Source organism: Bos indicus x Bos taurus, chromosome 16 (genome assembly GCF_003369695.1).
Source record: "Bos indicus x Bos taurus breed Angus x Brahman F1 hybrid chromosome 16, Bos_hybrid_MaternalHap_v2.0, whole genome shotgun sequence".
Taxonomy (NCBI): domain Eukaryota; kingdom Metazoa; phylum Chordata; class Mammalia; order Artiodactyla; family Bovidae; genus Bos; species Bos indicus x Bos taurus.
Genome location: NC_040091.1, coordinates 70,284,601 through 70,570,878, shown reverse-complemented (window position 1 = coordinate 70,570,878; position 286,278 = coordinate 70,284,601). Strand labels below are relative to the sequence as shown.

Here is a 286,278-nt window from a genome sequence, read left to right as displayed (position 1 = left end):
GGCTCCGGAACAGTGGCTTTGCCATGTGCATGGGCTGGTTAGTCAGGAGATAGGAGCAGAGGGCGAGTAAGTTGAGGTCGGGGTTGAAATTCCTATAGAGGCCATTGGCCGGGCACACCCTGCCCTTAGCACGCTCTGGCCCGGGTCACCAAGGGTAACAGGGTAGGGAATGGCAGCCCAGCCCCGCTCTCATAAATCGTATTGCATGTCCTGAATGGTGGGTCAGTGCCTAGGAATTTCAGGCATAATGAGACCTTGATTAAGAAGGCCTGTGGGAAGAAGACACCATGATAGGTCTCAGCTGTGATTTGTTCCCCCCCAGCTTTCATTAGTGATGTGAAGCAGTGTTGATTGTAGCAAATTCTCTACTAAACAGAAAATACCTTGCTGCTCCAAAGAGAAATACCTGCCTTAGAGCATCAATTTGTCCCCAAATCGTTGTCGTACACAAGGTAAGGCCACGTTTCCTTCCCAGCTTCTTCCTTCTCCGTCCTTCCCCGCTCACTGGTGGCCTCTCCTCCCCTGCAGCCCCTGGAGGCCTTTCTTCTCCTTACTAAAGCAGAACAGGCTCTTGTTTGGGTTCGCAGGCTGACAGATTGGCCTTCTTGGAAATGATTTCTGTCACCCTCTCTTCAACTAAATGTTGCATTTCAAAGTGTTTCCTGGGGATTGTGGCTAAGAGCTCATGGCCTAGAACCAGATCAAAGCCAGGCTGGGATCTGGTCCTGAGGGTTACCAGTGGTGGGAGGTGGGCTGAGGGCTTCTCCTGGCCGAGCCTCAGTTTCCCCTCTCTGTGAAGGAAAGCCCACACTGATGCAGGGCTGTTTTGAGGACTGAAGGAGAGAACGCATGCTGGCTCTCAGAATTTCCCGGCACCTGGCAAGTCTCAGCTATGATTACTGGTTGGTGAACTGCTCCGTAAATGGCCTTTTTCTACTGGGAACTTAGTGTAACAGCTAGCAAGGGGAGAGAATGTTTTCAACTGATTGTATTAGGAAAAGTTTCAAATGGGTGGAAAAGGTGAAGGAATAGTACAATTGACACTGGAGCCCCTCTCCTTGATTCTACAATTGCTTACATTTTGCTGTATATACACATTTTTTTTTCTGAACCATTTCAAAGTAAAATATAGACGTGACCCTAAACACTTAAACACACACCTCTTGAGCAATAAGGACATTTTCCTACATATTCACAATAATCTTTATTACATTTAAGAACATTAATAATGATTACCCGAATTACTTAATTCCTAATCTATATAAAGGGGGCTTCCCTTGTGGCTCAGCTGATAAACAATCCGCCTGCAATGTGGGAGACCTGGGTTCAACCCCTGGATTGGGAAGGTCCCCTGGAGAAGGGAAAGGCTACCCACTCCAGTATTCTGGCCTGGAGATTCCATGGATTGTATAGTCCATGGGGTCACAAAGAGTCAGACATGACTGAGCTACTTTCACTTTCAATCTATATAAAGAGTTTCAAAATGTCCCCCATTAAGCCTTCTAACAGATTTAAAAAATTTTTTCTCAAGGCCTTGCAGAGTTTAACCTTTATTATTTATTAATGGCTATGTGGTATGCAGGATCTTTAGTGCCCTAACCAGGGATCAGATCCTTTCTCCCTTCAGTGGAAGCTCCGAATCTTAAACAATGGACCTCTAGGAAAGTTCTAATCATTTGAGTCGCTCAGTCGTGTCCAGCTCTTTGAGACCCCATGAGTTGCAGCACGCCAAGCCTCCCTGTCCATCACCAATTCCCGGAGTTTACCCAAACTCAAGTCCATCGAGTCAGTGATGCCATCCAGCCATCTCATCCTTTGTTGTCCCCTTCTCCTCCTACCCCAATCCCTCCCAGCATCAGGGTCTTTTCCTATGAGTCAACTCTGCGCATGAGATGGCCAAATTATTGGAGTTTCAGCTTCAGCATCAGTCCTTCTAATGAACAGCCAGGACTGATCTCCTTTAGAATGGACTGGTTGGATCTCCTTGCAGTCCAAGGGACTCTCAAAAGTCTTCTCCAACACCACAGTTCAAAAGCATCAATTCTTCAGCGCTCAGCTTTCTTCACAGTCCAACTCTCACATCCATACATGACCACTGGAAAAACCATAGCCTTGACTAGACGGACCTTTGTTGGCAAAGTAATGTCTCTGCTTTTGAATATCCTGTCTAGGTTGGTCATAACTTTCCTTCCAAAGAGTAAGCATCTTTTAATTTCATGGCTGCAATCACCATCTGCAGTGATTTTTGAGCCCCCCAAAAATTAAGTCTGACACTGCTTCCACTGTTTCCCCACCTATTTCCCACTAAGTGATGGGACCAGATGCCATGATCTTTTCTGAATGTTGAGCTTTAAGCCAACTTTTTCACTCTCCTCTTTCACTTTCATCAAGAGGCTTTTGAGTACCTCTTCAATTTCTGCCATAAGGGTGGTGTCATCTGCATATCTGAGGTTATTGATATTTCTCTCAGCAATCTTGATTCCAGCTTGTGCTTCTTCCAGCCCAGCGTTTCTCATGATGTACTCTGCATAGGTGTTAAATAAGCGGGGTGACAGTATACAGCCTTGATGTACTCCTTTTCGTATTTGGAACCAGTTTGTTGTTCCATGTCCAGTTCTAACTGTTGCTTCCTGACCTGCATATAGGTTTCTCAAGAGGCAGGTCAGGTGGTCTGGTATTCCCATCTCTTTCAGAATTTTCCACGGTTTGTTGTGATCCACACAGTCGAAGGCTTTGGCATAGTCAATAAAGCAGAAATAGATGTTTTTCTGGAACTCTCTTGCTTTTTCCGTGATCCAGTGGATATTGGCAATTTGATCTCTGTTTCCTCTGCCTTTTCTAAAACCATCTTGCACATCTGAAAGTTCGCGGTTCACGTATTGCTGAAGCCTGGCTTGGAGAATTTTAAGCATTACTTTACTAGTGTGTGAGATGGGTGCAATTGTGCAGTAGTTTGAGCATTCTTTGGCATTGCCAAAGTTCTAATAGATTTTTTATTTTTTCCAAACAAAATCCAGTCAGGAGTCTGACATTGAATTTTTTGTCTAGGCTCTTTGTTCTTTTATATTTGGAGCAGTGGAGAAACACCGAGACCGACCTTGCTCCTGAAAGGCTGCAGGTAAAAACGGCCACGGTTCCCACTGAGGTCCCCTGGGGCTGGCACCTTTCCTCACACGGGCCCTGCGATGTACCTGCGTTGTTTGCTTTGTGGAACACGTTCACTACTGGTTTTACTGCTTGATAACGTGAGGTTAGGAACTCTTTTATTGTCTTCATATTCCCACCACCCACATGGGACCGACACACAAATGGTCAACAGAAACCAATGGAAGGAAAAGCAACGGGGAGGGAAGGGGGAAGCAGAGGAGGGGACTGGGAAGGAGGCCGGCCTGGCCCTGAACCTGCTTCTCAGGCGGTAGGTGCCTTGGGGGACGGGGGACCTTCTGCTGTCCTGGAGGCGCTGCGCTCCTTGGATTTGGGGAGGACAACTCCCCTCTGTGGCCTGCGCCTTCTTCCTTCTCAGGCTCCTTTCCCCACTTCCGCCTCCCTTGCCTGAGCACTAGCTGGGCTCCCCTTGGACCCTTTGTTAACTTTCATCTCTTCCTCTCAGGAGACGCAATAAACATTTGACAGTATTTTTAGAAAGTAGTCTATCATAGATTATCTCTCCCTACCACCACATTCATTTATCCAGTACCCTGGGGGGTAACTGCCACGTGATTTCCACCTTCAGGAAGGAAATTCCTGACACAAAGGGAATCCTGGCGTGCATGCACTCTTTGTCAGGAAGGTGTCAGGATACCTCTGAGAGCAGGATCTGCTGAAGGGAAAGGACACGTCAGGGTGGATGAGCCCCCGAGGCCAAGAGGAGCTGTCTCCAAACCCAACTGACACAGCTGGGCTCAGGCTTCAGGGTCAAAGTGTTAGTCCTATTCAGTGTAGAGAGAACAAAGACTGAATTGGCTGGAACAGACCAAAGTTTGTAGACCGAACTTTCTCATGCATGCATGCATGCTAAGTCTCTTCAGTAGTGTCCGACTCTGTGCGACCCCATGGACTGTAGCCCACCAGGTTCCTCTGTTCATGGGTTTCTGCAGGCAAGAATACTAGAGTGGGTCGCCATGCCCTCCTCCAGGGGATCTTTATACCTAATCCCTCTGTAAAATGCTGAGCTGAACAAAGGCAGAGAAGATACAGGGGATGAAGGTTGGAAACTAGATTATCTGCATGGTGGGTTGGCTAATTTCCATTCCAGGCTCACCTCATGGATATGGTTCTCCATCACCTCTCCTTGCTGAGAAGTTGGCTTCCAGTCAAAGTACATAGGCCATTTAATTATTAATCTGAGCAAAACATTGTTAGGAAAGTTAAACTGTTGAGTGTGTGTGTCTGTGTGTACACACGCGGATGCTTTCTGGGTTATCTGGCTGTTTTGTTTTTTCTGTTTACTTTTCTGGGCCCCTGCTCCTCACCATTGGTGGAGACGCCTATAAGGTGATCATGACCAACAGTGAATCCCTATGAGCTGTTCGGTCCCCGGCTCCTTGGATGTGTGTGGAAATGTTTGTCAGCTGTAGAGGGCTCAGTACACCAAAAGTGGCTGACCTTGACCTTCGATTGGACAGTGTATCTGTGACCAGGAAAAAGTTCAGTGTTCATGTTTGATGATGGTTTTATGCCCTCCTGTCAGTAGAAAGTATTTTATAGAGCTTGCTGATGGCCCAGGGCTCCAGGAACTATCATCATTATTTAGCCAATGATTTTAATGAGTCTATATAAACTCATTCTATTTTTACATTACTAACAGGGAGGGAGAAGTTGGAAGATTAAACAGAGGGGAGGATGGGTTTTAGCTTCACTGCTCAGGGCTACTGGGAAGACTTTTACAGAATTGCTGCTGCTGCTGCTGCTAAGTCGCTTCAGTTGTGTCCAACTCTGTGCGACCCCATAGACGGCAGCCCACTAGGCTCCTCTGTCCCTGGGATTCTCCAGGCAAGAATGCTGGAGTGGGTTGCCATTTCCTTCTCCAATGCACGAAAGTGAAAAGTGAAAGTGAAGTCACTCAGTTGTGCCTGACTCTTAGCGACCCCATGGACTGCAGCCTACCAGGCTCCTCCGTCCATGGGATTTTCCAGGCAAGAGTACTGGAGTGGGGTGCCAAGGCTATGGTTTTTCCTGTGGTCATATATGGATGTGAGAGTTGGACTGTGAAGAAGGCTGAGCGCCGAAGAATTGATGCTTTTGAACTGTGGTGTTGGAGAAGACTCTTGAGAGTCCCTTGGACTGCAAGGAGATCCAACCAGTCCATTCTGAAGGAGGTCAGCCCTGGGATTTCTTTGGAAGGAATGATGCTAAAGCTGAAACTCCAGTACTTTGGCCACCTCATGCGAAGCGTTGACTCATTGCAAAAGACTCATGCTGGGAGGGACTGGGGGCAGGAGGAGAAGGGACGACAGAGGATGAGATGGCTGGATGGCATCACTGACTCGATGGACGTGAGTCTGAGTGAACTCTGGGAGTTGGTGATGGACAGGGAGGCCTGGCGTGCTGCGATTCATGGGGTCGGACATGACTGAGCTACTGATCTGATCTGATCTGATCTGATTCTCATTATTTCCTTCTTCCTATGGCTGTTCTTCTTTATTTTTCTTTCTTCCTTTCTCCTTCCCTTCTTTCTTTTCCTCTTTCTTTCTTTCTTCAATATTTACTGCATGCTTACAACGTATTACACACAGTGATAAGTGCTGGGTATACAGAGATGAACAACACATGGCCCCAGCCCTCCAGGAACGTAATTTAGTGGGGAGGCGGAGACACAGTTCATTCCAACACAGTGGGAAAGGGTGGAGGTAAGCTTGGTGGAGAGGCCCTAAATCCAGCTTGGCTTGAGAGAGAGGCAGAAAGCTTCCTAGAAGAGATAACTGGATGATTGATTAGGAGTGGGCATTGGGGGACAAGTAGGGCCCAGAGCCTTTACCTGGGAAATCAAGTCATTCATGTGGTTCAGGAGCGCTGGACAAAGGAATTGGGATGAACTCTGGGGCTGTGGGTTTTCCATGGATGAATGACCACAGACTTTAATGTCACTTGGTGTAGTTAGGACCACATGGACAGGTAGAAATGAGGCCTCCTTCTACTCTGGGAAAGTACAGGTGACCTACCCAGGAAGTACTGAAAGTGATCCAAGGTGCCTGCTCAGATAGCTGACCCCAGGGAATCCTGGCAGACATGGGAGAGAAAGTGAGGGGAAGCTCACCATTGAAAACCAGTGCTCAGGGCTGAAGAGTTATGTTAAGGGTAAGCAGGCAAGGTAATGAGGTATGGATAAAGATCAGTGCGTACCAGGGTGGGGCAATGTGGGTTGGAGAGTCAGAGAACTCCTGGCCTCCTACCAAACAAGGTCTAACTTGCACTGCAAGTTTTATTGGGACCTCAAGAACTCAGGAGTTCTTTGGTCAGTAGTCAGGCAAGTGGCCACAGTAGTTCTGTTCCCCAAGAACAGAGCCCTCCATGAGCTGCCTCATGAGCTACAGGAAGCAGGAGAGCTCAGATAATCTCAGGAACATGAGAAGGAGTCAATTAAGGGAAATTTGATTCCTGCTTCTTGGAGGTCTCAGTCTGAGTAGAAAATGCATATGAGCCCGAAAGATATAAGTATCATGTCCAGTAATATCAACTGCAGCAATATTAATACCACTGTAGTCAATGTCTCCTCTGTGGCAGAGTGTTTCATGTATATTTCATTTAACCTTCACACAACAATAGAATGATATATAATGGTAGAAGTCATTATGACTCACTCATTTCATAGGTGGGGAAATTAACGTTTAGATGGGTCATAGGTGTGGAATCATAGAATCACTTATTAACCCAGAACATTCTAATTCTTAAGCCTCTGATCTCCTTACTGTGAATACTCAGTGCCACCCATCTTTGAGGACAACAGTCCAACAGAAGTGGAGGAGTGGAGAGCCCCTAGACACGGGTGAACTGCTTTTCTGTAGCACAACTGGCTGTTATGAAGATGTATAATTTTTAAATTTCCATTGCTTTAACTACTATAGCCTTAGTACAATAAGAATATTAGCATTAGCCACAAATATATGATTTATTGAGAAAAATATGGATCAGAGAATGGGCTCTCTGAAGTCGATTACCTTGATAATTATATTGTGTCCCCACAGAATTCATCTCTTGAGGTCCGATCCCGGTGTGATTGTATTTGAAGGCGGGCCCTTGGGGAGATAATTAGATTTAGAGGAGGTCATGAGGGCGGGGCTTCCACAATGGGATTATCACCCTTAAAAGAAGAGTAAAGAGATGCCAGAGTGCTTTCTTTGCCTTCTCTCTTTCCTACCCCCTACCTCTGCACACCATGTGCAGACACAGTGAGAAGGCGGCCGGCTATATCTAAGCTAGGAAGACTCATCGAGAACGGAATATACCTACACCTTGATCTTGAACTTTACTCCCTCCAGAACTTTGAGAGAATAAACCTCTCTTAAATCACCCAATCTATAGTATTTTGCTAGAGCAGCCCCTAAAGACCAAATTAGTAGTTGACACCAGCAGCTGGGTAGACACATGTGTGTGTGTCTGTGAACTAGACCCCCTTGGTCAGAGGGTTGTTGCCCGTATCTTGAGACTCTCTCACTCTCCACATGACTTTTGGATGTTCTTGTCTCATTGATATTTATGAATAATTCTTAGCGCAATAGGCAGTGTGTCAGTCTCATAATCTGAAGGTCCTGAGTTCGGGCCTCAGAAAGGACAGCTTGTTTGGCTTCCCTGATAGCTCACTTAGTAGAGAATCTTCCTGCAATGTGGGAGACCTGGGTTTGATCCCTGGGTTGGGAAGATCCCCTGGAGAAAGGAAAGATTACCCATTCCAGTATTCTGGCCTGGAGAATTCCATGGACTATATAGTTCATGGGGTCGCAAAGAATCGGACACGACTGATCGACTTTCACTTTCGTGCAACAATGACTTTTACAAAGCTTTCTAGGGAAAGTATGTGAGCTGCCTTGTGAGTCTTCAGCAGATGAGATGTTGACCGCTGCCCGCCATCTGTGGGGCCCAACGAATGAATGGTAGTTCACGCAGCAGTTCTCACCACTGAGGGGAGAGCCAGGGTCTGCACAAATTGCTGGACTGCCTGCCTGGCTCCTCGCTCTGGGTGTCCGCGAGCCTGAGGGAGGCACACGTCAAGTGTATTGCAGCTGCAGTCCTCTTGAACACCCACTGGACTCCCAAGCTATGTGGTCTCCCAGGAATTTGCCACAGGGAGTCTGGTGTGTGTTCAGAGGGACTGCAGCTGCGGTCCCGTGAGGAGAAACGTGTCCTCTAAAAGCAGATGAGCAGAGAGCTGTGGCTTGGGACAGGGACAACAGCATGCCTCAGGCTTCCTTAGCAGCCTGGTACCCCTCGCAGAGGGACCACATTGCTTTTCAACATGGGCGGCCCATCAACTCCCTGACTAGGAGGAACCTGCAAAGGTCATTCAGTCCAGTGCTTCTCAGTCTCTTAGGTACGAGAGTTTCATCTGGGAATTTTGTCAAAGGGGAGATCCTTACTCAGTAGGTGGCAAGTGGGGCCTCGGTGTCCTGTATCCTTAACAATTTCCCAGGTGAGGCTGACGCTGCTGGTTTGCGGACCACCCATGGAATAGGGAGAATCTACTCTTTTCCTCTATGTCAATGTAGGCTGAACTTCAGCCACCATCTCAGTCCAATAAGAATCTGTCCTGCTATAAAGAAGGAAGTTCTCTTGTTCAGTTTTCTTACCTTCTGGGAGTTCTGCTTAGGAAGACCAAATCCCTTTAGTCAAGTCCACTGAGGCCCTTTGGCCAAGTTTTCCTCTCAGTGGAGATGGAACTCTAAAGTAGCCCTCTCTCATATCATAATACTTGATTATTTAGAGGCTACTTAGTCAGATCTATTTTTTAATATAATTTTATTTATTTATTTGGTAGTACTGGGTCCTCATTCCTGTGCAGGCTTTCTCTAGTTGCAGCAAGCAAGGGCTACTCTCTAGATGCGGTGCACGGGCTTCTCGTGGCAGCTTCTCTGGTTCAGATACAGTCTCTAGGGTGCATGCACTCAGTAGTTGTGGGTCCCAGGATCTAGGTTCAATAGTTGTAGTACACGGGCTTAGTTGCCCCTCGGCATGTGGGATCTTCCCGGACCAGGGATAGAACCTGAGTCTCCTGCATTGGCAGGCAGATTCTTTACCACTGAGCTACCAGAGAAGCCTGACCTATTTTATTTTATTTTTTTAATATTTATTTATTTGGCTGCGTCAGGATCTTCATTGCAGCGCTCAGGATCTTTAGTTATGACATGCAGGATCTATTAATGTTCCCTGATCAGGGATTGAACCTCACCCCCCTGCCTTGGGAGTGTGGAGTTTTAGCCACTGGACCAGCAGGGCCCAGACCTATGTTTAAAAGCACTGCTTCTCTTTATGTTCTTACCCCTGCATTATCCAGTTTGGTCAGGAGGAATGAAATTATCGGGATGCTTTTGGTGGAGGAATTAGCATTTAGAACATTCATGTAGCGGCTCATCCAACTGGAACATCCTCACACACTATCTGCTCTGTTTTCTCTAATAAACGGGGTGGCAGATGTTATAAAAGTCAAAACCTGAAGGGAGAAGGAAAATCTCCACTGAACCTTCAGCATCATCACTGTACTTATCAGAACCTGATCATAGCATTGATCTCAGGTGACAAGGACCTACTTTAGGTTTTCTCTTTTCTCCCTGACTGTATATTTCTCCCAGTTGAGAGACTTGGAAACAAGGATTCGGTCATCTACCCTGGCTGAGCAAAGGAATGTGAATTACCCACAACGTGAACCAAAGTCAGTAAATTGTATTTTAAGTACCCAATCATCTGTGACAGGTGCCTCGTCACTTTCATCTCTGCTGTAAACTGTTTTCTTTCCACCCCAGAAAGTCTGGCATCTACTTTTTGCACCTTTGTGTGTTAGTCCCTCAGTCGTGTCTGACTCTTTGGAACCCCAAGGACTGTAGCCCACCAGGCTCCTCTGTCTATGGAATTCTCCAGGCAAGAATCCTGGAGTGGGTAGCCATTCCCTTGTCCAGGGAATCTTCCCGACCAGGGATCTAAACCCTGGTCTCCCACTTTGCAGGCAGATTCTTTACTGTTTGAACCAACAGGGAAGCCCAAGTTATATACAGCACTCTAAAGAGTGCCTGACACTTAACAGGCATTTAACTAATGTAAACTGTTAGCTTCTGCCAAGAAACAACTGGTGTGGGACTAAGATTACTGATATGCTGATATGCCTGTTGTTGCCACAGTCAAATCTTCCCCTGTCCCTGGGGGTGTTAGGACCTCAGCAATGCCACAGCTGGGAACTTGGCCCCAGCGGGGATGGGAGCCACAGATGCTGAGCTCGGCATAAGCCTCCACCCCACTGGACAAACCTCATCCTCACTCATTTGATCTAAATGGAGCTAGGTAATCAGTTAGCGCTTGATGGTCAAGATAACAATGATGATGATAAAGAATCTGTGTAAAGTATAACTTAGATATATAGCCATTCATTTTATGAACTCAATTTTATAGTCATCATTCATTCCCACTTTAGTATGGGGAGTCACACAGTCAGACAGCTGCACAATGAAATAAAGCCTGGGAATGCCAAGGTATGTCATTTGTCATAGTCCCATGCTGGAAAGGGGAAAGTCAAATTGGAAAGTCAGTGATGCCTGCCTTCAGTTGATAAACTCTGCTGCCTCTAGGCCTGCAGTTTCCCTGGGCCTCAGATTCTTCTGTGGGTCTCTTCCTTAGTGAAGCTCGTGGACACCTGCAGGTACTGGTAGTTTATGGTTGGAGAGCTCACATAAAACTCCTTACAGACATCTGTTAAGACACTCTCACAGTGTTATCATTATATGTAGGTGAGTTTCTCAGTGGATCCTATTTCTTTCTATATTCCTAGTGACCCTTCTAAGGGGTCCTTCTGTTTAGAAAAAGGCAGAGTAGGCCCCCTGCCTTCCCCAGTGAGGGCCTGGCTGCTGGTGGTATTAGGACATTGGCAGGCAAAGCCATTTTGAAAAGACAGTGCCAGCATCAGCCTCCATTGTATGATTCCAAGTAAGTCCCTGAAATAGCTCCACCACTAGTCAGTCACTGAGCCCCATTAATAAGGGGCAAGTCTTCTTCCTCAGGTCAAGGGGAAAAGGTTTAAACATACAATGAGAGGTAGAAGTTGCTTTAATTAGCCTTGAAAAGGGATATTAGATCATGTCTAAGGTTCATTCCAGTTCTGGGATTCTAGAACTGGAACAATCTTGAGCTGAAGATAGTTTGAAGCTGGGCTGGAAAAATCCCAGTGGAAAGAAGAGAGAAGAAAAACTCCAAGATGGTTTAGAAAGAGAGTGAGAAATGCTTTGCGATTTTTCCATTTGGTGACCTGGCTGCATTTAGAGTCATTTTTTCAGCTCTACTGGGTTCACCTTTCTAAAAGGCTTGCCTCTCTGAGATTTAAATCAGCTCACCCGTGTTGCTAATTGGTGCAGCTTGAAAGTAGCAAAAGAGCAGGTAATTCAAGGTCTGGCTCCTTTGCTGTGCTTGTGCAACCTCCAGCACACCCAGTTTGCACATCCCCGATCCTTGTGGTCCTGCAGTGGCCTCCTTCCACTTACAAGGTCTTCTCTCTGTATCAAGATGTCATGGAGTCAGATAGGCCTGGCATGAATCCCACTGATGGCTATGCAACTTGAACATATTTAAGCTCTCTAAGCTTCAGTTTTCTTACCCATAAGATGGGATCACACTAACCTATAAGCTATTATAGAGTCACGATGAGAATCAAAAGTGGACATTCATACATGATCATACTTAGACATTAACTGAAAAGCTTTGGAGACTTCCCTGGTGGGTCACTGCCACCAAGTTAAGTATCTGCCTTCCAGTGTAGGGGTGGATTCAATCCCTGGTCCGGGAACTAAGATTCCAAGTGCCAGGGTGGGGGGCGGGCAACTAAGCCTGCATGCTGCAATCAGAGAGCCCACAAAAAGCTCGCACTCTACAACGAAGACCCAGTGCAATCAAAAAAGGGAAAGCTTTTGATATATGTCCAAGTGTGCCATTTAGTAGCTGTGGGACCTTAAGTGAGTTGCTCAATGTCTCTGTGGCTCGGTTTCCTCATTTGTAAGATGGATATAATAAGAGTACCTACTCCATCGGTTTGGGGTAGTGATTAAGTGAATTGATATGTATAAAATGCCTTGAATAGTCATTTGCATGGCAAGTGCTATGTGATGTTAATATTATTGCTATTATTATGCAGCATACCCAGCATAATATCTGGCACAGGGTAACACTAAAAAAGTAATTCCCTGTTCCCCAATAGCTTTAGTACTAAACCTGCTGCCAGGCCTCTGGGATACCTTCCTCTCTGGTTGCCCTGCTCAGCCAAGCTTCTCTCCAGCTAACAGGAAGCTGGGGCTCAGGAGCCGCTTAGCAATCAGGCATTTGAGGCATGTGTTTGGTTGCGCAGATAAGTCAGCAGGTGTGTCCAGATGAGACCAAAGGGGTGGTGTTGTTCAGTTGCTCAGTCGTGTCTGACGCTTTGCAACCTCCACGGGCTGCAGCACGCCAGGCTTCCCTATCCATCATCAACTCCCAGACTTACTCAAACTCATGTCCATCAAGTCAATGATGCCATCCAACCATCTCATCCTCTCTCATCCCCTTCTCCTCCTGCCCTCAATCTTTCCCAGCAAGGGGTGAGAAGGGCCAACAAATTTCACTGTCTTTATTCCATTATTTGTCTGAGGCTCTAGCCTCAGTGGGGTTCGATCCTTAGGTTGGGAAGATCCCCTGGAGGAGGGCATGGCAACTCATTCCAGTATTCTTGACTGGAGAATCCCATGGACAGAGGAGCCTGGCAGGCTACAGTTCACGGGGTCACAAAGAGTCGGACATGACTGAAGCAACTTAGCACGCACTCTAACCTCAGGGACTGAGGTTTTCCCCAGAAAGGGAAACCAGAGTGTGTGACTTGGAGCATCTTTCAGGAAGCAGGCAGATGTACTGTCTTCCTGGGGGGAGGAGTCCCCAAAACAGATTGTACCCCTACAATTTGATGGCCCTTGGCACAAGCCAAAGGAGGATCTTGGTGAGCCTTGGTGGGGATGTTTTCCTAAGCCTGCAGACTAGGATACAAGATTCTAGTCCCAAAATTTCGGCTCTGCACGCAGCACTAGGCTTCCACACGCCGGGGAAGGTTCCTGGCGCTGGGCCATCCAGGGAGAACAGCTTCAGGAAGGCTGTGGTGGGGGAGGGGAGCAGACCGCCGTCCACTGCACTGGTCCAAACTGGCTGTGCTGAGGCTGCGCAGAAAGTACTCTCTCACCGGAGAGCAGACTCAGTCGTGAAATCAGACACTTACCTGGCAGGCCTAACCCATGCCCTCAAGGAGGTCACAAATCCCGTGGAAGAAACAGAAGGACTTAAAAAGTAAACGAGTAATAACAAGATGTCTGAAGTCATCTGCTTGTCCTTGCAGATATCAGTGACCTGTAGGGCTCTTTAAATTCCTGAGATTCTAGGTAGTGCAAACCCTACTAGCGCAGACAGAATAATAATATCTGCTAGATACTGGCTACTCTTCCAAAGGCTTTTCTGTGTTACTTCTTTTAGTTTTCACAGTAGCCTTTTGTTGGAGGCCTTGTTGTCCTTATATTCACACGAGGAAACTCAGGAACAGGGAGGCTAAAAGACCAGCCTAAAGTTACACAGGAAGGAGCCAGGATCCAAACCCAGGCTCTCTGGCTCCAGAAAACACACTTTCACCCTCCCAGTTAAACTACCTGGAGCTAGGCAGGGTGAACCCAGGGCCTCACACAGGAAGGGATCCTTTTCTCTGTCAGGTCGTAGGGAACCCTCTGGTTACAGTTAATGGGGTTTAACTCGGAGTTAACACCCTGCCTGCCCCTTGTACAGAAGCTGCTTTCTCACTAAGTCCCTCAGTCGTGTCCAGCTCTTTGTAACCCCGTGGTCTGTAGCCCGCCAGGCTTCTTTGTCCATGGGATTCTCCAGGCAAGAATACTAGAGCAGTTGCCATTTCCTTCTCCAGGGGATCTTCCTGACCCAGAGATCAAACTTGAGTCTCCTGCCTTGGCAGGTGGGTTCTTTACCATTGTGCCACCTGGCAACAGAGGTCACTAATTCAGTCACCATCCAGGAAAGGAATCCCTCTAAGGGCAGAGGTCTCCTGCAGGCCCCACACAGCCCTTTGGCCAGCCTCCAGATGACTGCCTTTGTGGGGGAAAGGATACCAGTCCAACCAGCTGTGACCAGGATGGTGGGAGGTCATGTGATACAGAGGAATCAGATGGTTCCCTGCAGCCTCAAAAAGCCTGACTCACACGTGTGGATGGGCTGCATCCCTAACCTCACTGAATTGTTACTGGCTGCTCGGCAATGGCACCCCACTCCAGTACCCTCGCCTGGAAAATCCCATGGACAGAGGAGCCTGGTGCACTGCAGTCCATGGGGTCGATAAGAGTCGGACACAACTGAGCAACTTCACTTTCACTTTTCACTTTCATGCATTGGAGAAGGAAATGGCAACCCACTCCAGTATTCTTGCCTGGAGAATCCCAGGGACGGGAGAGCCTGGTGGGGTTGCACAGAGTCGGACATGATTGAAGCGACTTGGCAGCAGCAACAGCAGCTCACTTACAAGTCTTAAAATATATGTATGTATGGGCTTCCCTGGTGGCTCAGACGGTAAAGAATCTGCCTGCAATGTGGGAGACTGGGTTCGATCCCTGGGTCAGGAAGATAGCCTGCAGGAATGCATGACAACATACTCCAGAATTCTTGCCTGGAGAATCTGATGGACAGAGGAGCATGGCAGGCTACTATATATACATATAGAATGTATATATATATGTGTGTATATATATATATATTTATGCTCTGTGTGTGGGCTTAGTCGCTCAGTTGTGTCCGACTCTTTGCAACCCCATGGACTGTAGCCCACCAGTCCCCACTGTCATGGAATTCTCCAGGCAAGAATACTGGAGTGGAGTCCAGAGGATCTTCCTGACCCAGGAAGTATATTTACAAGATTGTTTATAATATTGAAAAATAATACTATCCAGCTATCCAGCCATTGGAGATTGATTAAATAAATTAAGGTGCACACAAACAACTGCTTCTTGCCTGGAGAATCCCCATGGACAGAGGAGCCTGGCAGGTTACAGTCCATAGTGATGCAAAGAGTCGGACATGACTGAGTGACTAAGGAGAGAGAAACAAGAGATTAACATGTAGCTGTTAAAATCAATGCTATACAAACATATTCATTAACATAGATGGTTTTAGCATGCTGCTAAATGTGACAACCCACCTGAGAAACAAAATGGATATTCTGATCCAGTTTTCATAGGAAAAAAAAGTACATATGTGTATACAAAAATATCTCATTTGTGTACACAAAATATTAATAGATGCTATCTTTGATAGGAAGGATGACAGATTGTTTCATTTCTTTCTTGTTTGCTTATTTATATTTATGTTTTTATAGTGGAAATTTATTTTTTTCACTAATAATTTCCATTTCTGAGAATTTATTCTGTGCCAGGCAGCACCAAGCTAAGTTATTGACCCTATTTCACAGATAAAGAGATAGCCTGGGAGACTGGGAAGAATTTGTCCAAGATTAAGAGCTAGCAACGTGGGGAGCTGGGGTTTGAACTCAGGCAGACTTCGGAGCTAATAGATTCACATGACAGACCACCAGAAAAGGTACACAAGAGTATTCAATGGAAATCCACCCTTTTGCCCAAGTTCCCCAACCTCACATTTCCCTCATCAGAGACATCCGCTTTCGCCATGCTGCGGATCCCTCCAGAGAAACATTTATACCCCAACATGTATGTATCACAATTTATTGACTAATCTGTCCCACTGATTTGAAATATAACTTTTATGGTATTAGTATAATAGATTCTTATATGTATTTATATTACTCCTTTCTGAGCAGATAGTAGACATTTTAAAATATATCTTGATTTATTTAGGCTACCCAGGTCTTAGCTGAGGCACGCGGGATCGTTCATCTCTGTTGCAGCGCATGGGGTCTCTTTAGTTGCAGCATACAAACTCTTAGTCGTGGTTTGTAAAATCTCGTTCCCTGACCAGGGATCAATCCCGGGGCCCCTGCATTGGGAGTACACTGCCTGAGCCACAGGACCACCAGGAAAGCCCCCAGACATTTATTTTTATGCAGTAAACTTATTTTTTAAATCTAATAGTATATTACAAATAACCCTAATTTTATAAAAAGAATCATCTCACCTTAAATATGAGAAAGCAAAATGTTTAAACGTCTTCTCTCTTCCATTTTTGGTGGAAAGCAAATAGTATTCACTGTGGAGAATGATACTAGGCCAGTAACTTACCTTTGAATTACAGAATATAAGAGCTAGAAGGGATCTTAGAGGTTGTCTAGCCCAAACAGAGGAGCCTGGCGTGCAGTCCGTGGGGTCACAGAGTCAGACATGACTTAGCGACTGAACAACAACAACTAGCCCAATTCCTTGTTCAGCAGATGAGGACACTGGTCTTCTAAGTGCTTGGTAGCAAAACCTTGACTGAAATCCCAGTCCAGGGCATTTTCTGCACCATCATGCCATGCCAGTCCACTTGCCCCACTGACACACAAAGAGGACTGGAGTCATCTAGTGTGGAGGTGACAACTCTAAGCAGAGGACAGGCTTTCTTCTGATGATGGTCTGTTGCATTTTTCAGGTCTACTGAGAAGCAGACATGGAAATTGGGTTTCATTTACTGTAGATCTGATAGTGAGAGTTGATATCTTAATGGGAATCTCCTATCTGGAAAACTGCTACGTGATTCCATGTGAAGGCAGGGGCCAGACCACAGGTCTTCTCCCCGTATTCTTTCGTCTTCTACAGTAGTTGAGTCGTATCTGCTGCTTGGGGTATTTTCAGTCGTCTTCCCACCATTTATCTTTCTGGGAAGTAGGGTAGTGACAGCAATTCAGTCAGCATACTCTAAATATTGCTCTTAACCCTTTGTGAAACTAACTTAGAGAAGCTGCACTGATAACTTTTCTTTGTCAACTTCCCTAGAGAATTCTTGGCATCTAGCCATATTAGTCAAGGCTTTTCAGTTGCACACACCAGAAACCCCACAGGAACAAGTTTAGACAAAAAAGGGAATATATTAGTTCATGGGATTCAAGGGAAGTTGAGTATCTAAACTAAGCAAAGCTTCAGTCAGTTCAGTTGCTCAGTTGTGTCCAACTCTTTGCAGCACACCAGGCTTCCCTGTCCATCACCAACTCCTGGAGCTTGCTCAAACTCATGTCTATCAAGATGGTGATGCCATCCAACCATCTCATTCTCGTCAAAGCTTAGGGATACATGGATTCAAGAACCACTGGAACTAAGGACTTCAGGGCCAGGCCTTTGTCTCTGCCTCTTGTCTCTGGTTCTCTCTCATGGTTGCTTCGTTCTCTTTCATGGCACAGGCTGGCTCCACTTTCCATGTCCATATTTCCTTGTGATAGCCTTTTTCACCAGAGATGAACTTTCCTGATAATTTTTCCTTGTCCCAGGTTAAGAAATCCCGTAGGAGGGCCCGTGTGGGTGAGCCATGACCAGGTGCTGGGTCATGTAAGAACATGATAGTGTCGGCAGGAACACATTGTTTGTCTAGAAGGAAAAGCAGACTTCCCTGGTGGTCCAATAGTTAAGACTCCCCTCTTCCCTTGCAAGAGGGCACGGGTTCGATTCCTGGTCAGGGAACTAAAATCCTACTTGCTGCATGATGGGGCCAAAAAGTAAAAACAAAAAAAATAAAAGGAAAAGCAGGTCCCAGAAGACTGGGAGGTATTTAATGAGACAAGGATAACCTCCACCCTCTCCTTTGAGATAATGAGTTTGAGAAGAGACTGAAAAACTAGAAGGTGAGTGAGAATCTTAAAAACATAAATATAAAAATCTGGAAAATGGGATGTGCCTCACCAGGGACATTCCTTTTTATAATGACTGACATCCAGTGGAAAAAAAGACCATGGTGAATCTTCCTTGACAAGGCCCCCAAAGAGACACACCTGGGTATTGTAGGACTTAAGTTTCAAGAGATGTGCCCTCTCGCTCTTCCCAACCTGCCTTTCAGAGACCTAAACCGTGGGGGTAACAATCCTGTAATTTTAACTGTATTTATAAATCCCTGATCCTTTGTGTAGTGCCTTTTTCTACTCGGTGCTTAGTCTGAATGTTGCTATTTTCACAGAGGAAATCAGAGGAAAGAGGCTGTAATTACAGGTCCAATAACAGCTCCGGAAGCAGCGAAGGCAACAGAGAGCCGGTGGCTCCGTGCCCTCTTCCGGGTTGCAGCCTGGACGTCCCCCCCTCTTTTCCTTGGGCCTCGGTCAGCTCCTCACGGCTTTATGTCATATCTTTCTCCCTTTTGTTTGCCAGTCCAGCGTGTCACGAGACAAAAAGAGAAAGTTAGAACTGAAAGTCAAGGAATAAAACTGCATGATGTTGGGGCAGACCTGTCTCTTGGAGATAATTCAAATGGAAAAGAAAAGGGGGGAAGAAAAACAACCAAAAAACCACCATTTCAGGTCATTGGCCTTTTTAAACAGACCGCCGGCAATATTTACTCCTCCTGAAATAGCACAGTCACATGAAATAAAACCGTGTTCTGCAATGCCTGCAAAACAAAAGGACAATTTACAGGCTGGCATGCTCACTGAGGGCCCTCTGTTTGCCGGCGGATCTGGGCCTTTGCTTCCTGACTCTCCTGGTTACCTTCTGCCCAAGGTCTGCAGCAGGTCTGTGGGGGGTCAAGGTCAGATTGCCTTGGAGACCCTCCCAGACATTTTTTCCTCCTCAAAAAATTTGGAAAGGTAGCCAGAGAGTTGAGAGAAGGGTTGGGCGTGGCAAATGGGGCCTCCACCGCAGCCCGAGTGCCTGGGGAGCCCATGACGTGGGATGCGCTAGTAACAGGAGCAGCTGCCAATGGGGCCCGTCACCCTCCTGCACAATCCGCTCTGTTCCCTCTCTTTCCTTTATCCCTACTTCTTCATCTGTTCCCTACCCACCTGTCCTCCCATCCACTTTCCCCCATTTTCCCCTCGCCCTTTTTACTATTCCTCTTTTGCCTTCTCTCCCTATTCTTAATTCTGCTGGGGCTCCTCATGGACCGTTATATTTTTTCTTTCTTTTTTATTTTTTTAAATTATTAAAGAATGATAGCACATTTACAGGAGGCTTGGGAAATACAGAACAAAGTTACGTATAGTTCCACTACATATTACAAATTATTTTTGAAGTAGATAAACTAAGATTTTTAGTTGGAGTTTCAATATCAAACTCTCAAAAACTAATAGAATGAATAGACAGAAAAGTAGAAGGCTATAGTAGACGTGAAAAACACCATGAACCAAGTCAACATAATTAAGATTTATACAATTTTTACCCAGTGGCAGGATATAAATTCTACTCAAGTTCCCATGGACTATAAACCAGGAGACACTAGAACATATCCAGGGACATAAAACAAGGTGCAAAAGTGTCATGGTCTAAATGTATTGAAATCACACAATCTGTTCTCTTACCACTGTGGAATTATGTTAGAAATCAATATCAAAAGATATTTGAAAATAACCCACATATTTCCAAGTATAATTGGACATTTATTAAGAGAGATCTTTGACATGGCCATTGAAAGCCTCAATAAAGTTAAAAGACTGATTGTAGAGAAGAAAGCATTTAAATGAGAAATTAATATCAATATGATAAATTAATACTAAAGGTACTTTAAAAACCCTATGTATTTGAAAATTAAATGTCAACTTTTAAATGACGGGTATATCTAAGAAACCATAATAAGGAAAATTAGAAAATATTTGTAAGAATAAAAATTAAAAGAGAATTTATCAGAATTGTTGCAGTTAGCTGAAGCTGCTCAATACAACTAAATGCAAAGGGGAATCGTGTAAGGAATGAAAACAAATAATGGACATTAGCATAAAATTTTGTGAAATTTGAACAAAGTCTATACTTTAGTTAATAATACTGTGACACATGTTAATTTCTCATGGACATTTATGGATTAGCCCTGCTGGAAGGTATAAACAGGCTTCTGGTGGTGGGTTAATGAATGCGTGGTCACATGCCAGGTCTGGGGTCATGGTAAGACTCAGACCCCACTGAGGACTCAAGGGGACATTCTTGGCCTCATTCTTTGAGACATCCCCCCTTAGTTGCCCAAGATTCCCTTTTTAAAAAAAATCAAAAGCTATTTTTTAAAATAATTTTTTATATTTGTGAATATGTTTCTTCAAAACCTTCTACATCCATTGATTTAGTCTTTATACCTTGGAAAAAAGGTAAGTGTTAGCTGCTCAGTTGTGTCTGACTCTCTGCAGCCCCATGACCTATAGCCCTCCAGGCTCCTCTATCCATGGGATTCTCCAGACAAGAATACTAGAGGGGGTTGCCATTCCTTCTTCCAGGGGATCCTCGGGATGTGAGCAAAGTAGCTTAGAAAATGGAAAAATAAAGATGTCTGGACTTGACATACCCAAGTCAGTCAGAGAACTCAGTCTCTGTGGCCCAGCCCTGTCAGTCCCTGGTTGAGGACCGCCCCCCAGGTGTGTAGACTGCAGGCCCTTCAGCCTGCAGAGACCCCAGGCCAAGGCCACCCTGAGGCCTGAGAGCAGCCCTTTGACATAGCAACGCAGGTGCTGACTCCTGGGAGTGAAAAAACACACAGGTTCTGCTATCTTCTCTTCTTTTTTATCCTCTTTTTCCACAAACATATGTGTGTTCATGCTCAGTCACTTCAGTTGTATCTGACTCTTTGCAACCCCATGAACTGTAGCCCACCAGGCTACTTTGTCAATGGGATTCTCCAGGCAAGAATATTGGAATGGGTTGCCATGCCCTCCTCCAGGGGATCTTCCTGACCCAAAGATTGAACCTGTGTCTCTTGCATTGCAAGTGGATTCTTTATCACTGAGCTACCGGGAAAGCTCTTTCACAGATGTATCAGAACCTAGTACATATTATCATGTAGCATGGTGCTAAGACCCAGTATTTGTTGATAGAGAAATCACATATTGACTGACTGATCAATCGATCAACAGACAGACTTCACTAGAGTCCTAAAAGTAATTGTCTTTACAGCTACTCAGTCCCTGTTTCTTTGGCTTCTGTGCTTCAAAAAAGACAAAAGGAGACCCATTGCAGATGCCAGAGAGAGGCTCTTCCAGAATCCAGGGTGAGAAATACATTAGCCTGAATCCCTGGCTTATCAAACTTGGACACTGTGTTGATCCTCAACTTTGTCACCTGGAACTTAATGAAATCAGTTTCCCTAAGTGTATACATTTCTTTCCTTCACACCAACAATCCAGCAGGTACCGCCTTCATTTTCTTTTGTACGTACAGTAAGTGGGAAAGAGCCAGAGACGTGTATACAGTGTTCCATTTCCCCACGTCTGAATGGGATATGGCTCCAGTTCTAAGAAGGCAGGACTGACGGGAACTGAATGCTATTTGATGCTTTAGGGGTTTCCAGTTCAAAGAACTGGAAGACAGAACTGAGGCATGGAAAACAGCATCCACACAGAGGGCAGAGGTCAGGCTACAGTCCTCAGGGTCGCAAAGAGTCAGACATGACTGCCATGGCTCAACATGTGCTTACTGGGTATAGGGTTTTGCAAAGAGTCAGACACAACTAAGCGACTGAACTGAACTGAACTGAACTGATGCTTGCAAAACCTTGTGAGTGTATTAAAAACCACTGAATTGTGTACTTTAAAGTGGCAGATTTTTGTGGTATGTAAATTATATCTCAATTTTTTAAAACAGAAGGAAACAATTGGGAAACTTTGGGGGTGATGATGGATGGCCCAAGATCCTAATCCACCAGAGTTACAAACTAATAAAATTTTGGTTATTTACGTTAATGCACCTTCTTCTGTTATCGGAATTGTTCCTCATTAGGCTGGTGATGATTGGGATCATGGCTTTCCATAAGTATTGAAGGAGGTGTGGTCTTGCAAATTGTACAGAGGTTATGACCTCTCTGGTTGTCCATGGTGACCCCATATCTCTGTGAACCTCTTCAACACTTACGATCTCCACTGCCCACCACGGAGGGATGGAGATTTTTTTCTAATTGTTTCCTGAGTGTCCATTTTATTTTCTTAGCTGCAATGTAAACTTTTTGAGGGTAGAAACTGTGTCTTTTTAGAAAATTAGGAATTCTCTCTTCTTCTCTGCCTTAAGCAGAGCACCCAAAGGTGGTCCTCCATCATGTGACCTTCTCATGCTGACTCTAAACTGGATCTAGATCTGGAGTCTGGCAGCAGGACCTACGCTGTGTGAGCCTTCGACTCTGGACAGGGCTATATTCTATTTGCTGCTAATCTCTTAAGATTCTTCTCTGAAGGTCGGGGATGGTTCATGGAACCAGAGATTTTTCCTCATTTCTGTCCTAATGCTTGGCATCCTTTGTTCCCTTCAACAGGAAAGCTAGAATGACCTCCGCAGGTCATGTGTCACCTGCTTCTTCTGGGTCACAATATACTCCAACATGGAGAAGGCTGATTATAATAATAGATTTGATATTATTAATAAACTCCATCAAAACTGAGGCCTAACCAACAAAGCCAGTTCAAAAGTCACTACAAGTTTTCTCTTTTTTATTATCGGTATTTTTTCACTGAAATATAGTGGATCATAAAATGTTGTGCTAATTTCTGCTGTGCAGCAAAGTGATTCAGTTATATATACATATATTCTTTGTTTAATATTATTTTCCATTATGGTTTATCATAGGCTATTGGATACAGTTCTCTGTGCTATACAGTACGGCCTTTTTGTTTATCCATTCTACATATAAAAGCATACATCTGTGCATGCCCCTTTCCCACTCCATCAAGTTTTCTCTTCCAGTGGAAGAAAAAGGAACTTCCAATTAACATGTTAGTGTTTATCTCCCTCTATCCAGTTCCTCCTACGTTTCCTAAACTTTCAGGAATAAAAACAAATCATTTCTCTCAGTGGTGAGTTCCTCTCTGCTCCGGGAAGCCCAGTCGGGAAGGTTGTCACATCCCAGCCGTCCTTTGAGTGCTGTGCAGCCCCCTGCCTCTCACCCCTCCAGCAGAGAAACAGACCAGCACAGCCGGGCCTCCCCTTCAGGGCCTGCGCTTCAGAGTCTCCAGACACCCAGGTTGGATGTTGACTGGAAGGCTTGGATGAATAGGAATGTCACTTCCTTGTTGCAGAGCTGGCAGACTGCCCTCTGTTCCTGCTGGCTGAGAGCCAGAGATGGCCCGAGGTCTACACGTCCTCTCTGCAGCCACATTCTCAGCCTCCCTGTGGCTGGGGCACGTCTGGACTCAGCATTTCTGCCTCCCAAGGGGATACGCGTGCTTGTGTGTGTTATGTGGATGTTTGTGGAGTTTGTATATATTATGGGCTGGAGAGTTTGTGTGCATGTATGGGTGTGTATATTTTGGGAGGTGAAGTTCTACGTATATGTAAAACTCAGTATTTATTGTAGAACAGTCTAATAATAAAGAAAAATATAAGTGAAAAACTACTCATTATCACCTTAGTGAACATTCTCCCTTCTCTCTCTCTCTCACTCTCTCTCTCTCTCATATATATATGTTCTTCAGTTGCTCCATTGTGTTCAACCCTTTGTGACCCCATGGACTACAGCACACCAGGCTTCCCTATCCCTTCACAATCTCCTGGAGTTTGCTCAGACTCATGTCCATTGAGTCGGTGATGCCATCCAACCATTTCATCCTCTGTCATCCCCTTCTCCTCCTGCCTTCAATCTTTCCCAGCATCAGGGTCTTTTCAAATGAGTCATTTTTGGCATCAGGTGGCAACCCACTCCAGTGTTCTTGCCTGGAGAATCCCAGGGACGGGGGAGCCTGGTGGGCTGTCGTCTCTGGGGTCACACAGAGTCGGACACGACTGAAGCGACTTAGCAGCAGCAGCAGCAGCAGCCAAAGTATTGGAGCTTCAGCTTCAACATCAGTCCTTCCAATGAATATTCAGGGTTGATTTCCTTTAGGATGGACTAGTTGGATCTTCTTGCAGTCCAAAGGACTCTCAAGAGTCTTCTCCAGCACCACAGTTTGAAAGCATCAATTCTTTGGTTTATATATATATATATAAACCATTTATATATATATATATATATATATATATATATATATATATATATATATATATATATAAAACCATTCTCTGAGGTAGGTACTATCAGTACCCCTCTTCTACAGATGAGGAGACTAAGTCATAGAGATCAGCAATGTTAGCCTCCAGTCAATGGCCTCACAGCCAGTAAGGGTGCAGAACCTGGATTTGGACTCAACTGATTCAGGAACTCTGTTCTTCACCATAGGGCTCAGCAAGGGAGTTCATTCATTCATTCAACATTTACTGAGTGCCTAACATGGGCTATGTCATGAAGGTAAAAATATGAACAAGACCCAGATCTTTTTGAGACTCAAAGTCTTTTGAGGGAGGAAGATACGTAAATAAATCATTGCAACTCAGAGTAATAAGGCAAATTACAGAGAGAACAAAGGGGAAGCCATTAATACTAGCTGGAGAATTTATGGAGGTGACATTTTAATTGTGTCTCAAAAGAAAGAACAAAGAGAAACTATTTACAAGAGAGTTAGGCTGGGGGACCTTAAAGGATAAGGCCATTTCAGGCTGGGCAAATAGCATGTGCAAAGGTACTGAAATCTCAAGTCCGTGGTGTGACTGCAGGGAGAGTAGGCAAGCCAGAGCAGGTGTGTGTGTAGGGGGCAGCTTACAGATGGGAATACAAGACTGTTGAGGGTCTGGATGCTCCACTGAGGAGTTTGGCCTTCATTATATAGGCAGGGAGTAGCTACAAGGGTGTTTGATCATGGTGATGCTTTAAAAGAACAGCTAGGCGGTGGCTCAGATGGTAAAGTGTCTGCCTGCAATGCACAATACTTGCAGTAGTTGTGGGTTCAATCCCTGGGTCGGGAAGATCCCCTGGAGAAGGAAATGGCAACCCACTCCAGTATTTTTGCCTGGAGAATCCCATGGACGGAGGAGCCTGGTGGGTTACAGTCCGTGGGGTCGCAAAAAGCTGGACACGACTGAGTGACTAATACTTAGACAGCGTCCTGCATGAAGGTTCAGGGTGGAGCGGGATAGCGAGCCGAGATGGTATTAATAGTTACGTGTGAGGCAGAAAAACAATGGTTCTCAGTCCTGACTGTCCAGGAACACACCTGAGGAAGGAGCCTAAAACTCAAAAGAAAGATCTGGGCTGGAAAGATTTTAGGGAGCTATGAACATATGGGTGGAAAGTTGGAAGTTGTAGAAATAGATAATGAGGTGAACTCAGGTGAGTGAAGTTGTTCAGTGGTGTCTGACTGTTTGCAATCCCACAGACTGTAGCCCGCCAGGCTCCTCTATCCATGGAATTCTCCAGGCAAGAATACTGGAGTGGGTTGTGATTCCCTTCTCCAGGGGATCTTCCCGACCTAGGAATCGAACCCAGGTCTCCTGTGTTGCAGGTGGATTCTTTACCTCTGAGCCACCAGGGAAGTAGACAATGTTTTGATACAATTCGCCTAGGGTGGTACTGAAAGGTGGTATTGGCTTTAAAAACTTCCCAAATGATTCTACTATGCCAACAAGGTTGGAAGTATGTTAGCACAGGGTACTGGTTATGGCTACAGGCTCTTAGCTCCAAGGCTTACCAGCAAGCAGGGGACCTTGCACAAATTACTTAATATCTTTAAGCTTTCAGAAGTCTTCTCATCTGTAAAATGGAGATGGTAATAGCTACCTCATTAGCTTAAAATTGAATCAGGTAAGGTATCTAGGAATTTGAGCACTGTTCCTGGCACATAGTAAGCATTCAATACCTAGTCATTATTTTTATATTTCTGTGATTCTTACAATTACAAGAGGATTGAAACTAAATCAAAGGCAGGGAAGATAGCAAGAAGAATACGAATTATAAAGACATTTCAGGGGTGGAAAGATGGGGCTCAATGAGCAGTTAGATGGACGATGGGTGAGGAAAAGAGAGGTGAAGAGAATGCCCTGATTTCAAGCTTGAACAACTTGAGTGGAGCTGATGCTATCACTGAGTCTGGCAATGCAGGAGGAATAGGGTACAAGGCAAGAGAAAAGAGAAGAGAAGTGTTGGGATGGAGGAAACAGTCGGACTAGAGATATTGAGCAGGGTACTTGAGGACCACGCAGTAAAGGCATCTAGCAGGAAGTGGAGTTATGGTCTGGAGTCAAAAGAGAGGTCTAGGCTAGGTTTTTTGGGGAGCCATGAACATATAGGTGGAAAGTTGAAACTAAATAAGTAGATGGATCTCTCGGGGCAAGTATACATAGTGAGAAGTGATGAGAAGCCAAATCTAGAAATTCAAATGCCCACAGGTGAGGGGCAGGGGGCAGGGAGTCTATCCTCCAAGAATGAGGTACAGAGTAGAAAGAATAAAGTAACAGGAATTAACATAAGGAAAACACTCAGAAATAACTGGCTGCAGGGAAAGAAACAAGCCCAAGATGGAAAGCGGTCTGGTTAAGAGTGTTGAGCAAAATAACAGATTTTTTAAATTTGGTCCCTTTGATTCAAGAGTGCTCTTAAAAGATTTTCCAGTTCCCTCATTTTGCCCACTCCTTTCAAAGGGCATCTTTTCCTTCCAAATCTGGATGGCAGACCTGGGGGCAGGAGCCGTGGCACAAAGCCTCAGCCACACCCAGCCCAGCTGCCGTGAATCATGGTACAGGGCATCACTGCGGGCAGCCGTGTATGCGGAGAAACTTGCCTGAAGCTCGCAGGAACCAGCCTGGGGAAGTCCCTGCCGCCCAGCATTCCTCTCCAGCTCTGTGTGATTCACAGAACCTACCTGACCCCTTCCTCCTCATCTCTACCCTCCAGTCAGGCATCCTCGCCTCCCCATTCTCCATCTGGGGGAGTGTTTTCAAAGTAGCTCCTTCCCAGGAAAGATTTAGAGGAACCAGCTCGCTCACTGAGCCCAGAGAGAGACCTCAGAAGTGGGCAGTGTTGGGAACCGGGTCTGTGCAAAGAGCCTGGCTGCTGAGGACTGGTGGAAAACTTTCTGAAGCTCATGTTTGATTGTAGTGGTTCTCAAAGTTTGGACCAGCAGCATCACCTAGGGGCTTGTTAAAACTGCAGATTCTCGAGGCGGGTCCCAGACCTACAGCTTCAGGAGCTCTGGACGTGGAATCCTGCAAGCCCCTCTGGGTGGTTCTGACCCATGTTCAAGTTCCAGAGCTGCTGTCCTGCATCTTTAACAGAACTGGAAACACCAAGGTTGAGAATCTTTTCTGTCTCTCTCACCCTAGTACACAATTCTGCAGACAGAAGAGCATAATAGATCCTAATCAGCAAGTATTTACTGGGGACCTGGTATGTGAAAAATTCTTCACAACACTGAAGTAAACACACACACATTCACACACAGACTTTATCTTTGAGAGCTCACGGCACATGCAAAAATTAGGTTGAAGACTGGGTAACGCAAGGTGTAATTGTTGAAATGAGTGGATTTAGACACTACTACAAGGAAACGTTGGCCAAATCCAGAATGCAGGACACTACAGGACCTTGTTTGATTTATTTACTGAGGTGATGGCATGGGGAGGGGAGGAAAATTGGACTACTCTAGTTTAGTCATATCTGACTCTTGGTGACCCCATGGACTGTGTAGCCCACCAGGCTCCTCTGTCCATGGGATTATCCAGGCAAGAATACTGGAGTGAGTTGCCATGCCCTCCTCCAGGGGATCTTCCCAACCCAGGGATCAAACCCAGGTCTCCTGCATTGCAGGCAGATTCTTTACCATCTGAGCCACCAGGGAAAGATATTCTGCTTTAAAAGGAGTTAAAAGAGATCTCACAGACAAAACCAATTATGATAAATAAGCGTGACATTGTTTGGATCCTGATTAAAAAAAACAGCCAACTCTAAAAATGATTTTTTTAAGAACAACTTTGGAAACTTGAATATAGACTGAATAATAGGTGTTAAGAAGAAATTATGATCAGTTTTATTAGGTGGGATCATGGCTTTGTGGCTATGTATAACAACGTCCTTTGGGGGGACACATGCTGAGGTGTTTGTGTATAAATTTGTCTACATTGTCTACAATTTGATTTAAAGTGTTCTACCTTCCCCCTAACACACCCCCAAAAAATGTGGAGACAGGATAGATGAAATAAATACGGCAAAATTTGATGGCTGTTAAAGGTGGCTGGTGAGCTCATGAGGGTTTTATATCAGTTTGGAAATCTTTATACTCCAAGTTTTTGCTTGTATGTTGGTAAGTGATGTAGACCTGAATGGTGGAGCAGTTCCGAGCTGGGTGCTAGAGGAAGGACTGGAGCCCTCAGAGAAAGATTTGTGAAGGGGATGTTGCCAAGTACTTTCTTCCTCCTTGCCTGCCTCTCTCCCTCCCTAGGAGTTAGCACCTCCCACATACCAAGTGGGGTACAGTATAGTAAAAGCAGCCCAATGGGAGCAGTGGGTGTCCTCTGCGGAGAGGGGAGGTGGTTGCAGAAGTCAGCTGCCAGACTGCAGAGGAGTGTGGGAAACGCCAGGCTGCCTGTCTGGCTGGACTTTGTGTTGTAGGCAGTGATGAGGCTTCTGTGCAGAAAATGCAGTGATGAGATCTGTGTTCTGAGTGGATTCATTTTGACATACTAGGCAGGATGGAGAGATCTGGAAGGGGGCTGTTACCAAGGTACAGGCTTGAAAACGTGATAAGGGCTTGGGCTTTACAGAGTGGCAATGACGAAGGGCCAGTCGGGTGACATTTTAAGATGAACCAAGAAGCAGCCAGAGCTGCCGGTGATGATTTAGGAAGGTGGCAGGTGAGAGTCAAAGATTCACTTGAAGGACTGGGTACATGGATGTACTGCTTAATAGAAATGACGAAACTGGGCTGATTTGGGAGATGAGGATGAAGAGTTGATTTCGAAGGTGCAAAATCTAAGGTGAGAATAGAACTGAGCTGAGTTATATCAAACAATGCTTAGTCGCTCAGTCGTGCCCAACTCTGGGACTCCACAGACTGTAGCCCTCCAGGCTCCTCTGTCCACAGGATTTTTCAGGCAAGAATACTGGAGTGGGTTGCATTTCCTTCTTTGGGGTATCTTCCCACTCTAGGGATCGAATCCGCATCTCCTGTGTCTCCTGCGTTGCAGGCAGATTTACCCGCTGAGCCATCGGGGAATAGACTGTTCCAAATAATAGGCTGATTTGAGGGGAAGTGAGGAAACTCAGAGTCAAATAAATCGACTGGTTACATAAATAAAGCCTGATGAAAGTTGGAGACTAGAGTCTGAAAAAGAATATGGAAAAGCGAGTGGCTCAGCAGAGATAAGAAGTGAAACTCTGGGGACAGTGGGGGAGGCAAGTGGGTGTTTCTAAGATGGTGAAGAAACCCTGCTTTTGAAACCCTGCTCTCTTGTGGTGTTTGCTTCCCGTTTGAGATAGGAGAAACTTCCTAAGCTTCCATCCATTGGGCATGGCTTGGTGGCTCAGAGGGTAAAGCGTCTGCCTGCAATGCGGGAGACTTGGGTTCAACCCCTGGGTCAGGAAGATCCCTTGGAGAAGGAAATGGCAACCCACTCCACTATTCTTGCCTGGGGAAGCCCATAGACGGAGGAGCCTGGTAGGCTACATTCCACGGGGTCGCAAAGAGTCGGACACGACTGAGGGACTTCACTCACTCACTCACTCTAGGGGGCATCAGTGTGCACCACGCTGCATCTCAGTTGGATACTGATAGCTGAAGGACACGCGGCACCAGGCTAGAAGCTCCAGAGGGTGGGGATCACTCATTACTCCAGAATGCAACGTGCTTTCTGGAGATGCCCTGGTAGCTGCTGCTGAGCTCCCAGCTTTGAGCCTCGCAGAACTAGGGGACTAGTTCTTGCCCTGAGAACCCCATGAACTATATGAAAAGGCAGAAAGATAGGACACTGAAAGATGAACTCCCCAGGTTGGTAGGGGCCCAATATGCTACTGGAGATCAGTGGAGAAATAACTCCAGAAAGAATGAAGAGACGGAGCCAAAGCAAAAACAATACCCAGTTGTGGATGTGACTGGTGATGGAAGCTAAGTCCGATGCTGTAAAGAGCGATACTGAATAGGAATCTGGAATGTTAGGTCCATGAATCAAGGCAAATTGGAAGTGGTCAAACAGGAGATGGCAAGAGTGAACGTCGACATTCTAGGAATCAGCAAACTAAAATGGACTGGAACGGGTGAATTTAAGTCAGATGACCATTATATCTACTACTGTGGGCAAGAATCCCTTAGAAGAAATAGAAGAAATGGAGTAGCCATCATAGTCAACAAGAGTCCAAAATGCAGTACTTGGATGCAATCTCAAAAACAACAGAATGATTTCTGTTTGTTTCCAAAGCAAACCATTCAATATCACAGTAATCCAAGTCTATGCCCTGACCAGGAATGCTTAAGAAGGTGAAGCTGAATGGTTCTGTGAAGACCTACAAGACCGTCTAGAACTAACACCCAAAAAAGATGTCTTTTTCATTATAGGGGACTGGAATGCAAACAAGAAATACCTGGAGTAGCAGGCAAATTTGGCCTTGGAGTACAGAGTGAGGCAGGGCAAAAGCTAACAGAGTTTTCCCAAGAGAACACACTGGTCATAGCAAACACCCTCTTCCAACAACACAAGAGAAGACTCTACACATGGACATCACCAGATGGTCAATACCAAAATCAGATTGATTATAATCTTTGCAGAAAAAGATGGATAAGTTCTATACAGTCAGCAAAAACAAGACCAGGAGCTGACTGTGGCTCAGATCATGAACTCCTTATTGCTAAATTCAGACTTAAATTGAAGAAAGAAGGGAAAACTATTAGACCATTCAGGTATGACCTAAATCAAATCCCTTATGATTATACGTGGACTTCCCTGGTGGCTCAGACGGTAAAGCATCTGTCTACAAGGCGGGAGACCTGGGTTCGATCCCTGGGTTGGGAAGATCCCCTGGAGAAGGAAATGGCAATCCACTCCAGTACTATTGCCTAAAAAATCCCATGGACAGAGGAGCCTGGTAGGCTACAGTCCACGGGGTCGCAAAGAGTCGGACACGACTGAACAACTTCACTTTCACTTTATGATTATACAGTGGAAGTGACAAATAGATTCAAGGGATTAGGTCTGATAGACAGAGTGCCTGAAGAACTACAGATGGAGGTTCATGACATTGTACTGGAGGCAGCAAAGACCAAGGAAAAGAAATGCAAAAAGGCAAAATGGTTGTCTGAGGAGGCCATACAAATAGCTGTGAAAAGAAGAGAAGCAAAAGGCACAGGAGAAAAGGAAAGATATACCCATTTGAATGCAGAGTTCCAAAGAATAGCAAGGAGAATTAAGATAAGAAAGCCTTCCTCCATGATCAATGCAGGGAAATAGAGGAAAACAATAGAATGGGAAAGACTAGAGATCTCTTCAAGAAAATAAGAGATACCAAGGGAACACTTCATGCAAAATGGGCACAATAAAGGACAGATATGGTATGGACCTAACAGAAGCAGAAGATATTAAGAGGTGGCAAAAATACACAGAAGAACGATACAAAAAAGATCTTCACGACCCAGATAATCACGATGGTGTGATCACTCACCTAGAGCCAGACATCCTGGAATTCAAAGTCAAGTGGGCCTTAGGAAGCATCACTACAAACAAAGCTAGTGGAGGTGAGGGAATTCCAGTTGAGCTATTTCAAATCCTGAAAGATGATGCTGTGAAAGTGCTGCACTCAATATGCCAGCAAATTTGGAAAACTCAGCAGTGGCCACAGGACTGGAAAAGATCAGTTTTCATTCCACTCCCAAAAAAAGTCAATGCCAAAGAATGCTCAAACTACCACACAGTTGCACTCATCTCACACAGTAGCAAAATAATGCTCAAAATTCTCCAAGCCAGGCTTCAACAGTACGTGAACTGTGAACTTCCAGATGTTCAAGCTGGATTTAGAAAGGCAGAGGAACCAAAGATCAAATTTCCATCATCCGTCGGATCATCGAAAAAGCAAGAGAATTTCAGAAAAACATCTACTTCTGCTTTACTGACTATACCAAAGCCTCTTACTGTGTGGATCACAACAAACTGGAAAATTCTGAACGAGATGGGAATACCAGACCACCTGACCTGCCTCCTGAGAAACCTGTATGCAGGTTAGGAAGCAACAGTTAGAACTGGACATGGATCAACAGACTGGTTCCAAATAAGGAGAGGAGTACATCAAGGATGTATATTGTCACCCTGCTTATTTAACTTATATGCAGAGTCATCATGAGAAATGCTGGACTGGATGAAGCACAAGCTGGAATCAAGATTGCTGGGAGAAATATCAATAACCTTAGATATGCAGATGACACCACCCTTATGGCAGAAAGGGAAGAAGAACTAAACAGCCTCTTAATGAAAGTGAAAGAGGAGAGTGGAAAAGTTGGCTTAGACCTCAACATTCAGAAAACTAACATCATGGCATCTGGTCCCATCACGTCATGGCAAATAGATGGGGAAGCAATGGAAACAGTGACAGACTTTATTTTTTTTGGCTCCAAAATCACTGCAGATGGTGACTGCAGCCATGAAATTAAAAGACACTTGCTCCTTGGAAGTAAAGTTATGACCAACCTAGACAGCATATTAAAAAACAGAGACATTACTTTACCAACAAAGGCCCGTCTAGTCAAAGCTATGGTTTTTCCAGTGGTCATGTATGAATGTGAGAGTTGGACTGTGAAGAAAGCTGAGCACCGAAGAATTGATGCTTTTGAACTGTGGTGTTGGAGAAAACTCTTGAGAGTCCCTTGGACTGCAAGGAGATCCAACCAGTCCACCCTAAAGGAAATCAGTCCTGAATATTCATTGGAAGGACTGATGCTGAAGCTGAAACTCCAATACTTTGGCCTCCTGATGCGAAGAGCTGACTCACTGGAAAAGACCCTGATGCTGGGAAAGATTGAAGACAGGAGGAGAAGGGGATGACAGAGGATGAGATGGTTGGATGGCATCACCAACTCGATGGACATGAGTTTGAGTAGACTCCGGCAGTTCGGATGGACAGGGAGGCCTGGCGTGCTGCAGTCCATGGGGTTCCAAAGAGTCGGACATGACTGAGCGACTGAACTGAGCTGAACTAGGGGACTGTTTGTCAATAATTACTGGGCTAACAAACAAGGGAAAAAAAATGTCACACGGGGCAAGATTTCAAGAGCAGAATTACTTCAGCTGCCTGTGGAAATAACACCAAGTTGTGCAACAAGGCTTTTGGGGTGAAAAGCACACATTCGATCTTGGTCGGACAGTCTAACCATTTGTAAAGCACAGCCCATTTTCCCTTTTTTGGAGCTGCAGACAGGACAGTGGTGAGTTGCCCACCCTCCACAAAATAAAAAAAAATAAATAAAAGAGAGAAAGGCCTGATACTTAGTAACACTCTAGAAGCTTTGTGTTGGGTTCTCTGATTCTTTGTTTCCGGAAAAGGACATCAAGAAGCCAATAAGACACAAGATGGGTTATTTTTTTTCTCAACTGCTTTCCTTCCTGTGGAAAACCTCTCTAGCTCTGCCCATCCCCTCTTCTTTACCCCACCCTCACCCCACGGCAAAGCCACTTCCTCCCCAGAGTCTTGCCTCTCCACTGACACCCCATTTCTCCTCTGCTCCACACTCCTCCTTTCACAGCTGCCAGCCCAGTGCTCACACCCAGGCAGCTCGATCCTGGCCGAGATTCCACCCTCACTCAGCAGCCTGGACAGAGCTGGCATGGCCAAGCGGGGTCACCTTGGGAGAAGGCAGGAAGCGGTGACTGGGGTGGTGACTTGAGAGCACAGCCCATCTGGGCCCTGTCTTGCTGGAGTCATTTTAAATATGACTTCCTATTATTACCACTCGTAATATTCTTAATATATGAAGAGAAGCTACCATTGAGTGAGTACCTGATTACATGCCAAGCGCCTTGCAAGACTTCTCATTTAATCTTCTTGGAAACACATAAAGTAGGTGCTGTCACTGTCCCCTTTGTATCCATTCATCCATTAATGGACACTTAGGTCCAGTATTCTTGCCTAGAAAATCCCATGGATGGAGGAGCCTGGTAGGCTACATACAGTCCATGGGGTCACAAAGAGTTGGACATGACTGAATGACTTCACTTTCACTAGGTCTCTTCCATGTCTTGACTTTGGTAAACAGTGCTGCTGTGAACACAGAGGTGCATGTATTGGTTGACCAAAGAGTTTGTTCCAGTTTTTCCATAACATCTTATGGAAAAACCCAAACAGACATTTTGGCCAACCCAATATCTTTTCGAATGAGAGTTTTTGTCTTTTCTGGATATATGCCCAGAAGTGGGATTACTGGATCATATGCTATCTCTAATACCATCCCCTTCTAAAACATAAGGAGATAAGGGTCAGAGAGGTCAAGCAACCTGCCCAAGAGCAGACAGCAGCAAGTGGCCATGCTGGGGTACAGACTCAAATATGCCTCATTCCTGATCCCCTGCTCTTAACCACCATGTTACACTGCTTAAAAGGCATTTAGTTCAACTTATTCCCACCCACTGAAGTAGGGAAGACCATTTCAAACAAGAAGCTCTTTGGAAAATGAAGCTGGTCACCAGACGTCTGGGGTTATACTTAGCCTCAGAATCCACAGGGACCTGTAACTGGTCATCTGCAGGGAACCCTGCTCTTTCTCAAGCTTGCAGTCACCAAGCTCCCGCTTTGCCAAGCCTCTCGGACCACATCCTACTTGGGCAAGTGGTAATAGGGCCAAGGTCACAAATCTGATTCCTTTCGTGGTTCTGCTCACATCCATCTAACCTGTGGTCACAGATGGTACTCCTAACTTGGGCCAGCATTTCTCAAGTGTAGACCCCTGGATGGCAATGAAAGTGGCTTAATATGATCCTCTATTTTTAAAAAATAGACAATAAACTATGAAACTAGATCAATTGTCAAAAGTTACAACTTTATATAAAGATAGTTATCTATTTGCAGTAGAGACCTGGCATCTCACTGAATCCTAATCCCTGGGATTAGGAAAGGCCAAGCTCCCAAATTTACTCCTTTTTCCTTAAAAGTATACTGAGAAATTGTAGAGGTGTTCTAACAGAGGCGAGGCATCAAATTTTAATTGTTCTGAGCTTGTTGAGGTCATGACATACCACCTCCTGACATCCCTGAGACAGCAGTGAAGAATCTAGTGTTCAGTAATTGGCACAGATCTGGTCTTGGGCCAGGTGTACGGCAGAAATGAACAGCTCCAGAGAAAACCATACAGGTTGGCCTCTTGCAACCATGGCTGAAGACTGTGGGGATTGCGAATTGTACAAAACAGGCTCAAGGCCAATGAGGGAGGCGAGCTCCTCTGTGTACACAGCACTGCAGAGGGCCTGGTGGAGAGCCAGGGCCATGTGCAGAACTTCGACCTGAGTGGAGGTGGCAGGGAACACACTCATGCAGGTGAAAATAGGCGTGGAGACATGCACCCACAAGGACAGTACACACAGCGATGAGGGGGCAGAGACACGAAGGGAAAAGAACCCCGTGGGTTTAGAAAGGGAATAGATGTCCAAAAGAGGGAGAGCATGGAGCTCAGAGGTGAACAGTTTAAGCCTAGATGGGGAGAATAATGTGTCCCTGTGTGTGGACATGGGGCCCAGGTCAGAGAGGGCTTGTGGAGCTCAAGGCTTATGCCCAGGAGAACACTGGAGATGAAATCAGCTGTTTTCTGTGGCACCATGCCCATGCCAGATGGTTTGGATGGTTTTACCCCCAATCTATAGCCTAACTGATTAATTCATCAACATTTATTGAGCTTCAGTAAAGTGACTAGCATTGCGCAAGACAGCAGAAATATGATTATGGTTAAAAGATGGTCTTACCTTCCAAGAGCTTATGGTCCATAAGTCTAGTTAGGGAAATATTAAAGCAAAAAGATGATCACAGCATATGGTAATAGAGACAATGATAGAGACACGCTATCAGGAGCTCAGAGATAACCTAGGGGGGAGACCAAGCTCCGGCAGGGGGTGTCAGGGATGGTGGCACCCGAGGCATCTTAAAGAACAAATAGAAAATGGAAGTGGTTTAGGTGCGAAAATGCATTCTCAGAGTTCAACATGGGCAATGCTATTGAAAGGAGAGAGCATATGGGGAATTAGAAGTATTTAGGTGTGGCAGGGTGTGTTAAGGAAGAAGAGACAGGCAGGACTAAATGGCAAACCAAGGTTGCAATGGCAAGCATCTTGGGATTAAAGATCTTAAGTGAACGTGAACATGAAGTCGCTCAGTCGTGTCTGACTCTTTGCGACCCCATGGGCAGTAGCCTGCACCAGGCTCCTCCGTCCACGGGATTTTCTAGGCAAGAGTACTGGAGTGGGTTGCCATTTCCTTCTCCAGGGAGTCTTCCCGACCCAGGGATCGAACCCAGGTCTCCCACGTTGTAGACAGACGCTTTACCCTCTGAGCCACCAGGGAAGTCCTAAAGATCTTAAGGAGGGAAATAATGGTGTTAGATTTAATCCTTCAGCGGTTGATAGTCATGGGTCTGGAGTGAGAAGAGAGAATAGTTTTATGGAGAATAACCACAGCGCCTCTCCTGAATGCCCATCATCTCTCCCTTAACACTTCTGTTTTCTTTTTTCGCCCTGTACTATTCAGTGCCCACACCAAGAACGTTGTGAGGATATCTTGATTCTACCCCACTAAAGAACATGAGCAGGCCTGGGGTTAAGTTCAGAGGCCTCCATGTGAATTTCTAGATTTCATTCCAAGGTACCCTTCGAAAGTACCCAGGAGACTGAAAAGTAGTTTGGTAGGAAGATGCCTTGCAAAGTCTAGCAGATATCTCCTACCTCTGCTCCAAAATCCCAGGGTAAAGGCAGATGTGAACATGAACACATGTTCATGATATTTCTGATGTTAGTTCAGAACAATCTGAGAATAGATAGGGTAGATAGATGAATAGATAGATACACAGATGGGCAAATACTGGTATTGGTATCACAATCATATTCTGCTACTCAAGTTTCTCTTTTCGATAGCTACCTTCTCTATTGTAAGAACTTTAACCTATTTACATATAATTATTTTCCCTCTAAAATGGTTTAAAATGCCCATTTGATTTCTAAGACACAGTGGGTATTGGGGGCACGGACTACCTTTTTAAATGGGCTGGTTTCTTTCAAAACAGGAAGCAGTACCAGCCAAGTTCATTAAAAATCAGCATCAGAGAATACTTACTAAGTACTTAATTATGTAATCAGATTTTGGCTTGGGGGCTGGGTACAAAGTTAGAAAGAACGAGAAAGAGACTGGTTGTACCTGGCTGGGTGAAAAGAGAGCAAGGGACTGAGCCAACTGGGTCCCTCTCCACGCATGCTGGCCTCTGGTGGCCCACGTCTTTGAGCCTGGGGGCCAAAGCCCCAGACCTGAGATGTCCTACTTCTCCAAGTCCAGTGATTAGGGACCCTTTTCCCTGGGGAGGATCCACCCCCTTCTGGGAATGATTGTCATCCGTGCACGGTGCCTAATGACACAGTCTAACTTTAGAATAGCAGAATGTTTTTAAAGATGTAGATGTACATTTAACTGGGAAGATGTTCCAGGGGTTAAACCTGCCTTTTCCCTGCCCTTGCTTTGTACTCCTTTGGACCGCCTTTGTAGGTTGATCTACCTCTCTGTCTCAACGTAGCAGTCAGCCTTTTAGAAAACATCTTCGCTATATTTTTCAGATTTCATAGCATTATATCATTATACAGAATCATAGAACTTTGAGGAGGGAAGGCACCTCCTCAAACCCACATGAGTCACTACCCAAACTCACACTGAAACTAGTGATAAAGCCTGAATCCTGTCTCTCTTATCCCTACCATGTTGCCTCCCTTTCTCCTTGCCAATTCACCATCATCTTAAAGCCACAAAAATGCAAAACAAACTTGAACTTTGTGTTGAGACCTAAGCCTATGAGTCATGGTTGAACAACAGCTTCTTTCTCTCCACATTAGCTGTGTTTCCTCCACTGCAGTCCAAACAAGAATCAACCATGCTACCATGAACGTCATTAAAACGACGTTGGTTCACTCAGTGGCAACGGAGTGGCAGTCAGGGGCTCCTGTCGTGGAACAGGCACTATTTGGATCCTGCAGAATCCAGGTGGTAAGTTGTCTTATCCTGATAGAGTGAGCAGGGGGATTTCTGAGTGTAGACAGCACCTGACCTCATTCACTTTCAGATGGTCAGCAAAGCCTCTGGTGGAGAGGAGGATTTCCAAACATCTGAAATACCTGAGGGCAGGGAAGGCTCCCAGGGCAAGAGGAAGGAATTTCTGGGAATAAGCTGTCTGAAATCAGCAAAAGAACTGATTGGAATGAGACCTTGTGTCGCTTTCTAAAATTGGACGTGGCTGAAAATAGCTATTGGAGGGACTTGGGAAAGAAGGAGCTTTGCCTTGAGTTCTAGGAATGTCCTGCAGGGTGGGTGTCCACTTTGCTTCCTGACCTCTGCTCTGTCCTTCGATACCACCTCTGCCCCTCTCACTTCCCACATCAGCTCTGTTCTGCCTGTTCATGCTTATCTCAAACTTCTGCTAAAAACTTCCTCTTTCCAGTGATGCTCTTTGTTCTTTGTAGAGGATACTTGATTCTCCCGAGTCCAAACTCAAAAAAAGACCTTCCCTCTAATGTTTTCAAATGTTCCCCGCTTGTGGACCAAATATTTTTTGAGCAATTATCATGTACTGTTGGAAAATTCACAATTTATAAAACATTCACCCTACATGATTACTTTAAAACAATATGAAGTAATATATGGTTAAATGTCAAGGAAATGGCAACCCATTCCAGTATCCTTGCCTGGAAAATCCCATGAACAGAGGAGCCTGGTGGGCTACAGTCCATGGGGTCACCAAGGAGTTGGACACGACTTAGGGATGACAACAACAACATACGTAATGGGTAGGAGGTGTTTAAGGAATTTAGAAGAGACAGAGAGATCATGTTGGGGCTGGAGTCCATACTGAAGGCTCCACAGAAAAGCAAACCTTCAGACTAGATGGTAAAAAGGTGGAACTGGGGAGATTTGAAATAAAGCCAAGCTTAGCAAACAAATACTTGCAGGAGGAATTTCATGGTAGAGAATAATAAAAATAATGTTTAACAACTAAAGAGGATCTTATGGTTTGCAACTGCTTTCACACATACACACACACTATTTGAGGGGTACCTCACCATGCAGCTTGTGGGATCTCAGTTCCCTGACCGGGGTTCAAACCTGGGCAGTGAAAGAGCTAAGTTCTAACCACTGGACTGTCAGAGAAGTACTTCCCCCACCTCTACTATCCCTACACTATTGAATTTAAGAGCAGTGAGCTGAAACAAGGTCCTGCTGTATAGAGGGGGAACAATATCCAATCTCCTTAGGATAAACCATAATGGAAAGGAATTAAAAAAAAAAAAAGAATGTATGCTGCTGCTGCTGCTAAGTCGCTTCAGTCGTGTCCGACTCTATGTGACCCCATAGACGGCAGCCCACCAGGCTCCTCTGTCCATGGGATTCTCCAGGCAAGAACACTGGAGTGGGTTGCCATTTCCTCCTCCAATGCATGAAAGTGAAAAGTCAAAGTGAAGTTGCTCAGTCGTGTCCGACTCTTAGCGACCCCATGGACAGGCTCCTCCGTCCATGGGACTTTCCAGGCAAGAGTACTGGAGTGGGGTGCCATTGCCTTCTCCCATATATGTGTTAAAAAAAGAATCTTAAAGAGTGGATATGTATGTATGTTGTATATGTGTAACCAATTCACTTTGCTATATACCTGAAACGAATGCAACATTGTAAACCAACTATATTCCCTTAAACAAACAAACAAAACAGTCATGAGCTGAGCCAGATTACAGACACTTCTGAACACCAGCTAATACATGGAAGATTCAGCAAGTTTGTGGTGTGCACCTACCTCCTATCAAACAATTCTGCATCCCTTAGCTCATTTAATTCAATAACTAAACTTGTGAGAAACATGTTGTTATCGCTATTTTACAAATGAGTAAATTAATGGTTAAGAAATTTCTCAAGGACACCTAGTTAATAATAATAATAAAACAACAGCAATGGCTATTACACATAGTAAGTCCAATGTGTTAGATACTATTTAAGAATTCTTATAACAACTCTTACAGTGAGGTAGGAACTATTGTTATTCCCCATGTTTTAGATGGGGAAAACTGAAGCATGGAGATGTTTAGCAACTTGCCCAAGATATACAATTAAGAAGTATCAGAGTCTAGACTTGAATTTATGCTATTTGAAGTCTCTACCCTAGAGTGGCCAATAGAAATACAGTGCAAGATACAGATGTGAGTCACATATGTAAGTTTAAATGTTCTGGTGAAAGTGAAAGTTGCTCAGTTGTGTCCGAGTCTTTGGGACCCCACTGACTATACAGTCCATGGAATTCTCCAGACCAGAATTCTGGAGTGGGTAACCTTTCCCTTCTCCAAGGGATCTTCCCAACCCAGGGATCAAACCCAGGTCTCCCACATTGCGGGGAGATTCTTTACCAGCTGAGCCACAAGGGAAGCCCAAGAATCCTGGAGTGGGTAGCCTATCCTTTCTCCAGTGGATCATCCCAACCCAGGAATTGAACCAGGGTCTCCTGCATTAAAGATAGATTCTTTACCAACTGAGCTATCAGGGAAAATAAAAAGAGGGGAATTCCCTGGTTGTCCAGTGGTTAAAATTCCATCCTTCCACTGAAGGGGACACAGGCTCAAACCCTGGCCAGGAAACTTCCTGGAACCCATGTGGTACAAGCAAAAAAATTTTTTTAATAAATAAAAAGTAAAAAAGGTAAAATTAATTTTAATAACATATTTAATACCAAATACCTTTAAAATGTTATCATTTCAATATGTAATTATTATATTTTATATTATTTATATTTTTGTATATTCAGTTCAGTTCAGTCGCTCAGTTGTGTCCAACTCTTTGTGACCCCATGCACTGCAGCATGCCAGGCTTCCCTGTCCTCCACTGTCTCCCAGAGTTTACTCAAACTCATGTTCTTTGAGTCAGTGATGCCATCCAACAATCTCATCCTCTGTTGTCCCCTTTTCCTGCCTTCAATCTTTCCCAGCATCAGCGTCTTTTCCAGTGAGTCAGTTCTTCACATCAGGTGGCCAAAGTTTTGGATGTCACATTTTTATTCTAAGTCCAATGTGTACTTTTAAACTTAGACCACATTTCAATGCAAATGCTAAAATTTTCATCAGAAATATTTATCTTCTATTTCATACAATTTATAGTTTAAAAGAGTAAAGTTTTTTCAAATTATTTCAAGCATACTGAAAAGTTTTCCAATGACTGAGTTGAGTTCTAAATATCACTCTTTCAATGTGGGCATCTGTATTGTCAAACTTGGTTTTCTTATTTTAGAAGAAGTGACCTGACTTTGAAGCAAATTGAAATCAGTTTCAATTCTATCTAAGTTAAGTAATTCACTAACTTTTCTGTAAACCCAGTATTATTAACGTTCAATTCAAAGAAGTATTGCCCAAATTGAAAAGCAACTATGAATTCATCGATATTCATATTCATATAAAATATTCATATTTTTATTTCAGTTTTTGCAGCTGACTTACATAATGCTCTTGGTTACAATGAAAATCTTCTGTATATTAATTCATGTTTGAAAATATGAAAATAAATTATTGTTAATGTTATTATTGTGAAAAATTTCAATTTCAGTATAAATTCTTATACCTTCTTGATAGTACTGGTGCCTGTTGGGGATCCCTGCTGTAGAGTCTCTTCTAAAAGCCACAGGAGTTCAACAAGGTCTCTCCATTCTGCCTGGTTGGAACTTGAGTGTTTCCCAGCTCTGCTAAGGAGCTCAGTTCACTTTTAGCAATCTGAGTTCTCTTTCCTGAGTCCCATAGAGTTAGTTGTACGTTATGAGTTTAGCATTCAGCTTAAGATTCAGGGGGACTCAGGATTTCTTTCTCCATATACCTCCCTGTTCTCTGCTATTCTGCCTCAAAAAATACAGCTACCTCATCCTGCCCAAACTCTGATCTTTTTGCCCTCGTTTTAGCAAGACTGTTTTGTCTGCTTGGATCCCTCTTCTTGTGACCTGGAAAGTGCCTCCAGGCAGAAAGCTAGGCATATTGTCCAGATACCTACTTCCTTTGTTTCTCTCCTCCCAGAATCACAGTCCTGCACTGTCTGTTGTACAATGAAAACAGTTATTTCATGCATTTTTGCCCCAATTTCTTGTGTCCTGTGAGAGGGTTAATCCAGTTTCTGTTAATATTCATGTCTGGAAGTGCAAGTTTTTTCATCGTGATTTCTTTTTGCACTACTAAAATAGCTCTTGCTTAAGTCAATAAAAATATTTTTCTGTACACGTCAAACTGTCTTCTAACTTTCCTCCTTGATGTCACTGACAGGCTATTACTTCCTTTCTCCCCAGGAATCTAAATCAATGCATTTCCTTTGTTTTTGTTTTTGCAACCCATCTGTTCTGGCTTTTACTCTGCTGGTGCTACTTCAGTGTCACTTTTCCTGTGGGTGGACATTCTCTGAAGTGGTGCTCAAGCCTCTCTTTCTTCCTTTATCTAGCTCACTTTAGGGAATCCTTACTCTGCTACCTGAAAGTTGGCAGTCTGTCTGCTGGCTGGATCTAACACGCATTGCAGAGAATTCTCTCCGTGTCTGGGTTTCCCCTTTCATAAATGCCCAAGTATCAGCAGGAGGAGAAGGGGACGACAGAGGATGGGATGGTTGGATGGCATCGCCGACTCGATGGACATGAGTTTGAGCAAACTCCGGGAGTTGGTGATGGACAGGGAAGCCTGGCGTGCTGCAGTCCATGGGGTTACAGAGTCGGACATGACTGAGCGGCTGGACTAAACTGATCAGCTCAATTTTACCATTTTTAAAATACAGTGACCCCGACCAGGGAGTTAGCTGGTGCCACCCTGCATTGGAAGCGCAGAGTCTTAACCACTGGACCACCTGGAAAGTCCCCGCTGAGCCCTATTTGTGAGAGCAGCGAGGGCCGCTTTGTTCTTCATCCCTCACCCCACAGCGGCTGAGCCCTGCTTCTCCTCCTGCAGCCCTTCTTCACGTTTAGCCTTGGAGATCCCCGAGGCACACGGCAGGCTGCACATCTTTTGCCCATTTGTTTCTGTCGTTCTTTTTTTTTTTCCTTGAAGAAGAAAGAGAGGTTTGTGTTGTTTGTGTAATTTCCCTCTTTGCTCTGGCCTACTCCAGGCGGCCAGCCCAGTCTAGTCTTCATCTTTCCCTCTGTTAATATCTAGCATGTCATCACCTCTTTTTAAAAATAAAGATCCAGCTCTCCGCCTCAATGACCTTAAGAAACTCTGTTAGCTCGACGTGCCTAGCCTCAAATTCATCTTTGTGTCCCCTTTCCTTCCTTCCTCTGACACTCCTTTCGTTCCCCTGCCACAAGAGAAAACTAAAGGCCTCCAGTTCACATGGCCCACCAATTCAAATTCTTGGCACCATTTGTAATTCTTCCCTTTCAGTTGCCACCCTCACATCCATCCAGTCTCTGGTATTTCCTTGTAATGTCTTTCATACCTGTTCTCAGGGCCATTTTTAGTTAAAGCCTATGGTCATCAAGGAAGGGGGAATGAGGCCAGGCGGGGTGCGGTGAGTCAGGATTGTCATTTGGGAATTTTTTCAAAATACTGTAGAGGCTAAAAAATCTCCACTAGGGGCTGATACACTCTGCTTAGCACCACTCAGTCAAGTCCTTATCCTGGACACCTATCCTCACTTTCACCTAATCTCGTTGGCTTCCACTTTTCCCACCCACTGCTCTTAAAACACCTTCAGTTCAATTCAGTTCAGTTCAGTTGCTCAGTCGTGTCCGACTCTTTGCAACCCCATGAATCTCAGCATGCCAGGCCTCCCTGTCCATCACCAACTCCCGGAGTTTACTCAGACTCACGTCCATCGAGTTGGTGATGCCATCCAGCCATCTCATCCTCTGTCGTCCCCTTTTCCTCCTGCCTTCAATCTCTCCCAGCTTCAGGGTCTTTTCCAATGAGTCAGCTCTTCGCATGAGGTGGCCAAAGTATTGGAGTTTCAGCTTTAGCATCAGTCCTTCCAATGAATACCCAGGACTGATCTCCTTTAGAAAGGACTGGTTGGATCTCCTTGCAGTCCAAGGGATTCTCAAGAGTCTTCTCCAACACCACAGTTCAAAAGCATTGGCTCTCATCAAATACTGTCCTGAGAGAGAAGTCATTAATATCTTTTCCTGGGCTTATGCCTCATCTCTTCCCCTCGAGTTGGTGCTCCCTTAGGGTTGGGACCACAATATTTACCCATAGGCTGTGTTCATAACAGGCCTCATAAATCGGTGATGGTGCTTGTGTGGTCCATAGGATGACCAGCCCTCCTGGTTTGCCCATCTGTGTGTGCAATTATACCGTATTTCCTTTGCTGCATAATCCCTGCTTTGTTCTCTTAGTTGAATTTTTTTTAATATTTATTCATTTATTTATTTATTTGGCTGTGCTAAGTCTTAGTTGCAGCATGCAGGACCTTCCATCTTTTTGGAGCGTGTGGGATCTAGCTCCTTGACCAGAGATCGAACCCCGGCTCCCTGCAATGCGAACTTGGAATCAGCCACTGGACTACCAGGGAAGTCCTCATAATTGATGTGAGCTCTCCCCACTGATGGTGAACTCCATGAAGTCAGTCTTGTGTCACTCATAGCTACCCTCTGAGCACCTGGAATAAACCAGGGACGTTATAGATTAATGGATATTTTTTGAGTGAATGAGTAGGAGACATTGGACACCATTATATCTCTTGATAAGCTCATTTTCCCTCTAGGTAACAGTACTTCAGAGCGCCAAATTTACAAATTTTTTACAGTGCTGGGCATCTTATAGCAGTGAGATTTCAATCCAGTCAATTAAATTTCTTTGTGAATGTCTCTATACAGACTGAATAAACAGAACTTGAATTTCCACTGATTTCTTTTTTTTTTTTTTTAACTTTTGGATGTCACTGTGTACAAGTTTTGAAGCTTGAAATTCTTTAGATCATCTTACAAGCGCAAGTAGGTAAGTGTTAGTCACTCCGTTTTGTCTGACTTTGTGTGACCCCACGGACTGTAGCCTGCCAGGCTCTCTAGACAAGAATACTGGAGTGGGTTTGCCATTCCCTTCTCCAGGCTCCACTGATTTCTACAAGAGAAGAAAAGAGAACCCCAGAGATGCTATATATAAAAAAATTGTTCCTGGACATGACAGAAGTCACTGGAAACAAGGAGAATAGGGGAATCCTAGGACAATAGAGATGAGTATCACACAGATGAGAGAGACCTTAATAATCTTGTTTGATCTCTTTCTGCCAGATTCATTGTATGAATAATGCCTGGTATATGGTAGGTGTTAAATTTATAAAGGTGATTATATATACCTACCCAGAGACACACACAGTTTAAAAAGAAAAAAAACAACTGTGTCCTTTGGCACAGACGTCAAATCTTAGGATCTGGAAACACTGGAGAATTTCCGGTTCAATAATTCCTGAAAATCCTGTAATATTACTAGTACTGCTTCTTCAAAGCATAGACATCACCTGATACTGAGGATATAAGGTTAATTTCTTAGACTTTCAGACTGACTATTTTCTGGAAGTTTGAGCCAAAGTAGCAAGCCAGTAGAGAGAACACATTGCCGGCATGCAGCCACTAAGGTATTTTAAGACAGGCACTGCTTCAAAACTTACTCTATGCTTCCTCCAGGCAGATGGAAGAAGACCAGTTACAGGTTTGTATAAAATCCACGTGTAAGTGGAACAGTAAGTAGCATATAGTGTTTGTTTATGGGCTTCCCAGATAGTGCAGTGGTAAAAAAAAAAAAAAAAAAAAAATCCACCTGCCAACGCAGGAGATGCTGGAGATAGAGACATGAGTTTCATCCCTGGGTCAGGAAGATCCCCTAGAGAAGGAAGTTGCTACCCACTCCAGTATCCTTGCCTGGAAAATTCCATGGACAGAGGAGCCTGGAGGGCTACAGTCCATGGGGTCACAAAGAGTCGGACAGGACTGAGCAAGAATAACAACAGTATTTTTATAATTACTGTGCTGCGAAATACAGCCAGAGAGCAGTCCTGTTTTGAATTTAATCTGCTTTTTTTTTTTTTTTTCTTTTTGCCCATTCACCTCCAGGTCAAATTCTGATTCAAGGTGTGGTATAATATATTCTTCTGCTGAAATGGATTTTTTTTTTTTTTTTTTTGGTAACATGTTGTATGAAATAAGTAAATTCATTGACTGAGATATTGAAATCTTTTTTCTCAGTTCCCTCACCAGGAATTGAACCCAGGCCCGTGGCAGTGAAAACCCAGAATCCTAACAACTAAGCCACCAGGGAACTCCCTGGAAATCTTTTTAGTAATGAAGAAAGGTGGGTAAATTAGTTTCTTTAATGGCAAGTATTCTTCTCTGTTGTTTTTGTCCTTATCCACATAAAATTTCTGTTTTGTTTCAAGAATCACTTCAAACATTACTCTTTCTATTACATTTTCTCTGACCCTCTTTGCAAACCAAATTTGCTCTTCTTTCCACTGTGTTTACACAGTGCTGTAAGGAACACTTAAGTTATACTCTTTGATCATTTGTTTGTGCTATCCCTCCTCACTAAATTGAAAGGTCCATGCTTCATTTATCTTTCATTCCTAGCATCTGGCATATTGCCTGCCACATGGATGGCACTTGAAAAATACTTGCAGGGTTGATTTAAAGAGTGGAGAGTTCACCAAAATAAGTCTTTTAAACCCCACTCTGCAAGGACGAAAGGATATGGCATGAGCTGAGTTCCTTCAAACTATTCTAGTTCCTCATCTAGTATACAGGTAAAGCATTGCCCACATCAGGGGTTATCCAATATTTTCGACTCAGCCCATTTAGATGGGGCAAAAGACCTCACAGCTATGGGAAAAGGATTCAGAGATCATCATAAAGTCTAAGTGTACCAGCAAATGTTTTGGGGGAATTAGTAATACTTCTGCTGTACCAACAGTTCACATTCACTCCTTCTGCAAGTCCTATGTAATCCTCCGCTAAGATAAATCTCCAATCTAACCATCTCTACAGCCACTGACCTTGTCTGAGTTCTTGGTTGACCAACACATCAGCCTGTACAATAGCCCACAACAAACTTATTTAATAATGACAAGCTTAACTGAAAGCAATTTATAATTGAAAGCAAAAATGGCATCAACTGAAAACCATGACCACCGATCTTGCCCTGTTGACAAGGGATCCTTCCTGAAAATTGCCGAAATTCCAATTGTCTCAATGTGCACTTGTGTTTGAACAGTGGCCAGAAAGACAACACAAAATCAGAGTTCTTGGAAAAAGCCTAAAAAGTGCTGAATTTAGTTTATGAAAACCAAGTGCCAAAAATCTTTGACCACTTGGAGAGTAAGTTATTAGTCAGAAGATCTCATTGTATACAGAACAAAAGTCTCCTGTAAGTCCTGAAAAAAAAAAAAAGGACTTTCCAGTTTGGATCAGTTTGAGGTCTGTGAAGAGGACCTTCTTGGTCTACCTGGGGTCAGGTAACAACTTGATTTGATTAGCATCTAAGGGCCCTTCAAATTTCATATTTTATTGATTCATAGCATGCATATATAATATCTGTAACATGAGTGAATTAATAAAATAATGAAAGAATGAATGCATGCTACTGGTACTGCTAAGTCGCTTCAGTCGTGTCCGACTCTGTGCGACCCCATAGACGGCAGCCCACCAGGCTCTGCGGTCCCTGGGACTCTCCAGGCAAGAACACTGGAGTAGGTTGCCATTTCCTTCTCCAATGCATGAAAGGGAAAAGTGAAAGTGAAGTCGCTCAGTCGTGTCTGACTCTTAGCGACCCCATGGACTGCAGCCTACCAGGCTCCTCTGTCCATGGGATTTTCCAGGCAAGAGTACTGGAGTGGGTTGCCATTGCCTTCTCCGAATGAATGCATAGATATGAATAAATCTGTATGAACTTTGGAAGCTTCACTGATGTATAGAGCAGTGGTTTTCAAACTTCTTCAGTGATGTGTGCTCAGTTGCTCAGTCGTGTCCAACTCTGCAATTCCATGAACTGTAGCCCGCCAGGCTCCGCTGTCCATGGAATTTTCCTGGCAAGAATATTGGAGCAGATTGTCATTTCCTACTCCATCTTCAGTGTTGAAATACCTATAACTCATGTAGCTTTTGGTAGAGCCTCTAAAAATGTTAATTTATTAAATCTTAAGAGAGTAAACTGATTCTATCTCTAGAAGCACATAAAAGAATCTGATAGCATTGATCGCCTCCCAGGAAGAGAATTTTACATAATTTAAATGTACTTAAATAAGAAGGAATGGCATATTAAAATTAATGTTTTATGATGTTATCTTGACTTAGATTCAAGTACAGTAGTGCAGTTGTAAGAATCAAAATTCTAAGAAAGATACAAGGGAAAAATCTTAATTTATTTTGTTTCTGTAAATTGGGAAAAGATCACTACTATTTGATTTTCAGATAAAGCATATTTGTTTGGTGTTCTATAGGAGTACCATTTGGGAATCATGGTTCTTAAGGAAAGAGAAATGTTGGCAGCCAAAACTTTGCTTGGACATGCTGTAGAGAATTTCACAGTGATGTGAACATAATACTGTCTCTGATGCACTCTTTAAAAAAATTTCTTCTAGTATTCTTGAAATTTAAAGCATAAATAATATGCTTAGCCATCAGAGTTGCTGGAATGTTTTTTCCTCTGATGCACACTTTAAACCATTAAAAGACCATGATTTTGCTATTGTAGGTATTGTCATCTTACTCAGTTCAGTCACTCAGTCATGTCCGACTGTTTGCAACCCCATGGACTGCAGCACAGCAAGTTTTCCTGTCCATCACCAACTCCCAGAGCTTGCTCAAACTCATGTCCATCGAGTCAGTGCTGCCATCCAACCATCTCATCCTCTGTCATCCCCTTCTCCTCCTGCCTTCAATCTTCCATCATCAAGGTCTTTTCCAGTGAGTCAGTTCTTTGCATCAGGTAACCAAAGTATTGGAGCTTCAGCTTCAGCCTCAGTCCTTCCAATGAATATTCAGGACTGATTTCCTTTAGGATTGACTGGTTTGATCTCCTTGCTAATTTTCCCCAGCAAGCTAGTCATTGTGAATAAAATAATGAAATCAGTAAAGAAATCAAGTCATGTGAGGATAAAGTAAAGCGAAGAATTTGACAGGGATGAAGTCTTGGCCTCTGACTTTTATATGGGTCTTCACATCTGGGAAAAAACAGGAGTTCTACAGCATGGAATCATCACTGACACTCATCCTTCTCAGGGGTACAAACAGTTCAGCACTGAGATTGTGGTTTTCTGTTAGATGATTCTTAGTGATCAAATCTGTTTATGACTCAGATACCTTATTCACTTAAAACAGTGCATGGAAAAGAAATGATTAATATCATGCACGTGATAATTTTTTGGACATACATATATTCATAAAATTATCAAGTGCATGATATTCACTTTTCCAAGTGTTTGTTTTATGTATCATATTTAAAACTCATGCCAATATTGTAAAGAAGTCTGGTTACTTTTTTTTTTTTTCTGATATACAAATGTGGAAACCAAGCCTCTGAGAGGGTAAGTGACTTGATGGGACCTACTATAATTAATAAAGTCAGGCCTTTTGAGTCTTTGGCTATAGCCCTTTCCATCCCCCCAAAATGTTTGGTAACTTGAATCTAGAATGCCATCTTGCTCTCTTCTTCGATTTTGACTCACACTTTCTTTAAAATATTTCTCAAAATTCTTCTCCAAGAGGCTGTTTCAGAAAACCCAGACAGTTTTGCTGGTTCCAAGCCTCCCAAGAATTTGTTTCCAGTATCTATTTTCTATCTGTTCTATTCAGCCTCTATTTTCCATTATTTATTACGTCATATTCCAGTATGAATTTTACCTTTGTTGGTGTGCTTTCTGCTATTTATTTCCCCTTCTTAGCCTATGCAAATTCTCTTTATTACAAACTCTGGACATTTAAGATCTATTTTAAATAACATCCAGGTGACTGGAGAATAAAGTTTCAAATATTAATGTGCATAAGAATGACCTAGGGAACTTATTAAAAAATATATTTCTCAGGGGACTTCCTTGGCAGTCCAGTAGTTAAGACTCTGTGCTTCCAATGCAGGGCGCGCAGGTTCAATCTCTGCTTGGGGAACTAAGATCCCACATGCTATGCCATGTGGCAAAAAAAGATATTTTAGTGCTTTTGCCATTGGTTCTGATTCTGTGTGTCTGGGAGAATTCTGTGTGTCAGGCCCAGCAATCTGCATTTTACACAAACACCCCAGAGGATTCTTACGCAGGTAATCCAATGACTATACTTTTAGAAACCCTGTTCTTGAGAATTAAAAATTAGATTGGTACATACTGCATATTTATACTTTGTTCAGTAAGAGATACAAAGGTATAACTGAGTCCTTACTCTTTTTTTATTAATTTCTTTTTGGCTGTGCTGGGTCTTCATTTCTGCACGCAGGCTTCCGCTAGCTGCAGAAGGTGGGGCTACTCTCTAGTTGCAGTGCTTGGGCTTCTTACTGAGGTGGCTTCTCTTGTGGCAGAGCATAGGCTCTAGGCTCATGGGCTCAGTTATAGTGGTATCCAGGCTTAGTTGCTGTAGGATCTTCCTGGACCAGGGGTCGAACCTATGTCCCCTGCACTGGCAGGCAGATTGTTTACCAGTGGACCACCAGGAGGTCCCTTACTCTTTCGATGTTTACAAACAGCCGGAGAAGAAAGAGCATAGCACCTGCAATCTCTGACCTTATATGAGGGCAGACTCTGTGAGTGGTGTAGGTGATAAATGCTCTGTGCTTAGTTGCTCAGTCACGTCCGACTCTTTGCGACCCCATGGACTGTAGCCCACCAGGCTCCTCTGTTCATGGGGATTCTCCAAGCATGACTACTGGAGTGGGTGGCCATGTTCTCCTCCAGGGCATCTTCCTAACCCAGGGATCGAACCCAGGTCCATCGAAGGCTGTTCTTTACCATCTGAGTCACCAGGGAAGCCCCAATAAATGCTTTACGAATTCAAAGAAGAAAGGCATCACTTTGAGCCAGATTATCATGAAAGGCTTCAGGAAAGATAGGGGTTGAGCTGATTTGAAGAAAAGATGGGCCTAAAAAATATGGGAGGTGGGGAGGGGATTATTTCAAGATGTTAGAGCTAGTGATGGTCAAGGAAGCTGCTTCTAGGATATCAGTATGTGGAATGAGGCGTCTAAATTGAAAAAAGAATTTGTGTAGAGACATGGCACAATTTATGCCTGGAAAGACATCCACGAGTTAGAATGAGAACCTAGAATTGGGACTTTATTCCATAGGTACTGAATGCTTCTTCACACATGCCAATAAATTAAATGCGGCATTTAAAAAGACTTATCTGGCAGTGAGTTTGAAAGCCCTGAACTACATTTGGGGATCAGTTAAGCAAATTGTAAGGAAAGCTTGGTTTGAACGTTTGTTAATGTAGATTCAACACAGTCTGGAGATTGATTGGATGAGAAAGAGAAAGATGTCTAAGATACTGCTGAAGTTTGAACCTCCTTGACTAGGACGCTTGTGTACAATTTCACTACTCAGTGAATATAAGGAGGGAAATATTTTAAGGTAGCATTTGATTCTAGATCTAGAATTCAACTTCCTACCACCTTCTTTACCTGTGGATCAGGTAATGTTGCTTAAATATATGGCAGCTATTTTTAGCATGTCAAAAAGAAAAGATCTGGGGCTCGTCGAAGAGAAATAGAGATTGGGGTCCACTAGGCCAAAGACGGTTACTCTTTGGAAGAAAAGTTATGACCAACCTAGATAGTATATTGAAAAGCAGAGACATTTCTTTGCCAACAAAGGTCCGCCTAGTCAAGGCTATGGTTTTTCCAGTGACGTATGGATGTGAGAGTTGGACTGTGAAGAAAGCTGAGTGCTGAAGAATTGATGCTTTTGAACTGTGGTGTTGGAGAAGACTCTTGAGAGTCCCTTGGACTGCAAGGAGATCCAACCAGTCCATTCTGAAGGAGATCAGTCCTGGGATTTCTTTGGAAGGAATGATGCTAAAGCTGAAACTCCAGTACTTTGGCCACCTCATGCGAAGAGCTGACTCATTGGAAAAGACTCTGATGCTGGGAGGGATTGGGGGCAGGAAGAGAAGGGGACGACAGAGGATGAGATGGCTGGATGGCATCACTGACTGGATGGACGTGAGTTTGAGTGAACTCTGGGAGTTGGTGATGAACAGGGAGGCCTGGCATGCTGCGATTCATGGGGTCGCAAAGAGTCGGACACGACTGAGCGACCGAACTGACTGACTGACTGAAGCCAAAGACAAGACAAGCTGTGCAGTTTACTTATTTTTATTAGGCATCATTATACAGAAAGCACCAGACAAAAAACTAAGATGACCAGCATTTCCGGTCTTTAAGAAGTTTAAAATCTGAATGGAACCTGTAAGAGATTCTAGTAAGAGTAAACGGCCAGTCCTCAAATCTACAAACTTCTGATCAGCGAATTCATACTCGTCCTGTGGAAGCAGTTCAAGGTCTCCAGCTGAAAAAGGGAAAATTAATAGGATGTTAAATTGGGAATGAGAAACCTCTTCTTGGAGGATGTGGATTTGGGAAAGGCTTTCAAGTAGTAGGCACCAGACAGTCCGAACTCGCGGTAAAACAGCTCTCAGGAACGCGTTGCCAGAACCTTCAGAGAACTGTAAATTTATCCGGTAACTTCCAGTTCAGTTCAGTTCAGTCGCTCAGTCGTGTCCAAGTCCTTGCGACCCCATAAATCGCAGCACGCCAGGCCTCCCTGTCCATCACCAACTCCCGGAGTAACTTCCAAGTGCGCGGCTTAGGGCCAGAGAGGCTCCAAAGCCCGCCCAAGAGTCCAGCATCTCGCTCCCATTGGACAAGCTCATTTCCTCGCCTTCCTCCGCGGGGCGACTTCAGCCATCAATCACACGGCTTGTTGCTCCACCCCTTTCCAGTGACGTAACACTTGGCACGCCTTCTCGCTCCAGCCCTCCAGTTGCTGAAGCGACTCCCCACCAGTCGCTTCAGCTCCTTATTGGCTAGCTGAGAGAGGAGGAAAGGGTACGGGTCTTCTCTTTTGCTCTCTAAACTCCCTCGTCTAGTTTCCCGGTCTCCTCATAGGCTGTCCACGAACCCATAGTCTTGAGCTGTCGCGCAGGCGTGCACATACGCTCACTGCCCCTCAAGCCTTCGAGTTACGCGGTTGTGACGTGAGAGGGGCACTCCGTTAAAGACTTACGATTGGCTGTGGCCGAGGTCCGTCACGTAACCACGCCCCCTCCCTCCGCCCAACCTCCCAATTTGATAAGACCTTGCAGGAGGCCACGCCTCAGCCCGTTGGACCGCTTCGCCCTGCGATTGGCTGAGGGAGCTGGCATGCTTTCCCACCCCCCACCCCGCAACTCCTTACCGAGCTTCCGAGAGGCTGGCCGGACCCCGCGGAAGTTGTCAGTCAATCTCCTCCCTCCCCATCCCCCGCGAGGCCCCGCCCCCGGGCCGCGCGCCCCCAACGCGCGCGCGCACACGCACTTGGACTCCCCCTCCCGCTGCCCGCCCCTCGCCTCTCCCAGCACCTTCTCAAGTTGTAGCGGCCGCTCGCCAGGGGTTCTCTGTGGGCGGCGGAAGGGCGCGTGGGGGAGGGGGTCCGGACCGCTGGGCGCTTCGAGGAGCGAGTTTGTGTGTGTGTGTGTATGCGCGCGCGCGCGCGCGTGCCCAGGGCCGGGGCGGCGGGTCACCGCCCCGGGAGATGAGGGGTCGGCGCTGACAGGGAAGAGCGCCGGCGGTGGAGACAGCGGCTCGGAGGGGCCCAGCGATGGCAGCGCCTCGGGAGGAGGCTCGAGACAGGGCGGGCTGCCCTGGCAGTGGCCACTGAGGTGCTGGCGGGCCGGCCGCCCGGGGACCCGGGCCGTCAGGGACGAGAGGCGCGTTCGACGTCCGCACCATCGCGCCCTCGCCTCAGTTGTCTGAACTTCGGGCTCCTGTCCACCCGCCCTCGGAACTCGGGAGTCAACAACTTCTTCACACACCACCCCCTCTCCGCCCCCGCCAGCTCCGGGGAGCTCGCCGAGCGGCGGGGACCGGGAACCTCCGGCCCTGAGATGTGGCCGTGAGGCGTCGGCGGGCGGCGAGAAGAGAGCTCGGCGGGCGCCCGGGAGCAGGAGGGCGGTGCGGCTGGGGGCACGGGGCGGAGGGGCGCGAGCTCCTCGGCGCCTCTCCCCCGCCTCCTCCTCCTGGCGCTGCCCGTTCCGTGCAAGCCGCAGCGGGAGCTGCCAAGCGCCAGGGCCGCGGAGATGTCGTCGTCGTCGCCGCCGCCGCCGCCGGCGGGGGCTGCCAGCGCCGCCATCTCGGCCGCCGAGAAAGTGGACGGCTTCACCCGGAAATCGGTGCGCAAGGCGCAGAGGCAGAAGCGCTCGCAGGGCTCGTCGCAGTTCCGCAGCCAGTGCAGCCAGCCAGAGCTGCACCCCTTGCCCCAACTCAAAGGTAGGTAACCTCCGAGGGCGCAGCCCGGGGAAGAACGCGCGGGTTCTCCTCGGCGTCGCCGGAGCCTTTGCTTTCTCGGGCGCGGGGGTGGGGGGTTCCTTCTGCCCACCTGGGGCTCGCGTTCCCCAACTTTCCTTGGCGTCCTCCCACCGTCTTTATGATTCAGACAGGTTTGATGTTAAAAGAGTCTTGCTTTTTCTCCCCCTTCACTTATCTGGGTTCACTTTAACTCTTCCCTTCTTGGAGGAGGCCAGCACCCCTCCCTCCCCACCTGCGCGCTCGGGTTCCTGCCCTTGGGATTGCAACTCTCCTCCTGAGTCTGGAGGGGTAGACTTTTTCTTATTTCAGTCTTCTTCTTCGAGTCTTGCCCTTCCCCATCTTGTTGTAACAACCTGTCTTACGTTCCGACCTTCACTTTTCTGAGACCTGCCTCCTCTTTTCGGCCTCTCTTAGTTAATCTTTTGCTTTTCCAATTATAAAGCGTCTTTGCGCACATTATAACTTTTACTTCCCTTTGATCTTTCCAAAGAGTCTTAGGACCAGAAATCCTAATGCGTACACCGGTTAAGAGTTACCTGCCTTTAGATTGATTTATAAAGAAAAAGCCTAAAAATCTGACCAGGGTAGTGTCTTACTTACTGGGTCATTAGATTTAAATGTTACTCTTTAGCCCAAAGAATGGAAAGATTTAAAATATTGTCTGAATATTTGCAATGAAACGGGAACTTAGTTCGCCAAGCAGTGATTCCAGGGACTCTGTAGGTTTGTACAGTAATTCAAATTGGTGTCCGTGCCTAACGCCTTACAAGAGAACTTGGCACTCCTTCTGGCTCACTTACTTTTCCCACTAGGTTTAGAGGATTGAAAAAAAAAAAAAAAAAGAAATTGGTTCCTGACGTTCTAGTTTATTTTTTGTGTGTGGATTACTACCTTTTAATTTTATAATTTTAACGTCTTTGCTTTTTATGAGATAAGCATTGTCATGGAACAAGATGATAATGGTCCTAAACATTTGATTTTTTTTTTTTCCTACAAAAGAAACCTGATAGAAATCTAGATCATCTGTTTTGCAAGATCAGGAAATGAAAGTTCTGTACCGAAATAGATAATGTTCAGGAGGTTTTTCGATCAATTTCAAAGAGCTCCAGCATCCGGTTCAAGGCCAGCCTGGTTCTGATTTGTCTTTAGGCCTAGGAATCCAGTCTTAGTTTGGCCAGGAGTCTAAAGAAAACCCCAGATCAAATCACAGTTGACCTGCAGTAACTTTGGAGCCCCATTCACATCCTACACTACTATCCTGCTTCTTGGGGTTCTTCTAAGCATCCCACCACCAGAATCACACTGGCTTTTGAAAGAAAGTTTTATTTAAGATGAGTAGCCTGTAGTACTGCGTTTTTCATTTGCTCTTTAGTATACAAAAATTGTTCAGACATAGGCATCATAGCCTACAGTAGACCACGAATGGTAGATGTTGCCAAGACTTTAATTCTTGAGTGATGTCATAGCTATAAAACAATATTATCTTACTTGTTAGGACATTGAACTGCTATTCATGAATTTAAAATTTTAAACTTAACTAAAACATTGTAGTTATTTTTACATTATTGGGTTTTTTCCCCATTAAATTGGCAAATTATTTTTGCAGTTTGAAGGTTTGGTGCTAGTGTTAGTGTCTTTCTTTCATATGTCTTTGCTTTTCAATGAGATATTGTGGTTCTTTATATTGTCTTTTTCATTTTTTATCACTTTTTATTAGAGTATAGTTGCTTTACAATATTGTGTTAGTTTCTACTGTACAATAAAGTGAATCAGTTCTACATATATCGTCTGTTTTTTAGATTTCCTTCCCATTTAGATCACCACAAAGTACTAAGTAGAATTCCCTGTGGGTTCTCATTATCTATTTATTTTATACATAGTAGTGCACATATGTCATTCCCAATCTCCCAGTTCATCCCACCACCCTCTTCCCTGCTTGGTGTCCATACGTTTGTTCTCTACATCTGTATCTCTATTTCTGCTTTGCACATAAGTTTATCTTATATTGTCCTTTTATATATAATATTTATTTATATTTAATAAAAGTAATTGAATATTAAACATACATTGATAGTTACTTCAAGCCAGGAGATGCAACTTTAATGTATTTTGCTTTTAAAAGCCTAGCAAAAATATACAGTCAGTAATCATCTAAGTTGTATGGTGTATATAGTTCGACAAGTTGAAGGTGCCATTAAATGTTTTATTTATAATATTTTGCTCACTAGTAGAGAAAAAAAATCTAAATTTTAGATTTAATCTATGTTTTTCACATGAAAATATAGTACTCTTTATAAGGAAGTTTATGTATTCAGGATAAATTTATGTAAATTTAATTGAGGAATAAGATTCTTACTTAGATTACCCACTATTAGGAAAAATGACTTTTACTCCCGATGCCAAAATGCTTGAAAAGTGGCTTTTTAAAAATTCAGTTGCTTCACTTAGAACTTTGGCAGTGTCCTTGATACCACATGTTGTGTGCTTTTTCTGTCAGTAGTAGTTTTTTCCATTTGTGGCCTTAACAAAAACCAGTGGAAAGCCCTGTAATATGTGTATGAAAGAGAATTTTTCTTCCTGCTCTGAAATGCCATCTTACAGTGGAGTGATTCAGATATCTGTGGGCATCCAAGATCTTTTCAGTGTTTATACCAACCTGCTTATGTTACACTTTGTCCACATGGATCTGAGCTGGAAAGGTGCCAGCTGTTTTCCTCAAAGCATACTGTGGGTAAAGATTAACAAAATAATCCCACTTTTTCATCTAAAGAAGTTTATTTGTGCAGAATAAGTAAGTGGGTTGCAGAATTTTAATGGTAAAAATGTTCAGAGAAAATAATGTTTTATTGGAGAAAGTATTTTAAAAACAAGCCTTGTTAAAATGAGTTTTTAAAAATGAGAAACTGTTATATAGGCCCTCAATCTGCCTTGTATAGCTTAAAAACAATTTTTTTTCCAAAACGCTTGAAATTTGTTACGTTAGTTCTGTACGGTCTTCTGACTAAGTATGAGAAAATAAAAGTAGGGACAGTCTATCAATCATTTCTCTGTATTTATATTTACATTAGTATTGTACTTAATTTTTCTACTTTAAACTTTTCTTCTAGTAACCAACAGTTAGGAAACTTATAACTTAAAAAAAAAAATAACCTGTTAATGGGAAGTTTTTCTGTCTGTTTGACCTGTTTTGTGTCTCTGAAAGAATTGGTTTGGTAGAATAATAGATGTTATACAGTTATATAACGGCATTTATAAATTATTTTATACATTTCTTTACATTTTAAAATTATAAGAACAATATCGATCATAATTGAAATAAGTGAAACAGCTCAGAAAGTTGTGTAATACCTAATCCCGGGTATCTGTTTCTTTTTCGCACCTACTGAGGTAATGTTGTGTGAGAATCCACTACCCTGTATTTTTACAAAAATTGCATATCATTGTGTCATCCCAGCAACTCTGTGCAAGACCAATATTATTCCCAGATGTGACGTTGAGACTTAGAGAGCTTAGTTTCAGGCCTGTGATTATTTCTCTGGGTGGCAGTTGACACTGGTACCCAGGTTAAATGATTAGAGTATATTTGCTGTTAACCTGCTTTATGAACATTTGAGCAGGATGATAATCGAGTTGGGTCATTGGGGTCAGCCCTGGGTCAAAGGTAAAAGTTTAATCTTTCTGAGTTACTATCCTTATCTGTAAAATGGGGATAAAACCTTCTATCTCCCTAGGACTGTGGGGCTTATGTGAAATAATGTAATTGGTGCCTAAAAATAGACAAAGAATATTAGTTCCCATTCTCTTTGATATTTGAAAATCCAAATTAAAAGTATTTTTTAAATGAAGGGTTCACATAAATAGTAAAACTTTGCTAGTGTAGAGTATAAATTATTTATAATCAGATCTCAGATATGATCTATGTGCACTGAGGTGAAACATCAGCATAAGTGTGGATATGGAAATAGGGTAGAGTGACTTTTTAAATGTTGAATGCTATAGTTAGAAGTTTTTTTTATCAAGCAAAGAAATTGAATTAACTAGTAGAATTATATAGGTGTGCGTCTCTCATAGGAGACAGACCGTAAATGGCAAAGAACAGAATGAAACTGGCGTTGAGATTAAAGTCCCCTTAAGATGAGGTAAAGAATTTCCCAAATTTCCTCAGTTTCTTGGTTGTTATATTCTTAGAAGTTGGGTCCTCCTGGAGGTATTGAGGCTTGTAATAGTGGTGTTCATTTGAAGTGTTCCCTTGTCTTTAGGGAACACTTTTTTTTTGTTTGTTTTTCGTGATATATGTAGTCACAAAGAGTCGGACATGACTGAGCAACTGAACTGATGTGGTCTTTTGGGTATCTGGTACAAGAATACTGACGTGATTTGAAATTTCCTTAACCAGTGACTTTTTTTGTGCTGGTGAGGAACACTACTCACTCAACTTTTAAGGTTTATAGATTTTTTCCCCCAAAGTTAATTTCATTCATCTAAACCCAAAACCCATTTTAGTAATTGGGATAGCATTAAAGGAGAGTTGAAATTCCCCTGAATATGTTAAAAGTGTGTTTACAAAGGAATATATAACGTTTTAGTCATTTTACAGCTATCTTCTGGCAGTATTAATAATACCATATTTCTTCTAGTCAACTTATATTTTAATTTTTAAAAACTTTCAGGATATACCTCTAGAGAAATTAATATAGTGTCATTGTTGGCCTTCACATGAAGGAAAAACTTTTCCATTTAAGTCTTAATTTAACATTTTCAGAATTCCTGTTTAGGGTCAGACTTCTTTTTCCCCCAGTTTTATTACCTCCTCTGATTCTTAATTGAACTTTGGATCCTTTTATGAAGTGCCTGTAAAGTAAGACTCAAGTTAAATGTGTTTCAGTAAAATAGTATGATCACTGGGACAGAGTACTGTCCTGTAAATAGACTGAAATTGTCTTCCTGCATTATTGATGAGTCACAATCACTTTGGGCTAGTTGGTTAACCCTTCTAAACTTCAGTTAATCATTTTTACTTGTAAGAATAGTATTTTCCCTTGATACAGTCTTAAAGATGAATTAGTCTTTAGTGAGTTAAAGACTTTGGATGACAAAGACAGGTTTATCAACAAAAATGATACATTTGGAAAATAATAGATTTTTGAATATTCTTTGAATTTTAACTTTTTAAAAATTGTAAAAAGTCGGGGATGGAGACTAGCTTATTTTTATTTGTATGTGTTTAGCAGGGTTGTCAACCCTGGCTGTGCCCTTAGTTTTAAAAAACATCAGTGCCTGGGTCTTACCCTCAAGTGACTCTAAATAAATTGGTCTAATGTAGGTTGCAGGCATTTGTATTTTTGAAAGCTCCCAGAATGATTCTAATGTGCAGCCAGGGTTGAGAATCACTGGTTTGACATTATCTATTGATTTAATTCATTAATTGAGACTTTGTCCTTTTCTCTAGATTCTCATGGCTCATTACCCAGCCTGTTAACATTTCCTGCCCTTACTTCACCTGCTGCTATTTACTTTTCACTCTTAACTTTGCTGCCCCCTATGGCTAATCAGGTACTTTCCTGAAGAGCGAGAATGCTGTTGGATTCTGGAGTTTTAGACGTGATCTTTTGTATTTTGTTGTAGTTCGCGTAATTAAAACTCCACTGTTATCCTTTGATACAAGGTGATCAGGTTTGTTTTTTTTCTGTAATTTTTGGAGCTGTGGCTGAGCTGTCAAGCAGAAGTGAGAACATAAGAAAGCAGTTTGCCTAGTTTTAATCCCATTATCCAGGGTAACATAATCCCAACCAATCTGGAATGTAAAACTATTTGCTGTATGTTCACAGCATTGTTCCACCTCTTGAAGACTTAGAACTAATATAACTACTGTATAAATTGACTATTAGGTGTTGAACAAATGAGATATTGTTGATCATAACTGTGTTTTTGGTAACGCCTTATATTTATTTAGCATCAAGTAATGTTTTTCTTGTGGTTGCCTTGGCAGCACATATACTAAAATTGGAACTATAGAAGATTAGCATGGCTTCTGCACAAGGATGACACATATTTGTGAAGCATTTCAGAATTTTGCAGAATAAACAGAGCATTTGGGGCTGGGGGAGAGAGAAAGAAATTTTTTCTTCAGAGGGTTTTCACATCTATCCTCTAAATCTTGACCATAGTCTTTAACTGAAGGTAGGGCAGCAATGACCTGGGGCCATTTACATTTTATAACCGTCTCTTGTCGTTGGCCTTTCTGCCAGCCAGTTTGAACAACACCCGTATTTGTTGATTTGTTGTTTTGAGTCAGTTTCAGTCGTTATGTACTCCTCTTTGCAGAATGAGATGGTAAGATTTTTGTGAAAGCAGAAGTCACCTGTGTTTTCATATCCTGTTATAGGACCAAAATACAATGTTATGTGCATAACAAGTGTGATCATGTAGACAGTCACTGTTTTGATTAAGAAATTACCTGTTAGCCCTCCCTTTACACCTTTATTCAGGGTTTTTTAAAGTAAATTAATTTTGGGTTTTTAATACCATGGTAAATAGGAGATATAGTTTTGAGACAGATGATTGCTTGCTCCTGTATTTGGGGCTTTGCCAGTGACTGGTGTGACATGTAACATTATTGCTAGGGAAGGTATTGTGTAAGATCTGTGTGGAAAAGTAATACTGTGTTGACGTCCAGATGTGGACAGCTGTATTTCAGATAAACTGAAATAACTAATTTCCAGTAATTTCTAAATTTAAGGTTCAGTCTTTATTTATAAGGACCTTGAAGGAGATGAAAGGAACAGATTTTAAATATATAATTACTTGTAGTGCATTATTATGTAACAGGTAACCCACGTGATGTACCAAAAGAATTTTACACGACAGGCTACGTTTACGTGAAATAAGCTGTACTTGTCTGAGCAGGATATTCACTAATAAGCAGTTTCAGACCACTTTTTATGTATATGTTTTTCAACTCTTCCCTGAAGAAATTTATTCATGTGGGTTTTTGTGTGAGTAATCGTGGATTTTAGAAATCCTGCAGTTTTGATCCATATTTCTTAAAGAAACCTATTAGGATTTTCTGGTAGTTTGCTGCGTATCATAGGTTCACATTATAAAATCCAAAGAACCTATTTCTAACTTGGATACTGAAGGCAAGGGATTCCTTGGGAACTCACTCCTCCTACTGGAATGCTGATGCTAATTGCATTTATAGTTCCCTTACTGCGCTGTTGTATCTAGTTGAGCCTTCCAGTGCTGAATGGGACCTCAGGAGTCATTCTGGTTTACCTTTCATTGGGAAAGAGTTTCACTGTTCTTAAAAAAAAAAAACAAAACCTATGCAGGAGACCTGGGTTCGATCCCTGGGTTGGGAAGATCTCCTGGAGGAGGGCATGTCAACCCCCTCCAATATTCTTGCCTGGAGAATTCCCCATGGACAGAGGAGCCTGGCGAGCGACAGTGCATGGGGGTCACAAGACTTGGACACGACTGAGTGACTAAAAACACACGCACACACACAAAATAAATATCTTATTTTCTCACCAGAAAAGCCTTCTTTAAGGTAGGGAGAAAAAGTATAGGGTTTTTAAGCTCTTAGATGCTCCCTCAGAATCTGCTTAGTTAGTGAGTAAACTGCACAGACAATAACTAAAAAAATGTTAGCTGTATGAAACCAGAATTTTTTAAAGACTGGACTTAACTTGTAGTAAAGGAGTATAAAATATTAACTCTAGCTTCAGAAATGATACATTTTCTCTGTTTGATTGGTCTTTGCCTTTGATTCACACTCACTGATAAAGGATGTTCTAGAATTATAATTATTATCAGGAGATGATTGTTTGAACTCATGGTTAATCCAGTGCCTTTACATTTATAAAGTAAAAATGATGAGACAGTTTTTGTCATAAGCTCTGAATTTTGATTTAGCAAAGAGGGGTGTCTTGAAAACAATTTTCCAAACAGACTTTTCTAAAGATAAACATTTGTTGAAGTCATGCTGCTGCTGTTGCTAAGTCACTTCAGTCGTGTCCGACTCTGTGTGACCCCATAGATGGCAGCCACCAGGCTACCCCATCCCTAGGATTCTCCAGGCAAAAACACTGGAGTGGGTTGCCATTTCCTTCTCCAATGCATGAAAGTGAAAAGTGAAAGTGAAGTCGCTCAGTCGTGTCTCTTCAAGACCCCGTGGACTGCAGCCAACCAGGCCCCTCCGTCCGTGGGATTTTCCAGGCAAAGTACTGGAGTGGGGTGCCATTGCCTTCTCTGGTTGAAGTCATGAGTAAAATAAAATATAACTTCTATAGGAATATATGCTTTTTTTTTTCACTTGTAGTACCATTCTTTTAATTAGCCAGAGGAAAAATATTTTGTTTGCCTGCTGTGAAACTGGAAATATGCTTTGCTTTCAAAATCTAGTACAGAAATATTTTTGTCTTTGATGTTCATAGTGCTTAAATTTTAGGTGAACCATTGTAGAGGTTAAAATTTTACTCAGTAAAGGTAATAAAATGATAAATGCTTTTTCTTTTGAAATGTCTTTAGGAGCTTGTGGTCTGGTGGGGTACATCTAGACATGTAAACTGGTGGTTTCAATTAGCGACAAGTGTTGTGATAAGAGTAAGCAGTAAAAGCCTAGGGGAGTGTGTGAGGGACCCAACTCAACTTTGTGTGTGAGGAGAAAGATCAGGGAAATCTCCCTGGAGAAAGTGACAGGTAAGCTGAGACCTGCAAGGCTAGACATGTTAGACCAAGACAGGTGAGTTCTAAGAGGCCTGCCAAGGACAACGTGGCCATCGTTAGGGTAAATAAGTGGCTGTCATTTGCTTCATCTCTTTGCATGCCCATGGGCTGTAGCCATGGGATTCTCCAGGCAAGAATACTGAAGGGGGTTGCCATGCCCTCCTCCAGGGGATCTTCCCCACCCAGGGATTGAACCCTGGTCTCCTGCATTGCAGGTGGGTTCTTTACCATCTGAGCCACCAGGGAAGCCTGTGACTGTGATAAAGAATATTACAATAGGGAACTGGCTAGAGAAGAGATTGGAGCAACATTTAGGGTCTAGGTAACAGCTTTGATGCTATGTCCTGCAGTTATTCCTGACAGTAGTGTGAAGAATGTTTTGGGAGATGAGAATGAAAAATCCTGGTTAATGCTGGCACAGTAATACAAACAAGAGGTAATGGTCTCCTTGTCTAAGTGGGAGTGAGTGATATCACAGCAGGGACTTGGAAAGAAGGAAAAATCAATGATGATACATTGCTGACTTGGGCAACTAGATGTATGATAGCAGTTTACTGAAAGGGAAAAAGAGTAGATCAGATGTGGGAGAAGATAGTGGTTCTACACGTGGGATGGGTTGAACTACCTGTGGAAATAGAAGTGAAGAGTCAAGTAGGACATTAGATATTTGGGTCTGGAGCTAAGTAGAAAGAGCTGCGCTAGGAATCAGCATTTAGAAACTTTAAAGATGATTCTTGAAGAGATGCAAATAGAAGCAACTGCCTACTGGAAATGTATAGAACAAGAAAAGGGCAAAGAATATCATCATTTAGATGATGATCAGAGGAAAAGGAGCAACAGCTTGAGTGGAAGATAGGAGAGAGTAGGGACAGGAGAGAGTAGGGACAAGGTGGTCAAAGGAAGAAAATGTGTTTTTAAGTAGGGGTGAGGTGGGGCTAGTAGCAGTCAGAAGAGCTGCTGACAGGTCCAATATTTAAGAACTGAGAAGCTTCAGTTTTGGTAGTCTTCAGGCAACACTGGTGACTTCGAGATGTATTTCAGAGGGTTGATGATCTTGAAACCAGAGTTCTCTAAGGTGGGGAGTGAATGGAAATGGAGAGCCAAGTCAGTAAGTATGGACATCTCTTTCAAGAAGCTTGACAATTAAAAAAAGTATCACTCGAGCTGCTGGGTGGAGAATGGATTGTAGCAGAACTAGATTTTTAGGAGGAGGACCAGTCAAGAGTTTGTTTTAAAAGGCTAGATGGGAAATGATATGGCTAGGTCTGGATGGTAGCAATAAAGATGGAGAAAAAGAGATGTGTTCAAAGTACAGCTAAGCTGGGACCTGTTGATGAATTGTATGGAGGAGATGGACAGACAAAGGTGTAGGAGTCAGAGATATTTCCCAGGTGTTTTAGCTTGGATCGCTAGCTGAGTGCATAGGTCTACCACCACTGAGAAGGAATACGTTAGAAAAAGAACCAATAAAGAGGGAAAATTCAGGGTTATAATTGAGACATTCTAAGTTTGAGATGTCTTTCGGAAACCTGGGTATAAATATCAAATAGACTTTTGGATGTGTGAATCACAGAGTGCCCATTGGTAATTTCTGTAACTTCTAAACATGAATTAAAAGATGTTGAGATTGTTTATTAGAAAATGTTGGTAGTTTGAGATGCTGACCACTATATCTTTTGGCCAAAATGGGATTATCTAGCCCCATTGAGTGCAGTGTCTGTATAAGACATCATATAGTGGTAAGATATCCTTGATATATGTGTGAGGTGATCACAAAATATGTTGGGACAGGTGCATGAATAGGGTAAGCCACTTAATTGACTGTTTTCTGCCTTTAGACTAGAAGTTAAATACTTTAGGACTTAAGATCCATAACTTCCTTCCCAGTATTCAGGCATTCAGTGCTTGGTTTTAATATTTATTAAGTAAAGTAATGAAGCAAATGCTATTAAATTGATTTAAAGAAAAACACCATTTTGTGCCATGCAATAATTTACAATTTTATAATGATTTATAATTGAGTGATAGTTTACATACAGCTCCAAATTGAGCATTTTGTTGATGAAGAAACCAAAACATATAGGTTATATTCTTGTGCAAGTCATTTATAACTTCATCTTCTCAGTTAATTCCTCCTCTTTAATATGAAACTGAAGATATGTATTATCTGCAGTAAAGCAAAATTAGCACTTTATTTTTTATTTTTAGCACTTTGTGTTCTAACAGTGCAAAGGAGAAATAGTTGAGAGCCTTACAAGAAAGATACTGATTTGTTATAGGACCTGGGCAGGTAGGCCAGTATTGAACATAGGTTTTTCCAAGACCCTGTAAAGCAAAAGATCTTTATGTCTTAAAACTAATACAATTATGTAAAGTTTAAAAATAAAATAAAATTTAAAAAAAAAGAAGAAGAAAAGAAATATTTTAATGACCAAAAAAAAAAAAAAAAGATCTTTATGTCTTAAATTCTCCTGGTATAAAAATGCTTTGTTGATCTTCTTTGCAGGTCTTCCTTTTGGCACAGTTCTTCCATTTTTTAAGTAACATAAAATTTTCCTGTAGAAGAAATTGAAGAAGAGTATCTGTTTTATGAATGAGTACTGAGAAGCAAGATGCAGTGAACTTTTAAATCAGTTAGCACATTTGTGTCAGCTAGATTTATAATTTGGTATCTCTACTCAGTTAAAAGTTATAATCTGTAATTAGCAGCTTTGAGGAATTATGGAATTGTTATGGGATATCACAAACTGATTAAATTCGGTCCACTTATTTTTTCCTCTCTGTTCCCCGCTACACGTGCTATGTACAAATAGTTTTTGAAAAAAAAATTTTTAACTGTGGCCACGTTACATTGTACTTTCTAATCATTATTTCCCAATTCAAGGAAGGAAAATAAATTGGAGCCAGATAACTGAGGCTTAAGTATAGTAAAAGTCAACTGGGCCAATTCATCTTATGACTTGACTGTTACTATTCTCCTGCTAAATTCCCCCCCAAAACTGAAATTAGACAATATGTCATCTCCTTAAGTAGTTATCTACATACATTTGTGCTCCCAGACTAAATTTGAATCAGAAGTGGAAATAAAGTAGCAAATGTAACAATGAAATATTTTTAAGGTGCATTTAATTTTCACAGTTGTATTTTCTTCATAGGAAATTTCTATGATTCATGTAAGAGAGGTTAAAAAAATAACCCAGCTTTTACATACCTACCAGATACCTAGGCACTGATTTTGGTACTTCATATAGTTTGATAATTCTGTTTTTAATTTGTACCACCTGGGTAAGCTTACACATGACGTATTTTAATATTTTGAGAACTGCTTTAAAAAAAAATCTAGAAAAGTAGTTTCTTCTGTGGAATAAGAATGACTATTTTAGGATACAATACTTGCAATGAGTCATAAGTAATCTCAGTTTTCATGGTTTTCTAAAATAAACTCATTTAAAGACCATGCAGTAAGAAATGTCATATTCTTAACTTCCCTATTTCTTGTATAATGGCTTTATTATTTTTGTATAAACTTACAGACTCACTCTTAAAAAACAAGCCAAAAGAGAATCTTAAAAGATAGAAAGTAAAAATCCCCAGCCAGAAGAAACTTCTAAAATTTTGAGCATCTTCTTAGATTTTCCCATTAGTGAGATCATATAATAATGTATGCTGTTCTATAATTCATTACTTTGACTTTAATAAAATATTATAAATAGCGCATTTCTTAAACAAAAAATGAAATCAATTTAGAATTGTTTCTGACTATATTATTTTTGGAAATGGTGAGTCAAATAATTTTAAACCTTGATTTTGAAAGTTCATTATGTTATCCATAAAAGGAGAGAAAATAATTTCTAAGAGTAGTGGTACTTTATTTTAGGGAGATTATACATGGATCTCTTAGAAAATCTAAAGGAATCCATCATCATCTCAGAAAATACATACAGTATTTTATATATAATTTCAAGGTCCTTGAATTGCACCACCACCACCCTGAAGCCCATCTCTGGTCAGATAGAGGAGAGGAGTGGGTAGGGTATTTTGTGGACTATCATAGGCCTTGCTCTAGAAATCTCAACAACCTTGTTAAAGTAGGTAATCCTTTTTCTTAACACAATAGCAGGTGTTTCTTAGGGGGTGCAGGTAGGGTTAGCTAAAAGACAAAACTCATCACAGCTATCAGAACCATCTATAAAAACGCTTAATACTTCTTGTTCCCCAAAGGCCCCAAATGAAACAGTTCAGTTCAGTCACTCAGTCGTGTCCGACTCTTTGCCACCCCATGAACCACAGCATGCCAGGCCTCCCGGTCCATCACCAACTCCTGGAGTCCACCCAAACCCATGCCAATTGAGTTGGTGATGCCATCTAACCATCTCATCCTCTGTCGTCCCCTTTTCCTCCTGCCCTCAATCTTTCCCAGCATCAGGGTCTTTTCCAATGAGTCAGCTCTTTGCATCAGGTGGCCAAAGTATTGGAGTTTCAGCTTCAATATCAGTCCTTCCAATGAACATCCAGGACTGATCTCCTTTAGGATGGACTGGTTGAATCTCCTTGCAGTCCAAGGTACTCTTCAACTTCAATTCTTCGGTGCTCAGCTTTCTTTATTTCTTTATAGTCCAACTCTCACATCCATACATGACCATTGGAAAAACCATAGTCTTGACCAGATGGACCTTTGTTGACAAAGTAATGTCTCTGCTTTTTAATACGATGTCTAGGTTGGTCATAACTTTCCTTCCAAGGAGTAAGCGTCTTTTAATTTCACAGCTGCAGTCACCATCTGCAGTGATTTTGGAGCCCCCAAAAATAAAGTCAGCCACTGTTGCCACTGTTACCCCATCTATTTGCCATGAAGTGATGGGACTGGATACCATAATCTTAGTTTTCTGAATGTTGAGCTTTAAGCCAACTTTTTCACTCTCCTCTTTCACTTTCATCAACAAGAGTGCTTCTAAAAACCTTTACTGTATTTAATGAACAGTAGGCTTTATAATCAAATTAAGCAGATTGATAGAGATATTCCATTTATTCTCCTGGGAGCCTGTTTTTCAGTATTATGCTTCTCAAGGTTCTACATTCCAAGAAATCCACGTAACATGCCCCACTAGCTTATCTTCATTTCTTGTTCTTATCTACTTTAAAGTGGTTTTTTAATTAAAAAAAAACAAAACATAGTGAATTTTTTGAGATAAAGATTGAGCAGTTACTTTAACCCTTCTTTAGTAGTTCTGGACATACTCATATTTGAACAGTAGTTGAGTAAGACATGTTAATATTTATGTTCTTTAAAGTTTAAGATAGTGTTCTAGGGGTTTTCTTAAAATGGTATATACAGTTGTATATTAGAATGCATTATCAGACTGGTAGGGTGCATATATTCAGATTCCTAAAATGTGATATCTACAGTTTTCCCAGCATTTTCAATTTTAAGGAAATCATAGATCCTTAAGTCATATTTAGTTACAGTGCTATGAATCATTTGTTAATAAACATTTCCGTTGTTACTTTGTAATAGCTTGATCCTCTAAAGTTTCAAATAAAAGCTGATTTTAGACTCCTAGTTATTAATGTTCTAGGGGTATTGCCAAAAAAAGCTACATGTCCTATATTCTGTGCCAGTTTCTTAAATTAGAATCTTGGATTGCATCCTCAGCGTGTCACTGTAGTGGTATTGCTGGGTTGCTATGATACGGTGCTTGTTCTATAATTTGTAGCATGAAGCTTATATGAGCGCCTACTTTAGATTTCAAATATGTGAGCAGCAGTAATTGGGAATATGTTACCTTTTTTCTTTTAAGAAAAATTATACCTATAAAACTGTTACTTCTATTATGACTTCTGATACCTAGACCTTCAAACTGTTCTTAGATGTAAAATAATGAACAACTTGAAATAATTTAGTTATCGCTATGAAGTTTATCACATTAACTTTTATGAAAATGAACAAGAAGAGGAAGATTTTATGATAATGAATATTTTAAGATTTCAATGTTCTCAGTATTTGAGGTCTTGAAAGAAATGAATGTAGACTAGATTTTCTGATAATATTCATTTAAGACAGTACCAATAAAACCATATGACAAGGGAAAACTCCAAGTTATATTACTGTTCTGAATGTAATTATTTTATTCAGTGTACTGTTCTTAAAACCAGCCTTATTAAAACATGGCCATATTAATAAACTATTATTATCATTTCTTTTTAAAAAATGTTACTGAAGTATAGTTTATTTGTAATGTGTTAATTTCTGCTGCGTGGCAAAGTGATTTAGTTATGTATATGTATATATTAACTTTAATATTATGGTTTAATATTATGGATAATATTATATATTATCATTAATATTATGGGCTGTGGTCAACCTAGACAGCATATTAAAAAGCAGAGATATTGCTTTGCCAAAAGAGGTCCGTCTAGTCAAGGCTATGGTTTTTCCAGTAGTCATGTATAGATGTGAGAGTTGGACTATAAAGAAAGCTGAGTGTTGAAGAATTGATGCTTTTGAACTGTGGTGTTGGAGAAGACTCTTGAGAATCCCTTGGACTGCAAGGAGATCCAACCAGTCTATCCTAAAGGAAATCAATCCTGAATATTCATTGGAAGGACTGATGCTGAAGCTGAAACTGCAATACTTTGGCCACCTGATGCAAAGAACTGACTCACTAGGAAAGACCCTGATGCTGGGAAAGATTGAAGACGGGAGAAGAAGGGAATGACTGAGGATGAGATGGTTGGATGGCATCACTGACTCGATGGACATGAGTTTGAGTAAACTCCGGGAGTTGGTGAAGGACAGGGAAGCCTGGCGTGCTGCATTCCATGGGGTCGCAAAGAGTCAGACTCAGCTGAGCGGCTGAACTGAAACTGATTATGGTTTATCAGAATATTGATTATAGTTCTCTGTGCTATAAAATATGACCTTGTAGTTTATCCATCCTATATATAATAGTTTGCATCTGCTAATATCAAACTCCCAATCCTTCCCCTCCACACTCTCCTCTTCCCCTTGGCAACTGCAAGTCTGTTCTCTATATCTGTAGCCTGTTGCATTTAATATGTCATTTGTGTCATATTCTAGATTCCACATGTGAGTGGTATCATATGATACTTGTCTTTCTCTTTCTAATGTATTTCATTTATTATAATAATCTCTAGGTGCATGTTGCTTCAAATGACATTATTTCATTCTTTTTTATGGCTGAATAATAGTCCATTGTTTGTGTGTTGGTGTGTGCGTGCATGTGTGTGTATATGTAAAATACTACAGTTTCTTTACCCATTCATCTGTTGATGGGCATTTTGATTGTTTCTATGTCTTGGCTATTGTAAATAATGCTGCTATGAACATAGGTGTGCACGTATCTTTTCAAATTATAGTTTTGTCTGGGTATGTACCCAACAGGGAGATTGCTGGATCATATGGCAGTTCTAGTTTTTTGAGGAAACTCCATACTGTTTTCCATAGCAGCTGCACAACTTACATTCCCATCAACAATGTAAAAGTGAAAAGTGAAGTCGCTTAGTCGTGTCCGACTCTTTGCGACCCCATAGACTGTAGCCTACCAGGCTCCTCTGTCCATGGGATTTTCCAGGCACTAGTACTGGAGTGTATTACCATTTCCTTCTCCAGGGGATCGTCCCAACCCAGGGCTCGAACCCGGGTCTCTCGTATTGTAGACAGATGCTTTACCATCTGAGCCACCAGGGAAGTACTTGTAGACTTTTTGATAATGGCCATTCTGGCCTGTGTGAGGTGGTACCTCATTGTAGTTTTGATTTGCATTTCTCTAATAACTAGTGATGAGGAGCTTCTTTTCATGCGCCTTTAGGCCATCCGTATGTCTTTGGGGAAAAGTCTGTTTAGGTCTTCTGCCCATTTTCCAATTGGGTTGTTTGTTTGTTACTGAATTGTAGAAGCTGTTGGTTTAATATTTGTTTATTTTGGAAATTAAGCCTTTGTTGGTTGCATCATTTGCAAATATTTTCTCCCACTCCATGGGCAGTCTTTTCATTTTGTTTATGGTTTCCTTTGCTGTGCAAAAGCTTATAAGCTTGATTAGGTCCTGTTTGTTTTTGCTTTTATTTCGGTTGCTTTGGGAGACTGACCAATCGCTGATATTTTTTCTGTCAGAAAAGAAAAGAAAATTAGTCGCTCAGTTGTGTCTGACTCTTTGCGATCCTGTAGACTGTAGCCTGCTAGGCTCCTTTGTCCATGGAATTCTCCAGGCAAGAATACTGGAGTGGATTGCCATTTCTTTCTCCAGGGGATCTTCCCAACCCAGGGATCAAACCCCAGTCTCCTGCATTACAGGTAGATTCTTTACAGTTTGAGCCACCAGGGAAGCCCCAGTAAAATTTCTGTCAGAGAATTTTTTTAAAACTTTTTATTTTGTATTGTGGTATGTAGCTGGTTAACAAAGAGTGCTGTGATAGTTGCAAGTGAACAAGGAAGGAACTCAGCCATACTTAGTATGTATCCATTTTCCCCCAAACTCCCCTCCCATCCAGGCTGCCGCATAATGTTGAGCAGAGTTCCATGTACTATACATAATGTAGGTCTTTGCTGATTATACATTTTAAATGTAGCAGTGTGTACTTGTCCTTCCCAAACTCCCTTACTATCCCATCCCTCCAGCAACCATAAGTTCATTCTCCAAGTCTATAGTCTCTCTCTGTTCTATAAGTTCAACTGTATCATTTCTTTTTAGATTCTACGTATAAGGAATGTCATACAGTATTTCTCTTTATCTATGTCAGAGAATGTTTTGCCTGTGTTCTTATTATTAACTGTTACATGATGGTTTTTAATTTTCATTTACATGTTCCATGAAAATTTCTAATTTAGTATGCTAGATTAGTATAGGCAACATAAAGACAAAACAGGAATATTCTAAGCATCTGTTGTAAACATATACATTTATGGTGGAATGAAGTTTATGTGATTATTATGTGTATATGATCTTTAAACTGTAATTTATCTTTAAACTTTTACTATCTTTGAATAATATCTTAGGTATTTGACATAAAAGTATTTTAGAGATCAGGACTGGATTAAATTTTTTAAACATCTTTATTTAGATATGATTTATGTACCATAAAGTTAATCTTTTAAAGTATATAATTCAGCGGCTTTTGGTATATTCACAGATAAGTGCTACTATCACTATAGTCAATTTAGAACGTTTTCATTATCTCAAGAAGAAATGTTATACTCTTTATTACCTCCATTATCCCTTCATCCCTGCCATCCCTACACTAAGCAATCACTTATCTATGTTCTGTTTCTACAGATTTCCCTATTCTAAACATTTTGCATGAATGGAAGCATACAATTATGGCCCCCCCTTTTTTTGGCATGCTCAGTCGTGTCCGACTCTTTGTGACCCCATGGACCGTAGTCTGCCAGGCTCCTCTGTTCATGAAATTTCCCAAGCAAGAATACTGGCGTGGGTTGCCATTTCCTTCTCCAGGGAAATGGCAGTAGTTGTGACAGGAAAAGAAAGTGAAAGTGAAAGTTGCTCAGTCTGTTGGACTGTTTGCAACTCCGGACTATACACGAATTCTCCAGGCCAGAATACTGGAGTAGGGAACCTTTCCTTTCTCCAGGTGATCTTCCCAACCCAGGGATCCAACCCAGGTCTCCCACATTGCAGGCAGATTCTTTGCCAGCTGAGCCACAAGGGAAGCCCAATAATACTGGAGTAGGTAGTCTATCCCCCAGCAGATCTTCCTGCATTGCAGGTGGATTCTTGACCAACTGAGCGAGGACTTTTTGTCTTTTCCTGACCACAGCCTAACTTTAAATTCCAGTGACTTTCAGCTAACTGCTGTCTTGTTTTCAACAATGCAGTGGAGCATCATTGTTCAGCAATCCAATCAAATTCAGGCTCCTTTGAAGGAATAGTTCTTGATGTTAATGTTGGGTATTTGTTCTGACACCAGGAGGGCTCCTCTAAGCTGCTCCTTTATCTGGTATTGTCTTGGAAACTCTCCAGCATAGAGTTTAGCCTTATATCCTCATTGAATCTACAGATCTCTCTATTACCTTTTACCACAACTGCCACTGTCTTGAGAGATTCAGCTTAAATTTTAGCTTGAACTTTTCATGCTCTGTTGAAAATGAAGCCAGTTCCTTTGGGAAGAGACAAAACAGCCGATTTATGGCTTGTTTCTCCCCCTTCCCCAGGCAAAATCTTGTGAGCCAGAGCTCTGGAGCTGGGAGTGGGGAAAATGGCATGCTTCTCTCTGAGGAACAACCCATTTTAGGAGCTGAATATGAGGTGGAGAGGGGGCAGGCGTCTGAGATTTTCTTGGCTTTCATCTTCCAGTATGGAACCACAACCTTACAGTCCAGGACTAAGGTAATTGGAGCCCCAGTGTTTTCAGTGGTTCTGCACCAAGAGTAGAGTCTTTGTCCCATGGATCGAGGTTGGGTAGAAGATCGGACTTCTACTCAGGTAGGAGAAGGACTTCTACCCTTCTTGACAACACTGGCCTGGGAGTTGACCTCAGCAACAGGTAGCTGTGGGCAGAATGAGAACTGCCAGCATTCTGCTCCACACCTGAAGAAAGCTGTCTGACTGGGAGCTGGAGGTAGAGGGATCCTTGGGTGTACCTCCCTGGAGTGGAATTTCTGCCTAGCTGAGCTGATAGGAGAAAGGGAGAAAGCTGTCTTGGTTCAGATACTAAGACTGGCTTTTCACTTCAGATATTCATAGATGCTCTTGGATAGATGATTCCTTATTTACTTTTCGCCTTAGGATCATTTCCAGAGGCTTTAAAAAGTTATTTTTAAAATGATTTTCATCAGTTTCACTGGAGAGCAGGTCTGTGGAGCTTTTAAGCTTGTCTTGCTAAAAGTTGATCTCCCTGTGGACTAAAAGATTTAGCTTCTTTTATAGTAATAATTTGTACCTTACAATTATCTAGAAATTCATAGCTTGCAGGTATATAATAATGCCAATAAATTTGAAAACTTAGAGGAGAGGAGTTGGGAAAACCCCTTGAAATAAACAAACAGCTTTCTCAAACTGACACAAGAAGAAACAAAAGTCTGAGTAAGTCTTACATCTATTTAACTGAGTTCTAATTAAAAACCCTGGCAAGGACAGTTCAAGAAAAGGTGATTACAGACCAATATCCCTTATGAACATAGATGGAAAAATCTTATACAGAAGATAAGTAAATTGAATTTAGCAGCATATAGATAATACATCATGATTATGTGGGATTTATGCCAGGAAGCTAAGGTTGGTTTACATTCAAAATGATTTGCTGAATAAATATTGATAGAATAAAAATGTCCTATTATTACTTCAGTACAAATAGAAAAGTAGAAAATTCCTTTTCTGTATAGTTAGCTTCTCTCTAGTACTTTTCCATGCAAATTCCAGCCATTCAAGAGGCTTGATCTGCAGTGTCTATTTAGCTCAGTCTATTTGGCTTTTGCTCTTTTGAACCTGTATTGTTTCTTCCTATACTGCAGTTACAGATAGAGCTGTTACAGTTGTGGAACTCACTCTCTTTTCCTTCTCTCAGGAATAGCAGTCCTGTACTACCTGTTTTCCAGCATCTGAAGACAGTTACCTCATGTATTTTGTCCAGTTTTTAGTAGTTTACTATAGGAAGATTGGTCTGCCAGAAACACAAGTCTTGCCCACACTTTTTGTCAACCTTATGCAATAAGTATGAAATGATATATGGCATTTCATACATAAACTCATATATATAGTTTATATATATTTACATTTTTCTCCTTAGCTAGTGTGGTTAAAAATCTTTTCTTCTTTATTGGTGCTTTGTGTTTCACATGCCTTTCTATAGGTTTATTTTCTTTATCTTACTGATTTATAGATTTTTTGTGTTTGTGCGTGCTGGATGCCATTCAGAGTTGGTTAGAAAACTCTAAATACTTTATAATTTTCCTATTCACATTTAGTTTTTTAGTTCTCTTGGAATTAAATGTATAAATAAGTGAGGGAATCTAACTTTTTAATATGAATAGCAAGTTGTCCTTGCATAATTTTGAAATTCCCCACTGACTTTTTAAAAAAAAAAAAACAACACCAATTTTATTGTAGATTAATCTTCTGTGTATGTGCACATGTTTGTAGGTGCCTTATTTCCCTGGCCAGTGGTCTTTTTGTCTATTCCTGCACAGTACCATTTAGTTTTAATTACCTTGTGTGATAAGATCACTGTTCCTTTCTTTGTCTTGAAAATCATCTTGGCTATTCTTGGTTGTTTATTTTTCCAGATGAATTGTGAGAGCAACTCTTCAAGTTCTAGCAAAACACCCTGTTGTAATCCAAAATGTATCTCTGTTATTTATGTCTTTGATATATTTCTTCAGAGTTTTATAATTTTTCTCATAAAAGTCATGTTTTGTTCTTTGTTAGATCTCTCAAATCACTTGCCCCTGGAACCAAGTCACCATATGATGAGGAAGTTTAAGCCGTATGGAGAGGTCACGTATGGGAGTTCTGGCACTAGCCCTAACTAGTCGTTCAGCCAGAGGCCAGAATCAACTATAAGACATATGAGTGATTGAGCCTGCATATGATCGCAGTCCCTAGTTTTCTAGTTTTTTTAGCTTGAGGTCTTAGATATCATGAACCAAAGATAAGTTGTCTGAATCTCTGACCCAGTGAAATTGTGAGAGATAATAATTATTATTGTTTTAAGCCTCTAAAGTTTGGGATAATTTGTTTATTAAGCAGTAGAAAATTGGGCTTCCCTGGTGGCTTAGAGGTAAAACGTCTGCCTGCAATGCGGGAGACCTGGGTTCAATCCCTGGTCGGGAAGATCCCCTGAAGAAGGAAATGACAGTCCACTCCAGTATTCTTGCCTGGAGAATCCCATGGATGGAGGAGCCTGGTGGGCTACAGTCCCTGGGGTTGCAAAGAGTCAGACACGACTAAGCGACTTCACTTCTTTCACTTTCAGTAGAAAATTAATACACTGGATACCATTCTGGTTATGATTTGGCTTCTCCTATAAGCAAGAGAGTTCCAGAAAAACATCTACTTCTGCTTTGTTGACTATGCCAAAGCCTTTGACTGTGTGGCTCACAACACTGGAAAATTCTTCAAGAGATGGGAATACCAGACCACCTGACCCACCTCCTGAGAAATCTATGTGCAGGTCAAGAAGCAACAGTTAGAACTGGACATAGAACAACAGACTGGTTCAAAATTGGGAAAGAAGTCCGTCAAAGCTGTATATTGTCACCCTGCTTATTTAACTTACATGCAGAGTACATCATGTGAAATGCTGGGCTGGATGAAGCACAGGCTGGAATCAAGATGGCCAGGAGAAATATCAATAACCTCAGATATGCAGATGACACCACCCTTATGGCAGAAAGCGAAGAGGAACTAAAGAGCCTCTTGATGAAAGTGAAAGAGGAAAGTGAAAAAGCTGGCTTAAAACTCATTCAAAAAACTAAGATTATGGCATCCAGTCCCATCACTTCATGGCAAATAGATGGGGAAACAATGGAAACAGTGACAGACTTTATTTTTTGGGGCTCCAAAATCACTGCAGACGATGACTGCAGCCATGAAATTAAAAGATGCTTGCTTCTCAGAAGAAAAGTTATGACTAACCTAGACAGCATATTCAAAAGAAGAGACATTACTTTGTCAACAAAGGTCTGCATAGTCAAAGCTATTGTTTTTCCAGTAGTCATGTATGGATGTGAGAGTTGGACCGTAAAGAAAGCTGAGCACTGAAGAATTGATGATTTTGAAGTGTGGTCTTGAAGAAGACTCTTGAGAGTCCCTTGGACTGCAAGGAGATCCAACCAGTCAATTCTAAAGGAAATCAGTCCTGAATATTCATTGGAAGGACTGATGCTGAAGCTGAAACTGCAGTACTTTAGCCACTTGATGTGAAGAACTGACTCATTAGGAAAAACCCTCATGCTGGGAAAGATTGAAGGCAGGAGGAGAAGGGGATGACAGAGGATGAGATGGTTGTATGGCATCCCTGACTCTATGGACATGAGTTTGAGCAAGCTCCAGGAGTTGGTGATAGACAGGGAAGCCTGGCGTGCTGCAGTCCATGGGTTCGCAAAGAGTCAGACATGACTGAATAACTGAACTGAACTGAACCTGATAGGTCTGCTTAAGGTTTAACTGGGCTTCCCTGGTGCCTCAGTGGTAAAGAATCTGCCTGCCAATGCAGGAGACGTGAGTTCAATCCCTGAATTGGGAAGATCCCCTGGAGGAAGAAACTGCCACCCACTCCAGTATTCTTGGCTGGGAAATCCCATGGACAGATACAGTACTTGGAATAATTTCTCATCCTAAGTTAATAAATTAGCATTTGTTACTATGTCATGAGCTTGGCTCATTTGTATTTTATGTGATAAGAAACCATGTATCTGCATGTATAAGGCCGAGGAATAAACTCATTGAAAATTCATCATGAACACCATGTTTCTTGAGAAACTGACCTTCTTCTCTTGAGAATGAATTAACATACCAATGTGGTTGAGATTGGAAGTTTTCATGTATTCCATGATACTTATATAGTCAGATACAACTTGTACTATGTTAAAAAACCTGAACTTGTCTTAAATACCTGTAAATTTGGTGGTACGGTCTTTATAGGTTTCATAAACTGACACCAAAGAATACAGTGTAAAACTTCCTTACATTTTTCTAAAGACTGTAATTTACTTCAAAAACTCCTTAAAAGTTCACTAATATCAAATGAGTCAGGTGATCAGCTAGGTTCTGTACTTAACTACATAGGTGTTACTTTTTTCTCAAATAGTTTATTCTGTGAACCTTGAGATATCTTGTGACTCCAGCAAGAATCCACCTTGGAAGTCATGTTGCATCACTTCCGCAGTATTCACTCTGTTCCCTGGAAGCAAGTCTCTTTAGTCCAGCCCACATTGACGGCAAGAGAAGTAGACTCCACCTTCTGAAGAAAGGAGTATCAAATAATTTGTGGACAAATTTTAGAACTACTGCGCTTGATAGTTTGCAGTAGTTCTAGGCTTCCCTGGTGGCTCAGACGGTAAAGAATCTGCCTGCATTGCAGGAGACTTGAATTCTATCCTGGGTCAGGAAGATCCCCTGGAGAAGGAAATGGCATCCCACTCCAGTATTCTTGCCTGGAGAATCCCATAGACAGAGAAGCCTGGTGGGCTATAGTCTGTGGGGTTGTAAGAGTCCAACACAACTGAGAGACTTAACGCTTAACAGTCCACTTGATAAGCTTGAAATTAGTACAAAGGAAGTTTTATAAATTAATGATATTACGCTTAACGTATCCTGATTCTCTGTCTCACAGTACAGGGTATAGTTGTGTTTAATGGTCCTGGTAGACTTAAAATCCTTTGACTAAAGTTTTTTACTGCAAGAGGAGAGAGTAGGATGAATTGAGAAAGCAGCATGGACATATATACAGTAACATGTTTAAAATAGGTAAATAGTAGGAAGCTACTGTATAGCACAGGGAGCTCAGCTCAGTGCTTTTTGATGACCTAGAGGGGTGGGAGAGAGGCTCAAGAGGAAGGGGATATATGTATACTTGGAGATGATTCATGCTGTTTGTACAGCAGAAACTAACACAGCCTTGTAAAGCAGTTATCCTCCCAATTAAAAATTTTACAAATAAAGTTTTTTACTCATTGAGTAGTGTTTGCATGGGCACTGTCTTTACTTGCTTCTAAAGAAAATGAAGAAATAATGATGGGAAAGTGCATTCCAGCCAGTACATGTGCAGACGGGCCACCTGGGGAACTTGGAACTGTCAGCATGAATGGAACTTAGGATGTAAAGGGGGAATGATGGTAAGTGAAGTTGGAAAGGTAGTGCCCCTCAGTTTCTCCTTCTCTCCTTTCACCCTCAGCTTTTGTCATCTTTACATTTTTAAGGTTAATATTTTCTATGGCCATAATTTCTTTTGCATTTCTTTTCCGTGGGGATGGTCTTGATCCCTGTCTCCTGTACAGTGTCATGAACCTCATTCCATAGCTCATCAGGCACTCTATCTATCAGATCTAGGCCCTTAAATCTATTTCTCACTTCCACTGTATAATCATAAGGGATTTGATTTAGGTCATAACCTGAATGGTCTACTGGTTTTCCCTACTTTCTTCAATTTAAGTCTGAATTTGGCAATAAGGAGTTCATGGTCTGAGCCACAGTCAGCTCCTGGTCTTGTTTTTGCTGACTGTATAGAGCTTCTCCATCTTTGGCTGCAAAGAATATAATCAATCTGATTTCGGTGTTGACCATCTGGTGATGTCCATGTATAGAGTCTTCTCTTGTGTTGTTGGAAGAGGGTGTTTGTTATGACCAGTGCATTTTCCTGGCAAAACTCTATTAGTCTTTGCCCTGCTTGATTCCGTATTCCAAGGCCAAATTTACCTGTTACTCCAGGTGTTTCTTGACTTCCTACTTTTGCATTCCAGTCCCCTATAATGAAAAGGACATCTTTTTTGGGTGTTAGTTCTAAAAGGTCTTGTAGGTCTTCATAGAACCGTTCAACTTCAGCTTCTTCAGCGTTAGTGGTTGGGGCATAGACTTGGATTACTGTGATATTGAATGGTTTGCCTTGGAAACGAACAGAGATCATTCTGTCTTTGAGATTGCATCCAAGTACTGCATTTCGGACTCTTTTGTTGACCATGATGGCTACTCCATTTCTTCTGAGGGATTCCTGCCCGCAGTAGTAGATATAATGGTCATCTGAGTTAAATTCACCCATTCCAGTCCATTTTAGTTCGCTGATTCCTAGAATGTCGACATTCACTCTTGCCATCTCTTGTTTGACCGCTTCCAATTTGCCTTGATTCATTGACCTGACATTCCAGGTTCCTATGCAATATTGCTCTTTACAGCATCGGACCTTGCTTCTATCACCAGTCACATCCACAACTGGGTATTGTTTTTGCTTTGGCTCCATCCCTTCATTCTTTCTGGAGTTATTTCTCCACTGATCTCCAGTAGCATATTGGGCACCTACTGACCTGGGGAGTTTCTCTTTCAGTATCTTATCATTTTGCCTTTTCATACTGTTCATGGGGTTCTCAAGGCAAGAATACTGAAGTGGTTTGCCATTCCCTTCTCCAGTGGACCACATTCTGTCAGATCTCTCCACCATGACCCGCCCGTCTTGGGTTGCCCCACGGGCATGGCTTAATTTCACTGAGTTAGACAAGGCTGTGGTCCTAGTGTGATTAGATTGACTAGTTTTCTGTGAGTATGGTTTCAGTGTGTGTGCCCTCTGATGCCCTCTTGCAACACCTACCATCTTTCTTGGGTTTCTCTTACCCTGGGCGTGGGGTATCTCTTCACGGCTGGTCCAGCAAAGCGCAGCCATTGCTCCTTATCTTGGACGAAGGGTATCTCCTCACCGATGGACAGGGAGGCCGGCGTGCTGCGATTCATGGGGTCTCAAAGAGTCGGACATGACTGAGCGACTGATCTGATCTGATCTGATGGCCATAATTAAGTTTTATGTGAATTGTTAATTATAAAAGTTGAAAGCCAGTGGGCAGGGTTTACGTGTGACTGCATAGGCTCCAGAGCTGCATAATATATTTCCTTTCTTGTTTAGTTTTTTTAAGTATTTCCTGGAATTTCTAATTGTCTATTTTTTTCCCACCTTTAACATACTCTCAGTTTTTTCCTCCAAATCTCCATGTGATAAGATACCCTAATTATTCTGCTTTAGAGACCAGTTTCTTAGGGCCTTCTTTCCTCCTGCTCTAAACTGATCCAGTTTTTCTCTAGGTCTGCTTTTCTTGAATTTCCATAATTCCTGGATTCCATTCCTTTCCCTTTCTCCCTATTGCTCCGTCATGTCCTCAGAATTTCCTATAAAAGGTTGTTTGAGGGTGCTAAGTTTTCCAAGTAGTTGCATGTCTGAAAGCACCATTTTTGAACCTGTATCCTATTTCTGCTTTGTTGACTATGCTAAAGCCTTTGACTGTGTGGATCACAATAAACTGGAAAATTCTGAAAGAGATGGGAATACCAGACCACCTGATCTGCCTCTTGAGAAACCCATATGCAGGTCAGGAAGCAACAGTTAGAACTGGTCATGGGACAACAGACTGGTTCCAAATAGGAAAAGGAGTACATCAAGACTGTGTATTGTCACCCTGCTTATTTAACTTATGTGCAGAGTACATCATGAGAAACACTGGGCTGGAAGAAGCACAAGCTGGAATCAAGACTGCCGGGAGAAATATCAATAACCTCAGATATGCAGACGACACCACCCTTATGGCAGAAAGTGAAGAAGAACTAAAAAGCCTCTTGATGAAAGTGAAAGAGGAGAGTGAAAAAGTTAGCCTCAAGCTCAACATTCAGAAAACGAAGATCATGGCATCTGGTCCCATCCCTTCATGGGAAATAGATGGGGAAACAGTGTCAGACTTTATTTTTGGGGGCTCCAAAATCACTGCACATTTTGGAGCAGTGATTGCATCCATGGAATTAAAAGACGCTTACTCCTTGGAAGGAAAGTTATGACCGACCTAGATAGCATATTGAAAAGCAGAGACATTACTTTGCCAACAAAGGTCCGTCTAGTCATATGGTTTTTCCAGTGGTCATGTATGGATGTGAGAGTTGGACTGTGAAGAAAGCTGAGCGCCGAAGAATTGATGCTTTTGAACTGTGGTGTTGGAGAAGACCCTTGAGAGTCCCTTGGACTGCAAGATCCAACCAGTCCATCCTAAAGGAGATTGGTCCTGGGTATTCATTGGAAGGACTGATGCTGAAGCTGAAACTCCAGTACTTTGGCCACCTCATGCGAAGAGTTGACTCATTGGAAAAGACCCTGATGCTGGGAGGGATTGGGGGCAGGAGGAGAAGGAGATGACAGAGGATGAGATGGTTGGATGGCATCACTGACTTGATAGACATGAGTTTGAGTGAAGTCCAGGAGTTGGTGATGGACAGAGAGGCCTGGTGTGCTGCAATTCGTGGGGTCACAAAGAGACGGACACGACTGAGAGACTGAACTGACTGAACCTTGTTATCAATATCAGAGGTATTTTGAAGCGATGATGATAAGTATGAATATATTGGTATTTCAAGTCTGTTACATTGGCCTAGTAAAAATAGCCAAGGAAAAACAATATGTGACCTTACCACCTGAAAGTACTACATTGCCATATTGAAACACCACTGAGTATGCTTCATTTGCAAGCATGCTTGTAATGGGGAAACTGAAGTATAAAGTCGTCAGTGTAGACACTGTCAGTACTTTTTACATTTAGTGAACAAAATTATTATACATTCTTTTTCTCACAAATTACTTTTTATTCATATTTATGAAATATAGCCAAGCTATAGTCTTATTTTTTCAGCTTATTGAAATACATTTTTTGTCTCCTTTTCTTATGAGAATATTCTGAAAATTGATGTTTCAGAAAGATCCCTAAGAGTTAGGCTATATTAAACATCTATTTTATAATTTTTTAATGATGAAACCATTGATCTTTTCTTACTAGGATAACCATTATAAAAACTTGACCGATATAAAAATGTTATGTGTCTTGAACCTAGAAGTAGGCCAACCAATAGTAGATGACAGGAGCATCCTCTCTTCTCTCACTTAACCTTTTACAATCTGATCAACTCCTCCACCATTGTTTTACCTTAGCTTCTAAGAGACTCAACGCAGAGTGCTTAAATACAACAGTCAGATACCTTGTATAGCTTTCCTGCTTTTAATTAATCCTGATTTTATTTTTAATTGTTCTGTTCATATTTAATCTTGTAAGCACTCTCAAATTCTTTTTGACCCCAGGTTATATTTTTTAAGGTTTTGTATCTTGCCTTCTTCAGCGATCAATGCAAAGAAATAGAGGAAAACAACAGAATGGGAAAGACTAGAGATCTCTTCAAGAAAATCAGAGATACCAAAGGAACATTTCATGCAAAGATGGGCTCGATAAAGGACAGAAATGGTATGGACCTAACAGAAGCAGAAGATATTAAGAAGAGATGGCAAGACTACACAGAAGAACTGTACAAAAAAGATCTTCATGACCCAGATAATCACGATGGTGTGATCACTCACCTAGAGCCAGACATCCTGGAATGTGAAGTCAAGTGGGCCTTAGAAAGCATCACTACAAACAAAGCTAGTGGAGGTGATAGAATTCCAGTTGAGCTATTCCAAATCCTGAAAGACGATGGTGTGAAAGTGCTGTGCTCAATATGCCAGCAAATTTGGAAAACTCAGCAGTGGCCACAGGACTGGAAAAGGTCAGTTTTCATTCCAATCCCAAAGAAAGGCAATGCCAAAGAATGCTCAAACTACCGTACAATTGCAGTCATCTCACACGCTAGTAAAGTAATGCTCAAAATTCTCCAAGCCAGGCTTCAGCAATATGCGAACCGTGAACTTCCTGACATTCAAGCTGGTTTTAGAAAAGGCAGAGGAACCAGAGATCAAATTCCCAACATCTGCTGGATCATGGAAAAAGCAAGAGAGTTCCAGAAAAACATCTATTTCTGCTTTATTGACTATGCCAAAGCCTTTGACTGTGTGGATCACAGTAAACTGTGGAAAATTCTGAAAGAGATGGGAATACCAGACCACCTGATCTGCCTCTTGAGAAATTTGTATGCAGGTCAGGAAGCAACAGTTAGAACTGGACATGGAACAACAGACTGGTTCCAAATAGGAAAAGGAGTACGTCAAGGCTGTATATTGTAACCCTGCTTATTTAACTTCTATGCAGAGTACATCATGAGAAACGCTGGGCTGGAAGAAGCACAAGCTGGAATCAAGACTGCCGGGAGAAAAATCAACAACCTCAGATATGCAGATGATGCCACCCTTATGGCAGAAAGTGAAGAGGAACTCAAAAGCCTCTTGATGAAAGTGAAAGAGGAGAGTGAAAAAGTTGGCTTAAAGCTCAACATTCAGAAAACAAAGATCATGGCATCTGGTCCCATCCCTTCATGGGAAATAGATGGGGAAACAGTGGAAACAGTGTCAGACTTTATTTTTGGGGGCTCCAAAATCACTGCAGATGGTGATTGCAGCCATGAAATTAAAAGACGCTTACTCCTTGGAAGGAAAGTTATGACCGACCTAGATAGCATATTGAAAAGCAGAGACATTACTTTGCCAGCAAAGGTTCGTCTAGTCAAGGCTATGGTTTTTCCAGTGGTCATGTATGGATGTGAGAGTTGGACTGTGAAGAAGGCTGAGGGCCAAAGAATTGATGCTTTTGAACTGTGGTGTTGGAGAAGACTCTTGAGAGTCCCTTGGACTGCAAGGAGATCCAACCAGTCCATCCTAAAGGAGATCAGCCCTAGGATTTCTTTGGAAGGAATGATGCTAAAGCTGAAACTCCAGTACTTTGGCCACCTCATGCGAAGAGTTGACTCATTGGAAAAGACCCTGATGCTGGGAAAGATTGAGGGCAGGAGGAGAAGGGGATGACAGAGGATGAGATGGTTGGATGGGATCACTGACTCGATGGATGTGAGTCTCAGTGAACTCTAGGAGTTGGTGATGGACAGGGAGGCCTGGCGTGCTCGATTCATGGGGTCGCAAAGAGTCGGACATGACTGAGCGACTGATCTGATCTGATCTGATCTTGCCTTTTCAACTTGCTTCTAAGCTCTTGAAGACAGGAAATCATCTCTAACTTTCAAAAGTAGCTTCAATGGACTGTTTTGAAGTTAAATAAATAGACATAGGAAACACTTAGAATTGTATTTGGCATGAAGGAAATGCTAATGTTAGCAGCATTATGTTTTATTATGTTCAGACTACTTTATAGAACATGTACTTATAGGAGGTATTTAGGTAAGAAAAGATTTTTCTGTTCCTCAATACTTAACAAAAATTTGAGGACTGGACATTTGTGTTTTAACTCAGTGCCAAATGAGTTGAAATGTTAACTGCTTTCTAAATATATCTAATGTTTGGTAAAATCCAAAGGTGACCTCTTCCATCCAAATATTAGGTAATGCTGGGACATAATTCTGGAGGAGAAAGCAACTTGAAAGAAGTCTTTAGGCTAAGTAGCACATTACGGAATTGAGAAGCTATGAAAAACATTAATTTATTCTCAGAGGAGGCTGAAGAGATAGGTGCCCAGAAAAAGAAACTTACTTTTTATATGTAACATGTTCCTGAATCTACTATTTGCTAGTCTTGAAGATCATATTGTGTCTTTGAACATGTTAGCTGTAGGCTACTAGCCTGTCATGTAAGAGAACCCCATGGACTTTAGCCCACTAGGCTCCTCTGTCCATGGAATTTCCCAGGCAGGAATACTGGAGTGTGTTGCCATTTCCTTCTACAGGGGATCTTCCTGACCCAGGGATTCAACTCGCGACTCCTGCATTGGCCAGTGGATTCTTTAGCACTGGGGGAAAAAACCTGGGAAACCCCCTATATATCCCATGTTAGTAGTAAAAGAGATGAAAAGGAAAGCCTGCTCAGTGAATGATCCTTGCCCTTGAGGAACCGTCTCTGAGTTGGGAAGATCCCTTGGAGGAGGGCACTGGTAGGTGGTGGTGGTTGTTTAGTCTCTAAGTCATGTCTGACTCTCTTGCGACCCCATGGACTGTAGCCCGCCAGGCTCTTCTGTCCATGAAATTTTCCAGGCAAGAATACTGGAGTGGGTTGCCATTTCCTACTCCAGGAAATCTTCCCAACCAGGAATTGAACCCATGTCTCTTGAGTCTCCTGTGTTAGCTGGCGGATTCTTTACCACCACATCATGTGGGGAGCCCTAGGATGTCACGGCTGTAGTCTAAATGATCAATGTGTGAGTCATTAAAGTGGCAGAGGGAGTGACAAGAAGAGGATAGATTCCAGATAAAAAATGGAATCAATAATACTTAATGATTGATTATGGTAGTGAGATAGGAGGAAGGTAAAATTTCATTCCTGGCATGAATAATGGGATTATATGGTAAATTTCTCACTAGGCTTTTGAGAGAAATTTTACTTTATGTATGTGAATAGCTTCTGCAAAATAGTAAACATATGAAGGTAACTTCTGAGTAGGTCATTTCTAAGTTTCTCTCTATTTTTATTTATAGATGCCACCTCAAATGAACAGCAAGAGCTTTTCTGTCAGAAGTTGCAGCAGTGTTGCATACTGTTTGATTTCATGGACTCTGTTTCAGACTTGAAGAGCAAAGAAATTAAAAGAGCAACATTGAATGAACTGGTTGAGTATGTTTCAACTAATCGTGGTGTAATTGTTGAATCAGCGTATTCTGATATAGTAAAAATGGTAAGCTTCTAGACTTAAGTTCCTCAGATTTATATAAATTCAAGTAAGATCTGAGGTGTAATTACAATTTAATGAGATTGATTTTAGTAAATGTACAGTAGTTGATGTACTCAAAAGAATGTTTTTTAAAATAGTCCGTTTGAAAGATTATCCATTCCAGTGATGCTGTCATTGCTTTATGATAGTTTGGGAATTCAGTAGCCACAATGACTGGTGGCTACCACATTGGAGAGTGTGGATCTAGAACTTAGGAGAAAGATGTAAGCTCAAGATTATATGGGTTGGTAGGTAATTAATGTCATGCAGCTGAATAGAGAAAGAATAGCTAAAGGGCGAAGAAAAGACTAATGAAAAAATACGGGGCTCTCCACATCTCAGAAATGGATCAGGGAGTCAAATATAGACCATTCTTATTTAGGACATTTTGATATCATATATGTAGCTTCTATAGCACTGAATTTTAATCAAAACTCAGGACCTTTAAATGATATAAACAAACATTTGAAATATCTGATGCGAAAAAAAAAAAAACTATTGAAGAAAGATTGTTCAGGGTACTGTTTATTAATTATTTAACCATATTCTTCAAACTGTAGAAATTTGTTTAGGACGTATGATTTTTGTATTTTAGTGCATAACAAAATATAGAAAAATTCATTTGGAATAATTAGAGTCACCAGGCACACAGTTTAAACTTGTGTTGGTTGTGGAAGGTTCCACAGAGTCAGACATGACTGAGCTACTAACACACAGAAAGTTATAGCAAGTATGATCTAAACTAAGTCATACTCTTTGCATTGGTCACTTAAGGCTTTCTTATCTCGCCTTGCTATTCTCTGGAACTCTGCATTCAGTTGGGTATATCTTTCCCTTTCTCCTTTGCCTTTTGCTTCTCTTTTCTCAGCTATTTATTAGGCCTCCTCAGACAGCCACTTTGTCTTCTGGCATTTCTTTTTCTTGGGGATGGTTTGGTCATCACCTCCTGTACAGTGTTATGAACTTTCATCCATAGTTCTTTGTGCAGTCTGTCTACCAGATCTAGTCCCTTGCATCTATTCGTTACCTCCACTGTATAATCACAAGGGATTTGATTTAGGTCATACCTGAATGGCCTAGTGGTTTTCCTTACTTTCTTCAATTTAAGCCTAAATTTTGCAATAAGGAGCTGAAGATCTGAGCCACAGTCAGCTCCAAGTCTTGTTTTTGCTGACCATATAGAACTTTTCTGTCTTTGTCTGCAAAGAATATAATCAGTCTGATTTCGATACTGGCTATCTGGTGATGTCCATGTGTAGAGTCATCTCTTATGTTGTTGCAAGAGGGTGTTTTGCCAACATATGCTGGGTCATAGAAAAAGTAAGGGAATTCCAAAGAAAAGTCTACTTCTGCTTCATTGACTATGCTGAAGCCTTTGACTATGTGGATCACAACAAACTGTGGAATATTCTTAATGACATGGGAATCCCAGACCATATTACCTGCTTCCAGAGAAACCTGTATGCAGGTCAAGAAGCAGCAGTTAGAACTGGACATGGAACAACGAACTGGTTCAAAATCGGGAAAGGCTGTATGTTGTCACCCTGCTTATTTAACTTACATGCAAAGTATTTCATGTGAAATGCTGGGCTGGATGAATCACAAGCTGGAATCAAGATTGCAGAGATAAATATATCAACAGCTTCAGATATGCAGATAATACCACTTTAATGGCAGAAAGTGAAGAGCAACTAATGAGCCTCCTGATGAAGGTGAAAGAGGAAAGTGAAAAGGCTGGCTTAAAACTCAACATTCTGAAAACTAAGATTATGGCATCTGCTCCTATCACTTCATGGCAAATAGATGGGGAAACAATGCAAACAGTGACAGACTTTATTTTCTTGGGTTCCAAAATCACTGCAGATGGTGACTGCAGCCTGAAATTAAAGGATGCTTGCTCCTTAGAAGAAAAACTATGACCAACCTAGACAGCATATTGAAAAGCAGAGACATTACTTTGCCAACAAAGGTCCATCTAGTCAAAGCTATGGTTTTTCCAGTAGTCATGTACCGAGGTGAGAGTTGGACCATAAAGAAGGCTGAGTGTCGAAGAATTGACAGTTTTGAACTATGGTGTTGGAGGATCAAACCAGTCAATGCTATAGGAAATCAGCCCTGAATCTTCATTGGAAGGACTGATGCTGAAGTTCCAATACTTTAGCCACCTGATGCGAAGAGCTGACTCGTTGGAAAGGACCCTGATCCTGGGAAAGATTAAGGACAAGAGAAGAAGGGGGTGACAGAGGATGAGATGGTTAGAATGCATCACTAATAGCCATGAGTTTGAGCAAGCTCCAGGAGATGCTGAAGGACAGAGAAGCCTGGTGTGCTGCAGTCTATGGGGTTGCAAAGAGTCAGACATGACTTAGCTACTGGGCAACAACAAAATAAGCTATATGTATATATTTGAGTCAAATTATTCTGTAATTTGCCATATGTTAATAAATTCTGGGATTTAATTCATTTTCCCAAGCAAAAGGTATGTTTTTTGTCTTAAAAAAACTTTTTTTTTTAACTTCTGGGTACTTCATTTCTAGTTAAGAAGCCTACTCACTTAGTTCTTTAAAGCTTTTTGGTGTATTTGGGATACACAGTTAATTTTACTGGTGGCTACAAGTATACTTTTTCTTTTACTACCAACAATAATAAGTATGATTTCAAAGGCAAATTATGCCCTTCTATGGGATATATTCCCTTTTTGAGTTCTAGCTATGACTTTCGGCCACTTGTTGTGAAATTGATATCTATTAAACTATCTATTGGCTCTTCCCCATATATAGGTTTTGAGTTTTAGCAAATCAAATTTTAGATTTTTACTTTCTAAGTCTTATGGGTTGTGCGTGTGTGCATGCTAAGTCAGTTTAGTTGTGTCCAACTCTTTGCAACCTTGTGGACTGTAGCCTGCCAAGCTCCTCTATCCAAGGGATTCTCCAGGCAAGAATACTGGAATGGTTTCCATGCCCCCTCCAAGGGTATCTTCCCAACCCAGAGATAGAACCCACATCCCCTGTGTCTACTGCATTGCAGGCATATTCTTTGCTGCCGAGCTACTGGGGAAGCCCCTTATAGTAATTGACAGTTAACAGTTATTTGGCATACCATAAATGCCACTTCATAAGAATGGTTGCGAATTTGCTTATACCACCAAACAACCATAGTTCATCAGATCGAGTTCCTTAAATCAAGACAATCCCCATGGAAAAGAAATGCAAAAAAGCAAAATGGCTGTCTGAGGAGGCCTTACAAATAGCTGTGAAAAGAAGAGAAGCGAAAAGCAAAGGAGAAAAGGAAAGATAAAAGCATCTGAATGCAGAGTTCCAAAGAATAGCAAAGAGAGATAAGAAAGCCTTCCTCAGCGATCAATGCAAAGAAATAGAGGAAAACAACAGAATGGGAAAGACTAAAGATCTCTTCAAGAAAATTAGAGATACCAAGGGAACATTTCATGCAAAGATGGGCACGATGACGACAGAAATGGTATGGACCTAACAGCAGCAGAAGATATTAAGAAGAGGTGGCAAGAATACACAGAAGAACTGTACAAAAAAGGTCTTCATGACCCAGATAATCACGATGGTGTGATCACTCACCTAGAGCCAGACATCCTGGAATGTGAAGTCAAGTGGGCCTGAGAAAGCATCACTACAAACAAAGCTAGTGGAGGTGATGGAATTCCAGTTGAGCTATTTCAAATCCTGAAAGATGATGCTGTGAAAGTGCTGCACTCAATATGCCAGCAAATTTGGAAAACTCAGCAGTGGCCACAGGACTGGAAAAGGTCAGTTTTCATTCCAATCCCAAAGAAAGTCAATGCCAAAGAATGCTCAAACTACCACACAGTTGTACTCATCTCACACGTGAGTAAAGTAATGTTCAAAATTCTCCAAGCCAGGCTTCAGCAATACGTGAACTGTGAACTTCTGATGTTCAAGCTGGTTTTAGAAAAGGCAGAGGAACCAGAGATCAAATTCCCAACATCCGCTGGATCATGGAAAAAGCAAGAGAGTTCCAGAAAAACATCTATATCTGCTTTATTGACTATGCCAAAGCCTTTGACTCTGTGGATCACAGTAAACTGTGGAAAATTCTGAAAGAGATGGGAATACCAGACCACCTGACCTGCCTCTTGAGAAATTTGTATGCAGGTCAGGAAGCAACAGTTAGAACTGGTCATGGGACAACAGACTGGTTCCATATAGGAAAAGGAGTACATCAAGGCTGTATATTGTCACTCTGCTTATTTAACTTATATGCAGAGTACATCATGAGAAACGCTGGACTGGAAGAAGCACAAGCTGGAATCAAGATTGCCGGGAGAAATATCAATAACCTCAGATACGCAGATGACACCACCCTTATGGCAGAAAGTGAAGAGGAACTCAAAAGCCTCTTGATGAAAGTGAAAGAGGAGAGTGAAAAAGTTGGCTTAAAGCTCAACATTCAGAAAACAAAGATCATGGCATCTGGTCCCATCCCTTCATGGGAAATAGATGGGGAAACAGTGGAAACAGTGTCAGACTTTATTTTTGGGGGCTCCAAAATCACTGCAGATGGTGATTGTAGCCATGAAATTAAAAGACACTTACTCCTTGGAAGGAAAGTTATGACCGACCTAGATAGCATATTGAAAAGCAGAGACATTACTTTGCCAACAAAGGCAAAGTCATATGGTTTTTCCAGTGGTCATGTATGGATGTGAGAGTTGGACTGCGAAGAAAGCTGAGCGCTGAAGAAGTGATGCTTTTGAACTATGGTGCTGGAGAAGACTCTTGAGAGTCCCTTGGACTGCAAGGAGATCCAACCAGTCCATCTTAAAGGAGATCAGTCCTGGGTGTTCACTGGAAGGACTGATGCTAAAGCTCCAATAGTTTGGCCACCTCATGCGAAGAGTTGACTCATAGGAAAAGACCCTGATGCTGGGAGGGATTGGGGGCAGGAGGAGAAGGGGACGACAGAGGATGAGATGGCTGGATAGCACCACCGACTCAATGGACATGAGTTTGAGTGAAGTCTGGGAGTTGGTGATGGACAGGGAGGCCTGGCGTGCTGCGGTTCATGGGATTGCAAAGAGTCGGACATGACTGAACCACTAAACTGAACTGAACTGAACCAAACAACATTTGTCTCATCCTCTATTCCCCAAGTAATTTATCTTAAATGACCAGTGCCTCAAGTGTTAGGGCCTTACGTTACTGAACCATTTGGTCTGTCAGTCTGTTGATCATTCTTCAAACACTTTTGAGTTGGGCTCATAATCTATTCTTTGCTAAAGAAGGACTGTAGTGTACTTTGGTACTAAGACAGTATGAAAGATGAGTTAGAATCTAAAATGAAGAGTCTCAAAGCATACCTTTATTTCAGAGAGATTAGTATTTTTTAAAAGGCTCAGGGTAAATGAAACCAAATTATCTAAATCAAATCATCATCAGTTCAGTTCAGTAGCTCAGTTGTGTCCAACTCTTTGCGACCCCATGAACCGCAGCATGCCAGTCATCCCTGTCCATCACCAACTCCTGGAGTCCACCCAAACCCATATCCATTGAGTCAGTGATGCCATCATGGTGTATTATAAACTATGTCTGTAATGGCCATATACCCCCATCCTGCTCCGCTTTATAAAATGTGGTGTGTGTATAAGACTAGAGATATTTTACCAAACTCTTTTGGGTTATAAGGTAAGTAAAAGTCTGGGTTAAAGTATGGGAGAAGTTGTGGAAAGATGAAAAGAGGAAGTTAGGGATAGGGAGAGTTAGGAACTTTATGCTCCCCTCCCCCAATTTCCTCCCCTCCACTTTTTTTTTTTTTAAGCAAAACTTTGAAAAAAAAAAAATTTGTGATTTAAAGAAGAGGAATCTGGAGGTAGTCTATATGAAATTTGATGTCTGTAGAGGTCAGAGTTATGGGATAGAGAAAATAAAGAAATAAATGGCTGCCTTCATATCTTGAAGAGGTTTATAGGTTTTGAGCTAAACTTATAGTCACAGCTTTTTTCTTAAAGTTATCTTTAAAATATTTCATTTTGCATTTTTAAATTTAACTGAACAACAGAGAAGTCTAAATTTATTTTTCTTTACAGATCAGCGCTAACATCTTCCGAACTCTTCCTCCAAGTGATAATCCAGATTTTGATCCAGAAGAGGATGAACCCACACTTGAGGCCTCTTGGCCTCACATACAAGTATGGAACATAATTTTATTTATGCTGTTCTGCTGAAATCGTGGAACTCTGTTTTAGATTTGAGTGTCTATTTAAAGTACTAGATTTTTAATACATTTTCTTAACATTTCCTTTTCCCAAAATATTGCTTTTCATTTTTTTAATAGTAAATTACACTTAACATTTACCTTTTAAACTGTTTCAAAGTATATTCCTTAGCGTTAAGTACATTCGTAATGCTAAGCAGCCATCACTGTTACCTAGTGTAATAGGCACCTTTTCTTTACCTTTTCATCATCCACAGTCTTTTCATCACCCCAGATGGAAACACCCTTGTCATTAACAGTCAGTTCCCATTCTTTACCTGCCCCCTACCTCCCAGCCACTGGCAGCTATTAATCTACTCTCTGTGTCTGTGGATTTGCCTTATATGCTTACCATAATATTTTCAGGGTTCATCAATATTGTAACATGTATCAATATGTCATTCCTTTTAATGGCTGAATAATATTCCATTATATGGACATACCACATTTTGTTTATCCATTAATCAGTAGATGGACAGTTAGGTGGTTTCTATTTTTTGGCCTTTGTGACTAGAAGTGGTATGAATGTGTAAGTTTTTGTTTAACATGTTTCCCATAAGTTTTGACATGTTGTGTTTTTATTTTTATTGATTTCAGAGTGTTTTCTAACTTCCTCTGTGACTTATTTGGCCCATTAGTTATTTAAGAATGTGTTTAATTTCTGGGCTTCCCTTGTGGCTCCGCTTGTAAAGAGTCTGCCTGCAAGGCAGGAGACCTGGGTTTGATCCCTTGATTGGGAAGATCTCCTGGAGAAGGGAAGGCTACCCACTCCAGTATTCTGGCCTGGAGAATGCCATGGACTATCGTCCATGGGGTCACAAAGAGTTGGGTACAACTGAGGGACTGGGCTTCCCTAGTAGCTCAGCTGGTAAAGAATCTGCCTGCAATGCAGGAGACCCTGGTTCAATTCCTGGGTCAGGAAGATCCACTGGAGAAGGGATAGGCTACCCATTCCAGTATTCTTGGGCTTCCTTGATGGCTCAGCTGGTAAAGAGTCCACCTGCAATGCCAGAGACCTGGGTTCAATCCCTGTGTTGGGAAGATCCTTTGGAGAAGGGGGGATAGGCTACCCACTCCAGTATTCTGGCCTGGAGAATTCCATGGACTATATATAGTCCATGGGGTCACAAAGAGTAGGACAAGACTGAGCAACTTCCACCTGAATTTCTGGCTCCCATATTTCTTTCTGTTACTGATTTATAATTTTATTTCATTGTGGTTGGTGAATATACTTTGAAGTTTTCAATCCTTTTAAATGTATTAGGCCTAGCATATAGTTTATCATGGAGAATGTTTCATGTGTGCTTGAGAAGAATGTGAATACTGTTGTTGCTGGATGGAGTGTTGTGCTGAAATCTCTTAGATCTAGTTGGTTGTTTTAAGTTTTCAGTTTCCTTGTTGACCTTCTGTCTAGTTCTCTCCACTATTGAAAATGAAATATTGAAATTTCCTACTGTTACAGTTGAATTGTCTGTTTCTCTTTTCTGTTATGTCAGTTTTTGATTCATGTATTTTGGGGTCTTATAAATCATGTTTATAATCATTTTACAGTTTTTGTGTTAAAATACATTTTGTCTGATATAGTATTCTATAACCACTATTTGAATACTATATATAAATACTAATAAATTTACATATATAAATATTACATAAATTTATAACCACTATATAAATACTATATATAGTATTTTACAGCTACTCTCTAACTCTCTTTTGGTTACTGTTTGCATGATATATCTTTTCTGTACATTGACTTCTTATCTATTTGTTTCTTTGAATCTAAATTTTATCTCTTGGGAATTCCTTGGTGGTCCAGTGGTTAGGACTTTTCAGTTTCACTGCTGAGGGCCTAAGTTCAATCCATGGTCAGGGAACAAAGATCCTGCAAGCCACACAGTGTGGCTAAATAGTGTCTCTTGTAAACAGCATGTAGTTGAAACCTGTTTTTTTTTTTTAATCAGTTTTGACAGTCTCTGCTTTTGACTAATGTTTAATCCATTTATATTGAATGTAATTGCTGGTAAGGTAGAATTTATGTTTGCTGTTTTGGCCTTCCCTGGTAGCTCAGTGGTAAAGAATCAGCCTGCAATGCAGGAGATGTGGGTTCTATCCTTGGGTTGGGAAGAACCCCTGGAGAAGAAAATGGCAACCCATTCCATTATTCTTGCCTGGGAAATCCCATGGACAGAGGAGCCTGGCAGGCTCCATGGGGTCACAGAATCGAACACAATCTAAACTAAGCAACATTTTGCTGTACTATGTCTTATGTCTTTCTCATTCCTCTACCCCTCCGTTATTGTGTTTTGTATTAAATACGGATTTTCTGGAGTACCATTTTAATTCTCTTGTTTCTTTAACTATACTTTTTTGAGGTATTTTCTTAGTACTTACCCTAGGGATTACATTTTAAAATGAACTAGTTTGGTTGAATAGTAGTAGTATTCAATTTTAGTAGTATTAGTAATTTTAGTAGTATACAAAACTTTGGTCCAGTATACCTCCATTCCCTCCCCCTTCTTCTGTGCTGTTATTGTCATACAGATTGGATCTTTATGCAGGCATTTTATTGCACTTTACTTCATTGCACTTTGCAGATATTGCATTTTTTTTTTTTTACAAATTGAAGGTTTGTGGCCACCTTGTGTGAAGCAAGTCTATCAGCACCATTTTCTTACTTCATGTCTCAGTGTCACATTTTGATAATTCTTGTAATATTTTCAACTTTTACATTGTTATATTTTTATGATGATCTGTGATCAGTGATCTTTGATGTTATTATTGCAAAAAGATTACAGCCTGCTGAAGACTCAGATGATGGTTAGCATTTTTAGCAATAAAGTATTTTTAAATTAAGGTATGTACATTGTTTTTATAAAACATAATGTGATTGCATATTTAATAGACTATAATGTAAACATAACTCGAGAAGGCAATGGCACCCCACTCCAGTACTCTTGCCTGGAAAATCCATGGACGGAGGGGCCTGGTAGGCTGCAGTCCATGGGGTCGCTAAGAGTCGGGCATGACTGAGCAACTTCACTTTGACTTTTCACTTTCATGCATTGGAGAAGGAAATGGCAGCCCATTCCAATATTCTTGCCTGGAGAATCCCAGGGACAGCGGAGCCTGATGGGTTGCTGTCTATGGGGTCGCACAGAGTCGGACACGACTGAAGCGACTTAGCAGCCGCCATAAACATAACTTTTACATACTTTGGTAAGCCAGAAAAATTCATGTGACTTGCTTTAGTGCAAAATTCACTTTATTATGGTGGCCTGGAACCAAACCTGCAATATCTCCGAAGTATGCCTGTACATTGTACATCCATCAACCCAGTTTTATAATTACTGCTTTATGTGGTTGACTTGTAAAACAAAATGAAAGAGTTATAAATAAAAATACATTTACACTCTTTCATATTTACCTATGTAGTTACCTTTACCCATGCTCTTCCTTTCTTCCTATGAACTCAAGTTACATACAGTGTCATTTTGTCTCAGCCTGAAGGATTCCCTTTAATATTTCTTGTAAGGCAAGTCGATTAATCTGGGAATATCTTAATTTTCCCTTCATTTTTGAAGGACAGTTTGGCTGAATATAGAATTCTTGGTTAACTGCCTTTTCCCCTCAACACTTTGAAGGTCTCCTCCCACTGATCCTCTGGTGTCCATGGTTTTCTATCCAAGTCAGTTATTAATCTTACTAGGATCTGATGTAGGTGATACATTATCTCTTTCCGCTTGGAAAATTTTCTGTTCATCTTTAACTTTTGTCAGTTTGATTATGTTGTCTCTAGATATGGATCTCTTTGACTTTATTCTAGTTGGAGCTCCACTGAGCTCCAGTTGAGTTCCTTGTATAAATTAATACTTTTCATCAAATTTGAATTGTTTTTAGCCATTTCTTCAACTGTTATTTCTTCCTCTTTCTCCTCTCCTTCTGAGACTCCCATTGTGTGTAGTATGTCGGTATGATTGATGGTATCCCACAAGTCTTTGAAACTCTGTTCATTTTGTGTTCAGTCTTTCTTTTGCACCTCAAAGTAGATAATCTCCACTGACCTGTCTCTCTGCCAACTCAAAGTGTTTTTCATGGTTTTTTTGTGGGAAAGCAAATTTACTGAAGTCCTCACTCTGCCATTGCAGAAGTCCTCTCTGAAGCACATCTTTTTAGTTGAGACTGAGGGAGGAATAGTCTTCCTGCCCTAATGCCACTGTGTGACAACTCACTCCTCATAATTATTGGAAAACTGGTAATAAAAACTTACTTTATGAGAAGGACCAATTCTTCCATTAAACCTTCTCCAGCCAATTCTTTCTAGCCCTAACTTCTTTATTCAAACATTCCCCTCAAATACATGGCTTTAGTATAAGGTCATCTGAGGTTCACCCAGTTAACTGAATCACATTGGTGCTACCAATACTTAAATAACTAGGGCTCTTTAGATAAAGATTCAGAGCAGAACATATTGTAATTATTATGCTGTATTTAAAAACTGTTACAAAGGTTCCATTATAGCTATGAAATATACTTACGTGTGTTTAGGGTTTCGTCTGCATGCATGCATGGGGGTGTGTGTGTGTGCTCAGTTGCTCAGTCATGTCCAACTCTGCAATCCCATGGACTGTAGCCCCCCAGGCTTCTTTGTCCGTGGAATTTTTCAGGTAAGAACACTGGAGTGGGTTGCCATTTCCTTCTCTAGGGGATCTTCCCAACCCAGGGATCAAACTGGGAAGCCCTTACAGGGTTTCTTTGCGCATGTTTTTATATGGCTAGTCTTTATGATTGTTGGTTTTTTTATTGTATACATTAGGTTTTATTTTTGCTCTCCAGAATGTCTAATTAAAATGCTCTGAGAAGACCCATATGATGCCTTCAGTTTACAGATATTTTCTTACTTGTAAAATAAGCAAAGCTGTGAGGGAGAAAGTAAAAGGTACTCTTGCCTAATACTTCCAACTATAGTGACTTTAATATTTTTTATTGGGGTATAGTTGATTTACAATATTGTATTAGTTCCAGGTGTATAAATAGTGATTCAGTATTTTTTATAAATTGTACTCCATTTGTAGTTATAACATATTGGCTATATTTCCTGTGCTATGTAATATATTCTTGTAGCTTATTTATATTATAAATAGTTGTTTGTACCTTGTAGTCCCCTACCCCTTTCTTTTCTCTTCCTTCGTTCCTTTCCCCAGTGGTAACCACCCGTTTGTTCTTTATATCTGTGAGTCTGCTTCTTTTTTGTTATATTCACTAGTCTGCTTTATTTTTTAGATTTCATGCTTAAGTGATATCATATATTTGTCTTTCTCATTTATTTCGCTTAGCGCAATACTCTCCAGTTTCATCCATGTCTTTGCAAATGGCAAAATTTCATTCTTTTTATAACTGAGTAGTATTCCCTTGTATCTTTTTTATCTGTATCTTTTTTATCTGTTCATCTGTTGATGGATACTTAAGTTGCTTCCATTCTATCTTGTATATTGTAAATACTGCTGCTGTGAACATTGGGATGCATGTATCTTTTCAAATTAGTGTTTCTGTTTTCTTGGATATACACCTAGGAGTGAAATTGCTGGGTCGTATGGTAATTCTGTTTTTAGTTTTTTTCAGAACCTCCATATTATTCTGCACAGTGACTTTATCAGTTTACATTTCCACCAGTAGTGCACAAGTCTTCCTTTTTTGCCCATATCCTCACCAATATTTGTTGTTTGTGGTCTTTTTGATGATAGCCATTCTGAAAGGATGATTTGTATATTTTTAAGATAGTGTTCAGTCAGTTCAGTTCAGTCGCTCAGTCGTGTCTGACTCTTTGCGACCCCATGAATCACAGCACGCCAGGCCTCCCTGTCCATCACCAACTCCTAGAGTTCACTCAAACTCATGTCCATCGAGTTGGTGATGTCATCCAGCCATCTTATCCTCTGTCGTCCCCTTCTCCTCTTGCCCCCAATCCCTTCCAGCATCAGAGTCTTTTCCAATGAGTCGACTCTTCACAGGAGGTGGCCAAAGTACTGGAGTTTCAGCTTTAGCATCAGTCCTTCCAAAGAAACCCCAGGGCTGATCTCCTTCAGAATGGACTGGTTGGATCTCCTTGCAGTCCAAGGGACTCTCAAGAGTCTTCTCCAACACCACAGTTCAAAAGCATCAATTCTTCAGCGCTCAGCTTTCTTCACAGTCCAACTCTCACATCCATACATGACCACTGGAAAAACCATAGCCTTGACTATAGACGGACCTTTGTTGGCAAAGTAATGTCTCTGCTTTTGAATATTGTATCTAGGTTGGTCATAACTTTCCTTCAAAGGAGTAAGCGTCTTTTAATTGGATGGCTGCAGTCACCATCTGCAGTGATTTTGGAGCCCCCAAAAATAAAGTCTGACACTGTTTCCACTGTTTCCCCATCTATTTCACATGAAAGGATGGGACCAGATGGCATGATCTTTGTTTTCTGAATGTTGAGCTTTAAGCCAACTTTTTCACTCTCCACTTTCACTTTCATCAAGAGGCTTTTGAGTTCCTCTTCACTTTCTGCCATAAGGGTGGTGTCATCTGCATATCTGAGGTTATTGATTTTTCTCCCGGCAGTCTTGATTCCAGCTTGTATTTCTTCCAGCCCAGCATTTCTCATGATGTACTCTGCATAGAAGTTAAATAAGCAGGGTGACAGTATACAGCCTTGACGTACTCCTTTTCGTATTTGGAACCAGTCTGTTGTTCCATGTCCAGTTCTAACTGTTGCTTCCTGACCTGCATATGGGTTTCTCAAGAGGCAGGTCAGGTGGTCTGGTATTCCCATCTCTTTCAGAATTTTCCACAGTTTATTGTGATCCACACAGTCAAAGGCTTTGGCATAGTCAATAAAGCAGATATAGATGTTTTTCTGGAACTCTCTTGCTTTTTCGATGATCCAGCTGATGTTGGCAATTTGATCTCCGGTTCCTCTGCCTTTTCTGAAACCAGCTAAGATAGTGTTAGTGACCTAAAATCTGCAGGCAAGCACAATGAAGTGTTTTTCTAGAGAATTGAATGTATTTGCCTACATATAACCAATAATATTAGTTTATCAGATGGCTTGCTGATTGTGTTTAGGTAATTATGTATGTCTCTGTGTGTGTGCTCAATCGTGTCCAACCTTTGCAACCCCATGGACTGTAACCTGCCAGTCTCCTCTGTCCATGGGCTTTTTCAGAAAAGAATACTGGAGCAGGTTGTGTAATAATACTATAAAAAGTAGATACTGTTCATTTTTTAAGGATAAGATTAAGATTAAGCTAAAATAGATCAAGAATCCTGCCCAAGATTATACAAAAAGTAAGTGGTAGGATAAGGTTTATAGCAAAATATTGCTCCAGTGTCCTTGTTCTGCATTACTAAAAGCTTTACTGCTTCCCCTAGATACCATCTATGGTCCAAGACAGATATATACAAATTCTTATGAAGTTTTAATTCATACCTTTTTAGCTTCATTTAACACCATTAAATAAGGTCTCCCACTAGCTATCACTTTTTTTTTTTAAGCCCCTAAGTGACTTTTTAAAGGTATAATTATACAGGTACAGATGTGCCTTGGTTAAATGGTACAGAAGTTTATATATACATATTCTAACAAGATACAAGAAAAATATTATTACAAAGTATGGTGAAGTGGAAATGATCCTGGTGACAGACCTCTACTCAATCTCAGTTTTGTTAACTTACCTATGGAAATGACCTTAATTAAGCTGCTAAATTTCTCTGCATCCTCCTTTACAAAGCTGGCATTAAACAGGGTTGTATAAAAATTGAATGGGATAACACATGCACAAAACATGGCACAATTTTTTTTTAAAACTATAGTACCTGTTTTCTTTGCATTCCCCCTTTTTTAAAAAGATATACTTTTGATATTTAGAAAGAGGTGTATATATACATATATACACACATATATAATATATATATATATATATATATATATATATAATGGTTGCCTTTATGCTGATAACTTTAAGAAATACCCTTGGTGCTTTCTTTTGTAGCTAGTTTATTGATTCTCTAGAGTGAACAGTATTGAAATTAATAAGTAGTCTTTTCTTCCTCCACTTCCTGCCTCTCTAGCATCTAGTGTAAAGTAATACAGTTTTACTCTCACAGTAAATACCTATATGCCCATCACTTGTCATTAGTTCTACAGGAAATATATTTAATATTTACTGTCAGTCCTTATGAAAAATTTTTCTGATCATTTCTTGGTAATTTGAAGCTCATTCTTCAGTAGAATGTCTCATGTGAACATTGTTTCCTGAGTTCTTGCATGTTTCATAGCAGTTTGTAGCCTTCATGTTTAAAGATCAGCTTGAATTAATATAAAATCCTTGGTTCAGCTTCTTTCCTTAATTTCCTTAAGTACCTTGAATATTCCATTGTCTTCAGTCTGATTTTTTTTTCCTTTCATATTCTTAGTGGTTTTGCTTGGATGCCCAAAAGATATTTTTCCTTTAAAATATCTTTTATTGAGCTATCTGTAAGTCTTGACTTTTCTACATCAATTTTCCCAGTTGAATGGTGTTCTTTCACTGTAAAAAGCCCACTTTTATTTCTGAAACATTTTCTTCAGTAATACTTTTTAGTATTTATTTCATTCTGTCACGTTGTTTTTCTTCTTCTTTCTGCTGTTCATGTTGATTCTGTTCTCTCTCTGTATCTTTTCCCTTGAAATCTTTTTGTTTTTCTCATCTCTTTCTTTATTTTGTTGAATTGTTTTTAATTTCTCTTTTTCCTTTACTCTTTCATGTTTCCATTACTGTAGTTGAAAGGCAGACTGACAGAATGAATATTTAGTTTTTCCTGCTTCAGTAGTAGAGACATATTGGGGGAAGGGAATGGGTGTTATATTGGCTTATCTGTAATGCCTGCCACAGGCTTGAACCATTGGAGACAAGAGTCTATCCTGAATAAAATGAAAAATGATAGCTTTGTTAATGACAATAGGATAGATAATATCAGCATTTTCTACATAGTCCCTGGGAGATAGAGAAGAACCATGCTTTATATATGGGTGCACGGTGTTGCTTCAGATTATATTGTTTGGTTTGGGGAAGGTTGGGTTTTTTCTGGCGGCATCATGTGGCTTGCATGTGGCTCTTAGTTCCTCCTAGGCCCTTGTCGTGAAAGTGCAAAGTCCTAACCACTGGACTGCCAGGGAATTCCCCCAGATTATATTGTTGATTTTTATTTTGCAAGGACTTGAATTTTTTTAGTGACATTTCATTTTATATTTTATTATAAAAGACAAGAGAAAGAAATTTATATTCTTAACTACGTGGGACATTTTAAAGCAATAGTCTGCTTCATTATTTATTTCGTCTGTCTAGCACCTATACTGGAGAAGGCAGTGGCACCCCACTCCAGTACTCTTGCCTGGAAAATCCCATGGATGGAGGAGCCTGGAAGGCTGCAGTCCATGGGGTCGCTGAGGGTTGGACACGACTGAGTGACTTCACTTTCACTTTTCACTTTCATGCATTGGGGAGTGAAATGGCAACCCACTCCGGTGTTCTTGCCTGGAGAATCCCAGGGACGGGGAAGGCTGGTGGGCTGCCGTCTATGGGGTCACACAGAGTCGGACACAACTGAAGTGACTTAGCAATAGCAATAGCACCTAAACATCCAAATAGAATGAAAGAGGAATCCTAGGATTAGTGTAAATTGATAAAACTTTTAAGATTTATCAGCACATTAGAGCTTATAGAATAGAAAATCTGAAGTGGTAAACTACTTTTTAGTAGCACTGCACACAGTTCATCTGAAATTTATGCCATGGTTTTTGTAAAACTAGCAATACTGGGTTTAATAATACAGAGGTTTTAAAAGCATGAAATTCTCGTTAGCTGTTAAGTTGTACATATTTTTAATCACATGTAGTTGGATAATCTCAAAAGAATCTCTTCAGTCTTTTAATTTTGAAAAATGGTTTTTCCATTAAGATATTTTTATATGCCCTTGAGAATTAACTGTAAAATTTCAGCCATACATACAGTGTGCTTTCTGTTTTTCACTGGTATGATTTGAGATTTCACTTAAATTTGCTGAAACTAGTGGTTCTTAAATTTTAGGGGATGGTGAGTTACTTTCAAAATATGATTTTTAAAAATGGGTGTTCTCTGAGACAAATTCACAGAGACACACAAGAAATATTATACATCCATAGTCTTCTGATTAAAAGGCTCTGGTCTGTATATATGTGTTTATAGTTTAAAATATTTCTAGTAATTAAATTTGGTATACCGTTTTTAAATCTGGCAGTCGATGGCCTGGTAAATTGAAGTGAACTGATTGGTAGGATTTGTTACTATTTAGTCATCATATTTTCTCTACAGTAAAATGTTAAAGCTGTTCTGATGAATGAAATTATAGTGTAGCACTGAGGAAATTTGCTCAATTAAAATTTCTGTCCTGTTTGTTAATATTATTTGAATCAATTCACCTGAAATTTTTTGTTTGGTACTAAGTTTGCATTTTATTAATACATTTAGCTTATTGGATCTTTGCTGCTAGAAATTAACTTGTTAGGGTGAAAAATAAAGATTAAATTTAGTCAGTGAGGGGAATAATCTCAAATAATTTCAAAACCTTTCAAAATTTTGTTTCTTCAACCTTTTCATGAGTTTTCTTAAAGTGTGCTAATTTACAATTTCTTTTTACTTTTTTTTCACACTGTAATGGAAATACTAATGAACAATGGAATAAAGAAACACAGAAGAAAAGAACAAAAGAAAGGCCATTTCAGTACTAGGGGATTGGTGGATTGGTCATGTCTTTTAATTTACTAAATATTATATGATAATTATTAATATAAAACAGTTATGTTATTTAAAAATTTTTTGTCCTAAATATTATTGCTTTATATTTATTGAAGACCAAAAAGATAGTAATTTTCTATGTACCTAGTTTTAGATAATTAGAGAGGCATGACTGCTCTACTAGCCTGGAATACAGGCAGATTATGTAGTATTTTTGTTTTCTTTTATCAATTTTCTTTTTGGCACAGATAATTAAGATGCAGTTATGTAGGATACTGAATAGAACATAGACCTTTTTAAGATAACTTGGCTTTAGGGACTAGAGGCTCTTCTTTATGATCTGTATAAGTAGAAATTTAAACTGGGGACATATATATTTTATAATGTACACCTTCGTGTTCAAATACTTCTTGACCAGATACTGTATTTTAAATATTTGCATGTTCTAAGAATCTAAAATTAAAGGGACCATAGCTTAATGCACTAACACTTATACACAGAAATAGAAAAGAAACATCTTTTATCCTTATTTAAGATTGATAAACATTTTTATTACTTTAACCTTTTTATCATAGTTGTTATTAATTATCTTTTTAATTATTATAGTTAAAAAAGAGCAGGAGGGAAAACAGGTTGATCCTATATAAGCTATTCAGGGTTCACGCAGAATATGTCTTATTTTTAAAAGGATTACAGAGGGGAGAAAAAGATTCTTACACAACTAAGATTTTGTTAGTGTTTGCTATGTCCCAGGCAGTAGGTGGCACTAGTGGTAAGGAACCTGCCTGCCAGTGCAGGAGACGTAAGAGATGTGGGTTTGATCCCTGGGTCAGGAAGATCCCCTGGGTTGTATGGCAGCCCACTCCAGTATTCTTGCCTGGAGAATCCCATGGACAGAGAAGCCTGGTGGGCTACAGTCCATAGAGTCGCACAGAATTGGACATGACTGAAGCGACTTAGCATGCATGCAGGCAATGTTCTAGGCCCTTACTATCTCTCATTTAGCTTAGTATATGTTAATTCTTATATAAATTCTTTCAAAGATTAGATGAATTTTTAAAACTCCATTTAAGTTAGCTTCCTCTTAATAGAGGTTGGAAAACATTCAGTCAACATATTCCTTGAAAAAGAGCCTTTTGTGTATTTGTAAATCATTAAAGTTGCTTTTAAATCTTTACCTTTCTAGGTCTAACATTTCTAGTTCCTTTAGCTTTTGGTATAGGTCTTATTTTCAAATACAGTAATACATTACAAATACATTAATAATCTTTGCTGTTTTATATTGTACCTTCTAAAATCTTTTATTGATAAAGACCAGAATTTTATGTATTTTACCTACCATAGGAAAGACACAGTCAGTACTGAGTAGAAAGGAAAGATTATCCTTCATTCCTTATAGTTTTTAGTTATCTTAGTTATCATTTTTAGGGTGCTTTTTGGCTTATAGGAATAGGAAGACCAGCCATAACACCACTCGTGCATTAAGTTTGCCATTTTATTAGAGAATTAAACTCACTGCTGAAAGTATCTGTTGTTCTTTGCAGCATGGTTTCTGAGGTTCTTGGGGCAAATCAATTTTTCATGTGGAAGAAGATAGAGAAACTTTAATACAGAAATACAATTTCTCAACAACTATGATATTTCATTCAGCAAATATTTATTGGGCATCTGTTGTCTTTAGGCATTATTCTAAATATTGGGGGTTAAGTATTGAACTAATAAGCAAACTGTCTTACATTCTTGGGGGAAAGAATAACACACAATAATAGGGTGTGATAGATACAATAAAAAAAACAATAGCACAGGATAAAGGGTGTAGAGAGAGTGACTGGAGACAGGACGCAATTTTATAGAAATGCAGTCTTAGTTGTGCCACATTGAAGATTTTTAGCTCTGTAGATCACTCGTGTTTATTCTGCCCCTATTTGGGGTTATTCAACATGTGTTTAACTTTTTGTCATCATCTCTTCAGTGGTGCTAAGTTGGTAGCATAAAAGCAATTCGCTGCTAATCCTGACTGGTCACTTAATTAATGTTCACTGTGTCAGGTAAACAGTGCTGATGAAAGCTCTGTAAGAAATAACATGTCATATCTGTGATAGGTGCAGGTGTCATCTGGCTATGTGATTTAGAGGGTGCATTTTGATCTGGAATTGATGTCATGTAAGTTTCCCAGAAGACATGCTATTGCTGTTAAAATTAATAAGCCTTAAGCCCTCCATTTCTGATGCACATCTCAAGAGGTAAAGTGTATAGGTTAATGCATGCCATACTTGACTCAGGGTTGACTTGGTCCCACCTTACCACGGCTTTTAACTCGGAATCTGCATAAGGATTCTGCGTTTCTGATTCCATACCCACCAGCTTCTACCCTACGCGGTCTTCTTCTTGAGACAGTTCTACTTATCTTATAAAAGCCCTCCTCTTTCTTCTTGTCCAAAATTAAATCTAATGCAGGGCTCAGATTGTGTGTCCTCCTTAAAACTTGCCCTGTTGACCTTGTCCCACAGTGATACAGCCCTTTTCTAAATGTCTCCTGCACTCATAGTTTTGTCATATGGTTCTTGTGTATATACCATTTTACATGTTTTTATTTTTGTCTTCCCCAATAAGTGAATGCGCTTTACAGTGCCTACTATCTGTTCATACTAAACGTAGCTAAAGGAAGACTTGTTTTTTCTACCCTCAACATTGGTAAGCTAAGTCGCTTCAGTCGTGTCCGACTCTTTGTGACCACATGGACTGCAGCCTACCAGGCTTCTCCGTCCAAGGGATTCTCCAGGCGAGAACACTGGAGTGGGTTGCCATTTCCTTCTCCAGTGCATGAAAGTGGAAAGTGAAAGTGAAGTCTCTCAGTCGTGTCCGACTCTTAGCGACCCCATGGACTGCAGCCCACCAGGCTCCTCCATCCATGGGATTTTCCAGGCAGGAGTATTGGAGTGGGGTGCCATTGCCTTCTCCATACCCCCAACATTTCTGATGCCAAATACATAGATTTTCTACACCAAGAAATTCTCCAATTCTCACTGTGTGTCCTACAGTTTATTTGTTCTGACACTAACTAACTACCCACAGTTAGCAAGGACCTCTAGGGTGAAGGGCTCAGTCCATCAAGACTGTTCCTCACTGCAGATGATAGTCATAAATATGGGGTTACCATGACAAACTTTTCCAGTTCAGTAATTTGTTATAAGAGCTCACAGAACTCAAGGAATCACTTTACTTACTGTTACCAGTTGATTATAAAGGATAAAACTCAGAAACAGCCAAATAGAAGACAGGCATGCGGTAAGGTGCAGCAAAGGGCTCGGGTTTTGTGTGCCACCCTCTTAGCACTTTGATGTGTTCACCAGCCCAGAAGTTCTTCAAACCCCTTTGCTTAGGGTTTCTAACGGTCCCATCAGGTGGTGGTGATTGTTGTTCAGTCGCTAAGTTGTGTCCCACTCTACCTCTGTTACCAAGTTGACTGTCACGGCATTGCAGTACTGGTCTTCAAGTAACCCTGATTTGGGGCTAAAGAATGCACCTGCCAATGCAGGAGTTTGATCCCAGGCTTGGAAGGATCCCCTGGAGAAGGAAGCGGCAACCCACTTTAATATTCTTGCCTGGGAAATCCCATGGACAGAGGAGCCTGGCAGGCTACAGTCCATGGGTCGCAAAAGAGCTGGACACAACTTAGCGACTAAACAGCAACAACCTTTAGGGATGCCAGAGAGAAGCTGTGAAGTGCTTTAAGGAAAAGGTAAAAGTTCTCAACTGGATAAGGAAAGAAAAAAAGCATATGCTGACGTTGCGATCTGTGGTAATAAATCTTCTTTTTTTTTTTTTTTTTTTTTTTTCTTTTCTTTTTTTTTTTTTTTTTATTCTTCCAATTTTATTTTATTTTTAAACTTTACATAATTGTATTAGTTTTGCCAAATTTCAAAATGAATCCGCCACAGGTATACATGTGTTCCCCATCCCGAACCCTCCTCCCTCCTCCCTCCTCATACCATCCCTCTGGGCCGTCCCAGTAATAAATCTTCTATCTGTGAAATTCTGAGGAAGGAAAAAAAAAATCATGCTGGTTTTGCTGTTACACCTCAGACTACAAAAGCTATGGCCACAGTGCGTGGTAAGTGCTCGGTTAAGCTGGAAAAGGCATTAAATTTGTGGATGGAAACCATGAACAGAAAAGGGTCCAGTGCCATTCAGTCATGGGGAGGTGGTGCTTAGAACTTAGCACTCGAGGGTAAGAAGGGCAGTACTGTATTTGTAAGATGCTTAGCACTTTTTAAGTAGAGGTTTATTAGGGCTTTTAGTTTATTCACTGTGGTGCACAGACATTTATTTCTGAGCCCTGCACTTGTACGATTTGGTTAATTATTTCTAAAGTGTGGATAAGATATCCTGATTTCAATTTAGTTACTTTTTTTCCACTGTAGTTTTATAGAAGGACTTGAAGTTTTTCTCTTTTTTAAAACTGATACTGATATACTGTCCCTTACAATTCAGTTTATTCTTATCTGGAGGTTTCTGATCCTGCATTTAGGGAACTCTGGAAATTAAGATGAGGTAGTTTAGCAGACCACTGAAGAAAGGTTCCCAGTGAGTATGGAATGCAAAGTCTTGTAACTTAAATATTTTATAGGCATTGTCTTTGTTTTCTGGCTCCTGTAAGGTAATATTTTCAATGAATGATGCAAAGCAGTAAATCCAAAATGTACCAACTTGGGAGACCAAATTGTGCGTATATATTTAGTTCTGAAAAAAATGTTACCAATTCACATTTTATAATGAGATCTGAAATCTCATTACTAAGTTGTTAAGGGAGGTATGTTTTTGATATGAATTTCACATAGGGTAAAATTTTATAGGCTTCATCTTGGCTGTTATTTCATTTTGTCTTACAGTTGGTGTATGAATTCTTCTTGAGATTTTTGGAGAGCCCTGATTTCCAGCCTAGCATTGCAAAGCGATACATTGATCAGAAATTTGTACAACAGGTAAGGAATTTTTCTGTCTTAAATTTCCTTATATTCGTTTCAGCAGTGATTTATTAACTTGTGATTAAAATAGTCTTTCAAAAGTTTAAGGATTTCTTTTTAACAGTACCTGATATTCTTGCCAGATGATGAGAACTAAAAGTAAAGTAGCTTTGAGAATACAGGAGTATTTTTAATCAAAGTTTGCCTTCTGTTATATCAATTAAATTATCTTGTCTAAATCCTAAGTTTTCATAGTTGTTTTATAAAGACCAGAAAAGCAAGCCTTGTTGGAATATCTAACTTAGAAAATTTGGTATAACTAAGGAGAGACCATTTTAAAAATTTTTAAGTCTTTGAGCTTGAACTTGACATATAGTTCTAAGCACTGTGACAGAGAGGGGGAAATAAATAAGGAATTATTTTTAGAAGTTTGGGCTTTATGTCACTACCTTTTCTCCCCTACTCCTTCCCACCTTATGAATTCTAGCCACCCAGTTCCTAAACCACAGATAAAATATTGAAGAAGGAAAGGAGCTAAATATATGTGATACCTTCTTTCTTTTTATAAGTTGATTGTTAGCTGGGGATTTTTTATTTTGGAATCTAATACTTAAAATTAGTTTCTTAGAATGTGTTCGTTTTTATTTTCAAAATCTTTTCAATAAGTTAAAGGCATCTTTCAAATACAGAGGACTTTACTGGCCCTAGACAAGATTGTGAAGTAGACCAAACCTCTGGGTCCATTTTCTCTTTTGAAGTACTTGGCTGTGAGTTAGGTCTCATTAGGAATTTGATACTCTCCTTTTCTAAAGTAATTAGCATTTTAAAGAAAGGCAGAGGATGAGTGGAAGGGTAGTAATGAAGTGCTGAGACCAGGATTAAAGATCATTACAAGGACCTTTGCTGCCTTCTTCCCACCATTATGTGCCCCTAGGATAAAGCTCATGAGCTCCACATATTGGAGTTAATTTCTGGTCATCTGCTGTAGCTACCACGTAAAGTATTTTCACTAGTGCTGTGAAGTATTGATAAGAACATTGTCATTGTCCTTTAACCTTTCAAGTAGTTCTTCATAAACTATGACGAAATACTAGGTGTGTGTTAACTGTAAAATGTTAATTTCATTTTAATACCAAGTTAGAAGCAGTCATTAAATGGAGCTGTATTATTTTGGTATTAGAGATGAATGCATGTTTCCTTCTGTAGCTCTCGTGTGCTATAGAAGAAATACAGTGTATTAAGGAACTTTAGTAATGCTGTGTTAAATTGTATTTAAGATAATAGCAGGTTGAGTGGAACAGTTACTGTAGGGCTTCTTCACCCTGGAGTCTGAGGTATTTTGGCTGCTGGATTATTCATTGGGTTTGGGGGGAGCAGGAAGAATACTGGTAGGATAGGACCCATTTTCTGCCGTCTACTCTAAATGCCTGAACTGTCCGAGAAGCCAAGGCCCCATAATTTGTTTCTAGCAGCTTACATCACTGTGCTTTCACAGATCACTACTCTGAGGTATTCTTAGTGTGTTGCTTCAATAAATACCATTGAAAAGCTGACATTTCTCAGCTTTTGTATTTTGAAATTATTTAATTAGGTGGTAAGTTTAAGACGTAGAAGTACAGGAGAATAATCTGAAGTATAAATTTGGACGTTTGTTACTGCAAGAGGAGAAAACAAGTATATAATTACAGGTTGTGCTCAAATCATTTCCTGAAGGAGGAAGCTAAGAATTATTTAGTGCTTTTTATGTACCAGGCACTGTCCTTATCTGCTGTTACATAAAGAGCTAGATCATGTCCAAATTTACAGAGCTAGAAGATGGCACAGTCAGGATTTAATTATATAAAAATAGATTATAAATGTGATTATATAAAACAAATTATTTTATTTAGATTATAATATTTCAAAATATTTACTTAAATAGATTTTCTACTTAGCTAACAACTGTTTAATATTTCACATTGACCCCGAGGATCAACTTGTATTACATTATATTTGTTCTTGAATTAGACATAGTGACCTGAACAATTAAGGATTGCTTTTATTAATTTCAAAGCATATCTTCCAAGTAAACTCAACATCAGAAACTTGTATTTGAGTGTCTTAAGTGAATAGTTTAGCTATTTTAATTAGAATAATTTGAAGTGACTTAATTAGGTATAATAATACAAATTCTCATGCTTTATGGATATTTTTAGCTGGAGCCTCATGCAGTACTTAATAATCTGGCAAATACCAAATGCAGACAATAAGCAAGATACTTTAGGATTATAACTGAAGTCATCACTATTCTCAAAGAATACCCACTCTTGTAGAAGAGATACACAAATTAGCAATTACATATAATTCAAGACAGAATGGAAAAAAAACTTTAAGGTTCAGAGCTTGCTATCGTGACAGTAATTATTAGATTGATGAAAAAGTAATTGCAGTTTTGGACCATGAATTTTAAATCATTACAACTATGCTTAAACACATATTTATTAATAAAATAGGAACCATTACAATCAACACATTTTTGCTGAGATACAAGTTTGTTTATTCCTGTAAAAATCCATGCTTCAGGTTCAACCAAGTCTTGAAAAGCATTTTCTGCCTCCTGCTAGTTGTGGAAGCATTTTCCCTGAAAGAAAGTGTCGAGATGCTTGAAGAAATGGTAGTGTGTTGGCAGGGGGTCAGGTGAATATGGAGGATGCGGCAAAACTTTGTAACCCAGTTCATTAAACTTTTGAAGCATTGATTTTGGGACTTGCAGTCAGGCGTTGTCATGGAGAATTGGGCCGTTTCTGTTCCAGTGCTGACTGCAGATACTGCAGTTTTTGGTGATCTCAGTGATTTGCTGAGCATACTTTTCAGTGTAATGGTTTCACTGGGAATCAGAAAGCTGTGGTGGGTCAGACCAAACAGTGACCATGACCTTTTTATGGTGCAATTTTGGCTTTGGGAAATGCTTTGGAGCTTTTTTTTGGTCCACCCACTGAGCTGGTCACCAGTGGTTGTCGTTTAAATCCACTTTTCGTCACACGTCAACAATCCAATCGAGAAATGGTTCGTTGACGTATTATAGAATAAGGGAAGACAACATTTCAAAATGATGATCTTTTTGATTGTGGTCGGCTTATGAGGCACCCACTTACCGAGCTTTTTCACCTTTCCAATTTCCTTCAAATGCCAAATAACTGTATGATGGTCAATGTTGAGTTCTTCAGCAGTTTCTCATGTGATTGTAAAAGGATCCATTTCAATATTGCTCTTAACTGGTCATTGTCAGTTTCCAGTGGCCAGCCACTGTCTTTGTCATCTTCAAGGCTATCATCTCCTTTGCGAAACTTCTTGAACCACCATGGCCTGTACATTTGTTAGCAGTTCCTGGGCCAAATGCATTGTTGGTGTTGTGAGTTGTCTCTGCTGCTTTACGACCCATTTTGAACTCAAGTAGAAAAATCGCTCGAGTTTGCTTTTTGTCTAACGTCATTTACATAGTCTGAAATAAATATGAAATAAACAGCAAGTAATAAGTCATTGGGCTTTTATTAGCAAAAAACGTAAAGCGAGAAACACACATTAAAATGATGTATAGCATAACCACATTTACTTAAAAATGTATTCCAATATCAAACAGCAGGTTTCAACAGTGCAAAACAACAATTACTTTTGCACCAATCTAATAACAATCCCAAAGTACAGAACGTGAAATTCCTTGATGACATCATAGGTAATTGTATTTTATAAATAGATTTATATTTTCTCCTAAGAAAATCCAACTTTTTATTTAAAACAGTAATATAAACTTATTTATTTAACAATTTGCAATCTACAAGCTTAAGATTCTAAAAGCATTAAAAAAAATCTGATTTCAACAGTTTAAAATTATAAGCTATGTTTAGTAGTCAAGAGTAGGACAGAATTTTAAAATGAATGGGAAGGCAAAAAAAAAACACACTTTTTTTTTTGAAGTGTTTATTTGATTTATTGTGCATTCTTTTTCAAAATGAAATAAAAGAAATACTCCTTAAGCTTTAGCGCCACTCTTTAGTGCCGCTTCTTTAGTGCCATTATTTAGCAATAATAAAGTCAATCTGATAAGGCGCAGAGTCTTTTTTAAAAATTTAAAGATTTTGTGGGTTATCTTAAAATCAAAATTAGAGTGAAGTGTTAGCTCGATTATTTTTAAAAAGTAATTTCTCAGATTTTTTTTAAAGCTCCTGGAGCTTTTTGATAGTGAAGATCCCAGAGAACGTGACTTCCTGAAGACTGTTCTACATCGAATTTATGGGAAATTTCTTGGATTAAGAGCATTCATCAGAAAACAAATTAACAACATTTTCCTCAGGTAAATTATTTGTATATTCATGTATAGCACTTTTTTTCCCTTCCATATTTTTTTTATTCCAATTTCTTTAGTTTTTAATGTCTGAAACTTATGAACTTAACTGATAGTGAAGTGAAGTGAAGTGGAAGTCGCTCAGTCATGTCCGACTCTTTGCGACCCCATGGACTGTAGCCTACCAGGCTCTTCAGTCTATGGAATTTTCCAGGCAAGAGTCTTGGAGTCCTGGACTGGGTTGCCATTTCCTTCTCCAGGGGATAGAGGTTGAGTCATTTCTAGCCAATTTTGTGGATATCATTTGATTGCATCTAACTTTTTCTTGTAACTTCTCATCTAAGTGGATAGTACTAATGACAGTTTTTAATAGATAATACACATGTTATTTATAGTTAAATTTTATTGAGAGAAGAATTTGTCTGTTTGAGCACTTGTTTTAAAAAATCCTGTATAAATACTGTTTAAATCAATAGCTCTTAAAGTATTTTCAGTTGATGTTCTGACAAAGCTAATTAAATGTATGTGGGCCCTATCTTGACTACTTTATAAATGAAATCATTAAGTAGGTTTCACATTAGAGGGTTTTGCTTTAATCTTTGTACCTTCCTGCATCTTTCATTCAGTTTAGTTTTCTGATGTTTTTCCATCTTTGTTTTAAATTCAGGTTTATATATGAAACAGAACATTTCAATGGTGTTGCTGAACTCCTTGAAATTTTAGGAAGGTAAGTCAGTTTTTTGTTCTTTTTAAGAATTAAGTAACTTTGAATGTTTTATGTATTAAAATATTAGCTGGGATTAGAGAAATTATTTCACATTTTAGAATTTGAATATACAGTATAAGGCATAGTTTCTCAACTGAGTTCTTACTGTAGCTTTTTAGGGGGTCAGCATATTAAAGTAGTGCCACACAGAGCATCTGTTTCAGAGTGGACTTCCTGCTTTTGAAACTGTGGCATATTTTATGCCTAATCTTGCTAGACCGCCTCGGAAATTTACAGGATCTGACTGGGAAGGGATGAAATAAGCTGTAGTGAATCTTTGATGAAGTTACAGGAGTTCTTGTTCCAATGTTGATGGACCGTTCCCGTACATCTGTTCTTTTTAGAAGAGTCTATAACCTTCGATTTTAGTTCTGTGATCTTTGTTGCCTTCTTGTTCATCACATAGCAGTATTAACCTGAGAGTTTAGACCCTGTATTTAAAGAATGGTTTTAGTCTCCTCTGTTAATATTTAGGGCATGATTATAGAGAGAACTGTTCTTAATTTCAGAACTTTCAAAGTAAGAGAAACTACCCATTTACTTCAGGATATATTGAAAATTCTAACAATATTGTGATACTGACTCTCCTGTACTTTAGAGAAGAAAAATAAAGGCATCAATAAGTGATAGGCTTTATAGAAAACGTAAAATTTCTTAGTGGGACATTGAATTGGCAGTTCTTATTTTCTTTGGGACCATTGCATGACTTAGAGGAACAGGCTTCCTAGTGACAGTCTGTGTAATTTAGGTTGCAGATAAGTAAGTCATTCAACACCAGGCCTGAAGCAGAGCAGTTCCTATGTACTTGGGGATGTAATAACTTAGAAATAAAGTAGTAACTACGTAACCCTTCCCCTGCCTTTTTTTCCCCCTCCAGTATTATCAATGGCTTTGCATTGCCACTGAAAGCAGAACATAAACAATTTCTAATGAAGGTTCTTATTCCTATGCATACTGCAAAAGGATTAGCTTTGTTTCATGCTCAGGTAAGTAGCAGATTTCAGGTGAAATGAACATTGTTTCAAAAACCAATATAAAGGCAGAGAAACTGAGAAATACTGAGGTGGCAATTTTAAGTATACTTAAGCAATTTGCTTTGTAAGTTGCCCAAAGCAAATTTTTAATTATATCATAATTTTTAAAGCGTGATGATATTTAGTACTCGTAAATAAGCTTAATGCACTTTAAGTATAGATATAGGAAAAATCAGGTTCTTTTCTAGTCCAGGCCTTGACCTAATTAACTGTGTGACTTTGAATACATCCCACATATTTTCAGAATGTTCTGTCTAGCCTGCATGACCTAGTTAGACAATGATTTTGGTTTCTTCTATTAACACTCAGAGAATATCATATCAGCACAGGCATACATGTTAGAAACACGCTAAAAAACTAAAATGTTAGCGCTAGTCTTATTTCACTCAGATTTATTTATCTATCTGTTTATTTAGTGGGCTGTGGTTACATTTCTGATTTATAAGACAAAGATAGTTAATTTTAATTCCCCAAAGAACTGGTCTACCGCCTCAATGATATCGAAAGATTGATATGCCCAACTACATTTTATTTAATATTTCAGTTAACTTAATATTCAGAAGTTAATACTGAAAAAAGGACATCTTTTTTAAGTAGAAGTTATTTACATAATTATGGGTATATTTATTTTTAATATATTGCCATAAACTGAAGTTTATTAAAATGAAGTCGTTTTGTTAGCTAAATATAAAAATCCTGCATTACTAAATGTTATTTCATTCAGTAATATTTATAAACTGTCCCTTGCATTTTAGCTAGCCTACTGTGTTGTACAGTTCCTGGAGAAAGATACAACACTAACAGAACCTGTAAGTGTTTTACTTATTTTTATGTTTTTGGTCTACATCATAGCATTTTATTTTAGCTTCCTTTATACTCTTAGAGCTCTACCAAACAGTCGTAGTAATATATTTTAAATTAAAATCATTTGGAAGAAGAAAAGTGAGGTTAATCTGTATTTAAAGAATAAGAATGGGATGGCAAATTCTCATGAATTGTGTATCTTAAATAACTTAAATATAGGTTAAAATTAATATATAGTAGTTAAGATGTGTGGTGACAGGCTCAAATGACTACAGTGAAATCATTTATACATTTATTATCTTCAATGGTAGTCTTTTTCATCTTCATTCACCTTTTAAAATTAAAACATTAAAACATACTGTAAGGATTCCAAAACTATTTCCTTGAATTTTGTTTTATCTTTAGGAATAGGATTTTCCCTCTTATTTATGATAAACCATGTGATAGGGATTGAAAACATTTCCTTGTCTTTGGTGACTGAGCTATAATCTTGGAGTAAAGATAATTTACTTTATGAATCAGCATAGCAATTCAGTCTTAGAATTCTCCTGCTTACTAATTATCTATTAATACAAAGATTCGAGAGAATAAAAATATTACCATGAAAATTGACTGAAGATTGAAGAAAAACAAAGGATAAGTTTAGGGAGAAACAGAAAAGGATAAACACTTAGAAAACAATGTTTTAACCTTGGTGAAATAAGTATTCTGAGAGAGTGTTTTCTAGGTATTCTAAATCTAAATAGTTAAAGAGTTCTTGACAAATAGCACAGGGTTTGAAGGATTTAAATTATATGATTTTCTTCATATTAGAACTTTCTGAGGCTAGGGGCACTTGCAAAAATTACATACTTGGTCTTCCTTTGACTTGAGTTTTGTGTGTGTAAAGGAACAAAAGGTATTTTTCCACTCGCTGATATTTAGAGCTTTAGACTTTAGATTTGCTGTTCTTTCTGAAATAGCTAAAAACAGTTTTTAAAGACAAATAGAATTAGAAGCCCAGTACTTACATGAAACCACATTAACCTCTAAAGTGGATTAAAACTTAATAGAAATCCATGATAACATATTAGAATTTAGAGAAAGAAAGCCCATAATATGGTTTATGCATGGTGGCTAATAAACAGATATGCATTAAATATGGTTAAGTTAATATGGAGTGGATTTGGGAGATAGCTGATTTCTTTTTAAAGAGTGAAAGGTTAGGGAGAGGGATGAGGGCCAGGCATTTGAGTTAGGTGAGTTGAGTTAATAGCAATAGGAGCTGCATGAGGAGGTAAAATGTCCAAGTTAACAAAGGAGAATATTTTTCAATTCATTAAGATCTGCAGATAATAGAGATCTTGGAATTACTATTCTAGGCCATCCTAGCACCAAAATTATGGCCATAGTACTTGGGTTTGAGCCCTAATAATCATTTTCTAGAAGCCTGGCATTCATATCAAAGCTTCCTACAGATTGTAAATAAGTCAGAGGTTTGGCTGGTTTGTTACATTCTTCATGTTCTTAGATCTTGTATTGAAATTATTTTATTTTCCAAAATGGAAATGACTTTATTGTTATATCCATTTATCAAAGGAGTGTATTAATTTGATTCACATAAGACAAAACCATAAAGCGTAATGTGAAGGAATTCCTTGAAATTCCCCTAAAGATAACCATAAAACATACAAATTGGTGAATACATTTCTATAAATTTGGCATGTATATTTTTGTGTAAAGTTAAACAGTGGGAAATGCTGACTGGGTTTTTTCACCTCAGTATAACATGGATATCTTGCCATATTACTCTGCTTCATATTTTCATTGGTAGCATCAAATTCCATTGTATGGATTGACATAACATATTTAACTCATCCTTAATTCATGGACACTTGAGTTATTGGAGTTTTTGTTGTTATTAACATGTTGCCGGGTTATGGGGATGTTTTAGTGTGTTGGAATTATTCTTTGTCCTGTCTATAGTGTTGCTTACCAAATATATCTTAATGTATGTATTAAATTAGCCTCAGAACTGCACACCAAAAAAAGATAAGGTTTACTGTATGTAACATTTTTAATAAGCCAAGTTACTGAAATTAAAACCTGTTTCTGGGTCAGAGTACAATGTGTCATGGTGCCTGTTTCCCCACATCAGCCGGTACTGAATATTTTAAAATTTTGCTAGTCCGATAGGTATGAAATATTTTAATTGGATTTTTAAAATTATCACAGCCATTCTCTTATAAAGTTATTGGTCATTTATATTTCTGTGTCCTTTCCCTACTTTTCAGACTTTGCCTATTGTGTTTTGCAAGTATTTTTTTTAACCATTTGGAGTTTTCCTTTTAACTTTGAATATACTGTTTTTAATATTTGCCTTTTTAAAGAACTAAAAAAAAATTTTAATGTTGGGAAATCTATTCATCATTATAGCTTCTGGCTTTGGTGTCATGCTAAGTAAAATCCTTCTACCTTTTGAGATTATAAAAACACTCTCTAGTATCATGTTCTAGTTATTTAATGGATTTAGTTTTTACATGTAAAAACTTTATTCCATCTATAATGTTTTTCTAGAGCTGCCATGACAAATTACCACTATCTTGGTGGTTTAAAATGACAGAAATGTGTTCTCTCACAGTTCTGAAGGCCAGAGTCCAAAATCAAGGTGTCATCAGGGCTGCGCTCCCTCCAGGTGCTCTAGGGGTGATTCGGTTCCTTGCCTCTTCCAGTTTCTGGTGTCTCCAGGCATTCCTGGTTTGTGGCTGCATCTCTCCAGTATCACATTGCTGCCCCTTCTTCTGTCTCTCCTCCAATGTTATCTCTTATAAGAATACTTGTCATTTTGGATTTAGGGCCCATCCAGATAACCCAGAATGATTTCACCTTGAGATCCTTAATTATATCTGTAAAGATCCATTTTCCAAATAAGTCACATTCATAGATTTCATAGAAATTAGGACATGAACATATCTGATTGCAGGCCACCATTCAACCCACCACACTGTTGGAAACTGAAATTTTCATGTGACAAGGGTAAGAAATTGTATTTGTCTTCTATTACTGCATAACAAATTGTCACAAAGTTTAGTGGCTTGAAACAACAAGCATTTATTATTGGATAGTATCTGTGAGTCAGGAATCCAGGCACGACTTAGCTGGATCCTCTGCCTCAGGGTCTCTCATAAGACTGCAGTCAAGGTGTTGGCCGGGTAAAATCTCAGATGAGGGAGGAGCTGCTTCTGAGTTCACATGATGGTTGGTGGTAGCATCCAGTTCTTCACATGCTGTTGGACTGCTGTTCCTAACTGGAAGTTGGCGAGCAGCCACCCTCCGTTCCTTGGTACTTGGGCCTGTCTGGCTTCCCAGGTGGCATTAGTGGTAAAGAACATGCCTGCCAGTGCAGCCGATGTAAGAGACATGGGTTTGATCTCTGGGTTGGGAAGATCCCCTGGAGAAGGTCAGCACAACCCACTCCAGTATCCTTGCCTGGAGAATCCCGTGGACAGAGGAGCCTGGCTGGCTACAGTCCGTGGGGTCGCACAGAGTCGGACATGACTGAAGCAACTTAGCATGATGGGCCTCTCCAGCATAGCAAACTTGCTCTATCAAAGCTGCAAGACAAGAAGGCCCAGGAGAATCTGTTCGTAAAATGGAAGTCACAGTCTTTTGTAACTTTCCCATGGAAATGACATTCTGTCCCTTTTGCCACATTCTGTTGGTTAGAAGCAAGTCCCCAGGCCAGTGCACACTTAAGGGAAGGGCTCGACTACACAAGAGGGTGAGTTCAGGAAATCAGGACCATAGAAGATTCTTTCAGGCATCTGCCTCCCACAGGAGCTACATTTTTTTTCTAATTGGTGACCCACCAGTTCAATTGATTGACTAATTTAGCTGTTTTCCAGAACTGAAATGCCACCTTTGTCATATATTAAGCCTTGTTTATACTTAAGTCTGTCTAGACACTCCTCTATGTCATATCTTTTCTGTCAGTTTCCATGCTAATACCTTACTGTTTTAATTATCTGATTATTATAACTGATATTTTGTTTTAAAGGTATTGATTTTTATATATTTATTTTTTATCTAACCACATACTGAATTTTCCTATTCATTTTAGTACTTTTTCAGTTCTTTTAATATTTATACACTTAGGCAAGTAAGTATAATTCTGGTATTCCTTTCCAACATTATTTATCAAATTCTTCTTACTGGATCGGCTCCAGAACAGTGTTCTTCCTCAGTTTTAATTTGAATGAGTGTTCATTACTGGACGAGACCAATAACTATAAACTTACTTAAAAGGCTGTCAAAGATTTACCTATACCAAAGCACCCAAATGGTTTACTGCCTATTTCCAGGAATCATAAGTTGATTGCTGATGGTTTCTGATAAATTCTTAGTTTAAGCTTACAAAATTGTTATCAAAATATATAGTCAATCAAACAACTGTTCAAAATCTTTTGAGATGATCGTATAGTCTTGGGGGTTTTTTTCATCCCTTTTAACCTATAATGAGTTGAATCATTCTGGAATTTCTGGAATAACTTATGGGGTAGATAGTATTATTCTGTTAATATACTGTTCAGTCACTCAGTCGTGTCTGACTCTTTGGGACCCCATGAACCGCAGCACGCCAGACCTCCCTGTCCATCACCAACTCCCGGAGTCTACCCAAACTCATGACCATTGAGTCAGTGATGCCAACCAACCAGCTCATCCTCTGTTGTCCCCTTCTCCTCCTGCCCTCAATCTTTCCCAGCATCAGGGTCTTTTCAAATGAGTCAGCTCTTCACATCAGGTGGCCAAAATATTGGAGTTTCACCTTCAATATCAGTCCTTCCAATGAACACCCAGGACTGATTTCCTTTAGGATGGACGGGTTGGATCTCCTTGCAGTCCAAGGGACTCTCAAGAGTCTTCTCTAACACCACAGTTCAAAAGTATCAATTCTTTGTAGACCAACTCTCACATCCATACACGACTACTGAAAAACCATAGCCTTGACTAGACGGACCTTTGTTGACAAATTAATGTCTCTGCTTTTTAATACGCTGTCTAGGTTGGTCATAACTTTCCTTCCAAGGAGTAAGCATCTATTAATTTAATAGCTGCAAATCACCATCTGCAGTGATTTTGGAGCCCCAAAAAATAAAGTCAGCCACTGTTTCCCCATCTATTTGCCATGAAGTGATGGGACTGGATGCCATGATCTTCGTTTTCTGAATGTTGTGCTTTAAGCCAACTTTTTCACTCTCCTCTTTCACTTTCAAGAGGCTCTTTAGTTCTTCTTCACTTCCTGCCTTAAGGGTGGTGTCATCTGCATATCTGAGGTTATTGATATTTCTCCTGGCAATCTTGATTCCAGCTTGTGCTTCTTCCAGCCCAGCATTTCTAATAATGTACTCTGCATATAGTTAAATAAGCAAGGTGACAATACTCTTTTTCCTATATACTGTTATATTCAGTTTAATACAGATTTTTACAACTGTGTTTACTTGAATTCATGACCTCTTGTCTCACTGTATTTGGCTTATCAGAACTGTGCTAGCCATGAAATAAATTTGGAAGCTTTCTGGCTTTTGGGGGGTGCTTCATGATGGTTTAAAAAACAGGAATTATCTGTTCCTTAGTTTTTCCATAAAATAACCTCCCTTCCTCACCCCACCAAGTCATTATCTCATACTTAGTAGGAAGTAGCCCTTACTACTATTAAAATTACTTTATTTATAAGTTTAATTGCTAACTATGTCAGTCTTCCTGCTTCATGAAAATCAGGGACCATCTTCGTCTTGTTCATCAGTGTGTCCCTGATCTAGAGCAGTATCTGGTACAAAGGCACTCAACAAGTATCTGTTGAATGGGTAAAAGCCTAAATAAAGCTGAGCAGAGTAAGGGGAGATGCAGAGGTATTGAATAATACTTTCTTCTACTTCAGAATGAATATTGATATTATCACGGTTATTTAAAATTTCCTGAGGTTAGCCAGCTTCATTGCTTAATTCATGCCAAATTTTTCCCTTTTTTGCAGGTGATCAGAGGATTGCTGAAATTTTGGCCAAAAACATGCAGTCAGAAAGAGGTGAGTTTTAACAAAAACAGTGCATTTTATTAGAACTTTTCAATCTCAGGGCTATAAACCGTGCTTCCTTGGGTTGCGGGTATCACCACCACTACCTACCAAGTGGACACTGTTCTGTGGGGTTTAGAGAAACTTGGTGGAAGAGCTGTCCATTATGGTAAGTGGCATGTACTGTCAAGGTATTTTTCGTCCACTGTTAACCTTCTCATTTGTGTTTTCTGTATTAACATCATATAATTTGTCATATTATGTTTCTTAAAAGAAAATTTTTTTAACCTAGGTGATGTTTTTAGGAGAAATTGAAGAAATCTTAGATGTCATTGAACCTACACAATTCAAAAAAATTGAAGAGCCTCTTTTTAAGCAGATATCCAAGTGTGTATCCAGTTCTCATTTTCAGGTATGGTGTTTTCAGTGAAGCCATTTTTATTTTACACTATTACTTTTCTTAGTTTTGATGTTTCTGAATGTCTTTTTTAGGTTGCAGAAAGGGCACTGTACTTCTGGAACAATGAATATATTCTTAGTTTGATTGAGGAGAATATTGATAAAATTCTGCCAATTATGTTTGGCAGTTTGTACAAAATCTCCAAAGAACACTGGAATCCGTAAGTGTCTTTAATGTTGATTGTGTCATTTTTGTTTTTCTAACATCTTTGTCATTTGATCTCATAACTCATACATAGGAAACCTATACAGATTTGGAACTCCCAAGGTTAACATCACATGGTTCTATTCTGCAGTGAGTTTTATGAAGTTGTACATATATGTGGGTCTGTATGTTTGTTTGTTTGTAGCAGAGAAAGGTTTATTGCAGGGCCAAATGAAAAGAATGGGGTGGCTTATCCTTAAAAACTCTGAACTCCTGCATGTTCTTAATTTCAGTTTAGAATTGCAAATCTAGGGACTGTTTGGTATGACATTCTGCCAGTATCCAGGCTCACATCTCAGCTGGCTTAGCCCAGGGAGAAGCGTCAGTGCTCAGGGTCACGTCAGTGATGTTTAGATTGCTTATGTTCTAAATTCTGTAACATCCTTATCCTGTTGTCTACTTTTCTTTCTTCTAACAAGTCATAGTAATTGCATCTTTTTCAGCTGCTTTTAATACTATTATTCAGGAGTTGTGATAGTAGACTCTAGAGTAGTCCCTGTGTTCCCTCATAGCTCAGTTGGTAAAGAATCTGCCTGCAGTGCAGACCTGTGTTCGATTCCTGGGTTGGGAAGATACCTTGGAGAAGGAAATGGCAACCCACTCCAGTACTCTTGCCTGGAGAATCCCATGGAGAGAGGAGCCTGGCAGGCTATAGTCCATGGGGTCGCAAGAGTCGGACACGACTTGGTGACTAAATCATCAAATCAGACTCTAGAGCAGACAGGAAGCTGGCCATAACATTTTTAGGGTTTAACCCAAGCATGACACAGTGAGAAAAATGTGAATTTTGGAACCAGATAGACCATCTCTGCTACCACTGGCTTGGTGACCTTGAACAAATTACTGAACTTCTTGAGCTTCAGTTTATCCTCACTAGTGGATTGACTGAGTCAGTGTCAAAGCCATTTCAGAGATGATAGTGATACATTTCCCATCTGGTAGTAGCATCAGTAACCCAGCACTGGCTTGTTTTCCTTTTAGGACCATTGTAGCACTGGTGTACAATGTGCTGAAAACCCTCATGGAGATGAACGGCAAGCTTTTCGATGACCTTACTAGCTCATACAAAGCTGAAAGACAAAGGTATTTGACATCTTTAATTACAAAGTTAACTGTACATTTTAGATTACTTGAATGTGATTCAGTCCAGTAAGGTATTCTAGGTTAAAATTATGTTTAAAAAGCCAATTACATCAGCCATCACAATTTGAACATCTCAGGTGGTGTTATGGTTTAGAACCTGCCCACCAATGCAGGAGACGCAAGAGACACGGGTTCAAGCCCTGGGTCAGGAAGATCCCCTGGAGGAGGAAATGGCAACCCACTCCAGTATTCTTGCCTGGAGAGAATCCCATGGACAGAGGAGCCTGGTGCACTACAGTCCGTAGGGTCACAAAGAGTCGGACATGACTGAAGCGGCTTAGCATAATAAACACTTTATGGGCTTCCCCGGTGGCTCAGGGTAAAGATTCCACCTGCCAATGCGTATGAACAGAGGAGCCTGGCAGTCCAGGGGGTTGCAGAGTTGGACTTAGAGATTAAACAACAACAACAATAATAATAAATACTTTAAAGTCATATGCAGGTAAACTCCTAATGGTAAGATGGTTTTAATGTGGATCATAAATTCTGATCTCATTGTGAGCCTTAGACTTCATCAGTCTTGGTAACATCTACATTGTGAAATACATTTTATATTAAATTTTAAATACTGTCTTACTCAGTTTGTTTTACATTTATGAGAATTGCTTTGTCCTCTTGGGCGTCCATAGTGAGCTTATTCTTCAAGCTGCTCCTTGCACAATATTTAAACTTAAGGTGGACAATAACTGAGGTACCTGAGCCCATATATTTGTAATAATTGTATCACCTATTATGTTTGGAAAAACCGATCTGCTTTGACTGTAAGTTCCTAGTCCTGGTTTTCTGGTGTCAAGTAGAGAAAGGATCTCTCTCCTTCAAGGTCATCCTAGTCCATCAATAACTAACTCAATGCGTTATTTCTTTTAAATAGCACCTTTCAGGCAGGAATACAAATTAGGAGCCCCGGAAGCAATAGGAAGAAGGAAGAGATGACTGGGATCATATGAAACTTACATTGAAAAATGCGTATTTCACATAAGACTGATCCTTGTATCTCACTATCTGCATAAATCAGCACTTTTGTCCCCTTAAAGCATATGTAACTGTGGAACTGTAAGCCTGTGGGTTTTTCACACATTTATATAGCCCTTCAGAATAGTTTGATCCACATTATTCAAAAATGTTCTCTTTAGAACTGAAATTAAGTATTAATAGTTGAAGCAACATGTTTTGAGTTTTGTGGGTTTAAGAGATTATTCAGAGTTTAAAGTTTCCATCTGACATGCAAGAGACAAGAGATTGTAAGACACAGACTGGTCGGTAACTTAGAGATGGGATGCGGAAGGATGCGGGTCCACCAGGAAACGGCCCCAGACCGACTCGCGGCCAGCCTGTCAGTCTGTTGGCAAAAGAGCAATTGTGACGATACAACCACTGCACGGGGTTTACGTGACTGAGTCCACGTTGAGTGGTTTGTCAACCATGAAGCACTAACACAGTGGCCGTGGCGATGCTGATACATTTCAGTTGGTGCAGGAGATGGACAGACTTGGTTAATTACACTGAGGACGGTAATGGCAAATAATGCAGTACCCTAGGTAAACCTGACTGTCAAATGCTTTAGGTGGAGGGGTTTAAGTGAAATGTGAGTCAATAAGTCTATTTTCCAGGAAACTGCCAAACAGCATGTTTCTTCAAGCTATGAAACAAGTTTCTAACTACAAAATTCCTGCTCTGTTTACAGGGAGAAAAAGAAGGAATTGGAGCGAGAAGAATTATGGAAAAAATTGGAGGAGCTAAAGCTGAAGAAAGCTCTAGAAAAGCAGAACAGTGCTTACAACATGCACAGTATTCTCAGCAATACAAATGATGGATAAAAAAAAAGCCTGCCACCTCTGTTGGCTAGGCAGTTTTGTACACTTTTTTGAAATATGTAAAAATTATGAAACAAACCTCATCAGTATAATATAATTAAAAGGCCAATTTTTTTCCTGGCAACTGTAAATGAAAAAATATATGGACTAAACATAGCCCTGTGCTGTATCATGGCCACAGTATATTGTAACCCTTGTCTAATCATTGATTTGTGTCACTTCTGAAGTTTCACAGAAATGAACGAACTTTCTCATCGATGTGATGAGTGAGATAATTACGGGAGTGGTAGGAATCGTGGCTGGAATCCTGGTTTGGGTTGTGTTGCACACAGGTGTAGCCGTCTGCTCTGTGTATTTTTCCCTTTGATAACGTGCTTTTCACATCGCTGCAGACCTTAGTTACATCCTAGGAAAAAGACTATTTCCTAAACTAAAACTAAGGTGTAATTCTTATGCTTTCCTTCATCTCTTCCAGAAGTATGATGGAGGGAACTACTTGCCCTAAGCCTTCCTTTTGATATATTACTGTACTCTGGAATTTGAGCAAAAACTTAATTTCCAGGCTTTTAAAAGCACAAATTATAAATGCTGGGAAAGTAAACCAGATTTCAGATCAGTCCTTATGCACCTCCTCCTTCATCTGCAACTCCCCAGGGTGATGAGCACAGACGGGTGGAGGCAGCACGGAAAACACAGCCTGCCTCTCAGTTCATTCCTCCTCTTCCTCCCAAAGGCTGAAGGCAGGGCCTTCCCAGTCCTCACAGCCTGCCCTTCTCCGGTCCCTCCCGACAGGGATGGAGGCTTTGATTCCCACGGTGTGGTGGTGCAGAGCGCGCGTTGTCACTGCCTGGCTTTACGTAAAGGAAATGCAGTAGGCTTCCTCTGTAGGGTTCTGAAAAGGCGGCCTGTAAGAAGTCATGTATGTTTTTACTTGGTCAAGTTATTTCTCACATTTTATTATCAGAGTACCATTCCAGTCTCTTAACTTGCAGTTGTGTGGAAAACTGTTTTGTAATGAAAGATCTTTATTGGGGGATTGAGCAGCATTTAATAAAGTCTATGTTTGTATTTTGCCTTATGTCACCTTTGCTTTTTTCAGCACTGAGTTGAGACGTCCAGAAGCCCGCCCCCTCCGTTCATTCATATATATGTACATACGTGTATACAGAGAAAACCTGTAAGGCAAACTGCAGGTTGTGCGCCAGTTAAATAGGAAGACTGTGTGCCAGAGTCGAGTGTTCCAGCCATTTACCAGTGTTCTATTTTATAGAATTTGTACATAAAATTCCAAATTTGAGGGTACCTCTCCATCTTCCTTCATGTCCCTTTATGTTCACAGGATGGGTTTAACTTAGCTTAAATGTGTACAAATACACAGTGTTAATTAAAACAGACCCAGGAGCAAAATCTCAAAATCTGTAAGTAATGGCACTGTTTTTTATGGGGGCAGGCAGGGAGATTGTGGCAGAATCAGAAATTGTTACCAGGCTTTCAACTACTGATACCTGCTTCTGCTCTTTCACAACCATAAAAAACTCTAGCAAAAATTCTAGCACACTATTCCTAGGTCACTACGAAAGCAGCTCATTCCACTCACTGTGGCCCCAGGAGAAACCTCCTTTCGGAATACGGCTCATACTTTACAGTAGTTTCCAAGTGGCAGCCTTACCACAACTGTCCAGACCCAGTGTTCTTGCCCAACGCTCCACGCTAACCTGAGGCCAGCTGGGATTACTGACAGCTGGGGGCAGCAAACGCAGAAGAAAAGGGATCCTACTGCTGAACACCGCAAAAGGCAAACCCAGCCCCCTAGAGGGAAGGCTGGGTCTAAATGCCTTATCTTGTCAGTGTAAACATATATCCTTTACTAAGAGCAGCTAGAGCAGGTTTTGACAGGCTGCAGTTAATAGCTAGAAACGCTCACTTCCGACCTAGGTACTCACTCTAAAGCATATTCAAGAGGCCTCTCAACTTCCTAAAATAACAGGAAGTGCAGTTGCAGTATGTTCATTGGAGCCAATTTTGTGAGATACTTAGTACGAAAATGGTGTGTCAACTTTAGAAATCCTTTAAAAACACACACACTTGTTTTTTAGTACTGTTAATGTAAGCTTCTGTACCAGACTCTGCATTTGCCTTCCAGAAAGGTGCTACAAGACCTCAGTTAAAGTTTGTATGCCTGCTTCAGTGCCACAGAAAAACAGCACAGAATATTTCCTTACACAAGTTCACTTTTAATAATTCAACCAAAAACCACAGTTTCTTGCTAAGTTAGACATGAGATTAAAATTGGCCCCCTCATACATTGGAGTTTTTCTCTTTGAATTACCTAAATCTAAATTATGAAATTGAAGTGCTACCCACAAAATTGAAGAAATGCTACCCAAGTCCTCTCTGGATGCAAAGGTCATGTAAACAGTTTAGAACTCCCCAAAATAATTTCCAAAACCTTAAGTCAGTCAATGGCTACCATGTGAAAAATGCCCAGACGGTACTCCTTTCAGGCTAGGCTGAAAGCTCTGAGGGTCCATGCAGAGGGTGCCTTTCTCAGATGGGCGGGCTGCAGGACGGAAGAGTTAACACTGCTTATTCACGGAGCTTCACCGCCACTTCCTGCCCACCCTGCCCTTCCCTGCACGTGCTTGTGACATACCTTGGGAGTCCAGGCTCACACCCCCTTTTATTTGGAGGTCACGGGATAAAAGCATACCAGTGCCTACTGATGTAGCAGATGCGCACACCGGCTCACTGATTGTTTCTATATTAACCTAACTTTTATTCACCTGTTAATGAAATCAGAACACACTGAGGAGGGACCTACTCTGCACACATATCCTAGTGCTTCTGCATGTTAATCACACCAAACTCATAACATCCATCAGTCAATATTCTAGCCAGACAGGTAGGTAGGTGGCTGCTCAGTCCACAAGCGATCTAATTACTATAGTTTCCACAGTAGTTTTAAAAAACAGTCTCATTTAATATTTAACACATGAGTGAGTGCATCAGAGACTCGCACATGGCACCAGAGATGTGATGGGTTTTGTTTCTCATGAATAACACACTGGTTCCACACTGTGACCTCCACCACTGGAGAGTCACCAGTGGGGGAGAAGAAAGTCACACACACTTTTGTTAATTTAAAAAAAATCTCAAGGAGAAAACCTACGATCAGAACCTTAATCATCCTGTTAGACCTTAACTTACACCAAACCAAGGAGAAAGGAAGACGGCTTCCACAAACCTTCAGAAAACTGGATTCTATCTGAGTCCATCTTCCATTTGACATATTCATGTCATATGTCAAAAATGTTCATTAATAATTTAAATACTTAAATAACGTTTAGGTCATCCACTGGATCTGTTCCACCGGGCTCTAAGACAGTCTCGTTGGGGGACCAGGTTAGAAGCTGCAGTGTGACAGGCTAGGCCCCCGGCAAAGCCCATTTTCTTCAAGTGAGGACTGGATCGTTGGCACCTTGGTTTACCAAAGTGGAAGATGAGAACTTCCATCAACTCGGGCAGTTTCTACGAAGAACACTGGCAACTTCAGCTTATGTGGTTTGTTGCCTGACCTCTTTTCTTAAGGTATCGTCTCCGAATTTTGATCATCCATTTTACACTTAGTTTGGCAAATTCTGCAGCTTTAAATAATGCCAAGAAGGCCCCACAGAGAAGAGCAATTGTGTTCCAAGGATTGGCGGTGATTATCTGTGAAATGGAAACAAACATAAGTTTCTCAGTTGGCTTCCATTTTTGATTCTCAGGGTTATTGTCAAAGAGCCCCCTAGATTACTGGCACAACAAGAAAAACAACTGGATTTTAAGACCGCCATAACTTGGGGCTTTCTGGCTGTCCAGTGGTTAGGACTCCGTGCTTCCCCAGCAGGGTGCGCGGGTTCGGTCTCTGGTCAGGAAACTAAGATTCGGCATGCCACCTGGTGCAGCCAAAAAATTATTAAATTGCCATAACTCTATACTTGGTTCATAGCTCCAGTTTGAGGAGAAAAATATTAGTCCCTCTTGATAATAAAGCGATCCTGAAAGAAGAAGAAAAAAGAATTTTTCAAAAAAGCTCTGCACAAATAAGATAATCAGTGCTGAGTTTTAAATTTCTGGCCTAATTCACAATGCGACCTTGCTTCCAAACAACACTGATGGCCTGCAGGCCAGGCCCCCCGACTCACCTGCCCTCACCGCTTCCCCGAGTCACTGATCCTTCCAGGCCCTTCACAGCTCCCGCTGACCACTAAGCCAAACCCTCTCAATGTGAGCAGAGAGATTTCTTCCACAACCTCCCCTGGCAGTTCCTCACAGTCTGCAATTACTTCCTTTATGGCTTAGGCGGTCCTCTGACCCACTGAAACTCCTTCAAGGCCGAGGTCACAGCCTGTACGTCTGAGTTCCCTGCTTGGTCAACACATAGCACTTCTAAGTTCCCGGTTCAGCAGAGGGACCTCGGGCTCATCCATGAAAGGGGTTTCTCTACCACCACCATTCAGGATGGCTGTGAACGTGATGGATGACTTAAGTCAAGGGACCTTGAGCTCAGGGCTTTACGTGGCCCGGGATAGGACTTAAAACACTGAGCACAGCAGGTTAGAAAATGCCTGATCACACACTTGCCCTGTGGAACTAAAGGTGTTCATTCTTCTACGTGGCGTCTTTTATTCAGGGGGTCTGCACACACTTAATGTGTGCACGGCCCAGCCAGGCCCACAGCTAACAGCGTGGTGGGATCACGCACCACATCACAGAGACCCTCCGGGTTTGAGCCTCAGCTCTGCGATGTCTTCCCCCAGCCCACAACCGCATCAAGATACTTTATGACGATCTTAAAACAAAAATTGCTTATCAGATACGGGACTAGCTCTGGTGGATGGCGTCTCAGGAATGTTCTGGCAAAGCTGTCCCATTATTCCTCCCCTTCTGAGATGGTGAGTATAGAATCTGACATTAATTGATGCTCTCTTTAATTTCTGATTAGTACCTTTCTTTTTTCTCTTTGGCCCCACAGCACAGGGCAGGTGGGATTGTAGTTCCCCGACCAGGGATCAAACCGGCGCCCCTTACATTGGAAGCATGGAGTCTTAACTACACTGGACTGCCAGGGAAGTCCCCTGAAAAGTACCTTTCTACTTCGACTTATGACAAATTAAAGATTCTTATTCTACAGAGAAGCAATTAAAAACAAAAAAACAACGGCTTTCAGCAGCAGTAACTAGATGATTAACTTTGTGCTTTCTACTCCACTCACTCACTACCACTGCTGAGTGGCTACTCTGGACTAAGCACCGTGCTGGACACCACTTAAACGGTAAACAAAGACGAAGCCCCCATGTTCACAGGGAAGACAGTCTAGCGCTGAAGACGAGATTAAACACAAATGAGAGAGAACAAGCATGTCATAAATACAAGCGGCAGATCAGCGCTACGGAAGGAGATGAGGGCGGCCCGCGAGGATTAAAGCCTAAACGGCTCAGGCTGGAAGCTCATGGTCAAGACCTTAGGTGATACTCACATCCTGGACTTTCTGGATGAAAGGATCTTTCCATTCAAAGACCACAAAAAACAACTGAGCACTTTTCTCAGCAGCAGGTCTCTGGTCAATGTAGTTAACCACACTGGTCTAGGTACAGAGGAGAGAGAGCAGTGTTACTGCCTGTGTGCCGCCCTGGCCAGGGCTGCAGGGGAGGAAAGGGCATTTTAGGGGATCTGACACCCCGGCTCCCCTCGCTCCATCTTTTGGAGGCAGAGAGACAAAAACCTCCTCTACACGACGTCCTGAGATTGGTCCCAGAGCCCAGGCTTCAGCCTGGTTCCCATAGGACCTGGAGCACACAGTGGGTGTTTTGGACTGTCACCAAAACCTGTCACTAGGTACCTGTGCATGCTAAGTCACTTCCATTGTGTCCGACTCTGTGCGACCCCATGGACCATAGCCCACCCAGCCTCCTCTGTCCATGGGATTCTCCAGGTAAGAACACTGGAGTGGGTTGCCATGCCCTCCTCTAGGGGATCTTCCCAACCCAGGGATTGAACCTGTGTCTCTTATGTCTCTGGCACTGGCGCCTCTTGGGAAGCCAGATATCTGTACTCCTGATTAAATCATTTTCAAAGTAATGTGTAAGACTCAACTCACAACATAAAAATCTCACATTTCAAAATACTTGACCTGAAGAGCTGATTCTTACAACCCTTCCAGTCTTCCAGGACAAAGTGCAGCCTCACAGACTGGCCCAGCTGAGCACTCCCTGTAAACAGTTAGCAGGCGTGCTTGGAGAGGCCTGGTTACAGCTACTGCAGAGGCTGGGAGGTGAGATGGAGAGCAGACAGGTCCCAGGAGCAGAAGCCTGGCTGTGCCATCATCTGCTCTGAGCCTCTCCTTTGCACTCATCAGTTCAGTTCAGTTCAGTTGCTCAGTCGTGTCTGACTCTCTGCGACCCCATGGACTGCAGCACGCCAGGCTTCCCTGTCCATCACCAACTCCCGGAGTTTACTCAAACTCATGTCCACTGAGTTGGTGATGCTACCCAACCATCTCATCCTCTGCCATCCCCTTCTCCTCCCGCCTTCAATCTTTTCCAGCATCAGGATCTTTTCAAATGAGTCAGCTCTCCTCTGCACTCATAAACAGGACAAAACGCCCATCTCACTGAGCTGTAGCGAGGCTCTCGTAAAACAACACAAAGGAGAAGCATTTTGAACTTTACAACATGATATAAAAACATTAAGAAAATAATTTTTAAAACATTTTTGTTCAAAGGAGTGTTCACATTCCCTGCCAAAGACTTCCCATTGTCTGACATTCAGCAGACAATGCTGAAAGGCACGCGCGCCTTCCACAGCGCACAGGCTCGTGGGTGAGGGGGCTGGCCCCCTGGTTTCAGATCACTGCTGGAGCTCCCAGGGGAGCCAGGGAGGCCTGTGAAGATCTAACTGTAAGGTGGACACGCCGAGTCTCCTTTCTCAGCTGATTTGGGGGCCAGATAAAAAAGAACTTGTGGAGTTCTTGGCAGAAAAGCATGGTGTAAAAACCCAGGCGATGACAACTATCTTGCAAAAGAGAAATATTTTAAGGACCTACTGCCAGGGGGTCGTCACCACCTATGACAGGGAAAAAAAAAAAGCCTCTCTCTTAAAGAAAACTGGCTTCACGCCTTTCCCAAAGGCCTCCCACCTGGAGAAGTCCTAGGAGCATGGTTCAGGCAGGGGCAGACCCAGAGGAGACCCTGAGTGCCTGGCTTCCGTCGGCCCGTCTGTCAGCTGGAGTGGGTCCTCCTACTTCAACCCGGCCCCTTCCTAATGCTGCCCTTAAAGCCCAGCCCAAATGGAACTCCCTCCACGGGGGAGCAGAGGATGCGAGAACAGAGCCGCCTCCTGCATGGCCCTGCAGGCCCCCAGCCACTGACACACAGCACATGGGTGGTCGGGGCCTGGGCGTGCATGCCGGCGGGAGGACTGAGCCCCGCAGGCGCTGAACCGAGGCAACCCCAGGGTCCCCTCCCTCCACCCTGGCTCCACGCCTGTTTCCAGGAGCCTCTCACTCTCCTGCCTGGGTCACGGCATACTTCCTGGCCTCAGGTCAGAGGGCTGAAAGCTTTCGTATCACACTTCCCATTAGCAAAGCGTTCTGAGCATGTACCCAACACATTGATCACTCTCTTACAAGTGACATTATTTACTATTACTATCCTGACGGTACCTGCGTTTTAAAACACTCAAAAAGACAAGAAGAATGAGATTTTTTTTTTTGAAAACCAGATTAGAATGAGATTTTAAAAATATAAAAAGATATTTTCCTCCTGTGTCCCAGTTGGTCATCATGCACCTAACACTTCAGAGGCCATCCCTGCATCTAACCTCTGCCCTGTGAATAGTCTTCTTTTTCAAATGCAGCTGCCAGCTGCGTGGGAGGGAGTGGAGCAGAGCTACAAACCAGCTCAGATCCAGCTGGACCAGGCACCGCTCTGTGAAATGCTCCGCCGTGTGCGCTCTGGGAGCCGCTGGACAAAAGCAAAGGATCTGGGGCGGGCCGGGCCTGCAGAAGAAACGCGCGGCGAACCCCCCAGCGGCGGGCCCACTCGCTTCCTGTCGGACATCCACTCACCCTTAAGAGCCCGGGGCGAAGCTGACCCCTCCGAGAGGCTCCCTGCACCTGGACTCGAGGGTGGACCCAGGGAAGGTGCGAGGCGAGCCCAGCGCCACCTACCTCCTGCCGGAACTCCACCGCCTCCCGCCCGTCCTCCTCCTTGGTCTCCACCAGGGACATCTTGACCCAGGTGCGGAAGCCCCCGGAGAACTTCCAGCTGGAATAGGCGCTCTCGCAGGCCTGCATGAAGCCAGCTCTGTCTGGGCTTGGAGGGCAGAGAAGGAAGGTCTGTGTTATCAGGCAGGGCTCGAACTTAGCCAGACTCAAACTCCAGCCCCTACGGCCAGCATCTCCTCTGCTAGTACTGGGAGGACCCAGCTCACCCCCTCCTTCCTCATGGCTGGAGGGGAAGCTGTCACCTGCCTCAAGGCCGAAGCGTGGTCCCTGGAGCTCCCAGCAGAAGCCCCCCACCCCACCCCCCTCCCTGTCTTCTCCACCACCTGCTCCCAGAAAAGAGGCCTGCAGACTGGGCTGGGCCCCACAGCACCCTGGAGAACTCAGCTTCAGCAGCCCTGGGGTGCCCTCACTGGCCATCAGCCTCTCTAAAGGCCCGGAGAGGGGAGGAGGGTTCCCTTGGGAGCTCTTGGCCAGAAAAGGCATCCGCAGCGTGCGCCCAAGGGTCACAAAGCACCCACGGCCAAGAGGAAACCACAGTGCAGCGCTGAGAACGCTCAGAGGGGCACAGGGACGCGGCCCGTGTCTGCAGGGAAGGGAGGGGAGCTCCAGCTGGAAGAAGGGGCAGAAGAGGCGGAGGCCCCGAGCCCCAGGATGGGGCCACGGGTGTGACCGGCGGAGGCGGCTCACAGCCACGTCAGCCCAGGGGTTGGGGGGGGCGGCCTCCCTTCAGCCTCAGCTGCCGACCTGCTTCCTTGAAACAGAGCCGCTGGACCCGGAGGACCTGAATCACCGCCCCCTCAGACCCCCCTGCAGGACACGCTCCTGCCACCCACAACCACTCTGGGCCCCAGAGATGGTGCAACAGGGGTGTCCCAAGATGAACAGGAACTTGCACCCTCCTACTAGAAACGGGTGTCAAGCGGGCACCGGGACCTCCCTTAGGGCCACCCCAGTCCCTGGACACCGGGGGAACACAGTCCAGAGCAGAGGCTGGACGCCCGGGGCCTCACAGAACCCGGGCAGCTCCAGCCTGTCCTCCGCAGCGCCGTCAGGGAGCGGGGGACCCAAACGCCCACCCTCAGGGGCACAGCCAGCTCTGCGTGCGGGGTCAGAACACCCCCCAGGCTGCCCGGAGTGTCTCAGGGGGCCCTCCGTCTGCCCGGCAGCTGCCTAGCATCCCGATTCCCCGCACCTGCCCCCGCCCCCAGCCCAGGGATGCACACGGCTAGAGTGAGATCCCGGGGGTCAAGCAGGCTCTGAAGGGTACCTCTGCAGGAACTCCTGGAAGGACGAGAAGAGCAGGTAATCGATGGCGCTGAAATCCTCGCTGCTCTGGTTCAGGCGGAACTGGAGGAAGACCAGCTCCCGCTTCTGGACCTCCCGCGGCCCCCGCACAATCAGGGCGGATTTCTACGGAGACAGAGAGACCAGAGTGCCAGCCGGGGGAGCCGGGCACACGTGCCTGCCCACCGAGGTGGGCCTCCCAGTGGACCAGGCCCGGGAGACCCAGGACGCAGGAGTCTCCCCCAAGGGGCGGCCCCCACCCCACCTCGACCTTCCCCCGGGGCCGAGGCAGGACACACCTCACAGGTCCGACCCCGGGGGCGTCACCGGGCCTCGGCAGGCAGCCCTGCCTCTCCAGGGAGCTCCACCGCGGCCTCTGCTCCTTCTCCACTGCTCTGCCTGGCGCGGGGAGGGATGCGGGGCCTGGGGACCAGGTGCCTCCTCTCTAGTCCACATCCGTGGACGGCAAGGAGCCACCTCGGGCTGAAGGCAGTAACTGCAGTCAGCTTCCGTCTGCACAGAAACTACTCTCCTTTTGAGCCCTCATTTCATCAATTTCTATGATACTCAGTTAAACTCTAACTATTGTAACAAATCCAACCGGCCTGGACGGGTGTGGACCACAGTGACTCCTGGTAAGCGTCCCACTCAGAGGGGAGCCAAGAGGAAGGCAGGCCAGGGAGCCTGTATCTGCAGCGCCATCTAAGTAGACACGGGCTGGTACCCAGAGAACTAAGAGAGCGGGGCATCCGGACGGTGTCTGCACTGTACTATCCAGCTCCTCGTTCCAATTTCTCACGGTTCTTTTCATTTAAATTAGCTCCCATTTCCTGGAGTCAATTCTGTCAGTTCCTCTCCCGCCTCTTGTGCTGTTGGTCTCCCGGCGACCCTGAATTCTCCATTCCGAGTGTGGGGTCGGGCTGACTAGCGCGGGTCTGGGGTGTGGGCTTCCTGCTAAGCGGGGCTCTTGCAGGCTTGCCCCAGCCTGGGGCTGACGGGGAGGACGCCCCAAGGCGGTGGGCCTTGCGGGCCCGCTCCATGTCCTCATCTCCCATGAAGAGTCCTTTCCCCCAGGGCTCCCCTCCTTCCGCCGTGGATGTCCCGTCTCGAGTTCTGCTGTTCCTCTCCATTGGCCCAGTGCCCAGGCAGGGACCCCCCACCCCGAGCTTATGCAGAGAAGGGCCCCGGGGCCTTCCTCCAGAGCAAACACCGTCCCAGCAGCCCATGGGGGCTGCAAGCCGGGCCGCCAGGCCTGGAGCCAGGATCCCAACTTGCCCAACAGGCAGCCCGGCTCTTCGTGATGAAACAGAGCTAGGAGTGGGAGGAAAGCCTTCACCACAACAGCAGGGACTCTGGGGCACCTGTTTTCGGGCGCAGGCTTTCCCTGGCCCTGCTCCATTGATCTGATCCAACGGGCTGTTTATACTTTACACCAGTTCCTCAAAATCTCTGGTCCTCCTATCCGTTCTTGGTTGGCAGGGTTATTATCGATATTGTACCTTACTCTATCGTGTGCAGGAGTGGGAATCATTTCAGCAGGATTTCAGGAGGAGGTCTAGAATACATATTAACAAAAAGTCTCAGAGGAATTCTTTCATCTCAAGGTCCACCTGGGGCCTCCCTATCACCCAAGGGGCAGGTCCTGCTCTGTACTCGACACGCGAGCTTCCTCGTCCAGCCGGCCCTTCTGTCCACAGCTTCGCCATCTGCTGCCCTTTGGGGGCCCCTGGCTCTCCAGAGACACCCACCTGTGCAATTTTGCTCAGAGGCACAAACAAGCATGCCGCTGCCTCCCTTTATGTTTTGGTGCAGAGTTCCTCTGCCTAGAAACCCTTTCCTTCCTTGTTTTGAGCTGGAAAACTTAACGCAGCCCTGTCCTTTTGGAAACAAGGATACGGGAAGCAAAGGAGAAGATGTAAATATACACAGAATTCCTTCCTTGTCTCCAGAACCCTCGTCGTCCACTCCCCTGCTGAGCAGAGCCTCCGTGACGGCCAGGGCCGGGGTCCTTGTTCCCGGACCAGCGCTCCTTCTCACACTGGCCCCCATTACTCCAGAACACGGATTCCCAGGCCCCGACCCCAGGAACCACGATTCCGGTGGGCCCAAGTGGGACCTGGAATCTGTATTATCAGAAACAATCCTGGCAGTTCTGTCGAGCACTCGGGTATGGGGCCCGCCTGGCAAATTCACACCAGCTCCACTCTGCAGCCCTGTCTCCTTCCATCCAGGACCAGGTGTCTCATCACACTGCCGGGAATCACAGAGGGTCACTCAGAGAAGGCCGAGGCCCACTGCCGCCCTGGATGCAGGCGAGCCAGCCACGGCCAGACCCCAGAGGACAGCCTCACGTCTGCTGTGGGTGAGGGCCCACACCAAGGGCAAGGGAGGCTAGCTGGCAGAAAGAAGACAGGGGCCCCGGGGTGCGCGCTGCCCAGCCCCAGCCGGGAGATGAGCGTTACCAGGGTCTGATTGGAGAAGGGGTCCGTGTAGTTGATCCTCTGGGTGGTGCAGTTCACGTCTCCGGGCTGCCCGGGGCTCCTCAGAGGCGGGATCACCTCGTAATAGTGCTTACAGCTGAGCAGCTGGGCCTGACCGGGGTACAGGGCGATGCCTGGAGGGGGAACAGAGAGAAGTGAACACACCCCTAAAACCATGTCATGAGTATTTTTTTCACACTCATCAATCACCTAAGTCCAGGACTCCCGGGGTGACTGCAGAGGAAGAAAAGGGCTGTTTACAGGGGGTGGGGAGCCCCGTGCCCTGCCCTCAGAAAGCCCCGCTCTGATGGAGGCAGCCAGGGCCTTCTCATAGCCCCTCTCCTGGCCGGGGACGCAGCCTCCCCGGTGCCTACAGCAATACCCACCCCATTCAAAGCCCTGCTCCACGTGCTCCCAGGGGGTACCCGAGACCGAGCCGGGAGGCCAGGCCCCCGGGACCACCACCCACCTGCAGGCTCACCGGGTGGCCCTTGGTGGTGGGACTCCCGGACTGGGAGCTCCACGTGTGCAAGTCACATCTCCAAAGTCCCTCCCCTTCCCCAGCCAAGGCGCCGCGCTCCAAGCTGCAAGGATGGCAGCTGTTCTAACTACACTGAAAGCTGCACGTGGACCTGGGATACTGGCAACGTCAGAGAGGCAAAGGGACCAGATACAGAGAGTAAAACCCACAGAGAGAAAGACCACAGCGGACACAGAGAGGAGGGACAATCACGAAACAGGCGAAGACACTGGGACCAGTACACGTTGTCAAGAACCCTCCGGGAGGGAGGACCTGAGACTCCGGCTCTGCGCTGTAAGGGTCACTCGGGGGTGTCTTGTGGGCACAGCAGGGGGGTGCTTAGGCCGGGCGGGCAGAGCTCAAGCCCCCAGACCTCATGCCACCCCCCAACCCCCACTGTTCACACCACGCTACCACAGCCCGGCACCAGCACCGCCACCCTGGAGCGGACAGTCCCCTCCTCGGCAGAGATGGCTCCCGGTGGGTGATGTGGCCTGGGGGTCCCCACTCCAGGCAGGCCCCAGCCACCTCTGGATGGCCACGCCTCCCATGGCCCCCAGAACTTCCACTTCCCCTGGTCACTGGCCGCCAGCTCCAGCCAGGCCAGACTCATCTCCCCAGAGAAGCCCTGTCTCCCTAAGTTCATCTCTGCTCCTACAGACCCACCTCCCAGAGAAACTCTTCCATCTGCCAAAGCCCAGCTCAAATCCTGCTGTGAACGAAGCCTTCGGTGCCCACTCCAGCCCTGCAGCCAGCAAGCACTCCAGGCTCGGTCTGCCTCCCTCCTCGGCACACAACCCTCTGGCTGGGTACCAAGGGCAGCTTGTGGGGTGGGGCAACCCACACCCAGACTGTCTCAGATTCCCCTGCCCTGCCCGTAGTGCCTGACACCATGCCAGGAATGCAATGGTGGCTCAGGGGGTATTTAGAAGTCGCTGCCTGGGACCCAATGCTTGTCCCGGGGCAGACGCTACCTGGGGCGTCGTAGCGATCCACCTCCTTGTAAGACACCGACATGACAGGGTGCTTGAGCTTCTCGCGGAAGTCCATGATGGTCTGGTAGACCAGGAAGACGGCCACGGCCATGAGCAGCAAGTAGATGAAGATGAGCAGGACTGAGAAGACGTTCTTCAGGCAGGCCTTGCTGAAACGGATGCTGCTGGAGGCCGACTCGCTGTCCAGGGCTGAGCGACAACAACACACACATGACCCAGAGGGCGTCTCCAGGCCCTTGACCTGCTTCACCCCAGAGGCGAGGCTGTCTGCACACCTAACCCCCCAAAGCCCAACACCTGGCACCCGTCAACACACACCACACTCCTGCTCTGCCAGGACGGGGACCCAAGCTGGAGGAGACTCCCCGGGACGCTTTCAACCCAGCATGGGCGCTGCCCACCCCTGAGCAGCCCTATCAGTGCGCCCTCCTCTGCCCCGAAGCCCCTCTCACCCCAAACCTGGCCTGAAGCACTGTTCTCCCAACGGCTGCCTCCTAACTCATCCTTCAGGTTTCAGTTTAGAAAGGCATGTCCTCAAGGAAGCCTCCCCTGACCCCATAACTTGACTGGCACCCCATCCTCAGTGCTCCCAGGACACCCTAAGGTCCTTGTCATCACTCTGCAATGTCACCGTCTACATGTCTTTTTATCCCCCAGGCTGTGAGCTCCACGTGGGTGGATACTGAGCCATTCTTGTCCACACTGCACCCCCAGCCCTTCAGGCGGTGCCTGAAATACAGTGGGCCTAAATGGTGTGTCCTGAGGCCATCCCCTCCCCAAAAGCCCTAAGGTGAAGACTTAAGACAGGATGACAGTGTCTGGAGCAGGGCAGTCAAGGAGCTAAGGAGGTTAAAGAAGGTCATAAGGATGGGCCCTAATCCAACAGCACAATTGTCTATAAAGAAGAGAAGAGCCCAGTGGCATTTTTCACAGAAATAGAACAAAACATTTTCAGTTTGTATGGACACACAAAACACCCTGAACAGTCAAAACAATCTTGAGAAAGAAGAACAGAGTTGAAGGAATCACACCCCCTGACTTGAGACTATCAGTTCAGTTCAGTATCTGACTCTTTGCGATCCCATGGACTGCGGCACGCCAGGCCTCCCTGTCCATCACCAACTCCTGGAGTTTACTCAAACTCATGCCCATCCAGTCGGCGATGCCATCCAACCATCTCATCCTCTGTCGTCCCCTTCTCCTCCCTTTTTCCACCTTTCCTAGCAACTTGAGACTATGCTACAAGGTAATCAAAACAGTATGGTATGGGCACAAATACAGAAACGCAAGGCAAAAGAACAGAATATCAAGCCCAGAAATAAACCCACACACTCGCGGCTAATTAATCCATGACGAAGGAGGCAAGAACATGCAAGAAAAAAGAAAGTCTCTCCAGTAAGCGCTGTTGGAAAACGGGACAGCTACGTGTGAAAGAATAAAATTAGAACATTCTCTAACAACATACACAAAAATAAACTCAAAATGGATAAAAGACCTAAACGTAAGACCAAATACTATAAAACTTCCAGAGGAAAACATAGGCAGAACACTCTTTGATATAAATCGCAGCAGTATTTTTTTAAATCCACCTTCTAAAGTAATGGAAATAAAAACAAAAGTAAACAATTGGGACTGAATTAAATTTAAGAGCTTAAAAACGAAAAGACAATCTTACGGTCTCGGAGAAAATATCTTCAAACTACAAGACTGACAAGGGATTAATTGCCAAAACATAGAAATAGCTCATATAGTTTAATATCAAAAAAACCAGAAAACAATCCAATCAAAAAATGGGCAAAAGACCTAAACAGACATTTTTCCAAAGAAGACATACAGACAGATGGCCAAAAGGCACATGGAAAGATGCTCAACATCGCTAACTATTAGAAAAACACAGATCAAACCACAACGACATCATCACCTCTCACCTGTAGAGAATGAGCATCATTTTAAGAGGTCTACAGATAATAAACGCTGGAGAGAGTGTGGAGAAAAGGGAGGGCCTACACTTCTGGTAGGAATGTAAACTGGTACAGCCACCATGGAGATCGCTACGGAGGGTCCTCAGAAAACTAAACACAGAATTCTACACGATCTGCAATCCTACTCCTGGGCCCATATCTGGAGAAAACACTGATTTGAAAAGATAACATGCACCCCAGTGCTCACTGCAGTGCTGTTTATAACAGCCAAGACATGGAAGCAACCTAAGTCTACCAACAGGTGAATGCATAAAGAAGATGTGGTACACATCCACAGTGGAACACTGCTCATCCATTAAACAGGATGAAATACTGCCATTTCCAGCAACATGGATGAACACACATATGGTCATATTAAGTGAAATCAGTCAGAGAAAGACAATCATCATTAATACGTGGAATCTAAAAAAAATGATACAAATGAACTTATTCACAAAACAGAAATAGACTCACACACTTAGAAAACAAATTTATACCAAAGGAGATAGCAGGAGGGGGTGTGGGGAGAGAGAAATTAGGGTGTGGGATGAAATATACACGCTACTATATAAAAACAGGTAAACAGCAAGGACCTGCTGTGTAGCACACGGAACTGTACTCGGCATCACGGAATAACCTATACTGGAAAAGAACCTGAGAAAGAACATATGTGCATAACTGATGCATTTGCTGTATGCTTGAAACTAACAAAACACGGTAAATTGACCATACTTTGAAGAGGGAGAGACACGAGGGTGCAGACACTCAGAGAAAAAGTCACACATGAGAACACACGGACTGAAAGCCAAAGGAGAGGGGCCTCGGGAGACTCCAAACCTGCCGACACCGGGACCCTGAACTTACAGCCTCCGTAACTGAGAAAAACATTTCTGTTGCTTCAGCCACCAGCCTGAGGTACTTGGTTAGGACAGGCCGAGCTGAGACACTCCCACAGTGCTCTTGGAGGGTCTCTGCTCCTGAAACCATGGGCTCCCTGAGGAAAAGCCTGTCTCCTCCCCAGCAGCTGAGCACAACGCTGAGGAGGAAGCGGGGTAGGAATGGAAGCCCCAAAAGGTACATGCTTGGATTCTGGCTTCCAACAGTGACAAGGCTGTGTGGTCACAGCACCCTTCTACAGAACACAATTACAAACTTGGATGAAATAATTTAAAATTATTTGAAGGCACTGGAAAATGATCAAAAGCAAGCTGAAACCAAAAGAGAATCTACCCCTTTTGAAAAAAAAAAACAAACTGCATCTGGTGAGATTTGTAAACTTGCAGCTTTTTGCCTGAGGGCTCTGAACAGTCTCTCTAAGGTGTGGTGCAGGGAGACAGTGGACAAAGTCCAAGGCTGGGGAAGCAGCTGGAAAGTTAGGGGGAAACTCTGAAACGGAGGGAGCCACAAGGGGGAATGAACTCGCAAATCTGCAAACAAAACATGCTCCAGTTCTTGCTGAAGACTCCAGGAGGACCAGGAAAAAACAGCAGCTGGAAACCGCAAGATTGAGAAGAGATCAGCTGCTCTTCATGCAAGGAATATAGGCGATTAGAACTTGAGTCTTGCTATTTTATCTACTTGCTAAAAAAAATTTTTCACAGGATCGTAAGAGAATTCAGAACCTCTATAATGTGTCACTAAAAATGTCTGCTGCTGCCGCTGCTAAGTCGCTTCAGTCGTGTCCGACTCTGTGCGACCCCAGAGACGGCAGCCCACCAGGCTCCCCTGTCCCTGGGATTCTCCGGGCAAGAACACTGGAGTGGGATGCCATTTCCTTCTCCAATGCATGAAAGTGAAAAGTGAAAGTGAAGTCACTCAGTCATGTCCGACTCTTCGTGACCCCATGGAAAATGTCTAGTGTTCAATAAAATAAATCATTAGACATGCAAAGAAACATGAAAATGTGACCCACACTTGAGGAAAAAAGTAGTACATGCAAACAGCACTAAGATGACCCCAAATGTTGCAATTAGCAGACGGGAATTTTACAGCACCAAAAGGACTTACAAGAAAATGTATGGATAAGGAATGAACAGAGGAGAAATACAGAAACCAATGGGAATTCTAGAATGAACAGAGGAGAAATACAGAAACCAATGGGAATTCTAGAGCTGAAAAGAAAAATAAATGAAAAACTCACTGCGAGTCTTTAACAGCAAAAGATGGCAGGAAAACAAAAAAACAGTGTAGCTGAAGTTAAATGAACAGAAATTATCCAATCTAAAAAAAGAAAGATTAAAGAAAAATCTAACAGAGCCTAGATAACTGTGGGACAATATCTAGCAGTCTAACAAAAGGTAATTGGAGAGAGAAAATAGATGCAAAAAATATTTGAAAAAAGAATGGCCCAAACTTCCCAAAAACTGGAGAAAAAAATATCAATTTATAGATTCAAGAAGCCCAATACATGCCAAGCAGGATAAGTAATAAACCAATTCTAGGCAAATCATCCTGAAACTGCCAATGCAAAGATAAAAAAAATCTTGAAGGCACCCAGGAAAAAAAGGAGGGGGGGAGCATATTACATACAGGAAATTAAATCTAACAACAGGTTAATGTTTGATCAGAAGTAATGAAGGCCGAAAGACAATGGGGGCTTCCTGCAGCTCAGATGGTAAAGAATCTGCCTGCAATGCAGGAGACCCGGGTTCGATCCCCAGGCTAGGAAGATCCCCTGGACAAGGAAATGGCAACCCACTCCAGTACTCTTGCCTGGAGAATCCCATGGACAGAGGAGCCTGGTGGGCTACAGTCCACGAGGTCGCAGAGTCAGACACAACTGAGCGACTAACACTACTGCTACAAGGCAACGGAACATCTTTAAAGCATTGAAAGAAAAGAAAATTCCATCAACTCAAGAATTTTTAAATTCCAGCAAACTAACCTTTAAAAATGAAGGGGACAAAAAGGCATTTTCAAACACAAAAGCAGAGAGAATTCACTACCAACAGATCTGCACTAGAATGCATGCTAAAGAAAACTCTGAAATGACACCAGATGGTAACTCTCAGATGTATACGAAGGAATCAAGATCCCTGGAAATGTTAAATATGTGGGTAAATATAAAAAGCCATTTATATAATTTTAAAAATTTAAGGCTATCCAACGCAAAAATTAAACAACAATACTGCAAATTTTCTAACTTTCAGGAAAGAAGAGACAAAGAAACAACAAACATATGAGACAGAGAACAATAAAATGGTAGAACCAAATGCAACCGCATCAACACTTGCAGTAAACAGACTAACCACCAATGCAAAGGCAGAGATATCAGTCTGGATTAAACACAAGACCCAACCAAATGCTGCAATTAAGAGATGGACTTTAAATACAAAGACACAAGAGTATTTGCTCATAACTATCTCATTTTCTTTTATTTAGAAAGCACAAAAGCAAGAGGAGCACAGAACTATAAAGGGTCCTAGGTGGTCAGAAAGAAGGAAATCATTCACTTTACATCTACAAACAAACATCGAGCACCAACTCAACGTGTAACACTGTGCGACGTGCTTCAGGGAGATATCGAGAGAGGATCCCGAGAGAGGAGGACTGATGGTTTGTGCTACAAGCGCTGCAGAACTCCGAAGGCTGTGAGATGGAAACTCTGAGATTTCCTTTCCTCAGAGGGCTGGAGGGGAGTCAGGGAGCCGGGCAGAGGTCAGCAGAGGCTTTGTGGAGGAGGCTGCGTTAGCTCTGGGACTAGCGCACCGGGAGGATTCTGAGGAAGACATCATCTGGTGCTCACTAGTCATGTGTTGGTGAACTGAAGACCAGATCTCTAGCCCAGAGGCACAGCGGGAGCGTGGGCTGCACACCAGCTCTGCTTCGGACTCTGACTACTCTGTGGCCCACAGCAAGCTATCTGGCGCTCCTAGGGCCCACTTGCTGCATGTGAAAAGGAAATCACTTCAGTTTTCTAGCATTTCTGAGAGAAGCAAATGACAAATCTGCTTCAAATGCATGACAGAGTACCTGCCCAATGAATTACTGTCATTGGAGAGACAGACTGTACCCTCTAGCCCTCCAAAAATGAAGCCCTCAGCAATGAAGCTAACAAAGATGAAGACCATCAAACAACCATCTCATAATTAATGAGAAAAAATACATGAAGATAAAATGGAGGTGGGACAGAACAGTCTTTCACATAGTAGGCATGTAATGTTCTCATGTCTGTTAAATGGATGAACAGCCCAAAAAACAGATGAACTAAGCTGTGCAATGCCAACTTAGCTACCTCTCAATTGGTCAGTACATTTCAGGCACATAAAACTATAAACCAATTGATGTGCCTTATTATTAATAGCAAAGTTTAAAAAATTCTTCCTTTATAGGAATGCCAATTCGCAGAAGTGTTTGTGTGGTCCCTTCAGGTCGTGAAGAGCAGGTTACGCTAGACAATGGATGTTTAACAGGAAGCAGGAAACCCCAAGGAAACCCCTTGGGTAGCTGAGAGAGAAGCTAAGGTACAGAGCAGCTCCAGTTCTGCAAAAGGAATTAACGCAACTCATGTTTTCAACTTCGGTTGTCTCTGATTCTACTTCTGCTGCTTATTGTTACGAGGGACTGTGTCAATTTCTCCTCCTTCACAGCTTTGCCACCTGCCTTCTCCCTGTGTCTCTCTCATAACTCTGCTCCATTTTACTCTCAAAGTCTTTCTCTAGTCTCGCATTCAGACTTTCTCCTGGAGAGTATCCTGTATAGAATAGGGTTCCCCATTAGGCATGTCACAGACATGGCCCTTCTGCACACTCAACTGCAGATGCCTTCCTTTCACTCAGGTGCTGATCCCTGATCGGTCACCGAAAGTACGATGGTCTGTGCACAGGGGCCTGCCCGCAGCCTTTTTGCTGGGAAGGCACTCCCAGCCCCTACGGCCCACGTGGGACCACAGGTTCACTTCAGCACGAGGCAGGCAAAAGCACGCTCACTGAGTGGCTCGGAACTGCAGTGGCAACAGGCGTCAGGGTGCTGCATCCTAAGATCCCAAGATGAGAGGGAAGGAACTCTGAATGACTGAATTGGTGCACAACATCTGAATAGAATCTTCTAAGAGTTGTTAGGGACCCAAAAGGCCATCTGGTCCAACTCCATACCTTGTGCAGCGATGCTGGCCCCACAGTCAACAATGGACATCAAATGAGGGTCCTGGAATACTGACTCCTAGACTCCAAATTTAACTTCTTTACAGGGCTTTCAGTTCAGTTCAGTTCAGTCGCTCAGTTGTGTCTGACTCTTTGCGACCCCATGAATCGCAGCACGCCAGGCCTCCCTGTCCATCACCAACTCCCGGAGTTCACTCAGACGCACGTCCATCGAGTCAGTGATGCCATCCACCCATCTCATCCTCTGTAGTCCCCTTCTCCTCCTGCCCCCAATCCCTCCCAGCATCAGAGTCTTTTCCAATGAGTCAACTCTTCGCATGAGGTGGCCAAAGTACTGGAGTTTCAGCTTTAGCATCATTCCTTCCAAAGAAATCCCAGGGCCGATCTCCTGCAGAATGGACTGGTTGGATCTCCTTGCAGTCCAAGGGACTCTCAAGAGTCTTCTCCAACACCACAGTTCAAAAGCATCAATTCTTTGGCACTCAGCTTTCTTCACAGTCCAACTCTCACATCCATACATGACCACTGGAAAAACCACAGCCTTGACTAGATGGACCTTTGTTGGCAAAGTAATAGCTCTGCTTTTCAATATGCTATCTAGGTTGGTCATAACTTTTCTTCCAAGGAGTAAGCGTCTTTTAATTTCATGGCTGCAGTCGTGATTTTGGAGCCCCCAAAAATAAAGTCTGACACTGTTTCCACTGTTTCCCCATCTACTTCCCATGAAGTGGTGGGACCAGATGCCATGATCTTCATTTTCTGAATGTTAACTTTTAAGCCAACTTTTTCACTCTCCTCTTTCACCTTCATCAAGAGGCTTCTTATTTCCTCTTCACTTTCTGCCATAAGGGTGGTATCATCTGCATATATTTCTGAGGTTATTGATATTTCTCCCAGCAATCTTGATTGCAGCTTGTGTTTCTTCCAGCCCAGCGTTTCTCATGATGTACTCCGCATAGAAGTTAAATAAACAGGGTGACAATATACAGCCTTGACGTACTCCTTTTCCTATTTGGAACCAGTCTGTTGTTCCATGTCCAGTTCTTACTGTTGCTTCCTGACCTGCATACAAATTTCTCAAGAGGCAGGTCAGGTGGTCTGGTATTCCCATCTCTTTCAGAATTTTCCACAGTTTATTGTGATCCACACAGTCAAAGGCTTTGGCATAGTCAATAAAGCAGAAATAGATGTTTTTCTGGAACTCTCTTGCTTTTTCCATGATCCAGCGGATATTGGCAATTTGGTCTCTGGTTCCTCTGCCTTTTCTAAAACTAGCTTGAACATTTGGAAGTTCACGGTTCACATATTGCTGAAGCCTGGCTTGGAGAATTTTGAGCATTACTTTACTAGCATGTGAGATGAGTGCAATTTTGCGGTAGTTTGAGCATTCTTTGGCATTGCCTTTCTTTGGGATTGGAATGTAAACAGTCCTGTGGCCACCGTTGAGTTGTCCAAATTTGCTGGCATATTGAGTGCAGCACTTTCACACCATCATCTTTCAGGATTTGAAATAGCTCAACTGGAATTCCATCACCTCCACTAGCTTTGTTTGTAGTGATGCTTCCTAAGGCCCACTTGACTTCACATTCCGGGATGTCTGGCTCTAGGTCAGTGATCACACCATCGTGATTATCTGCATCGTGAAGATCTTTTTGTACAGTTCTTCTGTGTATTCTTGCCACCTCTTCTTAATATCTTCTGCTTCTGCTTCTATCAAGCCCATCTTTGCATGAAATGTTCCTTTGGTATCTCTAATTTTCTTGAAGAGATCTCTAGTCTTACCCATTCTGTTTTCCTCTATTTCTTTGCATTGATCACGGACGAAGGCTTTCTTATCTCTCCTTGCTATTCTTTGGAACTCTGCTTTCAGATGCTTATATCTTTCCTTTTCTCCTTCGCTTTTCGCTTCTCTTCTTTTCACAGCTATTTGTAAGGCCTCCCCAGACAGCCATTTTGCTTTTTTGCATTTCTTTTCCATGGGGATGGTCTTGATCCCTGTCTCCTGTACAATGTCAGGAACCTCAGTCAATAGTTCATCAGGCACTCTATCAGATCTAGGCTCTTAATAAATCTATTTCTCACTTCCACTGTATAATCATAAGGGATTTGATTTAGGTCATACCTGAATGGTCTACTGGTTTTCCCTACTTTCTTCAATTTCAGTCTGAATTTGGCAATAAGGAGTTCATGATCTGAGCCACAGTCAGCTCCTGAGCTTGTTTTTGTTGACTGTATAGAGCTTCTCCATCTTTGGCTGCAAAGAATATAATCAATCTGATTTAGGTGTTGACCATCTGGTGATGTTCATGTGTAGAGTTTTCTCTTGTGTTGTTTGTTGGAAGAGGGTGTTTGCTATGACCAGTGCATTTTCTTGGCAAAACTCTATTAGCCTTTGCCCTGCTTCATTCTGTATTCCAAGGCCAAATTTGCCTGTTACCCCAGATGTTTCTTGACTTCCTACTTTTGCATTCCAGTCCCCTATAATGAAAAGGACATCTTTTTTGGGTGTTAGTTCTAAAAGGTCTTGTAGTTCTTCATAGAACCATTCAACTTCAGCTTCTTCAGTGTTACTGGTTGGGGCATAGACTTGGATTACTGTGATACTGAATAGTTTGTCTTGGAAACGAACAGAGATCATTCTGTCATTTTTGAGACTGCATCCAAGTACTGCATTTTGAACTCTTTTGTTGACCATGATGGCCACTCCATTTCTTCTGAGGGATTCCTGCCCGCAGTAGTAGATATAATGATCATCTGAGTTAAATTCACCCATTCCAGTCCATTTCAGTTCACTGATTCCTAGAATGTCGACATTCACTCTTGCCATCTCTTTTTTGACCACTTCCAATTTGCCTTGATTCATGGACCTGACATTCCAGGTTCCTATGCAATACTGCTCTTTACAGCATGGGACCTTGCTTCTATCACCAGTCACATCCACAGCTGGGTATTGTTTTTGCTTTGGCTCCATCCCTTCATTCTTTCTAGAGTTATTTCTCCACTGATCTCCAGTAGCATATTGGGCACCTACTGACCTGGGGAGTTTCTCTTTCAGTATCCTATCATTTTGCCTTTTCATACTGTTCATGGGGTTCTCAAGGCAAGAATACTGAAGTGGTTTGCCATTCCCTTCTCCAGTGAACCACATTCTGTCAGATCTCTCCACCATGACCTGCCCATCTTGGGTTGCCCCACGGGCATGGCTTAGTTTCATTGAGTTAGACAAGATTGTGGTCCTAGTGTGATTAGATTAACTAGTTTTCTGTGAGTATGGTTTCAGTGTGTCTGCCCTCTGATGCCCTCTTGCAACACCTACTGTCTTACAGGGCTTTCACTGATCTACAAATTGGCATGTAATGTAAATAAAAAAACCATAGAACTGTTTATCATCCACACATGCTATATGTGACACTCCAATGCCTCCTGAGAAATCTGTATGCTGGTCAAGAAGCAATGATTAGAACCAGTCATGAAACAAAGGACTGGTTCCAAATTGGGAAAGGAGTATGTCAAGGCTGTATACTGTCACTCTGCATATCATACGAAATGCCAGGCTGGATGAAGCACAAGCTGGAATCAAGATTGCCAGGAAAAATATCAACAACCTCAGATACGCAGATAACACTACCCTTATGGCAGAAAGCGAAGAGGAACTAAAGTTCATCCTGATGAAAGTGATAAAGTAAAAGTGATGAAGTCACTCTTGATGAAAGTGAAAGAGAAGAGTGAAAAAGCTGGCTTAAAACTCAACATTCAAAAAACTAAGATGATAGCATCCAATCTCATCACTTTATGGCAAACAGATGGGAAAACAATGCAAACAGTGACAGACTATTTTCTTGGGCTCCAAAATCACCGCAGATGGTGACTGCAGCTATGAAATTAAAAGACGTTTGCTCCTTGGAAGAAAAGTTATAACCAACCTAGACAGCATATTCAAAAGCAGAGACATTACTTTGCCAGCAAAGGTCCGCATAGTCAAAGCTATTTTCATGGATGTGAGAGCTGGACCATAAAGAAAGCTGAGAGCTGAACAACTGATGCTTCTGAACTGTGGTCTTGGAGAAGACTCTTGAGAGTCCCTTGAACTGCAAGGAGATCAAACCAGTCCATCCAAAAGGAAATCAGTCCTGAATATTCATTGGAAGGACTGATGCTGAAGCTCCAATACTTTGGCCACCTGATGCGAAGAGCTGACTCATTAGAAAAGAGCCTGATGCTGGGAAAGATTGAAGGCAGGAGAAGGGGACGACAGAGCATGAGGTGGTTGGATGGCATCACCAACTCAATGGACAAGAGTCTGAGCAAGCTCTGGGAGTTGGTGATGGACAGGGAAGCTTGGTGTGCTCCAGTCCATGGGGTTGCAAAGAGTCGGACACAACTGAGTGACTGAACTCAATGAATGCTAAAAGTAGACACTGTTACATTTTACCATTATTTTTCAAAAGGTGCTAGATATTTGATAAAATGTCCCGTGTCCCGTGTACTCTTCAGTCAGAAAAACCAAATACTGGCTATTCTGTGGCAAGTTGGATGAATGCTTTTCAAAAGTATATGCGCCTGTGCTAAGTCGCTTCAGTCAGGCCCAACTCTTTGTGATGCTATGGACTGTAGCCTGCCTGGCTCCTCCAGGCAAGAAGACTGGAGTGGGTTGCCATGCCCTCCTCCACAGGATCTTCCTGACCCAGGGATTAAAGCCATGCCTCTTAGGTCTCCTGCACTGGCAGGTGGGTTCTTCACCACTAGCAGCACCTGGGAAGCCCGTACAGCCTTTATTTATATGCAGACTCACAGCAGTAGAACGACAAAAAGAATGCATAAGACTTTCTTGAGAAAAGTAATTTATGAGTTTTGTAAAACCCATAACAGAACTGTTTCAAAAACCAAACGTGGCCCAGAATGTATTGGTAAGTCAGTCCATTAAGAAGATGTGTGATGAACAACTCAATTTCTGAAAACATCGTTGAGACATTTATTCACAGGAAAGGAAATTGGCTGACCACCATAACCCTGCAAAACTCTACCTTGCAGACAGCACTGGGCTAAGATGCATTCAGATTGCAAGGAAGAAATGAATTCTTGGTTTATCCTTTTCTTCTTTTTAGTGATGTGACGGGTTTGTTGTTTTAATTTCATTTGGGGTTTTTTTTAGATATAATTTATATCCATAAAATGGACCTTTATAAAGAGAATATATTTAGTAGTTTTTAAAATATTCACAAAGTGTACAGTCACAACCACTATCTAATTACAGAACATTGTCATTACCCAAAAAGAAACTCTATACCCATTAGCAGTCACTCCATCTTTATCTCAGTCCCTGGCAACCAACAGTCTACTTTCTGTTGCTATGGACTTACCTATTCCAGGCAAGTCTCATAAGTGGAATCATACTATATGTGACCTTTTGTGTGACTTCTTTCACATGACAGAACGTTTTGAAGATTTATCCATGTCGTAACATGTATCAGTTCTTCACTCCTATTTATTGCCTAATAATATTCCATTGTGTGAACACAGCATTTTATTTATCCTTCTTCAGTGAATGGACATTCGTGTTGTTTCTACTTTTTGTCTATTATGATCCTGCTATAAACATTCATTACAAGTTTTTGTGTGGACATACAGTTTTCATTTCCTTTGGATATATAGCTAAGAGTGGAACCACTGGGTCATATGCTAACTCTATATTTAAACCTTTTGAGGAACTGCTGGACTATTTTCCACAGTAGCTGCACCATTGTATTAATACATTTTCATCAGCAATGTCTGGGGTTTCTAATTTATCTACATCCTCACCAAAGCTTGCTTATCACCGTCTTTTTGATTGTAGTCATCCTGGTCGGTATGAAATTACACCTCATTGTGGTTTAGATCTGCATTTCCCTAAAGACTAACAATGCTGAGCATCTATTCATGTGTTTATCTGTCACTTGTATACCTTCTTTAGAGAAACATTATTCACATTCTTTGTCCACTTTTAATTAGGGTGTCTTTTATTACTGAGTTATAAGAGTTCTTTATAATTGCTAAATACAAGTCCTTTATCAGATATATGATTTGAAAATTTCTCCCATCCTGTGGGCTACCTTTTCACTTTCATGATAATATCCTTTGATGTGCAAGTTTTTCATTTTGATGAGGTTCAATTTACCTTATTTTTTCTTTGGTTGCTTATCTTTGTCTGTTCTATTAATATACAGTTGTTTCCGTGGAGAACTAACTAACCAAATGTTCTCAATTTGATTACATCCCTAATACATAAACTGCTTATTCAATTAGCACGTCCCATCTCATCTTTTCCTTTGAAAAGAATAATAAGCAGTTGTGCTTCCCCTGATAGAGAGGAAATGAACAGACTGAGGCTTTAACTACATTATGGCATGGAATTACTTCCCTCAGAGAGTAACACTGGGAATACAATCCTGAATGCCAGGTGCTTAACTCGAACCTCCGCTGCTTAACACTCAGCATCCCTGTACTGTCTTCCTGTCTTGCTACCCTGAGCTCCAGCCCACCTCCTCTTCTGGCCTCCAAGTGAGGACCCTTCCCATGCTCATGGCCCTTCCCTGCTTATTCCACATTCTGTGTCCTGGCTTTCTTCCAGGCCCCTAACCCTCCCACTTTGGGTCCAGTCCTCACCTCTCTCCTGTCAAGCCTGTAGCTCTCACTGCCTCTGGGCCAACTCCACCAGACACCACACCCACTGAAGCTCGTCTTTTCGTCCAGCCACTTGCCCCTCTGGACTGTATCTCTGTATGTTAGTCTCCTCCTCACCTGGCTTCAAACCTCAGAATCTTCTTTGATTCTTGCTTCTCCTTCCCCCACATCAAAGCAGCCTATCATATCAGCCTCCAGCCTCTGACATGGCACAGCTGCCTTCAGTTCAGTTCAGCTGCTGGGTCCTGTCTGACCCCATGGACTGCAGCACGCCAGGCTTCCCTATCCATCATCAACTCCCTCAGCTTGCTCAAACTCATGTCCATTGAGTTAGTGATGCCATCCAACCATCTCACCCTCTGTTGTCCCCTTCTCCTCCTGCCTTCAATCTTTCCCAGCATTAGGCTCTTTTCCAAGGAGTCAGTTCTTTACAACAGGTGGCCAAAGTATTGGAGCTTCAGCTTCAGCATCAGTCTTTCCAATGAATATTCAAGGACTAATTTCCTTTAGGATTGACTGGTTTGATATCCTTGAGGCCCAAGTGACTCTTAAGAGTCTTCTTCAACGCCACAGTACAAAAACATCAATTCTCTGGTGCTCAGCTTTCTTTATAGTCCAACTCTCACATCCATAGATGACTACTGGAAAAACCATAGCTTTGACTAGACGGACCTTTGTTGGCAAAGTAATGTCTTGCTTTTGAATATGCTGTCTAGGTTGGTCATAACTTTTCTTCCAAGAAGCAAGCTTTCATGGTTGCCGTCACCATCTGCAGTGATTTTGGAGCCCCCAAAAATAAAGTCTGACACTGTTTCCACTGTTTCCCCATCTATTTGCCATAAAGTGATGGGACCAGATGCCATGATCTTCATTTTCTGAATGTTGAGTTTTAAGCCAACTTTTTCACTCTCCTCTTTCACTTTCATCAAGAGGCTCTTTAGCTCCTCTTTGCTTTCTGCCATAAGGGTGGTGTCATCTGCATATCTGAGGTTACTGATATTTCTCCCGGCCATCTTGATTCCAGCTGTGCTTCGTCCAGCCCAGCATTTCACATGATATACTCTGCATACAAGTTAAATAAGGAGGGCGACAATATTCAGCCTTGTTGGACTCCTTTCCCGATCTTGAGCCAGACTGTTGTTCCATGTCCAGTTCTAACTGTTGCTTCTTGACCTGCATACAGATTTCTCAGGAGGCAGGTAATGTGGTCTGGTATTCCCATTTCCTTAAGAATTTTCCACAGTTGGCTTGCTTCAACTTAATCCAGCCCCACACCCTGCCACACTCACCTTCCTTAAATGCCCGCTTCATTCCTTACTGTTCTGTTCTAATTCCTTTAAATACTGCTGCTCCCTAGAGAAAGCCCAAACTGCCAATGCTGAAACCCCAGCCCCAGTCTGACCCAGCCAGGCTTTCCTACCTCACCTCCCTCTGCTTCTCTCATCAAGCCTGTCCAACCACTGTGCTTCCTACTGATTCTGAAATGTCCTATTTTCATTTCCACCGCTATGTGCTTGCACATGCCACCCCTCCTCCCCGCCAGCCCTTCTTTTCCACCCATACATCACCCTCGGATTAATCCCACTTCCTTCAGCAACTAGCCCTTGCTCATTCATTCCTGAAGCCCTTGTCTCTAGCATTTCTTTGGCCTTCGTTCACTCACTCATTCAAGTTGGCTTAGATACGATGCTTTCCTGCTCTAAATCCCCACCTCCCTCTCCCAGAGCACCTAGAGAGGGCCAGGCTACTAAGCACTGGAATTACAGTGAGAGTAGAGGGGACAAGGCTTCGTGCCTCCCAGAACTCCGGGGCAGGCCCAAGGGGCTGACGCAACTGAAGAATTACAGTCAGTAAATGCGCCCTCTCAGCTGTGCTACATGCTACAAAAGAAAAGTAATGAACGCTAGGAAAGCAGGCGACAGGGAGAAACAGACCCCTTTCGGTTGTTCAGGGCAGGCTCTGTAGAAGGAGGGTTATGTCTTCTCGGGGTAACCTGCCTTCTCTCTCCACATGAGCTTCTCTCTCCATGAGCTCTTAGAAGCAGGCCATGTCCCACTCCCCTTCTTTGTGGTTTTGGCATTTGGCGCAAAGATGAAGGAGTCCGTGAGTGACTCTGGCGGATGTCAGGCAGGCATTTGGGACAAGAAAGCCCCTCATCCAGGAACAACTGAGCCAGAGTCAGAATACATTCAGAGAGACAGGCCTGGGTTCATCGGGAGCCCTGCCATTCATTCAGCCGGAGCACGGTACTCCTCTGTGCCCCTGGTTTGTCTATCAACTGGGACTAAACATCTCCCCCAGAAAGTGGCTAGGAGGATTATAAAGTAGTGATAGAGTCTGTAGAGAAAGCCCCACCAGGCCTGGTACAGGAAAGCACCTAGCCAGCATGGCTGTCGTCATCAGTACCATTAGTTTTATTACCGTGAGGGGACTCAGAGGCACGCCACGAGCTCGGAAAGTTGTACCCCACATCGTCAAAGTCACTACTGAGACCTGCTGAAGGGACTTCTGAGCACCGGACTGTCTACGGTCTAAACAGGACACATATCCAGCAGAGTTCCCCAAAATCAGGGAAGGCTCTTGCTGGCCAACAAACTACCCAAAATCCGTTCTGCCTGGTGGCTGGCTTCCTGCTCTGACTCATCTCAGGCTTTGAGGCCCCAGGAATCTGAGGCAGAAAGAGAGGCTGCTAAGGTTGAAGGTCATCATGGCCATGTCTTCATTTGCCTGGCATTTATCTCTGAAAGGAAGCACAACAGGAAACTTCGTCTTTCCAAGCCTGGCCTCCATCCTCTTCCTGCTGCCTCCATCCATCCTCTTCTGCCTCGGGGCAAGAGGGCCGTTCGGGGTGCAACAGGCAAAATAATGATCCACCACAGGTGTCCACGTCCTCAAGCTTGGAGCCTATAAGTATGTCAATTACAGGGCAAAGGTGGGATTATAGTTGCTGATTATCTGACCTTAAAACGGGGAAATGGGACTCTCCATTCAGGGGCTGAGTCCACCTGCCAATGCAAGGGAAATGGGTTCAATCTCTGGTCCAGGAAGAACCCGCATGCCTTGGAGCAACTGAGCCTGTGCGCCACAACTACCGAAGCCCATGTGCTCTGGGGCCCGTGAGGCACCAACTACGAAAGCTCATGCACCTAGAGCCTGTGCTAAAAAACAGGAGAAGCCACCGCAGAGAAGCCTAAGCCTGTCAGTGCAACAAAGAGTAGCCCCTACTGCCACAATGAGACCAAGTCCACATGCAGCAACAAACACCCAGCACAACCCAAATACACAGATAACCGATTCAAAACAGACAACAACAGGGAAATGATTCTGGATTACCTGGATGGGCCCAGTATAATCACAAGGGCTCTTTAAACATGGAAGGAGGAGGCAGAAGTCAGTGTCAGAACGAGCAGATCTGAGAAAGACCTGAAGGTGGAAGAAGGGACATGAGCTGAGAAAGGCAGGCAGCCTTGAGACGCTGGAAATGGCACTAAAATAGATTCTTCGCTGGAGCCTCCAGAAAGGAATTGAGGCCTGCTGACACTTTAACTTTAGCCCAGGGAGACTCATTTTGGACTTCTGACCTCCAGGACTGTCAGATAATAAACCTGAGCTGTTTTACGTCACTAAGTTTGTGGTAATTTGTTACATAAAAGTTAGAAACGAATACACAAGGCTTTCAAAACCTTCTCCCTAGGACCTCAGGGCATTGTCTCCCTCGGAGGCAATGTCCAGAGTCAGAGTCGGCGCAGTCCTGCCACAACCTTTAGCACATTGGAATTTAATAGAAGGATGCGTAAGCTATTTTTTTAAAAAATCACAGGTGCAGTAGAAAGCATCTGGGGTCAGACAGAGCCTGATGCAGTCAGTCTGCAGGCCAGCTTCAAGATTCTCCCACAATGCACTTAATCTCCCTGAGCCTTAGGGCCTCAAGTGGAATCAAGAGGATGACCACCTCACAGGGCTGTCATGAGAATTAGATGGGCCGTGGGGATGACAGAGCCTGGCCCAGGGGAAGCAGTCAGTAAATGTTAGCCGCCCTTCCTGCCTCCTTCCTTCTACAAAGTCTTCTCTAAGGATTAGGCACAGTCACAGAATTTCCGATCCCATCCCCACCCCTCCAAATATGGGAGTCTAGAAGAGCAGAACCCCACCTCCCTCAATCCACCCAAGAAGCTGGAGTCAGGCAGGACTCCACTCACTCACTCACTCACTCAGGCATTCATTTGACAAATCCTTATTGCACGGCCAGGGCTGAGTGGGGAAGCAAAAGGGACTGGTCTCTACCTTGGTGGGGTTTATAGTCTAGTAGACTACACAGACAGTAACCCAACAGTCAGGCAAACTCTTACACCATTCCATCAGCGACAGTTGCAAGCCAGAGACGCGAGGCTACCAGTGACAGTGGACATGATCTAGCCAGGCAGTCAGACAAGGCTTTGCAGGAAAAAAAGAGTGAGCTGACAGCTGAAAGATGATTATGCATTAACTAAATGACAGACAGAAGAGAACTCCAGGCAGAGGAATAAAACAACAGAAAAGCCTGGAGCGAGGCCTGAAGAAAAACACCAGCAGGGTCAAGGGGCAGTGAAAACGGGGAAGCGGGGAAGGAAGGAAAAAAGATTGACTCTCGGGTCCAACTGGGTGGTGATGGCATTGTCCCTGGAAACAGGAAACACTGGGAGAGGGTCAAGCTGGCAGTGGGGAAAACATGAGGTCAATTTTGGACATGTGGAGTTTGGGGGAACTTTAGGACATCCAGGCAGAGCCATCATCTGGGAATCAGGGTACACAGCATATGTAAAAAGGTACCTCTGGGCCAGAGATAAAACCACAGCAGACACGTGTGTGCAAACAATGACTGAAGCAGGGGAGGGGGCCTGGGCGAGGCCACCCACCAGAGACTGAGAGAAGGGGGCCTCTGACAAACAGTTAACACCCAAGAGCGGGAGGGTGACTACAAAAGAGGCTGCAAGGAGTGGTCTGAGAAGTACAGTGTCACGTTATGGAAGCTAAGGGAGCAGAGTGTAGGCAGGAGGAAGAGGTGGTGGAGGTACCAGACGTTGTCACTGCCAGGCCCTGCAGGATGCCACCTTACTGATGGGACCAGCTAGCTGGGCAACAAAACTGGAGAGGCCTCTTGTCGGAGATGTGAGCTTACCAGATAATCTCCCAGAGGGCCCTGGGAAGTGACCCAGGTATCAGAGGCTCAACTGCCGACAGCTTCCCAGGGAAAAAGAAACAGAAAAGCAGAGATGCAAAGTCCCTGCCATTGCATCCAATATGTATGGCCGCAAAATGACGGTGACACTGGAGATCCAACACCGGGCAGGACTACCCCTCTGACACAGGTGTCCGGCTGGACTGGGGCCTGCAGCCGCAGCAATGGCTCAGCACCGGTCACGTCCACCCCCAGTGCTGAATCCACTCACCTGGTAAGATCCCTGGACCATGGACCTTGACCGTCTCCTTGTCCCGCTCGTCCGCCTGCTCTGAGTTCTCAACCACCTGATCCAACTCCTCACTCAGCTAAAGGGAGGAACAAAGAGCACAAAGAAGTCAGCTACATCAGCTTTGCCTTTCTAGACTAAAATAAGAAAGCAGAGGCTGCTTCTCAATTATCACCAAAAAAAAAAAAAATCATACATCGCAGGGTATGTGCATGCGTGCACGTGAAGTCGCTTCAGTCCTGTCTGACTCTTTGCAACCCCATGGACGAGCTCCTCTGTCCATGGGATTTTCCAGGCAAGAATACTGCAGTAGGTTGCCAGGCCCTCCGCTAGGGGACCTTCCCAACCCAGGGATTGAACCGTGTCTCTTTACGTCTCCTGAATACCCAGGAATAGAACCGTGTCTCTTTAGGTCTCCTGAACGGGGCAGGTGGGTTCTTTACCACTAATGCCACCGGGGAAGCCCATGATGCAGGGTATGTTATACCAGCTCTACAGATGAACACAACCAAGTTCAGGAATTTCAAATAACTTCTCATATGTTAGTCTTCCAGGGCTACCATAACAAAGCACCACAAACTAGCTGGCTGAAAACAACAGGAATTTATCCCCTCATAGTTATGGAGGCTAGCAAGCTGAAGTCAAGGTGACGGCAGGGCTGGTTCCTTCTGAAGGCTGTGACGGAGAACTTCTTCCATGCCTCTCTTCTAGCTCCAGGTAATGCCAGCAATTCCTCGTGCTCCTTGGCTTTTAGACACACCCACTCTCCAAACTGTCTCCATCTTTATATGGAGTCTGTGTCTCCACACAGTCATCCTTCTAATAAGAACACCAAGCAGGCTGAGTTAGGGCCTTTCTCCAGTACAACCTCGTCTTAACTAAGTACATCTGCAATAACCCTCTTTCCAAATAAGGTCATTCTCTGAGGTGCTGGGGGTGAGGACGTCAATGTATCTCTTCAGGGAACACAATTCAACTCACAAGACTTTCCATGGCCACAGAGACAGGAGCCAAATCCAAGTTAGTCTAGTTCCAAAACCCACGCTCTTAATCACTTTCCGGAAGAGGAGGAAATGCAAGCTTAGCGTCTGCTGAGGCACAGGATGGAACAGTGAAGTCGGTATCAGAGCTAAAGTTCACCAACTCAGGCTGCAAATACAGAACAATGTAGGGAGGGCAGGCCACCCCAGAGACAGGTGCTAATTAGCAGCCTAATGCAGGCAACCTCCACCTCACTTCCTCAGTGTTCTCACCTGTCAAATGGGGACAATGATACAGTGATAACCGACAAGGTTCCACAGTATTAAGGAGAAGAGCAAGAAACAGCAAGACCAGAGTGTCTCACTCCAGGTAGCAGCCAGCAATCCCCTGGACTGGAAGGGTGGGGGCAGGGATAGATTGTCGCAGTATTTTCTTAGGTTCCCAGTGTCAACACTCAAGGTCTCAAGATTTTTTCTTTTTTTTTTAAATATTTTTCTCATTTTTTCAAAAATAATTTTACTTCTTTATTTCTGGCTGTGCTGGGACTTCACTGCTGCTCAGGCTTTTTCTGTAGTTGAAACAAGTGGGGGCTACTCTCTAGTGGCGCATGGGCTTCTCATCGCAGTGGCTTTTCTTGTTCCAGATCACAGGCTCCAGGCGCACTGGCTCAGCAGTTGCAGCGCGCGGGCTTAGCTGCTCCATGGCATGCGGGATCCTCCCAGACCAAGGATCGAACCTGTGTCTCCTGCATTGGCACGTGGATTCTTAACTTCTGGACCACCAGGGAAGTCCCTCAAGACATTTTCATTAAAAATTCATCTCTAGGAGACTTGAGCTAAAATACAGCTCTTACGTACCTAATACTCTTCCATCTCCTCCTCCATGCCTGCCCTTTTAGAATCAGGGAAAACTTCTAATTTAAAGCCTTCCAAGCCCAAAAGACAAGGAAAACCAATACGTGAAAGAGGGCTAGAAGCTTAAAGAAGATACCACGAGACCCAGGCCCCCAGTGGGAACACAGACCAAGAGAGCCCCAGGGCTCTCGCTGGCCAAAGGAAAAGGGAGGTACAAGTCCTGGAAAGGCCCAGCACTCTCAGATCCAAGCTTCACAAAGGTTCAGCCTATATCCTAACCCAGCTCCCCTCCTGACTACCTGAAGCCATAATAAACCCACCTTCTTGCCTGGCCCTGGCCAAGTTCTCTAGCATGACCCCTGCAAGAAAGAGTCAGGAGGCCTCCTTCTTCTGAAGGTGAGAGACAGGACCTCCAAAACGGGCCACTGAGGAAGCCAAGGGGAGGGGTCCTTCCAGTGTCTCCCACCATGGGGAACCAGAAACTGAATCCACCCTTGGCCTTGACCCTGCAAGCAGGATAACTGCCTATGTTTTAGCAAACGTGTCAGGAGCCCTGCTTGAGAAGAGGACGGTGGAGTTTACATGCGGATGATGAGAGACAGGGTCCTGTAAACCAAGACCCCAGTGCTTCCCAGAAGCAGGAGCTGCCCACATCCTGTTAATAAGAACTAGCATTCACTGAGGGGCCACTACTGCCAGGCACTAAGCTAAGCACCCTACATACCAACTCAGCTAATCCTCACAGCCCCATGAGATAAGGACTACCATTACCTTCATTTTACAAATGAACTGGAGGCTCAGAGAAGTGACTTGACAAAAGTCACACAAATGGCAGGAGGCAAGGCAAGGAAAGGAACTCAGACTTTTTGCCTTAAAAGTCCTAGTATTTGGGGATTCCCTGGTGGCTCAGTGGGTGGTGCCAATGCACGGGTACAACCCCTGGTTGGAGAAGATTCCACATGCCAAGGAACAACTAAGCCCGTGCACAACTGCTGAGCCTGTGCTCTAGAGCCCAGGAGCTGCAACCACTGAGCCTACACGGCCTAGAGCCTGTGCTCGGCAATGAGAGGCCCCCGCAATGAGAAGCCTGTGTACTGCAATGAACAGCAGCCCCCACTCACCGCGACTAGAGAAAGCCCGCACAGCAACGACCCGGCAGAAAAGAAATCAAAAAAAAAGTTAAAGTCGTGGTATTTATCCGTTATGCTCTATTCCCTATAAACCTGAAAACTTGCAGAGTCAGGAAAAGACACAACTTATTCCCCAGGATTCCTCCACTGCCGTGGGTACAGAATCTAGGGGCCACAAAATCCCAAGCACTGGCTAAAATCCAACAGGCTCCTTTGGGATAAAGGAAATGGTAGGAGAAACACAGAAATTTGTCCCCAAAGTCAGATTCTAGCTCGGATCCTGCATTAAAAAATGGCAAACCTCGGGTAAATATATCATCTCTTTTCAACTTGACTTCCCTTTCTACTATAGGGCGAAGCCATCTGCTTTACAGACTCCACACAGTATCATTTACAAAGGGTGAAATGTACATGAGTATTGATCAGTATTGCTCAAGGCAGCAGCCGCTCAAATGAGAGACTGACAGAAACTTCAGACTAGCCTGGAAAGTCACACCGCATGGAGCACGTGAGATTTGAGATCCCTCCTTGTAAAATAAGGGAATTTTAACCAAAGGACTTGAAGAAGCAGTGTGAGCACAAGCATAGCAGGGGCACATTTTGAAATGGTGTTTCCAGTGTGGTCAGAACCTAGGTGGGTGAGGAGATGATGACAGGATTCGGCTGCAGGGCTGTCAGAGCTTGCTAGGAAGTCTGGACTGTTCTGCGCAGACCAGGGGCAGCATCAGGTGTATGTACAAAGGGATCCTCTGGAATCAGGGTAGTGAAGTGAAAGTCGCTCAGTCGTGTCCGACTCTTTGTGACCCCACGGACCATACAGTCCATGGAATTCTCCAGGCCAGAATACTGGAGTGAGTAGTCGTTCCCTCCCCCAGGGCATCTTCCCAACCCAGGGATCGAACCCAGGTCTCCCACATTGCAGGCAGATTCTTTACCAGCTGAGCCACAAGGGAAGCCCAGGATCAAGGTAGGACCCTGAACAAATGTGTACAGCATGGGAGACACCAAACAGGGAGAGGTGATCAGGGCAGAATTAGGGACTCAAACCTGAGGATGTAAGCTGTCTGAACTTGCCAAGAGATGGGGGCACGGTGAGGGGCACAGGGGAGGCGAGAGCACCGGAGATGACCAGGGTTTGGGACCCTCGAGGAGGAACAGGAAAGCTGGAGTCAGGAGGAGAAGCTGGTCTGGGGAAAGAGCTGGAACCGCTCGTCGGTAGCTCAGGACAGGCAAGAAAAGAGACAAAGAACTGGAAAGTGAGAGTTACAGTCGTGGGAGGAGGTGAAACGGGGGAGAGAAAACGGAGCGGAGCGAGAAGCAGCTCTGTGGGAGAAAGCACACTTTCAAAGCTTGCTAGCCATCCAGACGGGCTGTGATCATCGCTACCGCTAGCAGCTGAGGGGCCACGAGGCCCTGGGCGTGGAGGTGGGCTGCCGCCCAGCGCGCCTCTACTCCGGCCGGGGAGAAAGAAGGGCGCGGGTGCTTCCACTTGTTGCAAAAAACCCCACGGTCCTCGAGGCGACCCGGGGTGCTGCCCGGCGGGCCGCGCTGCCGCCCGGGTCCGGACGAGGCTTTTAATCAGTCACGGGCTGGTTACGGGTCGCGGCTCCGGAGCCCCGGGGCTCCATCCTTCGGCCCAGCCACGGCCGCGTCCGGAGGAGGCTCCGCGCCCCGCTTCCTTCCTGCTCCGCCGCAGCTCGGCACGCGGGGGGACCCCTCCCCCGACCGCTCCTCGGCGGCGCGCTCTGCCCACCCGGACGCCCCCTACCCCGGGCACCCCAGAAAACGCCCGGACCCCCGAGACCCGCTCCGCCTCGCGGCAAACTGTGCTGTAGCACCCTCCCCGCCACTGCCGTGCGTGTACCTCTTGGTAAGATGTGGAGAGCTCCTGGCGGATCATGGCCCTGACCGGAGCGAAGGCACACCTGAGCCCGCTCGAGTTCGCGAGAGGCAGCTCCCCGAGAACGGCCGCCGCAGCCCCGAGATCCGCCGGCTCTCGGCGGCAACGCGAAACCTGTTCGGAGGGAGGAGCGGCTTCGGGACCAAGGCGGGGGCCGCACTCGGCGCATGCGCCTCGCGCCCCACGGCGCCGGGGCCGCAAAAGGCCTGCTGGAAAATGTAGTTCTGGGCGCGGGACGGTTCCATTCAGTGGCTCAGTCGTGTCCGACTCTTTGCGACCCCATCGACCGCAGCACGCCAGGCCTCCCTGTCCATCACTAGCTCCCAGAGTTTACCCAAACTCATGTCCATTGAGTTGGTGATGCCATCCAACCATCTCATCCTCTGTCGTCCCTTCTCCTCCTGCCTTCAATCTCTCCCAGCTTCAGGGTCTTTTCCAATGAGTCAGCTCTTCGCATCAGGTGGCCAAACTATTGGAGTTTCAGCTTCAGCATCAGTCCTTCCAATGAATATTCAGGACTGATTTCCTTTCGGATTGACTGGTTTGATTTCCTTGCAGTCCAAGGGACTCTCAAGAGTCTTTCTTCTCCAACACCACAGTTCAAAAGCATCAATTCTTCGGCTCTTAGCTTTCTTTATAATCCAACTCTCACATCCGTACATGACTACTGGAAAAACTATAACTTTGACTAGACGAACCTTTGTTGGCAAAGTAATGTCTCTGCTTTTTAATAAAGCAGGTTGGTCATAACTTTTTTTCCAAGGAGCAAGCGTCTTTTAATTTCCTAGCTGCAGTCACTATCTGGAATGATTTTGGAGCCCCCCAAAATAAAGTCTGTCACTGTTTCCATTGTTTCCCCATCTATTTGCCATGAAGTGATGGAAGATGCAGGGACCGCGCTCCACTTTCCTTGGACAGCGAAGCCTGGGGGTTACCCAGAGCCACGTGTTCACCAGGGCGTTAGATGCACGTGCTTTCCTCATCTCTTACTTCCTCTCTTTATTGGAGGGGGAAGGACGGAGAAGATGAGTGTAAAGTGGAACGAGGGGGCCAAGTCAGAGGGGTAGGAGATCCTAATCTATAATTGCAAGAGGAAGCCTGGCCTGGTGCTTGATAACTGTTGTAAATATCTGCAGAGCAATTTGTTACCGAGCAAGTTCATGGCCATTACACCTTTTATCCCGCGAGGAATCCCATGAGGGCATGTTTCTTTCTGTTTTACAGATGAGGAAACTGAGGTACCTTGTTTCAGAAAGGACTGGGAGAAGGCCATGAACAAATGAAGATTATTTAACGCAGGAACAAGAGACAGAACCCAGTTCTCTCATTATTCCTGGGCCAAACCCTTGGAGTTAGAACCTCTCGATTCTCATCCTGGCTCTCTGCCCCTCTCCCACAGGTCTGAGCTGTCCTCAGTTCGCCTTAGAATGCAACTGCTAAATGCTACCTGCTTCCTAGATCCTTCTTTGAACCAAAGTAGGTCATGCAGCAAAACCCAAAGGTGCTGTTTGCAGCAGCAAAAGCCTCCTGCCCTGAATGTGGTGTAAAATTGGGTGTTTGCCCTGTAGCCGGGCGGACTCACATCTTTCCCTCCTCCCACTGCGGGAACAGCTGTTCTGTGTGGTGCCCTGGGCTGCTCAGTGGTGCAGCAGATAGAGGTTGCTTATGCCTTGGTGAATGCTTGCTCTGTGTTCCGAGCAGCTGCAACTCTACAGACCCCTGCACGCAGCCACTCAGGGCCTCTTCCCTCCTCAGTGGCAACCACCGTAGCACCAGCCACATCAGAGTGCCCTGAATCTCCAGAGTGTTCCTAGTGAGGCCTCCACCACCTCTTCTGACCACTCCACCCCAGCCTACGCCCTCTCAGTTCAGTTCAGTCGCTCAGTTGTGTCTGACTCTTTGAGACCCATGGACTGCAGCACGCCAGGCTTCCCTGTCTATCACTAATTCCCCTCTCACATCATTAAATGGGACAATATATATAGCACCTAACACATAGTAAGCAATCAGCAAAAACGTGCTAAGTTTATGAATGGAACACTTATTCCAGCCATTTCATTTAACAGTTGCTTACCAAAACAAACAGACAGTAATAAACAACTCATTAAATGCCCTATATTACTACAAGGGCGGTTGATAGAACAAGTCATGCAATCATAGAAATTTAGAACTAGAAGGAACCAGAGAAGTCTAGTTCAGCCTTATCATTTCTCTCTACTCTGTTGGTATGACCAAATTGGGAAATGATGGGTTCCTGTATTTGAAGGAGATACTGATTAGTACAATATTTGACATGGTTTAAATACAGTGTGGTCAGCACTGGGATATAGACATGAATAGGGTACTCCAGAGTCCTTGCTCTCCTGGCTCTTCCATGCTAGAGTCGAGAAACAGGCTGTGTGCATGTAAATGGAATTTTCTATCCTTAAATGTCCCTGAGTCCTCTCCTTCCATTTCCATATGAGCACACACCAATCAGGTTTTTATGTTCTCCACTCCGCTGAGAGGGTGCTGTTTAAGGTTTGACCTCTGAATTGTCAAATCAGATGGCCATTTTCCCATCCTTCTCTCTCTTGATCTATCGACTACATTGGCCTAGCTCTTCCTCCCTCCTCCTTGTACACTTTCTTCCTCTGGCTTCAGGACACCACGTACTCCCATTCTGCCTCCCACCTCACTTGCTGCTCCTTCTCCAGACTCCTTTTTGCTGATTTCTCCTCATCCCCTCAACTCTACAGGGTGGCCTTCCTCAAGCTAGGTCTTTGATCTTTCTTCTTACTCCCGAGGAACTAATAAAGTGGTCTCTTGTAGTCTCATGGCTTGAATTACCACCTATATCCTGCAAATTCCTGTTATGGGTTGAATAGCGTTCCCCCAGAAGGTACATGGAAGTCCTAACCCCTGGTATCCCAGAATGTAACCTTACTTGGAAAAAGGATTGTGGCAGATGTCATTAGTCAAGACAAGGTCATGCTGAGCAAGGCAATCCCTTCATCTATTATAACCCGTGACCTTACAAGAAGATGGAAGAGGATATTAAGATACGCACACCAGGAGAATGCCTGATGCAGCTATAGTCCATGGTGAGCTGTAATTCACCTGCTGGTGCATGGTTCAGGAGGCCAGGCTCCATCCTTAGCCTGGCAACGGGCAATATTCCGAGGATTGCCAGCCACCACCAGAGGCTAAGAAGAGGCAATTAAGGATTCTATCTAGAGTCTTGGAGGGAGCATGACCTAGCTTACACCTTGATTTTGGACTTCTAGCCTCCAGAAGGAAAAGGCAATGGCACCCCACTCCAGTACTCTTGCCTGGAAAATCCCATGGATGGAGGAGGCTGGCAGGCTGCAGTCCATGGGGTCGTGAAGCGTAGGACACGACTGAGCGACTTCACTTTCACTTTTCACTTTCATGCATTGGAGAAGGAAATGGCAACCCACTCCAGTGTTCTTGCCTGGAGAATCCCAGGGATGGGGGAGCCTGGTGGGCTGCCATCTGTGGGGTCGCACAGAGTCGAACACGACTGAAGTGACTTAGCAGCAGCAGCGGCAGCCTCCAGAATCGTGATAGGATATATTTCTGTTATTTAAGCAGCCAAGTCTGTGGCATTTTGATATAGCAGCCTTAGGAATAGAGCACAATTCTAGTGTGAATTTTGTATTCCAAATGAATTCAAATGCATATCTCCAGCCTCCAGCTCTCCCCTGAGCCCAGGCTCACCCATCCGGGTGCCTAAGCAACTTCTCCACTGGATGTCCACCTGGCAACAGCAGAGGGTAGCTGTGACCAAACTGCCTGGTTCTAAGTCTTGGTTCTGCCACTTACTGAATGGGAACTTTATTTAATCTCTCTGTGCATCCATTACCTGCCATGAAAAATAGGAATATTACTACCTATCCCTACAGCTCTGAGAGGATTAACTGAGTCATCGGTTGTAAAGTGCTTGGAAGGCCACCAGGCACACTGTAAGGATCTGGTGTAGTAGTATCAGTGGTTACTGCAGGCTTTAAGTGGAACTACTGATCTTCCTATCCCAAACCCACTCCCCTCTCAGGCTTCCTCAGTGTCGTAAACTCCATCTTCCCATTTGCTTTGGTGAAATCTGGAGTCATCCTTGTTTGTTTTCTTCCTCTTACACTCCACATCTAAATCAGCAAATCCTGCTGACTCTACTGTATTCAGAATCTGGCCCCTTTTCATCACCTCTATCATCACCATCATGGTACAAACCACCAGCATTTCTCGTAGGTTACTTTCAGTTGCCTCCTAGCTGGTCCTCTCTATTTCCACCCTGGCTACAACCATGGCCAACTCCCAACACAGCAGTCAGGGAGAGCCTGCTAGACAAAGGCAGATCATGTCACTCCTCTGTTTCGCCTCCTCCAAAGCCAGAGTCCTGACAGGGACCTATCAGGCACTATAGGATCTGTCCTGCAATGCCTACCTTGTCTGTTTTTCCTCCCCTCACTCTCTCTCTCCTTACCTTAACATGCTGAGCATAAGAGACTTGTAGTGGCTGTTCCCTGTTCTGGGACTGCTCTAATCCTGGGAGTTCTATGACTCACTTCCTCACTGCCTTCAGGTCTTTCTCCCAATATCTCCTTACCTATATCAGTATCACCTCCTCTGAGCATCCTGTTAAAACAGCAAACCCCACTGCCAGCTCATCCCCCTACACGGCTTTAAATTTTGCCCTAGTATGTACCACCTTCTGAGTTTCTTATATTGGGTTTGAAAATTTGAATATTTCCTGCTATATCAGTAAACAAGAATGCAAGGATATCATAGTCATCAGCCATTCCAGCTCTCCCAAATGAGCCAGTGAGTCCTAAGGGAACTCAGGAAAGAGAAGAGTGTCTGCCATCTAGCAGCCATCACACTGCAGCCTCTTCCTACGATAAACCTTGAGGAAAGAAAGCATAGGATGTGAGAATACCGAAACTGGCCCCAGATAGCTGAGGAGCATATGAAAGGAATGATTTCAGTGAGCCCAGATCTTGCATCTTCCCATACACAGAAAAGAGCTATATTCCTTAATTGGCTTTCTTTAATTAACAATCATCTTTTGATGTTCACTCCCTGCCCTTTGTTGCAAAACTTCCACATAACCTGGCTCCTCCCCTCGCCTCCTCAAAGCAGCTATCCCAGAGTCACTTGAGATGCTATCTCCTGGGCTGGAAGTCCTAAAAAGTCCCACCGAATAAAACATAACTCTCAACTTTTAGGTTGTGAGTACTTTTAAGTCGACAGGATTTTTCTGTAGCAGATTCCAGAAAAAAAAAAAACCCGTACGAACTTTTTGGCCACCAATATTTTCAGCCTCCTTGTACTGTTTCAGCTCCTTGAAGATGAGGTGCTTATGTGTTTGGCTCATTTCTGTATCCCAGGGCCTCTGACAAGGATATGATTGGCAGTTGCTGGTACCCAGAGTAGTTGAATAAAGAAATGAACAAAGTAATTTCACATAGTGACCAGACCTCTAAATAAAGGAAAAGAGAATATGAGATAGCATAGCGAGTGCCAGGGCGGCTGTGGGAGGAGGCGCTGATCATGGGGAGTCCAGAAAGGCCTCAAGACGGTAGATTCCTGTGAGTTGAGACTTGGGTGACAAGAGGGTCATGATGACCTGCGCCCCAGGCCCATGAGGACTTGTACCCAAGTACAGAGGCCCAGGCTGGGATCCAAACAGAAGGTGATGTGGCTGGAGGGGGCTGATGGAGGGGCCCTTAGGAGACAGTCGGATGGCTGCAGGAAGGAAGCCGATTCTGACTCTGTGTTGGAAACTGTTTCTTTGACATGCTTTTCGTTGCTTTTGTTATTATAATTATACTTCCTGGCTTTCCTCCCTGCCCCCCACCCCCCCACCTGGCCTGACTGTAAACTAAAGCGCCTTTGTTCAGCTCCTGGAGTGACGGTTTGTCCCTGCCCACCTGTGAATCGAAGAGATTAACACACCTCTTCCAAAGGCTGGCCATTCCCCTGGAGATGTTTTGCAAGACTGTAGACCCTTTCACTTTACTTCCCCACTGCCTCTCCCTCTTTGCTCTGCCTTTTGACTTTAGTTCCTCATTGCTTCTTTCTGTTAGGTAGTTAGAATAGAAAACAGGAGTCCAAAACGGCAGTGGCTAAAAGACAAGGAAGGGAAAAGCCTGCAAAAATAGAGCAAAGGAAGGTCAAAGGAAGGTCTGAGGACCTGAGTGAGGACTTCAGGTAGAACAGCACTCCTGGCTAAGCCCAATTTGCATAGTGCAGGCCCAGGAGGAAGAAAATGACATATAAAAAGAGCCAAAGGGCTCTCTCTCTCCCCCTTCCCCCACCGCCCCCCTCCCTCACCCCACGTGCCTGCGCTCTTTCTCTCTCTCTCTCTCTCTCTTACTCTCTCTCCTGCGCACTGGGGCATTCTCTTCGCGTCTTTGGATCGACGTGCCCTCACGCCTCAAAGATGGATTTTCCTGCTATTATCTAAATAAAATACAGATGTAACACAGAGCTGTAACACTGATTTGTCTAAGAGCTATAACACAGTCTGTTCGAGACCTGAGAGCTATAACACGGACTGTCCAAGACCTGAGAGCTGTGACACGCCAAGGAGAGCTTTAATGTCCGTCACCCCAAATCTTTGTTGTGACAAGACAGAACCGAGCAGCATACACTAGCCTGACATTTCTCTCTGATCTACAAAAGAACCTGGCATCCAGACCCCAATAAGATGGTTATCTTGAGGTGCTAGCCTGCCATCTTCTCGGTCTGCTGGCTCCCTGATTAAAGTCTCTTCCATGCCTCAACCTCTGGTCTCTCAGATTCACTGGCCTGTCGTGCGGCCAGCCAAGAGAGCTTGGACTTAGTAACAAGATGAGCAGGTAGAAGCCAGGTTGGTGGAGGCTGGGTTGGGCTGATCCTGGGCTTGTTTGCTCTCAGATCCCATTCTTGCGTCTCCTGCTCTGGGTTACAGGGACAGGTCCTGAAGGCTGGGTTTCCACTGGGCTCAGCCAAGAGGAAGCTCTGCTGGAAGCCTGAAGCAGAACTGGACAAACGGGAAGCCAGGGTTTTTCTCTCCTTTGTGCTCTGCCCCAGCAGCTTCCCTTCCACAGCTCTAGGCCCGATGCAAACGTTGTGTGTGTGTGTGTGTGTATGTGTGTGGTTCTAGCTTCAATCAGGTGACCCAGGCTCCTAAGCTCTAAAACACTCCCGATGTTACCAATCTTCCTGTTTTGCTAATCTCTGGGCTCCCTCAGGGTTGCTTCTTAGCCTCTTCCATCACCTATATAACCAACTCCCTACAGTACAGCCGTAGTTTCTGTTTTCCTTGAAGGTAACTGGCTGATTCATTTGGGAAAACAAATCTGGGTTCAAGTAGAAATCTCTTCAATCTGGAAAGAGCAATCAGGAGGATGCCTGGAGAAATCCAAGGGCGTGTGAACACGCTATTCCATTATAGACTCACACTCAGCGTCTCTGGGACGGGGAAGCTATATCTGACCAGTAGATATTATAGGCAGTTCCTTGGGCCCAAAGCAGTTCCTAACAATACAATTATAGGGAGAGAAAAGGGCTCAAGCAGAGATGCTGCACCCTGTATGCCAAGGAACAGGATGCATCAGGAAAGGGGTGATATTCTAGGCTTAGCAGGGCCTCTTCTAACCCGGAGACCTGGTGACACGGTGTAACATGGATATTGCACAGCTTACACAGCTTTTCACATCTGTATCACTTTTAGTTTCAGCACAGTCCTATCTAGGAGGTAGGCTGGTATGTTACTGATGTGGAAATTAAGATTCAGATGGTTTGTGGACAGGTCCTGTTTAGATTGCTCTGTAATCAAAGCCCACTCTTGAAGAAGTACAGGGCTGAGAACTTGGTACAATCACGGAAGGGAAGTATAGACTGGTGGTCAGGGGCAGACTCGGGGACATAGGGCCTGTGCTTGAATCTTGGCTCTTCCACCTACTGTGTGACACTGAGCAAGGCACTTAAGGTCTGTGCAGTTCAGTTTCATCATTTGCAAAATGGGTGATAATAACAGCTCTTACTTACTACGTGGAATGGGATTCCCTCGTAGCTCAGTTGGTAAAGAATCTGCCTGCAATGCAGGAAACCCTGGTTTGATTCCTGGATCTGGAAGATGCCCTGGAGAAGAAAATGGCAACCCACTCTAGTATTCTTGCCTGAGAAATCCCATGGACAGTGGAGCCTCACAGAGTTACTGCTGCTGCTGCTAAGTCACTTCAGTCGTGTCCAACTCTGTGTGACTCCATAGACAGCAGCCCACCAGGGTCCCCCATCCCTGGGATTCTCCAGGCAAGAACACTGGAGTGGGTTGCCATTTCCTTCTCCAATGCATGAAAGTGAAAAGTGAAAGCGAAGTCGCTTAGTTGTGTCCGACCCTCAGCGGTCCCATGGACTGCAGCCTTCCAGGCTCCTCCGTCCATGGGATTTTCCAGGCAAGAGTACTGGAGTGGGGTGCCAGGAGCTAATACATGTAAAAGTGCTTAGTACACAGCAAGCCCATCTTTGGTGGCTGGTTCTTCCAACCACAAAATGTTGGCGAGCCTCAAGAACTCAGTCCTCGGTCCTGCCTCCTTTCAATCTACATGCCCTTCCTGATGATCTCATCCGTTTGGTGGCTTTAAATACAAACTAAATGCCAAGGGTTCCAAATTTTCTCTCTCTAGCCTGAGCTCTCCCTCCAATTCCAGACTCATACAGCCAACTGTCTATTTGATACTTCCACCTGGCTGTCTAAGTGTTCTCAGAGTGAACAAGCCTGATCTTGATCTTCACCCAAACCTGCTCCTCCTACTGTCTCTCCTTATCTCAGTAAGTGGAGACTCCATCCTTCAGCTGCCCAGGCCCAAACCCCTCAGGGTCATCCTTGGCTCCTCTCTGTCTCTTAGACCCCATGTCTCACCTGTCAGCAAATCCTGTGAGCCACACATGCAAAACAAATCCGTGATCCACCCACTTCTCATCACCTCCCTTGCTATGGACTGGGGCCAAAGCACCATCATCTCTCGCCTGGATTATAACAGTAGCTCCCACTTCTGTCTCTTCTCCACACAGAAGCCAAAGTCATTCCATGAACATTTTAACTCATTCCTCTGTTCCATTCACTCAGCCTAAAAGCCAAAGTCATTAAAAAAAAAAAAAAAAAGCTGTGAAGCCTCACAAGATCTGCCCCTTGCCTCCAGCCCCCTGTACCCCCTTCCCCCCCAACCTCACTGCCTACCGTTCTCTCCTTGCTGTACCTCCAACAAGCAGGACACTCTCCTTGCTCAGCATTTCTGCAGTTTTCCCTTTGCAAGGATTGCTCCTCGCACGCCGAAGCTACCTCCCTCATTTCCCATAGTGCCTATGTGTGTTCCTCACTCAGTTGTGTCTGACTCTTTGCAACCCCATGGACTGTAGCCTGCCAGGCTCCTCTGTCCATGGAATTCTCCAGGTAAGAATACTGGAGTGGGTTGCCATTTCCTTGCCAGGGGATTTTCCCCACCCAGGGAGCAAACCGGGGTCTCCTGCACTGCAGGCGGATTCTTGGCTCAGAAGTTAAACCGTCTGCCTGCAATGCGGGAGACCAGGGTTGGATCCCTGGGTAGGGAAGATTCCCCTGTTGAAGAAAATGGCAACCCACTCCAGTATTCTTGCCTGGAGAATCCCATGGACGGAGGAGCCTGGTGGGTTACAGTCCACCGGGTCCTAACGAGTGGGACACGACTGAGCGACTTCACTTTCACTTTCTTTACCATCTGAGCATATTTCCTCTAGACGTTTATACAAATACTGTCTTCCTTGGGGCTTTCCCCCACAGCCTATTTAAAATTCCAGTTCCCAATGCTCCCTGTTCAGTTGCCTATTTTTTCCCCTCTGTAGCATTCATCACCACCTAACTGTACTCCTTTTGTCTATTCCACCCATAGAAGGTAGACTCCGTTGGGCGTGGATCTGCCTTCTTCAGCTATGTGTCTTCAGTGGCCTGGTATGTGGAAACCCCAAAAAGCATTTGCTGAATAAATTAATGAAGACATCCTTGCACAAACGTTAGCTATTATTATTCAGGTATGTCTTTGATGTGCCCCACCTTTGCAAAAATCCTTTGGAAACCCGAAATTTAAACACAACTGGGAAGAAAAAAAAATCAGCCCAAAGTAAAAATGAATTAAGAAAGTCGGGGTCCTAGGTTATAAATACATCTTCCTAGGTGTTGGAATGCTGGGCTGAGTCAACTCTGTAATCTTAACACAAGGGACTGTTGTGACACGTGCCACTCTTTGGCGAAATTTTCAGTCTGTAGTTTGTAGACCCCATCAACCCAGCTCCAAGTTTCCGGTCTCCGGGTCGGGGTGGGCGAGCGCGGGATACCGCGCGCGGGAGGCACGTTGTCCGGCTCTAGGCTCCCGGCTCGCGGGCCTCCCGGCGCTGGGCCGGCGCGCGCGGGGCGGGGCTCCGGGGCCGCGGGGCGGGCGCGCTCGGGCTCCGCCGCCCAGGCCGCCCCTGGCCCGGCTCGGCGCGCTCACCATGGCGGGCCCCGCGCCCGGGCGGCGGCTGGTCGCGCTGGCCCTGATCGTGGCGCTGGCCGTGGGGCTCCCCACAGCCGGGGCCGGGCAGGCGCCGCGTCCCGCCGAGCGGGGTCCCCCGGTGCGGCTCTTCACGGAGGAGGAGCTGGCCCGCTACGGCGGGGAGGAGGTGAGCGCGGGCCCGGGGACTGGGCCGAGTCTGGCCAAGCGGAGATGGGGGCGGAGACCCCCGGGAGGCCGCGGCGCGCGGGAGAGATCTCCGGGTGCAAGGGAGCAGGCGCAGGCCTCGGGGGGCGCCCCCTCCCGGAGTCCTGGCCCCGAGCGGGGCGCGAGGCCTGCCCGGCCCTCTGTCCAGGCCTGATCGCCGCCTGGGGGCACGGGGAGGTCCCCAGCCGGCGGGGCGCCCATCTCCCCGCTTCCTGGGCCGAAACACCCACCCCGAGGCTCTCCCTCTCTCTTCCCTGGAGCTGTTTCCTTGAGACGCGTTTTGACTCGCAGTCAGTACAGGAAACGGAGAAACTTTTTTGTTTTCAGTGTGAGCATCAGTTGGGGACAGACACTTCTGCCTCCTCCGGGGAAGGGAGAGAGGGCAGCAAGGCCTATTCCCTGGGCTAGGCGGGCGTGGGGGCAGGCCCAGGGGTGCTCCAGTGTCTCCCTGCTCTTCTGTCTTCTGGCCTCCGTATCCCTGGACTCCTCAAACTGGTTTTTAGTACCTGTGCTCTTGGGGCTAGACCAGAACTGGGGGAGCCGGCAGAGGGGGAGATCGGAGGTTAGAAACAGAGATATCCCACCCTCCTCAGCCGGTCAGCACTCCAGGATACCGCTCACAGTCACCTGACCATTCTGGTTGGTGGGGCCCAGTGTGATGGTTGTGGAGCCTGGGAACAGAGTCCAACTCTGCCAAATTCTCTGAGTCCTTCTCATGAATCTCCAAATCTAGGGGTAATCCTAGGGACCCCCAGCACAGAACCCAAGGGAAGAAAGAGTTCTAAGTGGCGGTCATATCCAGCAGCCATGCCTAGGCTGCAAGATAAAGACCCTTGGTTTTTTATGCAGGTATTATTGATGGGTGCTCAGCTGAGGGAAGGAGAGAGGGAAACTTGAGATGGAAGCAGGTTAAGGGAAAAATTGTTTCCAGGTGTGGAGCCCAGAGGATGTCTGTAGTAAGAGGGGAAAAAGGCAGTTCAGTGCAGCTTGTGCTGAGGTTTGCCCTGGGTGGTTCTGGTTTATGTCTGTTGTCCCGGGATAATTATTAATAGCATCCCTTTTCACTCTCAGAAGTGTTAACTGTTTGTATAATGCTCATTAGAGCATTAGGCGTTTGAATCATATCTGGGTTTGAGTCCCTTTGAGCAAATAGCGAAAAATCTCAATTTTTTTTTTAAATCTGTGATACTTGTTATCAGTCAGGGTTCCACCAGAAACAGAACCAGTTAAAAAATTATATATATATGTATGTGTGTGTGTGTATATATATATATATATATATATATATATATATATATATATATATACTGGCTGCACCACGTGGCATGCATGATCTTAGTTCCCCAACCAGGGAGCAAATCCATGCCCCCTGCAGTGGAAGCTTGGATTCTTAACCACTGGACCACCAGGGAAATCCCTATATATATATTTATATATTTTAATTGCAAGAATTGGTTTATGTGATTGTGCAGGCTGGCTAGGTAAGTCTGAATTGAGTAGGTCAGGCTGTCAGAAGGGGCTGGCGAGAAACCTCTGGGCAGGAACAGATCCTGCAGTCCATTGGTGGTATATTTCTTCCTCCTCAGGGAAAACTCAAAGGCTCTTAAGGCCTTTCAACTGATAGCATCAGGCTCACCTCGATTATCCAGGATAATCTTCTGTACACAAAGCCAACAGTTGTAGATATTAATCGCATCTACATTAATACCTCTGTACAATACCTAGATAAGTGCTGAATAAGGATACTGTCACCAATCCAAATTGACACATAAAACTGGCCATCATACTGGCTATAATAAGAGTTTCTACTCTGTGTGGGGGTTTTGTGAGAATTAAATGAGATGGTGGTGTGCAAACTGCTTAGCTGAAGCCTGGAGTAGTCTTCGCGCAGTAAACCTTAGACAATCTTAGCTGCTATTAATATTATTTTTATTAGTTTATTATTAAAGATACAAACAAGAGGCAGTGTAACAGACCCGTAATCCTCTTACGCAGTTCAGAAATCGAAGAAAAGAAGCTTTGAAAAGCAGAAGGTTTTTTTTAATATCATTTGACAGCAAAACCCTGCCTGATCTGAACGCCTTTGGTAACGGAACCTTGTTGGAGCTACGCAAGTTTATTTATAGACTTTATTTATCCTACCTACGGCGCGGGAGACCTGGGTTCAATCCCTGGGTCAGGAAGATCCTCTGGAGAAGGAAATGGCAACCCACTCCAGTAGTCTTGCCTGGAAAATCCCATGGACGGAGGAGCGTAGTAGGCTACAGTCCACGGGGTCACAAAGAGTCGGACGCGACTGAGCGACTTCACTTCACTTCACCTAGTATGACTGTTCACCTTTATGCTTTACTGTGAAATACTGATATCCTTGATGACGGGGTGCTTCCTCAGACCCCCGTAGGTGTTCTGGTATGTGCCTCATGACACCTTTCTAAATCTGACAAGTTCTGAATTGCAAAACACATCTGATCCCCAAGAGTTTCTGCTGTGGGATTGTGGACCTTGTAAACAAGTCGCTCTGAAACACCTAGCGATGAGGTCTCATTTGTATGATAATCATTTTGGATGAACGCCAGGGCAGACCCTCCTGTCCCAGACTCTGCGGTGCACTTTGTGCTGAGAGCTCGGACCCCCAGCAGGGAGCTGCACAGAATCTTCGGTGGACGCTTCAGATTGGAGATCACAAAAGACAGGGGTCCCGGCTGCTGGGGTCTTTCACAGAACCTACTGTGTTCTACGGGCTTCCCAAGTGGCGCTAGTGGTAAAGAACTGGCCTGCCAACGCAGGAAACACAAGAGATGTGGGTTCGATCCCTGGGTCAGAAAGATCCCCTGGAGGAGGACATACCACCCTCTCCAGTATTCTTGCCTGCAGAATCCTCATGGACAGAGGAGCCTGGTGGGCTACAGTTCAAAGGGATGCAGAGTCGGACACGACTGAAAAGACTTAGCATGTTCCATTTTTCTAGATTCCACACATATGTGTTAATATACAATATCTGTTTTTAACTTAAAATTCCTCCAGAGTCCTTACCTGTCACTTAGGAACTACATTTTATTTTCTGTCCTTCCTTTTGAATACCCACAAATATAGCAAACTGTAAAATGTAAAACCCATGGTTACAGCTGCGAGGAAACGGCATTGCTTGTATATTTCTAGCGCCATAGATGGCTTTTTGAAGGACAAACTGGTAAAATATAAAAAGTGATTATGTTGTTCATCTACTTGGGCCCCAGAATTCGATATAGTGAAATAGGCCTCCAGGAAATAGCTCAACACATTAGAAAGTAACTTGAAAGGTATTCGTAATGCTGCCATTATGGTTCTAAGGAATTGGAAACCATCCAGATAAGCCAAAATAGGAGAATAGTAAACAGATACAGCATAACTAAAATACGACAGAGCTGTTTAAGTGACAGCTGTTTTGGTTATTTCAACACATGACAATGTTTGTATGAACTAATATTACCTATAAGAAGCAAAACATATCATAGATCATTTGCACTGATTACAGCCACGTGTGGTGAAAATGAAAGGAAATTTAAACCGATTTAAGTAACTTCAATATTCTTTTGAATTTTTATCTGAATTGAGCTGCTTTAGCTCCTGATTTTTCTTTAAAAGAAAGGTATTGCCGCAGACTTGTCATGAAGCTTCGTAACTTTTCCCAGGTTTTGTGAGTAGGCATGATTCTGCAGGTAGGGTCATGTGCTGGCTGAGGACTGACTGACAGCGGCTGCTTTGTACCTTCACCCACCGCCCCCTGCACTGCCCTTGATGGGAAGAGATGTTACTAACTTGAGCCAAAAGAGCAGGGCTCTCTGCTTCCTCCTCACACCTTCCCTCTTGTTTTCTAGGAAGATCAGCCCATCTACATGGCAGTCAAGGGGGTGGTGTTCGATGTCACTTCTGGAAAGGGTAAGTGGCTTGCTTTCATGTACCCTTACCTCTGGGGGGTGTGGTGGCCAAAGTGGGCGTTCTAGGAGTGAGGGAGCAGACGGAACACAGGCAAGTCCTTTCCCTCCAGAGTGAGCTCATAATTTTTTTTTTTTTTTCTTTTTGGCTGTGCTGTGTGGCCTGCAAAATCTCAAATCCCCGACCAGGGATCAAACCCTGGCTAGACTGCCCGGGAAGTCCCTGAGCTCATTGTCTTTGTCGGTGCTGTACTTCAGCAGTGTTTTTCTAATAATATCATGCTCCTGCTCAAAAGTCTTCTATGGCTCCCTGTTGCCTATAGAGTCAGAGTCAAAATGGATGATTTGCCTTAGTAAAAAACCCTTTACTTAGCAAAGGGTTGAGATCATAGAACACTGTAGAACTTTTTAATGCCCTTTTGTGTTTTCTGTAATGGAAACTGTAGCTGATATCATGGAAGCTGTCTTGTAATGGTTTGTTGTTTATTTAATACCAAACCAAAGACGTATGGAAATAGACTTGGCTTCCATGAGCATTTAGGCAGACAGGACATTCCTCTTGTTTACATTTTAGATATTTTTAAGAGATTGTTTTCATCTTATATTTTTAAAAAAAGTCACCTGTTGGCCCAGCATGTATGACTTATTCCATATTCTGAACTGTGGGACTCAAGCAGATGGCTGGGGTGGCTTGTTGGACTTCCCCTCCTCACTGCCGACCCTCCCCTCAGGCCGGAGTCTCTCCAGAACTTGGGGGGGGTGGTTCTCAGAAGCGCCCCACACCCGCTCCTAGCTGCTCTGCGCACACCTGCTCATATCCTCTTCCGTCCTCCCCACTGCAGAGTTTTATGGACGAGGAGCCCCCTACAACGCCCTGACCGGGAAGGACTCCACCAGAGGGGTGGCCAAGATGTCCCTGGACCCTGCAGACCTCACCCATGACACCGTGAGCCAGATTTTGAGCCTCTGTCAGAGTGCCCCACCTCCTTGGCCATGGCCTTCCCCCTGACACACACACCCCTGGGCAATAGCAAAGCTTCCTAACTAGTCTGTTTACATTCCAGTCCATTCCATGTGATAGCTGGTTGTTTTCTTAAAGTAGAGATCTCACTGTTAACACTCCTGCTCAAAAATCCTCCATGGCTCCCCACTGCCTGCAGAGTCAAGGCCAGACTCTTGGGCACTTGTGATCAAGCTCAGTGGTCCTCACAGTCTGGCTCCCGCCTGCCTTGGCAGTGCCATCCCCCTTACAGTCTGTCCCCCGCCTCCCCAAGCCCCTGGGTGCTTTGCTCTTCGTTTCTGAGACCTACTTCCCAAGCCACTCCTGGTTGCTCAGGGGATGAAGCAGAGGCTCCCCCATGCTCATATTTCTGTGAAGGAGACAACAGCCCTAACAAAGACCATTTCAGGGTCATCTCAGTCATCCTAACAGAAAGGCTGGCATTCATTCCAGTGTCACTCAGATGAGTCAAACTCTGGAGTGACAACATTACAGAAACAAATTAAGAAATTGTGGAGTGGGGAGGGTGTGCAGATCTGTAATGGGGGGAGAGTAGAGAGCAGTGGGAGTCATTCCGGGGAGGAGGTAGCTGCAGACCACACAGGGCGCCCCCCACACCACCTGGGAGCTCTCTGGACCCTTTCATCCCCACGTCAACCAAACCCCGCAACCTGATGTGGCCCCTGCTTCCCCCATCTCCTCCCCCCAACACTCCTGAGCACACAGGTTGGCCTCTTCAAAAGTCAGCTGTCCGCGATTTGATTTTCGAGAGATTTTTTTTCTCTTGCCTGAAGGATATGGGGAGAATAAAGCAGGGAGGAGGCGTGAGAGGCCAGGGCCAAGTCCAATTCATTCATTCCCAACCCTGGGTTTCTTGGGCTTTTCTCCCCAAGACGGGCCTCACGGCCGAGGAGCTGGAATCCCTGGACGACGTCTTCACCAGAGTGTACAAAGCCAAATACCCGATCGTCGGCTACACGGCCCGAAGAATCCTCAATGAGGACGGCAGCCCCAACCTGGACTTCAAGCCTGAAGACCAGCCCCACTTTGACATAAAGGACGAGTTCTGATCATCAGGAGTTTGGCCCTGGGAAGGCAAGGCGGGGAGACCCTCCAACGCGAGATCTCCTGCAAAACAGGCGTTCGGAGCCTCTGGTCACCACCGGCTCTGAACAGAGCACTCGACTCACCTGGAACGCTGAATGGCTCTCGTCACCCTCGGTCAAGTGTTCTGTTCACCCGGGTGTCCTGCCTGCACGCCAGCGGGGAGGTCATGGTGGCCGAGGGGGGATGCCTCCTAGGTGTCAGCGGGGGCTTCGTGGGCAGTGGAATTACAAGTGGCCTTTATATCTTCTTTATATTGTTCTATACTTGTCAGATTTTCTACTGTGGCCGTGTGTACTTTAAGCACCAAAATAAACTTCCTGTTTTTGCGAAAGGAGGATTCTTCCCCGCAGGGCATTTCTTGGAGCCTCATTAGCGCCACTTGTCTCTGCTGGCCTGCTTTCTGTCTGCCTGGCAAGCGAGGGGGCGAGGCGGCAGAGGCGTCCATGAGATGTGGCAGAAAGGGGGTGCATCAGGTGGAAGGGTGGAGAAGGGGAAGCTGAAACTGTTAGTTGCTCACTGGTGTCCAACTCTTTGCGACCCCACGGACTTGTCCCGCCAAGTTCCTCTGTCCATGGGATATTCCAGGCAAGAACCCTGGAGTGGATTGCCGTGCCCTTCTCCAGGGGATCTTCCCTACCCAGGGACTGATCCCAGGTCTCCCACACTGCAGGCGTATACCTTATCGTCTGAGCCACCAGGGAACAAGCCACAAGGGAGAAGGGGAAAGGGAGCTATTAAAGGGCCTGGCTCCTCACCACAACCAGGAGAGCGGTGATGTGAACTGGCTTTAGCCCCACCTGCAGCTGGAAAGTGATGAGGAGGGCGGGGGTTCCGTGTGTGCAGGGCCTGGCCTGGAGGTGATTCCAACAGCGGTGAAGAACAAGCAACACACTGAACTCAGCTCAGATTTCATAAGGAAAAACTCTTGAGGGCAGGATTTTTCCCTTAAGGGACTTTTGGCAGTGTCTGGAGCTGTTTTGAAATGTTTGGTTGTTAACAACTGTAGGATGCTATTGGTATCTAGTGTGTGGGGATGTTTTTAAACATCCTCAATGCACAGGACAGTGCCCAGAACAAAGCATTGCCTGGTCCAAAATGCCAGTTGTGCCCAGGTTGAGCAATTCTGCGTTAGACTCATCCTGGAAATTTTATAGCAGAGACGAATTTCTTTGACACAAAACTTTGTCTTTTATTAAAATAAATAGCACTTACCCATCAAAAGAGAATATTATACTAAACAGAAGACTCTCCGAGGGTGACTGTTGAAGATGCTGATTCCTGTATCCTACCCCCAAGGCTTAGCATTTAGTATTTCTGGGATGCCGCCTGGGAATTGCATTTGTAATGAGCTCCCTTAGAGACTGTGATACACTTGGGCCCAGATGGACTTTCAGGAGCACTACCTCACCAGTCACCTCGGGGAGGACTCATCCCCATCCTTACTAAGGTCCAGGTTTGACCTTTGCTTTACTCTTTGGTGTGTCCAGACTAACAGCGGACTCCTGGGTCCCAGCCAAGAAGCTGAGAGCTTACTGGCCATCCGAGAGGAGTGCGTCTAGACCTTATCAGGCAGGACTCTGTGGCCTGGAATTCAAGAAGTTGTTCATGTTGCCAAGGCGGTCTCTTCTGGAACATTTTGCCTTGAAACAGATGATGTGTGAATGAATAATAATGGTTACAAGTCCTTGGGGACCCCCGAGAGATGACTTTCCTTTACGTGCCACCAACTGCCAACATCACCGAGCAAAGGAAGGGTTAGGATTCCGTTTCTTAGAGCCCCATCTCTGCAGGGTGAGCGAGGTCTCCAAGCCCAGTCCCTGGGGACTTTTCAGGACTCCTGTTTCCCCCACTTCTCTCTCTTCTCCCCTCGCCTCCATCACAGCACAGTTTCCCATCAGGGTCTTAGGATCCCCACTGCTGGGGCAGTTCTGCCTCTTGCCCTGCTCTGCACGTCAAAGACCACCTCCCACACCCCAGCAAGGGTCTTCTCTGAATAAGACTGTCTCTCATCACCAGATTCCAAGTAAGCCTCTGTCAGGGCTGAGCACACAGAAATCTGGGCACCTCAGACGCACTCTGCTGGAGGTGGGGGCTGGCAGGAGAGGTGCAGGCAGGGAGGGGATACAGCCTGGCCTGAGGATTTGTACCACTGGCCTCTATAGGACACACACATCCCTGGAGCCCAAAGCCTGCTGCCCCATTTATCCCTTCTCCCACATTTGCTTATCATGTCTTCTTCACTTTAAAGGTTTATATCCTCATACAAGACTCAGCCGGGATGCACCTCTGCCAAGAAGCCTTCCCTTCTGGGATCCCGTAGAGCTTAGCGCACACCTTACAACTGCCGGGTTTTTAAAAACATTTTTATGGTACTTATTTGGCTGCACCAAGTCTTAGTTGGGGCATGCAGGATCTTTGATCTCCGATCTCCGTTGTGGCACTAAGGATCCTTCACTTGTGGTATGTGGCATCTAGTTGCCCGACCAGCGATTGAACCTGCAACCCTCTCCCCTCCCCTTGCCCCCCACTGTGCATTGGGAACTCAGTCTTAGTCTTCCACTGGACCACCAGGGAAGCCCCTGTAACTGCCTTTTGATGAGATTGTCTCCTCCAAACATGAAAACATCCAGGGTGGCCAAACTTGCCGGACTTCTTGGGTTTTACACTGAAACTCTCACGTCCCAGGAAACCCCTCAGTCCTAAGTAGACCTGGGGGACAGAGTTGCACCAGCCTCTTAGGCGAGAACCCCTTCCAGCAGAGGACCCCAGGTCTAGTGGGGAGGTCACGCATCACCCTGGAATGAAGCAGGAGGAAAGGACCCATGACCTATACCCAGGACTGTGAAAGTGAAAAGTGTTAGCTGCTCAGTCGTCTCTGACTTTTTGTGACCCCATGGACTGTAGCCCACCGGGCCCCTCTGTCCATGGGATTCTACAGGCAATAATACTAGAGTGGGTTGCCATTCCCTTCTCCAGGGGATCTTCCCAACCCAGGAGCTGAAATGGGGTCTCCCATATAAGCAAGCCTTAGGAGAAGTGAAGGTAAAGGAAAGGTGATGGGAGGTGGATGGGGGCTGGGTTCTTAAGCACACAGGTTCAAGTTCAACCTCTCAGAGGGGACACTCAGCTCCTGGCCTATGCTAGGTGGTGGTGTAATTCATGAAGTCCTTCCCCAGATCTAAGTTCCCCCAGCGAGCAGCAGCCCCTCCACACTCCCCCAGGGGGAGCACAGTCAGGTCCTCCTCCCTCCGCGTGCTCCCGGCTGCCCAGGCCTCCCCTGCAGGTGGTGCTGAGCCAGCTCCCGGCCCATAACCGGGACGAAGAGGCTTAAAGCTGGACAGGCCGGAAGCAAGGCCCTGGAGCGGGGAACCTCATTCTCCATTTGGAAGACTATTAAGTATTGAATGTCCCATAACGGAGATCAGTGGAGCTGACCAGCCCACAGAGGAGCTGGCCGAGGGGTGTGACCAGCAAGCCAGCTCCGAGAGGTGGGGTCGTGCAGAGGGCACCCTGCCTGGGTCCCAGCCTGGACAGATGACCCCCAGACTCACACACCCCATGTCCTTCAGGCTTCTACTCACCACCTCATAAGCTTCCTGGAGAAAAACTAAGGGTCTGAATAAAGCAGTCTCACCCTCTACACTGACTTCCTTCAAAAGGCCGCTCCTCAAAGCCCCAGGCTCTGGCAAGCATGGCCTACTGGGGCTCTGTCAGCAGACAGAGGCTTCTGGGGACAGCAGCTTCCAGGCCTCACGTGGGCCTGCAGCTGCACAGGGGAGCAGGCTGCCCCACGGCCGGTGGGGAAGCCGTCCAGGCAGGGGTTGGTCCCGCTGGCCTCCGTCCGGGGCAGCGGAGGTAGTCGCTGCCTTGAGGCTGCAGTGTGCTGTTCACTTCTCACGCGTCGCTTCCCAGTCTGTCAGCTCAGCACACGTGGTGTCAGCTCTCAGTGCGGACTCGGCTCTCTCCCCTCGGCTCTCGGCCAGGCAAGCTGCCCCGAGCCATCCCCAACAGCGGGTGCAAGGACTTAGCCTCCAGGGGGCAGCCCTCCAGCAGCAGGGCTGACACCAGTAGACCAATCCCGCCCGCTGAGGCCCATCCTTCAGGGCTCCTAGGAGATGCTGAGCCCCAGCTCTGCACAGTGGGAATCCACTCCATAGTACTTTTTTTTTTTTTTCCTGCCGCACTGTGAAGCATTCCGGACCTTAGTTCCCTGACTAGGGATCAAACCCATGCTTCCACTGCCGGAAGTCCAGTCTTAACCACTGGACCGCTATGGAAGTCCCCCATAACACATCCTTGAACTGTGCGAGCCCATGGATCATTTCCAAAATGTGGGTCCCTGCACACAAGCCCCTGCTCCGTTTTTGCTTTTGGGGGAGAACCCTGGTTAAGACAAAATTTACTTCCTAAGACATTGACACAATCCCCTTATGCCAAACTTAGGTTTACTAACTACATCTGACCATTGTATAGCACTTTACAGTTTATGAACCTCTCATTCCAGTGACCATGGCTTACAAATCACTCCCAGAACTTAGTGGCACGAACCGGCTATTTTTGGTGCTCAGAGATTGTGTGTGAGGAACTCTGACAGAGCACAGTGGGAACCACAGGGGCCGTGGTGTGAACCAGCTATTCTTAGTGCTCAGAGATTGAGTGTGAGGAACCCTGAGAGGGCGCAGTGGGAACCACAGGGCCTGTGGTGAGCCTGACTGCCAGCAGGAGCTCCGGTCCTCTCCACGTGTAACTTCTCACAGCGCGGTGGCCAGGTTGAGCCTCCTTTTATTACCCAGCCTCAGCACCAGACAGCGTGACTTCTACTTGCCAAGGCAGACACAGAGTTCCACCCTGGCTCAAGGGGGCAATGGGCCATTTTGGGAAAATACAATCTGCGATCATTCCTCCCATGTGATCTCATTAGATTCTCGGAGATGAGATGGTGTCTGCATTTTGGTTTGCAGTACTTAGCTTGGTGCCTGGCAAGCAGCTGTAAGTTCCATTATAGAGCAAATCATCTCGTGGGGAGATAGGGTTTAGCATCAGACTGACCCGGTTTGAATCCTGATTTCATGACTTCCTACCTGTATGATCCTGGAGGAGTTATTCAGCTTCTCTGAGCCTCCGTTTCCTAACCTCCGTTTCCTAACCTTTAAAATGGGGGTGGGGGTGGGATCCAGTATACCTGTTTCACAAGGCTTCTAGGATTAGGCTTGGTCGCATACGTGCATGAGGTGTGCACGTACGTGAGAGTGCACTCCTGACACTGGGTGGTATCACTTTGTCTCCCCGTGTCCATCCCCTTCTACCCCCACCTTAAGGACAATGGCCTCTTGGACTTTCTGGAAGGATCATGGATCGAGGTGAGAGCAAACTTTAACTGTGTGTCTGGGGTCTTGGGAACAGGCTCGGGTTGAAGAAGTCAGGCTGACCAGCTATGGCACTTTCTGTCTCTCTGTCTCCCCTTTCCCGGGACACTAATTGCTCAGCTCAGAACTATGAGCAGCAACCCAGCTCCACTGATGGAATCTGCCTCCAAGAGCTCAGACTCTGTGGTTCCCCGGAAGCCTTGGAGATTCTCCCAGAGTCCCAAGGGCAAGGGGGAGTCGTGCCCCTCCCTATCCGCTCCTGCCAGGGCATTGTGTGGACTCCAGGCATGCTGCCAGAGGCCTGATGTCAGGTGTGCCTGGGGGTACCTGCTGTGGTGCAGCTGTCCCACCCCCCCTCCACCTGATGCCCTGGGGCCCTGCCCAGCTTCCACCCTCGCCCACACTGCCGAAGTTAAGTGACTTCAGTTCTCGAAGGTGCCTCACTCACAGTCTCCCCTGGCCCCTTGCCCATGCTGGTCCCTCTGCCTGGAATGCTCTTACGCCTTGTCCACGTCGCCTGCAAAGCCTTATCCTGGCTGAGATGTCCTCTCATCAAGGGAGTTTTCCTGGATCCCTCTCTGCCAAGATGGTACCCATGGTACCCTGTGGAAGCATCTGTGTTTAGTTTGTCCATCTCTCCACCAGGCTGAGATGCACTCACCCCGTTCTCAGCTCTCTCCCCTACCTGGCCCACCACACAGCACCTTCTGTGTTTGATGAAATGAATGGGTGAGTGAATGGATTGGTGTTCCCACACCTGGGGCACCCCTCCCCTTGGTATGCCCCGCCCCAGGGATGTAGATCTGAATCCTGGACCCACTCCTGAGGCCTCACGACAGCTCCTACCTCCCATCAAGGTCTCCAGAGCCCACTGGGCATTGCTGCTTCCCAGGTCCCTCCTTGACCCACCACACCTGCGCCTGTCCACAGGCTTGTCATGTGGGAACATGTAAAAATAGTCAGTGGTTCCCCTGGCAACAACCGCAGCAGATGGAAACCAGCGTGGACAGTCTCAGAAAGCCTGAGGGTGGAGGGAAGAAGCCGGGCCCTGAGTGTTGGTGTCCAGTGCGGGCTGGGCAGGGCCCATTGAGCTGCCCCTCCTCTCAGAAATCCTGAGGACCACCCACTCTGATGCCCAAAGGGAAGAAATGCATGAAGGAGCTGCCCCTCTGCCCAGACTACCCACCCCTGTCTGTCCCCACACAGCTGCCCTGTCCCTGCCCCATGGGTCACTGGGGGTCCTCCATCGGCTGCGCCCCCACCCCCGTCCAGGACCTCTCATGGGGGACTGCCCGCAGGAGACCCAGTCCTGCTGCCGGAGGCCTAAAATCACACGTGCCCATCATGTGCTGAGCTCACCCCAGGCCTCACCTGCACTGTTCAGGTCTCTGCCCAGGACTTCAAAGCCCACCCTCCAGCCAGGTCCGCGACCTTGTTCCTGCCAAAACCTCCTCTCTGCTCCGTCTAGGCCATGCCTGTGACCCCACCGCTCTCGAGTGGCCCCTCCAGGGGGACAAGAGGACTTGGGGCTCCTGCTGACTTGAGGTTCTGGAAGCCCCTGGGGTGTGGGAGGCAGAGTCAGGAGCTGCAGAGGGTGCTGGGAAAGATCTGGAAAAGCATGGCCGAAGGGTGAAGCAGCGTGTGCGGCAGAGAGACTGAGGGAAGCTGGGCTGCGGTGGAACCAAGAGAGGGAAGAAGAGGGGCAGCTGAGAGGGGAGGGTGAGAGGCAGAGCCTGGAGAGTAGCCGGAGGTGGGAAAGCGGATGCTCTCAGCCCGGGAGGTGCGCTGGGGTGTGTGGCCTGTCAATCACGCTGCTCCCCTTCTCCCCACTCCTGAGCATGACTCCCCCACCCCCCTTTCCTCTCTCTCCTGGGGTACTGAGTTTGTGGAGGTGACCACAAACTTTGGTCACCTCCACGGAGACAAGCCCACCCCGTGCACGCCCCTCCCGGCTGGACCTGGCCTCGAACCTCCTCTGCACACTCACCCCGTTGGTCACTGATGCTGGGGCCCCACTCGCCTCTTGTTCACTGCTGTCGGTGACAATCGTGAGTGGCACTTCACTGAGCCAGGCGTGAGCTATGCACTGGGTATTCGCCTCTTTGTCTGATCCTCTGCAAGGAGGTAGTAACATGTCCTGGGTGATGAACTGGGTCTCAGGAAGGCTAAGGAAACTGTCAGGGAAATCACACCTCTGACAGTCAACTAACGGGTGGAGAACTGGGATTCCAATACAAGTCCTATTTCCACCCTACGCTCTTTCCACGCAGCCTCATTCTACCTGAAAATAAGTCTTCCAGAGGAGGCTGACCTCCGGGCAGGTAGAATTAGAATGCAAAATGCTAGGCTGGGGGCTTCCCAGGTGGCTCAGTAGGTAAAGAATCCGCCTGCAATGCAGGAGATGATGGTTCATCTCTGGGTCAGGAAGCTCCCCTGGAGGAGGGCATGGCAACCCACTCCAGTATTCTTACCTGGAGAATCCCGTGGACAGAGAAGCCTGGCGGGCTACTGTCCATAGGGTCACAAAGAGTCGGACACGACTGAGTGACTTAGCATGCACACACATGATTGGCTACAGGCAGAGATTCTCAAATCCTTGAGGGTCTCTTGAATGCGACTTGTGGACTACTGACATGTGTTACAGGTTCAGGGTGCTGAGCCCTGGGGCTTCACCCAGAGGAGGCGGCGGGGGCCAGGCCACGCGGGAGCTCCCAGCCTGGTGGTGGCTGCTACAAACCACTCCAGAGACAGGAGACGCTACCGATGGTCCTGGGGCCAGTGGTGCCCACCTGAGGTCAGCTAAGCGGTTCTGGGCTGCTTGGGGTCATCACCCCCGAATCCTGGTGCTGCCGCCCGGGGCTCTGAGGTAAGGATTGGAGCTGGATTCTCTCACTATCGATAATGAGGATTCTCTCATTATCGGATCTCTGAGCTACCTCTGATGATTCCTCGCCTAAGCCTTCTACCCTGTTTTCCCAAATAGCCATGACCCTCCCTCTAACCATCAGCCATAACCCTCTCTCTGATCCATATCACTCCACACTCTCACCATTCCCACAGGGCATAGGCAGTTTCCTTTCCACAGTTTATTAATGACACTGGACTTCACACATCCATCTACCAACCAACAGTTCAGTTCAGTTCAGTTGTTCAGTCATGTCCAACTCTTTGTGATCCCATGGACTGCAGCACACCAGGCCTCCCTGTCCATCACCAACTCCTGGAGTTCACCCAAACTCATGTCCATTGAGTCGGTGATGCCATCCAACCATCTCATCCTCTGTCGTTCCCTTCTCATCCCTCCTTCAAACTTTCCCAGCATCAGGGTCTTTTCAAATGAGTCAGTTCTTCACATCAGGTGGCTAAACACGTGCCTGCTATGTGTCCAGGGCTGTGGTAGGCCTGGTGATAGGCTGGGGGCAGGATGAGGTGAAGGAAAGAAGCCAGGAAAACAGGCAAGACCCTGCTCTTACAGGTCCCCGAGGAGGAGAGCGGTGGGCTGAGTTGCAAAGAGGACCAGGAATGCGTGATCTTCCAGGACGCTAGCCACCGCGTCCTGAACAGGACAGGCTGGGGCATGAGGTTGTGCTGAGGTGTTGGGCTTTTTATGCTCCAGTTCTGGCCCAACCACCCACCACTTGCATGGGATGGTAGTGCCCCCTGGTGGTTGATTCGTGAAACTCTCCAGCAGCTGTTTTGCAAAGCCCTGAGGATTAAGCTCCCCTCAAGAACATCTATTTTTGGTTCCCAATTTTTCCATAATGAAATGCTAACAGGAGCAGCCAAAGGGCTTCTCAAAGGACTCAGAGGCTGCCTGCTGAAGCCCCACATTCTCCGACTGCCTGCTCCCCGGGGGTCAGAGCTGTCCTTCATTCCCAGGTCCAGTTTCTCCCTTCCATTCAGTTTGACTCAAGGGTCCTGGGGCAGCGGCCATATGTCCACTTTGCCGAGTGTGAGCCTGGCCTCAGGGGGAAGACCGTGTACACATTCAGAGTGACGTGTTGGAAAGAACACTGGATCCGGGATCAGAAGGCTTGGATGCTCGCCCCACGTCAGTCGCTAACTAGTGATGAGATAATCAAGACAATAATAGCTATGTTTATTCAGTATTTACTGAGTCAGGTGTCGCACCAAGAGCTTTATGTACGTTTCTGACTGATCCGTACAGCAAACCTCTGAGGTTGGGATTATTACTATTTCCATTTTACAAGTGAATAAATCACGGCACAGAGAGGTTAATTAACTTCTCCAAGCTCACAGAGTGTGCGGCAGAGTCAGGACTTAAGTTCTTGGCAGGATCCACAAATTGGTCTTTTTATTTTATTTACTTTTTTTTTAATTTACTTTTTTTTTTAACTGATATTTTTGATGTGGGCCATTTTTAGTCTTTATTGGATTTGTTATAATACTGCTTCTGTTTTATGTTCTGGTTTTTTGGCCATGAGGCATGTGGGATCTTAGTTCCCCGACCAGGGATTGAACCTGGAGCCCCTGCGTTGGAAGGTGATGTCTTAACTTCAGGACCAGCAGGGCAGGTCTCAGAGTGGTGTTCTTAAATGTCCCCCAGGTAGTTGTGTTGTGGAGCCGTCTTCGGAATCTATGGGGTCTCATCAGTTCTCACATTCAAGCAGTCCAATGCCTTTGGAGGGTCAGGAGGTGAGGCGATGATGCGGAAGAAGCCTAGGCTCGGCCCTCATCCCCCTGCACGTACAGGTGTACCACAAGCCTGGTAGAAACGCCGCAGAGGGCAGGACAGTCCTCGGCCCACCGTGCTCTCAATCTGGAAATGGTCTGTGGGACAGGAGAGGAACTGCCTCTCTCGACATTCTTCTCGGAATTGGCGATGCCACCCACGCCACTAATTCATAGATCCATCATCCATCAGTTCATCGCGGTTCATCTAGAACCACTTGATATTGTGAAGTCGAGTCATTTGACAGACACTTACAGAGACCTACTACGTGCCGGGCACTGGGCCAGATCCTGAGTCTGCAGACATGAAGGGGCTGACATGACCCTGCCCTTGGGGGTCTGCTGTCTAGGGGAGGAGACCGGCAACACACCTCAAAAAACAGAACTCCCCCCATGACAGGTGCTCCGAAGGGGATGGAGAGCAGTAGGGTGGCAGAGGGACTCATCAGACGGAACAGGCTGGGGAGGCCTCCACGAGGAGGCGATGTTTAAACGGAGTCCAGAAGAACACTTTTAGCCCATACCTCCTGTTGGTAGGGGCTTCCCTGATAGCTCAGTTGGTAATCTGCCTCCAACGCAGGAGACCCCAGTTCGATTCCTAGGTCGGGAAGATCCACTGGAGAAGGGATAGGCTACCCACTCCATTATTCTTGGGCTTCCCTTGTGGCTCTGCTGGTAAAGAATCCACCTGCAATGCAGGAGGCCTGGGTTTGATCCCTGGGTTGGGAAGATCCGCTGGAGAAGGGGCTGGAGAAGGGAAAGGCTCCTTTGGGTATTCTGGCCTGGAGAATTCCGTGGACAGTATAGTCCATGGGGTTGCAAAGAATCAGACATGACTGAGTGCTTTCACTTTCAGTAGAGGAGTCTCCCTGTGTTTCCTGTGTAATGAGCAATTTAAATGCAGAGGATTCTCTCCCAGGACAGGGGTGGGCACTTCCCCACCATCGGCCAAGATGTCCCTCCAGAGATGGAAATGTTGAGCTTCCTTTTAATACAGGATCTCAAACCAGGGGGCTCTTTGGGGCTGGGGAGGTAATGGGTCCAGGGGCAGACAGTTCAGAATCAGAAAAGTACCCCCCACCCCAGTCAAGGGCATGAGATTGGCTGACTTGGTTCTGACACTCAAGGGGCGTGACCCACAGTCCAGGCTGCAGGGAGAGAGCTTGCGGTTTCAGTGTGTGTGTATCTGTGTGGTATGTACCTATATGTGTGTACTTGTGTATCTGTGTGTGTATCTGTTTCTGTGTATGTACACAGCTCTGTCTGTGGTGTGTATCTGTGTTTGTGGTGAGGGTATATGTGTGTGTGTGTTGGTGTGTCTGTGTGTGTGTACATCTGTGTGTGTGTGACGTGAGTGCCTGTGTGTACCTGTCTGTGTCTGTGTGTATGTGTATTTCTCTGTGTATACTGTGTACATATCTGTGTGTATCTGTGTGTGTTGTGTGTGTGTACATCTGTGTGTGTGACATGTGTGTGCCTGTGTGGACCTGTCTGTATCTATGTGTACGTATATATCTCTGTGTATAGTGTGTGCATATCCGTGTGTGTACTGTGTGTGTATATCTATGTATGTATCTCTGTGTGGTGTGTGTAAATGTGCATATCTGTGTATATCTGTGTGTATATCTACATGTGTAGCTGTGTTCGTGTATATCTATGCGTGCATCTATGTATGTGGTGTGTGTATATCTGCATATCTGTGTATATCTCTCTGTGTGTGCATATCTGTGTGTGTATCTATGTGGGTAGCTATGTGCGTGTATATCTATGTGTGTATCTCTGTGTGGTGTGTGTATATGTGCATATCTGTGTATATCTATGTGTATATCTACATGTGTAGCTGGGTGCATGTATATCTATGCGTGTATCTATGTGTGTGGTGTGCGTGTATATCGATGTGTGCACACCCACACGTGCAGGAGAACAGGTTTCCCCTCTCGGTATGCTGGTTTTCTGTCTGTCCCCTTTCTGAGGCGCGGAGTCTGGGACTGGCACGCAGCTTCTGGCTTTGGCGGCGGCTCGCGATTCGCCTCTCTGCGGGTAGGAGGCGCTGGAAGCGGCCTGGCGTGCTGGAGGGAGCCCGGCTCCTGGCTCCCGGTCCTAGGCGCGAGCCGCGCAGCTGCCCCGCCTTCTCCCCGCGGAAGCCGGGCTCCTCCCCGCCGCCGCAGCGAGTCCAGGCTGCAGGACCAGCGTCGTCGCCCTGCCTGCCACCCCAGAGAAGGCCCACCAGCCGACCCGCCCCCACCTCAGAAGTCTGGGCCCAACCCTGCCCGGGAACCCCTGCTCCTGGGTTCTAACGATTCCGTATGCTGCCCTCCCTGGGCTTCCCGCGGCCGCCACCCGCCTCCTACACGGTTAGGTTCTCCTCACCGGGCTCAGGTGGCCCAGCTCCTGTCCTGGCCTCTGGGGGCCTTTCGGGCCCTGGAAAGATCAAAAGCAGGTGCCCCTGCAGGTGGTTATTAATTGCTCCCTGTTGAGAAAGGGGCCAGCTTGTCCCAGAGAGGTCACCGGGTCCGTTCTCAGCTCCTCCCTGCGAGGACCTCCACGTGTCAGGGGGGAAGGACAGCGGGGAGAGAGGGGACATGTGAGACCCCCGCTCCAGCCTCTTGCACACCCACCCCATCCCACCCTCCTGCTGGCTGGCTGTTCCGCCCACTGAGCGCTCTTGGGGGCTGGGCTCCTCCCGAAGGTCCGGGTGTCCCTCCACCTGGGTGGGAGGACCTTTGCAGGACAAAGGCACAGGGTGGCCGCCGGCCCCGCGCGGTCACCCACCCCTGTGGCTGACCCATAGGGCTGGCCAACCAGCAACTGTGTCCCGACCAGGTAGAGACCCATCTGTTGCTGCCTTGGAAAATTCCGGAAACTGAGCTAGCTGAGGGCGCCACGGGGAGCACTCCTGAGATAACCTCCAAGTGTGAGGGAACCCGGGTGGAAGCTGGGCAGAGTGGGGCGGGGGCAGGACGCTCCGATGCCTTTGGGGGAGGGACAGAGACTGGCTCCTGGGATCCTGGGCCTTTCTCTTTCCTTTTCCAGGAAAGCCTTTCTTTACCAGAAAACCTCTTTTGCTGCAGTTACTAGGCTGAGTCTTTGTTTCTTCCTCCCAGAAAAGCCCAGGAGGTGGATCCTAAGGGGAAGAGAAGAGGAACTTCCCTGGGGGTCCTGTGGCTAAGACTCCACGCATCCCATGCAGGGGGTCTGGGTTCAATCCCTGGTTGGGGAACTGATCTCACATGCTGCAACTAAAGCTCTTGCACACGGAGATGAAGGTCAAATATCCCGCGTGCTGCAATACAGACCTGGAGCAGCCACCTAAAGAAATAAAAATAAATACTGAAAAAGACACCCAACGTGTGCGGAGGATCTCTCTGTGACGGGCAGCGTACTGGGGGTCTGGGCCCACGTGTGACACCTGAGGTCTGGTTAGCATCTCCAACTGGTGGCGGGGAGGGGAGCACAGTCTCAGAAGACAGGGTGGCCCCGAGCCAGACGCCAGAACCTCACAGAACGGCTGGGACGGGTAGCAGGACGCTGGGCCGCAGGCAGGAGCAGCTGTCTGCCCTCGTGTATGTTCTCCTTTGGTCTAGCTCTTCCGGTTTTGAAGCCGGGGCAAATACAGTTTCTCAACCAAAAGTAAATGAAGAAGCACTGCTCGAAATATAACTCTGTGGACAGAAAGACCAGGTGGTTGGCATCAGGCTTCTGAGAGGATGGGGACATCCGGGCACGCCGCTTCCCCCAGGCCCGGAACCTTTGCCGCTACAAGAAATACAGGCAGAGCTGTAACTGGCACCTGACCAAAGCTTGTCTGAAAGTGAAAGTTGCTCAGTCATGTCCGACTCTTTGCGACTCCATGGAAATTCTCCAGGCCAGAATACTGCAGTGGGTAGCCTTTCCCTTCTCCAGGGGATCTTCCCAACCCAGGGATCAAACCCAGATCTCTGGCTTTGCAGGCAGATTTTTTACCAGCTGAGCTATCAGGGAAGCGAGCTTATCCAGTGCTCATCTTTCCTCTGTAAAGCTCGTCACAGCCCTCTTATGCTTAGGAACACCTGCCGGCATGTCAGCAGCATCTTCGAGAAATCATCAACACAAAAGCACAAAAACTCTAAAAACATGACGCTGATGAGACACTAAAAGGATACTTGTTTCCAGTTTGGGGGTTGAAATGAGAAGGCAGAGCATCTCCTTATGACGTCAGCTGGGAATGTCCCTGTCGGATGGTTCCAATTTTCACCACTTTGCATGTGTTCGCGAAGGACCACGAAAGAGCCCTGAGTATTGATTTGGGGGGAAACATGTTTCAGAGAGTAGGTGAATTTGCAAGTGATCAATCTATAAGTACTGAGGATCGATCGTGTTTTCAAAGTTCTGTTGGCCCAGCGGGGTGCAGGATCTCTTGGTGACCTGCAGTGGGAGTTGGGAGTGGCGGGAGGCACAGAGCATACAGACTGAGGGTGAGGGTGCAGCCCTGGGGCATCGGGAGAGCAGCGTGGGCCGGTGCCCGTGGAGGGCAGGTACCCTGGGCCTGGGCTGTGGCTCTCGCCCTCCGCTCGGCACCTAAGTCACCGTGAAGCCTGAACTTTTGTGTCTCCGCACGGTGGCTCAGTATTCAGAACTGGTTTCCCTACAGGAATCACTTTTGCTGGGCTGTTCCCCAGCCTGGGTCCCGGAGGCCCACTTCACACCTAATTAGACAAAGTGGTGGCTTTGTGGGGCCAGGCCCAGGCCCTCACCCCAGCCCCTAGACACCCTAAGAAGCCTCCCCACAGGGCTCAGGGCTTTGGGCTGTAAGAACAGGGGAGGCCCTGAAATGGAGGGGGTCTTCAAGGGTGGTCTCAGGTGGAGGGCCAGGACAGTGCACTGGGCAGGCGGTGGAGACGCCTGCCTTGTATGAGGTGGGGTAACAGCCAGGGATGGTGTTTTCAGAGGGGAAGGGGGGCAGGTATCTGGGGGTGGGCAGGGGCACAGGCCAGGGAAGGGGTGTTCTGCAGCCACCAGCTCCCCTCCTCTGTCATGGACATGCTTCCAGGTCACAGGCCCGGCGGTTCTGCAGAAGGTGCCCGGTGTTCCAAGAGGGAACTGTGTGGTCAGGCCCGTGATGGGCCTGAAGCTGAGCTCTCAGCGCAGGTTCCGGGGGACCCCCCACCTCCCACCTGGGGCAGACACCTGACGGAACACGCACGCCTGCCTCAGACACTCTGGGTGGCTGCGTCCCCCAGGTCCAGCTGAAGCGGGGGTGGGTGTGAGCAGAAGGCGCACAGGCACCGGGTGGGGCCCAGGAGATACCGATAAACATGCCGTCTTGTTCTCTGTGAGGAGGAAGCTCACCTCGCTCACGCATTCTTCCCACATCACAGCCCTCGTGTGCTCGGGCCACCCGTCTGCCCTGCCCCTTGCTCACTGCCTGACATGAACAGGGTGGAGGCCTGACCAGCCGGTTCAGGAAGAGTTCACGCTTGAACCTGCTCACTCCCGGGAGCTCTGAGTCCAGGCTCCAAGGAGGACGTGGGTCCCGGTCAGGCAGTGCTGGGGAGTGGCCTCAGGTGGCGCCAGGGGCCGAGGGGATGAGCAGGATGTGAGGGTTGGAGGATCTCAGAGCCAAGCTTGGGTTCTGAGATGAGGTGTGAGTCAGGCCTGTCCCACAGACCCCTGGACCCCAGCTGGGACTTGGCGGGAGGCTCAGGCTCCCGACCACCTCTCGGTGCGGGGCAGTGGGGTGGCCCTTCTGGGAAGCCCTTGTCACTGTGTAACTGAAGCTCTAGGGGGTTGAGGGGGTCTCAGGGGTGGAGTTCTTACTCAGAACCTCTCAGGAAACTCTTTGATTTCATCTCTCTTAGAATTCGTGTCACTGCTTCTTTTCAGAGGGTTTTAATGTTTACAAGCTATGACCAACCTAGACAGCATATTAAAAAGCAGACATTACTTTGCCAACAAAGGTCTGTTTAGTCAAAGCTATGGTTTCTCCAGTAGTCGTGTATGGATGTGAGAGTTGGACTGTAAAGAAAGCTGAGCACCGAAGAATTGAGGCTTTTGAACTGTGGTGCTGGAGAAGACTCTTGAGAGTCCCTTGGACTGCAAGGAGATCCAACCAGTCCATCCTAAAGGAGATCAGTGCTGGGTGTTCATTGGAAGGACTGATGCTGAGGCTGAAGCTTCAGTACTGTGGCCACATGATGGGAAGAACTGACTCATTGGGAAAGACCCTGATGCTGGGAAAGATTAAAGGCAGGAGGAGAAGGGGACAACAGAGGATGAGATGGTTGGATGGCATCACTGACTCTATGGATATGAGTTTGAGTAAACTCTGGAAGTTGGTGATGCACAGGGAAGCCTGGCGTGCTGCAGTCCATGGGGTCGCAAAGAGTCTGACACGACTGAGCCACTGAACTGAACTGAATGTTTACAAGCGTGAAACCAATTTTCTTCAGTAAAAAATAATTCTCACCAATGACTGTCTTATTTCTTATCCTTCCTCAGTAACGAGAATGATCCAGCTAAATGGATCCATTCCTTCCGTCTCCTCCTTCCCTCTTCCCTCCTTCGTACCAGGGCTGAGTACAAGCCGCTTCCTCCCCCAACTGATGCCTTTGCTGTGGGTCCCCTTGGACTGGCTGCCCCGCCCCCACTGTGCCTCTCACTCACCCCAGCCGACCCCCCAGCTCAGGGGGACACCTGGGAGAAGTATGCCCCTCTCACCCCAGCGCCAAGCATAGGCTGCTTGGCATTCTCCTCCTGGCTGATCCCGCTGGCCTCAGGGCTCTCCCTTTCTCCCCCCCAGGCCTCCTGTAGGAGGACTTTCCGTTGCCTTGCGGTGTCTCTGCCGCACCTTCACTCCAGCAGCCCCTCACTGACGTGTGTGACTGCTCCCCCAGAGGAGCCTGGGTTTGCTTTTGTGGGATTTCTCTTCTGGACTTGCTTCTGCACCAGTGTGTGTTTGTACCCTCTACACACTCCCCAGCAGACTGGGAGCTCCCCCACCCAAGGGCAGAATCCTTTCTTTCCTTCCTTCCTCTCGACCTTAGGGCTTCAGGTAGCATTTCTAGGGGAGAAGAATCCCAAAGCTGTCCCTTCCTCCTTGTGACCCTTCCCTGCAGCATGGCACACCCAGGGAGGTCACCCTGGATGGGTTTCTGGGACTCTGGTGGGCAGAGAGGTGGGGTTCATTGAACCAGAACAGGCAAGGCTTCCCCAAGGCAGGGAGCATGCAACCAGGAGGGCTCTGGGCTGGTGTTTAAACCGTGCGATGTGAGCTATGTGTTCCTGGCAGACGGCCCCAGGGCCTGGGGAACAAGGGGAGGCCTGGGTGAGGTGGGGGAGGCAGGACCCGGCCTCCTGGCAGTCAGTGTGGGTCCTCTGGTTTTAATGGGCTTGCACTTGAAGAACACGCTTCTGCAGTCTCAAAACTTGGCAAACCTTCCGCCTAGCCTAAGCTCACAGCTCTCCTCTGTTCAAATGACCTTCGAGGTCCTCAACCAGGGCTGTAGGCTGGAGGCAGGTGCCCACAGTGGCCACGTCACAGTGAGACTGCAGCCCTGAGCCTACCACGTGTGGTCAGCTGGAGAGGGCAGTGCCCAGGGAGCTCAGAGCTGCATGCACAGTGTCCCGAGTGCCAGATCAGAAGGGTGAGGAGACGTGGATCAGTCTTCCCCGGCCATCAGACAATGGGGGTGTTGGGGGTCCCAGGAGCACCCCATACCCCAGGAAGTGCTGCTTTCTGAGGGAAAGAGCCCTTGCTGAGGAGTCCAAGGGGCTCTGGTCCCACTCAGCAGCCTGGGACCCCGGGGCCTCAGGTAAGTGACTCAGCCCCCTCACCTGTGCAGATGGAAGTGGCGCCTCTGAACGTTCTTTCTTGTGGGGTTACATGTGGAGCTCAGGGTGTTTTGAACATTGTCTGGTGTTGTTCACATACAAGGTGCTTCTGCGGCTCTGAGTGCTGTCCTCAGGTGAGAATGAAGGCTAGGGGTGTCCTGGGACGTTAGGGTCACCCCCCACCCCAGGCTGGTCTTCCTGAGCTGAGTTTGACAGTAACCGGGGAGTCACCAGCTCATTCGTGGTCAGGGGTTTATTTGGGAGGTCACAGCCAGACCCACCGTGCTTGTTACAGTGTGGGTTTCAGGGCTTTTGTCAGGAAGGGAGTGGGTGTCCCTGGCCACCCTGAGGGGCTTTGGGAACAGCAGGGTTTTTCTGTTGGGCATAACACTGGGTCTTCCAGAGTCAGCCCCAGGACATGGATCCCTTTATCTCCACCCTCTAACCTGCAGCGCTAACCCACCTGTCTGTCCTAATCCAGGGTGGGTATGAGACCCAGCCTTCATCCCAGGAGAGGTGGGGCAGGACGTGGGCTGCCTGGCCAGCACTGACAGCTGAGCCGGAGGCTGGAAATAGGGGGGAAGCTTGGACACAGGAGAGGTGGTGGGATGGGAAAGATGCGGGTGTGGGTCCAGGAGCTGCATAGGGCAGTTTGAGTGGCTGCCGAAAGAATGCAAGATAACAGGTTTGCAACCCAGAAAGGGAGCTGCAGACGTGCAAGTCCTTTTGTAGCCTGTTCCTCTACCCATGCCAGCTCGCATCCTCACCTGCCCACTCAGAGAAGGCCTGTCAACCTTACACAGAACCAGGGAGGCAGGAGAGCAGAGAGTCCCAAGATGCACGTGTCCCCAGGGCTGCCTGGACCGCCAGGCATCTTGAAAACATTTTTGTGTTACAGAGGTCATTGGGGCTCGCACAAAAAAACCATGCAAGGGATAAACAAATACATGAAGAAAAGGAAAGCTTTTCCTCCCTGCCTGCCAAAGGCTCCTGGCCCCCTTTGAAGCTAGGCCCAATAAAATATTCCTAACTTGGCAAAACCAAGTATACGCATTGACCTGTCTGTATTCCTGCAGGTGTGTCCATTGATATGTCCCTCCGTGTGACAGTCCCCAGTTCTAACTCCAAGCATGTGTCACAACAAACTTGGAACGTGGTTTTTCACACAAGTGGGCATCACTGACTGAACCGACCCAAAGCAACGGGTCATCTCAAGCCAGTTCTCTTCAGTGTGGGCTGCATATTTGGCTTTATAAATTTGTGCTTGCTGCAGAGTTCGCTTTCTAGAAATGCTTAGTTCTGGTGACATGGAGTCCACTTGGGAATAACTGAGCCCAAATCAATCAGTGGAATTGGGTGGATGACCTGAACCCAGAAGTGTTTTCTGAGGGGTGGGGGGAATTAGCAGAGTAGTTGGAGTGGAGACTCAGAAGTATGAAATGATTTGAAAGTCAAAAGGCCAAGCTCTCCCCAGGTGTCTCTGCCGCTATCAGATACCTCCTCCTTGGAGTCAGCAAGAACCAGCGTACAGCCCACTCTGGGCTTCGCAGGGGTTCAGTGGTAAAGAATCTGCCTGCAATGCAGGAGACGTGGGTTCGATCCCTGGGTCGGGAAGATTCCCTGGAGAAGGAAATGGCAACCCACTGCAGTATTCTTGCCTGGAGAATCCCATGGACAGAGGAGTCCAGCGGGCTACAGTCCATGCGGTTGCAAAAGAGTTGAATGTGACTTAGCAACTGAGCACCAACAACAGCCAGTTCTGCACAGACTGTATGACCTCGGGGAAGATGCTGGGCTGTTCTCCACTGGCCCTTCCAGCTCTGTGCCCCGGAAGCTGGCCTAAAGGTGCACTGGTGGGCTCCCTCACCGTCTGGCTTCAGCTGGACGAGAGGAGAATGTGGCCTGGATGCCCTCCCTGCTGGACTGGGGCTTGGCAGTGGCAGATGTCTCTCCCAGAGGCCCTTGGCTCCTCGTGGGCAGCTGTCTCCTCCAGTTACAGCACATACCAGATCCCAGAGGCCTAGAGCGGCAACAGCCCCCTGCTTTGCAGGCTCTGGGTGCCCACCGGCCCTTGTGGGTCCCCCAACTCTGCTCACACGTCTGTACATTGTCTTTTCATCAAGCCCTTCAGCCCCTGTTCTGCATGTGTCTTCTGCCTCTGAACTGCCTGCAATATCACTGAACCCTCTGAGCTTGTTTCCCCATCCTTCTGCTGGGGACCATGATGACATCTGCCTCTAGAAGCTGGAAGAGACGAGGAAACGGATTCTTTCCTAGAGCGATGCAAAGGAACGCTGCTTTGTAGACACCTTGGTTTAGCCCAGACACTGATTTTGGAGATCTGACCTCTGGGCTGTAAGAAGATAAACTTCCGTTGTTTTAAGCCACAACGTTTGTGGCCATTTGTCACAGCGGCCATAGGATACTGCTACACGGGTCCAGGCCCCAGATAAGCAGTGACTGTAATAAATTCTGGGCTCTTCCCCAGCTCCAGCTGAACATTCCAGGAGCAGCTGCTCAGGGGCAACCTGACCGTGACCTCCCAGAACCTCAGTGTCTTCATTTTGGCCTAGAAGACACATGTGTTTTTTTTTTTTTTTCCCCCTGCCTGGGTGAAATGCTGACAACAAATTATGTCTCAAGGGTTTCAGACTCCAGTGTTATCAGGAGCCTGAGTAACATGGCAAGTCGCCTGAGTGAGTGGGATGGTGTGAAGCAGTGGGGAGTGGTGGGCCTGTGGCAAACTGGAGAACTCACACCTTGCTTAAAGATATCAACTTTACGACTTCCCCAGCTTCCCTGGTGGCTCAGATGGTAAAGTGTCTGCCTGCAATGCGAGAGACCTGGGTTCAATCCCTGGGTGGAGAAGATCCCCTGGAGAAGGAAATGGAAACCCACTCCAGTACTCTTGCCTGGAAAATTCCATGGACGGAGGAGCCTGGTAGGCTACAGTCCATGGGGTTGCAAAGAGTCAGACAAGACAAAGCAAGTTTGCTTTCACTTTAGGACTTCCCTGGTGGTCCAGTGGTTGAGAATCCACCTGCCAATGGAGGGGACATGGGTTCGATCCCTTGTCAGGGAAGACCCGTGAGGCAGCTGGCCTGCGCACCACCACCACTGAGCCCACGCTCTGGAGCCTGAGCGTTTCAACAGCTGAGGTCTGCTTGCTCGAGAGCCCACACACCAAAATTAGAGAAAGCCCAGGCACAACAACAAACACCCAGCACAGCCAGATAAATAATTTTTAAAAAAGATATCCACTTTAAGTGACAGGAAGAGCAATAAATCCAGCCAAACAAAGTCAACATCTTATCTGTCCACGTGGCTTACGGACTAGGACTTTGGGATCCCATATTCACCTTCTAGTTTCACAGTGACTCCAAGGGGAGGTGCTCCACAGGGTAGGGAGAGGCCCTGAATATGATGAGGGTGAGCCTTGGCTGCCCCTTAGAGTCACCCTTCCCCTACCCCAGACCTCTACCACATCTAGCCTCTGTTTCCTAAAAGGGGATTTTGATACAGAATCTGGTGAGAGCCATTGGGCCCGCTGGCTCACTGGCATCGCCTCACCTCCATCATCCTTTCCCACCCACACAAAACTCTCACAGTGCCCCCTGGAGAAGTCGGTCCATTAGCCCTGGGGCACCACCTCTCACCTTCCTCTCCAACATGGGAGGAACTTGTGTGGAATAACCAAAAGTCTACTACTGTTGGGTCAAGCTCTAACCAATCCAAACCACAGGTTGGGGAGTAGGAGACACAGAAAAGAGGGGCACTGTCCCCCCAAAATGATGAGAACAAAGATGTCCTGGTAGAGACCATGAGTTTTGGAGTCAGACAGACCTGGGTGAGTCCCCACTTCACCACATACCAGCTGTGTGGCTTCAGGAAACATATTTGACCACTCTGAGCCTCAGTTGTCACATCTTTAAAATTGGAATAACATTAATAATACCTCTTTGCATTGTTGCTGTGAGAACTAAATCAAATAATGTATGTGAGGGGTGGTCCCTGGCCTACAGGAGGGACTCCGCTCAGACTCTGGACCCAGACAACTTGGGTTAGAGCTCCCTTTAGTGGTTTCGTGACCTTGGCAAGTTACCTCATGTGGCGTTCTCATCTCACACGTGGGTTCACTGGTGTCCTCACAGGGCTGTCGGGAGGATGAGGTCAAGGGTGTGAGACCTTGCCTGGACTTCGTAAGGACTCCGTGAGCCCACGAATTATTTACTAGGTGTGTTCTGACATTGGTGGGTGTGTGTCTCCCGTACCCGGTGGGCCCTGGCATGTGTTTCTGGGATGTGAAGTCAGAGCCTGTTTCCTGGTTGTCGGGAGAGGCTGACCACATTCTACCTATACCTGCCTGTCTAGTTCCTTCTCCCGTTCCTCACCCCACCTCCAAATCTTCCACCCTCTTCATCTCCTGTCCCCCAGCTGCTGTCTGTGACTTTCCCCAGACACCTCTCTGGTAGCCCCCGAGCCGGGGGTTACAGGGCTACTGGGCTCCGTGGTGTGTCTGGGTGGGGCCTGGGGCTGCCCTCTGAGTAGCCCCGATGTCACCGGAGAAGGCAAGCATTGCGCTGCCCTCGCTCCAACGCGTGTGCACATGCCAGGCAGTCTCGGATGAATCATGTCCACACCGTGCTATTACTAGGCTTGTAACAGAGGCCCTGTGTGCTGGCTTGGGGTATAGTGTTTCTTTCCATTCCATGATTCAGAAAACATCAGTCACTCAGCCATGTGATTCCCTCATCTTCCGCCAAGGAGCTGAGCACAGAGGTTTGCTGGGAAACCCTCAAAGGACAGGGGAGGGCAGCTGTGTGTGGTTGCCAGAAAGGGGATTGAGCTGAGAGAACTGGAAACAGGAACTGGAGAGACTGTCATCAGGAAAAGAGCATCAGGGGACTCAGGTGTGATGAGGCCAGAGCCCTGCCCACGAGAGCAGCTGCTGGCAGATGAAGGGAGCTCACTCAGCTATACACTACCCCAGCCCCAGAAAAAATAATGATTCTTGGGCCTGATTATAAATGTAAAGTTTGCTTATGCAAAAATTCTGATCAGCACAGAAAGTTGTAAAAAAGAAAGGACATACCTCTCACATGTTGCTACCAGACACAGTTTTAAATCGTTGGCACACATCTCTGTGCTTGGAACTGCCAGGTTCTGGCCCTCCAAACTACTGACCAGCTGGGGTCTGATCCGGGCTCCTGCCCCAGTCCTCAGGGGACTGTCCTGCCTCAGGGGACACTGAGCTCCAAATGCCCTTGGAGATGGGCCAGGTCTGGGCTCTGGCATCTGGGTTCTAGTCCCAATTTGGTTGTGTACCCTTAGGCAAATCACTCTGAGTCCTATTTGTGCGGTTACAAATGGAATAATAGGGACTCCCCAGATTGCCCACTGGTTAAGACTCCATGCTCCCAAGGCAGGCGGGCCTGGTTTCAATCCCCGGTCAGGGCACTGAGACCTCACATGCCAGAACTAAGACCCAGGAAAGTGAAAAAGTGAAAGTCGCTCAGTTATGTCTGACTCTTTGCGATCCCATGGACTCTACTGTCCACGGAATTCTCCAGACCAGAACACTGGAGTGGGTAGCCTTTTCCTTCTCCAGGGGATCTTCCCAACCCTGGGATTGAACCCAGGTCTCCTGCATTTCAGGCAGAGTCTAGACCCAGGGTAGCCAATAAATAAATAAAACAAATATTTTTTAAAAACAGGATAAGAATTGGGCTGATTTGTCCAGAGGATGAAGCATATGAGGGGATATGAAAACTGTAAACCCGTGGAATCTCTTCAAACAGAAGGGGAGGGCCTGCATGATGCCCATTCTCTTGGGGAGGCTCCTTTATCTAGGGGCAGCCTTGAGCCAGCTCTCTTGCTCCACAGCAGAAACTGGTCTGCCCATGTTGACCAAAGGCCTTCCCCCAACCCCGGACTGGCTCAGAGCAGGGAAGCCTCAGTTTGGGATCCCCAGTCATGCCAGTACCACCTCTGAACACCAGTTGAGCACCAGAGTGGTCAGGCACCTGGTTCAGAAAGCTTCAAAACCTCGTTGTGTCGCCAGCTTTGCACCCAGGTAACTCTCTTCCTTTATCTCCCTCACAGATACTGTCACCCCAGCGGGGCCCGTTCTCAGAGCCATCGCTGCTCAGAAGCCTCGTTTGATTTCAGGGACCTTTGTGGATGCCCCGAGCATTGTATCAGTTTACACTGCAGTGATTTGTAGTAAATCCTTGTGTTCTTGTGGAGGGACGGTAATGACAATATAAGACCATTAGATCGGCTATTTCCAAACTTTTTTTTTTTAAAGATGTTTATTTATTTATTTGGCTGCGCTGGGTCTTTCTTCGTTGTTATACTTGGGCTTTCTCTAGTTGTGGTGAGCGGGGGCCACACTTCATTGCTGTGTGGGCTTCTCGTTGCAGTGACTTCTGGTTGCGGAGAGCAGGCTCAGTGGTTACGTCACACACTTAGTTGTTCTGCAGAATATGGGATCTTCCTGGACCAGGGATCGAACCCATGTCCCTTGCACTGCAGGGTGGATTCTCAACCACGGACCCACCGGGGAAGCCCCTCCAAAGTACTTCTTACATTCACCCCTGTAACACACTAAAAGGGCTTGGGTTATTGGGATTATCACCCTTCTCATCTCACAGAATTGAGCCAAGGAGGCTCAGGGGACACGTGTCTCTGAATGACACAGTATTTCCTTGTGACTCTGTTTCCCCGGGTCTCTGCCTCCCAGCCCCCCTGGAGCCAAACCAGCTGGGACCCTGTCCCTCCTGGTTCACACCCGTCTAGTCCAGAGGCAGGAAGCCCCGGGGCCAGCGAGGCCCTTTCCACATGGCTCCCCACAGCAGGGCCCAGTGCAGACCACTACAGCCAAGCAATCCCACATTACGTCCCCAGGCACCTCTGCTCACAGACGGTCCCCAGGTAGATTCTGGAGATGGTGACCCTGGGTGTACATCCAAGTTTTTCCACAAAAACAAGACCTTCCCAGTTCATGTGTCTAGGCGTTGACCTCAGTTCCCCTATGGAGGCCCTGTTCCCACGGTGGGTCCCCTGACCCCTTCAAGCTCCCTTGAGCCCCGTCCAGGAGGTGGCAGGGACTGACCACCTGCCTCCAGTCCACTCCCTCCCTGAGGCAGGGTTCCTTCTGTCTGCTGGACGCCCTGCAGCCGGGAGCCCTCGTCACTCATACTCGGCCCTGGGCCTTGCCTCACCAGCGGGACCCTCCCTATTGGCAGAGTCTCAGACTCAAGACCCCTCTCCAGCCCATTCTGACTTACTTGAACCAAACAGCCATGCTTCCTGACTGGAAGTAGCAAAGCAAGGACTTGAACCCAGGGCCTCTCACAACCACCCCCACATTGTCTTGTGCAGACCACAGAAAGATAGAGGAGCTAGCATCTCTTAAAGCTGCACTGGGTGTGGAGGGAGGGGAGCTGGGAGGTGGGTGTGGGCCACCAAGAGGTGAGAAAGCAGTGGAGGACAAGGGGCCCTGTGTGAAGCGAGAGGCGTATGGTGGGAAAGTCACTGGGTGACCGAGTAACAGATAGTGGGAATTAACCAGGAGGGGCCTGTGTGGCTCTCAGACGCACAGCTGCCCTGAGGCTGCCCGGAAGACTACTGTAGCAATCATAACCATTACGGTAACGGCAGGCAGCACACAGGGAGCACGGACTGTTTGCTAAGTGTGGGGCTCAAATGCCTTACCTGTGTGACGTCATTTTACCCTCCCAGCAACACGATGAAACAGGTGCTATTCGCAGCCTGTCTCACAGGTGTGGCGGCTGAACAGTGGTTTGGCTGAACTACGTGCCCAAAGGCATTATCTCATCAGTGGAAGATCTGAGAGGAGCATCCCGGCTGTCTGATTTCATGTTCTAACTTTGATACCAATCCACCCTGCCCAGAAGGTGGGTCAGGACTGTCAGTCTGTTGAGGGAAGGTGAATGCATGACAGACGTGTGAGCACTTACCTGGCTTCAGCACAGGGAATCCCAGTGACCCCAGGGTCTGGGGGCCCTATAGGAGAAGGCTGTCTTCCCTGAATAAAGACCCAGTTTCAGGGCCCCACAGTGCAGCGGCGTGGGGGCTTAGCAGAGTGGGGCAGGGGCAGGGGAGGGGCCTCCGAGAAGCAGCCAAAGCAGGCCTGCTGCATCCAGGCTGGCTGGACCACCCTTCCGTCCACTCATCTGTGGGGGTCTGTGCCTGCCTGGGACGCAAGGAGGAAGTCCTACAAATGGGTCAGGACTGGTTGATGAGAAGCAGTGGAGACTAAATGATAAATTCATACACTGGATTTTTAAAATATGGATCTTATAGTAGGATTTTAGGACTCCCCTGTAGCTCAGGGAAGGTAAAGAATCTGCCTGTGATGCAGGAGACCCAGCTTCTGTCCCTGGGTCGGGAAGATCCTCTGGAGAAGGGAATGCCAATCCACTCCAGGATTTTAATGACAAATATGCACTAGGAAAATATAGCTTAAGTTTGGCTCCATACAAGCTGTGTAATTCAAACAATTACTGAGCTCACAGGCCTCAGAGTTTTGATGAGGCTCTGGTGAGTGAAGTTAAGTAGGTGAGGTGCTGGGTCGTCATCTGAGGGCCACTTCTGGAAGCCGAGGGGCACAACCCAGCTCTGTGGCCAACAGTTTCCCTCCAGGGGCTCGTTAGCAACCACCCCCACCCCGCCTCCCATCTATTATGTGGTGTAGACTGGCTGATGGGAACTCACTTTCATATTAACTCGAGCAAAACATGGGTTGTAAAACTCTTGTAAACAAGCATTGTGAAACTAGAGGAGAAAAATGTTTGGTAATATATATGTGGTTCTTAAACATTTTTGACTGAACTCACAGTCAGAAACACATTTTAGGAATTTCCCTCACCTTTCAAAGTAGGGGGTGTGGGTTCAATCCCTGGTCAGAGAGCTAAGATCCCGCATGCCTCAGGGCCAAAAAAAAAAACCCCAAAACAGAACATAAACAACAGAAGTGATATTATAACAAATTCAATAAAGACTTTAAAAATGGTCCACATCAAAAAATCTTTTAAAAGAAAGAATATATTTTATATCATAGTCAAGTGTGTGCATGCCTTCATACACAGATACACACAACTAAAACAGAATTCCCAATACTTAACCATACCACATGAAATGCACATGACACTGTAAACTGTAATTTCAGTTCAGTTCAGTTCAGTCGTGTCCAACTCTTTGCGACCCCATGGACTGCAGCACACCAGGCCCCCCTGTTAATTTCACTTAAACGTAGCATGACCTGAGACGTGCTCAATTGTTGTCATGATTCACTAATGTGCAACCACTCATGCTTTAAAAAACACTAGCTCACCACGCTGATAGTGAGCAAAAGCACCAAACTGAATAGTTCATCCACCTCGACTCCCTTTGAACATAAATTTCCCTGGGTCAGAGGCTGTGTCCTCCCATTAATCCCCCTGGGGAGTCAGCACCCATGAACCTTCTGCAAACGCTGGGACAGAAGGGAAGGTTTCAGGGGAGAAGGTACAGGCGTTTCTCGTCTAGTTAATATTTCATTAGGATTCACTTAGCCATTAAATAACCTCCAGGGAGTGGGAAACAGGTTGAACGACGGTGGAGAACAGGAAAGAAGACAGTTAAAGGCAAAACGCTCCTCAGTGTGGTTCTGCGTGTCCCTGGGCGACCAGCACAAGGATGGTTAAAGGGCAAGCGGTTCAGAGCAGAGCCTCAGGAGCCAGACTCCCACTTCTGGCTCTGTCACCGCAGCTGTGTGACTATGGCTGAGTCCCTCTGCCGCTCTGTGCCTTGATTTCCTCATCTGTAAAATGAGAACAGTACAGTATTTAGTCATTAGGGTTGTGACCTAATCAATACACCAGTTGTTGATGCTACACAGGAAGGCAGCTGCCTTGGCCTCCCAAATTAGGCTCCAACTCCAGCCAGCTTCTCTGGTGGTTCAGTGTGAAAGAATCTGCTCGCCAAGCAGGAGACGCAGGTTCAAGCCCTGGGTCAGGAAGACCCCCTGGAGGAGGAAAGGCAACCCACTTCCATATTCTTGCCTGGGAAATCCCATGGACAGAGGAGCCTGGCGGGCTATATCCATGGGGTCACCAAAGAGTCGGACACAACTTAGTGACTAAACAACAACTAAACAATGACAACAGCCATCAGCTGTTGCCTGGCAACATCTACTGCCTGGCAACAGGCAGTAGAAAGCAGAGAGCAATTCCTATTAAGTGGAGTATAAGGGAAGGTGAGTGTTAAAACCCTCTCGAGGCCGCATGGCAACAAAGAGCTCTGCACCAAGAAAGATCAAAGAGGGGATTCAAAACGCTCCCACCCAGAGTCAGCAGGCTGGTCCTCAGGCTCAACAGCACTCAACAGATTAATATAAGACCTGTCATTGTCCAGAGCAGGGGTGCCCAACTGCGGGACCGAATGCCCGATGATCTGAGGAGGAGCTGATGTAATAATTATAGAAATAATGGGCACAATAAATGTACGGCTCTTGAATCATCCCGAAACCACACTTCCCCATAGTGCCCTCTTAGGAGGATGTATTCCAGGGCACCCAGCACCCCTGCCCGGGCCTGCGGAAACACTGTCTTCCCCGAAATTGGTCCCTGGTGCCAAAGTAGTAGGGGCTGCTGCTCCAGAGCACGTTTCTGCTGGGTCATCAGCTTCCGTGCTTATCTTCACAAGTTAGCTGTCTTTCAGTTCTCTGTCGCTTTTCCACGTCTCCAGTCCTGTAAGCCCCTGGGAGAGAGCACAGGGGGCGAAGGGGTGGACAGCAAAGAGCTTCAGATGGAGGGTTCTCGAGCTTCGCTGTGTGTTCCGTCCTCCACTACAACCATCCCAGGTTCCACACCTTTGCTAGAATGATGGTCTAAAGGGCAGACTTGAAGATGTTCCCTCCCTTTGTCCCTGTATCACACCCCTGCTCAAACCCTTGCACACCTTGCCATCTCATCTTCTACCACCCTTTTCTCCTTTTGCCTTCAATCTTTCCCAGCATCAGGGTCTTTTTCAATGAGTTGGCTGTGTATAAATACAAACATACACTGTGTACGATGCGTTTCAAACCTTCCTGGAGGCACAGCCTTGGCTCCGCTCCCCAGCCTTACCTTTCCCCATCCTGTAGGAGCCTGCTCGCCATCCTACCAAATGCTTTGCGTTCCCGAATGATGCAATATAGGCTCAAGCCATACCCTTCCTTATCCCCTGTCAGGGCCCTAACAGCTGGACTGGCCCCCTTATAAAGAATGACCAGGCTCAGTGGAAGCATCGTGTTCGCTGGGAGGCTTTCCCTGGCACCAGAGCGCCAGAGAGCTCCTTCTGCGCGCTCCCACCATGCTCTGATGCCAACCTCGTCTAGGAGGCAGTTCGGAAAGGCTTGACTGGCTTACCGGCTTTGGCCACTAGAGGGCAGTCGAGTGTAGCGAGCGTCTGCTCCCTTATGCACAGGACTGCCCAGGCTGCCTTCTTAAACCATTCATTTTATCACCCTTTCCCGTCCCCCAACCACCCCACCCCTTCCTCAAGAACACTCAGTAGCTCATTAATTCTATATTAATCCCAAATTGGTCATCTTGGGTTTCTTTTGTTTTTTAAAGTGTTGAAACTTCAATAACAATTTTAAAAAATAAGAAAGAAAAAATTCCTGTCTACCCCTCAATTTTCTTATTTTTGGTCTCTTTTTCTCTGTATTATATAAATACAAGTTGCTCTTATTGTTCAGTCACTAAGCTGTGTCCGACTCTTTGTGACCCCATGGACAGCAGCACCCTGTCCCTCACTATCTCCTGGAGTTTGGCCAAGTTCATGTTCATTGAATCAGTGATGCTATCCAACCATCTCATCTTCTACTGGCCTTTTCTCCTTTTGCCTTCACTCTTTCCCAGCGTCAGGGTCTTTTCCAATGAGTTGTCTGTATATAAATATATATACAGATACAAATGGGCCTCCCAGTGGTGTTAGTAGTAAAGAACCTGCCTCCCAATGCTGGAGAAGTAAGAGGCCTGGGTTCCATCTCTGGTTCAGGAAGATCCCCTGGAAGAGGGCATAGCAACTCATTCCAGTATTCTTGCCTGAAGAATCCTATAGAGAGAGGAGCCTGGCGGGCTGCGGTCGAAAGGGTCACAGAGAGTTGGACACAACTGAAGTGACTTAGCATGCCTTGCTGCTGCTGCTGCTGCTGCTGCTGCTGCTGCTGCTGCTAAGTCGCTTCAGTCGTCTCCGACTCTGTGCGACCCCATAGATGGCAGCCTGCTAGGCTCTGCCATCCCTGGGATTCTCCAGGCAAGGACACCGGAGTGGGTACAACACCTTATACAAATTTATATGTGTGCGTGTGTGTGTGTGTGTGTGTCTGTATACACACAATATATATATTTGTGGTTGTGGTCAGGGCAAAGATACAATTTTGAATTTAACTATTTTGGCTTATTTTGAAATCAGAGACACTTTTTCAAATTACCATTCTGGCTTTATAAAATGTTGCTATGAAGGAATGCCAGCTTGGGTTTCCAGGCCAAGTTTGCCAGCCCTCCTGTTCCATTCAGGATCCCCAGCACAGACTGGGCTGCTCTTCTGTGCTGGAGAACCTGCCAGTCCCCCATCCTGGGGTCCTCAGCTTTCCCAGTCCCCTCTCTACTAAGCTGCATGGCAGATCCCCCAGACCTCTGGTCAAACCCGCCCTCCACCAGAGCTCGTTTCCCCAGCAGTCAGCCCAGCTCTGCCAGCCTTGCTCCTGCTGCCCGGCCCTCTCTGGTGCCGCCCCATTTTCCCTCGGGAGACTGGAAGCTCCCTGAGGATTCGTGGGCACTGTCTGTCCACAGACAGCTGTAACAAAGTGCCACAGACTCGCTGGCTTCAAACAACAGACGCATTCTCTCACTGTTCTGGAAGCCAGAAGTCTAAAGTCACGGTGTCCCCGATGTTCTAGGGGAGAATCATTCCTCACTCGTCTTGCTTCTGGTGGCAGCCAGCATTCCTTGGCTGTAGCTGCATCACAGCACTCTCTGTCTCACAGGACCTTCTCTCTCCTTGTCTTAAATCTCCCTCCGCCTCCGCCTCGTAAGGACCCTTGTCCTACTTGTTGGATAATCTTCTCTTTCAAGATTCTTAACTACATCTACAAAGATGTTTCTTTGAAATAACGTAACCTTCACAGGTTCCAGGGATTAGCGTGTAGCTGTATATTAGGGGGCTGCCACTCAAGTCACTATAGTTCAGAGCTGTGCCTTGGGGTCAGTGTGGAGTGAAGCGGGGGTCCCCAAACCTGAGTGATCTCCAGAATCATGCCTGTGAGTGGGACTTTGAAAAATGCCTCAGTGTGGGCTCCCTTGGTGATTGAGATTCGGGGGTTTGGGACATTGCCTGGCCATCAGTCAGGATCGGAGAGGTTATGCTACAGTAACAAACACCCCCAACCTCTCACTGGCTTGATGCAATAAACGTTTCTTTCATGTTTACTCCAAAAGGTCATCTGGAGTTATTTGGGACTCCTCTCTGAGTGGTCCTCACGCCAGGACCCAGGCTGATGGAGTGGCTACCATCTGGAAAGCTGCTGGCTCCTGTGACAGAAGGGGGAAGCATGGTGAATTAGGAACTGGATTTTAATGCTGTTTCCACCCAGAAGTGACGCTCATGACTTCTGCCCCCATTTTCGCCGGTGTCTCTGTTTTCAGAAAGCACTGTATGTTTGGGAAGCATGGGGCCAAAGAGCTGCAGAGGGACATCCGCTGATGTCCTAAATGATGATGCTAAAGCATCACCTCTAACTGCCCTTCTGTCCCCCGAGGGTCAAGGCCCCAAGTCAGAGCATGCCTTGGGCCGAATCTGGGTCACACCAGGGCTGGAGGACTGTCTGCCCCACACCAAGGCCACTCACTGGACCAGCTTCCTGAGAAGAGGGCTCAAGGTGGGCAGGCAAAATTCAGCAGGCGGCATCCCTTGAGGTCCTCCTATTCCCTCTCCAGAGAGAGAGAGTTCTGGAAGGCATTCAGGAGTTCACGTGACTCTGCAGGAGCCCCTTCACTCCGTTTTGTTTTTTTTTTTAGGAAAGGGGGTTGCTGAAGAGAGGGAGGTGCACGATTCCCCTGATCAGCTCTGCTCTGGGCTCCCAGAGGCCACCAGTGTCCACCTGGCAGAGCCGGGGTGATAGGTTTCAACGTGGTGGCCCCTCTGTTCACCGAGGAAGGAGCTGGCCAGGGGCAAGAAGTGGGAAGTGGAACCACCCCAGCTCCATCGTGTACCTTCCCGGAACAGGTGGCAGGGTCTCAGGGCAAGTCAGGATCTGGGTGAAAACCAGGTGTGCAGAAATCTCTGTTGGGCTCGGAACGGTCGTGTGAACTGGCTTCGCTGTGTGTCACCAGCACTATGTGCCTCTCTGATGATTCTGACAGCACTCTGACGCTTCAGGAAACCGAGCCCACTTTTAGAGCAGTCTTTTGTCACAGCCCAGGGCCACAGAGACACCTGGACTGCAGACAGAGGGGCTGGGAAGGAGACGTCGGCCCTGCTCAGAGGGAGAGGAGCTCTGGACGTGGGAGAAGGATAGTAGCGTGAGAGAAAGACAGTGTTTCCTGACACAGGGGTCCTCAACCAGCCTGCACAGCCCCAGGGCGCCCTTGGGTATGCACGGGCCTGAGTGGAGGACCACCAGTCACAACCACGGCACCCCATTAAGTCTGAACATCAGACAAACAACAAACGAAAAAAAATTTTTTTAGTGTAAGTATGCCCCATGCAGTATTTGGGATATACTTATCCTTTTGAAGTTATTTATTTTTCTGAATTTCAATCTTAACTGTCTATCTGTCATCTCTATTTGTTAGACCTGGACAAGTTATTTGGGTATCCTGATTTGCTTTTATTTTGGGGGGCTTAGGTTGGATTTTTTGTTTTGGAATCAAAGTATTCAATGCTAAAAAATAAGTTTAGAAAGCCACAGTTAACTCTTTAATTTTTTTCCCACACCATTAAACTAAGCTGTAATGAATGTTTAATGCATTCTTTTACCCCAGACATATTTCATGGAGAGTTTTTCAAACTCTGGTATAGCCAGTGGGGACAACATGAGGTAAATAAGACAAAGCTGTGCTCTCGAGTTATTGAGGGAGAGAGTCAACCACTGACCACCTGTGGTTGGAAGCGCAGGACACGTAGAGGGAGTTAGCACCATGGGGACCATGGCAGAGCCGTGAAGAATAAAGAGACACAGTAAAGGGATGCTTATTAAAGAGCAGAAATGTTACTTTGCCAACAAAAGCCCATCTAGTCAAAGCTATGGTTTTTCCAGTAGTCATGTATGGATATGAGTGTTAGATCATAAAGAAAGCTGAGCACTGAAGAACTGATGCTTTTGAATGGTGGTGTTGGAGAAGACTCTTGAGAGTCCCTTGGACTGCAAGGAGATCCAACCAGTCCATCCTAAAGGAGATCAGTCCTGGGTGTTCATTGGAAGGACTGATGCTGAAGCTGAAGCTCCAGTACTTTGGCCACCTGATGTGAAGAACTGACTCATTAGAAAAGACCCTGATGCTGGGAAAGATTGAAGGCAGGAAGAGAAGGGGATGACAGAGGATGAGATGGTTGGATGGCCTCACCGACTCAGTGGACATGAGTTTGAGCAAGTTCCCGGAGTTGGTGATGGACAGGGAGGCCTGGTGTGCTGTAGTCCATGGGGTCGCAAAGAGTGGACATGACGAGTGACTGAACTGAACTTGAAAGGGATGCTAATCAGGCACTGCCACTGGCCCACTGCTTTCTACAGGTCATGGTCCAAACTGATGAGTGTCATGTTGGGAAAACCCTGATCCTCTTGGACTTTCCTTCCTTTTCCTCTAACTTATGGTTTAACAATGACTCGGTTAAGACTGATGTCAAGCAACCACTTTCTGTTTGGTTGACTTACAAGGATGACATTGGCAAGCCATTTCCTTGGGGGGGTGTTTTCAGGATCTCACACTAGGGTCTGGCCCAAGATCCTGCTGGTTTGGGTAGGCACCACCTTCACTGTGTTCCTGAGACTCCGGTCCATCCTTGAACATGGATGAGGGAAATGAAATTCTGAAGGAGGAGGACTGTTCAAAGGGCAAAATGCTCTCTACCTTATTAACTCTCAAGTAAACACCTTAGCTCCATGTGTTGATGAGTAAGCCGGGAGGGACCCAGGTCTGGGAAGGCAGAGTGGCTTTCTATTGCCTAAGGAAACAGCAAGGGCGAGGTGAGAGTTCTCTGTTATTACGGACAGTGTTGTCATTAAAAAAAAAAAAAAAAATCATTAGAGGAAACTATTTTCTTTCCAGAAGAGTCTGTCTTCTGGGAACCGGGTACCCAAAGGTAGGTGTCAGGCGGGCTCCTGGAGGATGGGCTAGAGGTCAGGAGACTCAGCCTTGGAGTCTGGTCACACTTGGCAATGACAGCGTGAAGTCCCCAGCATGTGACCCCATCGTGTGGGTCGGCGTGTGACACCCCCAGCGGTGTGGCCCGTGGAAATGAGGCTCAGAGGCGGTTTTGTGTGAGTCCAGAACAACCACATGGAGCTGAGGAGCAGCGAGCCGACCGCAGGCCTGTGGAAAGCAAGACGACCATTGTCTCCTGCTCCCACGGGAGCCAGAAATAGAACTCTGCCCTTTGGCCTTGAGGGGCTGAGGCCACTGCCGGGCGTGGGTGTCCCGGCCACAGGGCCCTCTGTTCCTCTCTCCCCGCCATTCCTCTCGCCCACCCTTCCTCCCCCGTGACCTTTGCCCCAGCCTGCAGACACTGTGCTCAGCCCCACTGCTGGGCATCTCCAACCTGGCACGTTCGGAGTTTGGGGGGCAGGTGTGGCAGGGAAGAATAGGGCAACCCCTTTCTCATGGGTCTTAGCTGCTACCTAAGCCCGGACCTGGGGCTATTCAGAAACCTCTCACCTCTTCCTGCAAGTGATGCTTCCAGGGTCTTTGAGACTTCATTCCCTGAGACTCAGAGTCAGAGGTGCTGTGCGTTTTACACCGCACCCTGTGCATGCCCTGTGTCCTGGCCTCTTCCACACGTGGGCCGGGTCCGCGGCTGCTGGCCCTCAGGCTTTGCTGGGTCCAGCTGGTGGACCGCCCAGCAGGAGCTGGGAAGGAGGCAGGGCAGTGAGGCTAAGTATTCATTCCCCATCGACTGCCGCAGGCTGGCTGGCCTTCTCCCTGGGCCAGTGACCACAGCTCCTGTCTGAGCCTTCGCCACACCACTCGCTGTCTCCAAGTCCTGGAACCACCTCTGCCTTAAAGCCTGAGGGTGATGCCTTCAAGTCTGAGGGTGATAACCAAGCCCCACAACTCTTAGATCTGGCCCTACATTAGCTCTTGTGACTTCCCTACATCCTACCCATGTCTTTATAAATTGTTCCTTTATTAAGTGCCCACAAGTGACCCAGTCAGAATGTGCCATCTTTCTATTGCTGTATCCCTGTAGCACATGTGTGTTCATACATACAACACACATATACACAATAATCATTTAATAACACTCACCCTGACTCCTCATGAGGCATTCTGACCCATGTGACCCAATTCTGGCTAATTATTAAGGATGCTCATCTCACCCACTCAATTCATTCCATGACTCATTTATGGTCTTGCTCCCCAGTTTGGAAAGCCTTGCGTAGGGCCAGCCCAGGGGAGGCAGCTGTCAGCTGGCCTGGCTGTGGCACCTGGCAGAGGTCAGCGTAGAATATGCCAAGGAAGGGGGGGCCGTCAGATGACTCTGCAGAGTGGGTGTCCCATGGGACTCCCCGGGGGGAAGGCTGCATGCCTCTCGGGTAGTAGTTCCTTTCTGTGGTCATCCCATTCCAAGGGCTGAATTTCCACTTTGTAAGCTAGAAATCTGTGCTGGTGAGACATTGCGAGGTGACGGGGCTCAGGGCTGACCTGCATGCCACGACGAGCATAGATAAATATGACCGACGTCCTGATTCAGCCTCTCCCAGTGAGGACACAACCATCCAGGGGGGCCCGAGAGCCATGTTCACCCATCGACACCTTTTCTCTGGAGGGAAATTCTATCCAGAAGGCCAGGCTGTCATCAGAAGGCTCCTAGCCAGCACGGCCTCAGAGCAAGGGCATTCTTCGAAGACCAGAGCGAGTCTGGGTGCCCAGAGCACTGTCTCTCTGGGGTGCCTGCCTCTTGGCTCCCCCTTTGTCCCCACACCCTTGCTGACCCATCCCCTCTGGCTCACCCGCTCACTTTCTTGCTCTGTTCCCTTCTGGGTCTAAGCTAGTGAAGCTGCTCATTCCAGTCCTTGGTGGGGGTGAATGGAGGCGGCTACACCCATGGCTGCCTGATGGGAGGGGGCTGGTACCTGTTTTCAGGGAGTCGGGGTGCTTTCTCTGCCTCGCCCTCCAGGTGGTCCCGAGATGTGCGGCCAGCATCTGGCCGACTAGCAGTAGGAAAAGTGCACGTTTCTCGATTCCTTTGTGGAAACTAGGCTGGTCTGGGGGACTTTGAAAGTGAAAGTGAAGTCACTCGGTCGTGACCGACTCTTTGCGACCCCATGGACTGCAGCCCACCAGGCTCCTTCATCCATGGCATTCTCCAGGCAAGAATACTGGAGTGGGTTGCCATTGCCTTCTCCAGGGGATCTTCCTGACACAGGATCTTCCTGGATCTTCCAGACCCAGGGATAGAACCTGGGTCTCCCGCACTGCGGGCAGATTCCTTACCACCTGAGCCACCAGGGGCTCCTGCAGGACTTGAAGCTGTCTCATTTCTCACCCCTATCAACTCATGAGCAAGAACCTGCTTCCCCATCTGGTAAAGGAGACTGAGGCATGGAGCAACCAGGCAACTCGGCTAAGGTTGTGATGTAAATCAACTCCTAGGTGGCCCTAGAAACTGTAAATACACACATGTGCTCTATAAGAACAGGGAATGTGTCCCCAGCCCCACGAGCTCTCACCGTGGAAGGCAGGACTCTTCCTTGTTCAGTAAATTCCCTCTCTCTACCCCGGCTAGTCACCGCGGTGCCCAAGGCAGGACTCAGCACGCCAGGGTGCCCAGTTACCCACGCTTGCTGACACATGCAGATGGGGGACCAGCCTCTTGCCAAAGCCAGAAGGCCAGCGGGCGCCTCAGACCACAGGGAGGTGACTCCGTGGACTCACCAGACCGTGGCAGTGACTCAGCTGCCTGGCTGATGGACGGCACACCGACGTCAGACCTCACTGTGGCCCTTCCCTTTTTTTCCCCTGGAACAATAACAAATCCGGGTGGTGTGGATTCAGTTGCCATAGGAACCAGAAAACATTTGATAATGCAAGAGACTCTGAGACAGGTGGGCTGAGCGGGTCTGGATGAAAACAACCCTTTCCTGTCCCTTCACCTCAAACCCCCCCCCCCCCCCCCCCAGGGAATCTCATCTGTTTGGAGCAGATTAGGTAAACAGGCAGCAGGGAGCTACAGGGCCGCCTGGACCGAGGGCCATGTCCAACCAGGAAGTCTGCGGCAGTCACAGGTCTGCATGACCGTGAGGTCAAGCCCCAATTCCTGCCGGGAAGAAATGGGATCTGGGACACCCTCTGCCCACCGGAGAGACGGAGTGTCACCTGGCCTGCCCGCCTGCCACGCTGGCATACGTGGGCCTGTCCCAGACAGGGAAGAGGAAGGAAGAGGGGAGACATAGGTCCCCCTGCTCAGAGACCTCCCGGCCTGCGGGCGGCAGGACACGCACCTGGAAGTCCTGCCAGATCCCAGCCCGCATTATTCCTGGTTATTTCCAGGAATCACCAGGAAACAGCGAGCGGAAGGGGCTTCCGTGGTGCGGGATGGGGTTCGGTAATGAGAACCAGAGTCCTGAGTCCCCAGCAGGACCCGCTGAGTGTGACCCTCACACACTCGGTCACACATGGGGTCATGGTGACAGCGGGGGCAGGGGGCTGGGTGCCCCACAGAGGCTCAGCCTCCCCGCCCTTCCTCTCTGCCCTTTCGTGAGCACCGGGCACTTAACATGGGGCGCATGGCTCAGAAATCCTGCCCACAGTGTCCCTCCCCCACCCCAAGACTCAGCAGTATCCACACCCACCCCTCCTCACGTCTCCGACACTAAAACACCGGCATTTTTCCAGGTTCAGCGACATTCTGTGTCCTCACCAATGACCTTCCTTCCTCCTGAGTCTCTCCCGAGGGCATCCCCTTTCCTGCCCCAGGGCCACCCTGCACATGACCGCTGTAGAAACCCCTATAGGTTTTCTTCGTCCCATTTGGGCTTGGAGTCTGTGTTCCTCAGGGGCTTGACCTCTGCCCTAATTTCCAGCGTTTTCAGCCTCTTGTTGACCATCGCCCCACAAAATTCAGACTCAAAATGGCCGAGACAGAACTCGAACCCTGCCCTCCCCACAGACCTTCTTATATTTCTATGTTAAAACGTATTTGTCTTTGGTTGCGCTGGGGCTGCATTCCTGCCCGCGGGCTTTCTCTAGTCCTGGCGAGCAGGGGTTGCTCTCTGGCTGGTGTGAGGGCTTCTAGCTGCGGTGGTTTCTCTTACTGCGGAGCACGGGCTCCAGGGCGAGCGGGCTGCAGTAGATGCAACTTCTGGAGCCGTTGCAGCTTTAGTTGCTTTAGTTGCTCCGAGGCATCTTCCCAGACCAGGGATCGAACCTGTGTCCCCTGGGTGGGCAGGCAGATTCTTATCCACTGTACCACCAGGGAAGTCCCCTTCTCTTAGTTGGGAGTGCCCCAGCCTCCTCACGTCTTCCTGCCTCCTGGCTCTGTCTCCCTCCACTCTCCTCCAGGCAGGGGTCAGAATCCACTTTCTAACACACAGCTCTTCACGCACTGCGTGGTCTCCTCACTGCCTAAGAGTGATGCCCGGGTTCCCTGGGAGGGTGGGTGAAGGCCTCCCAGTGGCCCCCAGTCTTTCTTTTTGGCCTCACCTCCAAGCTCGCTGTCTTTCCCTGCCTCTTCCCTTCCCTCCCTCTCTGTTTCTGTCTGTGGTCTCTGTATCTGTCTGTCTCTCTCTCACACACAGGCCACAGCTCCGGCTACACCACCCTGCTGTTCCCTGTGCCTGGCTCTTTTCCAGCTTCGACCCCTGTGTCATGCTGACTCCTCAGCCTGAAAGCCCCTCTTCCTCAACCCAGGGAACCCGCATGCCTCCCCAAGGCGCCCAGCCCAGCCCACATATCTTTCCAGCCCCGCTGCACCCCAGGTCCGGGGCAGAGTTCACCACACCCACCCCGTGCACCCACAGAATTGGAGCGTGTTCCACACTGGGAGCAGGGGTTCCTGTTTGCATTCTCATCTGCGGGCCCGCGGCTCCCCTTCATGCCCTGGCATCTGGCTCCAGCCGGGTGCCCACCAGCCTTCTTTCCCCCAACCTGGCCCAGCATCTGCCTCGACCCCCCGTCCCATCTCCAGCTGCCCTCACAAGGCCGCCGGACCCTCCTGTGGGAAGGTTGGAAGGTCTGCACCCCCTTGCCTGACCGCCCTTTGCTCTCTGACTGGAATCTCTCCCTCCCTGTCTGTCCCCTTGCCTGTCTTCTCCACCAGGAAGCGAATGCCTCTTATTCACTCTCTCAGGTGTGCACATCCCAGCCCCTCCTTGGAGATGACTTCTCCAGTCAGGACTGAACTCCCTGCTTCCCCCACAGCCCCTGAACGCAGCCCACCGGGCCTTCCTTCACTGCTGTTCACCACATCCTGTTTTCTTCCCCTGCACGGGGTCCCTGGAGGGCAGGAAGCCCACCTCACTTGTCTCTGTTCCCTGGAGGTGCTCTGCACCTAGCAGCTCTCCTCAGAATGCTTGTGGAAGTGCTGAAACTTGCCATTCCCTGTGCACAGCCCCGCAGTGGCTCCCGGGGGCCTGTGACAGGCCACACAGGGCAGCGGGTGACCTGTCTGCCTCCCAGATCAGTAGGGCTGCTGGGGTGCCTGCCACCACAGCAGGATTCCCTCAGGCTTCCAGTCAGCCTCCCATGCCTGCTGGTGGCCAGAGATGGCTGGAAATTTCCTCAGCTCCCTCCCGGCCCCTCAGTCCTCTGCCTCCCTCACCGTGCCTTCCTTCCATCATTTCCATCAGCCCAAATTCCTGGAGCTGGGCACACAAGTGCCTCCTAACTGCCCCCACTTCTGCCTCCTGATACACAAACCCCTGACCCTGTCTCGAAACTTATATTCCTGTCTTTAAAGTATAGTTTCTGGTTGATCCAGGCCTCCTCTCCTGCATACTTGACAGGCAATTATGGCTGCAATTCCCCTTCTCTGAGCACCTCCCTGCTCTTTTCCACTGAACCGAATCCTCCCCACTGCAGGCCCAGCTCTGGTCTCCCTACTCCGTGAAGTCTCTGACGAAGAACTGGCTCTGTGAGCTACATTACACTCCTGTTGCAATCAGCACGCACCACACCAGTTAATGTTTAATTGTCCTCCACAATTTTATTTAATGCACATCCATTTTCTTTGCCCACCTAGACGATAAGCTCTCAACAGTAAAACTAGTTCTTAAGTTGCTGGAGATGGCAGGCCAGTGTAGGCTTTCTCTAAACTCTGGTAGCTTCTTGTATACCCAACTTCAGTAGAATCATCTATTAAAGTCCTAATGTCTAACCGATAAAAAATCTTGGGCAGCCCTGAGAATAGATCACAGATTACACGGAAGCCTCACACCATAGACTTCCTGGGCTGGGAATTTAATGGACTAACGACCCAACTTCAGCATTCAGTCCAGCTGGTTGGGAGAGCTTCCCCAGGGGTTAGAGAGACTAGGGTTTCCACACTGTGGGAGAAATTGTAGCTTGCCTTTGCGGTCACTGGGGAATGACGTCTGTGACTGGAGCAATGCTGTGATGGGACCCATGCCCAAGGGAGGTGAGCCACCCGGCCCTCTGGCTGGCCTCACAGAGGAGCCTGCCTGGAGCCAGGGGGCGAAGCCAAGGGCCTTGTGATGTCCTGCCTGGCACTGGGCACTGTGACCATTCCTTCTCCAGGGCCTTCAAGTGGGGCTGGCTTTAGAGAGGGGCTTTAGCAAGCTGAGATGAGAAGTGAGATACAAGTCACTCAGTCGTGTCTGACTCTTTGTGACCCCATGGATTATAGCCTGCCAAGCTCCTCTGTCCATGGGATTCTCCAGGCAAGAATACTGGAGTGGGTAGCCATTCCCTTCTGCAGGGGATGTTCCCGTGTTGGGATCGAACCCAGGTCTCCCTCATTGCAGGCAGACTCTACTGTCTGAGCCACCAGGGAAGTCCAAGGTGGAGTTAGTGGCAAAGAACCTGCCTGCCAATGCTGGAGATGTAAGAAACACAGGTTTGATCCCTGGCCGGGAAAATTCCCTGGAGGAAGAAATGGCAACCTACTCCAGTATTCTTGCCTGGAAAATTTCACGGACAGAATTTTCAGCCTGGCGGGTGACAGTCCCTAGGGTGGCACAGAGTCGGATATGACTGAAGCGACTTAGCGCACACGCAGCATACGTAGCAGGCCGAGTAGGTTGGCAAGAGAGCCCCTGGAGAACTGTATTTGCAGCGACTTGCCAGCAGCTTCCTTTAGGTTAGGTTACAGGGGATTTCCTTCAAGTTAGACACGTGTCCATCCTGTGGCGGAGCCACCAGCAAGTCCGCGAGTGCTGGGGCCCAAGCCTCCAGGGAGCACTCATGGTGTGAGCCCAGGGTCTAGGAAGGGGAGTCCAGGGCCCAGGGCTCGAGCTCCTCTGTCCCCTCCAGATGCTTCTATCCCCTACTCTTCACGTTGTCTCCTTCCTGCCGATTTCCTTTTCTGCAACCTGCAGCTTCTCTTCCAGGAGAGAGAGCTCTCTATCTGATTGCCTCACAGGCAGATTCCTCAGTGGTCTCTGCCTGGCCCATTTCAGGGCTGCCTTCCCCTCTTCCTCTGCTCTTCTCCCCTCTGGAAAACTTGCTTTTCTGGAGGGTCGCCATGGACGACGGTGATGGCCCCTGAGTTTCTGGAGCCCACTTTTCTCCAGTCACCACATAAACTGAAATACCTGCTGAGCACATACAGTGTGGAAGCTGGGGACACCGGGGGCCAGCCCCTGGCCTCTGCACTTGGGAACTCGCATGGTGGCGGAGGAGGTGGGCACACCAGCAGCGCATTGCGAGGGCTGTGATGCTAGGGAGGTGAACAAGGCTGAGCGGTCCAGGGCGGGGTGGGCAGACAGGGTCGCACTGGGGAAAGATGGCCCAGGGGAAGTGGCATCAGAGGGGCAGGGGGCTTGAAGAACGGTGGCAGTTGGCTGCAGCCTTGGGGAAATTCTGTGTTATACAGAGAGAGGTCAGAGAGAGCACGAAGGTCTTAGGGAACTGCCAGTGGGTCTTATCACTCAGTGTCCAGGGGTGAGAGTGGAGGTGGGACTGGGAGACGCAGGCAGTGGCTCCAGGGCAGGAAAGGTGGCTGAACGAGCCCCGGAAGGTGCAGAAGGGTCTTAAGCAGGGGATGAGCAGGTGATCTGACTGACTAGGTGATGCTGGGAATATTCATTTCTATTCACACAGTGGGGAAAATGCAGAAGGAGGCTTGCTGCCACCCAGGTTCAGTAGATGGAAGAAGAGAGGCCTTGAGCTCTGCCCAGGGCCGGCGGTGGGCAGGGCCCAGCTGGCGCTGAGCCCCATGCCTGTGCTGGTACAGGTGCAGGCGTACAGAGAGGGCAGTGAGGGGAGAAGTTGGGACTCTCAGGTCCAACTAACAGAAGCAACCTTGATCTGATTTAAGCTACAGTGGACCCTGGCTGAGAGGATACAGGACCATGGACCTTAGCTGAGAGGATACAGGCTCAGGGCAAGATGAGACAACTTGCAGAGGAGCCCTGGTTCAGAAGCAGGCGTCCCCAGGACCCTTTCCCCACCTCACTCCCGTCCCTGCCTCCTCCCGCCTGCTCCACCCTCCTCTCTGCGGCCCTTCTCAGGCCCTCTGGCTGCAGGCACAGCCTGCTTGCCCCACTGACCTTGAGGTGGTGAGTTATGGGCCAGCTCTGGGTTCCAGATCCAAGTTCCCAGGAAAGAGCGCTTCTGTTGTAAGCAGCTGCGGCCCAGGGTGCCGCATGTACAAAGCCAGGGGCTGGGTGGGGCTCACCGTGTGCAGTGGAGGGGGGTCCCCAGAGAAGGAGGACCGTGTGCCAGCAGGCCACAAGTCTGTGAAGTCCTGAATGGCACGGTTTCCACCCCTCCCGGGTGTACAGTTATATAGAACTGTATAATCTTGTAGGGACAAAGGACAAATTCTCTATAATCCAAAGGATTGTAACAATAATAATAGCTAATGTTTTTGAGCACTTACTCTACGCTGAGTACTTTGCTAAGTGATTCATAGTTATTTTCTTGCTTCATTCTTATGACCCACTGAGATAGATGCTGTTATTTCCAATTTACAGAAAATGAAAGGGAGGCACAAAGAATTCTAATTGAGTTTTCCTGTCCTGTTCCTGAGTCACAGCATGCCAGTCTTGGAGCAAAGAGGAGGAGAAAGACTGCCCTCTTACCCAGTGGTGCCCCGGTAAATGTTTATTAACCAGATCCATGTCAAAAAAAAAAAAAAAAAAGCTCTGGTCTGTAGCATTTACTGATTTTCGAGGTGTGAATACTCCTATCATGGCTGCTTTCAAGCTGCCAGCTTCCTCAGACAGTTTGAGAGGCTCCCACACATGTACGTGTTACTCAGCTGTTTCCGACTCTTTGCGATCCCATGGACTGTAGTCTACCAGGCTCCTCTGTCCATGGGATTTCCCAGGCAAGAATACTGGAGTGGGTTGCCATTTCCTTCTCCAGGGGATCTTCCCAACCCAGGGATTGCACTCGGGTCTCCTGCCTTGCAGGCAGATTCTTTACCGTCTGAGCCACCAGGGAAGCCCCTCCACATATACAGCCTCTCTTTTGGATGAGTTCTGGAGATTTAGAGCAGTGCTTCTCAAAGTGTGGTCTCTGAACCAGCTGCATCGGCTTTGCCTAAAAATGTGCAAATTTTCTGATCTCATCCCAGACCTACCTACTGACTCAGAATCCCTGGGGTAGAGGGGAGGAACAGCTCTCTGTTTTCAAGCCCTCTGGGGGTTCGGATGCACATTCAAGTTTGAGAACCTCTGGAGTGATGGGGTAACATGCCCTCTTGCAAACCCAGCTCGTCCCAGTCTTCATTTTCTGTTTGGAAGAATGGGGCTTGTTTCCCACTCCTCAGCAGATGGGTAAACTGAGGCCAGTGAGGTGAAAGTTGCTGGAAATGGGTGGATGAGAAAAATAGATTAAGAAATCCTCCAGCCTGGGTCTCCTCCCCAATAAGGTAACGAGGGGAGGGGGTCTCTGCAGAGTCTCTCAGCCCTGGCCCTCCGCTGGTCTGAAGGGATTGTTCATGGATTGCCCAAGGTTAGTGGGAGGGGGGTTCCAGGTAAAAGGCCTGAGCAGAGAGGAGAGAAACCCAGAGGGAAGTGAGGAAAGAGCCATGGAAAAGCTTAGGGCTCAGAAATGCCTGGCCCTGGGTCTTGGAGGCTGGTGCACAGAGGTCCCCAAACTGCAGTAAGTCCCAGGACGGTGCCGCAGTGTCCCAGTCACAATCTCTGGGCCTCAGGCAGGGCCGGGAAGACCCGTGATGACTCCCAGTGTGGGGGAGGGGCAGGGGGGCTGGAGGTCCCGGTGCTGCCAGGCTTTTGTGAGACCTGTTTACCGTCTGGTCGTCAACAACTTCCCTCGACCCCAATCCAGATTTACCATTAACCAAAGACAAACAAATCGGGAGCCAAGCATCAGAAGTGATGCAAATTCCGTGTCAGCCCCGGGAGGCCCTGAAACACCTGGGCAATCAGCAAGGCCATGATGTCACCTGGAGAAATGCTTGGCTCGCGGGGCAGCTGTGGTCACGTGACACGGCCCGCGGCCCCGGTCACATGGGCGGGGTGGGGAGGGGCTCCCCTCTGAGCTCAGAGCCACCGCCAGAGAACCAAAACACAAACAGAAAGTGTCCTGTCAGGGCGAAATCCGTAAGTCATGTGATGGGGCTGTTTTTCCACCTCCAGGTTCGAGTCATAGAAGCGAAGATTCAGAGCCAGCATTACTTAGCAAAATCAGGCCCTGCTGGGGTGCTGGCCTGGTTTGCTCGGGCTGGAAAACTGGGTTCCCTCACTTGGCTCACTCTCCTTTCAGGAAAGAAGCTGTGTAAGAAGGAGTTTCCTCAGAGGCACCTGCTCTAGAATTTCTTTAACAGAAACCCTGGACCCAACCCCCGCCTTCCCTACTGGATGGCCCCCTCCCCGTGGGGTCTCACCCCGGCTCAGCCTCCGTGTTGTCAGTCGGTCCGCCCCCAGGGAGACACCAGCGGCCTGGACAGCCTCTCCTCCCTCCCACCCCAGAGTGGCTCACAGACGCTGAGTGAATGCCAGGGGCAAGTTGAATTTCTTAGGCCGTAGGGAGGTATGAGAGGTTGGGTGCCAAGGGGCAACTGCCTGCTTCCTTCTCTTGTCACCTGTCTTCCGGGCTCCTGCTCTTTGCAAAGCAACTGTTGACCACCTGGATCCTGGCACTAGGCAATGGTTTGGGCAGTATGTAAGTGGGCAGCCAGGTCACTGCCCTCAAGGGGCTCACGTTCTACTTAGGAAGACAAAGCTCTCATAGCCCAACAAAGTAACAAGGGACAGGCAACAGCATGTGACTTAGCACAGACGTGCCATGACGCTCGGCAGGAACTGTTTGGATGGTCCCTGTGTCGGACACACTGCATCTGAATTCTAACCTGGCCGCTCACCGGCCGCTGTGTGACCTTGGGCAAGTTGCTTACATTCTCTGAGCTCTAGTCCACACATCTATAAAATGGAGATAAAAATGTCCAACTCACAGGGCTGTTGTGAAAAATGAAATAAGGGCTGCAAAACAGCTGGTAAAATGCTCGGCACGTGGTGCTCAGTCATTAGGTCGTGTTCAACTCATTGAGACCAGGCTCCTCTGTCCATGGGATTTTCCAGGCAAGAATACTGGAGTGGGTTTCCATCCTCCAGGGGGTCTTCTTGACCCAGGGATTGAACCTGCCTCTCCTGTGTCTCCTGCATTGGTGGATTCTTTACCACTAAGCCACCTGGGTGGCTATCCAGGCCCGATTGTAGGTATTTGATAAATTGTAATATTCCCCATACCTGGACTGAGATGAGCTGTGAAAGATGAACCATTTGTGCCTGGTCTCCAAGCTTAGAGGAGATTAAAAGCAATAAAGTGAAAGCGCTAGAGGGAGGCTCAAAAAGAGAAGGGAAAATCAGCACACGAAAGCCTGACAGTGACAGAATCCTAGAAAAAGTATAAATGCAGGTGTGAAAATACAGTGGTGTCCAGGAACCATGAGGGTGAAATAAACAGCCACCCTTACTCCACAGTCTCCAGTTCAGTTCAGTTTAGTCACTCAGTTGTGTCTGACTCTTTGCAACCCCATGGACTGCAGCACGCCAGGCCTCTCTGTCCATCACCAACTCCTAGAGCTTGTTCAAACTCACGTCCATCGATTCGGTGATACCATACAACTATCTCATCCTCTGTTGTCCCCTTCTTCTTCTGCCTTCAATCTTTCCCAACATCAGGGTCTTTTCCAGGGAGTCACTTCTTTGCATCAGGTGGGCAAAGTATTGGAGCTTCAGCATCAGTCTTTCCAGTGAATATCCAGGGCTGATTTCCTTTAGGATTGACTGGTTTGATTTCCTTGCAGTCCAAGGGACTTTCAAGAGTTTTCTCCAACACCACAGTTCAAAAACATCAATTCTTCAGTGCTCAGCTTTTTTTATGGTCCGACTCTCATATCCATGCATGACTACTGGAAAAACCATAACTTTGACTAGACAGACCTTTGTGGGCAAAGTAATGTCTCTGCTTTTTAATATGCTGTCTAGGTTGATCATAACTTTACTTCCAAGGAGAAAGCATCTTTTAATTTCATGGCTGCGGTCACCGTCTGCAGTGATTTTGGAGCCCAAGAAAATAAAGCCTGTCACTGTTTGCAATGCTTCCCCATCTATTTACCATGAAGTGATGGGACTGGATACCATGATCTTAGTTGTTTGAATGTTGGGTTTTAAGCCAGGTTTTTCACTCTCCTCTTTCACCTTCATCAAGAGGCTCTTTAGTTCCTCTTTACTTTCTGCTATAAGAGTGGTGTCATCTGCATATCTGAGGTTAATGATATTTCTCCTGGCAATCTTGATTCCAGCCCGGCATTTCGCATGATGTCCTCTGCGTATAAGTTAAATAAACAGGGTGACAATATACAGTCTTGATGTACTCCGTTCTCAGTCTGGAACCAGTCTATTGTTCCATGTATGGTTCTAACTGTTGCTTCTTGACCTGCATACAGATTTCTCAGGATGCAGGTAAGGTGGTCTGGTATTCCCATCTCTTGGAAAATCTTCCACAGTTTGTTGTGATCCACACAGTCAAAGGCTTTGCCATAGTCAATAAAGCAGAAGTAGATGTTTTTCTGGACCTCTCTTGCTTTTTCTATGATCCCATGGATCCAGGGCCATCATCATATCACAGGACAAGGGAACACACAATGTATTCAATACTCTCTAGGAAGCCAGAGATGAGCATAGTGCGCTTAAAACATATTCTCATCAAAAGTATTTAACATTTTTTTTAAATATAAAAGTGCTTGAAGTGTGTGGGGCTGGTAAATTTTCAGGTGTCCAGAAAATTCACCTTCCACAACTTCTCGATGATTGGATTAGCTGAGTTTTCACTCTACTTTTTATACATTTGTCAGAGAGCTTAGAACTATGCTGAGCACATCATGGGGGCTTACCAGGCCCCTGTTTACTGATTAATTCATATAGTGTTGGGATTTTTTTTTTCCCCGCATTTTCAGCCCTTCTATGCATTCACTAAGGCAAGGGATGGGAACTATCTTCTCTTTGAAAGGGCGGTAATTGATCATATCCAGCCTCCCCTGCCATCCCCATCAACCTGTCCCTCTTTCTGTATTTCAGGTTTTAGGCAGCAATAATAACAATTACATTAATGAAATTAGTAGGTTACATGTGTGTTGATACAAGGCTATGTATTGATACAACACCTTGTCTTTTTCCTCCCTTAAGTCCCACAAGGTAGGATTATTTTGGTTCTCAGATGCAGAAGGTGAGAGTCAGAGAAGTCAAGTAATTTGCTTCAGGCCACCCAGCTCCTAAGAAGCCCCAGACACATCTGACTTCTTCACCCTGTGTGCAGTCTCAGGTCCTGCCCAGAGGGGGCGCTCGAGAACAGCCACTGCCTGGGCTCCCCCACCCCCAACCCCCGCAGGCTCTAACACCAGGGGCCCAAATCTGGGGTGAAACCCGAGGCCCTAGGCTTTCCCTGGTCTAGAGACATCTCTGTGGAAGAGGAGGGAGTCGAGTTCCCTTTCCACTTGTTGAGCCTCGTAGGGGACTCGGGGGACAGGAACGAGGCCCCAGGAGGAGGAAGGCACCCTGCGTGTCACTGCTGGCCGCCAGCCCCAGGCAAGAACGTTGCCAGGACTCACCTCCCCAGGTCCTGGCAGGTGGCAGAAGGGACTTGGTGAGAGCAGAGACCCCACCCCCGCCCTGTTGGTCCTCCCACCCTCTCCCTGACCCTGTCTCTGAGATCCCATCGAAAGGTGCTCTCATTTCCCACGTGTCTCCTCAGTTTGCCATTTCATTTTTGATTTTTATTTCATGCTAATGCTTTTCTTTTTTTTAAGTGTAAAACTGATTCAACTATTCTGGCAATTAGCCCATAGATAAGTAAGATAACCCCTATGTTTGGAAATACCCACTTGGAGCAATCTGGGCCTCTCCACTCCCTTTTCCTCCTAACCTTGTCAGAGTTCTGTTCTGGAAAAACACCGAGAGCCTCCCCATCCCTGAACCCCCTTCTTTCCTTCCTCTCACATAGGCACGGAGCCTGGCAGGGACAAGGGAGCCAGGCCGATTCTGGATTTTGAATCGGAACTGCCATTTCCATGACCCTGGGTGAGCTATTGAACAGCTTTAGCTTTCATTTTCCTTATCTCTAAAAGGGAAACTGGAACTGCTCCCTCCCACGGGAAGATAACAGAAGCCTCCCCTCCCCCACCTGTACTTGAAGTGCCTGGCATGAGGTGAGCTCTTATTGGATCCGACTGTGGCCCCTTTCTTCCAGGAAGTCTTCCTCGATTGTCCCAATTTTGGCGGAGAGAGCTAACTCCCAACCCCATCTCTACTCCCCCCTTTTTCATTACTAACGAAACCCCAAGTTTATTTGGGGGAGCAAAGTGCCGAGCTAAGAAACTACGTTTTGAAGTGATGGTGTGCATGGGACACAGGTATGGCTAAGGAGAGGTATTGGGTTGGCCAAAAACTTCCTTCAGTTTTAAAGTAAAAATAAAAGACACATTTTTTTTCTTTTTCACCAAGAACTTTATTGAACAATGTATTCACCATTTTGTTCCACTACATTCTGCCATTTTTCAGGCAGTTTCATAATTCTATCTTCCCCAAACGTTTTATCGTTTTTTGAGCAACAAACTGTTCCTAGGTGCCTTTTACAATCTTCCAAGGGATTGAAATTTTTTCCATTAAGAGAATTTTGTAAAGACCAAAATAAATGTAATATCCGAGGGTACAATGGCTGGTAAATACAGGGGATGAATCAGAACTTCCCAGCCAAGCTGCAACAGTTTTTGCCTGGTCATCAAAGAAACATGCGGCCTTGTGTTATCCTGGTGGAAGATTGTTTTCTGTTGACTAATCCTGGACGCTTGTCATCGAGTGCTGCTTTCAGTTGGTCTGGTCGGGAGTGGTACTTGTTGGAATCAATCATTTGGTTTCCCAGGAGGAGCTCATAATAGAGGACTCCTTCCAATCCCACCATATACACAACATCACCTTCACTGGATGAAGACCAGACTTTAGTGTGGTTGGTAGTGATTCATTTCACTTGCCTCATGATCTCTTCTATTCCACAGTATTATACAGTATCCACTTTTCATCGCCCATCACAATTTGTTTTAAAAATGGAATGTTTTTGTTACATTTGAGTAGAGAATTGTATATGGAGACACAATCAAGAAGCTTTTTTTCGCTTATGTTGACTCCAAATATTAAAGCAATTAACATAACCAAGCTGGTGTAAATGGTTTTCAGTGCTTGATTTGGATATTCTGAGTATGTTGGCTATCTCCCTCGTGGTGTATTGTGGTTGACTGTTTTCAACTAATGCCTCGATTTGATCACTATCAACTCCAGCAGGTCTACCAGACTGTGGAGCATCATCCAGCAAGAAAACTTCAGCGCGAAACTTTGCAAATCACTTTTGACACTTTTGATGAGTTACAGTACATGCTCCATACACTGAACACATTTTTTGCATTTCCATTGCATTTTTACCTTTCTTGAAGTAATAAAGATAATATGCCAAAAATGTTGCTTTTCTTCCGTCTTCAGTATTAAAATGGCTACACAAAAATTGACCAGTGTTGATTTTTTAAAAATGCATGCTAATATGAAAGCTATCACAATATAGTGTAACGAAATTGTTCCGAATGACGTTAAAGACAACTAAATGTTACCTGCCATCTTACCAAAAAAAAAAAAAAGAACCTTTTGGCAGTCCAATGAGTGAAAGTCGCTTGAAGGGGCTCTGAGAAAGCTCTAAAGGAAGTTGGCTCAACTGTGCCACTTGCCCCTCGCCCGCTTTCTCCTTTCTCTTGTCTGGAGGGAGTGATATCTGGAGCCACAGTGATCACGTTATGACCATAGGGCAACCTTGATGGAAGTCACATCTCATGGCAGAGCAGAAGAGCAGAAGGAGCCTGGGCCATGGAGGGCATGGTCCTCAAGACATCAGGATTTATGTTACATGAGGGCAGAAGAAGCCAGGTATTTAGGATTTCTATTACCTGTAACCCAACATGGTCTCCATAGATATGTGGCTTGGTGACCTTGCTCTCTTTGAGCTCCAGTCACACACACGGTCACAACTGTATTCAGAGAGATTTTTGGTTATAAGCAAAGTAGGCTACCAATCTAGATTTTTTGGAGCCCCGTTATGTGAGGAGTAGAAAGTTCCTGATTCATGTCGGGTGTCTGCACCCCAAAGCTACTGAGATCCTGCATGCAGCTGGGTTCTCTTTCATCTGGTCCTTATCTTATGGGAGGAATGAAAGACAGTTGGATGCTGATTGCAAAGCAAACACTGTTCGCAGGACTGTTGTTTAGTTGTTGTTGGTCAGTTAGTAAGTCGTGTCCCACTCTTTTGTGACCCCAGGGACAATAGTCCGGCCAGGCTCCTCTGTCCATGGGATTTCCCAGGCAGGAATACTGGAGTAGGTTGCCATTTCCTCCTCCAGGGGATCTTCCGGACCAAAAATGAAACCTGCATCTCCAGCATTGGCAGGCAGATTCTTCACCACTGAGCCACTAGGAAAGCCCTTGCAGGACTGTAGAATCTGTTTAATCAAAGGCAGAATGACAGGGAATGAATCAGCAGAAGCCTGCAGGTCTCCAACCTGCCTGTGGGGTTTGGGGAAAACTTGGTGCCCACTGATTATATGAATGTGACTTCTAGACCATGGAGAAGTAATGAGTCCTACGTTGGGCAGCATAAGTATTTCTTCATATGTCCACATTCTGCATCCCCAATGAGTTCAAGTTTGCAATTAAATTTAAAGGCATTTGTATACTCCCACATGCAAGTTTCTGTGCTAAGTGCTACAGGGAACTCGGAGATGAATAAGATCCTAGCTTTGCCCTCAGGTAGTTGGCAGTCGAGTTTGAGGGATAGCAAAAGCATATACGATTCTCACACAAGTGCAGGAGGCTGTGGAAAGGCAATCACACAAGCTGAGAAGGAAGGGGAAATACAAGAGAGGAGGAGACCGAGGCCTTGAAAGGAAAATGCCTCTGAGCTGGGCTTTGGAAAATGGATAGCATTTCAATGGGGAGTAGGGTGGGAAGGGCTTGCCCAGCCGGAAGGAGCAACAGGGATAAAAGCCAGAAAGGTCACGGGGCGTGGGGTGAGTTCAAATGGCCACAGTCTAGTAGGGTTACAGAGCCGGGAGCCTGAGGAGGCGAAACGTGGGTGCTGAGTGTGGGAGAGAAAGCTATGACTGAGTTTAAAAATAAGGCAATGACACAGCACACACTGTGTGTGATATGTGCCAGCCACGGTTCTAAGTGCTTTCTGTGGATTAATTCACAGCCATCCTCGAAGGTGAGGACTATTGCTCTGCCCATTTCACTGGTCAGAAAACTGAGCTTTCACCATGGACAAGTTTGCTTGCTCAAAGTCAGACCTCTGAGAAGAGCCAGGATTGAGCCCAGTTTGGCTCCAAGGTGTACTCTCTTAGGCGCTAAGCTGTCGTGTGGTGCAGTGCTTAGCCGTTCAGTCATGTTTGACTCTTTGCAACCCCATGGACTGCAGCCCTCCAGGCTCCTCTGTCCATGGGGATTCTCCAGGCAGGAATACTGGAGTGGGTTGCCATGCCCTTCTCCAGGGGATCTTCCCAAGCCAGGTCTCCTGCACTGCAGGCAGATTCTTTACCATTTGAACTACTAGGGAAGCTGTCACAGGAAGGGTCAGACCATGGGTGGGGTGGCGGTGTTAAATGCCCCTCTAAGGGTTGTGGCTTTTCTTGCACAGTGAACGCTGGCTTCCCTTGGAGAAGCCAATGAGAAGTCATCAGAAATAGACTGGTGACTTTGATGCATCCTCCGGGGCTCCCTGAGGAAGGGCTGGAGCAGTGACAGTCAAGTCAGGATCCCACTAGGAGTCCAAAGTTCAGGTGAGAACTACGGCAGGGACTGGCCTGGGGCAGGGCCAAGTGGTTAGAGCATCACTGCAGAAACATGCCAGGGTTCGAGCTTGTGAAGCTCTGAGTATATGTGATGTTAACTGATTAGTACTCAGGGAGCAAGATGAAGACTTTAAAGAGAGGAGGAAGGGATGGAGGTGCCTGGGAGGAGTAGAAAGCCTGTTCAGATTTGATCAAACTTGTCCCCAGATGTATCCTACAGAGACGTCACCTGTATGTGGCATGATGTATGGGCAGGTGTCTACACCGAAGTATTTTCTGTAATAGCAAAGGCCTGGAACTAGGCTGGAAGTCCACCAACAGGATAGCGTTTGAATATGTTACGGTTTATCTGAACATTGAAATACTACATTTTTGTATTGCGTGTGAGGTAACGTGGTTTACACTTTTCTAAATGTTTGGAAAAAATGGAGAATATTTTGTGATATGTGAAAATTACATGATATTCAAATTTCAGGGTCCATAAATGAAGCTTCATTGGAACGCAGCCACGTTTATTCATTTCTGTGTCATCTGTGTCTGCTTTCCCACCAATGGCAGAGTTGAAAGAGGCCCTATGACCTGCAAAGCCAAAGATATTTTACTATCTCATCTTTTGGAGAAAAAGTTTGTTAACCTGACAAAGGTCTCTGGAAGGTTGCACGAGAGATGAACCACAGTGACTGCCCTGGGGCGGGGAAGTCCAAAGGGCAGAGTTGGAAAGGAGACTTCTTGCAGTATGATGTTTGTAGTTTTTGAATTTTGAGTCATGTGAATGTTTAACCTATCTTAAAGCTTTTAATTTGAAATTTAAAAGAGGGAAAAAGGATGCTTCCCATCCTGAAGGAAGAGAAGGGAGGGAAGGAAGAAACGGTACCCAGATTCTAGCCCTTTGGCAATAGATCTGGGTGAGGTCATGGGCCTCCAGCCAGGAGAAACTAACAGGTGAGTTTGGCCTTGACTTGCTAAACCACCCAGGACAGCTCCTCTTCCCTGGGGGTGAAGGGTCAGTGAGTCTCACTTGCCAAGAGGCCCTGCCACAGAAGGGCCTGGAAGACTGGTCTCTATCTCTTTGCCTGCTGTGATAACAAGGGAAACGGACAAGGAAACCCAGGCTGTGGCCTCATCAGTCATCGATAAACAAGAAACCAGTGGATTGGGAATGTGCAGCGGTGAGGAGGACACAAGGATTCCGGACACTGAGTCCTGGTCCTGCCTAGCCACCCACTGCCCCCGTGACCTTAGATAAACCATTTCCCTTTGGGGCCTAGCTCCATCTCTGTCAACAGGGGCTTGGACCAGACTGATGGAAATCCAACTGCCACCCCCCCACCCCCTTTGCCCGCTCCCACCTACTTTACCTATTGGGCATCCCTGCAAGACTTTACCGAGGCCCTGGGTTGAAAAAAACAACAGCAAACCAGTCCAAACGATAGCCAGTCTCGCTTAGATGGTCTCCAGGCCGAGGGGTTTCGTCACTCCATAGCTCTGAGGGTCAAACCACCTCCCCGGATACAATCCCTTCAGGTAGGGAGATCAAAGGAACATTCTTCAGTCACGGGCTGAGTAATGGGGATCCCCAGAGCTCTGGGTGATGGCTTTTCTGACAAAGCAGCGTCGGGCAGGAAGTGGCTGCTGGGAGGGTGGTGTCAGTGCACATGGTGGACGGCTCCTCTGGAGCAGATCCAGGCAGATGCCTTAACAGCCCAAGAGCTGCAGCCTGCTGGTCGGTCCCTGGGGAGGTCCTGCTAGAGGCAGGGCACCTTCAGTGGAGGTTTTTCCCCCTGAGCAAGGCATGTGGCTGCATCTTCCTGGCCCTCGTGGTCAGGAACAGCCAGCCCAGAGTCTGGCCAGCATCCTTAGAGAGGACTGGGTGTAGGGCCCACGGCTGCCCTCCAGGCTGGGAAGCCTCTCCTCTCCCTTCTCCCTCTGCCTCCCTGTCATAACTTTGTCCTAAGTTTTGATCCAAAATTTTCCTCTTGAACAGAGAAGCCAACTTGGAGGTGCTCCTGACTCCCAAACTTGAGATTGAGCAACAACAAAAATGATCACAATAGATTATAACTTATAGAATAAGAGGAAAAAATAGGAAATAATACGTCTGTAATGATACAGTAAATATTTGAGTAAACAAATAAGGGAAAAGGGAGAGCCTTCTTACAGAAAAAATTCTGACTGTTGAATATTCGAAGGCGTGAAGGAAATAGAAAACCACCCTTGGCAGACACCCACGGTCGTGATTGTTTTAAGCAAGACTCATCAGCGGAAACAAACATTTGCGGGTGAAAATAAGATGAGAAACAGGATGTTTACATCATCTCAAAGTAGTTCCCCATGAGATGCCTATTAACTCAACGGGGAAAAGAATAACTTTACAGTGGAAAAACCTGCAGACCCCACCCAACTCGGGTGATCAGAATCAACAAGTAACAGCTTACTGGCCTCGTGTGCTGCCTGATAGGATGTGCTGAGAAGCGCACAGCATCACTTCTGTGGTGTTCTTGTCAAAATGCACAACCCGGGGCTTCCCTGGTGGCTCGGTGGTAAAGAATTTTGCCTGCTAATGCAGGAGATACGGGTTTGATCCCTGGTCTGGGAAGATCCCACGTGCCTCGCAGCAACTGAGCCCATGTGCCACAACTGCTGAGCCTGAATGCTGCCACTCCTGAAGTCTGTGAGCCCTAGGGCAGACAAGAGAAGCCACTGCAATGAGAAGCCCACACATCGCAACTAGAGAGTGGACCCCACTCGCCACAACTAGAGAAAAGCCCGTGCAGCAAAAAGATCCAGCGCAACCAAAAATAAAAAATAAATAAATTTGGAAAAAAATGCACAGCCTGAGGACACAGCAGACCAACTCCCATGGAGGCATACTCTACAAAACCGCTGGCTAGCACTCAAGAGCACGAAGGCCATGGCCGAGTAGGTGAAGGTGCTGTCCCAGCTGGAGAGACTAAGGAAACACGTGCTACGGTGATCCTGGATTGGCTCTGGACCAGATGGGGAACTTGATGAAATCTGAATGAGGTTTGTAGCTAATGCTAATTTCCTGGTTTGGATGACTGTACCGTTAATTTGTATAGTGTTAACATGTGTGGAAACTAGGTGAAGGGTATTTGGGGATTCTTTGTACTGTTTTGGCAATGTTTGTAGAAGTCTGAAGTTATTCTGAAAAAGTAAAACAGAAACTTTTTCCTGAAAAAGTAAAACAGAAACCTTTTCCTCCTTTGGCCGACTTCCCTGGTCACTCCTAGCTGTGCATAGCCAGCTGCTGGATGTGGTGTATGCATACGATTTATTTATGTGTCTGCCTCCTTCAAACCCTGAGTTCTAGGAGGGGGTCTATGTCTCATTAATCTTTGCTTTGGTCTCATCTTATGAATCTTATTTGGGTGGGAGCTGACTGGCTATTCCTCATCAAGAAACTCCGTCCTCTATCCACTCCCACTGTAAAAAGCACCACGGTCTTTTCAGCTGCTTAGACACCAAAGTCCTAGGGGTTGTCTTCCATACATCCCTTTTTCTCTCGCCCCAGGACTGGCAAGTCCTGTTAGAGTTCTCCAAAGTTCATCACGAACCAGAGCACTTCTCCCCTCTCCTCTGCCAGTGCTCTCAGCCAGGGGTTCTCATTTCTCCTCTGACCGTGAACCTCGCTCTCCTAACTGGTCTCCCCTTACCTGATCCTCAAGCTTATTTTCCACAGAGCAGCTGGAGGGATCTTTTAAAGGGAAAAGTCGGGTCTCACGTCACTCCATTGAGTGGTTTCCCGTTGCAGTTGGTGTAAAACCCCAATTTCCAGCACGTTCCATGAAGGTTCTATTCTCTCTGCCCTCGCTTGCCCTGCTCCAGCCACATGGGCCTTTCCATAGATATGCTGAGTTAGTTCCCGTGTCTGGGGTGTGGGTCTTCTGCCGATTTTTCTTCCCAACATTCAGGCTTCAGCCCAGTTGTTACCTCCTCAGATAGACCTAAACTGATCTGTTAGCTAAATTAATCCTTTTTGTGTGTTAAGCTTGTTGAAAGTGAAACTGTTAGTCACTCTGCTGCTGCTGCTGCTGCTAAGTCGCTTCAGTCATGTCCGACTCTGTGCGACCCCATAGACGGCAGCCCACCAGGCTCCCCCATCCCTGGGATTCTCCAGGCAAGAACACTGGAGTGGGTTGCCATTTCCTTCTCCAATGCATGAAAGTGAAAAGTGAAAGTGAAGTCGCTCAGTCATGTCCGACTCTTAGCGACCCCATGGACTGCAGCCTACCAGGCTCCCCTGTCCATGGGATTTTCCAGGCAAGAGTTCTGGAGTGGGTTGCCATTGCCTTCTCTGTTAGTCACTCAGTCCTGTCCAACTCTTTGAGACCCCATGGACAGTAGCCCACCAGGCTCCTCTGTCCATGGGATTCTCCAGGCAAGAATACTGGAATGGGTTGCCATTTTCCTCCTCTAGGGGATCTTCCGGCCCCGGGGATCGAACCCAGGTCTCCAATTTCATTATCTTGTTTTATTGCAGGTGGTAATTATTGTACACTTTACTATCTGAGCCACCAGGGAAGCCCGTTAGTTTGTTAGGGCTTCCATTACAAAGCACCACAGACTGGTGGCTTAAACAGCAGAGATTTACTGTCTCCTATTCTGGAGGCTAGAAGCTTCTAAGATCAAGGTGCTGGCAGAGTCGGTTCCTTCTGAGGGCTCTGGGGAGAACTTGCTCCATGCTTTCTCCGAGCTTCCAAAGGATGGAGCCATCTTTGGTGTTCTTGACTCTGAGCTCTCTTCCTCTTCACACGGCATGCTCCTGGTGTGCCTGTCTCCACATTTTCCCTTTTATAAGGATACCTGTCATACTGGATTAGAGCCCACCCTAATGATCTCTTTTTAACGCAATTACCTCCATTAAGACTCTACCTCCAAATAAGGTCATACTCTGGGCCTTAGGACTTCAACAGCTTTTGGGGGAACACAGCTCAACCCATAAGCCTTCCCATTCCCTTGTTCTATTTTGGTTAGCCCCTTTATAACCATCTTAGTGATCTCATTTGTTCGTGGTCATTGTCCGTGTCCCTCCATTACAACATAAGCCACATGAGGGCAAGGATCTACCCCAGCTTTGGTGTTCGGTCCTTTTCCAGCCTTGCAGAGGGACACTAGCCCCTATTTCCATAACGATGTCACCCTGCCGAGCGGTTTCCCATTACAGCTACTATAAAACCTGTTTCCAGCATGTTCCATGAAGGTTCTGGATCCGTCCCTCGGCTTCTCCCAGATAAAAGGAACAGACTTACCCTCATTCCTTTTCATAAGCAACTGATGTGCTTGCTACACGTTCATCACTTAGCTCAAAGACCAGTCAAAGATCTGCAGCATCAATACCGAGATCAGCCACGAATCTCAAAGCCCCAGAAGTGCTCTCCCTCTGGCCAGTGCAGCTTAGCCTGAGGGCTGTGGGACTAGATGGCTTGGCTCCACCACTTAAGCTGAGACCTGGGTGATACATCACTTACTCACACTTTGCCTCAGTTTCTCCAACTGTAAAATGGAGAGAATTTTTTTTTTAAACTGTAGACAATTTTACGAGTATCTCCCTAGTAAGTTGTTGTATAAAATGAGATCCATACGTAATGAACAGAATGTTTGTCCACTAGGAAGTGCTTTATGCTAATCTAGGTCTCATCTTTTATGTCTGGTCTGAGGTCTTAGGAAGTCCTGGTGGACAAAGGGACCAGAGCCCAGGAGGCCTCTGTGGTCAGCTGGGCACACAGAGGCTCCAGGTCACTGCTCAGTCTCCATCCCCATCTGCCCCCAAGATAGCAAGCCAGCATTGGGGAGACTTTGACCTTAAGATGCCGGGTGGGCCTTGGAGTTTCACTGGTAACTTCTGGCTGATTGAGGAGAAGAAAAAGGAGGATCTGAGTCCTCAGAGTCTTTCTGAGCACCCCATGTGAGGTATGTGCTTCCAGATGACTCAGCAGGCTCAGTTTCCTTGGAATCGGCCACTCTGGCTGGAAACTGATCGTGTGGTAACAGCCCCACTCAGCCACCCCCAGAAAAGCTGACCCACCACTCAACTGACTTCCTGATTTAGCCACTATATATAGCCATATGGGTAGACCTTTCTATATGTGTGCACTTAGAAACCAGCGAGCCTAAAAATACCCCTGCCCCATAGCTCATTTCTTTGTTTTCTGTAGGTTCCTTGTTCTAATTTTACCAAAGCTCAGGAGACTGGAAATTGCTGTCAGAATGGAGTGACCTCCGTGGGTGGCAGGAGGGCCAGAGGACAGGCTCTGTTTGAGAGCTGAGGGTATCCATTCCCAGCCCAGCTCTAAAGCCAGTGTGCTGTGATGCTTGGAATATCCGCCTCCTTGCTAGAGCTCAGTGTCCTTCAACTGAAGGAAGACCTGAACTTGACGGTCTAAGGTGTTTTCTTGCCCTTCCTTTCATTGGCTGAGTGCAAAAGCTGACACCGACACATCAGAACAATTGATTCCTGTTCATTCACTCAGTTGACAAGTATTTGTTGAGCACTTAACTGTGTGTCTGGTAAAAATCTCTAACCTTAGGGACTTAAATTCCCATTCGTTCTCAGTCATGTTCAGTCTCCTCTGACTCTTTAAGATCCCCTGGACTATAGTCCTCCAGGCTCCTCTGTCCACGGGATTCTCCAGACAAGAATACTGGAGTGCACTGCCATTTCCTTCTCCAGGGGATCTTCCCGACCCAGGGATCAAACCCATGTCTACTACATTGCAGGCAGATTCTTTAACACTGATTACCCAGTAGGGGTGACAAATAGTAAACCAGATAAATAAAGATTATACGGCTTCCCTGGTGGTCCAGTGGTTAAGACTCCACCTTCTAATGCAGGAGGTGAGAGTTCGATCCCTGGTCGAGGAGCTAAGACCCCACATACCTTGGGACCAAAAGCGTAGACCAGAAATAACATTGTAACAAATTCAATAAAGACTTTATTAAAAAAAATAAAGACATAAAAATATTTAAAAGTTAATGAAAGATAAAACAAATAAATATTATAGTATGTTTGGTGATAGGTATCATACAGAAAAAGAAAGTGATCACAGGACAGAAATTGGAGGAGGGTGGTGCAAGGAGGCTGGGGAAGGCCTCACCGAAAAGGAAGTTTTTGTACAAAGACAGGAATGAGGCTGTGCCCAGGAGGAGAGGCAGTGAGCACGTGGAAACCCGGAAAGGCGTCCAGGCCAAGGAGCTGCAAACCCCAACCCCTTAGGTTGGGAGCATGCCTGGTGAGTTTGAGGCCCCTGTGGTTGGAGGGGTGTGAGAAGGGGAGCGAACCCTAGGAATGCAGGTGGAGAGGTAGTATGGACCACTGCTCCAGACAGCATGGGGCCCCGCTGAAGGGCACTGCCCTGACCCCTGTCTTCACAGGATAGTCTACCTCCTGGGATGTTCACAACAGACCACAGGGCACAAGAGTGGAGGCAGGGAGGCCATTGAGGAGACTACTGCAAACCAGGCAAGGGCTGACTCGGGCTTGGAGCAGGGTGAGGGAGACATGGGGAGAAGCGGTCAGAATCTGCATGTTTGCTGATGGAGTGGGTGCGAGTATGAGAGAGACAGAAGTCAGGACTGACTCCAAGGTTTTCAGCTTGAACAATGATGGAACTGTCGTGAATTCAAGTGGAGAAGACTATGGGAGGAGAAATGATCGAGGACTTACTAGTTTTGGACCTGTGAGGAGAGAGATGCCTATTACACGGCCCAGTAGAGGAGCTGAGTGGGCAATTGAGTGTGTGTCTGGAGGTTGATTTATTGTTGCTTAGTTGCTCAGTCATGTCTGACTCGTTCGCGAGCCCATGGACTGTAGCCAGCCAGGCTCCTCTATCCATGGGATTTTCCAGGCAAAGAATGCTGGAGTTGGTTGCCATTGCCTTCTCCAGGGGATCTTCCTGACCCAGGGTTGGAGCTGCAACTCCTGCCTGGCAAGCAGATTCTTTACCACTGAGCCACCTGGGAAGCCCTCCACTCTGGTACCTGTGCTTATAAGATGCAGGATGGAGCTGTGCTCGGATCGCAGCAGGAAACCCTTTCCCAGCTGTTGTCCAGGATGCACGTGGAATCCAGGCTCCTGCCTGAGCAGCCACTGGCCTGAGGTCTTCTTCAGGGGGCCTGAGGCAGCTGCTCCCAGTGCGGGGTGGGCCTGGGGAGGCTGTCAGCCCTGCCCCAGCAAGCCTTCTGCAGGCCCTGCCCAGGGAAGGAGGAGGGCCAGAGGTCCTCAGTGGGCTAGAGAGGTGGTGGCTGGCTTTATTCTTCCACTGGTTTTCCTTTTGTGGGCAAAGAGAAGCTTGACTTTCCTCTGTGATAGATGCTAACAGGGGAATAAGTGCTTGGAATACCAATGACATACATGATTTTGAGAAAAGGGAGCGTGGTTCCTAGTTGACATCTCTGTCATCCTCCAGTTTTCTCTTGGGAACTTGAAAAACATTTCTCTCTTGCCTGCCCAGAGGTAATGGCCAAGTCTGCATTTTTCCTGGGATCTCTAGGATCCAACAGAACCAGCTCTGGAAGCAGCTGGAGTGTGGGGATCTCTGGCCTCGAGGAGCGTAGGCTCAGCATCCTAGACAGACTCTGACCTTCACACACCTCCAGCTAGCTCCCGGGTCCTTTTTCAGTGAGCCTGCACATAGCCCAGTGGGGGAGCTCTTGTTTTACTTCTGCTAGGCACTTCCACTGCACACTGTTTTGTTTAGCATTTTATATATATAAACATGGGCTTGCCAGGTGGCTCAGTGGTAAAGAATATGCCTGCCTATATGGGAGACATAAGAGATGAGATGCTGGTTTGATCCCTGGATCAGGAAGATCCTCTGGAAAAGAAAACGGCAACCCGCTCCAGTATTCTTGCCTGGAAAATCCCATGGACAGAGGAGCCTGGGGTCTCTGAATGGTGGGATTTGAAGTGATTTTCATTTCTTCTTTCTTATCTATATGTTTCAAATTTGGTAAAAAGATCTACAGATTCCCTTTGTAGTTTTAATTAATAATGATGATAATAAAGAACGAGGTGATGAATCCCTGAAAGCCCCTGGCCTGCCACGGTCCTGGGCTCAGAGCCCCCAGTCCCTACAGTTTATGGGGTCACAAAGTGATCACAATCACAACTGAGTGATTGAGTGTGCACGCGTGCGCACGTGCGCGCGCGCACACGCACACACACACACACACACACACACACACACACACATTAAGGCCTTTAGGAAGAGGAAAGAACTTGAAAGAAGGCATGGAGACAAAATTCCAAGGAAGTGGAAACCTTGAGTCATGTATGGGAGACAGAAAATCATGCTGTTTGACTGGAGACACTAAGCTTGGATGACAAGCAACCCTCTCTCATGAGGTCTCTCTGGGGATTCAGTGAGTTCTAGCATAGACAGCCCCTGGCACACGTTGCAGCTTACTGAAGCTTCAGCTGTTTTCTGCCACCCCCACCCCCGGCCCCGACATCGGCACCTCTGCCAAGTGGGGGTCTCTGAATTCTTGGAACACTGACTGGCAGAGGACTGGCACTTTCTCCACTGTTACCAGTCTCTCTGGCTGAAGGCCCTCGGTCCCTAGTTTTAGGGGCCATGGAATTTCCCTCCTCGTGTACCCACTCCCTTTCAGGGATTCATCGCCTCCTTCTTTATTATCATCATTATTAATTAAAACTACAAAGGGAATGTATGATCTTTTTTTTACCAAAGTTGAAACATATAGAGAAGCAAGAAGAAATGAAAATCACTTCAAATCCCACCATTCAGAGAGAACTCTGGTTAACATGTTAGGGTACCTGTCTCCTCTGGACTTTACCCCATTCATATGCTTGTTTAAATAAGTGTGTGTATATATTTGGGCCAAGGAGTCAGCATCCTCATCCCCAGGCCCTCGTTGGAGGCCCCCTTAGTTGGGCAGGGCCCCAGATCACTGTGGGGGCTCTGAGCCCGGGACCCTGCAGTGTGCTCCCCTGCCCCAGCCGAGCCCGGAGCTGCCTTCTCCCTGCCCTGCACCAATGCCCCATCCTGGGGCTGCTTTGTGACCCCTCCCACGGAGACAGCTTGTGTGGGACGATTGCATCAGAAGGAAAGCCTGCAGGCAGGCCCCTAGAAATGAATTGGGCCTTTATGTGAAAAGCCACTCTCTGCTGCATGTCCAGCGCCTCCTAAGTCACTTTGCAAGGTAGGGCATCACTAATGACTAAGATAGGGAGGGGGTGGGGTGGGAGCAACTTTACAACAGCTGGAGAACTTACTGGCAAATGCAAGGGTGATACTGGTCAGGCTTTCTCAATTCCTCCCGTATCTGGGGCAGCGGAGTTTGCTTTCACTCTACCATGGAATTTCTCAGCGGTCTTAAAAGTCATACTGGCTGTGATTTATTGAGCATATGTCCTGTGCCAGGCCCTTTGCAGAAAGTATGTTTAACCCTTACCTCAATTTTACAAACTAGATAAGGAAACAGGAAGGCCAGTGGCTCGAACCAAGCCCTGCCACCAGTAAGAGAGTAAACAGAGGTCTGAACCTGGGCAATCGGAGTCCAAGCTGTTTATTTTTGCATAAAAGTAATATTTATTAAAGTGACTTATTCCCATAGTTAAAAAAGTCAAATGGGGCTAAAATGTATAGTGGGATCCAGGGGCCCATAGCTCGCCCCTCTCTGTTGCTATGCCCTGCTCCCCCACTCGGTGCCCGGTACCTTCGTGCTCAGTCATGTCCGACTCCTTGTGATCCCATGGACTGTAGGCTTCTCTGTCCGTGGAATTCTCCAGGCAAGAATACTGGAGTGGGTAGCCATTTCCTTCTCCAGGGGATCGTCCTGACCCAGGGATTGAACCTGTGTCTCTGGCATCTCCTGCATTGCCAAGTGGATTCTTTATCACTGAGCCACCTGGGAAGCGCCCTCCCCCCAACTCAGTAGCTGCTTTTTTTCCTTCTCTTCACTCTAGATTAAAATGTTCACCTAAATGCCTTTTATAATACATTTTTTTTTCCAAGAACAAATAATCTAGGACTTCCCTGGTGGCCCAGTGGCTAAGACTCCATGTTCCTAAAGCAGGGGGCCCAGGTTCCTTTCCTGGTCAGGGATCTAGGTCCCACATGCCTCAACTAAGATCCAACGCAGCCAGATAAGTAAATAAAAATATTTTTAAAAGAAAGGATAAGTAACCCCCCCTTTCCCATTTCTCAGTTTCTTCTACTTATACCAACTTCCCCCAGTTCCTTCAATGGCTCTATCAGTCCCTAGCAGTAATTTGCCTGCTGCCCAACAGTGCTGTATAGCCAGTCCTTGCCCTGTGTACCTCACTCTGGAAACTTCCTTTCCCTGTGCAGTTTCCACTGCTCATTCTGGGCTGGCTCCTTGCTCTTGGTGTGGAGACTTCCCTCTGTTTTTTCCTTTGCTGGAGCCTTGGGCTTCACTGGTGGCTTAGCAGTAAAGAACCCCCCTACCGATGCGGGAGACATAGGTTTGATTCCTGGGTTGGGAAGATCCCCTGGAGAAGGGAATGACAACCCACTCCAGTATTCTTGCCTGGAGAATCGCATGGACAGAGGAGCCTGGTGGGCTGCAGTCCATGGGGTCGGGAAGAGTCAGCCATGACTGAGCACGATGCATGCCTGTTCCTGGGAGCCATGGCTCCCTCTTTTATGATGAGCCCAGGTTTTGAGAGTTGCTTGTCTAAAAACATCTTTATTTTCCTCACATTTGTTTGATCATTGGGGTGATTATAAAATTCTGGGTGGAAAATCATTTTCCTTCAGAGTTTTAAAGGTATTTTTCTATTATGTTCTATTCAGTGTATCTGGAGAGAATTTTGATACCCTTCTAATTACCACTCCTTTGTCTGTTAGGGGTTTTTCTCTTTCTGGAGATTTCTTTTAGTTTCATTAAAAAAAAATTATTGACGTATGGTTGCTTTACAGTGGTGTGTTATTTTCTATACAACAAAGTGCATCAGCTGTATGTATACACATACCCCTTCCTCTTGATCTCAGGGCAGTGTTCCAAAAGATTCAAGGCAGAAGCTGCAAGGTCTCCTAAGGCCACGTTTTAGAAGTCAGGCAGAATTCCACCGAATTCTACTGGTCAAAACAAGTCAACCCAAATTCAAGACCTTTTCTCTTGATGAGAAGAGTGGTGAAGTTGCATTGTAAAGGGACATGTATTCAGGAAGAAGAAGAATTGTTGTAGCCATCTTTCAAGAGGAAAAAAACCTATGATTGAGGGAGAGAAAAATAAATGCAGGAGATCAAGCTTCTGTGTTTAACTGGAAGTGATACAAGTATCACCCACACCACCAGAGTCTGTGTCCTGGACATAAACATAAGATCTTTTCGGAACTTCGCTAACCAAACCTCCATCGTTCTAGGTATGTGTGAGCATGCGCACTGTAACCCCAAACTGGAGAGGGGAGTAGGGCGCAATGCGCTCAGTCGCGTTCACTTCTTTGTGACTCTGTAGACTGTAGCCGGGAGAAGGCAATGGCACCCCACTCCAGTACTCTCGTCTGGAAAATCCCATGGGCGGAGGAGTCTGGTAGGCTGCAGTCCATGGGGTCGCTACGAGTGGGACGAGACTGAGTGACTTCACTTTCACTTTTCACTTTCATGCATTGGAGAAGGAAATGGCAACCCACTCCAGTGTTCTTGCCTGGAGAATCCCAGGGATGGGGGAGCCTGGTTGGCTTCCATCTATGGGATCGCACAGAGTCGGACACGACCGAAGCGACTTAGCAGCAGCAGCAGCAGACTGTAGCCGCCAGGCTCCTCTGTCCATGGGGGTTCTCCAGGCCAGAATACTGGATTGGGTTGCTGTTTTCCTCCTTCAGGGAATCTTCCCGACCCAGGGATTGAACCCACGTCTCCTGCCTTGGCAGGCAGATTCTTTACCACTAGCTCCACCTGGGAGCCCCATCAGATCAGATCAGATCAGTCGCTCAGTCGTGTCTGACTCTTTGCGACCCCATGAATCCCAGCACGCCAGGCCTCCCTGTCCATCAACAACTCCCGGAGTTCACTCAGACTCACGTCCATCGAGTCAGTGATGCCATCCAGCCATCTCATCCTCTGTCGTCCCCTTCTCCTCTTGCCCCCAATCCCTCCCAGCATCAGAGTCTTTTCCAATGAGTCGACTCTTCACAGGAGGTGGCCAAAGTACTGGAGTTTCAGCTTTAGCATCATTCTTTCCAAAGAAATCCTAGGGCTGATCTCCTTTAGAACGGACTGGTTGGATCTCCTTGCAGTCCAAGGGACTCTCAAGAGTCTTCTCCAACACCACAGTTCAAAACCATCAATTCTTCGGCACTCAGGTTTCTTCACAGTCCAACTCTCACATCCATACATGACCACAGGAAAAACCATAGCCTTGACTAGACAAACCTTTGTTGGCAAAGTAATGTCTCTGCTTTTGAATATGCTATCTAGGTTGGTCGTAACTTTCCTTCCAAGGAGCAAGCGTCTTTTAATTTCATGGCTGCAGTCACCATCTGCAGTGATTTTGGAGCCCAGAAAAATAAAGTCTGACACTGTTTCCACTGTTTCCCCATCTATTTCCCATGAAGTGATGAGACCGGATGCCATGATCTTCGTTTTCTGAATGTTGAGCTTTAAGCCAACTTTTTCACTCTCCACTTTCACCTTCATCAAGAGGCTTTTTAATTCCTCTTCACTTTCTGCCATAAGGGTGGTATCATCTGCATATCTGAGGTTATTGATATTTCTCCCAGCAATCTTGATATTAGCTCGTGTTTCTTCCAGTCCAGTGTTTCTCATGATGTACTCTGCATATAGGTTAAATAAACAGGGTGACAATATACAGCCTTGACGTACTCCTTTTCCTATTTGGAACCAGTCTGTTGTTCCATGTCCAGTTCTAACTGTTGCTTCCTGACCTGCATACAGATTTCTCAAGAGGCAGATCAGGTGGTCTGGTATTCCCACCTCTTTCAGAATTTTCCACAGTTTATTGTGATCCACACAGTCAAAGGCTTTGGCATAGTCAATAAAGCAGAAATAGATGTTTTTCTGGAACTCTCTTGCTTTTTCCATGATCCAGCGGATGTTGGGAATTTGATCTCTGGTTCCTCTGCCTTTTCTAAAACCAGCTTGAACATCAGGAAGTTCACGGTTCACATATTGCTGAAGCCTGGCTTGGAGAATTTTGAGCATTACTTTACTAGCGTGTAAGATGAGTGCAATTGTGCGGTAGTTTGAGCTTTCTTTGGCATTGCCTTTCTTTGGGATTGGAATGAAAACTGACCTTTTCCAGTCCTGTGGCCACTGCTGAGTTTTCCAACTTTGCTGGCATATTGAGTGCAGCACTTTCACACCATCATCTTTCAGGATTTGAAATAGCTCAACTGGAATTCCATCACCTCCACTAGCTTTGTTCGTAGTGATGCTTTCTAAGGCCCACTTGACTTCATATTCCAGGATGTCTGGCTCTAGGTCAGTGATCACACCATCGTGATTATCTGGGTCGTGAAGATCTTTTTTGTACAGTTCTTCTGTGTATTCTTGCCATCTCTTCTTAATATCTTCTGCTTCTGTTAGGTCCATACCATTTCTGTCCTTTATCAAGCCCATCTTTGCATGAAATGTTCCTTTGGTATCTCTGATTTTCTTGAAGAGATCTCTAGTCTTTCCCATTCTGTTGTTTTCCTCTATTTCTTCGCGTTGATCGCTGAAGAAGGCTTTCTTATCTCTCCTTGCTATTCTTTGGAACTCTGTATTCAGATGTTTATATCTTTCCTTTTCTCCTTTGCTTTTTGCTTCTCTTCTTTTCACAGCTATTTGTAAGGCCTCCTCAGACAGCCATTTTGCTTTTTTGCATTTCTTTTCCATCGGGATGGTCTTGATCCCTGTCTCCTGTACAATGTCACGAACCTCATTCCATAGCTCATCAGGCACTCTATCTATCAGATCTAGGCCCTTAAATCTATTTCTCACTTCCACTGTATAATCATAAGGGATTTGATTTAGGTCATACCTGAGTGGTCTACTGGTTTTCCCTACTTTCTTCAATTTAAGTCTGAATTTGGCAATAAGGAGTTCATGGTCTGAGCCACAGTCAGCTCCTGGTCTTGTTTTTGCTGACTGTATAGAGCTTCTCCATCTTTGGCTGCAAAGAATATAATCAATCTGATTTCGGTGTTGACCATCTGGTGATGTCCATGTATAGAGTCTTCTCTTGTGTTGTTGGAAGAGGGTGTTTGTTATGACCAGTGCATTTTCCTGGCAAAACTCTATTAGTCTTTGCCCTGCTTCATTCCGTATTCCAAGGCCAAATTTGCCTGTTACTCCAGGTGTTTCTTGACTTCCTACTTTTGCATTCCAGTCCCCTGTAATGAAAAGGACATCTTTTTGGGGTGTTAGTTCTAAAAGGTCTTGTAGGTCTTCATAGAACCGTTCAACTTCAGCTTCTTCAGCATTACTGGTTGGGGCATAGACTTGGATTACTGTGATATTGAATGGTTTGCCTTGGAAACAAACAGAGATCATTCTGTCGTTTTTGAGATTGCATCCAAGTACTGCATTTCAGACTCTCTTGTTGACCATGATGGCTACTCCATTTCTTCTGAGGGATTCCTGCCCGCAGTAGTAGATATAATGGTCATCTGAGTTAAATTCACCCACTTCATTCCAGTCCACTTCAGTTCACTGATTCCTAGAATGTCGACATTCACTCTTGCCATCTCTTGTTTGACTATTTCCAATTTGCCTTGATTCATGGACCTGACATTCCAGGTTCCTATGCAATACTGCTCTTTACAGCATGGGACCTTGCTTCTATCACCAGTCACATCCACAGCTGGGTATTCTTTTTGCTTTGGCTCCATCCCTTCATTCTGTCTGGAGTTATTTCTCCACTGATCTCCAATAGCATATTGGGCACCCATTGACCTGGGGAGTTTCTCTTTCAGTATCTTATCATTTTGCCTTTTCATACTGTTCATGGGGTTCTCAAGGCAAGAATACTGAAGTGGTTTGCCATTCCCTTCTCCAGTGGACCACATTCTGTCAGACCTCTCCACCATGACCCGCCCACCTTGGGTTGCCCCACGGGCATGGCTTAGTTTCATTGAGTTAGTCAAGGCTGTGGTCCTAGTGTGATTAGATTGACTAGTTTTCTGTGAGTATGGTTTCAGTGTGTCTGCCCTCTGATGCCCTCTTGCAACACCTACCATCTTACTTGGATTTCTCTTACCTTGGGCGTGGGGTATCTCTTCACGGCGGCTGCAACGGGAGCACTAAAGCGCAGGCAGCTGTGACGGGTGCGCTAAGCCGGCGGAGAGGAGCTACCTCATGTTCGGGGTCATGGTCAGAAGCCGGGAGGACCTGGGGTATCTCCTCTCAGCCGTTCCTGTGCCGTCACAGTCTGGCACTCTCGGCCGCTGCCCCTGACCTCGGACGTGGGGTAACTCCTCTTGGCCACTGCCCTTTGGTCATGGGGTCCTCCTGGGAGCCCCATAGAGCACAATAACTGCTATCAAAGGGTTTTCAGTTCAGTTCAGTCGCTCAGTCGTGTCCAACTCTTTGCGAACCCATGAACCACACCATGCCAGGCCTCCCTGTCCATCACCAACTCCTGGAGTCCACCCAAACCCACGTTCATTGAGTTGGTGATGCCATCCAACCATCTCATCCTCTGTCATCCCCTTCTCCTCCTGCCCTCAATCTTTCCCAGCATCAGGGTCTTTTCCAGTGAGCCAGTTCTTTGCATCAGGTGGTCCAAGTATTGGAGTTTCAGCTTAAGCATCAGTCCTTCCAATAAACACCCAAGACTGATCTCCTTTAGGATGGACTGGTTGGATCTCCTTGCAGTCCAAGGGACTCTCAAGAGTCTTCTCCAACACCACAGTTCAAAAGCATCAATTCTTCGGTGCTCAGCTTTCTTCACAGTCCAACTCTCACATCCATACATGACCACTGGAAAAACCATAGCCTTGACTAGACGGACCTTTGTCGGCAAAGTAATGTCTCTGCTTTTGAATATGCTGTCTAGGTTGGTCATAACTTTCCTTCCAAGGAGTAAGCGTCTTTTAATTTCATGGCTGCAGTCACCATCTGCAGTGATTTTGGAGCCCAGAAAAATAAAGTCTGACACTGTTTCCCCATCTATTTGCCGTGAAGTTTCAAAGGGTTTAGCAATGGAGAAACTTGGATCAGATCACAGTTCCACTGCTTACAGCCCTGTTACCTCGGGCACATCACTTAGTCTTTCTGAACCTGAATTCCCTCATCTGTAAAGTGTGGTTTGTGTAAAATAAATGAATACATGGGAAACCCATTCTTAGCACAATGTTTGACACAAAGCAAGTGTTCAGTAGTACCAGTGAGTGAGTTTTTTTCTGGGAAGATATTACCTTTCTAGTTATTTAACCACTGGAGATGGAATTTGAGAAAAGAGTTTAAGTCTAAATTTAAGTTTGAGTTAAGTTTAAGTTTAAGGTGTTTCTTAGAGAAACACCTTCCAGGGCTTTTGCGAGGATTCAATGTATTAAAGCACCAGAAGAGCGCCTGACACATGATTTCTAAACCCTTTGATAGCGGTCATCGTGCTCAGCCAGTGTTTATGTGTGTCCCTGCCTGCCTAGGTGGGCATGTCAAGCATACCTGGGCTCTGACACAGCCACTGGGAGGACCATCCCCACCTGTCAGGGACGGGGGTGTTTGTTCCATCGGGTTTAACCTGCTGGCAGCAGGTTAAAGTCACTGCGTCTGCTCTCCAGGGTCCAAGCGGCCAGTTCACAGATCTGCCCAGTCTCTCTGGCAGGGGTTCTTAATCTGGGTGTTGTGATTGAGCCTCAGGGGCTGGTACAGAATGCATGGGGTGTGAAAGCCTCTTTCTGGGGTGAGCGTTCACAGGTTAGATCCTCAGAGAGGTCACTCACCCTCAAAATACTGAACATCTCACTGTAGAGGCTCTTCTGTCTTTCCAGTTTATCTCCTCCTCGTGAGGTTTGGACTGAGAGAGAAAGATGTTTACTATGTTAGCATTATGATTAAAGTAGGAGTCAACAGTACCTGAAAAGGCCTGCTGGGCTCTCCTTCTGCAGAGGGGGTGAGCTTCATGATGAACAACCCTATGGACTCCACTTTTTGCTGCCCAGTGGTCTGCTTTTGCATTCTGGCCTTTAGCTGTTTGCAAAATGTGGATGACTACTCTAGTGGCCACCCGTGAAGTGAGCTGGTTTTCACCAGGTCCATGCTGGGTCTACAGACCATGGATCCTGGGCCCCGCGTGTGTGCTCTATCCTAACCTGTGGGTTTGGGTGCATCGAAGAAGTTCTCACGCTGCACCCAGGAGCAGACAGGGGAAGGTCAGCCTTGTCTGGTGACCTCCAGTGACATCTGCCTAAGGAGATCACCAGCTCTTCCTCGACAGACGTTTTCTCATGCTGGTCCTTCTAACAGTCACATGTACGACCAAAAACATTGACGTTTAAGGGTGGGACTTTCCTCATGAACATGGCTGTGTGTAGTCTTTAAAAGAAAAAAAAAAAAATCCCAACTGAACTGCAATCACTAAGCTAAATCTTGCTCTCAAGTTTAATTTTTTAATCACCCTCCTCTCTTAGAATTCAAAGGCAGAGAAGAGGATTCACCCAAACTGTGAAATATTCCCTGGCTGATCCAGTTCTAGGAGGGTTATGCAAGACCCTTGGAAAGAACTCAGGGAGTGACCCGGAGCCTGACTTGACAATACCCTAGGAAATTCGGTGGCAAGCAGAAAGTGAATTCTGGAGCCCTTTGGGTCGTGTACAGATTCACCACGGGGCATCGACTTTGCCCAGCTGAAGGCTGTCTCCCTCTGCCCCCTGCTCACAAGCTCACGGGACAGCACTCAGCCTCTGGCTGGGGCCTGGGGAGGCCGCCAAGCCCAGGGCAGCTGAGACCAGGGTGAGTTAGCCTGTGTCTGCAGACGGCCCTTCCCCCGTGCCTCTCACCACAGGGATTCAGTGACTCACTCTGAATAAGTCACCATAAATTTCTTCCTAAGAACACACTTGTCACTGAACCATTCCAACAATTTGGCAGGACCGGAGATCTGGCTCAGGGCAGTGGGGCCAATAGGTAATCCCCTGTTTATAAAGTGTTTCCCTCTCAGGGCTGGAGAGGGGCGAGGACCCTCCAGTCAATGTCACACATTCCATTTAGAGCTGGAATGCTCACACCCACTTCACAGATGAGGGCTGGAGTGACTCGGCCCTCAGGCAGCACTGGGGAGGCCCTGCAGGTGAAGGATCACAGTGGAGGGGGCGTGAATCTCACCTCTGTCTGTTCCAAGCTGGGCAATGACCTCAGGCAGCTTCCTTAATCTCTCTGGTCTCTCTTTTCCTCATCTGTGAAATGGGATACTACTTGACTCAAGAGGCTTTTGTGAAGGTATGGTGAGGCATGTTGGGTTCAGAGCTTTAAGAACAGCCAGCAGGCAGTAAGGGCTGCAGAGATTAGGGTTCTGTGCTGACCCCGGCCAGGTGCCACGTGCCTTCCTCAGCCCACACCTCTGTCTGTCTTACTGCCGTTCTCTCCTTTGGCACTCCGTTCTCTCATTTTTTTCTTTTTAAATTTCTACCCCCCACCCCGTATTTATATTTATTTATCTGACTGTGCCGGCTTTAGTTGCCGCTCACGGGATGTTCCATCTTCACTGTGACCTGCGGACTCTTTAGTCGCAGCATGAGGGATCTTGTTCCCTGACCAGGGATCGAGCCTGGGGCCCCCTGTGTTGGGAGTGCAGAGTCTTAGCCTCTGGACCACCAGGGAAGTCCCTCATTCTTTCTTTAGAATGAAGAAAGGTGGCCACTCCTCCCTTAATACTCGCAACTGGTATTCGAGGGAGGTCTTCTTATCCGCAGTGAACAGAGGTTGGAAACTGAGGCTGGGCGAGTGCAGGTGACTTCCCCAAGCCCACCACTAGGGGCGCGGCAGAGCGGGCAACACAGGGCACAGCAGCTCATGGGGGAGGGCAGGGCGGCCCAGGACCCGAGAGCAGCTGCCAGCAGGGACGCTCGGACGCGGCCGAGTATTTCTGTCACTGCATTCTTCCCAGGCAGCTCACTCTTGGGGCTCTGGACAGTCGCCAAGGAGGTGTGCGCGAGAGGGCAGAAGGAAGACTTCCTGCGGAGGCGGCAGGGGGCAACGGAGCTGCCGTTTACCGAGCCCTTGCCGTGTGCCCTCCGCGCTGAGGGTGTATCTTTGACCCGCACCCGCTCCTGTGAGCCAGGCCCGGTGCAGTCCCTACTCCACAGCCTGCACCTGGGTGTCCTGCTGTGTGCTCATCTCTCCACCCGGGGCCTCCCATCAGTGTGGCACCGAGTTCGGCCAGAGCAGTCCATTTTGGAAACCACATCAGGCTCAATGACCTCCACCCGCCACCAGGGGCAGAAATGGTGGGCCTTGTATTCCTTCAGGGGCCCCCAGGCCTCTTACTAAGCATCCTTGAATGTGTGTGTGTATGGATCTGTGTGTGTATGGATGTGTGTGTATGTGAATGTGTGTGTGTATGTGTGTGTATGGATGTATGTGTGTGTGTGTATGTGTATCTAAGGATGTGTACGTGTGGATGTGAGTGTGTGGATGTGTGTGCATGAGTGTGTGTGGATGTGTGTGCATGAGTGTGTATGGATATGTGTGTGGATGTGTGTGCATGGGTGTGTATGGATGTGTGTGTGGATGTGTGTGCATGAGTATGTGTGGATGTGTGTGTGGATGTGTATGGATGTGTGAGTATATATGTGGATGTGTGTGCATGAGTGTGTATGGATGTGTGTGTGTGGATGGATGTGTGAGTGTGTATATGTGTGGTTGGATGGAGTGTGGATGGATATGTGTGTGGATGGATATGTGAGTGTGAATGAGGGACAACTCCTGCTGTTTTCATGCTTCCCGGGGGGCATCAGAGGGGGCATTGGCTAGGCAGCCTCCTCAGGACTGCCCCCTTGAAGCTGGACTGCGGTGGAGTGTCTGCGGTGGACCTGGACTTGATTAAACAACAAGGCAGTCATGGAGCCCACAGGTCCTCTGCCTCTTTCTGCAGTAAACTGACCGGGCCTTCCCATGAGGATGGGAGCGAGCCCTCTGAGAGCGGAGCCCTGCCTCCTTCACCTCCGCATCTCCGTCACCCGGAACAGTGCCCGGCCCTCGACAGGCCTTTGACAGCTGACCAGTGATGGACTGATTGATGATGATCTGATGGACGAAAACCAGCCAGCCCCGGGATAAACAGGAGCCAGCGTGGCAGGGACTTGCTGGGCCACTGAAGGCTGACGGGGTTCACAGGGCTCCCTGGGCAGCGGCAGCGTGGAGAGCTGAGGCAGGCTGGATGGAAGGAGCATGAGGGGGACTCCAGAAAGCACGGCTTCAAACCGGCCGAGGCCGCTGTCAACGGGAGGTGTCGACAGCCTGGCTGGGGGGTGGCGGTCTGGGAGTCGAGGGATGCCTGGCCACGCACTGGGCCTGTGTCATGAGACATCAGGCTGCTAAAGGACTTCTGTCCCCAGCACTGCCTCCTCTGTCTCTGACCCAGAAGAAGGGGCTGTGGGGTCCCGGAAGCCCTCCGGAATGGGAGTTACAAGATCTGGGTTTGCAATCTCTCTGCTAGCCACTCCCGGTGACACTGGGCCTATCCCTCCATCTGTCCATCGTAGCTCCCCAGGACGGTGGTGGATCCAAGAGGCTTTAGTCTGAGAAGGCCCTGGACCCCGCTTTGCCCCTGTCTGTCACAGCTGAAGGCAGTTACCCCGCCAAGGCACCACGTCCCTCGGGTGCCTCCTCTAGCGTGAACTGTCCACATCCCAGCCCAGAGCACCGAGCCTCTCCAGGCCTGGTACCCACTCCTCTGCATCCTGCACCTGGCGTGGCCCACCCTCCTGTCCTAGAAGCCCGGCCTCCCCGTGGAGCAGTCCTGACACAGAAAAGGAAATCGTTAGCATAATCACCAGTTCAATTCTCTCTCCTCACTTCCCTGTGAAAACCATTTGCTGGTGCCCGGAGGCAGGGCTTCTCCCGCAGCCAACAGGCCCAGCGGTGGTGAGGTTTGGGAATTGTGGAATCCCGCGCTAATTAAGTGGAAGTGATACTCCCAGGCTCGCGTTCCTGCCGCTCTGAACATAGCACATCAAACGCAAAAGCGGCCCCTGGAAATCACGGGGAAGGCCCCGAGGAATGTGAAGGACAAAGATGATTAGAGGGCTGGGAAATGAGATGGATGTGGGATGAAAGGTTAAGGCAGTTGGAGTATTTAGCCTGAAGGGAAGAGGAATGAAGGGCAGGCCGCTTAATCATTCCCTCCTCTGTTGTAGAAACACGATTCCCCCTTGATTCTGTCCCTCCTCCAAGCCGGTGTTCTCTTGTGCTCGCTCTGAATCTCATGCATCTCTGTGCTCTGTTCACTTGTCCATTCGCTTTGCCGTCTATGGAGCATCGACTCTCTATCAGACACTTTGCTAGCTTCTGGAGATGAAAACACAGAGTCTCTGCCTTGAATGTCAAGTGGGAGAAGTGGGCCCATAACCCCAAACTACCGACACTATAGGACTGGTTGGGCTAGAGGGCTTCAGGTCCCGTCTCTGCTCTCAGAGGAGGGAAGGCCCAAGTGTCAGGTGCAAAGGGAGCTCGTGATCAAAATGGGTCCTCAGTCCTGTCTGGATATCAGGGAAGGCTTCCTGCAGGGGGTGACCCCCAAGTGCAGTCTTTACCATCTGAGCCACCAGGGAAGCCCCTCCAAGTGCACCTTGAAGGACTCAGTGAGCCAGGCGCTGAAACCGGGAAGGGTTCCTTTTCAATTTACACTGGATCTGCTTCTGTGCCCTTCACCCTTTTTTGTTTTTATAAACATACCTAACAGCCCGCCTCAGGGAGATAACCTGAGCCTCCCACGTGTGAAGAACTGTAAGGAGGGGAAGCTGATACATCCCCCTGCCTGAGGCTTGGCCTTCTAAGCGACTCTTGCAAGGACTGAATAGTTTTTGTACTTGATTTCCTCACCTTCCCCTGTACCCAGCCCCATCTCGGATCCATGCAAGAACCTGGCAACCAGGCCCTGACAAGGTAGTTATTTTGAGGCACTAGTCTGCCATCTTCTCCATCTGCCAGCTCCTGAATACAGTCCCTTCCTGATCCCAGCACCTCGGATTCACTGACTTGTCTTGTCGCAAGCAGAGCGAGCTTAGACTCAGCAACAGCGAGGACAATGGGGAGGGCGTTCCAGACAGTTGGAGTAGCCCAAGCAAAGGCCCAGATATTCAAGCAGAGTGGATATAGGCTGGTGCAAACTGTAGAGACCGCGGTGGTGTGGGGTATGGCTGGAGGGCCATACCGGGCCCAGATCCCAAGACCCTGACCCTGTGGTAGGGAACGTGGGCTTCAGCTGGATGCACCGCTTTCCGGAGTGTTCGGAATAACCCAATTTTGTGCTGTGTTCAGAGTCCTCCCCAGATAAAAGGTGCTTCTAGGTCCACTAAGTTGAGTGATGTTGAGTTAAGCTAGTGGTTCTCAGGTGAAGGGTGATTGGTGAGAGGGAACATTTCTTTCCTTTTCTGTAGCTATTTTTGAGGCCTGGGATGCTGCTGGCCATGCTATAACACACAAGACTGCCCCTTACAGAAAGCTCTGCCCTGGCCCTGCATAGGCTGGACCTCCAGCTCTCTAGATGGCTGTGATCTGTTTGTTATCAACAGTCTCTCCACTAGTCCCTACACTATATCTCCTCTAGATTATGCATGTCTGAATGGCTGAGTTCAGATAGCCAGTATCTGTGTTACCAAGTCGAAGCTTGCTCTGCTCACCAGGTTACATTTGGGGGAGGGAAGGAAAAAAAAAATCCAGGAGAAGAAGACATCCTGGCTGGGGTGGTTGGAGAGGGCAGCACTGGGTGGAGTCAGGCTCCTGGGGGATACTCCTGCCAGCAGGAGGCCATTCTAGGAGGTTCTTCCATCCTAGCAGCCCCCATCGACTGCAGCTACGGGGTGTGGGAGTCAGACACAGCCCAGCAGAGCTGGGCGGATCAGTAAGGGACCCACTGCGTGCTGAACACATATGGGAGCTGAGAAGAGCATCCCCTGTGGCCAGGTTCTTCTTGCCTGTTTTAATTTTCTTCTAGCATCCTTTAACAGATATTTTAAGGTTTGTTTGCCTGGCTCTGCTGTTCACTCCCCTTCCCACCCCAGAATGTTGGCCCCGTAAGGAAGGGACTTTCATCTGTATTGTTCACTGCTTTATTCCCAGGGTCTAGAACAGTGCTAGCATTGATGGAGAAGACTCTTGAGAGTCCCTTGGACTGCAAGGAAATCAAACCAGTCAATCCTAAAGGAAATCAGTCCTGAATATTCATTGGAAGGACTGATGCTGAAGCTCAAACTCCAGTACTTTATCTACCTGATGCGAAGAACTGACTCATTGGAAAAGACCCTGATGCTGGGAAAGATTGAAGGCAGGAGGAGGGGGAGATGACAGAGGATGAGATGGTTGGATGGCATCACCAACTCAATGGACATGAGTTTGAGCAAGCTCTGGGAGTTGGTGATGGACAGGGAAGCCTGGCGTGCTGCAGTCCATGGGGTCGCAAAGAGTCGGGCATGACTGAGTGACTGAATTGAACTGAGAACAGTGCAGACATGTAATATGTGTTTCATTAAAATGGGTTGAAGCAACAACTGCTGAAACCTCCCCCCGACCCCAAATACAACACTTTCTGGGACAGACCCAAGTGCCTGGGTGCCAGGCCAAATTCTGCCACACATGGTCCTTCTCCTCTGCACCGACCAACAGGAGAGGTTCCCCAGGAGCCGCCCACCTAAACCACGCAGCATCTGTCCATTGTCGAGACAGTGCCAGGCTGATTTAGGAAAAGACACAGCAACTTGACCCACACACCCCGAATCTTCCCTGAAAAATCTGGGATGATGGACTAACCACTAGCTGAGGGAGGAGGGAGTGGGGATGATGCAAAAAGCCAAGCAGGCTGGCAGCCAAATGAACTGTAGCCCGATGACATGACGGTGGCATAAACAAAGGCCCTTGCTGCCTCCCGGAACCGTTGCCAAGCATTGTGACACTTGGGCTAATCGGATCTGAGTGTGCTGTTGCATACGAGGGCCCACAGGCTGGCAAGGCTTCAGTCACTGCCCACTTGCCCGAGGAAGCCCATTCATCATGGCGTGAGGCCAACAGGGCACTCCCAATTTCATGGGGTGAGGGGACCAAAGAGGGGAGTGCAAGTGCCTACTGGTCCCCTTGGAAACAAATGTAAGAACATAAAAACCCATGGGTTGAAACAGGTGCCCAGGTCTAGCCGGGGTTGCCAAGGAGTTTTGTGTCAATGTTGGGGAGGAGGGTCTGTGTACTCACAAGGCTGCAGCCCAGAGGGCTTTTGTTAAGCTTGGGCTCATGGCCCAGGCTGTGGGCAGCAAGGATGTTGGAAATCTGGGTTCAAATCCCAGCTGACCCTTCAGGCTGGTAGTTCCAGGCTACAGAGGAACAGTTTTTCTGAGCTTTGTGGCCTCAGGCAGTTCAGTTCAGTTCAGTTCAATTCAGTCGCTCAGTCATGTCCGACTCTTTGCGACCCCATGAATCACAGCACACCAGGCCTCCCTGTCCATCACCAACTCCTGGAGTTCACTCAAACTCATGTGCATCAAGTTGGTGATGCTATCCAGCCATCTCATCCTCTGTCGTCCCCTTCTCCTCCTGCCCCCAATCCCTCCCAGCATCAGGGTCTTTTCCAATGAGTCAACTCTTCGCATGAGGTGGCCAAAGTACTGGAGTTTCAGCTTCAGCATCAGTCCTTCCAATGAACACCCAGGGCTGATCTCCTTTGGAATGGACTGGTTGGATCTCCTTGCAGTTCAAGGGACTCTCAAGAGTTTTCTCCAACACCACAGTTCAAAAGCATCAATTCTTCGGCGCTCAGCTTTCTTCACAGTCCAACTCTCACATCCATACATGAGCACTGGAAACACCATAGCCTTGACCAGGCCTCAGGCAAGTCATCCATAAAAAGCATGTGTGGGTGAAGGAAGGTTTACCTGTTCTGCTAACCTAACAGGTTTACTGGGAGAATAAATGAGTAGAAGGGCCTTGGGAACCATAAAGCCTGGAGTGCATCTAGGTGTTGGGTGATGCCACCGGGCCGTCTCAGGGACAGGGGTGCGTAGGGAACCAAGGCGGCGGGGTGGGGGGGTGGCCTTCGGGTACCTGTGGAAACCAACTGCTGTTCGTATGGCACACCCCTCACCTGCGGGAGATGCCTTCTCACACCTTGAGGTGATTCTTGGAATCGCTTTTAAAGTCTCTTAATGGACAACCCCATGGAGGTCTAGAGATGTACAATTCATCTGGGCTATTATGAACAATTCCTTTAGGCAGATAAATTTATGGTTGGCTCATAGTCACATGGGACTCTCCCTTTGGTAAAGTTCATATAAACTTAATCCTTAAATAACACCAAAAGATAGACGTTAATATACTCATTTTACAGGATGTAATTTTAGAGACTCAGAGAGGTTGGGTGAGTTTCTCCAGGTCACGCAGCCCGTTTGTAGCAGAGACAGGCTTTGAATCAAGGGCTCTGATTTCCGGGCTTCCCAGGTGGCACCAATGGTAAAGAACCTGCCTGCTAATGCAGGAAACGTAAGAGACACGGGTTTGATCCCTGGGTTGGGAAGATCCTCTGGAGGATGGCACGGCAACCCACTTCAGTATTCTTGCCTGGAGAATCCCATGGTCAGAGGAGCCTGCCAGGCTACGGTCCACAGAGTCGCAGAGTTGGACACAACTCAAGTGACTTAGCATAGAACTAACACCCAAAAAAGATGTCCTTTTCATTATAGGGGACTGGAATGTAAAAGTAGGAAGTCAAGAAACACCTGGAGTAACAGGCAAATTTGGCCTTGGTATACAGAATGAGGCAGGGCAAAGGCTAATAGAGCTTTGCCAAGAAAACGCACTGGTCATAGCAAACACCCTGTTCCAACAACACAAGAGAAGACTCTACACATGGACATCACCAGATGGCCAACACCAAAATCAGATTGATTATATTTTTTGCAGCCAAAGATGGAGAACCTCTATACAGTCAGCAAAAACAAGACTGGGAGCTGACTGTGGCTCAGATCATGAACTCCTTATTGCAAAATTCAGACTTAAAATGAAGAAAGAAGACAGTGGGGAAAACCACTAGATTATTCAGGTATGACCAAAATCAAATCCTTTATGATTATACAGTGGAAGTGAGAAACAGATTTAAGGGACTAGATCTGATAGACTAAATTTGATAGATCTGATGAACTATGGACGGAGGTTTGTGACATTGTACAGGAGACAGGGAGCAAGACCATCCCCAAGAAAAAGAAGTGCAAAAAAGCAAAATGGCTGTCTGAGGAGGCCTTACAAATAGCTGTGAAAAGAAGAGAAGCGAAAAGGACAGGAGAAAAGGAAAGATATACCCATTTGAATGCAGAGTTCCAAAGAATAGCAAGGAGAGATAAGAAAGCCTTCTTCAGCGATCAACGCGAAGAAATAGAGGAAAACAACAGAATGGGAAAGACTAGAGATCTCTTCAAGAAAATCAGAGATACCAAAGGAACATTTCATGCAGAGATGGGCTCAATAAAGGACAGAAATGGTAGGGACCTAACAGAAGCAGAAGATATTAAGAAGAGGTGACAACAATACACAGAAGAACTGTACAAAAAAGATCTTCACGACCCAGATAATCACGATGGTGTGATCACTCACGTAGAGCCAGACATCCTGGAATGTGAAGGCAAGTGGGCCTTAGGAAGCATCACTACAAACAAAGCTAGTGGAGGTGATGGAATTCCAGTTGAGCTATTTCAAATCCTGAAAGACGATGCTGTGAAAGTGCTGCACTCAATATGCCAGCAAATTTGGAAAACTCAGCAGTGGCCACAGGACTAGAAAAGGTCAGTTTTCATTCCAGTCCCAAAGAAAGGCAATGCCAAAGAATGCTCAAACTACCGCACAATTGCAGTCATCTCACATGCTAGTAAAGTAATGCTCAAAATTCTCCAAGCCAGGCTTCAGCAATACGTGAACCATTAACTTCCAGATGTCCATGCTCATTTTAGAAAAGGCAGAGGAACCAGAGATCAAGTTGCCAACATTCACTGGATCATGGAAAAAGCAAGAGATTTCCAGAAAAACATCTATTTCTGCTTTATTGACTATGCCAAAGCCTTTGACTGTGTGGATCACAACAAACCATGGAAAATTCTTCAAGAGATGGAATACCAGACCACCTGACCTGCTTCTTGAGAAACCTATATGCAGGTCAGGAAGCAACAGTTAGAACTGGACATGGAACAACAGACTGGTTCCAAATAGGAAAAGGAGTACGTCAAGGCTGTATATTGTCACTCTGCTTATGTAACTTATATGCAGAGTACATCATGAGAAACGCTGGGCTGGAGGAAGCACAAGCTGGAATCAAGATTGCCGGGAGAAATATCAATAACCTCAGATATGCAGATGATACCACCCTTATGGCAGAAAGTGAGGAAGAACTAAAGAGCCTCTTGATGAAGGTGAAGGAGGAGAGTGAAAAAGTTGGCTTAAAGCTCAACATTCAGAAGACTAAGATCATAGCATCTGGTCCCATCACTTCATGGCAAATAGATGGGGAAACAGTGTCAGACTTTATTTTTGGGGGGCTCCCAAATCACTGCAGATGGTGACAGCAGCCATGAAATTAAAAGACATTTACTCCTTGGAAGGAAAGTTATGACCAACCTAGATAGCATATTCAAAAGCAGAGACATTACTTTGCCAACAAAGGTCTGTCTAGTCAAGGCTATGATTTTTTCAGTAGTCATGTATGGATGTGAGAGTTGGACTCTGAAGAAAGCCCTGTGCCGAAGAATTGATGCTTTTGAACTGTGGTGTTGGAGAGAAGACTTTTGAGAGTCCCTTGGACTGCAAGGAGATCCAACCAGTCCATCCTAAGGTGTTCATTGGAAGGACTGATGTTGAAGCTGAAACTCCAATACTTTGGCCACCTGATGCGAAGAGCTGACTCATTTGAAAAGACCATGATGCTGGGAAAGATTGAGGACAGGAGGAGAAGGGGATGACAGAGGAGGAGATGATTAGATGGCATCACCCACTCAGTGGACATGAGTTTTTGAGTAAACTCCAGGAGTTGGTGATGGACAGGGAGGCCTGGCATGCTGCAGTCCATGGGGTCGCAAAGAGGCGGACACGACTGAGCAACTAAACTGAACTAAACTGAGCACTCATGAAGTCTGATAACTGGTTGGATTCTTGCCGGTTGTGTAGACGTGACTGTCTCTCCTTCCAGAGTCCCCTTCACCCTTTCTCTTTTAGGATCTTAGGTTTGGGGCCCGCTTTTGTTGTTTGCATTTTGTAACCACCTTCGCTGACAAATATAAGCAGAGCTCTCTGAAGAGGACAGCTGGCAATAGGGAATTCTCCCTGGAAAGAGCTAGTGTTTCAGGAGTCTGAGCATGGTGGGGCAGCTCCCATGGCGTGCAGCATGCCTGCCTGAGGACCTGCAGTCCTGTGGGAGGTAGACACGACTATCCCAGCATCTACACGGGTCTAAGAATGTGGTTGCAGTAGATCTCCTAGATAGGAGACGAAGGACACTCTCTCTCCTTAATATCAGTACAGTTCACTTCCCTGTGGAGAGCTTGTGTCTGGATTGTGAATGCTGAGAATGAAACAGAGGGGCGAGAACTTTCATTTGTAATAAAGTTAAAAGTGCTCCCTGAGTTTTAAATGACACTTCACATATTACCAATCAAGTTCACATTCATGACCCTCTTTAATCCTTACAATAGCCCTGTGAGAGCAGTTGTAATCCTGTGAGGTATTATCATTCCCATTTTAAAGACGGGAAAACTGAGGTTTAAAAAATGTGTAGGTGATTTGTCCAACGTCATAAGGCTGATACATGGTGGAGATGGAACAAAGACCTGCTTCTTCTATCTGCAAGTTCAGGGGGCTTCACAGATGACATTTTTTACTTTCCATGGGTGAGATGTTAATTAACAGTAAATTCAAAGGTTGATTAGAACTAGAGACTTCTAGTGGGAATCCCCTTACATTCCTGGTAGCATCATTATTTACCTCTTCTCCGAGAATCATAAGCCCAGGCTAACGGCATCTAATCTGTTCTCAGCACAAGACTGTAAGCCGATATCATAGCAGATGATGAATGAAGACGGAAGAGATATATTAAAAGACTCACTGGGGATGATTTGAAGTTAGGGATACGGGAACTGCCTTTCCAGGCCTCCAGGGTGGCTTCAACCAGCATTTGTGGAGCAGCCCCAGGTTTCTTGCCCAGATACACAGAGAAATTTCAAAGTAAGTATAAATCATAGTCCCTGTCTTCTAGGACTTTACAATTTGGTAGGAAGCTGAGACCTGTTATGGACTCTTTGAATGACAATGTACAAAAACAGAATGGAATTAAGTACCTGTGTGTTCAGTGTATAATCCTGGAAGGCTTTGTGAAGGAAGCAGATCTTGAGTGGGTTGAGAATGGGTAGGACTCGGAGAAGGAGGAAGGGGAAAGAGTTTACTTCTGGTGGAGGAGGAGGTACGAGCAGCAGGCAGGATGTGGGGGTGCATGTTTCCCAGCACCCTGGTCATTCTGGGCACATTCCCTGAGTCCTGGTATAGCCAGGTTTTAGTGAATCTTGAAGACTTGTATGAACTATTTCCTCTTCCGGAAAGAACCTCCCTTTCCTGCTTCCATGTCCCTTGATCTCTGGTGCCCTACCTGTCAACACCTGTCCGTTCAGCTTCACTTCTGCTGTGAGCCTGTCTTTGATTCCCGGCAGGGCAGACTTTCCTCCTCATGGCACTGGCCATGTGACATGACGATGTGTTCGTCAGTCTCTGTTCTCCACCCCATCACGACCCTTGAGGACAGGGCCTCCCTTCTGTTCATTGTTTCATGGCCATCCGTTGAGTAAAGACAAATGAGAGATGGAAGTGCAGACTGACTGCATGAACCAATCTGTAGAAAGAGACATGTGCGCTGGCACCTAGAACCAGGGCTGCCCTGGGCCTCTAGATGTACTATGTCTCATAAATCTGAGCAGAATGAATGATTCTTCGATGGATGAATGGTTGATGGAGTGACCAGGTCACTATGTACATGATGAGGAAAACCCAGGATCATTATATAGCTAACTAGGTTGACTTTTTACACCTTAACCTTATTTATTGAATGCTGGTGAGGCTGAGATCTGAAGGACCCACAGGAGTCAGTGCAGGGGAGGGCGCCTGGGGTCCAGAAGAGCCTCGTGAGGCCTGGAGGTAAGGGAGGGTGGGTCCGGGAGGTGAGGGGCTCAGGAACAGCTCATGGGTGATGGGCAGTGTCTGCAAAGGTGAGCGAGGGGCTGCAGAGCAGCCGGAGCCAGGCTGAGAAGGGGATTCAACAACTTCCTGAGGATAATGGAACACAAGTGGACCTGTAAGTGGGGTGTTGTTGCAAGACTGTTTTTTTTTTTTCCTTTTTTAAAGCAAAAGGACCCTGACTGAAATGTAGAGAATGGATCAAGGTAGAGCGAGACCGAGAAGGCGGGAGCCTGTTTGTAAGGATGTTACCAAAATTGGGGCATGAGATGTGTGGTGGAACGCGGTAAGTCACTTTAGTCGTGTCTGACTCTGTGCGACTCTATGGACGGTAGCCCACCAGGCTCCTCTGTCCTCTATCCTTGTTCTCCAGGCAAGGATACTGGAGTGAGTATTCTGGACCCTGTCCTCAAGGGTCGTATGGGGTGGAGAACATAGACTCACAAACACATCATCATGTCACATTGCCAGGGCCATGAAGAGGAAGCACTGCCCTGCCAGGGATCAAAGACAGGCGCACGTGCCCTCCTCCAGGAGCTCTTCCAGATCCAGGGGTCGAATCCAGGTCTCCTATGTCTCCTGCACTGGCAGGTGGGTTCTTTACCACTAGCGCCACCTGGGTATGAGCCAGTGGGGGCTAAACTAGGGAGGTGGCTGAGGGGATGGAGAAAAGCAAGGAGATGTGAGAGAGCTAAAGAGGAGAACAGACAGGATGCACTGAGAGCTGGGATTGACAGGCAGCCAGCTATGCTGGTGGTGAGGCTGGTGCGAAAAGAGTGGAGGACGAGGACGCTGAGGAACCTGGCTTGGGAAACTGGCGCATCTGAACTGAGATGAAGAAACCTTGGGGGAGAGGTACAACTGAGCTAAGAGAGAAAGGAAATAATGAGTTATTTCCAGAAATTACTCTATACATAGATTTTGTAATGAGAGTCTTAATTATATGGTACACATAGATGTAGGTATACATAGATATAGATATATTATGATTGTTCAATGAATATGATAATATCTTCCCATTATATTATAGACTCTTCATAGGCAAAACTTTTAGTAAGGGACAAACTATAAATAGATATGCAAACCATCAGAGAAAATGAGTCAGATATTCTGATCGAAGAGGGTATTTCATAGGCCACACACGTGCAAGAGTAGGTTGGCCAGCCAGTGGGCCCATCAACAGCATCTTCAGAGCATCTTTCTGGGAGAGACTTGTTCCTGGTGCGGTGAGTGATACAAAGAATATATGAAGAGCCTATGGTTGTACCCAAGAGGACTCAGGAGACTCAGTACCAGCCAGGGTATGAGGGACCCAGAAGGAAGTCTTGGTCTCTGGGAAAGGGGAAGGGCGTGGGTAAGGTTGGGGGGATGAGGGGGTAGTAAGATCTGCCAAAAGCTGTGACTATGAATGGAATCTAAAGAAAACTCCCCCAAGCAGCTGGAAAGAAAAAAAAAAGAGAGAGAGAGACTGTGCCTTTGAAAGTATTTTGTAATTTCTAAAGCTGAATACAAATTTAAGGGGCTATTCATTATGGTCCACATTGAAAACCATCAATTTAAAACTGACGGAAGCTTGTCTAACATTCATCTATAAAGCAACAGGGGTGGAAAGGAGACTTGTTACGACATTCCCCTTTGTACCTTTTGAATCATTCAATAATAATTTAAACAACATCTTTTAATCTATGTAAACCAATTCTCTCTTATCCACTAACAGTAGTGATGGAGAAATAAGTCAAATCACCAGGATTTTTTGACTTGTCCAGAAACCGTAAAGAGAAGGCAATGCTGCATCTCACAGCGACTTCATTCATTCAAAAAGAATGTTGCCCACTCCTGAATAACATCAAGTGATCACAAATTGAGTTAAAAGGAAATGAGCTAGAGTGGCTATGGGGGAAAAGGGAATATGACATTAATGTACAGGACGTGGATTCCAGTTGGGCTAAACTTCTTGCTGTTAGTGGCGTTAGTTGCTCAGTCGTGTCCAACTCTTTGCAACCCCATTGACTCTAGCCTGCCAGGCTTCTCTGTCCATGGGATTTTCCAGGCCAGAATACTGGAGTGGGTTGCCAGTTCCTTCTCCAGGGGAGCTGAGCTACCAGGTGCCTCCATTTTTTCATCTGTAAAATGGGTATAACAAAACCTACCATGAAAGATCATTGTAAAACTCAACTGAGATAAGCTCTGTGAAGGCAGGTAGTGTTGCCAGTGAATTTGAGGTTTTTTTCTTTGATGCAAAAGAATTCGGAGACAAAGCAGAGAGGTTAAGGAAATAAAGTGAAAGTTTATTTAAGCAAGGGCACACTCTCAGAGGGAGGGAGAGCAGGCGGCAGGCAGGTGAAGAGCTGCCCTGCTGAGCTTCTTTGGCTAGCCGGGTATGAGGGATATGCATCGCTGATTCAACGGACATGAGTTTGAGCAAACTATGAGAGATGGTGAAGGACAGGGAAGCCTCGTGTGCTGCAGTCCACAGGGTCACAAAGACTGGGACATGACTGAGCGACTGAACAACAAATGAAGGGCTGGAATATTCACTGGGGAAGGAGGAGTTTGGGGGTCGACTTTCCTGATTTTCATCCCAGCTCCATTTTCCCAAGGGGAGGAGGGATTTTTGTCCCCATTTAGCTTAGATTAGAAGTGTCTGGCATCCAGCATGGTGGAGTATTTCTTATCTGTAAGACTAATCTTATCTACGGAGAGCACAGTGCACAAAAGGTTACTTTGGACACAGGAGATTGCCTCCTTCCCCCAACTTTCTTTGTCTGCTACTCAGACCCTTATCACCCAGAATGTGTAGTTTCCTGCTGGTCTGAAGGTGCCTGCTTTCCTTTGTCTGCCATGGACCCCTGCTGTTTACAAGATGCCTGACTTCCTGCCATCTGGTCCTTGCCCCATTTCTCTGCTCATGCCTAGCTACCCGCCTGCTGTAACACGAGCACTCAATGACCTGCCGCTCTGTACCTCTGCTTGCTGAATCTTAGAAATACCAACTTCTACATGCATCCACAGGAACGCTTTCAACTACAAATGGTGGCTACAGTAAAGTCTGCCCACAATTCGTGAGACCCAGGTTCAATCCCTGGGTCAGGAAGATCCCCAGGAGAAGGAAATGGCAACCCGCTCCAGTATGCTTGCCTGGAAAATCTCACGGACGGAGGAGCCTGGAGGGCTACAGTCCGTGGGGTCACACAGTCGGACACGACCAAGTGACTAACACACTCAAATGACAGAAAAACTTGACTACAATGTCTGTGGTAAATAGGACTTACTTTTCTCACTGTATAATAAGAAATCTCTGGAAATAAGGCAGTTCAGGGTGTCAGGCCAGTGTATGCTCCTCGGTCCTTTGTCTCGTCACAACGAAGATTTGGAGTGATGGACGTTAAAGCCCCCTCGGCGTGTCACAGCTCTCGGGTCTTGGACAGTCCGTGTTATAGCTCTCAGGTCTCGAACGGACCGGTTATAGCTCTTAGACAAATCAGTGTTACAGCTCTATTTTATTTAGAAGGTAGCAGGAAAATCCATCTTTGAGGCGTGAGGGCACGTTGATCCACAGAGGCTAAGAGAAGAGTGCCCCGGCGCGTAGGAGAGAGAGAGAGAGACTGTTGGCTCCTCTTTTTATTTGTTTTTTTTCTTCCCCCTGGGCCTGCCCTATGCAAATTGGGCTTAGTCAGGAGTGCTGTTCTACCAGAAGTCCTCACTCTGGTCCTCAGACCTTCCTTTGACCTTCCTCTGTTCTATTTTTGCAGGCTTTTCCCTTCCTTGTCTTTTAGCCATCGCCATTTTAGACTCCCTTTCCCTATTCCATCTACCTGACAAGGGCTCGGATAGACTAGGATAGGTGTCCAAAGTCCATATTTGTCCAGAACCATTTCTGTTTCAGCATCTAAAGTCTTGCATTTCTAGATACCTCTCAGTCCCAAACAAGCCATGAGATTGGTCCCCCCGGGAATAATGGTCATCAGTGATGCTGTTATTGCAGGAAGGGGGACCCCTTTTAGGGCCCAAGAGTGGGCTTTTGTCGAACACGTGGAAATGAATTGTCCAAGGAGACACATGCGCTGACAAAGCAAGAGACTTAATTGGGAAGGGGCACCCAAGGGGAGAGCAGGAGGGTGAGGGAACCCAGGAGAACTGCTCTGCCACGTGGCTCGCAGTCTCAGGTTTTATGGTGAGGGGATTAGTTTCTGGGTTGTCTTTGGCCAATCCTTCTGACTCAGGGTCCTTCCTGGTGGTGGTGCATGCATTGCTTAGCCAAGATGGATGCTAGAGAGGAGGATTCTGGGAGGTGGAAGGACATCTGGCATCTCCTTTTGATGTTTCATGAAATCTCCCAGTTGGTGGTGGCTTGTTAGTTCCATGTTCCTTCTCAGGACCTCCTGTTGTAAAATAACTCATGCAAATGGTTACAATGGTGCCTGGCCAGGGTGGGTGGTTTCAGTCAAAGTGTTTCCCGTAACAATACCATCAAGAACCACACGGTACGTTATTCTTTGTCACCTGGCCATTCTGACTGTTGCTTGCTGCATCACGGTTGCAAGATGGCTAGTGAGCCTCCAGGCATCATGTCTTCATTCCAGGTAGGAAGAAAACGGAAGGGCAAAAGGATCAAAGGCTTTCTCTTAGAGAGGTGTGCCTCTTAGCCGGGAAAGTCTTCCTTGAAGACTTGCCTTTACACCTCATTGAACTGTTTCACTTGGCCACCCCTAGCTGTCAGAGTAGCTGGGAAAATTGAGTATGTATTTTATTTCCAACTCTTCAGTAGAAGAACACAAAGGGAGAAGATCACAAAAGGCATGTGGCCAGCCAATCCACAGTGTTTGCTATGCCCCCTCCCTCCTTATTTTCACCCAGCAGCTATCAAACACCTGTGCTAGGGTCTGCAGAGGGCAGATGGAGGGTGAGACGCAATCCCCACGCCAGGTAAGCTCACGGGGTGGCCCCGGGCTGACCCGACACAGAGGTGATTATGTCAGAGGCAGTTAGGAGAGGGCGGAGAGTGCTTTGCCTGCAAATCTTGCCCAAGACGCTGGTGGGAATGACAGGGTGGTGGGTTATCTACGTAACAATGAGTACAGTGTCCTTTCCAAGTAAAGGTAAACCCAGAGGCGTGAGGGCAGGGCTTGGCCACGAGAAAGCTCCAGGAAGAAGAGCCAGAAGGTATGAGAAGCAGGCATGCCTGTGTAGTAAGGGCTTCTCATCTCTGAAGATGAGTTGCCTCAGGTCATTGTGACGCCATTAGGAAGCCATTCTGAAAACAGTGTGTGCGACGGGGGAGGTCTGAGGAGCCTTTGAGCGCACCCAGCAAAGAGCTGCACCAACTCCTCACGGAGACAGGTCACCTCAAGTAAATGAGATCCCAAACGCACCCTTGAGAGGGAGAAACCCAAATTTATTCCCTCTGCCTTGAGGATCCTGTTGGGTGGCCACACCCTCACCTTACTCCAGCTTGCTACCCCTCTGGGCCAGCTTCTGTCTCCCCAGCTTCTGTCTCCCCCAGCCCATCGCTGGATCCTTCTCCAGACTGCACTGACCAGCCTCTGAGCCAGGCGGTGCAGAGGCTGCGGCCTCCGCTGCCAACCAGAGCTGATGCCAGTGCCGGAGACCTGCCTTGGTTCCTGGGCGAGTGGCAGCATGCCCCACCCGCCCGGCGCTAGCCTCGGTCCCAGCTCCCGCTTTAATCTGTGTTCCGGCTACCACCAGCCACGGGAGCAGACCTGTAACAGTCTTTCACAGGCTTTCCATCATCTCATGGAAACATCTGAAAACAGCCCTTCAAGGTGCGGGAGTCCTCCCCAGGGAGCCAGGGATGAAGTGAGGCCAAGAAGGTTAGGCAAACTCCCCTGGATCACCTCGTCACTTAGTGATGGAGGTGGGATTCAAACCTGGGTTGGACTCCAAGGCTCCTGCCTTCCCCACTGACCCCATTTCTCTGCACGTAGCTGAGCTCTCTCCCCGAGCCCCTTTCCCTGCAAGCTCTTCTGTGCCCTGAAGACCACCCCAGGCCCTGAAGGCATCCTCTGATGAAAGGTCTTGCTCTCCAGAGACCATGATGAAGTTTCATTTATTCCTCCACCCAACAGATGTTTACTGAGTATCCCGTATCTGTCAGGCATTGCGCTGGGCTGCGGTATTATTTTCTGGTTTCCTGAATCTGCCCACAGCCCACAGCCAGACCTCCAAGGATCACTGGCCGCCAGAGCCCGCTCTGTCCTCAGGGCACCATGGCAGAGCTACCTGCGGCCAACTCAGACCAGCCCTAGTGCACAGCTGAACCCCTCTCCATTTCCCCTGCACATTAATGGCCCCTCATGGCCTGCTTCTTGTCCTCTTCTGCCAGATCTGTTTGCAGTTTGAGACTGGCCTGGTCACCTCTGAGCCTGTTCCAGTTATGGCATCTTAGTCACTGCTGTGCCCAAAGTCAGGCTCTCAGAGGATGGGAAAGAAATGAAACAGCCCTTAGATCCTTTTGATTCGTGATAAACAATATGGTGAAAGTGGAGATCACGGGAGAATATATTTTGTTGGGGAGAAGCTGCCAACGATCGCACTCTCCACTGGGCTTGGAGGAAGGGAGCCTACGCAGGAGCCATTGGAGGTACAAGAAACGGAGACTTGGAGAAGTAAAATGACCAACCAAGTCCACATACTGTCATTATGTTTTTTTTTTCCTTTTTGTAAAAGTAGTACATGTTCATTGTGGAATATTTGAAAATACCGAATAGTAAAAATAAAAATAAAAAATAAAAACACTCTCCAGTACTATTACCCAGAGATGATAACCACTGCTAACATTTTGTGTTTCCGTCTAGATTTTTTTTCTATGCACACATATGGGTTTATTCTGTTTTAAATCTGTACACATATGGGTACATACTGTTTTATATTCATCTTTTATCACTTAACATTATTTGGTACCATTTCCCCCTTGACACCAAGTGTTTTATTAAAATGTCATTTTCTGTGGCTGTATAATATTCCATTATATGGATATACCATAATTTGCTCAACCTATACTCCTGGCTATTTGGGTTGTTCCACTCTTCTGTTTTGTCCTATATAAATAATACTGAGATGAACATCTTTGAAATAATATATAAATATTTGTGCCCATACTTGATCTTTTCACTGGTCTGAATTCTGAGGGACAAACCACATATGAGAAGGCTGATGGCTGGGAAGCCCATCCCGCAGATTCTGACTGAGTAGATCTGGGGTGGGACCGAGAGCTTGCATTCCTCCTGTGTTCCCAGGTGATGCTGATCCAGGGACCACGCTTTGAGACCCTCTGCTGGAGTACAACAGGCGGGTGGGGGCAGGGCAGACACCCTCCAAGATGGCTACCACACCCTGGTTTCTGGGTGAATTCTCTCCTCTCATTATAATCCTGCATGGTGGTGCCAGGGCAAGAATGTTACCACTTCCTGTAAAAAGGAGAGGCCTCCCCAAGAAAGGCCCAAGATGTGGACAAGGTCGTGTTGGCCTGTCCCTGGGGCTCTCTCCCCCTCAGGGCCTTTTTTCTGAAAATTGACTCAATTCTGAGGAAGTTCTCTCACAGCCCAACTTTCTTCCCTCTGACTGATACCTGCATGCCAAGCTGTGGCTAAGGTATTCTCTCCCTCTCAGGCCACTCACTCCAAAGGCTCCCCGGTTCTGGTACTGGTCAGGCCGAGATTGCTGGGGGTGTCTGGGGCCAGAGCCTGCTGCAGGGTGTGGCTGCACTGAGGCGGGGCCGAGGCCTGGTGCTGGGTTGTTGGGAGGCTCACCAGACAGTGACTCCAAGAGGCAGCTAACAGGGCCAACTTACATCTGCTCTGACGCCACAGGTTAGCTCATGCTCTGGTGAAAACAATGAAGTGACGTTCTTGGCAGGTCCTACGAGATTATAACAGAAGAAGAACCAACATGTATTGTGCTGCTACTTGTGCAGGCAGCAAGGGCCTCCTGTGGATCACCTGACTGAATCCTCCCTAAAAACCTACAACTGCAGCAATCGTACCGCTATTCCCAAAACACGTACGGAGGAGTGGAGGCACAGAGAGCCAAGATTACTTGCTCAAGCTCTTAACACTGCTCTATAGCTCCTTCTGGGAGAAGCTTGATAACAGAAAAAGGGCAGAGGGGAGGAAACTGACACATACACTCTTTTATTCGATCATTATCTTAACACTCTATAAAGTTATTCTCATTTTATAGGTGAGGAGACTGAAACTTGGTTAACAAGCTTCCCAAGGTCACACAACTGGTAAGCAATACTGAGTCATAGCCCAGGTATGGAGCCCAGGTTGGCAGTCCCCAAAGCCTAAACTCTTCCCACTCTGCCACTCTGCCTCCCTGGGAGGGATTAAGGATAAGTGGGGAAAGGGGCCGGCTTCATCATAGGTGGTATTGGAACTAAACAGTGACGTAAGGGCTCAGGGCACATGGATGGGAGGCTGTATACACCTGCAGGAACTAACTCCTAAGACTTGAGAGTACATGACCCATCTGTCAATAGAGAATGACTGAGGGGTGGGGTGGGGTAGGTGGAATGGAAGCTCAACAGGGAGCGGGTATATGTATCAGTTCAGTTCAGTTCAGTCACTCAGTCGTGTCCGACTCTTTGCGACCCCATGAATCACAGCACACCAGGCCTCTCTGTCCATCACCAACTCCCGGAGTTCACTCAGACTCACGTCCATCGAGTCAGTGATGCCATCCAGCCATCTCATCCTCTGTCATCCCCTTTTCCTCCTGCCCCCAATCCCTCCCAGCATCAGGGTCTTTTCCAATGAGTCAACTCTTCCCATGAGGTGGCCAAAATACTGGAGTTTCAGCTTTAGCATCATTCCTTTGTATACATATAGCTAAGTCACATTGTTGCACAGCAGAAACTAATACAACATTGTAAAGCAATTACACTCCAATTTAGAAAAAAATCAAATTAAAAAATAGAAGAATGGTACATACTTTCTAACAGAACAATTAGAAAAGGAAATGACAACCCACTCCAGTGTTATTGCCTGGAGAATCCCATGGACAGGGGAGACTGGCGGGCTACAGTCCATGGAGTCGCAAAGAGTCAGATATGACTGAGCAACTAAACAACAGAACAATAAAATACCACATTTGAAAATTCTGACATGTGAAAATGATTACAAAATAAACATACACTGAAAACTTAGGATATGAAACGCTTTACAGTAAAATTCCAACAAGCTGAAACTCCAGTACTTTGGCCACCTCATGCGAAGAGTTGACTCATTGGAAAAGACTCTGATGCTGGGAGGGTTTGGGGGCAGGAGGAGAAGGGAGCGACAGAGGATGAGATGGCTGGATGGTATCACTGACTCTATGGACATGAGTCTGAGTGAACTCCGGGAGTTGGTGATGGACAGGGAGGCCTGGCGTGCTGCGATTCATGGGGTCGCCAAGAGTGGGACACGACTGAGCGACTGATCTGATCTGATATCTTTATGTCTATATCTAGAGAGATATAACACCCCAGAGGAAAATACTCCATCTTGTTAAATAGACACTTTAGGATGGCAGGATTATGGATGATCTTTATTTTCTTATTTTTTACTTTCTGTGCTTTAGCATCATTGCTAATGATGTGGTGCTACTTTCACAGCCATTGAAATAAATATTTTTTCTTTACACAGATGCAAGGGCGCAGCTTCTTTCCTGACACCATCACCAGGGAGCAGAGGAAACTCCTTATCCCATTCTGATCCTCTTCCTCTCCTCCCTTCCTGCTTCACAGGTTGATGTTCCAAGACTTTCCCTTTGTGAGCGCTTGATGTCTCATGCTCCTGTGAGTGAGAGTGGGCGAGATGGTATTCAATGGGATCTGCTTTGAAGACGTCAGTTCAGTTCACTTCAGTTCAGTCACTCAGTCGTGTCCGACTCTTTTCGACCCCATGAATCGCAGCACGCCAGGCCTCCCTGTCCATCACCAACTCCCCGAGTTCACTGAGACTCACATCCATCGAGTCAGTGATGCCATCTAACCATCTCATCCTCTGTCGTCCCCTTCTCCTCCTGCCCCCAATCCCTCCCAGCATCTGAGTCTTTTCCAATGAGTCAACTCTTCGCGTGAGGTGGCCAAAGTACTGGAGTTTCAGCTTTAGTATCAGTCCTTCCAAAGAACACCCAGGACTGATCTCCTTTAGAATGGACTGGTTGGATCTCCTTGCAGTCCAAGGGACTCTCAAGAGTTTTCTCCAACACCACAGTTCAAAAGCATCAATTCTTCAGCACTCAGCTTTCTTCACAGTCCAACTCTCACATCCATACATGACTACTGGAAAAACCATAGCCTTGACTAGATGGACCTTTGTTGGCAAAGTAATGTCTCTGCTTTTCAATATGCTATCTAGGTTGGTCATAACTTTCCTTCCAAGGAGTAAGCGGTTTTTAATTTCATGGCTGCAATCACCATCTGCAGTGATTGTGGAGCCCCAAAAAATAAAGTCTGACACTGTTTCCACTGTTTCTCCATCTATTTCCCATGAAGTGATAGCAACAGACTGGTTCCAAATAGGAAAAGGAGTACGTCAAGGCTGTATATTGTCACCCTGCTTATTTAACTTCTATGCAGAGTACATCATGAGAAATGCTGGGCTGGACGAAGCACAAGCTGGAATCAAGATTGCCGGGAGAAATATCAATCACCTCAGATATGCAGATGACACCACCCTTATGGCAGAAAGTGAAGAGGAACTAAAAAGCCTCTTGATGAAAGTGAAAGAGGAGAGTGAAAAAGTTGGCTTAAAGCTAAACATTCAGAAAAGATCATGGCATCTGGCTCTAATCTAGCCACACCTGGAAGCCCTGCTTTTCTTAGAGCGTTTCTCATCTAACCAGACTGTGGTGTGGTTCCCCTGAAATCCTCAGTAGACTTGTGAGCATATAACCTTTAAGACTCTTCTTGCGGTCTCTACACACTTACACTTCTGCCTTTACACCATTGCCTGTGTAAAAAGCAAACCCTCAAACTGAAGTTAAGTTTCTATGATCCTTAAAATTGTTTTAAAATAAAAACAACCTTGAACTTATTGATGTGTAAGGATAAAGTTGACTCCACTTATTTTTCTTTTTATGATTTCATTTTCATACATTTCCATTTGTATTTGAAGGAGTTTAACACATATGGGAAAGTATTATTTTCAGAATTCTAGATCTAAGTATAAAGAAACTGTATACAAAGAATGGTAACCCAAAAAAGTAGCTTCAACTTAAAAACCAATCCTTAGTTTGACTTATAAGAAAATTCAAGCATTTCCCCCACCCAGATTTGAGAAGTACCTCTCCACCTTCTCTCTGTACAATTTCTTAAAGGTCTAGGGTTCCATTTTCAAAATAAGTTCTATATTTTTAAGGGTGACACATACCAAGTAACCAGAAACTGGTCTTGGCTTGGGAAACCTCCCAGTTCTCATAAACGTACAATTGCTAGTTCCTTTCGGGAGGATTGACACTATTGATTGGCTCCGACCAGCTTGTGACCCAGCAGTGGGATCAGACATTGGCTATAAAACATCTCCTCATGAATTTTTCATTGGCTTGAGTGTCTGGGCAGCTGCCTCCCTGAGGGCTCACTCTCCCTGCTCGTCCTCCTCCCCTATCCCCGTGCCCCAGGGCTGATGATGCCATTCTGCAGGGCAGCATTATTGGATCAGAGCGATTAGCTGTACGGCCTGATTTTCTGAGTCAAATCCAATTTCTTTTTCAGGTACCACGGGCTTACGAGTAGTCATGTGCTTTTTGTTTTGCGATGGCATCACAGCATTACTAGAAGATGCAGTAAACTGAAGTCATTTCCCATTAATCGTGTTCCTCATGATACTAAGAGAATGTGTCACTCTAACTTGTATCCTCGGGCACTTTTCAGGAGAAAGAGTGCTTTCAGCAGCTCAAAGCAAAGCTGACAAAAGCCAAACTCTTAAGAAGCACTGTGTCAGGCACTTTCCAATATCTTAGCTTGAGATTCTCCTAACAACCCTGAGAGAAGAAGAACATTATTCCCCCCTCTTACCCTAGTAGTAACTGAATACCTGAGACACATGGTCATCTCTCAGAATTCATGCGGATTTATCAAGCTCACGCTGAAATAGGTGGCAAGGTGAAACCCTGGAACTCCAGACTTGATCAGGTGGCCGGAGCAAACCCGAGAGTTGCTAGCGAAAGCTCAGTCAGAGCAAAGTGTCCCCTGCTGCGTCTCCACTGGCCCTCATGTTCTAGATCGGAATGGAGGGAAAGACCCACATCCTCAAGTCCAGAAATAGGGCTTTAGTCCCATTGATATTTGTATCCAGGTGAAACTGAATTAAAATAAGCTTCACGCACCAATTTGGAGGAGAAAATAAACAACACAAAGGTCAGCAGGTAGTCTGGAACGGGAGGGGTAATGTCTGAAGCGGTGACTGCTTTCTCTGTAAAGCATGGAGAGAGAGCCCGTGAGAAACCTGTAACATATGGTGAGGGAGAGCTCTGAGTCTCTACACTATGGCTTTGCTGTTGTTCAGTCTTGAAGTCGTGTCCGACTCTTTGCGACCCCGTGGACTGCAGTGCACCTGGCTTCCCTGTCCTGCACCATCGCCCGGAGTTTGCTCAAACTCATGTGCATTGAGTCGATGATGCCATCCAACCATCTCATCCGCTATCACCTCCTTGTCTCCCTGCCCCTAGTCTTTCCCAGCATCAGGGTTTTTTTCCAGGGATTCGGCTCTTCGCATCAGGTGGCCAAAGGACATAAAAGAAGAAAGAAAAAAAAGTAAAGGAATCAGGAAACGCCCCACTGTAAATGAAAGTGAGAATTCTTCCTGGCTTCAGCCTCTGCTAAGGGAATCTAGATGCTACTCAGAAACAGAGACTGCTTTTCACAAAGTGTATGGTTTTGGTTAATCTCGTTGACAACAACCTGAATACCTGAGCCATGAGCCCAGAGCTGCCAGAAACAGCAATGCCAAAAGAAATCTCTTTCTGTGTCTGTCCCTGGGGTGCTCATCACCATAGCACAATGGCACCATTTGCTTTTGATACAAATTTTTAGGTAAAACTTGATACAAATTTTTAGGTAAAACTTGAAGACCAGAAACACACGCTTACCTAGCTGGTCCCTTCTCCAGAGTTGAGATGACTAAGCTCAGATGCCTAAGAAGATTGTGTTGTTTTTGCTCCTGGGCAGTAGGTCTTTTCCTAAATTCACCCCCTTGAGTTTATACACTAAAAGCCCCAGGTGACCCCGGAGAAATTCTAAAAGTTAGTTATCTGATCCATATTGAATAGAAATGTCATACCGTGGATTCTTCCAAATTCATTAACCCAGTACCTTTGTGGGGATGGCTGTGATTTTCTTGACAACAGCAATTAGTACAGCCATGATATTAAAGACTCAGTGGATGACAGGATTCTTTGCCACTCTTCACTGAGTATCTCATACTAATTCCACAGTTTCCAAGCTTTCAGAACTTTCCAGAAAATTTGGGTCTATTGGTAAACTTTTAACCAAAGAAGATGTGTAAAATATTGCATTAAGCTCAAGGATGTCATTCTGGAATACCAGAGATGGAAGAACTCCCGTGAGTCCACTCAGTTACTGCCTAGACCCGCAGTCTTCAGCCTTCAGTGGGCATCTCTGTTTCCCATTTATCCTGAGGAAACAGGGGCCTGTGGTCGAACATTATATAGTCACTTCCTTACGACCATGTTCTCCTGAATTTTGGAAGCCCCATGTCCCTATATTTGAGACTTTCCTTAGTGAAATAAGTGAGCTAATAGTGTCCCCTACCCCCAAGAGAGTTCACCAGCTAACTCCCACCCTGCAATGTCTTTTAAACTTAGAAGGTATCTTAGAGGTTACTTTGCTTAATTAAGGAGAAGGCAATGGCACCCCACTCCAGTACTCTTGCCTGGAAAATCCCAGGGACAGAGGAGCCTGGTGGGCTTCAGTCCGTGGGGTCGCTAGGAGTTGGACACGATTGAGTGACTTCACTTTCACTTTTCACTTTCATGCATTGGAGAAGGAAATGGCAACCCACTCCAGTGTTCTTGCCTGGAGAATCCCAGGGATGGGCGAGCCTGGTGGGCTGCCATCTGGGGTCGCACAGAGTCAGACACGACTGAAGCGACTTAGCAGCATGAAAAATGAAATGGCTTTTAAGAGAAAGGCCAGATATCAAGTGGTATTAAGAAGGGTGAAGTTCAACCAGCTTTTCTGAATCACATGGATTCTTCCAGAAGCACAGTCTTGGTCTCATGACAAAGATGACGAGATGACAGGGCATCTGGGGAGGATGCTGTGTCCTCCTTGCAGTCTGTAGGTAAAGAGTGGGTTGGTTCTGATGACTATGGTGAGTTCTTCCTCCTTCCTATTACAGAAAGGTGAGTAGCCAATCATTGCCTGGTCTTGAGAGGGACTTTCATGTGAAAATCAGAGATCGGGAACATGTATTTATTTTCAATTTTGGCAGAAAATGTTTTTCCTAATCAGTGGTGTGATCATGACACAGAAGAATAGTTCTGCTTTCAACTCAGAGAAATAGTGGTGGAATGACCAAAAATCAAGCAGAAAAAAAATTTTTTTTTCTTCAGGCTTTAAGGAGGGGTAGCTACCTCCATGATTGATGAATAGCTCTCAGGATCACATTTGTGATCTTACTCGCCCTTAAACCCTCCACATCCACTGTAGTTGGAGGGAATTACGCTGGCTCACAGGGAGGCTCCCCAGGTGGTAAGGAAGCTGCCTGCTAATGCGGGAGACATAAGAGACACAGGCTCAATCCCTGGGTGGGGAAGATCCCCTGGAGGAGGGCATGGCAGCCCACTCCAGTCTTCTTGCCTGGAGAATCCCATGGACAGAAGAGCCTGGAAGGCTACAGCCCATAATCGCAAAGAGTCGGACACGAATGAACCAACTTGGCATGCACACACAGGCAGGCAATCCTTGTGCTGGTGCCACACAGGTTGAAGGTTGCCTTCTCTTCCCCCTCTGACTCATAAAAGCCAGCCAGTTGGGGACATCTCCCCTGCTGTTCCAACCCCACAATATTCCAGGCTGGAAGCTACTAATAGACATCCCACCATGAAGCAGAGGCCATACTCACCCTCCACAGTCATCCCTCTACCAGATCCCAGTGGCTGGCACAGAACAGGGGGTCAATGATGTCACAGAACCAAGCTGATTACTTCTGGCTCTGTGCTTTGTGTGGCTCTTTGCTGCTTCACAGTAGTTTCTTTCAACCTACTGTCTCTTGCTGTCCTTATATTTACACTTCTGCATATTCTTCCACAGAACCCAGTCCATGCTGCTGATCCACAGGGTCAGCAGGAACTATGTGTTGGCAATGCAATATATCACAAGTCTTTATAAACAGATCCTAAATAGCACTGGTATGTAATTGGAAAATTTGGGCAAGTTATCCACTTAATGGTGAGACATCTACAAAGAAACTAGTCAGACACCTCTGTCTTTTCTCTTTCCTTCCTCCCAGTTCAGTTCAGTTCAGTTCAGTCACTCAGTCATGTCCGACTCTTTGTGACCCCATGGACTGCAGCACACCAGGCTTCCCTGTCCATCACCAACTCCCGGAGCTTGCTCAAACTCATGTCATCAAGTCGGTGATGCCATCCAACCATCTCATCCTCTATCGTCCCCTTCTCCTCCTGCCTTCAATCTTTCCCAACATCAGGGTCTTTTTCAAGGAGTCAGTTCTTCGCATCAGGTGGTCAAACTATTGGAGTTTCCGCTTCAGCATCAGTCCTTCCAAGGAATATTCAGGACTGATTTCCTTTAAGATTGACTGGTTGGATCTCCTTGCTATCCAAGGGACTCTCAAGAGTCTTTTCCAACACCACAGTTTAAAAGCATCAATTCTTCAGCGCTCAGCTTTCTTTATAGTCCAACTCTCACATCCATACATGACTACTGGAAAAACTATAGCTTTGACTAGACGGACCTTTGTTGGCAAAGTAATGTCTCTGCTTCTTAATATGCTGTCTAGCTTGGTTCTCCCTCCCTTTCCCACTGAATTTCTTGAGAGAATAACCTTTATTTCCTTTATCTCATACCTTGTCCATTCAAATCTGACTTCCCTTCCTACACTCCCTCCACACATATGCAAACTCTGAAATGCTCACTCTAACTGCCAGATGCGTTGGGTTGGCCAATAAGTTTGATCAGTTTTTTTTCGTAAGATAGCTCTAGTAGCACTTTATTGTCTTTAACTTCATTTGAAACAATTTTCTTAGACATATTGTGACAGTTTTCATATCATGCATTTTTTAAAAACTCAAAAGGGGTGAATTTTTGTGTGGCCATTTGAATGTTGACGATGGAAGAAAAAAGCAAACTTTTTGGCATATTATGTTTTATTATTTCAGGAGAGGTAATGCAACTGAAATGCAAAAAGTGTTTTGTGCAGTGTATGGAGAAGGTGCTATGACTGATCGAATGTGTCAAAAGTGGTTTGTGAAGTTTCAGGCTGAAGGTTTCTAAATGGACAATACTCTACAGTTGGGTAGACTTGTTGAAGTTGACAGCAATCAAATCAAGACATGAATAGAGAACGACCAATGTTATACCACACGGGAGATAACCAACATACTCAGAATATCCAAATCAAGCAATGAAAATCATTTGCACCACCTTGGTTATATTAATCACTTTGACATTTGGGTTCCACATAAGTGAAAAAAAAAAAAACCTGCTTGACTGTATTTCTGCATGTGATTCTCTACTTACACATACAAAAACATTCTGTTTTTAAAACAAATTGTGACAGGCGATGGAAACTGGATACTGTAGAGTAATGTGGAATGGAAGAGATCATTGGGCAAATGAAATGAACCACCACCAACCACACCAAAGGCCGGTCTTCATCCAAAGAAGGTGAGATTGTGTAAATGGTGGGATTGGAAGGGAGTCCTCTATTATGAGGTCCTTTCAGAAAACCAAATGATTAATTCCAATAGTATTGCTTTCATTTAGACCAACTAAAAGTACCACTCAACAAAAAGCATCCAGAAACAGTCAATGGAAAACAGAAAAATCAGTCAACAGAAAAATCTTCCATCAGGATAATGCAAGACTGCATGTTTCTTTGATGACTAGGCAAAAATTGTCACAGCTTGGCTGGGAAGTTCTGATTCATCCCCCATATTTACCAGACATTGCAGCTTCAGATTTCCATTTACTTGGGTCTTTACAAAATTCTCTTAATGGAAAACATTTCAATTCCCTGGAAGACTATAAGAAATACCTGAAACAGACCTTTGCTCAAAAAGATAAAAAGTTTCAGGAATAAATTATGAGGTTGCCTTAAAAATTGCAGAAGGTAGTAGAACAAAATGATGAATACACTGTTCAATATAGTTCTTGGTGAAAATTTTAAAAATGCACCTTTTATTTTTACTTAATAAGAAGGAACTCATTGGTGAACCCAGTAATAGCTTCCCTTGGATTCTAGCCTCACTTATCTTCCTAATGAATTTGATCCAGCTATGCACTACTTTCTTGAAAATTTTCTTCCCTTCCCTTTGGAGTGATTGGAATACTTTGCCTCCCAACTCTAACTTACTTCTGTCTCCTCAGTTGGCTCCTCTTTTGTCTCATTTAAAACACAAGTATGTTCAAAATTTTCTCCTCAATTCAGTTTCTCTTCATTTTCTATTCTTCCTTTCTGGTGGCCTCAAATTATCCTAGTGTTTCAATTAACATCTCTATGCAGATAGTCCCAGATCTTTACCCCTAGTCCATCTTACCTGCAGAGTTCTATCTTCATATTTTCAACCATCTTCTGGGTCGCATCATGTAGATAATTCTCCTAGTCTTTCAAGTCTATTGGTTCAGTTCAGTTCAGTTCAGTCACTCAGTCATGTCCGACTCCTTGCGACCCCATGGACTGCAGCATGCCAGACCTCCCTGTCCATCACCAACTCCCAGAGTTTACTCAGACTCATGTCCATTGAGTCAGTGATGCCATCCAACCATCTCATCCTCTGTCATCCCTTTCTCCTCCTGCCTTCAATCCTTCCCATCATCAGGGTCTTTTCAAATGAGTCAGTTCTTCACAGCAGATGGCCAAAGTATTGGAGTTTTGGCTTCAATGTCAGTCCTTCCAATGAATATTCAGGACTGATTTCCTTTAGGATGGACTGGTTACATCTCCTTGCAGTCCAAGGGACTCTCAAGAGTCTTCTCCAACACATTTCAAAAACATCAATTCTTCAGTGCTCAGCTTTCTGTATAGACCTATTCTCACTACCATACACGACTACTGGAAAAACCATAGCTTTGACTAGACGGACCTTTGTCAGCAAATTAATGTCTCTGCTTTTTAGCATACTGTCTAGCTTGGTCATAGCTTTTCTTCCAAGGAGCAAGCATCTTTTAATTTCATGGCTGCAGTCACCATCTGCAGTGATTTTGGAGCCCCAGAAATAAAGTTTTTCACGTTTCCATTGCTTCCCCATCTATTTGCCATGAAGTGATGGGACCAGATGCCATGATCTTAGTTTTCTGAATGTTGAGTTTAAAGTCAACGTTTTCACTCTCCTCTTTCACTTTCATCAAGAGGCTTTTTAGTTCTTCTTCACTTTCTGCCGTAAGGGTCATGTTATCTGCATATCTGAGGTTATTGATGTTTCTCCCGGCAATCTTGATTCCAGCTTGTGCTTTATCCAGCTCAGCTTTTCTCATGATGTACTCTGCATATAAGCTAAATAAGCAGGGTGACAATATACAGCCTTGATGGACTCCTTTCCCGATTTAGAACCAGTCTGTTGTTCCTTGTCCAGTTCTAACTGTTGCTTCTTGACCTGCATACAGATTTCTCAGGAGGCAGGTCAGGTGGTCTGGTATTCCATCACTTGAAGAATTTTCCATGGTTTGTTGTGATCCACACAAAGGCTTTGGCATAGTCAATAAAGCAGAAGTAGATGTTTTTCTGAAACTCTCTGCTTTTTCGATGATCCAACAGATGTTGGCAATTTGATCTCTGGTTCCTCTGCCTTTTCTAAATCCAGCTTGAACATTGGGAAGTTCATGGTTCATGTACTGTTGAAGCCTGGCTTGGAGAATTTTGAGCATTACTTTGCTAGTGTGTACGATGAGTACAATTGTGTGGTAGTTTGAGCATTCTTTAGCATTGCCTTTCTTTGGGATTGGAATTACAACTGACCTTTTCCAGTCCTGAGTCCAGCAGAGTCCTGGCCACTGCTGAGTTTTCCAAATTTGCTGGCATACTGAGCACTTTCACAGCATAATCTTTTAGGATTTGAAATGGCTCAACTGGAATTCCATCACCTCCACTAGCTTTGTTCATAGTGATGCTTCCTAAGGCCACTTGACTTACTTTCCAGGATGTCTGGCTCTAGGGGCGTGATTGCACCATCGTGCTTCAGTTCAAAAGTGAATCATCTCTCCCACACCAGCCCCGTCTCCTAACTTCCCTATGAATATTTGTGAAAGAAAACATGCCTCTTACACTGGAAAAAGTTCAAACGTGAATAATTCTGCACTCCTCTCTTTCTCTCAATCCTACACCCAATGAAGTGACTTTCACTGAGGACATAGCTCTAATGAGGTGACATCTTTAATGAGGGGACATTCATTGAATGGCAGACTCTGGGGATGTAGTATGGAAAAAATAAAGGGGGAAGAGAGAGAGAGAGGAAAGGGACAGGAAGGGAGGGGAAGGGGAGAGGAGATTGGTCTTACCGTGGGAACTTACATGGGAGGACAGCAAGACTTTCACTTGCTGAATTTTTATCGAATACTATTAAAAGCCAGCCACTGTTCTGGGTGCCACGGTCCTCCAATGTCACCTTTGTAGTGTCTCTCAAAACTACTCCGCACTAATTCAGGTCTGGTTAGAACTTCCAGACCAATATTTTTCAAATCGGAAAGATGAGCTTCTTGCCTTTAGTATTGATTTTTTTTTTTCTGCTAGTAATTATCACGTTAGCTGTTAGTTTAGAGAAGATACTTTAAAGATTTGTTTCAGTTCAGTTCAGTTCAGTCACTCAGTCGTGTCCGACTCTTTGCCACCCCATGGACTGCAGCACGCCAGGCCTCCCTGTCCATCACCAGCTCCCAGAGTTTACCCAAACTCATGTCAATTGAGTTGGTGATGCCATCTAACTATGTCATCCTCTGTCGTCCCCTTCTCCTCCTGCCTTCAATCTTTCCCAGCATCAGGGTCTTTTCAAATGAGTCAGGTCTTTGCATCAGGTGGCCAAAATATTGGAGTTTCAGCTTCAACATCAGTCCTTCCAACGAACACCCAGGACTGATCTCCTTTAGGATGGACTGGTTGGCTCTCCTTGCAGGTTTGCCTATCTTAAATCATATTACTAACTTCCCCTTCATATGTGAACATTTCATTTGTTCTTTTATTTTTCCAAAGCTTCCTAACAGACCCTCCATCCTCTGTCTCTTCATACTTTGATTCAACCCATATGCTGTCATCAGATGAATATTGCTAAACTAAGCTATAAGGTCCTTTCATATTTTTAAAATATTTATTTATATATCAGGTCTTAGTTGCAGCATGCAGGATCTTCGTTGTGGAGCACAGACTCTAGTTGTGGCATGCAGGCTCTATAGTTGTGATGCGCAGGCTCCAGAGTAAATGGGCTTCAGTAGTTGCAACACATGGGCTTCAGACTATGTGGTCTCAGAAGCTGCGCCTCACGGATGTAGTTGCTCCATGACATGTGAGATCTCAGTTCCCTGACCAGGAACTGGACCTGCGTCCCCTGCATTGCATGGTGGATTCTTAACCACTGGACCACCAGGGAAGTCCCAATCCTCCCTTATTTTGAAATGTTTGAAGGCTCAAAAATTATAATCTAAACTCTGTAATTGTGAATGCAAGACCCCCCCTGGCCCCCATCCTGAAACCTGGGCTCCAATCTCTCCTTCTAGTCTTACCTCCCAGTCCCTTTCTTGTATACATGTCTTCCAGTCAAGCAGGACTACCCAGCATTCACAAACATGTCCTAAACGTCCTCTTCTTTCCCAAAGTCATGCCCTCCACTTGGATGCCACCTGTTCTATCTCTATTCACTGAAAGCCTTCCTTTCTCTTTCCAGGTTCAGCTTAATTGCTTTATCAATATAAAAATTTATGCCTTATTCCCCCTAATGGCTTGCAAGATGGCAATGATTGAGTTCTAATCATATTTATGGTAAGTCTTCCCACTATTCCACATACAACTTGCAAAAAGATTTTTTCATTATAGATGCTGAATGAGTATTTACTAAATAAATGTTACCAGAAGCAATTTTCTAATAATTTCACATGCATACATTATTTCTTTCCAACATGATTATAAAGTCTTCAATAGCAGGGACCATATTTTCTTCCTTTTCTTTTGTTTTCTAAGAGTTCTTAAACTCTTATTTACAGAATTATAATTAGAGTAGAAGTATAAATGTTAGCAGAATGAACAAATGATGTTATGCTTTTTCATAGGAAAACACAATATTATATTAAAACCTACAGTCATATTCTACAGTCTAAGATTAATACCATGTTTGGACACTAGGAAAAGGAAAAAAAAACTATTAGCACCTATAACATTCTTTAGCTATTTTTTCTTCATGTTTTCTAAATAATATTTCTGATTATAATTTCTTAACTGTACCTCACTAAACTCCATTATTAGTCCCTTTAGAAAACTAGCTTAAGTTTTCCTGGTAGATAATTATTATCTATAAAGATAGTTTTGTCTTTACTTTAAAATAGCTATATCATTTATTTCCTTTTCTTATCTTTCCAAAAGGTTGGAATTTCCATATCAATATTTTAGAAATGAAAAAAGATGGGCCTTTTGTTTTTAGCGGGTTTTTTTCCCTACAAATAATAATCAGGCTAGCTGTTGATTTGAATTAGATATTTGTACTTTAAGAAGTTTTGGGAATTCCCTGGTGGTCCAATGGTTAAGACTTCAAGCCTCCACTGCAGGAGGCATGGAGTCGGTCCCTGGTCAGGGAACTAAGATCCTACGTGCCACATAGAAGAAGGAAAAAAGAAGTCTTTATCCTGTTCTAAATCACTACATCTAACCTTTCCTTTTATATTAAAATTTTATTTGTGTTCTTATCTGATTGCTGTCTCCGACTGAGCAGTATAACTTTAGTGAAGTAGAGATGTGGCAATCACAGGTAGCCATGCCAGAAAACTTACATCATGAGTCATTTGACCTATATTTATTGATACAATTATCAAGAGAATCAAGGAAAGTACTTTAGCCTTTGTGCCATCTTGTCATGAACTCTGTGGGATAAGGGTCACAAAACATGAAAACGCTGGGGAATCCTTCTATCCTTTCATTCATCCATTTGTTCAACGTTGAGCGCTGCTATGTGCCAGACGCTGTTTCAGTGCTGGGCTGTAGGAATGAACAGGACAGACTCCCGGTTCTCATAGGGCTTTCATTATAGAGAAGATAAATTGTACGTTAAGAAATAAGTGAGCAAGATCTTTGTAGATATTCTGTGAAGATAGCAAGACAAGGTGAGGCACTAGAGAGTGACTCATAGGGATGGGTTTATTTAGCCAAGGTGGTCAGGGAAGGCTGCTCCAAGGAATGATATTGAATAGAGACTTAAG

General features: G+C 45.8%; 3 protein-coding genes and 1 pseudogene across 3 annotated transcripts; 3 read left to right on the top strand and 1 right to left on the bottom strand.

The window, feature by feature from the left end:
* The first annotated feature begins 53,789 nt into the window (after positions 1-53,789).
* Positions 53,790-126,472, top strand: PPP2R5A (protein phosphatase 2 regulatory subunit B'alpha). Its single transcript, XM_027565655.1, has 13 exons — positions 53,790-54,749; positions 86,567-86,763; positions 92,876-92,977; positions 108,725-108,817; positions 112,999-113,129; positions 113,788-113,847; positions 114,764-114,872; positions 115,676-115,729; positions 121,735-121,785; positions 122,066-122,185; positions 122,266-122,393; positions 123,419-123,520; positions 125,265-126,472. The coding sequence occupies exons 1-13, from the start codon at positions 54,560-54,562 to the stop codon at positions 125,395-125,397; spliced, it is 1,470 nt and encodes a 489-aa protein (XP_027421456.1). The 5' UTR covers positions 53,790-54,559; the 3' UTR covers positions 125,398-126,472.
* On the top strand, positions 60,762-60,862 carry LOC113907126 (annotated as a pseudogene).
* A 1,135-nt stretch (positions 126,473-127,607) lies between the features above and the next one.
* TMEM206 (transmembrane protein 206) lies at positions 127,608-163,130 on the bottom strand. The gene is made up of 8 exons (XM_027565656.1): positions 162,942-163,130; positions 158,095-158,191; positions 138,922-139,131; positions 137,410-137,561; positions 134,931-135,073; positions 133,607-133,751; positions 130,916-131,023; positions 127,608-129,105 (listed from the first exon to the last, which is right to left on the bottom strand). The coding sequence occupies exons 1-8, from the start codon at positions 162,975-162,977 to the stop codon at positions 128,944-128,946; spliced, it is 1,053 nt and encodes a 350-aa protein (XP_027421457.1). The 5' UTR covers positions 162,978-163,130; the 3' UTR covers positions 127,608-128,943.
* Positions 163,131-173,418: 10,288 nt separating this feature from the next.
* Positions 173,419-180,051, top strand: NENF (neudesin neurotrophic factor). Its single transcript, XM_027565654.1, has 4 exons — positions 173,419-173,657; positions 177,553-177,613; positions 178,452-178,555; positions 179,503-180,051. Exons 1-4 carry the CDS (start codon positions 173,490-173,492, stop codon positions 179,677-179,679), a joined length of 510 nt encoding a protein of 169 aa, XP_027421455.1. The 5' UTR covers positions 173,419-173,489; the 3' UTR covers positions 179,680-180,051.
* The last annotated feature ends 106,227 nt before the right edge of the window (positions 180,052-286,278 follow it).

Bases quoted from the DNA above. Each gene is read 5' to 3' on its own strand.
- TMEM206 (XM_027565656.1), bottom strand. From the start codon at position 162,977: ATGATCCGCCAGGAGCTCTCCACATCTTACCAAGAG. The intron at 137,562-138,921 runs GTAGCGTCTGCC...TTCCCCCTCCAG, and splicing joins GGATCGCTACGACGCCCCAG to GCATCGCCCTGTACCCCGGT. The intron at 135,074-137,409 runs GTAACGCTCATC...CTGTCTCCGTAG, and splicing joins CCTTCTCCAATCAGACCCTG to AAATCCGCCCTGATTGTGCG.
- PPP2R5A (XM_027565655.1), top strand. From the start codon at position 54,560: ATGTCGTCGTCGTCGCCGCCGCCGCCGCCGGCGGGGGCTGCCAGCGCC. The intron at 113,848-114,763 runs GTAAGTCAGTTT...TTCCCCCTCCAG, and splicing joins CTCCTTGAAATTTTAGGAAG to TATTATCAATGGCTTTGCAT. The intron at 123,521-125,264 runs GTATTTGACATC...CTCTGTTTACAG, and splicing joins TACAAAGCTGAAAGACAAAG to GGAGAAAAAGAAGGAATTGG.
- NENF (XM_027565654.1), top strand. From the start codon at position 173,490: ATGGCGGGCCCCGCGCCCGGGCGGCGGCTGGTCGCGCTGGCCCTGATC. The intron at 177,614-178,451 runs GTAAGTGGCTTG...TCCCCACTGCAG, and splicing joins CGATGTCACTTCTGGAAAGG to AGTTTTATGGACGAGGAGCC. The intron at 178,556-179,502 runs GTGAGCCAGATT...TTTCTCCCCAAG, and splicing joins CAGACCTCACCCATGACACC to ACGGGCCTCACGGCCGAGGA.